Source organism: Rhodofomes roseus (genome assembly GCF_022264815.1).
Source record: "Rhodofomes roseus strain CIRM-BRFM 1785 chromosome Unknown C8Q71scaffold_3, whole genome shotgun sequence".
Taxonomy (NCBI): domain Eukaryota; kingdom Fungi; phylum Basidiomycota; class Agaricomycetes; order Polyporales; family Fomitopsidaceae; genus Rhodofomes; species Rhodofomes roseus.
The window spans coordinates 1,623,896-1,882,048 of NW_025952959.1; the positions used below are offsets into that span (position 1 = coordinate 1,623,896).

At 56.1% G+C, this 258,153-nt stretch overlaps 79 protein-coding genes across 79 annotated transcripts in view; 41 read left to right on the plus strand and 38 right to left on the minus strand.

The window, feature by feature from the left end:
• Nucleotides 1-1,884: 1,884 nt before the first annotated feature.
• Nucleotides 1,885-4,068, minus strand: C8Q71DRAFT_829192 (FAD binding domain-containing protein). The gene is made up of 2 exons (XM_047926339.1): nt 3,049-4,068; nt 1,885-2,997 (listed from the first exon to the last, which is right to left on the minus strand). The coding sequence occupies exons 1-2, from the start codon at nt 3,754-3,756 to the stop codon at nt 2,137-2,139; spliced, it is 1,569 nt and encodes a 522-aa protein (XP_047783197.1). The 5' UTR covers nt 3,757-4,068; the 3' UTR covers nt 1,885-2,136.
• A 348-nt stretch (nt 4,069-4,416) lies between these two features.
• Nucleotides 4,417-5,553, plus strand: C8Q71DRAFT_854254 (NAD(P)-binding protein; the record flags this gene model as incomplete). The annotated part of the gene is made up of 5 exons (XM_047927020.1): nt 4,417-4,628; nt 4,687-4,779; nt 4,834-5,104; nt 5,165-5,370; nt 5,436-5,553. The coding sequence occupies 5 exons, from the start codon at nt 4,417-4,419 to the stop codon at nt 5,551-5,553; spliced, it is 900 nt and encodes a 299-aa protein (XP_047783198.1).
• Nucleotides 5,554-5,675: 122 nt separating this feature from the next.
• On the minus strand, nt 5,676-7,438 carry C8Q71DRAFT_353213 (uncharacterized protein). The gene is made up of 2 exons (XM_047918022.1): nt 7,356-7,438; nt 5,676-7,292 (listed from the first exon to the last, which is right to left on the minus strand). The coding sequence occupies exon 2, from the start codon at nt 7,140-7,142 to the stop codon at nt 5,799-5,801; it is 1,344 nt and encodes a 447-aa protein (XP_047783199.1). The 5' UTR covers nt 7,143-7,292; nt 7,356-7,438; the 3' UTR covers nt 5,676-5,798.
• A 494-nt stretch (nt 7,439-7,932) lies between these two features.
• Nucleotides 7,933-9,348, minus strand: C8Q71DRAFT_353218 (uncharacterized protein). Its single transcript, XM_047918023.1, has 6 exons — nt 9,276-9,348; nt 9,138-9,224; nt 9,044-9,089; nt 8,838-8,987; nt 8,153-8,785; nt 7,933-8,088 (listed from the first exon to the last, which is right to left on the minus strand). The coding sequence occupies exons 2-5, from the start codon at nt 9,145-9,147 to the stop codon at nt 8,191-8,193; spliced, it is 801 nt and encodes a 266-aa protein (XP_047783200.1). The 5' UTR covers nt 9,148-9,224; nt 9,276-9,348; the 3' UTR covers nt 7,933-8,088; nt 8,153-8,190.
• A 1,696-nt stretch (nt 9,349-11,044) lies between these two features.
• C8Q71DRAFT_353236 (uncharacterized protein) lies at nt 11,045-12,096 on the plus strand. Its single transcript, XM_047918024.1, has 2 exons — nt 11,045-11,261; nt 11,312-12,096. The coding sequence occupies exons 1-2, from the start codon at nt 11,132-11,134 to the stop codon at nt 11,845-11,847; spliced, it is 666 nt and encodes a 221-aa protein (XP_047783201.1). The 5' UTR covers nt 11,045-11,131; the 3' UTR covers nt 11,848-12,096.
• A 72-nt stretch (nt 12,097-12,168) lies between these two features.
• C8Q71DRAFT_739340 (uncharacterized protein) lies at nt 12,169-16,771 on the minus strand. The gene is made up of 14 exons (XM_047922709.1): nt 16,495-16,771; nt 15,388-16,442; nt 14,996-15,328; nt 14,839-14,941; nt 14,657-14,786; nt 14,417-14,605; nt 14,258-14,356; nt 14,090-14,203; nt 13,947-14,042; nt 13,809-13,898; nt 13,169-13,756; nt 12,974-13,112; nt 12,821-12,919; nt 12,169-12,768 (listed from the first exon to the last, which is right to left on the minus strand). Exons 1-14 carry the CDS (start codon nt 16,496-16,498, stop codon nt 12,484-12,486), a joined length of 3,324 nt encoding a protein of 1,107 aa, XP_047783202.1. The 5' UTR covers nt 16,499-16,771; the 3' UTR covers nt 12,169-12,483.
• Nucleotides 16,772-17,167: 396 nt separating this feature from the next.
• On the minus strand, nt 17,168-19,238 carry C8Q71DRAFT_700944 (glycoside hydrolase family 16 protein; the record flags this gene model as incomplete). The annotated part of the gene is made up of 7 exons (XM_047920158.1): nt 17,168-17,258; nt 17,309-17,453; nt 17,509-17,536; nt 17,589-18,194; nt 18,244-18,441; nt 18,492-19,100; nt 19,152-19,238. The coding sequence occupies 7 exons, from the start codon at nt 19,236-19,238 to the stop codon at nt 17,168-17,170; spliced, it is 1,764 nt and encodes a 587-aa protein (XP_047783203.1).
• Nucleotides 19,239-19,934: 696 nt separating this feature from the next.
• Nucleotides 19,935-21,403, minus strand: C8Q71DRAFT_829205 (uncharacterized protein; the record flags this gene model as incomplete). The annotated part of the gene is made up of 6 exons (XM_047926340.1): nt 19,935-20,430; nt 20,491-20,705; nt 20,767-20,950; nt 21,009-21,052; nt 21,108-21,157; nt 21,214-21,403. 6 exons carry the CDS (start codon nt 21,401-21,403, stop codon nt 20,190-20,192), a joined length of 924 nt encoding a protein of 307 aa, XP_047783204.1. The 3' UTR covers nt 19,935-20,189.
• A 752-nt stretch (nt 21,404-22,155) lies between these two features.
• C8Q71DRAFT_794695 (uncharacterized protein) lies at nt 22,156-23,428 on the minus strand (the record flags this gene model as incomplete). Its single annotated transcript, XM_047925558.1, has 4 exons — nt 22,156-22,209; nt 22,259-22,815; nt 22,869-23,252; nt 23,308-23,428. The coding sequence occupies 4 exons, from the start codon at nt 23,426-23,428 to the stop codon at nt 22,156-22,158; spliced, it is 1,116 nt and encodes a 371-aa protein (XP_047783205.1).
• Nucleotides 23,429-25,280: 1,852 nt separating this feature from the next.
• On the plus strand, nt 25,281-27,028 carry C8Q71DRAFT_353436 (uncharacterized protein). The gene is made up of 8 exons (XM_047918025.1): nt 25,281-25,294; nt 25,353-25,492; nt 25,550-25,666; nt 25,722-25,902; nt 25,953-26,204; nt 26,263-26,352; nt 26,407-26,891; nt 26,951-27,028. The coding sequence occupies exons 2-8, from the start codon at nt 25,432-25,434 to the stop codon at nt 26,986-26,988; spliced, it is 1,224 nt and encodes a 407-aa protein (XP_047783206.1). The 5' UTR covers nt 25,281-25,294; nt 25,353-25,431; the 3' UTR covers nt 26,989-27,028.
• Nucleotides 27,029-32,889: 5,861 nt separating this feature from the next.
• C8Q71DRAFT_885363 (uncharacterized protein) lies at nt 32,890-37,989 on the plus strand (the record flags this gene model as incomplete). Its single annotated transcript, XM_047928544.1, has 6 exons — nt 32,890-33,144; nt 35,008-35,720; nt 35,776-35,968; nt 36,025-36,611; nt 36,666-36,868; nt 36,921-37,989. Coding segments are annotated over 6 exons (3,020 nt in total), but the record flags the coding sequence as incomplete, so codon positions are not given.
• A 167-nt stretch (nt 37,990-38,156) lies between these two features.
• On the minus strand, nt 38,157-39,776 carry C8Q71DRAFT_854263 (uncharacterized protein; the record flags this gene model as incomplete). The annotated part of the gene is made up of 4 exons (XM_047927021.1): nt 38,157-38,176; nt 38,227-38,582; nt 38,647-39,011; nt 39,063-39,776. 4 exons carry the CDS (start codon nt 39,774-39,776, stop codon nt 38,157-38,159), a joined length of 1,455 nt encoding a protein of 484 aa, XP_047783208.1.
• A 650-nt stretch (nt 39,777-40,426) lies between these two features.
• Nucleotides 40,427-40,954, plus strand: C8Q71DRAFT_691860 (indole-3-glycerol phosphate synthase; the record flags this gene model as incomplete). Its single annotated transcript, XM_047919872.1, has 1 exon — nt 40,427-40,954. A coding segment is annotated over one exon (528 nt), but the record flags the coding sequence as incomplete, so codon positions are not given.
• A 1,186-nt stretch (nt 40,955-42,140) lies between these two features.
• C8Q71DRAFT_885370 (uncharacterized protein) lies at nt 42,141-44,373 on the minus strand (the record flags this gene model as incomplete). Its single annotated transcript, XM_047928545.1, has 10 exons — nt 44,195-44,373; nt 43,919-44,136; nt 43,774-43,869; nt 43,691-43,720; nt 43,485-43,634; nt 43,138-43,425; nt 43,009-43,083; nt 42,855-42,947; nt 42,459-42,599; nt 42,141-42,409 (listed from the first exon to the last, which is right to left on the minus strand). Exons 1-10 carry the CDS (start codon nt 44,320-44,322, stop codon nt 42,141-42,143), a joined length of 1,488 nt encoding a protein of 495 aa, XP_047783210.1. The 5' UTR covers nt 44,323-44,373.
• Nucleotides 44,374-45,515: 1,142 nt separating this feature from the next.
• Nucleotides 45,516-46,665, plus strand: C8Q71DRAFT_353530 (uncharacterized protein). Its single transcript, XM_047918027.1, has 4 exons — nt 45,516-45,674; nt 45,724-46,057; nt 46,115-46,533; nt 46,588-46,665. Exons 2-4 carry the CDS (start codon nt 45,858-45,860, stop codon nt 46,620-46,622), a joined length of 654 nt encoding a protein of 217 aa, XP_047783211.1. The 5' UTR covers nt 45,516-45,674; nt 45,724-45,857; the 3' UTR covers nt 46,623-46,665.
• Nucleotides 46,666-47,080: 415 nt separating this feature from the next.
• C8Q71DRAFT_353507 (putative beta-glucanase from glycoside hydrolase family GH16) lies at nt 47,081-48,755 on the plus strand. Its single transcript, XM_047918026.1, has 6 exons — nt 47,081-47,380; nt 47,430-47,594; nt 47,649-47,834; nt 47,890-48,127; nt 48,177-48,321; nt 48,371-48,755. The coding sequence occupies exons 1-6, from the start codon at nt 47,220-47,222 to the stop codon at nt 48,607-48,609; spliced, it is 1,134 nt and encodes a 377-aa protein (XP_047783212.1). The 5' UTR covers nt 47,081-47,219; the 3' UTR covers nt 48,610-48,755.
• Nucleotides 48,756-48,997: 242 nt separating this feature from the next.
• Nucleotides 48,998-51,007, plus strand: C8Q71DRAFT_353594 (putative beta-glucanase from glycoside hydrolase family GH16). The gene is made up of 7 exons (XM_047918028.1): nt 48,998-49,438; nt 49,503-49,667; nt 49,721-49,906; nt 49,969-50,206; nt 50,262-50,349; nt 50,404-50,460; nt 50,524-51,007. Exons 1-7 carry the CDS (start codon nt 49,272-49,274, stop codon nt 50,709-50,711), a joined length of 1,089 nt encoding a protein of 362 aa, XP_047783213.1. The 5' UTR covers nt 48,998-49,271; the 3' UTR covers nt 50,712-51,007.
• Nucleotides 50,512-51,934, minus strand: C8Q71DRAFT_739378 (thymidylate synthase/dCMP hydroxymethylase domain-containing protein). Its single transcript, XM_047922710.1, has 2 exons — nt 51,353-51,934; nt 50,512-51,290 (listed from the first exon to the last, which is right to left on the minus strand). Exons 1-2 carry the CDS (start codon nt 51,870-51,872, stop codon nt 50,878-50,880), a joined length of 933 nt encoding a protein of 310 aa, XP_047783214.1. The 5' UTR covers nt 51,873-51,934; the 3' UTR covers nt 50,512-50,877.
• A 141-nt stretch (nt 51,935-52,075) lies between these two features.
• On the plus strand, nt 52,076-59,669 carry C8Q71DRAFT_353614 (peptidase family C50-domain-containing protein). Its single transcript, XM_047918029.1, has 18 exons — nt 52,076-52,544; nt 52,600-53,247; nt 53,300-53,486; nt 53,541-53,818; nt 53,877-54,440; nt 54,496-55,020; nt 55,070-55,433; nt 55,489-55,605; nt 55,663-55,770; nt 55,825-56,008; nt 56,058-56,214; nt 56,267-56,922; nt 56,972-57,075; nt 57,125-57,301; nt 57,353-57,598; nt 57,654-59,010; nt 59,087-59,251; nt 59,306-59,669. Exons 1-18 carry the CDS (start codon nt 52,137-52,139, stop codon nt 59,526-59,528), a joined length of 6,468 nt encoding a protein of 2,155 aa, XP_047783215.1. The 5' UTR covers nt 52,076-52,136; the 3' UTR covers nt 59,529-59,669.
• A 948-nt stretch (nt 59,670-60,617) lies between these two features.
• Nucleotides 60,618-61,929, plus strand: C8Q71DRAFT_829215 (uncharacterized protein; the record flags this gene model as incomplete). Its single annotated transcript, XM_047926341.1, has 2 exons — nt 60,618-61,595; nt 61,698-61,929. Coding segments are annotated over exons 1-2 (1,008 nt in total), but the record flags the coding sequence as incomplete, so codon positions are not given.
• Nucleotides 61,930-66,634: 4,705 nt separating this feature from the next.
• On the minus strand, nt 66,635-68,573 carry C8Q71DRAFT_701050 (branched-chain alpha-keto acid dehydrogenase E1-alpha subunit; the record flags this gene model as incomplete). The annotated part of the gene is made up of 11 exons (XM_047920167.1): nt 66,635-66,757; nt 66,832-67,099; nt 67,156-67,393; nt 67,463-67,649; nt 67,702-67,817; nt 67,868-67,875; nt 67,935-67,990; nt 68,040-68,048; nt 68,101-68,179; nt 68,229-68,254; nt 68,304-68,573. The coding sequence occupies 11 exons, from the start codon at nt 68,571-68,573 to the stop codon at nt 66,635-66,637; spliced, it is 1,380 nt and encodes a 459-aa protein (XP_047783217.1).
• Nucleotides 68,574-69,041: 468 nt separating this feature from the next.
• Nucleotides 69,042-70,397, plus strand: C8Q71DRAFT_739421 (mRNA capping enzyme). The gene is made up of 5 exons (XM_047922711.1): nt 69,042-69,211; nt 69,316-69,365; nt 69,456-69,723; nt 69,777-69,895; nt 69,948-70,397. The coding sequence occupies exons 1-5, from the start codon at nt 69,103-69,105 to the stop codon at nt 70,128-70,130; spliced, it is 729 nt and encodes a 242-aa protein (XP_047783218.1). The 5' UTR covers nt 69,042-69,102; the 3' UTR covers nt 70,131-70,397.
• A 2,668-nt stretch (nt 70,398-73,065) lies between these two features.
• Nucleotides 73,066-74,557, minus strand: C8Q71DRAFT_354072 (uncharacterized protein). The gene is made up of 4 exons (XM_047918030.1): nt 74,378-74,557; nt 74,201-74,309; nt 73,945-74,141; nt 73,066-73,895 (listed from the first exon to the last, which is right to left on the minus strand). Exons 2-4 carry the CDS (start codon nt 74,226-74,228, stop codon nt 73,113-73,115), a joined length of 1,008 nt encoding a protein of 335 aa, XP_047783219.1. The 5' UTR covers nt 74,229-74,309; nt 74,378-74,557; the 3' UTR covers nt 73,066-73,112.
• Nucleotides 74,558-79,714: 5,157 nt separating this feature from the next.
• Nucleotides 79,715-82,746, plus strand: C8Q71DRAFT_354245 (uncharacterized protein). Its single transcript, XM_047918031.1, has 6 exons — nt 79,715-79,730; nt 79,788-80,695; nt 80,752-81,908; nt 81,956-82,165; nt 82,219-82,610; nt 82,671-82,746. Exons 2-5 carry the CDS (start codon nt 80,117-80,119, stop codon nt 82,592-82,594), a joined length of 2,322 nt encoding a protein of 773 aa, XP_047783220.1. The 5' UTR covers nt 79,715-79,730; nt 79,788-80,116; the 3' UTR covers nt 82,595-82,610; nt 82,671-82,746.
• An 850-nt stretch (nt 82,747-83,596) lies between these two features.
• Nucleotides 83,597-84,935, minus strand: C8Q71DRAFT_700158 (uncharacterized protein; the record flags this gene model as incomplete). Its single annotated transcript, XM_047920104.1, has 6 exons — nt 83,597-83,727; nt 83,789-83,850; nt 83,908-84,167; nt 84,224-84,531; nt 84,593-84,735; nt 84,784-84,935. 6 exons carry the CDS (start codon nt 84,933-84,935, stop codon nt 83,597-83,599), a joined length of 1,056 nt encoding a protein of 351 aa, XP_047783221.1.
• Nucleotides 84,936-86,082: 1,147 nt separating this feature from the next.
• C8Q71DRAFT_354325 (uncharacterized protein) lies at nt 86,083-86,769 on the minus strand. Its single transcript, XM_047918032.1, has 2 exons — nt 86,248-86,769; nt 86,083-86,186 (listed from the first exon to the last, which is right to left on the minus strand). Exons 1-2 carry the CDS (start codon nt 86,615-86,617, stop codon nt 86,140-86,142), a joined length of 417 nt encoding a protein of 138 aa, XP_047783222.1. The 5' UTR covers nt 86,618-86,769; the 3' UTR covers nt 86,083-86,139.
• A 250-nt stretch (nt 86,770-87,019) lies between these two features.
• On the plus strand, nt 87,020-88,513 carry C8Q71DRAFT_739480 (mitochondrial K+-H+ exchange-related-domain-containing protein). Its single transcript, XM_047922712.1, has 4 exons — nt 87,020-87,374; nt 87,427-87,570; nt 87,667-87,811; nt 87,874-88,513. The coding sequence occupies exons 1-4, from the start codon at nt 87,150-87,152 to the stop codon at nt 88,338-88,340; spliced, it is 981 nt and encodes a 326-aa protein (XP_047783223.1). The 5' UTR covers nt 87,020-87,149; the 3' UTR covers nt 88,341-88,513.
• A 1,957-nt stretch (nt 88,514-90,470) lies between these two features.
• Nucleotides 90,471-92,289, plus strand: C8Q71DRAFT_845909 (glycoside hydrolase family 5 protein). Its single transcript, XM_047926616.1, has 9 exons — nt 90,471-90,673; nt 90,734-90,800; nt 90,855-90,986; nt 91,040-91,264; nt 91,314-91,345; nt 91,402-91,453; nt 91,512-91,696; nt 91,753-91,912; nt 91,977-92,289. Exons 1-9 carry the CDS (start codon nt 90,519-90,521, stop codon nt 92,100-92,102), a joined length of 1,134 nt encoding a protein of 377 aa, XP_047783224.1. The 5' UTR covers nt 90,471-90,518; the 3' UTR covers nt 92,103-92,289.
• Nucleotides 92,290-92,526: 237 nt separating this feature from the next.
• C8Q71DRAFT_739489 (uncharacterized protein) lies at nt 92,527-94,701 on the minus strand. Its single transcript, XM_047922713.1, has 3 exons — nt 94,114-94,701; nt 93,344-94,037; nt 92,527-93,293 (listed from the first exon to the last, which is right to left on the minus strand). Exons 1-3 carry the CDS (start codon nt 94,322-94,324, stop codon nt 92,861-92,863), a joined length of 1,338 nt encoding a protein of 445 aa, XP_047783225.1. The 5' UTR covers nt 94,325-94,701; the 3' UTR covers nt 92,527-92,860.
• Nucleotides 94,702-95,262: 561 nt separating this feature from the next.
• On the plus strand, nt 95,263-96,040 carry C8Q71DRAFT_700504 (uncharacterized protein; the record flags this gene model as incomplete). Its single annotated transcript, XM_047920126.1, has 3 exons — nt 95,263-95,454; nt 95,518-95,636; nt 95,707-96,040. 3 exons carry the CDS (start codon nt 95,263-95,265, stop codon nt 96,038-96,040), a joined length of 645 nt encoding a protein of 214 aa, XP_047783226.1.
• Nucleotides 96,041-98,779: 2,739 nt separating this feature from the next.
• On the plus strand, nt 98,780-100,275 carry C8Q71DRAFT_354526 (uncharacterized protein). The gene is made up of 6 exons (XM_047918033.1): nt 98,780-98,784; nt 98,856-99,199; nt 99,254-99,547; nt 99,602-99,721; nt 99,776-99,832; nt 99,893-100,275. Exons 2-6 carry the CDS (start codon nt 99,069-99,071, stop codon nt 100,242-100,244), a joined length of 954 nt encoding a protein of 317 aa, XP_047783227.1. The 5' UTR covers nt 98,780-98,784; nt 98,856-99,068; the 3' UTR covers nt 100,245-100,275.
• Nucleotides 100,276-101,085: 810 nt separating this feature from the next.
• C8Q71DRAFT_904613 (uncharacterized protein) lies at nt 101,086-103,538 on the minus strand (the record flags this gene model as incomplete). Its single annotated transcript, XM_047928857.1, has 2 exons — nt 101,086-103,452; nt 103,518-103,538. The coding sequence occupies 2 exons, from the start codon at nt 103,536-103,538 to the stop codon at nt 101,524-101,526; spliced, it is 1,950 nt and encodes a 649-aa protein (XP_047783228.1). The 3' UTR covers nt 101,086-101,523.
• Nucleotides 103,539-105,349: 1,811 nt separating this feature from the next.
• On the plus strand, nt 105,350-105,837 carry C8Q71DRAFT_354789 (uncharacterized protein). The gene has a single exon (XM_047918037.1). The coding sequence runs from the start codon at nt 105,460-105,462 to the stop codon at nt 105,724-105,726; it is 267 nt and encodes an 88-aa protein (XP_047783229.1). The 5' UTR covers nt 105,350-105,459; the 3' UTR covers nt 105,727-105,837.
• A 66-nt stretch (nt 105,838-105,903) lies between these two features.
• Nucleotides 105,904-106,983, plus strand: C8Q71DRAFT_355165 (uncharacterized protein). The gene is made up of 4 exons (XM_047918040.1): nt 105,904-106,067; nt 106,177-106,220; nt 106,283-106,543; nt 106,612-106,983. Exons 1-4 carry the CDS (start codon nt 105,978-105,980, stop codon nt 106,898-106,900), a joined length of 684 nt encoding a protein of 227 aa, XP_047783230.1. The 5' UTR covers nt 105,904-105,977; the 3' UTR covers nt 106,901-106,983.
• C8Q71DRAFT_354791 (uncharacterized protein) lies at nt 106,984-107,716 on the plus strand. Its single transcript, XM_047918038.1, has 3 exons — nt 106,984-107,259; nt 107,315-107,440; nt 107,499-107,716. The coding sequence occupies exons 1-2, from the start codon at nt 107,066-107,068 to the stop codon at nt 107,418-107,420; spliced, it is 300 nt and encodes a 99-aa protein (XP_047783231.1). The 5' UTR covers nt 106,984-107,065; the 3' UTR covers nt 107,421-107,440; nt 107,499-107,716.
• Nucleotides 107,717-110,514: 2,798 nt separating this feature from the next.
• On the plus strand, nt 110,515-112,105 carry C8Q71DRAFT_854285 (glycoside hydrolase; the record flags this gene model as incomplete). The annotated part of the gene is made up of 9 exons (XM_047927022.1): nt 110,515-110,669; nt 110,730-110,796; nt 110,854-110,985; nt 111,045-111,269; nt 111,319-111,350; nt 111,407-111,458; nt 111,517-111,701; nt 111,758-111,917; nt 111,983-112,105. 9 exons carry the CDS (start codon nt 110,515-110,517, stop codon nt 112,103-112,105), a joined length of 1,131 nt encoding a protein of 376 aa, XP_047783232.1.
• A 1,290-nt stretch (nt 112,106-113,395) lies between these two features.
• On the plus strand, nt 113,396-113,945 carry C8Q71DRAFT_720987 (uncharacterized protein; the record flags this gene model as incomplete). The annotated part of the gene is made up of 2 exons (XM_047921393.1): nt 113,396-113,472; nt 113,528-113,945. 2 exons carry the CDS (start codon nt 113,396-113,398, stop codon nt 113,943-113,945), a joined length of 495 nt encoding a protein of 164 aa, XP_047783233.1.
• A 716-nt stretch (nt 113,946-114,661) lies between these two features.
• Nucleotides 114,662-115,423, plus strand: C8Q71DRAFT_700828 (cytidine deaminase-like protein; the record flags this gene model as incomplete). The annotated part of the gene is made up of 3 exons (XM_047920144.1): nt 114,662-114,844; nt 114,900-115,018; nt 115,081-115,423. The coding sequence occupies 3 exons, from the start codon at nt 114,662-114,664 to the stop codon at nt 115,421-115,423; spliced, it is 645 nt and encodes a 214-aa protein (XP_047783234.1).
• Nucleotides 115,424-115,511: 88 nt separating this feature from the next.
• C8Q71DRAFT_354628 (uncharacterized protein) lies at nt 115,512-117,086 on the plus strand. The gene is made up of 7 exons (XM_047918035.1): nt 115,512-115,615; nt 115,696-116,229; nt 116,285-116,429; nt 116,479-116,627; nt 116,681-116,764; nt 116,837-116,929; nt 116,982-117,086. Exons 2-7 carry the CDS (start codon nt 116,003-116,005, stop codon nt 116,995-116,997), a joined length of 714 nt encoding a protein of 237 aa, XP_047783235.1. The 5' UTR covers nt 115,512-115,615; nt 115,696-116,002; the 3' UTR covers nt 116,998-117,086.
• A 1,462-nt stretch (nt 117,087-118,548) lies between these two features.
• On the plus strand, nt 118,549-119,122 carry C8Q71DRAFT_354566 (uncharacterized protein). Its single transcript, XM_047918034.1, has 3 exons — nt 118,549-118,658; nt 118,714-119,023; nt 119,072-119,122. Exons 2-3 carry the CDS (start codon nt 118,778-118,780, stop codon nt 119,075-119,077), a joined length of 252 nt encoding a protein of 83 aa, XP_047783236.1. The 5' UTR covers nt 118,549-118,658; nt 118,714-118,777; the 3' UTR covers nt 119,078-119,122.
• Nucleotides 119,123-119,834, minus strand: C8Q71DRAFT_354998 (uncharacterized protein). The gene has a single exon (XM_047918039.1). It carries the CDS (start codon nt 119,626-119,628, stop codon nt 119,167-119,169), a length of 462 nt encoding a protein of 153 aa, XP_047783237.1. The 5' UTR covers nt 119,629-119,834; the 3' UTR covers nt 119,123-119,166.
• A 735-nt stretch (nt 119,835-120,569) lies between these two features.
• On the plus strand, nt 120,570-121,407 carry C8Q71DRAFT_355764 (uncharacterized protein). Its single transcript, XM_047918042.1, has 3 exons — nt 120,570-120,813; nt 120,868-121,137; nt 121,195-121,407. The coding sequence occupies exons 1-3, from the start codon at nt 120,676-120,678 to the stop codon at nt 121,246-121,248; spliced, it is 462 nt and encodes a 153-aa protein (XP_047783238.1). The 5' UTR covers nt 120,570-120,675; the 3' UTR covers nt 121,249-121,407.
• Nucleotides 121,408-121,575: 168 nt separating this feature from the next.
• Nucleotides 121,576-121,872, minus strand: C8Q71DRAFT_693484 (uncharacterized protein; the record flags this gene model as incomplete). Its single annotated transcript, XM_047919887.1, has 1 exon — nt 121,576-121,872. A coding segment is annotated over one exon (297 nt), but the record flags the coding sequence as incomplete, so codon positions are not given.
• A 2,073-nt stretch (nt 121,873-123,945) lies between these two features.
• C8Q71DRAFT_904621 (uncharacterized protein) lies at nt 123,946-124,631 on the minus strand (the record flags this gene model as incomplete). Its single annotated transcript, XM_047928858.1, has 2 exons — nt 123,946-124,220; nt 124,377-124,631. Coding segments are annotated over 2 exons (439 nt in total), but the record flags the coding sequence as incomplete, so codon positions are not given.
• Nucleotides 124,632-125,833: 1,202 nt separating this feature from the next.
• On the minus strand, nt 125,834-127,661 carry C8Q71DRAFT_829252 (glycoside hydrolase). The gene is made up of 9 exons (XM_047926342.1): nt 127,495-127,661; nt 127,368-127,434; nt 127,182-127,313; nt 126,898-127,122; nt 126,817-126,848; nt 126,709-126,760; nt 126,466-126,650; nt 126,248-126,407; nt 125,834-126,185 (listed from the first exon to the last, which is right to left on the minus strand). The coding sequence occupies exons 1-9, from the start codon at nt 127,647-127,649 to the stop codon at nt 126,060-126,062; spliced, it is 1,134 nt and encodes a 377-aa protein (XP_047783241.1). The 5' UTR covers nt 127,650-127,661; the 3' UTR covers nt 125,834-126,059.
• A 1,178-nt stretch (nt 127,662-128,839) lies between these two features.
• On the minus strand, nt 128,840-130,127 carry C8Q71DRAFT_794708 (glycerol dehydrogenase; the record flags this gene model as incomplete). The annotated part of the gene is made up of 4 exons (XM_047925559.1): nt 128,840-129,129; nt 129,182-129,245; nt 129,299-129,927; nt 129,977-130,127. The coding sequence occupies 4 exons, from the start codon at nt 130,125-130,127 to the stop codon at nt 128,840-128,842; spliced, it is 1,134 nt and encodes a 377-aa protein (XP_047783242.1).
• Nucleotides 130,128-131,516: 1,389 nt separating this feature from the next.
• On the minus strand, nt 131,517-138,010 carry C8Q71DRAFT_885445 (uncharacterized protein; the record flags this gene model as incomplete). The annotated part of the gene is made up of 9 exons (XM_047928546.1): nt 131,517-132,040; nt 132,110-132,278; nt 132,333-132,852; nt 132,920-134,424; nt 134,487-134,763; nt 134,814-135,073; nt 135,128-136,702; nt 136,754-137,019; nt 137,077-138,010. 9 exons carry the CDS (start codon nt 138,008-138,010, stop codon nt 131,634-131,636), a joined length of 5,913 nt encoding a protein of 1,970 aa, XP_047783243.1. The 3' UTR covers nt 131,517-131,633.
• Nucleotides 138,011-139,708: 1,698 nt separating this feature from the next.
• On the minus strand, nt 139,709-141,071 carry C8Q71DRAFT_739588 (uncharacterized protein; the record flags this gene model as incomplete). Its single annotated transcript, XM_047922715.1, is given in 6 exon segments — nt 139,709-139,891; nt 139,915-140,537; nt 140,557-140,599; nt 140,805-140,866; nt 140,953-140,972; nt 141,045-141,071. Coding segments are annotated over 4 exon segments (545 nt in total), but the record flags the coding sequence as incomplete, so codon positions are not given.
• Nucleotides 141,072-142,500: 1,429 nt separating this feature from the next.
• C8Q71DRAFT_356005 (Zinc/iron permease) lies at nt 142,501-144,440 on the minus strand. Its single transcript, XM_047918043.1, has 5 exons — nt 144,121-144,440; nt 143,965-144,040; nt 143,374-143,900; nt 142,911-143,107; nt 142,501-142,834 (listed from the first exon to the last, which is right to left on the minus strand). The coding sequence occupies exons 1-5, from the start codon at nt 144,212-144,214 to the stop codon at nt 142,676-142,678; spliced, it is 1,053 nt and encodes a 350-aa protein (XP_047783245.1). The 5' UTR covers nt 144,215-144,440; the 3' UTR covers nt 142,501-142,675.
• Nucleotides 144,441-145,262: 822 nt separating this feature from the next.
• C8Q71DRAFT_854295 (uncharacterized protein) lies at nt 145,263-145,892 on the plus strand (the record flags this gene model as incomplete). The annotated part of the gene is made up of 3 exons (XM_047927023.1): nt 145,263-145,403; nt 145,532-145,777; nt 145,839-145,892. The coding sequence occupies 3 exons, from the start codon at nt 145,263-145,265 to the stop codon at nt 145,890-145,892; spliced, it is 441 nt and encodes a 146-aa protein (XP_047783246.1).
• A 3,358-nt stretch (nt 145,893-149,250) lies between these two features.
• Nucleotides 149,251-151,385, minus strand: C8Q71DRAFT_854296 (MATE efflux family protein; the record flags this gene model as incomplete). Its single annotated transcript, XM_047927024.1, has 11 exons — nt 149,251-149,387; nt 149,456-149,575; nt 149,628-149,676; nt 149,739-149,819; nt 149,885-150,024; nt 150,074-150,100; nt 150,158-150,246; nt 150,306-150,597; nt 150,660-150,950; nt 151,004-151,135; nt 151,196-151,385. The coding sequence occupies 11 exons, from the start codon at nt 151,383-151,385 to the stop codon at nt 149,251-149,253; spliced, it is 1,548 nt and encodes a 515-aa protein (XP_047783247.1).
• A 726-nt stretch (nt 151,386-152,111) lies between these two features.
• Nucleotides 152,112-154,184, minus strand: C8Q71DRAFT_739637 (MOP flippase). The gene is made up of 10 exons (XM_047922716.1): nt 154,006-154,184; nt 153,644-153,937; nt 153,300-153,591; nt 153,152-153,240; nt 153,072-153,098; nt 152,871-153,010; nt 152,738-152,818; nt 152,636-152,684; nt 152,459-152,578; nt 152,112-152,403 (listed from the first exon to the last, which is right to left on the minus strand). Exons 1-10 carry the CDS (start codon nt 154,019-154,021, stop codon nt 152,252-152,254), a joined length of 1,260 nt encoding a protein of 419 aa, XP_047783248.1. The 5' UTR covers nt 154,022-154,184; the 3' UTR covers nt 152,112-152,251.
• Nucleotides 154,185-154,739: 555 nt separating this feature from the next.
• C8Q71DRAFT_739643 (agmatinase) lies at nt 154,740-156,642 on the plus strand. Its single transcript, XM_047922717.1, has 7 exons — nt 154,740-155,085; nt 155,139-155,254; nt 155,308-155,835; nt 155,914-156,013; nt 156,075-156,142; nt 156,198-156,383; nt 156,439-156,642. Exons 1-7 carry the CDS (start codon nt 154,944-154,946, stop codon nt 156,496-156,498), a joined length of 1,200 nt encoding a protein of 399 aa, XP_047783249.1. The 5' UTR covers nt 154,740-154,943; the 3' UTR covers nt 156,499-156,642.
• A 251-nt stretch (nt 156,643-156,893) lies between these two features.
• On the plus strand, nt 156,894-157,518 carry C8Q71DRAFT_356500 (uncharacterized protein). The gene is made up of 2 exons (XM_047918045.1): nt 156,894-156,969; nt 157,033-157,518. Exon 2 carries the CDS (start codon nt 157,135-157,137, stop codon nt 157,423-157,425), a length of 291 nt encoding a protein of 96 aa, XP_047783250.1. The 5' UTR covers nt 156,894-156,969; nt 157,033-157,134; the 3' UTR covers nt 157,426-157,518.
• Nucleotides 157,519-160,369: 2,851 nt separating this feature from the next.
• On the minus strand, nt 160,370-161,368 carry C8Q71DRAFT_739665 (uncharacterized protein). The gene is made up of 2 exons (XM_047922718.1): nt 160,970-161,368; nt 160,370-160,920 (listed from the first exon to the last, which is right to left on the minus strand). Exons 1-2 carry the CDS (start codon nt 161,003-161,005, stop codon nt 160,651-160,653), a joined length of 306 nt encoding a protein of 101 aa, XP_047783251.1. The 5' UTR covers nt 161,006-161,368; the 3' UTR covers nt 160,370-160,650.
• C8Q71DRAFT_739667 (HECT-domain-containing protein) lies at nt 161,369-165,178 on the minus strand. Its single transcript, XM_047922719.1, has 12 exons — nt 164,779-165,178; nt 164,643-164,730; nt 164,469-164,595; nt 163,632-164,421; nt 163,271-163,580; nt 163,137-163,217; nt 162,612-163,081; nt 162,449-162,552; nt 161,868-162,394; nt 161,705-161,801; nt 161,471-161,625; nt 161,369-161,401 (listed from the first exon to the last, which is right to left on the minus strand). The coding sequence occupies exons 1-11, from the start codon at nt 165,104-165,106 to the stop codon at nt 161,542-161,544; spliced, it is 3,006 nt and encodes a 1,001-aa protein (XP_047783252.1). The 5' UTR covers nt 165,107-165,178; the 3' UTR covers nt 161,369-161,401; nt 161,471-161,541.
• A 67-nt stretch (nt 165,179-165,245) lies between these two features.
• Nucleotides 165,246-166,926, plus strand: C8Q71DRAFT_739671 (uncharacterized protein). Its single transcript, XM_047922720.1, has 4 exons — nt 165,246-165,445; nt 165,614-165,752; nt 165,829-166,356; nt 166,408-166,926. Exons 1-4 carry the CDS (start codon nt 165,421-165,423, stop codon nt 166,451-166,453), a joined length of 738 nt encoding a protein of 245 aa, XP_047783253.1. The 5' UTR covers nt 165,246-165,420; the 3' UTR covers nt 166,454-166,926.
• Nucleotides 166,927-167,003: 77 nt separating this feature from the next.
• C8Q71DRAFT_739682 (uncharacterized protein) lies at nt 167,004-169,186 on the plus strand. The gene is made up of 3 exons (XM_047922721.1): nt 167,004-167,182; nt 167,569-167,842; nt 167,904-169,186. The coding sequence occupies exons 1-3, from the start codon at nt 167,125-167,127 to the stop codon at nt 168,790-168,792; spliced, it is 1,221 nt and encodes a 406-aa protein (XP_047783254.1). The 5' UTR covers nt 167,004-167,124; the 3' UTR covers nt 168,793-169,186.
• Nucleotides 169,187-171,194, minus strand: C8Q71DRAFT_739688 (uncharacterized protein). The gene is made up of 4 exons (XM_047922722.1): nt 171,075-171,194; nt 170,790-171,022; nt 170,436-170,739; nt 169,187-170,382 (listed from the first exon to the last, which is right to left on the minus strand). The coding sequence occupies exons 1-4, from the start codon at nt 171,096-171,098 to the stop codon at nt 169,501-169,503; spliced, it is 1,443 nt and encodes a 480-aa protein (XP_047783255.1). The 5' UTR covers nt 171,099-171,194; the 3' UTR covers nt 169,187-169,500.
• A 67-nt stretch (nt 171,195-171,261) lies between these two features.
• C8Q71DRAFT_356636 (putative oxidoreductase C terminal-domain-containing protein) lies at nt 171,262-173,536 on the plus strand. The gene is made up of 15 exons (XM_047918046.1): nt 171,262-171,623; nt 171,681-171,706; nt 171,761-171,777; nt 171,832-172,005; nt 172,061-172,275; nt 172,333-172,348; nt 172,400-172,462; nt 172,520-172,538; nt 172,591-172,621; nt 172,681-172,707; nt 172,763-172,975; nt 173,034-173,150; nt 173,211-173,230; nt 173,283-173,399; nt 173,451-173,536. Exons 1-15 carry the CDS (start codon nt 171,578-171,580, stop codon nt 173,481-173,483), a joined length of 1,134 nt encoding a protein of 377 aa, XP_047783256.1. The 5' UTR covers nt 171,262-171,577; the 3' UTR covers nt 173,484-173,536.
• A 53-nt stretch (nt 173,537-173,589) lies between these two features.
• On the minus strand, nt 173,590-174,613 carry C8Q71DRAFT_700811 (mannose-P-dolichol utilization defect 1 protein; the record flags this gene model as incomplete). The annotated part of the gene is made up of 3 exons (XM_047920142.1): nt 173,590-174,317; nt 174,364-174,496; nt 174,548-174,613. 3 exons carry the CDS (start codon nt 174,611-174,613, stop codon nt 173,590-173,592), a joined length of 927 nt encoding a protein of 308 aa, XP_047783257.1.
• Nucleotides 174,614-174,647: 34 nt separating this feature from the next.
• On the plus strand, nt 174,648-176,607 carry C8Q71DRAFT_739706 (eukaryotic translation initiation factor 3 subunit 6). The gene is made up of 5 exons (XM_047922723.1): nt 174,648-175,021; nt 175,069-175,223; nt 175,273-176,021; nt 176,086-176,194; nt 176,253-176,607. Exons 1-5 carry the CDS (start codon nt 174,814-174,816, stop codon nt 176,415-176,417), a joined length of 1,386 nt encoding a protein of 461 aa, XP_047783258.1. The 5' UTR covers nt 174,648-174,813; the 3' UTR covers nt 176,418-176,607.
• Nucleotides 176,608-180,948: 4,341 nt separating this feature from the next.
• Nucleotides 180,949-182,044, minus strand: C8Q71DRAFT_854306 (uncharacterized protein; the record flags this gene model as incomplete). Its single annotated transcript, XM_047927025.1, has 3 exons — nt 180,949-181,276; nt 181,324-181,744; nt 181,801-182,044. 3 exons carry the CDS (start codon nt 182,042-182,044, stop codon nt 180,949-180,951), a joined length of 993 nt encoding a protein of 330 aa, XP_047783259.1.
• A 3,697-nt stretch (nt 182,045-185,741) lies between these two features.
• On the plus strand, nt 185,742-188,457 carry C8Q71DRAFT_682429 (P-loop containing nucleoside triphosphate hydrolase protein; the record flags this gene model as incomplete). Its single annotated transcript, XM_047919766.1, has 7 exons — nt 185,742-186,126; nt 186,180-186,400; nt 186,451-186,711; nt 186,760-187,197; nt 187,642-187,983; nt 188,034-188,213; nt 188,263-188,457. Coding segments are annotated over 7 exons (2,022 nt in total), but the record flags the coding sequence as incomplete, so codon positions are not given.
• Nucleotides 188,458-192,380: 3,923 nt separating this feature from the next.
• On the plus strand, nt 192,381-193,286 carry C8Q71DRAFT_700003 (uncharacterized protein; the record flags this gene model as incomplete). Its single annotated transcript, XM_047920098.1, has 2 exons — nt 192,381-193,091; nt 193,152-193,286. Coding segments are annotated over 2 exons (846 nt in total), but the record flags the coding sequence as incomplete, so codon positions are not given.
• Nucleotides 193,287-205,819: 12,533 nt separating this feature from the next.
• C8Q71DRAFT_854313 (uncharacterized protein) lies at nt 205,820-206,344 on the minus strand (the record flags this gene model as incomplete). Its single annotated transcript, XM_047927026.1, has 1 exon — nt 205,820-206,344. The coding sequence occupies one exon, from the start codon at nt 206,342-206,344 to the stop codon at nt 205,820-205,822; it is 525 nt and encodes a 174-aa protein (XP_047783262.1).
• A 9,648-nt stretch (nt 206,345-215,992) lies between these two features.
• On the plus strand, nt 215,993-218,188 carry C8Q71DRAFT_845934 (uncharacterized protein; the record flags this gene model as incomplete). The annotated part of the gene is made up of 6 exons (XM_047926617.1): nt 215,993-216,166; nt 216,223-216,661; nt 216,723-216,738; nt 216,846-217,271; nt 217,642-217,877; nt 217,929-218,188. Exons 1-6 carry the CDS (start codon nt 216,011-216,013, stop codon nt 218,186-218,188), a joined length of 1,533 nt encoding a protein of 510 aa, XP_047783263.1. The 5' UTR covers nt 215,993-216,010.
• A 4,333-nt stretch (nt 218,189-222,521) lies between these two features.
• Nucleotides 222,522-223,278, minus strand: C8Q71DRAFT_686635 (uncharacterized protein; the record flags this gene model as incomplete). Its single annotated transcript, XM_047919811.1, has 3 exons — nt 222,522-222,782; nt 222,840-223,013; nt 223,072-223,278. Coding segments are annotated over 3 exons (642 nt in total), but the record flags the coding sequence as incomplete, so codon positions are not given.
• A 4,411-nt stretch (nt 223,279-227,689) lies between these two features.
• On the plus strand, nt 227,690-228,432 carry C8Q71DRAFT_721011 (uncharacterized protein; the record flags this gene model as incomplete). The annotated part of the gene is made up of 4 exons (XM_047921394.1): nt 227,690-227,864; nt 227,919-228,070; nt 228,120-228,299; nt 228,361-228,432. The coding sequence occupies 4 exons, from the start codon at nt 227,690-227,692 to the stop codon at nt 228,430-228,432; spliced, it is 579 nt and encodes a 192-aa protein (XP_047783265.1).
• A 567-nt stretch (nt 228,433-228,999) lies between these two features.
• C8Q71DRAFT_700782 (uncharacterized protein) lies at nt 229,000-229,443 on the plus strand (the record flags this gene model as incomplete). The annotated part of the gene is made up of 1 exon (XM_047920140.1): nt 229,000-229,443. A coding segment is annotated over one exon (444 nt), but the record flags the coding sequence as incomplete, so codon positions are not given.
• Nucleotides 229,444-229,743: 300 nt separating this feature from the next.
• Nucleotides 229,744-232,298, minus strand: C8Q71DRAFT_739709 (uncharacterized protein; the record flags this gene model as incomplete). The annotated part of the gene is made up of 6 exons (XM_047922724.1): nt 229,744-230,351; nt 230,403-230,581; nt 230,638-231,678; nt 231,733-231,909; nt 231,965-232,098; nt 232,147-232,298. Coding segments are annotated over 6 exons (2,217 nt in total), but the record flags the coding sequence as incomplete, so codon positions are not given.
• A 1,447-nt stretch (nt 232,299-233,745) lies between these two features.
• Nucleotides 233,746-236,979, plus strand: C8Q71DRAFT_701016 (uncharacterized protein; the record flags this gene model as incomplete). The annotated part of the gene is made up of 7 exons (XM_047920165.1): nt 233,746-234,378; nt 234,439-234,622; nt 234,663-234,832; nt 234,896-235,436; nt 235,489-235,680; nt 235,731-235,846; nt 236,062-236,979. 7 exons carry the CDS (start codon nt 233,746-233,748, stop codon nt 236,977-236,979), a joined length of 2,754 nt encoding a protein of 917 aa, XP_047783268.1.
• Nucleotides 236,980-238,015: 1,036 nt separating this feature from the next.
• Nucleotides 238,016-238,615, minus strand: C8Q71DRAFT_854322 (uncharacterized protein; the record flags this gene model as incomplete). The annotated part of the gene is made up of 1 exon (XM_047927027.1): nt 238,016-238,615. The coding sequence occupies one exon, from the start codon at nt 238,613-238,615 to the stop codon at nt 238,016-238,018; it is 600 nt and encodes a 199-aa protein (XP_047783269.1).
• Nucleotides 238,616-243,832: 5,217 nt separating this feature from the next.
• On the minus strand, nt 243,833-244,804 carry C8Q71DRAFT_721014 (uncharacterized protein; the record flags this gene model as incomplete). The annotated part of the gene is made up of 3 exons (XM_047921395.1): nt 243,833-244,477; nt 244,525-244,545; nt 244,598-244,804. 3 exons carry the CDS (start codon nt 244,802-244,804, stop codon nt 243,833-243,835), a joined length of 873 nt encoding a protein of 290 aa, XP_047783270.1.
• A 747-nt stretch (nt 244,805-245,551) lies between these two features.
• On the plus strand, nt 245,552-247,605 carry C8Q71DRAFT_721015 (uncharacterized protein; the record flags this gene model as incomplete). The annotated part of the gene is made up of 5 exons (XM_047921396.1): nt 245,552-245,692; nt 245,860-246,438; nt 246,487-246,574; nt 247,207-247,353; nt 247,415-247,605. The coding sequence occupies 5 exons, from the start codon at nt 245,552-245,554 to the stop codon at nt 247,603-247,605; spliced, it is 1,146 nt and encodes a 381-aa protein (XP_047783271.1).
• Nucleotides 247,606-250,013: 2,408 nt separating this feature from the next.
• C8Q71DRAFT_739711 (uncharacterized protein) lies at nt 250,014-251,624 on the minus strand (the record flags this gene model as incomplete). The annotated part of the gene is made up of 5 exons (XM_047922725.1): nt 250,014-250,433; nt 250,489-250,776; nt 250,831-251,131; nt 251,183-251,328; nt 251,379-251,624. Coding segments are annotated over 5 exons (1,368 nt in total), but the record flags the coding sequence as incomplete, so codon positions are not given.
• A 928-nt stretch (nt 251,625-252,552) lies between these two features.
• Nucleotides 252,553-253,308, plus strand: C8Q71DRAFT_700197 (uncharacterized protein; the record flags this gene model as incomplete). Its single annotated transcript, XM_047920107.1, has 1 exon — nt 252,553-253,308. The coding sequence occupies one exon, from the start codon at nt 252,553-252,555 to the stop codon at nt 253,306-253,308; it is 756 nt and encodes a 251-aa protein (XP_047783273.1).
• Nucleotides 253,309-256,018: 2,710 nt separating this feature from the next.
• C8Q71DRAFT_721017 (uncharacterized protein) lies at nt 256,019-257,212 on the plus strand (the record flags this gene model as incomplete). Its single annotated transcript, XM_047921397.1, has 3 exons — nt 256,019-256,183; nt 256,271-256,498; nt 256,559-257,212. 3 exons carry the CDS (start codon nt 256,019-256,021, stop codon nt 257,210-257,212), a joined length of 1,047 nt encoding a protein of 348 aa, XP_047783274.1.
• Nucleotides 257,213-257,727: 515 nt separating this feature from the next.
• The window catches only part of C8Q71DRAFT_854328 (uncharacterized protein), a gene marked incomplete at both ends in the record, with an annotated part of 2,135 nt that continues 1,709 nt past the window's right edge, over nt 257,728-258,153 (minus strand). The window contains 3 exons of the mRNA XM_047927028.1: nt 257,728-257,776; nt 257,841-257,961; nt 258,015-258,153. The exon at nt 258,015-258,153 is cut by the window's right edge and continues 392 nt beyond it. Of these exons, the coding sequence (XP_047783275.1) occupies nt 257,728-257,776; nt 257,841-257,961; nt 258,015-258,153 (309 nt within the window). The remainder of the gene's footprint in view (nt 257,777-257,840; nt 257,962-258,014) is intronic.

Consider the following 258,153-nt stretch of genomic DNA (forward strand, 5'->3'; position numbering starts at 1 on the left):
CTCACTTCTGTTTGATGCTTTTCCATCTTGAGATCGAACCGAGGTGCACTACCTTGGATGGTGGTCATGCAGTAGGTCATTCAACGTCTGCAAATCGGACAGACGTTGGATATGATATCTCGAAAGTAAGTAGCGTGAAGTCTGGTTATAAGCTATGATACTATCCATTCGTTTCTTCAGGCGACATAACTTAGTTATGGTACCGCAAGACCTTAATGGACGCATTAGACAAACGACAGGAATGACGAATGAGCAGAGCACAACCTTGAAATTGTCTACAGTAGTATGGGCAGGGTTGACTCGCGCGAGCCCTTCAGACAATCGCTCATGAGTCGCGGTCCTCAGACCTCAGATCCTCAGACATTGCAGCATCAGGACTTAGAGACACGGAGTCACCGGTAATCGTTCATTGTATCACTGAACGGCATCAGGTGCAAATCGTACAAGGTGAGTGCATATCAAATAGAAGCCTAGCTACAGTACTATTCAGACGTTGTTCAATCACAGTTTACGATTCAACAGGAGAGAACTGACCATCGGGCTACTAGTAGCACAATTCAGCGAAGATATGACAACCGCCACACGTCTGGAGCTTCTAGGCGGAGTCTTCGGCGGAGCCGCTGACATCCTCTATGGCGGGAGTATCCTCGACGTCCGAAGCCTCGTCAGCAGGAGTAGTCTCCGCGCCGGATCCTTCTGCATGCAGGTCAGCCATGTCGGCACACACAAAGGAACGTGTGGCTTCACCTTCCAGACTGCCGCACGAATACTTGTACGTGAACCCAACTGTACATTTGGCTCGAGGCATGAGGACACCATCTTCACCGACGGCGGCTTCGAGAAAATTGAGCTCGAGTACGGCTGGTATGCATCGTCTAGCCACTCACTAGCGGCGGGAACGGGGGCACTCGCGACGCCAACGGCGAAGGGGAGAAACGCGATAGCCAAGAGAGCGATGTGCTTGAATTGCATCGTGAGTCGAGTTGTGCAGTGAAGGGAGCTCGAATGATACTGGCGATTGTCCCTCTGCAGCCTTGTCTTATATACGTCCATCCCCGCGTCCCATCCGAGCTTCTATGTCGCACACTGTTTAATGACATCAGATTGGAGTATTGTAGGGCGCGTGAATATCTCACTGAAGGGCGTTTGAATATTCCAGAGGAACCTGTACTTTGTCAAGCAATGTCTGAATGACATGTCTAGCGTCCTGACCTTGAGTGATTAGTGAGCGCATCTTTCATGACCAATTGTAGTACAGATCGCCGTACCTAGGAAACCGTGCGCGGAATGAAGCAGCAGCTCAGTAGCGAGATTGTGACTTGAGATTTTGCTGACCAACCTCGACCCCCAGCGGCATCCCTAGGCTGATCCACTGCATACGCCTAACTCAGTAGAAAAAGGATTCGCAATTGGCACACCCTCAGCGGCACGTCGTTAGTCAAAGTGAGCCCAAGATCTCTCTGTGAAAGTCGGTCCCAATGCGAGATGAACAAAGAACCACGTCAAGGAACGCAGCACATTGGCTTCCGACGCTGGGCAATGCATACTTCGATCACCAATGCGCCGCCCGGACCGCCCTCGACCGGGCGCAGATGCAGGTATTCGTCTTCGAAACTAGGTCCAAGTCCCGGGGATCATAAATTGGCCCGTGAAACTTCAGTGAACGCCGAGCGCTGAGCGCTGAGCGGTGGTTCTGCCGGGTCGGAGGACGTTAGTCTGAAGCAGCAGAGACACCGAGGTGACCGATGGCTCGTTCTGCAGGTCATCATAGTGAGCGATACTGAGCGGATCCTGATGCATGCGTGCCGCCAGCTTCACAACATTGCCAGCGGTGATCGGCCTTTGCTCGGTCTGACTCTCAGCGACGCCGGAGTCTCGATCCCTAGCCTCAAGGGGCAACGGGGTTCTATGACACGCAACTCACCTGGCAGCACGCCGAAGATGCGCACGATTGTTGACCATTATCGTGGCGCAACTGATGAACCTTGCAAATGATGCTACGTTGACATAGAATCGTTGATATCGCATGCGTCAGCAGTCCCTGAGGCATATAGTATCTACCTGGCAGACTAATGGCGACAAGGTGTCAGAAGTGTAACGAACCAAATGACATACGAACCCACATCGAACGTGCAGTCAGGCCCTTTGGGTGCGTAGCGCGGCCAACTTCGCAGCTTCCGCACCAGCCTTCCTCCCAAACACCGCCCCGGCCGTCAAGCCACTCCCGCCTGGGTAGTTGCCATAGAACAGTCCACCCACGACCTCTCCTGTGGCGAACAGGCCGCGAATCCGCTCGCCCTTCTCGTCCAAGACACCCGCCGTGTCCGGATCGATCGCGAGACCACCGAAGGTGAACGTGATTCCACATGCGACCTTGACTGCGAGGAACGGCGGCTGCTCGAGGGGAAGCGCCCAGTTCGACTTGGGCGGGTCGACGCTGGGTTGGGGCTGGGAAGAGACAGTCGACAGTCCGTCCTTGACGGCGGGGTCCCAGGTCTTGGAGGGGTTCTCGGCTTTGGACACGCGAACGGCGGCATTGTACGCCTCGACGGTGCGCACGAACGTAGCCTTGTCCTCCAAGCCCTTCTGCAAGAGGACCTCCGCGAGCTCCTCCATGCTCTGCGCCCAAATCTTCTCGACGATACCGTCGCCGTACTCCTCCTCCCGGAGCCACTCCACGGCCTCGCTGTCCCACACCTGAAACGCGTACCCGCCCGGCTGGTGCAAGATTGCGCGCCCGAACTTCGCGTAGGTGTAGTTGCGGAAGTCCTCGCCCTCGTCGACGAAGCGCTGCCCGCGCGCATTGATCATGATGCCAAGCGGGTAGCCAGACTTGGTGAACTGGTTGCTGAGCACGCGGTCGCCGCAGTCGGGCTGTGCGTTGGCGTCCCAGCACGTAGAGTGGCAGCCAGACGCGGAGAAGTCCCCGGTGAGCGAGGCGTTCACAGGGCGTGTGAGGGCAAACCCGTCGCCAGTGTTATAAGGTGTGCCTCGGACCTACAGAATTGTCGTGAGCAGGTTATCAGCGGCGTAGTTCATGCGGCTAACCTTGGCTCGAGTCCAATCTTGGCTCATGTACTTCCCGCGAAGTTCGGCGCTTGACTCGAAGCCGCCGCAGGCAAGAACGACTGCAGGCGCGTGGAGGGTGACCCTCTGGCCGTCGCGTTCGACAACTAAGCCGACCACGGTCCCGTCGTGTGCAACGAGTTCGACAGCGGGGGCTTCGAACCACGTCTCGACACCAGCCTTCTCTAGTGCGCGTCGATGGGCCGCTATGACGCCCTTACCCCCGTCCACAACACTGAGCACCATACCGCCCCAGAACTTCTGACGGCCGTTCACCAGGTACGCCTGGCGATTGAAGGAGAAAGTGAACGGCATGCCGACCTTCTGCGCCAACCACCCAATCGCGTTACGGGACCCGTCCACGACCGCCTTCACCATCGCAGGATTGCTCCGTCCATCCGAAAGGCGCACGATGTCGTCCGTGAACTGTTCGGCCGTGTATGGGTCCATGTCGATGGTCGCTGCAACCTCCGGCGTAACGTCCGTGACAATCGGAGAGAGGTCCTGCAGGCCGCCGTGGACAGTGCGGTGCGCACCTGCGGTGAAGTAGCCGTTTCCGCCCACCCATTCCTCGGGGCCCTTCTCGACAATGAGGACGCGTTTGCATCCAGCCTCGATAGCGGAGAGGGCGGCGCTGCTGCCAGCGTTTCCAGAGCCGACGACGATGCAATCATAGGAGTTCGCTGACATGATGAGTCTGGCCGTTTGGCTGCCTGTAGATGGATGGGTTTATATAGTCGCAGATTGCAGATACATCGAGGTTCGAGAGCATGGTGGGCAGACCAAGACCGTTGCCTGCTGGTCATGCTGACTCGATAGACATAGATCCGAGCGTGACTCTAGCTGATTGCTCATAATCGGACGAAGAACAACCGGGAGTCGTCGTCCGAACAGTAGGTGAGATTGCTCATACTGTGGTGAGGATGCGAAGGGTTCTCTACTGCATAGCAGGAATGTGCGGCGAGGAGAAGGAGGGCGGCGGAGGCGGCGGAGGCGAAGGCGAGCGTATGCGAGTACCTCCGAATTTGATGTCGAATTTGACTTTAGCGTGCGGCTACGGCGTTTAGACTCCTTCGCTCCGACTTGTCCTTGATCTCATCATCAACCATCCACTATGTACGCAAGTTTTCTGTGCGATCCGACAGTACTCTCTACATAGCACCCCGCGACCATTCTATCTAGGTTCCTGGCCCACAGGGGTGTCGGACATGCCGGCAACGGCCAGCAGCAGTGCGCGGGCCGGGTCTCCGTCCTCGAGGCCTCGGAAACGCCGTACGGCATCCACGATATCTCGAATCTCCTCAGCGACTCGACGACCCAGCTCGCTGACGGCCTACTAAGCTCTTCACTATGTCTAACCCACTGAGTCTTGAAAGCATGTTTGGCCTGCAGGGCCGTGTCGCCCTGGTCACCGGCGGCGGCAGCGGCATTGGATGGATGATCGCGAGCGGTCTTGCAACGAACGGCGCGAAGGTGTATATCACAGGGCGCAGGAAGCACAAGCTAGAGGAATCTGCTGCGTCTTTCAACCAGAGCAATCAAGGAAATGGTCTGATCGTCGCGTACGTTCAATCCCATCGAGATGCTTCAGTGTCCAGCGTGTTCTAAAGACGTATCCAGGCTAGAGATGGACGCGAGCGATCGCAAGAGCATCTCAGCTGCACAGGAGGTTGTCGCGTCGAAGGAAGGAAAGCTCCACATTCTCGTCAACAAGTGAGATCCTTTGTTGCTCCGGTATGATCCAAATCCAATTGACCTCCTCCACAGTGCAGGCCAGACCGGCCCTGTGTCACCATTCCTCGAGAACACCAGCGGGCCGGAGCATAAGGATCCCGAGACCCTCGGCCGCGCCTTGTTCAACAACGAATCCTTCGAGGGATGGGCAGACGTCTACAAGATCAACACCTTCTCGATCTATTTTGTCACCACCGCGTTCCTCGGGCTACTGGCCAAGGGCAGCGCAGACGTCGAAAGGTGGACATCGAGCGTTATCAACGTCACCAGTATCAGCGGGATTATCAAGCTCGCGCAAAATCACGTACGTCCATAGCCCCGTTTACCTACCTAGCCGCGTGCTGAGTGCACCTATGGGCGCCAGTTCGGATACAACAGCTCGAAGGCCGCTGCTTCCCACCTCACCAAGATGCTGGCAACGGAGCTCGCCCTAAAAAAGATCCCCGTCCGCGTATGCAGCGTCGCTCCAGGCGTGTACGAGTCCGAGATGACATATGGGACCATTGGGCCCGACTTGGTGAACGTGGTAGGCAAGGGTTTGATTCCCGTACCAGAGAACAGACCCGGCACGTGAGTCGTCTTCAGATCCTTCTCCTCCGCGTGCATGGGGCTGAGTCTCTATCTGTTTTGGACAGCGCTGAGGAGGTCGCTGGGACGGTGATCTACCTCGTCTCCAAGGCTGGGTGCTACACCAACGGCCAAGAGATCGCCGTTGATGGTGGATACACAGCCGTCAACCCTTCTGTGCGCTAGCATGGCATACCAAGGTCATCTCGAAGCTCCTTGTCAGTTGAATCTGCGTGCTGTCGTGATCTATCCAGAGGTATATACATTTGCATAGAATGAGGTGCATTGGCTGTCCTGATGTTGTACAGTACGTGATGATGCATGTATCGAATCGCAAACGCGTGTCAAGGATGCTGAATAGGGTATCGTGACTATGGGTGTGTGATGCACAGATTGCCAAGTCCGAAGGGGGTCCAAGCTCCCGCGGTCCTTCATATCTGACGATACAACACCTTCCTCTGGGCCGTATTCTCGCTTCTAGTTCCTGCAGGCCATATTCTCACGTCCATGCCCAGCGTCCCTAGCTTCCCTAAGGCGGTGGGTCCAATCCCTGGACAGTCCCGAATCAGGATAGTCTCGATGCCGTGCCTGCTCCACCCGGGCTTCAAGCGGAACGCCTGTACAATGTCTTCAGCGGCGAGCAGATCGCATCCGATCACCTCCAGTAGCTTCAGCCTCGACGCGAGACTCGTATGCGCGCGCCTCGCGTACAAGTTCTCTGCAAGCCCGACCAAGAATGGACCTGTCACACGCACGCCCTTCAACGTCAGGTGGCGCAACCGCGGCAAGCTCAGCAGAAGTGGGAAGATGAAGCGCGGATCGAGCCATCCGTGCTCGATATGCAGGACCTCCAGCGCAGGGAGTGGCGGGAGGACCCGCGAAACATGCCGGAGATGCGGGAACAGCGACGGGCGATGAAAAGGGTAGGTAGAGTAGAGCCGGAGGGTGCGCAGAGCCGGACAAGAGGCGTGCGCCAGGACCGTCAAGAACGCGTTCGGGATCCCGGGGCCCTCGACGGTCAGTACGAGCGTGAGGAGGCGCGGGAGGGCCACCGTGAGCGGTACGGAGTGCGACGCCACAGAGTGCGAGTCGCCCCGCCACGGGAACGAAAGGCGCAACTCGTACAGGCGTGCGGAGACGCGGAGCATCGCGAGCACCTCCGCCGCGGCGTCCTGCCCCCGAGTGAAGCCGTGGTGCGTATAGTCCAGGTACTCGAGGTCCTGGAAGAGCGAGCGGGCCCAGGTCAGGCGGATCCCGCAGAGCGTGACGCGCCGCAGTCTCGGCGCGCTGCCGTTGAAGAGCAGGAACTCCCGCGTGTCGTCGTTGCCTGGGTAAATCAGGATCAGCTCTCGCATGGAGGGCGCGTGCGCGGCGGGGCCTTGCACGAAACAGGCGGACAGGGCCGCGTTCCAGAGAAGTGGTGCGTACGCGTCGAACCTGATGTCGAGGCTTCTCCAGCGCGGTATCAGTGGCGTGACGATGCTCAGGTACTGCATAACTGTGTACGCGTCGAGGATCGGCATGACGACCACGTCGCCGAAATCCTGGGGATGCGGAGCGAGCTGGATATCGAGCGTGCAGGCCTTCGCGCGGAGGATGCGTTGCTGCCACATGTGCAGCCTGCCATCGAGCACGACACGCCGCCACAGAGCGGGCGTGTGGAGGGCCAATGCGCGCCAGGCCCTGCATACGTGCGAGACGGCCAGTGGAAGCATGAAGTCATCCTCGGAGCCTAGGACGAAGACGTGCGCGAGGAGCTCGGCAGGGAGGCTCATGACGGGATGGTCTCTGCGGTAGCGAGATCGGGAGTGGCTATGCCCACGAGACAGAGATCTCCGCGAAGGTATGCCTGCGTCGAGTACGGACTTAGCCAATGGCAACCAGGTATACGTGCATCTCACGTACCGACGTCCGAATCCCGTCTCCTAGTACAAACCCGGTAAGCGTTGCTTCTAGTCGAATGAGATGCGTGTTCGATAAAGACTCACTCTGTTCCATATATCGACTTGACCGCATCAACGACCGAACGTGTGAACTCGTGACGACGAGCACGCTTGAAGATAGAGGGCATGACAGAACGTACAGCAGTGGGCGGGAAGTGCGCTACCTACTCGCGCATCTTGTAGCAACGCAGGGGCGCAGATGGCCAGCGCAGGACAAAAGGCAACCGTTCAGACGATGCAATGCGATGGCAGCGCCTGAACGGGCGGGCTGAACTCTGCAAGGCAGTGGCTGATCGTGAGCCATACAATCCGCTGGTGCTGAGATGAGCTGCAATCGATATCCCTGTGACAATGGGCTCTCCTATCCGCGGGACATGTTTCCGGAAACAGCACGTAAAGGAGCCCACGGCCTAAGCGCTGCAACATCAAAATATGGGTTGCTGGGCTCTGGAGGCATGGATCCAGCTGGATCCGGACCGCGGAGGATGCACCTTAAGGCGGTAAGCCGGGCCTGAGATGACTGCGTCTGGTTGACGATGCATGCGTGGTTTTGTAGCTTGATAGTCCACAGATCGTCCGGGTACATTTCACTCAGGACAGACTGTAAGAGATGAGAAGTGGGGTCGCGAGCTCGAGGCGGCACACCGTGACGGAGAAAACATCAAGTGATTGAGGATCACTTCCACGTGAAATGAGTTCACCAACTGATACAGTGTGTCATTGTGAGTACTATCAAGGCCTCACGGAGCTGACGAGCGCCGCCGCCTGGGCCTGAATGCTGTCCAGATCACAAACGAAGTGAGTACCAATCATTGCAATTATATACGATGGAGGGCACGTACAAGATCCCCTGATATGTGCGCGGCGTTGAGTAGGTGCTTCATTCCTCTGCTTCTTCTGGGGGCAGCATGTCGAGAATACGTTGAAGCGGCTTCGCCCTTCGTAGTGGCACCGGAGGCCTTCCTTGCCCAGCTCCCACCGCCGAGTTCTCTCGAAGGACCCGGCATTTCATCATTTCAACGTGTCGTTTGACGGAGTCGAGTCGAGATAGTTCCTTATTACAATGAGGGCATACCTTCGCACCAATTCGGAGGTGTACGTCACACACATGCTTTGCCAGTCCACCAGCTCGTAAGCTAGTAGAGCATGGGGTTCCGCCTAGCTCGGTCCACCCGCATGTGAAGGATTGCGAGGACCGAGGCGCCACGCCGTGGTTCTCCTGGAGATGTTGCTTGATTGTCTTCACAGATATCGCGCCATGCAACATGAGACCACAGCCGCCGTAGCGGCATATAAGGATCTTGGGGTCACCATCCTGTGCGACCCCTGTGATCCCACTCGTTGCCGTCATTGGATTGACAGAATCCGCCGGTGGGGGTAGGTTTGGTTCTGTCCAAGCTTCGTCATGAGGCATATCGACTGGATATGCTGCCTGATGATCCGCTCCCAGCGCCTGGCGGCGGCTCTGCATGTCGCTGATGCCTGGTTCAGTATGCCATTACGCAGGGTACTGATGGCAAGACGTACCAAAGGTACCCCGTTAGAGCATCAATTGCTCTATCAAGTAGCGGCGTGCTCGCAGTGGCGCAAATCCCTCGTAGGGCGGTCTTGATGATATCGAGGAGTTTGTTAACCTCGAAATCCTTGCTTGGTTCATCGGTCAATTGCGTATGATGGCTGATTGTGTCATGTGAGCCAATCGGCAATGAGCATAAAGACAATGCTTACAGTACCACATCCGGGAGCTGGGGCGGTCGAGGCTGTAGAGACGAAGAAGGCCTAACAAGAGTCAACTTGACATCGCCTAGCCACGATGTCGGCACTTACGGAGCATCATGCGCAAGAGGCGCTAGTTTAAGGATGTCAAAAGTGTCGTAATGAATACGATCGACATGTGCCTCGGAGCCGGTAAACCTTGCAAGCAACGCGTCAGTCCATGAGTGACAAGGTGTAGCATCATCGTACCGACTGGTGGAGTCCTCAAATGGTATTGAGAGCCATTGTGGGTCCAAAGACCCATCAAAACCTCCGTACATGCCGGTGTACCCAGAAGCGAGCGTCGGAGGAGGCCTGTATGAGTCTGTGATCAGCACTACACCGAAAGGATGTTTAGTAAGTCGCGCGTACGGCTGCGTTCCTTCCCACTTCATTGACCCATCGGTCGTGTATTCTTCCACTCTGGGTGATGTCGCCAGGGTGATGGCGACGCCTGCGTGAGTGTCGGCGTGGGCGTCGCCACCTGCCCTGCATCACAGTCCCAATCAACATAGTACAGAGATGATGTGCGTCGTGGCTTACCATGCTATCTCACTTGCCGCACCTAGCTGGTTCCTCCCGAACGCGTGTTCGTCCCTCAGCGAGTGCAGATCCTCTAGAAGACGGGAGTCCATGACGCGAGTTAGCCGAGACGCATGGCTGCGCTTATATTTCTTCCGTCAACACAGACCACAAAGCGGTAAAGCTTCTCGTATCCACGCGGTGGGTCGAAAGTTGTGTAAGGAGATGTTCTATAGCGCTCGCCATCGCACGAGACCAGTCAACACTACGAGCAGAGAGTTTTCCCGTCCGCGATGACAGCTCGTCTGGAAAGAAGCGGGTGACATAGGTGATGAGGTGGACCCACAAACTGCGGAATGACACACCACCGGTCCAATCGTTCCCTCGCCTCGGGACCACAAGGTGATGGTCGATTGGCTATTGCACGTACTGCATCTGTGCCCCTTGGGCCATGTAACATGGTCTCGCATCAGCTTCGCGTTCGGATGACAAAAGCCCTATAACCCACCTTGTGTAAGTTTCTCCATGTGTGGACTTTTATTAAGTTCGAAACCTTATATGATCATATGATAGACCGTACAGAACGCCCAGACTTAAAGTTTGAACGGTGATCGCTTCGATTCTCACTGAGGGGTTGCTCCATGCAGTGATGCGCCGGATTCGACAGCCTAAGACTCAAGAACGGTCAGTACACTCAGGCTCAGCATATGACTGCACCGGTGACACAGTGTACTACGTACATTACCAGATAAGTATGCCCCTTTTGGATACGTGTGGCATCCACGGCTTGTGGCGTAGACAGTAGTAGTAGGTGCCGCCGCCGAGTCCACCGCCGGGCCCAGCCTACCGTTTCCGCACACCTCTTATCAAACGCAGTCTCGATAGCTGAGCATGGCTTGTGCCAAATAGTCAACTTTCTACTGATAGCGCCCGTCCACCCAGTGGTACGCAGAGCTTCCGCAGAGTTCTGCCATATTAAAATGTTACTAACGCTGTGCGCTCGAGGCCCACATGTGGATGGGTTATTGTCCACATGTGGGATGAGATGTGTGTCACCGACTGCATTTTGTTCTCAAGCAGCTCAAGGCGAGTCATCGGGGAAATGGTGCGACGCGAGCGCATTCATCGCATACTATAAAGGTTTGAGGTGTGCACCCACGGCGACGTCAGTCGCAGAAACTCCCATCAACGCCGCTACACTGGCAGACTCGTCTGAGCTCCCATCATGTCGTACATGGATCTTCAGATCCAAATGCGCTGGTCCTCAACCCCGTCTAGGTATGCCCGCCACACTCAAGACTTGCATCATTAATAACTCACCTTGAACCGTGAAGCTCTTCAACCCCTGCATTGGAGGTCTCCTCGGTAGACAGCGCCGTGATCATTGTCGCAACTCACGCAGCGCAAAACTTCAGACAGAGGTAGAGTTTGCTGACCTTAACGTCCTTCATGTTGACTCACTGCCATCAGCGTTCCAATGGGCGATGGAACGTGGTACGCTATGAGGGCTTGGTGTAAGATACGGGAGCCTCCGCCACCGTCGTATGCATCGCATGGATTTTCCGAGACATTGGAGCATGAGCAACAGCCAACGGCCCATCTTGCGGTGGCAGATAATGCCGTTGCCTCTTCGCCGCTCCGTTCTTCAGCAACATGGACAAACGGTGAAACTCAGTAAGAGGGTTTTACATGATCAATCGGAAGCGCTCGCTCACCGCTGCTAGAAACCCTGCGTCATCTGGGATCCGCCACTGCTGTTCAGAGGGCGGCAATCCAGACGATTCCATGGAAGACTCTGAGGGAGAGGATTCTGAAGAGGATTCCGATGCAGAGAGCGTCCAGGGGGACAACGGCGGTCGGTCTTGTCCATTTGACAATGCCTGCGGGAGATATCTGTCAGACGATTCTCTCGAAGCTATCCAGAGGCACGCGGTACAATATCATTGGCGGGATCTACAACCTCACGATGGGGAGTCGGTCAACCGTGGAACTTCCACCGATTCGGGCTATTCCAGTGACGCCACAATGGTCTCGGACTGACGGGATTGGTGGACCAAGGGCCTGGGTATCGTTCTGTTTCAAATCTGGCATTCGCTTCCGACAATCATTCTGGTATCCTCGTGGCCGATTAGTTCACAATATATATTACCGCTTCCTGTTCGACCAAACCGGAGCCCCGGTTGAGGGTACGTATTTCGCCTCTTGCGGGCTTAATTGTCTGTCGCAGATTGTCCCTGGGACATGCGAAGGCAATTTCTGAGAACGAAGTAATGAACGGCACAAACAACCTCTCCGATTCCTCTCTCGTCCAGGTCAGGACGCCACGGGCGGGCGCCCGGAGATGTCCCGAGGCGCTGGAATCATTGATACAATCATAGTGACTGGCATGTCTGGCGTACCATATGGCTCTCAAATCATCATATACTTCGGTTCCAAGTCATGCGTTTGGAAGATGGAGACCTCGGGCCTGTATGAGAGGGTATATGTCTCGATCAGAGATCAATTCTTGGCTATGCACGTCCACGTACCACTGCCTTTGGTTCGATGAGAACGGCGTTGAGTGAGATACTCAAAGCGTGACGTAAGAGACTCGAATCGTTCCTCGAGTCTCGAGCGACTGACAGCGAGCCTGAGCAGTTCTGCTGCACACCGCATCCACGAGGAGTTCCTCCAAGTAGGGAAAAATACATTCACGACAAGCAGCATTGCGTCACAGCAAGTGAAAGATAGAGCATGCACGAAGCAGTAAACAGAGAAAGTCGGATGTTGTAGCTACATGAAGTAGGGCACTGTAGAGTATTAGCACATGCGTACGGTTGATGACTCACGAAATGCGATGAATGCAAAGTCCACGGTTGAAGATTGTGTCTACATACTAGGAATTGACTAGGGAACGTTAACGTTGTGCTCGCCCCCGAGGTTTCGAAATCGTGGTCGTATCCTCGATGATCACTTCGTCATCCGAATCGTCGATCACAGTCGGATCAGGTCCGCCTGACGGCGTGTCAGAGGCATTGGAAGCATCCTTCTTGCGCGCCTCCTCCTTGGCTTGTCGCTCGGCCTTCCACGTCTCGCTCAGCGACAAGATACGTGCACGTAACTCGCCACGGAGCTTCCTAACCTCGTCGCCTTTCCAGTCAGTCTTGCGTTGCTCAGGCCCGTACCCTTTCCCCTTCTGTGACTGTAGATGGATCGGTACCTTGCTCAACGACGATGACGATGCAGAAGCTCACCAGAATGAGCTGGGTGTACCAATCAGGGTTCTCCATGAAGACCCGCATGAAGTGCAAGACGTAGACACCACAGTCGCAGTAGTTGGGTTGACTAGGGACCTGAGACACGGCACTGTGAGTACCAACTCCAGATGTGCGGATACATGTACTGACATAGGCAAGTTTGCGGATCGAGTTCCGAGACTGCTCCACGCCTTTCTTGTCTTTCGCCTCGAGTTGCAGATATCTTTCGAGGGTTGTCTGTGCCTGTGGATGCTTGCTTCCCAGTGAATCGAAGATGAATACCCGAGCGCTGCGACATTGATCATCAACCGAGGGTTATGGCGTCTGTTCGCAAAGAGTACCTACCATTTCTCAGACTCGGGGTTCGAAGAATTGATCCTGTTGTGGTCATCCTCCTCTATCCTGAGCACTGCGGTGTTCTCCGTATGTGTCGGTGACGTCGAGCCATAGAAGCTGGAAGGATCGACAGACATCTCGACGTCTTGGTCCGCATCAACGACATCAATGGGTTGCACAGGGACAGCCGGTGGCAAGTCTACAGTCATCGCCAGCGGGCTAGATGAGTTGGGATAGTCCAGGTGCATGTTCGCCAATTCTTCGAGGGCGTTGGCGTGGTAGTCTCCTCCCATAGCAGAAGGCGGTCGCGACTCGTCCGCATCCGCAGGGGGGGCTTGACCCCCAATCATGCCTTCTACCTCATCCTCCCCGCCACTAGTAGGCGATGGTGGGCATGAGTCCGGTACTACGTCGATGCCCGACGCATTGTTAGATGGCTGTGCTACGGTGTCGACCTGGGGCGCTGCTTCCTGCTCGTCGACAGCACCTGAGTCGCGTTTCCGTTTCCGGGTCATTGGCTTAGGTTGCTCAGTACTTGGGAGCGGCGGGAGGAGGACGTATTCGGGGTTGCAGATGATGGCAAGATACCAATGAAAACTGTACAGACTTCGGATAAGACTGATGTCAATAGACGAAGGATAACACCCACTGTTCGTTGATCGGGACGACGATGTATTTCTTCTGAAATAAGTCTACCTTCGACGTCCACTTGCGCACACTTTGATACCCCTCGTCTTTGCTGCCAAACTGTTAGCATGACATACACCATATTCAGCCGAAGACATACTCCTTGACATTCAACTTCTTGTAGAAGAATGAGCTGAATACGTGAACCTGTTCCGCGAAGCTAGGGTCCTTTTCCTTCAGGTCAGCTAGCCATAGCCTGCATACCATAAGCAACAATCTTAGCCCCGAAAGCTCGTCACATACTTAAGACCGAACTCGATGAGGGTATCGTTTAGATAACAGCCATCATCCAGGCGTCTCAGATCACTCTTGTTGATGTTGATCGCGCCCGCGCCCGACGGTGGATACACCAATATCCTGGTCGAGTGTATCTGAGCCGCTACATTTCAAGTTTCATAGAAACGCGCTTACAGTTCGTCAGGACCAGGGGAAGGACTTGGATCGGTGTTGAGGCGCGCCGATCGTCGTGTCGCAGTTGCTTCGCTATCTGTCTCCGATGGAGCTCCCGGGCTGTAGGAGAACAACGTGATTCAGTGTTAGTACGACGAGAAGAGTGACAATAGCACGTACAAATGAGGCCGAAAAGTTGTCCGCGTCTTAGTACCTTGGTTGGACAGCAACGTCGATATGTCCCCTTGCTGTTTCGAGGCATTCTGCCGCTTGGGACGGGCTGATGGAGCGATTGAAGACGCGGGTTCTTGCCACGCTAATGCAGCAGCAGACTTGACCTGCTCCCACCTTGCCTTCGCACCGTTACCACTGTTCGGACCTTCAGCATCGAAGCACACTCGAGCCCAGAGAGTCGCTTACTCCAAGTAATTCACTGCGACCTTCGAGAGTAAAGTCTCCAAAGATGTGGTAAGCATGCCGTAGGACTCTCGTATGCCTAGATACTTGGCCTTGAAGCTTAATGTAACCATGCCAAGGTTGCCTTTCGACCCTGTCCGATCACCGGACTCAGTACTACATTGTCTACAACACCAAGAACATACCTGGTTTGTATAGAAGTGAGTCATCTTGCTTATTGACTCGTGAAGGCGTGGGCTTGATAGAGACAACCAATGGTAGCTCCTCATTGAACGGCGTCTGTGTGTACTGCCAGTTGTCTGAGGACACTGGGACATCTCTATACGAGAACGTCAGGCTTACCATCCAGCTATTGAATTGTAAATGTAATTCATGCAGCACTTCCGCTTCAAACGGACTCTGTTCTCCGATAGGCTTGCGGACGTGCATACAATCGCTGCCTCTTTCCCAAGTCAACCAATAAAGCAGATCATCGTCTTCGTCCTCGCAGAATGTGCAACCCCAGGAGAAGCCTTCCAAAGGTAGAAGGAGGTCCTTGGGCGGGACGCCCTGGATCTTTTTTCGGGCTCTCGTGGAAGGTCCGGGCGTAGGTGCTCGCGTGGACTTGGCAATAGACGACTTCCCAAAGCCAGATGACCCAGCAAGAGGATCATTAGATGAGCCGAAAGACGTACGCTGTATGGACCATTATTTGTCGGGCTTCAAAGAACGGTTGGAGACGGTAGTAGACTTACCGGCTGTGCACCCTGGGTTGACTTGGGCTTCATGGCGTCCTTTCTACTGAGCTTCGAGTGTGCAGCGACGAGGTCGATGGTCCGCACTTCGCGTTCCGGTGGTGGATCGTGTGCTTTCTTTGGCCGACTTGACGGTACGAGGCTCAGTCCTGGTTCCTCCTTCGGCCGTTCATTTGGTCGAAAATCCGGTTCCTCACGGAATAGTAAGCGATTCCGCCGCACGATACCTTGGGGAGGCTGTGGACCCGGAATCCGCGATTGCGTGGGTTCGTCGGAGAAGCTCTCAATTTCCTCGATGCCGTCGCTATCATCACCGCCACCAGGATGCTCCCCTTTCTTATCCCGCTCGGCCGCAGCCACCTTTTCGCGTATACGGAGCGTCGCTGCGCCATCAGGGGCGCTCTGTCGACGTGACGATGATTGTTGACTACCGTTTGAGATGGTACGTGCTTCGTGCAGATCAAAGGAGTCTTCGCCGATGCAGTCTAGAGGGTCGGGACTGCCGTCCGAGGCGTCCCTACGGGTCTTGGGCGTCTGCATCAAGTTCTCTATGTGAGGAGCTTTGTACGCGTCGTCCTCATCGGTGATGTCAATGACCTCGGCGGGTGAGTTGTTCCACAGTTCGAGGTCGCGCCGTGAGCCTCGTCCATCGACCTCCTTGCCTGCAAGCGGACGGAATGTCGGAACATATGCGCTGAGCCATCTCATGGTATGTCTCGACGCCACATGTCTACTGACCTTTGTAAGACTTCGGTGGAAAGTACTTCGATGGGGCCAGACCGAGCATATCTCCTCCAGGCTTTCCTGCTCCAGGATGATTGAAAGCACCGCTGAGCCTGGGACGCTTGGCGGCAGGACCAACTGTAGTCTTCCGAGTGGGGAGCACAGTCGCTTGGGCAGTGCGATTGCCAGAGGGTCCTCCGCGGGTAGAGCTGTGCAGTGTGTCGCCCATGCGCCCGGCGAATGGGTTAGCAGCGCGAGCGGGTCCGGACATGCGAATATTACTATAGTTGCCAGGTATCTGGATCGGCATTGGCGTCTTCGATGCCCATGGACTTTGAGCTACTCGTGAGGCTCGTAAACAACATGAAGGAGGGTAGGACGCACTCATGCTGTGCCATGGAGCTAGAAGACGCAGGGGGTGCTAGACCATTCAACACTCGCGAGTTGCGGCGGTCGGTCGCGCTCATACCACTCATCGCGCCACAGAGAAGAGGCAGCACCGCAGGCCAGACACAGGATCGCCAGGAAATCGGAGGAAGCTAACAGAGATGTACGCAGGGCCACAGATGGCCGCGAAGGAGGTGCGGCGCGACTCGAAGGCGGCACGCCACATCGAAAAGCGTCGCGCACTCTCATCACCATATACGGAAGGTCGCCGCCGTCGAGCACAACGCCACCGCTGGACTCGACTTTCATCTCTGCGTGATGCATTCTATTCAGGCGGTATGGCCGATAGCATGGCGAGTCTCCAAGCAAATGAATGTCTACGTAACTACTATTTACATGCAGCGAGTAGCAGGTCGCTGTCCACTGTGGCCGCGATGGAGGACAGTGTAGAGCAGAAGCATGGAGGACGGAGCGGGTCCATGGGGGCCGGGCCCAGGGGAGATGCGGTGTTTAGTAGTGCTCAGTGATAAAGTAAACGAGTCCACCAATATAGATGCAAGTAATCGTGAGATGAAGCGTGCGACGAGGAACCACGGATGCTAGTACTATGCGAACACAGCGAGCTGTAAACGAAGACGCGGGGATGAATCGATGACTGCCGTCTGACTCATTAGCAACCGTTATACTGCGAATTCTTTGGCCAACTGTAGCCTGCTTCTGACCAAGTCGTGAGGTTGGGGTTCGAGTAAGCTTCCGCGTGCCTGGAAGAAATGGTCAGCGTTGCCTTGTATCGCCAAAATGATGCACGTACTTGTTGATGTAGTCTGCTGTGGGGTAGTTCGGAGGGTCGCACGTCGTACCATCCGAGACATCCGAACGCTGGTAAACGCGTACGTAGTCAATGTACATCTTCGATGGGAACTCCAAGTGCATCCAGTCTTGTGCTTGGAACGAAGCTGAGGCATGTCTGTCAGCTTCTGCCATTTGCGCATCGCAGGACGTAAGACTTACGAGACATTCCAAAGTTGATGATGATATACTTCATGGATGTCAGTAATATGAAGCATGCATAAGCAAGGCCGCTAACGCACCATGGGCTCCTCTGGGATCAGCCGCTGGCCAACTTCGGTCTTGGCGTCAGGACCGAGCGAGCCTGACGTGATCTTCCACGACTCAACACCGCTGCTATACCAGGTGATGAAACCAGCATCGCGGTCCTTCGGGTTCGAGTACCACTCATAACCGAAGGTCGCGTACTCCGAGTCATTGTAGACGGAGTTGTTGATGAACGTCAGACCAGAGACGGCCTGCTGGTACTGCGCTCCGAGGTACGTGTTGAATGACGTGATGGAGCTGTCGAAGATGGTTGTCACATCGGTGTCGGTGTCGAACTGGTATTGGTCGTCATACGGCGCAATCTGCATACTCTGCGAGGCCTGGCCCCTCCAGCCAGCCGCGACCTGTGCCTCGAAGATATCGATTTCAGGCACGCCACGACCGACGGAGGTAGACGGCCCCGGGTGGTCCTCGCCAGGACACGTGCAAGCGGAAGTCCTTTGACCTGGCTGAAAGCTGAGTCCTTCCGCTGCACTGGGGGTTCCGTTCGAGTATGTCTGATTTGGGAACGTTCCCACGTCGCAGCTGTCATACGAGTAAGGCCACATTCCCTGGGTCGTTGCTCCGTATCCAGCGTGGCCCTATTCAGCCATAAGCAAGCACAAGAGCAACGCAACGCATCGCACGCACCAAGTTACCCATCGTCCACACAGCGGGCCAGAATCCCGGAGCCTTTGGGGAGCCCGGTAGACTAACCTTGACCTCGATGTAACCGGTGGTGAAGCAAAACTTGTTCCAGGTCTGCAGCATAGAGCTCCGGAAGTTCAAGTTGTTGTTCTCGACCTCCTCCATGGTCAGGACCAACTTGCCGTCCGCAGTCGTTGCTTGCTGCACCGATGTCAGTCGCACGCAAAAATAGAACCAGGGATATGACTCACAGTCGGCGTGTACCACTCAATGTCACCTGTCGGCCAGTAGTTCATATCCACAGCCTCCCAGAAGGGGTCGTCCCCGGGCCAGAATGTCCGTCCAGGAGTCTCAAACTCATCACTGAAGACGAGGTCGTACTCCGTACCGTCCTTGGATGTGAACGTGTATACGTCATCCGGTGTATCGGTATCGATGAGCTTCGGGATAGCGAGGTTAGGGACCTGCCCTGAGCCGTTGATGCCTCCCAGGTTGAACCCAATCTTCTGCGGCTTGTCTGTCGTGAAATAGTGTATGATAGGGTACCCGGCGAATAGCGTGAGGAGCCCCGCTACGAGGATGATCAGTGCGGAAATGTTGATCCATCCTCGTGAGGAAAACGGATTGCACGTTCGCTCCAACGCTGCGTCGCGGACTGGGTCAGGGTTGTGTAGGGCATCGTCGAGCTCTGGGTCCTTGGTATCCCAGAGATACGGATATTGCTGCACGGTCGCCGTCCCGACCATGGGTGTGGCACTCCCCTTCTCCCCCGTCGTACCAATCGATGTTTCCGACGGCGCCGCGCTAAAGCGAGAGGATGTATACCGACCATTGGCGGCAACATTGAGGTTGGGATTATACTAGGCGTTGTTCAGCTATATCAATGACCACAGAATAGAACTGATACGCACCGAGTACGGACCATACCCTGAGCCTATTGCACCTGTTGCAACACCGTGCGTAGTATCGTTTCTTCCACTCGTCGAAGGTTGCGGCATGGCGTACGACTGAGATTGAGCCTGAGGCTGATGACGACTGCCGGTCTGCGGGCTCTGAGGGACCGCATAGTACTGCTGGGGCTGCCGGCGTGCAGGGGCGGCCATCGTGGTGGTGGAGAAAGCGCAACGCTGAGCGGCTGAATGCTGCGCGGCGCGCGCCACCCATTTCGCCGAGTTTGGTGTCAGCACTGCACTCCGCCGCCCACGTGATACAGATGCCGTCTCCTTGTATAGTCATTCATTACACGCATTGTATGCACTTCTTTAGACTCCGAAAGCTACTCTTCACTGGGTTCCTTCTCAGCCACAGTTATTCTTGTCTTTCCACACCCACGGTCAGCGGCGAATATATGGCTCCCTATAGCTTCGTGTCGCCAGAGCAAGCATTCTTAGTCTGTGCTTCCACGCTTGCATGGGTATGGTATTGCCGATGCCCAGCAGAGCCTAATTTGACTCACTACAGGAGTCGGGAGGAGCATCAATGCTTCTACTGTGGCTTCTCCCCGCAGCGAAGTTCGGGACATGAGTGGTTCACTGCCATACTCAGGCTAGGAACGTTCAATAGTCTGTTTCTCGATGCAATATTGTATAGCAACACGGATCACCTTTCTTGGTCAGTCACGCCATTGAATCCCTGCGAAATCGCCAAAGCAGGATGGCGGACGTACCGCGGTAGTATGGAACGGATAGTGTGCCAGTTTCATTGCCCAGTCCACGCGTGTGCCATCAATACGCCCGCCAGTCGCGGGATCAAATTGGGCTATATCATGTCTCGGATATGTGTAAGTAGGACAGTGATTATTCGATGATTTGACTGCATCGAATCTCCAGGGACTCGCGACACATATATACCAGCGACTTCATTACGAAACAGCCCATGACCTCGACCAGTACTGTCCCAGGTGCTACGGATGTACCGTTCTTATCCCCTTTGATTCTCCCAAACTTGACTCAGAGACCCAGTGTGACACAGCCATCGTCGCTGTTCTCGATGAAGACACCGCCAAAGATCAGACCCTCGTTGATACCACTCTCCTGGTACCCTTGATGCAGGACATCGATCCCCGGCGGGCCAGTTGGCTCCTTCAGCAGTCCAACATGGAACGCCCCTCCGCCAGTGTTGTTGTTGAACGCGGGACCCGCGACACGCTCCAGCGGGGCGTACCCCTCCGAGTAATACACAGTAATCGTACTGTCCGAGGTGGAGCACAATCAGTCAGCCTCATCCGAGATGCGGAGGCTGGAAGCTTACTTGTCCACCCAACCCATCGTCAGTGCGAAGTTGTGCCACACGCTATCGGTGAACGGCGTCTCGAAGAACGTCGTCTCGGGCGTGTTCGACTGTAGGCCAGCAACACGGAGCGACTTCGCCAACATGATGTTGGGGTCCTTGGCCGTGCTGAACGGGACACCGGCAGTTATCGTGAACTGTGAAGACGAGTAATCCGCGTATTCATGCCAGATTGGCTGCGACGCGACATCATGTCTCTATAAATATTATCTCTCCAAACTGCGATTGACAACGTACATGGTACTCGTGTGAATAATTGAGCGGTCTGCTGAGGTCGGTGTGTATCGACCAGTGGAAAGTCGTCGTTCCTTGCACCGTGCGGGCGTTTCCGTTCGTTGACAGGTCGATGGCAGGAACAAGTTCCGAGCGGCGAAAGCCAACTTGTGGTTCACTACCGCCTGGGACGAAAATGGATTCATCGCTGCAACAAGACATAAGGTCACCAACTTGAGAGCGCGTTTGATGGGAAGAAATCGTACTCAATCGTCACTTCGAAACTCTTGGAGGCAGTCGGTAGGTCGAACTGGGTATACGTATAAATGGGTCGATACGGTGACGGTAAGGAACAACACACTCACCAGCGAGGGGGGAGCAACGGGGAATTCAAGCACTTCAGCCCATGTCTGATCTAGTCGATGTCAAATCAGACATGTATATATGTCACATTTGCAAGACAATGCGTACTCTGGCCAAGGTCGTATAGGTTGCTATAAACGCTGGTATTCTTGTCGAAGTCAGCCGCCGTGGTCGTCACCGCGACGCGTCCTTCGAAGAGTACAGGACAAGCCGCCACCGCGTTTCGAGTACCCGAGGCAGGGGCTGCTGTGACATGCCCTGCGAGGTAGATCAAGACGGGGAGGAAGGCTAATACCATTCGAGTCGAGCGGAGATGTGTGTCGTCTAGGTAGTGGGGAAGCTGACGGCGAGTACACACGGGCACCGGGCGAGCGACCGCTCGGCTTGCCAATGACAGGGTCATATATTCATGGTAAGGATCGCCGCTCGAGGCACAACCGTCCTCGAGCGCATGGGACGGGAGAACATCGGATGTGGAGAAACGTTGAGGAATAGTCGGTTCCAGGCGCATGTGCGAGTTGTCTAGGATGCGGAGACGGAGGAAAATATCGATCAGGTATGTCGCAAGCTGCCGTAAGGATACATAGACAGTAAAAAGAGCCAGGATGGATGTTTCTTGACCGGTGGAAGACCTGCTCCTTATCGTCAAGATTAGTTAATGATGCGTGAGATGGGTATTTGCAAGTTGGGTCCTAAGCCCTGCAGACCGCGGCTATCCTTGGCTAGCCGTTCAAGATGAATAGGACGCGGGATATAGGATGATCATGTGTCGAGGGTATGGTGGAGCGGGAAGTGCGTCGAATCGCCCATGGCCGGCCCGTGTTGGAATCAAACAGTTTTGGCAGCGTGGGCATGGGAGCGGTCACCCGAGGCGTAGCGATCGAGTGGGTGTGGTTGTATGCATGAAGACAAGCTCAGTGGAATGGGTCAAAGCGATCACACAACGGCGTCCGCAATCATATTGCCGTCCATGGTGTATTGTTGTCCACTGGGAATGGTGATACAATAGTACGCATGTCATATTGCAAACGATCGCGACCTGCCACTCTGTCAGACAACTCTTGCAAGAAACGAAGTGAAGCTTTCGGGGTCGTCCCAGTGTGCCTGGGCTTTTGTCAGCGCCTCCGAAGACCTCAATATGCAAATCACCCACAAAGTGATTGGCCTTCTCCAGCTTGTGGAACGCGACATCACGGCCCTCGCCCTGCTCTCTGTTACTCCTCGTGAGCGCCTTCAGCTTCATCGCCGCACTGACCACGTCACTATTTGACATGTCGCACCACACAACAGCCACTTTGAGGTCAGGCCAGACCATGCCTTCGCTCGTCTTACCTTGAAGCACCGCACGACGGACGTTCTCTCGATATACCGCCGGAGCTATGTTCTGGTAGTACTTCTGGCTGCGCGCCATCACTTCGACGTGACACACTTCGCGCATCTTCTGTGGACCTATCCGGTGAACAGTTGGCATCCACTGAGCGCTGTTGGTAGGGGACGTCTTGTCTTGGTGCAAGGCGATGCGCGCTACGAGAGCGTCCGTTATGCCGGGGGTGTCGATATCGTCGGAGGCGCCGAAGCCGGTGGGAGTGAAGTAGTACGACACCCATTCGGAGAATTGGCTGAACTTCTCCGCAGCGCTGAGCGTGCTATCGCGCAGGGGAGTCCAGATCCCTGATATAGGTGTTTCACCGGTCGCGGGGAGTGAGATATCTGTCGGAAACGTTGAGTTGCTGACCACAAAGACGCGGATATCTGATACGCACCGTACATGACGAATGATCGGAAGTACGCATCGAACAGTCTTCTCGTGGCATTTGGCACCAGGTGCGCATATGCCAGGAGAGGGATGGTCTGGCAATTCCCGGACGACCACCCGAGTAACGAGAATCCACCCCTCCGGACGCCGGTGGGGCCCTGCGATACAGTGATGGGCGGAATACGTTCCATCTCGATGAACCTGCGTATGAACTCCGCGAATTCGAGGCCGCGTGCTTGAAGCGCTAAACCCTGCGTAGCAGGGTCAGGGGACGATAGTGCTCTAAGTTCCGATGCTGAGTAGAGCGTGGAACCTGGGTAGTCTCGGCAATTGATCAGAACAAGTCGAAGATCGTGGCGTGCGGCGCATGGGATCACTCTTCGGAATATGGCTGGACGAGAGCGACATCAAGCTGCGATCTTGTGCAAGGACGTATTGCAACGTACCGCTTGAAAACATTGTGCCGTGTACAAGGAAGACGGTGACATAGTCAGCTGATCCGGCTGGTGCACCGCTATCTTCATAGTACAGCAGACTACATCCGCCGTCGACTGCGTGATGAGGCATAGCGATAGTACACTTCGCAAGGCTTCACGGAGAGCGGGGCGTGTCGCAACAGCGCTGAATCGTGCGATGCACACGGACATTCTGCGAGATGAGTATCATGGTAAGCAAGTTTCTCAGGATATCGTGCACGGTTTGACTTGCCATGTAGGCGGCCGCGAGACCTATTTATATCCACAACGAGGCCCCGCTGAGTAACCGGGAGGTCGCTGTCTCAGAGTGGGTTGATTTTGCCATAGGTGTGCACAGTTGAGCCCTTCCTTGGGGTTACAGCGGCACAAAAGATTGTAGTGCGACGCTTGGGGCCGGCGTACTAACGAAACGACCTAGTAGTAAGGCCAGAGTGACATCAGGCTAGTGTCAACCAAGTGGTCAATTGAACGTGCGCACCGTCACGGTGTCATGGCCAACTTGATACGTCAGATGCCCCGGAGTCATGACTCCTGCACAATGCCTGGCCCGGAAGTCTTCACTTTGTACGCGACTCACGGGTCGAACCTAGCGTAGCGTCCGAGCCTACTCCGAGGCCCGGGGCTGCTGTACCGTAAATATGTGACTCCGCTCGGTGAGGCGCGGACCGTGACGTGACGGTACCCTGGTACGTAGACCCGGCGGGGCGGGCCGGGGGAGAGAGATAGGATCTCCTCCTCTACCTACCTCTCACTGAACTGTGACCTGCCGCGCTGTTGTGCCACCGCCTTGCCTCTACTAGTACTAGGCCTACCGTCTGGCCGGAATTACGATGGACTACCTCTCTCTCCAAAGAGCTACCGCGATTGCGATTGGTCGCCGACCTGGATGCTACGAATGACGAGAATGCTGTCCAGCGGCTCGCCGCTGGACTCTACCGTGACGGGGAGTCGGGGACACTCAGGGAGTTCAACGGGAACTCCTGAGTAGCTGACGCCGCGGTAACCCAGTATGACTGAAAGGTGTAGATCACATAGGTGAGCAAACGATACCTGCAGGTTCAGCAGCGGTAAACCACTGTTACATTCGGTAGCGCTGTATATTCATGCCACACATTAATGAGACGCGGTTACTACCGGCGTACTATTGCTCTGATGGAAATGGTCTCTATACCTTGACGGATCGTACTTCGTCGGTGGGAAATGAGCCTTTTGTCAAGTAATGTATCTCCACTGACACTTCCATTCAGACGCACGTCTAAGGTGCGTGCATCGCTTCTACACACATATGACGTTTCCGCCGACGGCTCGACCCGAGCAAACCCAGACAAAGAATCATGTAGTATGTACAGCGTCTCTACTCGATCAATTTGGCCACATGGCAGGAGCGAGACAATGGCTCGGTAGTGCAGTCTAGTCCGTGTAGTGTTCCAGCAACAATCCCCTTCCAATGTCACAGCACGGCGAACACAGAAGTCAGGGCTAGTACGAGGGTTGCGCTCCTCGGCTGTCGTTCATGTACCGCCTCGGAGACGAGAAGAGGAACGCACAGGTTATTGAGCGCTCACTTATCTCCACATATATAAGATACGCCCGACGCCCTTTCCACCCACAACTCTCTTCCTCCTGCAGGCCGATCCCCTCCCTCCACCTTTCGTGCGACCCGTTTCACCTCAGGCTGGTGACGGAAAATCGAGGTGCTTCAATGATATCCACCGCAGCCGCCCTTGCACACATCCCGGCTAAAGATGATCAATACTACGGTGCGTATGTTTTCTTCCACCGCGTGCATCGTCCTGATCACAATGTTTGCCTACCAGGAGTGTTCAGACCACCATCCAATGCTCGCTGATGGTTGAATACGGACGAACCCTACATGGCCGAACAATCCTCAGGTGGATCTGAGCGCTGGGCTTGCGCTTCTGGACGCATTACACTTTGTATTGCCTTGCTAACCTAGGTCTGGTGGAACATGGTGGGTCTGGCTTTCGGTTCTAACTTGCCGTGGTGTCATGTAGTGTTTATTTCCACTTACCACCACATCCACCATCCTGCAACCCACCAGCCCTTGCGACGGTTCCTCCAGCCACCTAGGATATGGCTTGCCTGCTGACGATTTTACACGCGGTGGATCCCTCATCGTATATATACCCTGTCGGTACTTGAAGTTTGACCACTGTTCAACAATGTTGCTGTGCTCATGGTGCAAATGTAGAACGGTCAACTCGGAGGAAGAAGACCCGTGCAGCAATTGCTTCGACAGCTTGCTGTGCTCAATGTATTCCTCGGAGTCGTCCAATGCGTCCGGGAGGGGGGCAGCGCTGGTCGCAAGGTATATGGTTACGCTGACTATCGGGAGTGGACGTGTCGTTGATGTCGGTCCTTAGTGATAACTCCAGAGCGCATTCATCGAGGCCCGAGCAGGTGTCTGACGCCACCAATTCTGGGGTCGAGGGGTCATCGTGAGTCTGCCTTCTCGATATTGAATTATCTCATGGAACGTCCTCGCAGAAATGATGGTCTCCAAACGAGACCTCCAGTGGTTCATCGTGAGACATACCCAAGAGAGTGAGTCACTCTAAAAGCAGTATTAACGTACCGTTAACGAGTGTTACAAGGGCGCGTCGTTCCGGGCCTCTAGTTCGCAGTGGCAGTGGTACTACCGCATGGAACACGCACCTGGATGGTGAATACTCTTACATCCCACCACCTTTCGGGTATCCTGCGGTGTCCGCGAGCTGCGGCAACATGGACTATCGTCAATGGCGCGCGTTACGGGAAAATGAGACACGCCCGGGCGCAATCGATTCAGGAGCAGGATTTGACTTCATCGACCAATCTGAGCAAGATATAGTTCCGCAAGCTCACTGGTATGTCAACATTCATCTCTCCTCCTGGCTCCACGATTTGACCAATCACCTTCTCCAGTATCGCTCCCAATTTGCTAGCATTGGACACGATAAATACATCTCACGATGGAAAATTGTCTCAGCAGATGGGAAATCTATCACTCATTCAGTACGTACACTAAGCCAGGGTCGAGCTCTCCTAGTACATACTGAAGTCTCGCAGGACATCAAGGCCCACTTGCCCTACTTCGCTCGACGTAGGCGTTAGCCATGGTCGCACGTCGACCAACGAGACCGCGGTTCCAATCACGTCACCGACCGTAATTGTACTATCTACGAATGGCGAGCGAGCCCCATGCCGATATGGGAGCGGAGATGGATGCGGTCTTTCTGTAGACCTCTCGAGCATCAGCGGATTGAAGGTGCATCTATACGAGCGACACCTACAAGAGATGCTATTCTACACCTCCGTGGACGGCAAATCGATGGTGTCCTGTACCTGGGTCTCGGGAGAGAAGATATGTGGTCAGGCTGTTGCACGAGATAGGATCACAAAGCATGTGGCTGTGGTTCATCTTCGAATGACCATGCAGCAGTGCACCTATTGCGGCGCATTCATCACTCGCGGAGACGCATTGCTTCGTCACTTGAGGCGGGGCGATTGCAAGCGCATTCCTGACGACGAGCGAGAACGTCTCAGGCAGGTCTGTGAGTATCATCCACTGATGTGTTGCATCGATGGGTTGATATTGACGTCCTGTTGGTAGATAAAGCTAGAAAACGGCGCCGGGGAACGAACACTTGATGAACACGTGGCCATAGAGAATCATGTCTTTGGGTTTACTTATATGGGCCGGAAGTCTATGGTATGTTACTTGTACAGTACTAGTCCGAGTCTCGGAAAATGATGGAGTAAGATCTGAATGTACGCACCGGCTGGACCAACCAATCAGTTATCGCATGATGCTGTCGTATGGCATGCAGTTCGAGACAGCGCGTAGTATATGCTGCCTAGCATCCGATATACCGTCCACTACGGTTGCCCGCTTACGCTAGTCCGAGCCTGAGGTTGAGCAGGGTTGAGCGCTTCGCACCCTCCGAGTCCTCCTCAGCCACATCCGAGTCCGAGCGTCTCGGGGCTGTCGTCTTCACCCTCGTCCTATGACCACGGCGACGTCGTAGTCGAATTATACGCACCAAAATGGACTCAACAAATGTCTCGGAAAGGTCACTGTTGGGGTGGCTGTCTGAATATAGGTTCACCCTGACGACCGACGAGTCGGGGTGTGCACTCCGAGTCAGGCTTGTACACATTAATGTCATTCAGCACGGACCTGTTCTGCCCACAATGACCGCTATGGATAAGCATTAGACCGAAGGCTCGATTGGGCTCCGATCCGAACTTACGAATCCCAGTGGGATCGACGTTCGCACTGGCACGCCGAGCTGCTCCTATACTGCCACTACAAGTTGTTGTTCTACGTATGTGCGTCTATACGCGTCCACCCATAATAGACGCTTGCCGGCCTTTGCCGGCTATTATTGGGATGGTCGGCCGTCCCACAGAATGACGTCGTTGATGGGGACGTGGAAGCACGCTGGCGCTGTCGTTTGCGCGATTGACAGGGGACAGCGGACAGCGGCACTGATAGGCACTGACAGCGATTGTCCCGAAGCCCGCCTCCTCGACCATGCTCGTCCAGGGAGGCGCGGGAAATTCTGTCAGTGATGCGCTGCCAACGCAACGGCGGTCGACCGCCGCCGCATTCCGCCTCGTGGTGTTACCTCTGCAGATTTGATCTGCCGACCCATGCGGACCACCTCCCACGTGCAGTCATCGTCGCTCTGTCGATTGCAACTCGCGTGCAGAACAGAGCAGCCTGGCAGGTGAGCCAAATATATTTGTGTCGCCATGGCCTATCTTGGTGTCCATACTCACCCTTTCTCATCGACTGGAGTAGACCTGTCGGCTGGTTTTGATCGTGTCAACAGCATGGCAGGTGAGCCAATTTCTTTCGTGTCGCCATGGCCTGTTTCAGTGTTCATATACACCCTTTCTCATTGACAGGGTAGACCTGCCAGCTGGTTTTGGTCGTGTCTGTGCTACCGACGATGCATTCGTGTGGAGCATACTTCTCATGGCCTGCATCGAGCACCAGGTAAGCTCGTGTTTACCTTTTTTTATTGTCGGCTGCAGTAGGCTCATTGGCTGGTTTTGGTCGTCTCGGTGCTACCGATGATGCATCCTCCTCATGGGCTACATTGAGCACCAGGTAAGCCAGGTTCTTGCTCATGATCATCGTGCGACATGCTGAATCGCCTCGAATCGCCTCGGATATTGGCTGGTTTTGGTCGTGTCGGTGCTACCGATGATGCATCCATGCGATGCATCCTCCTCATGGGCTACATTGAGCACCAGGTAAGCCAGGTTCTCGCTCATGATCATCGTGCGACATGCTGAATCGCCTCGAATCGCCTCGGATATCGATGATATTGGCTTCGCAGTGGAGCTGTGCTGCTCCCGAAGGGGTCAGCCATGACCTCAGGTCTTCAAATGCATTTGCTGGTCGCAGGTGCCTTACTCGTTTGGAGTGAGTGACTCGTATGTGACCTCGCCATTTCACCTGGTATTTTCAGCATTTTCCGAGTTTCAGTGTCACTTTCTGTGACTTGCTGATGCCAGTAGCCAATCGACAAGAAATTCAGGACTGTCGGGAGGCCTAGAGGATTGTCTCGGGTCCTAGGTCTGTCATTCAGGGACTCCAAGCTCCAATCGGCCAGGGATATCGTGCTTTCCCCCTCCTCTTGAGCTAGGACTTGCTGACCTATGAAACGAAAGCTCTTCCATCTCTGTGACGACTCGCCTAGTGCCCCTCCACTGAATGAGGTATGCCTGATTTCCATCTTTCTTGCCCTTGGTCGGAAGGCTCATGCCCAGTATTCTTGTTCTAGTCGGCCTCGAACCAGACGACCCATTTGGTGAGCGAACCTCAAGGCAATAAGTGCTCATACGAGCTGGTCCCTGTATGGGATGAGCGACGACTTGATGTAAAGGTATGCGATCCAGTGGTCGTCTCGTAGCCAGCCTTCCATTTGCTCACATGCATCACTGCTTGCAGTCGTGCATCAAGAGCCTTTACTGTACCACCGACCAGAAGAAAGCCATCGAGGCAATCTACTCAGCATCTCAGCACTTCGCTCGGGTCTATGCATCTGCTCCTGAGAGCCAGCAGCTAGCACAAGGGACATTGCTGCAGAACCAGCTCGATGAGCAGTCGTTGTCGATGCTCGAGTCTCGTTGGAGTCGGACACACCAGCGAGTATGGAATCGCAAACTGGAAGGGCATATTGAACGAGTCGTATATCAATGGTATTTGTACATCGCATATAGTCGGAACATAGGCATTCATCGATCGTTCTTGTGAAGTGTCTGTGGGTACGACCATAATGCTCGAAAGGAAGGTAACAAGAAGGCCCAGAATGCCGAGTCGGCACCCTCAGACATCACTGGAGTTCGCCAAGCCCCTTACGAGTTTACTGGCTGCCTTGCACATGCCGACATCACATATGTGAAGTCTACTCAGCAGCCACTTCGCATCATCGGATACTTCGAGCATAACGAGGGGTGTCGGGCTGCAGTGCTCAAGTACATGCCAGCGATTCCCCTACATCCTCATGTGTACGACATTGCGATTCGGCAGTTACAGCAGGGGGCGACGTATGTACATCGTGTTTCCCATCAGTGCTCGTCTGACAAGCATCCCATAGTGTCTCTCAAATCCAAAAGCGAAACATGGACATGATGCAGGCCTGTGCCTACCGGGACCAGCTTGTTCCAGAGACTCAGCTAGGAGGTGCCCCTGCTCAGCCAATGAACCACCGATACGAGCTACTCCCTGGCGATTTCAGTCGATTGTATCGCATGCATTATCGCCGAACCTACAACATCGACGTCTCGATCACACCCGAGCAGAATGTGCACAACTGGCTCAACCCTGAGAGCCCCCACTATCGGAAGGACCTGGCAGGATGTATATTTCACTATGCAGCTCGGGTCCTCCGCGAAGACCGGTTCAAGGTTTGCGTGGCGACACACGAGATGAAAGAAGCAGCCTGGGTTCATTGCCACAAAAAACAACTCATAATCGACGGGACGTTCGGTGTATGCACGTCGCGCCTGCTGCTCTGGATAGCTATGGGAGTCGACGAAGCAAATCGGGGTGTACCTGTGGCTCTTTTCCTGTTTTCGGCACCAACTGGCAATCGCGCGACCCATGCTGGATACGATACCTCGATCCTAACAGAACTCCTTGGTAAATGGGCAGGATGGCTTGGATCGCGCCGAGGTGAACCATTCGAGCCTTTTGTTGCCATTACCGATACGGACACGAAGGAGCGAGGGGCGTTGGTCACTGTGTGGCCAAGCATCATACTCCTGCTCTGCAAGTTCCATGTTCGGCAATGTTGGACGAACAAACGAAAGCAACTAAAGCTAGGACGACTCACTTTATTCTGGCAGACCTCGGTAGAGCAACAATTACGATCACTTGAAGAAAGGTTCGCACTCGGTATGCCTGCTGTAGCCTTGATTCATACTGATAAATGCGAAGTCTGCTCGAGACAGTCACACACGACGATGCATGCCGCTTGGTAGATGGGGTCGGGGCGACATTCAAGGTGCTCGCTACCAATGCCGATGCCCAGAAGGCTGCAGATGCTGTCGCAGAGTTTGTCAGTTACCTACGAGGCACATGGCTGTCGCCTGCACTCTGGCAGAGCTGGGCGAGGAAAGGCAAGGAGGATGCAGCTACACGAATGAAAGTTCCAATCAAGTCGATCTTACCGACCACGAACCATCTCGAGTCGTTCAATGGCAGCCTCAAGCGAAGGCACATTCCACAATGGCAGCACTCTGGCCATCGCCTCCGACTGGATGTCCTCCTCGTCTGCATGTGCTTGGATATCATGCCTCGTGTATTTGCTCGGCATCGCATGTTCTCGCAATTCGAAGAGTGGAAAAAGGATCGATTCCGGGGCACTGCTGGAGGCGACCTAGCATCGCGAGCGAGCCGAGCCCTCACTGGAGCCCCGACTAGTCGCGCAAAAGCTCCACTTTATGCATGGTACGAAGAAGATGCACGACGAGACCAAGAAGCACACCATATATACCATCTCCAGTATCTTCAGCCCATCCCTGCTCGCCGACCATACGAAGTCTGGGCGACATGCCGATCGACACGAGGTGGCTTCCTGAACCAGCCTACGACCCAATATTGGCTCACGATCCATCCTTCTGGGCCTGCGACATGCACATGCATGGATTGGTTGCAGCGCGGGGGTGCCTGCAAGCACTTGCGCGCTTTCAAGCTCCTCGTCATGGCGTGGGGCAGGCGCGACGAGCTGGGCATCCCGTTCGTCTTCCCGCTGACTCGGGAGCAGGCAGAGAGCATCAGCGAGCAGAACAGGCTCTGGTATGGATCACAATACTCACATGCCGTCACACAGCCATGTTCCGAAGTCGAGGTCGCATCTTGCAGCGACGCGAATCAGCCTCCTCGGCACATGCTGGAACCGGGATCGCCCTCGCTACAGGCACGAGGAATCGATACCGATGGATTGGCGTTGCAGGCGATCCTACCCCCTTTAACAGCAGACGATGGAGCAGCTTCGTTGGTTCGAGCTGCAGAATTGCAAGACGTTGCAGACGACAGGGCAGCTGCAAGCTCCGATGGTCAGTACTGGTCGCGATGCCCCATAATCGACTGCCCCATACTGAAATAAACCCAAGCAGACGGCGAATTCATCGCAGATTCAAGGAGTGGCTGCGACATTGTAGTACCCGAACCTCAGTCGTCAGTGCAAATGCGGCACAATCAAGAGGCTATACGAGCCCAGGTTCAGGTGGAAATGGATCACAGCATTGCCGATGTTCTGCCCCGGCTCCATGGAATCTATAACATTGTGAAGGACTCACCGGGTACTCTGTCGTCTTCGCAAGACACCGAAGAATTTCGCGGGCTGCTCGGTAGGCTCAAAGAAGTCATGGAGCTTCGTGTTCCTACGAGGGGTCCTGGTAAGCATCTGCTAGATCATCGCCATTATGTTTCCAAACTCACAGTCACAGCCCAAGGACACGACGAGCAAGCAAACCAGAGAATACACCTGGCAGCTGCCGACTCAGACGCAGGTTCAAGTTCGCAGGCGGGCGACCCAGATCCAGTACGACCACTGGCAGCAATAGTCCCTCGCAGAACGTCTCCGGAGCGCAGACAACGCCGCAAAGATTCCCATAGAGTCAGTTAAGGGTTCAGGAGTCCTGGAGATGTGCGATCTCACCTGTACGATGTATTGTTTCGTCCGTATCACTGTACTAGTTAGTAATGAACCCCGAACCCTCCGAAGTGTAAGTAATGCAGGCCTTTCTCAAAATGGCAAGTGACGATTTCGCTGCCACGGGGCGCACGCAGTGGCAGCTAATCGCGTTTTTCTACGACCACGAAGACAACATTCGCGGCCATCCTCATCCTCCTCCTACGCCGCGCAGCGAAGCAGGAATGGGTCCCACGGTGCGCTGCGTCGATGCATGCGTTGGGGCTGCACCCGGGTGATCGCATCCGCGTGTACCAGCGGGCCCATTCTCTTCATGCGCGGCCAAGCAACCTCTCCACGACACAGCGCATTGCACTCACGCCGACCCGCCGCGACCGCGCTTGCAGCGCAACGAAACCTCGCGAGCCAGCCGGCTGAGCTTCCGTTCCCTCACGCTCGCTCTTCTTCCACTCCCCGCCCGACGCGTACATCCTCTCGCCGATTGCACGCGCTGCCTTACCCAAACCCCAGCATCGTCTTCAATGAGACCTCGCCGCCCGCGACGGAGGCCGATGCTGGCGACTTCTCCCAACACCTCAAGCTCACTGCCACCTCCTCTCCCCTCAGCGCGACCACACGCAAGCCGGCCGCTGTAGTCGTCGGGGCTCTTCAAGCTGCGCAGGTTCGTCGCCCTCTTTTTTCACGCTTGCGCCTCGGGAGCGGCGGGGGTCCGGGTTGCTGGGCAGATTGCTGATTGGGATTGACCTGCAGGGCGAATTGGAGCGGCCTCCATGCGGCGAAAGGAGGTGCGGCATCGTGCCATCCAGCTCGCCGCCGCACAGACTGCCGAGGTGCACGCCAAGGACGATGAAGGCGGGGTTGGTTACCACTCGCCGAAGTCGCTGCACACCAAGGCGGGCCCATCTTCCGGCAGCCCGGGCAAGCTCTGCATCGCAGGCTCTGGCAGCCTACGGAGTGCCATCCTCGCCGCTGAGTCCGAAGCCATGGGCTGGTAGCGCGCCGGGCTCGTATCCTTCCCTCCCCTTCTCCTACCGCGCCCCCATCCTTAGCGCTGGCACCTAGCCCTCCTCTTCCAGCTCGCATCTCGCGCCGGTGCCCCCTCCCTTGCCACGCCAAGCTCGCCTTCGCTGCGTTCCGCATCCGTCCCGCCCACGTCTCCCGCCCCCACCTCGCCGCATTTCCGACCACCTCATCGGTATTTCCCACCTCTGCCCCATCCGAGTCGCCGCCTTCCGCCACTGCGCCGCCGCTGCCTTCCGCTTCCCGCGCCCACTCCACACTCTGCGCTAACTGCGCTCTTTCCTCCACTACAATCGGCTACTCCGCCCCATCGGGCCGCCGAGGAGCAGCAGGCCGCGACCGCCACGACGCTCCTGCCCGCGCGCGTGCCCTCCCCGATCTCCCTCCTCACCAAGCCAGATCGGCACCCAGCGCCCGCCGCCACCGAACGGTGGTGGGAGCTCCGATCGCGCGCAACTGCGCGCACCGGCGGCGCCCAAGGTACGCGCGCGCATCGACGCTTCGCCGCCGCCGCCGGCCAGACGCGCAGCGAGGCTGGTCCTTGAGGTGCCGAGTGCCGGCCTCGCGGCGGCGCGCGCGATAGAACTCGTCCCGGAGAAGGGTAGATCGCGCGCGAGTGGTGCGGGAAGGACTGCTCTGTAGGGAGAGGAGCGGGAGCGGCGAGGCACTTCAGGGGATGCGCCACTTAGTGAATATGCGCGTCGCTCCATTCGCATCCTGAATCCTGATGCGTGGTGCTCGTACGCGCAGCCATCCTTCGGACCAGGTCGTCGGCGAGAAGCTTAACATCGTAGGTCAGCCATACTATCTCTTCAGCTGCCCCAGTCCAGAGCTAATAGGTGCTCTCAGGTGGTGCAGTCGTTGGGGAGCGCGGCTGGATCACGATGGCGCCGCGTCATCCTCGAGCACCCCTTTTCCAGTCTGCATCTCGCGCCGGCAGCTCTCCCTTGCCGCACCCCTCCCTTACCGCTCTCGAGCCCATCATCGAGCCCACCACTTTGCCTAGCTCGATGCCCCCGCCCTCCCCGATTCTTTCCCAGCTCGCGCGCGCAGCTCTCGTCCCGCGCACTGCCTGCTGGCTATACGAGGCGCTCTTCGCACAGATTCTCTGCGTGCAGCGCGCGGCCGCCGCCTGGATCACTCCCTGGCCTGGCTTCCCTCCGCAGGATTCCGACCAAAACAACCCGCGCGATTGCGGCCACATGCCTTCCATTGCCTCCTCTTGTCTCTCCAACTTCCCAAGGCTATAGGTCGGCGCCCGCCGGGACCTCTCGCGGCACCAAATGGTGCCACGTCGCGAAGCAGCAGACCGCGGCTGTTACTCCTGCCCCCGCCCCCGCCCTCTCCGATGATATACCATTCTTTGCGCAATCACTGCCGAACGCGGTTCCCGAGGCCGCTGAAGACTTCCCGCAACGCCTCAAGATAACTGCCGCCTCCTCTCGCCACGCCTCAGGCCTCAGCCCGAGCTCAGGCGGGCCCGTCCTCCGGCAGCCCAGGCAAGCTCTACAATCGCAACTCTGGCATCCCGCGGGCGGCCACCCTCACCGCTGAGCCCGAAGCCATCCCTGATGCTGCGCCGAGCTCGTATGCTCTGCGGGGTCCCGCCCCACATGGACCGCGCCAGGCCCCTCCACAGTCATGGGCAGCCCCTGAGTCGCACAGGCAGCTGTTCGACCACCGTAAGGACGATCCAGTTCGGTTTTTAGCTCGACCACAGGCGCCGCCAAACGCCGCAGCCAACCGCCCACATGTTGACCGCCCGACACCGACACCCAAGTCTTCCGGAGACTACGCCTCCGCCTCGTCGACGTCTTCCGCCTCCTACGCCCACTCCACACTCTCTTCCAACTTCACTCTTTCGTCCGCTACAACCGATTCCTCCGCCCCTTCGGGCCTTTTCGAGAACCCCAATGCAAGGCGCTCAGAGGACAGTTCGTCGAGTACCAATGCCTTCTCGATGCAGCTCAAGAAGCTTTATCGAGGCATCACTGCACTTGAACAGAAGATCCTCGGTGAGCAGCGAGACAAGGACGCGGATGACGAGGGCAATCGGAATACGCAGACAGTGGGCATCCTCATCAAGGGCCGCCCAGGCTCAGTGGGGGGCTTGGCAGGTGGCGCAAAGGTGAGAGGTGGTGAAGATGATATGGAGAAGTGGAAGCGATTGTTGGTCGACCACAAAGAGTATGTCTTAATCGATTTCAAATTCCTCGCTCGCGTGTCGCTCACCGATCTGTAGGCTCGCAGAGAAGGTGCAGAACCTTCTTACGCTCACGCTAGCACCCACTGTCCCGGCTTCCCTCCGCAACATTCCGACCAAATACAACCTCATCGCGCGATTGTGGGCACATGCCTTCCATCGCCTCCTCGAGTCTCTCCGCCAAGCAGCGTCGCCGCCAAACAATTCACACGCCGCTCTTGAATACCTGCAGGTAGGCGTCATCCTCGCCCGATTAGGTATGGTGGCTAATCTCCCATTGTGTGTCAGGACTTCATTTACTACGCATACACTTTCTATTGCGCTCTTCTCGAGGAGCGCAATCTCTCTGACTTCCGAAGCGGTTGGGTCGAGGCGCTCGGCGACCTCTCGCGGTATCAAATGGCGTACTGCGCGCTCGTCGAGAAGCAGCAGACCGTGACCGCCACGACGCTCCTGTCCGCGCCCGCGCCCTCCCCGATGACCCTCCTCACCAAGTCCATGGCGCCCGGCGCGGACTCCCAGATCGGCACCCAGTGCCCGTCGACACCGAACGGCGGTGGGAGCTCCGACCGTGCGGAACTACGCGCACCGGCGGCGCCCGAAGTGCACGCGCGCATCGACGACTCGCCGCCGCCGTCGCCCGGACGTGCGGCGAGGCTGGTCCTCGAGGTGCCGAGCGTCGGCCTCGCGGCGGCGCGTGCGATGGAGCTCGTCCCGGAGAAGGAGCACTGGAGGCAGATCGCGCGCGAGTGGTACGCGAAGGGCCTCGCCGGCACGCCGGGTGCGGGCAAGCTCCATCACCACATCGGACTGCTCTGCAGGGAGGGGGACGGGAGCGGCGAGGAGCTGCGGGGGATGTATCACTTCGTGAAGAGGTGAGTCGTTCTATTTATATTGCGAATACTGATGTCTGACATTTGTATGTATAGCATGATCACAGTGCATCCGTACAGCACCTCCCGCGAGGCCATCCTCCAGATCTGGTCGCCAGCCGCCCAGACTCGTCGCCAAGGCCCCGACGCCGGCGTCGCCGATCTGTATATCATTCTCCACGGTATGCTCTTCACGCACATACAGATGGACGACTTCCGCGGTGTCCTCGACCGCTTCGACGAGAAGCTCAATATCGAAGGTCAGTCATATATCTCTAATTGTACCAGTCTGCAGCTAATGGGCGTTCTCAGGCGGTGCAGTCGTGGAGGAGCGCGACTGGATCATGATGGCCGTCATCAACCTCGGCGCCATCCTCGAGTACGGGCGGCCCACCGCTGTCCTGCGGCGCGTCGCTGGCATCGGCGGCAGAGACGGCGTCAGCGCTCGCGCCGGCGTCAGCCCAGCCATGGCCGCGTCGTCCGCGGGCAAGGTCAAGCTCATGGCGAAGAAGGCCGAGGACGACGGCAGGAAGATGGACGTCGACGACGAAGGCGCCGCCCCACGCAAGGCCGACCGGAAGCTCGACGCCATGAGCATGTCGCCTGCGCTCTCCGAGGCGGGCGCGTCGACTGGCCCCGAGGTCCCCCCGTCGCTCAAGCTCGGAATGCAATTCGCGTTCTCAATGCTCGCGCACGCCCTCCGGAAGCCGATGCGGAAGTCGTCGCCATTCGCGCGCTCGACTCTCAACCCGTACATCACGATCCTGCTTACCTTCCTCGCCACCGCTGTGAAGGATGCACAGGCACTCGCCGTCCTCGAGCAGTTCATCCCCTGGGCCGACCTCGCAGTGTTCCTTACCGCGATCCCGCGCCGCGTCACGTACCGCGAGCAGCAGAAGGAGCGCAGTGACAGCGCGGTCCTGCTCACGAGCGGCTGCAAGCCTCTCCCAGAGGACTGGTGCCTCCGCGGTCTCGGATGGGGCGGCAAGCGCGTCTACCCCATGGGCTTCTGGGGCAAGGAGGCGAACGTCGAGGACAGGAACGTCGAGGTCGAGGTCCTGGACAAGAGCGAAGGCGGCGACCAGCTCGACGGTATCATCGAGGACGAGCGGGAGGAAAACGAGGCGGCGAACGAGCTTGGCAAGCGCTGGATCCGCGTCGCGCGCGCCGGCCTGAAGATCGCGAAGCACGTCGGTGGCTTCGCGTATTACCCCGCCGCGAACGAGGAGCAGAGGGGCCAGTGGAAGGTCGAGGGCGTGCTTGCAGCGAAGGTCGCACAGTGGCAGGAGGAAGAGAAGAGAGAGCGTGAGGAGGAGGAGAGACGCCTTCGGGGCCGGCGATGGGACGAAGACTCGATGGACGCCGATGATGACGGCCTTGCTGTGGAATTGGTGGATGGCAGTGAGGGCATGTGGGGAGGATAATGAGGTTGCACACGAGCTCGGCACACGAGGAGTAGAGGGACTGGACACATGTATAATCCAACGTTCTATCCATGCGATTGCCAGTGTAATGTACAGTCGTGCGATGACTCGGGGAGGATACCATCTAAGTTACTACATGCAAATCTTGCATTCGTCGTCAGTACACGGGTAACCATCGTCGAGGCAGACTGTACATAGAGGATCTCCACAGAACTCATCGACATCCTCCTCTGCCTCAGCCATCCACTCGTTTGTCGCCTTCACGAGGTCTTGGTCGGCCAGGTAGGTGTGCCAGGTCTTCGCGAGGCGCGTGCTGGTGACCAGAGCGATACCAGCTTGGTCGAAGTCCCGCCCACCCTTAGGGACTCTGCCTCGACCGCAGTCGAGGAGGCTCGTGCCGTGGTCGTGCTCGGGCATCCAAGCGACCATCGTGTTGGGTGCCTGGCACACCTTCACTCCATAGATCGCTTCGTAAAAGTTGCCGCCGTGTACCATGCCCTCGCGCCGACTCGTCGTCCATGAGAAGGCCCATTGCTGGGGCTGCTTCTCCCTGTGAATCGCCCTCGGAGGCGATGAGCACTGGTGGCGAATATAGCAGCCAATTTGCCACTCACCGAGCATAGTTGCACCCTGCAACTCCCGAAGGTGGTGCGAGTTCAGCTTCATTGAATTCGATATATTCATCGCCCCATTCGACCATGTACGTTCCTGTTTTCTCCAGCCGCTTTGTGTTGGAATCCATACGGCAGATCCCATTCTTGGTGAGATACGACTCGACGGGGGCGAGAACCTCGTCGGGGAGATGCGACTGGATAAGATTCCAGAACAGAGCAAAAATGGACGAGACTCGATAGTCGTGGGCCTGGATGAAATCGGCCGAGTGCTTCTGGGACTGCAGATTCCGCGACCAGTCAAACAAGGGCTGGCTCCGCGCTCCTGCAGTATATCCGAGCAGTACGAGCTTTCCTTGGTCCTCGAGCTGCCATGCCAAGGTTAGCCTATTGGAGCGAATAATGGCTAAGCCTCGCACCCTGCCTCCCTTTCTCATATCCATTGCCTCTCCAACTACGCGATCAGCATACTGCATGACCTTCGTGTCGTTGCAGATATTGCGAATCACGACCATGACGATTTTTCGTGTCTTCCTGTCTCGGAAGATGACGCTTTCATGCGCCTCTACGACATTCGGAATTTTGTCTAGGCGTTCAGAGACAATGGGGTGTCGCTTATGTCGCTTGTCGGCCTGCTTACCCCTCTTGATCCACGGGGCGCAAGCCTCAGCGATCTCAGGTGTTTCGGCGATCCAGTGGTGGTACTTCGGGTATGGCTCCTCGAGCGGGTCAACTAGCACTTCGCGCACATGCTCCGAGAGCCACGCCTGCTTCTCGTCCTCGCTCAACCGCTTCAGATGTAAAATTGCAGTGAGTTCGGCATGGAGTTGTCTGCGAACCTCGACATCGCGGTGGCGCTGGATGAGGATGGTTCTGAGCTCGGCTGGAACCTCGGCCTGAACTGGGCGGCACCAGGAGATGAAGTTCGAGAAGATGTCCCCTGCAGGGCGGGGTATATCAAGGGACTTGAGAACAGATACGAGTAGTGCAGTGAATTCGAGGCGAGGGCGAGGGTCACTCGATAGGGAAAGCAACGTCAAGGCAGCCTTGTTGGTAGCGACGGCTTTGACAAGTGCAGAGTAGGTCGCCTGGCGTTCGTGTTTATACGCCCGTCGCGACTTTTGCTCAGCCATGGCGGAATGCACAAGCGACAGTGTGTAGCACTAGCAGCATGTCGCCACAGCTGCAGCGGTGGCCACGTTTACGGTCACATGATGCCAGCCTGAGTCGTCTGAAGCCACCCAGGTGAGGATGCAGGCTGGCCACCATCTTGCCATGGTATTCCTTGGTCGCAAAACGAGTGTCGATGCGTGCGTTGGGCTTAGACCCGGGTGATTGCATCCACCGTTCTGCACAAGAATCCTGCGAGATTAGTAGTATGCCTATACTTTGCAGCCTCGACCGACTTCGCAGCCTCGACCGACTTCGCAGCCTTGACCGGTATGTGCAGCTTCAAATAACCGTCGCACGCCGACGCCTTATAGCTGATGTTGCTGTGTGTAATCTAGGTGCCGTTGCTGCTAACCCCATCCCGGCTGGCCGATGTATTGAAGTTGCGCGTTCTCCCCTGCCAACTCATCCTGCCAATCGGCCTGGCCCACGCCCTACCTCCCTCTCCCGCACTGCTCTTATACCACCTGTGCCCGCCGCTCACCCGCCATGCCCGCCATGCCCCTCCCCGGCGCCTTCACTGCGCCCATCGAGCCCTCCTCATCGGCAACTTCGACCCCTTCACCTGGAACCTCTACCAACCCCTCTCCATCCTCGGTGCACAGGTCATTGCGCGTCCGCCATCTCTGCCCTCACGGAGCCGACGTGGTTCAAGGGCAGCCTCCTCGGCATGGGCCTCGCCTGGCAGGCCGCCGACGCGCTCGCCGAGCGCCCCGCCATCCTCCGCAAGGACTGCATCTTCGACGAGTACCAGATCGCGGAGACCCGCCTCCACGGCGCGGACACCGCCCTGCTCATCGCCGCCATGCGCGCAGAGCCGCGCCTCCGCGAGCACTATGCGCACGCGAAGAGGCTGGGGATGGAGCCGCTCGTGGAGGTGACCAACACCGCGGAGATGGGCGCCGCGCTGGTGCACGGCGCCCGCGTCGTCGGCGCGAACCACCGCAACCTCCACGACTTCAACAACGACATGGCCACGACGAGCCGCCTCGCCGAGATGGTCGCCGGCGCGGAGGTCGTGCTCTGCGCGCCCAGCGGCATCGCCGGCCCCAACGGCGCCCGCGCGTACCTCGGCCAGGGCGTCGGCGCCGCCCTCGTCGGCGAGAGCCTCATGCGCACCAAGGGCACCCGTGCGTTCATCCCGCGCCGTCTCGCTTGCGCTTGCGCAGGCCATGCCCGCCTCCGCCCGCGCCGCCCGCTCGTCCAGCCCCCCACACTCGCCCGCCTCCGCCACGCCGCCCTTGCTGGCGACCCGCTTTGCGCGCAAGATCGCGCAGGACTCGCCGAACCGCCCGCTGCTCGTCGGCGTGTTCCCGGACGCGCCGCTGGAGAAGATCGTGCGCGCGGTCGCAGTCGAGGTCGCACACCTCGACGTGGTGCAGCTCCGCAGGCGCGAGCCCGCGGAACACGCTTGAGGAGAGATCGGGTGATGGTGAGTCGAGGATGAATGGCGGTGGCGAGGGTGAGGGGTGGGGGTGAGGGCTGCGGCGACGACGAGGGGCAGCGGCTGCCCCTAACGCGCGAAGGCCGGGGCGAGCGCGGACGTGTGGGGAGGGCAATGGCGACAAGGGCGAGGGCGGGAATCGCGTGGGAGGATGGACCAGCGCGAGCGGAGGACGCGTGAAGATCGGGGCCAGGGTGCGCGAGTGGGGAAGAGAGCTAGGGTCCAGCGCGCACGGACGCAGGTGCGCCATCGGCGCGGCTGCCAGGCGGTCCCCGCGCTTGAGGAGAGATCGGGCGGCGGCGAGCCGAGGATGGACGGCGGCGGTGGCGAGGGCGAGGGCGAGGGTGAGGGCTACGGCGACGACGAGGGGCAGCGGCTGCCCTTAACGCGCGAAGGCCGGGGCGAGGGCGGACCAGTGGGGAGGGCGAAGGCGGGAATCACGCGAAGACCGGGGCGACGCAGGCGAGTGGGGAGGGGAGCCAGGAGCCAAAGGTATGTGCTGCATACCCCCCGCTGGACTATGGAGCACTGACATTCAGCTCGTAGGTGCTCACCTCGCAGATCTCGTGTCGCAGATCTAGAACACCACCATCACCCCGATGTACCGCGAACACTTGCTCGCGATCGACCACTTGCAGGAGCTGCTCTACCACCAGGTCGGTATCGGCAGTGGCAACCGCCCAGCCTCCGCGCCCCGCCCTTCTTCATTTCCCAGGGTGGCAAAGGCTTCAAGGGCGAGTTCTCGCCGCGCTGCTCGCGAACCTCGAGCAGTTGCACCCGGTCGAGTGGGGCAACCTCGCCAAGGACATGAAAGGATGGGCTAGTGCGAGCGGAGGACGTGCGAAGGCTGGGGCTAGTGCGAGTGAGTGGGAGTGGGGAGGGGCTAGGGAATAGACGAGACGATGGTGGTTGAGCCAGGCACCGAGGACGAGGACAAGGGAGAGTGTGAGGGCGGCGCAACAACAATCGAGCCAGCCATGATAGAGGATGCCGCAGCCATGTGCGATGTGGGAGCAACTAGTGGTGGCGGCGGTACAAGCTGATCGACGACCATGAGCGGGGCGTTGCCGTCCAGTACCGGGGGTGCACCGTCCAGTGGCTCCACCGGTTCGAGTGCCGCGGACGCGCCAGGCACGTCTTCGGCGCCGGACTCTGCGAGGGGGAGTGTTGTCCTCCGTGGGATCCCCGCCCGCTTCCTCACCGTCTACGTTCTCGTCGCCAGTGAGGCCGGGTGAGGGGGCGCCCTTGTGGGATGCAGCGCGCGAGGTAGCCCTGCTGGCTGCAACGTCAGGGTCGTCTTCGCTGAGTTCTTTATCATCGCCAGTTGCATCCTCATTGTCGACTGGGCGATGTTGATGTTTAGTAGAGTTTGTGGCGGCGGCACATGTATTTGGCTGGTCGGCGAGGCCTGTAACATAGTAGTCCTTCCGATGCAATCTAATTATTGATTCGGCTCATAGCAGCAGTGTGTCGAAGATGCGACGATGATACAGCTCAGTACATTGCAATTGCATTTCATTCCAAGAATTCGTTCTAGCTGCCGATACATGCACAGGATTGGAATACAGCGACTAATCCTCAGTGAGGTCTATAATACCATCAGGCTGGACGACATAATAGACTTCCTCCTCTGCGACACTGAGGTCAATCACAATGTCAGGCTGCTGCCCGACTATCGCCTTCGCCTTGCCTGTACCATGAACAATTCGTTGTCAGTAAATCGCCAGAACAGAGTGTAGTTCAGAGCTTACCTTTCCCTTTGAGGGATTTCGGAGACGAAGGCCCAGCATGGCTGTTGCCAGCGAAGAGCATATCCTCGGGATCGACTGCAAAGAGGTATCAGCGACAACCCAAACCCAGTAGCTAAGGTGAATGGGTACCCTTGCTTGTGTCGTCGCCACTAGAGCTACTAGTAGGGCCTAAGTATTCCATTATCGAGTCGTCTATCGTATCTACCCAACCCCCACATTGATGCAGGTACACGATGTTGCGACCCATGCACTTGTTGCAGAGTCGGCATTTGCCAATCACCCGAGCCAGGTCGGCCATGCTGAGCCCTGGAGACGATGGGGAGAGGAGACTGAGAAGAGTATCTGTGATCTCAGCTTCAGTAGGAGGTTGGGAAAGATCCTCCCGAGACAGTACAGGCAGCTGCAGCAACCCGATGCCTGCCAAATAACTCGTGAATCACCAGGCATGTTGTACTCGTGTAGTGACTCGTACTCACCGATATCATGGCTGTCGGGTACAGTGAAAACCTGATAGGGCCCTTCAGCTCTCGTCGGAGAGCTTGGTGCCGAGGGTATGGACGACACAGGTGTCAGGGGCGAGAGGGAGCCGATTGAGGGGATTCCTACCCCAACAAGAGCAACTGGGCCTGCCCAAAGTTCAGTCAGAGGCAGCAATGAATGAGATCGTGCAGGGAATACCCACTCTGAGCTCTCATCGGGGTCATCGGCACTCCTAGAAGCAATAAGCTATGAATCGCCTGCATAAGATGGAACAAGGGCACTTACCTTGCAGGGTCCCATTGTGTACTCGCCTCGGGAACATGCCGAGCATGAGATTTTGAGCTGCGACATCGGCCGACCGAGCGATCTCGGCTATGTTCACTATTGCAGTCCAAGTCAGTTGGGGCTGATAACCCAGGACAAAACTCACCAAAGTAAGAGCAATTCCCAGTAACCCGACCATACGATCGGCAGCCAAGGCATGGGAAGCCTGCATGCTGACCAGTTTGGGGAACGAAGACCCGAGGTGGGCGAGACTGGCGACCTCGCAGGTCGCAGAAGCATCGCATGTCGTCTGGCCAGCATCGCTCCCTCGAGTATCGCTCCAGATCAGCGAGGGGAACTGGGGTCTCATCCTCGTAACAAGGGCTGGAAAAGGAGCGAACATGTCAGTGAAGAAGTAAATGAGAAAAAATGCAGAACTTACTATGGAACAGTGACAAGCGACCACGAGTTGCTGTCGAACGACTCTAGCTGGCTCGATGCTCGCAATTTTTTCTTGAGATCATGCTCCTTGGGCGAAAGAGGGAAACGAGGTGGGGGATAGTGAGGCATAGAAGTTGACCGAGAGAACAGCCTCGTACTAGCCGAGGAGTGTTGCCTGTAAGAACGAGGTGCGATCGACATCGAGGCAGTTCAGCGAAGCGAAGGGCGAGAGGGAGATGGGTTGACAAGTGCGAAACTCACTGGTATTTATGTCGTTCAGTAGTGCTCGCCACCTGGGCCTGAGGTCACACCTGCTGCGACGATATTTTGCAGTCTGTCTGTAATATTTGCGACTGTCACAAAGAGCGAGTAACATCGCATGGCAGCAAAAGTCACACTCACCGCAAACGGTGGTACGACACGCTTCGAAGTTGAGCTCGCCGAACATGCGATGTTCGACATTAAGATCGCCGAACGCGCGTTGTTCGAATTCGAGAATGAGATCCTCGAACGCGTGGTCTTCGAGCTTAAGATCATCGGTAGGGAGGTGTTCGCCGCCGAGATCATCGGACCGAGCCCATGCGGTACATGGTGAACTCTAAAGGTCGCACCCACATTAGGACATGGGGCGGGGCGCGGAGGGACTCACCAAATGCGGGCAGATCGCGCTGCTGTGCTCATCAGGTCGAGGAGAAGCATCTGGACGACGAGGTTCTCTTGCGATTGACACTGGATTGACAGGTCGTGTCAATGGACTGCCACCGCAGCCCCCGCGATCGGCCGGGGCCTTACGTCATTCTGTGGGACGGCCGGCCAGCCCTATTATTGTTCGGCGCTGACCGCAAGATTTCCTTTTCGGCCCTCCTCCTCCACTGTTCGAACTTCGCACCGCTCTCACGCTCAATACATAAGGAGACATAAAGCCCGCAACGTGTTGCATCCACTTTCCGCCTATTGTCTCGGAGGAATTGATGCCGGACGCCCATTAGTGCGTCCATCGTGAACGGCCCGGGAGCAACGTCCAAGCCCGGCGGCCGATAAGTCCCATGCATGTCCACTGGCAATATAGCAGGTGGACTTCGCATCCACCAGGCCCTTTCCACCTTTCCACCCGTCGTCTGCGTCGTGTCCACCATCCGCCAGCTCATCCCGCAGTCCCCTTTGGCAGATATGACTTCTGATGCTCGCCGTTCGTATCCACCGGATCGCATGTCAGAGTGGACGCTAGGAGTGCTTCGTGTGGAAACTGGGCAATGCGGTGGATGAAGAGGTCGAACTTCGATCACTGCATCTGTATAAAGAGAGCTACGTGTGGGTACGTTTCTGCATCAACCTCAACTCGTCTCGCCTACCTCAAGGTTGTATCTCAAGGTCATGTACTCATCGCACGCGGAACCGGCTGTGCTATCCTGCCCTACCCGTCAACGATTGACTACTGAGGCATACTACGACTCCAATCAAACCTATGATCCTTACCTTGTGTACGCTCATCCCTTCATCTGATGTCCGTCTGGTCTGATTCCGCTGCAGTGTAAACCCACCACCGTCCCCTCTCCAGTCAGACTATTGTGGATGGACTTCGTCCAATTATCCGCTGTACATGTATCCCGATTCGGAGGGTTTTCCTTCCGCTCCCGCACAGTTGGGCGACACAAAGCACGAAGATGTGGATCGTCCGGTGGTTCCCGGTCTTAGTCCCTCGGGGAGTCGAAGCCCCAGTCCTAGCGGGAGCGCCGAAGGCACCGTTGTGTAAGCATGTCACAACAACCATTTTCCTCCGCCGCCTCATTGATTATGCTTGCGGACGCAGCGGCTCGCCGCCAACGACTATTGTAGACATCGAAGGCGAGAAATACCAGTGGAGGTAAGCGTACGGGCCTTCGCGCTGTCAGCTGTTCTAACCGGACTATCCGGTTTTCAGCCCGTCGAATGACCAACATATTCCGCTCTACACACAGAGCTTGACTCCGTATTCCTATGCATCACCGTCAAGTGTGGACGACACACGCCCGATTTGTCGATTTGGTACCAACTGCGGGGAGCTCATCCAGGACGTCAGTCTTCGGGGCGTTGAGCAGCATATACAGCAGCATCATATCGATGAAGATGGCTTCCGCATCCAATACAGTGAATCGACAACGTATCTGGTCTGCCTGTGGCCGACGGACAGAGGACGATGCCAGGCGATGCGGGACATCGTTGGACTCTGCGAACATATTATCTCGACGCACCTGATCGACCCCAATGCCGAATGGCTACCATACGCGCCTCATGAATCACCCGTGGCCACAGTCGCGTGCGAGCAGCTGTGTCGATCGCCAGAGACATATTGCTCAGATCGTAAGTGGCACTGGTCGTCGGAATGCTGTCGCATCACTGACGTTCAAGGCACAGTCGCAGATATTGCTAATGAACAGTGTATGGCATAGATATTCGCATCGACCACATAGACATGGATGTACACTATCCCTGTACGGACCGTTCTCCGTTCTTCCAGTCTCTCGCGGGTTTATCCTATACGCTTTTCTGTCCTAAAGCCCTGTCCGCACCGCTGGCACCGCAGTTATTCAGAGTCTGACCGTTCGAGCTGGGCCGTCTCACTTGGCTATACCTTGCGCGACTCATCCGCATCCCGATCGGGAGGTTCCGCCGATCGCGCCACCCGCCGGCTGGTGCACCGACGCGAGTTCCAGTCCCAAGCCGCATACGCTGTGTGGAACAGCTTCCGCCACATCTGTATCCGCCCATCCCACCGTCACTGTGCACCACTTCCGCTCACAGCTTTACTCCCGGTTCCTGCGGGTCTGTATTTGCATCCGTGTAGGCTGGAGGTGGATGTCAGAGGGCCAGCCTGAGCTACGATCGACATCCCGATCGTAGCTTCCCCTGCGTCGTCATCCGACACGGGCCAGGGTCAGTGCGGTATATAAAGTTCGAATTGACCCGCAGCTTCCCAACGCACTCACATCTTTCCCATTCGCGACAACTTCTCTCAACCACACATCTCTATCAGACTCCCTTACAACATGGGCATTCTGAGCCGCTCAGTCCTCCGCGGCGTTGCTGTTGGTATCGTCACGCAGTCCGTGTTGGCGGGACCGTATAGTATCGCGCAGACCAACATCGGCTCTGATTTCTTCAACAACTTCCAATGGGAGAACATCTCCGACCCGACTAACGGTCGAGTGTAAGTCGTCATCCATCATGATAAAGCTCGGAGCTGACACGCTTCTCAGTGAATATGTGACGCAGGCAACGGCGCAGGCGGAGAACCTCACTTATGCCACGTCTGATACGTTCGTTTTGCGAGCCGACTCTACGACCACCCTCTCCGCAGATGGTCCCGGCAGGAAGAGCAACCGCATTAAGAGCAACGCGCAGTACAACACGCACGTCACTGTGTGAGTGTCGCGCGTGGTTGCACACCCGTATTCATGACTCACAGTCTTCCGTAGTTTCGACATTCTCCATATGCCCCAAGGCTGCGGAACGTGGCCAGCGTTGTGGGAGGCAGACGACAGCGTCGGCACATCCGCTGGGGAGATCGACATTCTCGAGGGAGTGGACGATATCGCACCCAACAGTGTCACGCTACACACGTCGGGCAACTGTACTATGCCGAGCAACCGCACAATGCTAGGGTACGTTCCGTTCAGCGGGTTCTATAGAAGCGAATGCTCAATCACTTCTATTCAGAACGTCGCTATCGGACGATTGCAGTTCCAGTGCGGATATCGGAAACGGCAACAATGGCTGTTCGGTGGATGCTCCGTACACGTCGTCCTACGGGCCCGTGTTCAATTCCAACGGAGGAGGCTACTACGCCCTGGAGCGGACCTCGGAGTACATTCGAGTGTGGTTCTGGGCGCGCAATCAGGATGGTATTCCATCGGATATCTCTGGTGGCGCGAGCAGCATCGACACCGACGATTGGGTACGTCGGCCTGGCTTCGGTGACGGATATCGATTCTGACCTTCACTAGGGAACACCGATTGCAGACTTCCCGGATGACGATTGCGCTATCAATGAGGTGTTCGGCAACAACAATATCATTGTCGACCTCACCTTCTGCGGCGGCTGGGCTGGTGACGACTTCAGTGGTGCCGGTTGCGGCTCGAACTGCACCCGTACGTCATCTACTCTTATTTTCGACCGTTAAACTAATCATGGCCGCAGAATACGTAAACGAGAATCCATCAGCGTTCGAGAACGCATATTGGGAGTTTGCCGCTGTGCGCGTATACAGTCCGTCGAGCTCGTCTAACACGTCGGCCACCACCAACGCAGCATTGTCTGCGAATGTGCGGGCGAGCTCATCGACGTTATCGGCGTCACTGGGTTACATGATGGACATCTTCACGTCGCCCACCTTGATCGCCCTCGCAGTTGTGGGTGGTGCTTGGGGTCTAGCATAAAGAGTTGGATGACGGGCAAAGAATGGTTGATCTTACGCACGGACAGTCTAATATACGCATGGACAAAGTCCCGAATACTAGCGGTCAGCAGCATGTATCGCATACTTTGTATCGCAATTGCACTACATTTTACTCTTTGTGAATCATTTCGTAGGTGAAACTAAGTTACAACGGTTGACCACGAAACATGACGAGGTATAGTTCTATGCCCCCGATGTCCGAAAACGAACGGGCGAGAGTCGCGAGACACGTTAAGCGCTCGGTGTACTGTCGATTCTGAGGCACGTGGTTGAACATAGTGGCCGGCCGCCGCCATAGCCAGACTGAGAGTGTACACTCAGCAAGTACTGTACGTACTATGCACACGACTCGTTGAACAGCTTGTTTGTTTGGAAATCCCTTTTATTATCGCGTTAGGGCGAAGCCCTATGTAGACATGATCGCTCGGGGTACTGTACTGGTATGGTAAGTCAGAATGTGAGGTCGACTGGAACATTGAGGACCGAAGGGGCATTGATCGGGTAACACGCTGGCCCCTGGGTCAGCCTCGCTGTGCGCCGCATTCTGTAGTCTTTGACTGACTGTAGAGATGTCCGTGTCAGCCATGGTCTCTTTCCCGAGTCGCAGACCGAATACTACCAGTCATCTTCGTCGCCCGCACCATGTACACCATGAAGTTCCCACTAATCTGTGCAGCTGCGGCATCTTCATTGTCGCTGCTGCCAACCATCTGGGCCGGCTCGTATAGTGTCAACCAGACGAACATTGGTTCGGCTTTCCTGACAAACTTCGAATGGGAAGACATCGCGGATCCTACCAAAGGCCGAGTGTAAGTTGGACGGTCTCGGTATCTGGTATCATGTTGTTCAGTCGACTTGCATCCGCGGATACAGGCACTACGTCAATCAGTCGATTGCACTAGCCAAGAACCTCACATTCACCTCTGACGACACATTCATCATGCGGGCCGACTACACCACGAACTTGACAGCCAGTGGCTCCGGGCGGATGAGCAACCGCATCAAGAGCTATGCGCAGTACCGGACACACGTCGTCGTGTGAGTGCATCGACTCTCCGGTGACGCGAGACCAAGGCTCAACGCTCCTTTAGATTCGACATTCGCCATATGCCGCAGGGTTGTGGAACCTGGCCTGCGGTGTGGGAGGCTGACGACCAGGTCGGCACGAGCTCGGGAGAGGTCGACATCCTGGAGGGCGTCAACGACGTCGCGCCAAACAGCGTCACTCTCCACACGACGGGAACTTGTACAATGCCCGAGAACAGGACTCAACTGGGGTGAGTACGTGAAACCGTGTCAGAAGAGCATCATCGCTGCTGACTGATGATTTACCTGAAAGTTCCACGCTCTCGACGAACTGCAGCTCGTCGGATACGCTTTCAGATGGGAATAACGGGTGTTCAGTCGATGCCCCGTATACTGCCTCGTACGGCAAGGTCTTCAACACGTACGGTGGTGGCTACTACGCCATGGAGCGCACGGCGGCGTATATCCGCGTTTGGTTTTGGTCGCGCAATGATAGCAGCATACCGTCGGACATCACGTCCGGAGCGTCTTCGGTTGACACCGATAACTGGGTGAGTCGCCTGGCTTTTTGCATCTCAACCATTGGGTGACTGCAAGCACGTACAGGGACAACCAATCGCTTTCTTCCCCGACACGGACTGCGACATCGGATCTGTTTTCAAACGCAATAACATCATTATCGATCTGACCTTCTGTACGTCGCTCCGTACCTAGCGAGTCTCTTCTGTGTTCACGATCACCCGTCCAGGTGGTAGTTGGGCCGGAAGCTCGTATAGCAACAACGGCTGTCCTGGGAACTGCACCGGTATGTCTGCATGGTTTGCACAAGTAGCGTATATTTGAGAATAGTGCTCACCGTAATCTGCAGATTACGTGAATTACAACCCATCGGCATTCGAGGACGCATACTGGGACTTTGCTGCCATCAGAGTCTATCAGCCTTCAAACTCAAGTTCGATGAGCAGTGCCCCACCGCTGATCACTGGCGGACACGAAGGTCGTCTTGTGGCTGTCTATGCTACGCTGCTTGCAGGTGTGGTGTTCACGATACTGTAGTTAACATTCCACGCTCCTATGCATCCTCTGGCGGTGGCACTGTCATGTAATACATCAATAGATCAGGAGATAAAACCAACCTACTACTCTACAACATCACGCCAAGCTACACCCTCGTCTGATACTTGTCTGAGTATGGACACAATGAACGCCCAAAGCCCACATCCTATACGCTCATCTTCATCGCGATGGGTGGGTGCGGCTCGTATCCCTCCACCAGTACATCCTCCGCCTGGAAGTCATCAATATCCTGCACCTCCCGCTTGAACCGCAGCTTCGGGAATGCACGCGGGCTACGCTTGAGCTGCTCCTCCAGCGCGTCTACGTGATCGCGATACACATGCGCGTCTCCGAGCTGGATGATGAGTTCGTGTGGTTCGGTGTGAGTTAGGTGCGCGACGAGGTGGGTGAGGAGAGCGTAGGAAGCAATGTTGAACGGGATGCCAAGACCAAGATCGGCGGAGCGCTGATAAAGGAGACAGGAGAGTCGTTTTGGGGAGGAGGGAGAAGAGGGAGGAGGGAGGTGCACGTAGAATTGACAGAGAACGTGACAGGGCGGAAGTGCCATCAACGGAATGTCTGGACGTGTTGCTAGCACCGCAGACTACACCTGAGGTCGGGCAGGAACGGAACATGCTCACCTGCTGGATTCCATGCGCTCAAAATGATGCGTCGGTCTGTGGGATCCTCTTTGATTTTACGAATACACTCCGCGAGCTGGTCGACGCCCTGGCCGGTGTAGTCCGCGTCGCAGTCTGTGTACTTCGCGCCGAAGTGTCTCCACTGGAAGCCATATACAGGACCCAGGTCTCCTTCTCTCCGGTGCCCTAGTCCACGCTTCTCGAGGAACTCTTGGCTCCCATTACCGTCCCAAATCTTGATGCCCTTCGCAGACAACAACTTCGAGTCGGTCGAGCCATGGACGAACCATAGCAGTTCTTCGAGTATACCGCGCCAAAAGGTGCGCTTAGTGGTGAGAAGAGGTAGGGTGCCCTCTGCGAGGGAGAAGCGCATGGAAGGGGGCGCGAAGATAGAGAGCGTGCCGGTCCCGGTACGGTCGGGACGCGTCTCACCCGCGTCGAGGACTTTTCGGATGAGATCAAGGTATTGATACTCGTCATGCTTGTTTAAAGACGCGCCGTTGGGCAGTGGGACGGTCATACTGGATAGGCAGATGAATGATGATGGAGGGTAAGAGGAACGGGGAGCAGAGAGACGCGTCGAGTAAACTGGACGCGTCGTGTTACTTACACGGTGTGACTGCAGTGTGACTGCACACGTCCCGCGATCACGAGACCAGTGCGCGGACGCGTTTGTTCGACAGTCGCCGCGTGTGGCTGCTCTATTACACTCACGACGACCGGGCTCTCTCCCGCCATCGCGACACACCCTTCGACCCCCAACACTCTAACCTCGCCTTTTGAAATGCCCCCATCAATCCGAGCTCGTCCTACGACGACGTCGCGGCCTGTTCGCTCAGCGACTAGAACCAAAACGAACACTACCACCCCGGACGATCTAGCAGATGAAGTCGCAAACAAACTCACTATCAAAGATTCGCGAACAACCAAAGGCAAAGCGAAGGAAACCATTGCGCCACCCACTGCTGAGGAGCGTCGAGCCAGTGCAATGCGTACTATCAACACCGTATCCAGGAGTCTATCCGAGATAGTGACGGGCGGCGGTCCTGCAAAGAAGGGCCAGAAAGCTGCACACGAGCATGCTAACTTGGCTTGCGATGCTCTACGAGCTCTGAGACAGCTGAACCCTGGGGATGTGGATACTGAACGTGCAGCATCGAGCATTGCTGGTAAACTGGTTTCGCTGGAAATGGTGCGTGTCAACACATGCTGCTTTGCGAGTTCCGTTCTAAATGTAACCTTAATAGGATGTCGCAGCCGTGCAAATTTTGACCGATATGCAGCCAGCGCTGACTTCCCTCTACGCACGCAACGACGTGCCGTCCGCCGAGCCCTTGCCTCCTCAGCTACTAGCTCTGCCTCTTCCGCCACGGGACGTGCAGGTTCCCGAGGTCTTTCTCACCCTCATAGCTACCTTTCTACTCCACTCCATGATTTTGCTGTCTCGTCGAACGGACCAGCTACCCGCGATGCTCACCATGCTACACGATTCCTCCATACCGACCCTCTTCGTTTGGGCACCGCACTTCAACGCTCTGCCCGCTAAGCATCACGACTCACTCTTCACGCGCACTTATACGGCGATGTCGAAGGCAGCTTCTATACCTGGTCTGGCAATGCAGCACGCATTCTCTCTGCGGATGTACGCCCTGGAATGCCTCGTACTGACGCGTCCTGGAGTCGTCGTTCCCGCGACATTCTGGGAGCAAGCAGTCAAATGGGCCAGGTTTCACGCAGCTGAGCCCATTACTGGCGACGAATCTCGGATACAGCATATTCTACAATCGATTTGTCACTTGGTGCACTCAGTTGGGCAGCGTCAAGATCCCGCACCTTTCCTCGATAGCCCGGGGTTCTCGAAATTCTGCGAAGTTTGGGTTCTGTGGGCTCAGCAGGTACGGCACGTTCGCATAGAATGATCCTGGGGGAACGCTTATGTCTGCCTAGATGGGTGATATCGAAGCAATTGACCGTATCATGCAACTCAGGCAGAGGAAGGGCTTTGATGCGGGGTCCTCATCGTTCTCCTCAACTATTACTATCGCAGCATCAGAAACTGCAGCAAGCGTCGCAGATGCCGCAACAGTATGCATGGCGTTGACGCAAGCGACCGCTGTCTTTGAGCGATGGGCTGGTGAATTTGTTCTCTTGATAAACGTCTCTCGTCGCAAGCTCATCGTTCTTGCAGAGTGCCTTCCGCAGGACCGTGCTGCTCGCCTTGACGCAGCAATCGCAGCCGTCCATAACGCGGATCCGCTTATAGGTGGGCACGGCGACGACGAGACCCTACGCGCGCGGCACAAAGTTCACCGGGCTCTCGAGCGGTTGAGGAGGACGATCATCAAAGTGCTTGAGCCCACCGCTCAAGAGAACGCCGCCAATGCATCTCTTCCGGAAGACGCAAGGTCGGGGGCACGCAAGGTCCTGCAGTTGATTAGTCAACTGTTGTTGGACGCGGTGCGCGAGGTTGGTACAATCTCATTCCATGTCTATTTTTTGCTAAATCACATGGTCATCCCAACAGAATGTCGAGAATGACACAGCGACAGTGGTCGATTCCGACCTTGCGACCCCGGCTCTGGAGACGTTACTTGTCCTGGCGCGCACGTCCCTGATTATTCGAAACCCCGACACTTATGCGACTGCTTGGGATGTGCTCCAGCAAGCCAAAGCGTTCGTGTTCCAACACGTGGTCGGATGTGGGTCGCACGCTGCGACCACGACAGCCGAAGTCATCCTCGATGTAATTCGACATCCTCACGAGAAGAGCGCGCATGACCAGGTTGGCTGGACGCCAGAGACGACGGCTACTCTGGCGAACTACACGCGCTGCGTCGCCGGCGCGTTCCACAACGTCGCGGGCACACTTTGTCAGGCAGATAGGATTTCGCATGCGGTCAGGTTCTTGAACGAAGGATGTGCGCTGGGGAAGCTCGCACTTGCCATGCACCGGACGGCGATCGAGGACGCGCGTGAGGAAGGCCAATCGGGTACACACGATAAGGAGGGGTGGAAGCAGCTCGAGGAGCAGCTATGGCACCGGTGGGAGATCCTGGGTGTATGTCAGGCCAAGACCGGTGATCGCAAAGTACGGATTCTGTGGTTTATGGGTTCTCGTTCTGACGCGGTTTTCACATCCGCAGCTTGCGTTCGAGGCGTTTGTGGAGGCGATCAAGATCTTCCCGCTAGACATAGCTTCTTTGGGTGAAGAACTCGGGTCGTCAACCGCATCCGCTGTTTTTGAAGCCTCCCCGCCTCTGCAGCAGCTGGGAAAGATCTTGGACAGAGTCACTTACATGGGCGCATGCGAGCTCTTCCTTGAGCTCGATGTCATCTCCGCTAAACACTGGTACCCTGTCGCACTCGGCTCCCCTTCCCCGAATGCAGCCTCTCAGCACAAGGCACTCGTCGGCGCTCTGCTCGAGCGCCAAGTCGCTAGTCTGGAAGGGAGTAGATGGAAGAAAGGCGTCGATCGTATCGTGCAACAACTGCTTCGCCACGCTCTTGCTGTCTACGAGGCCGCTCTCTTCCCTGTCAGAAGGGCAAGGATTATCCTACAACTGTTGGAAGTGTCGTACTACACCAGGGATGAGCGCGACAGCGGGAAAGTCCTGGGTATGTCTGCCGAAGACGTCGGCACTCAAGTACGAGCCCTGTTGAGTTGCCAAGTGAGTGACGCTTGCGCTTGCGACTGTACTACGTGTTGACCAGAAGCAGGATCCAAGCTGTGACAAAGGCTTTGCAGATATCCGCACTGGACTACTCGCGACATCATATCTATGGCTCGCACTACATGCCCACCGATACATGGGAGTCGATGCTGCTTTCACCACGATTGCTCGACATGCCAACGAAGCGTGTAAGATACTCAAGAGCATGGTTCAACAGGCACATCGGCTGTCAGTCGATCGGCAGTCCCTTGGGCAAGTGAAGCCCCCTTCCAAGGTATTGCGAGCCGCAGCGAAGAAACCGGTGAAGCGGGTGGTTAGTACGACCAGGCCACGTAGTGGAATCCCGAGAACGACCAGAGCAACGAGAGGGCAAGCAGCAGAGCCACCGGTCACACCTAGGCCTCGCAGAGGTGGGATGATTCAGCGTCCTCTGTCAGATACTTTGCTCATAGAACTTTTTCGTAGCGCTGAACGACATCTCATTGAACGCCACAGTTCAGGTCTCACAGGAGGTCATCCCTGTCAAGGCTGGCCTGTCCATCACGATTTTCGACAACCTACCTGCCACAGTAACCTTAATCCGTAAGCCATACTACTGGGCTACTACCTTTGTGCTAATCGTGGGTGCAATCCTCGCAGAAATGGTCGCGCAACTATCTGGAATGCTGGGACATATCTTCGTCAAAGTGCAGTTGCTCGGTCTTGCGAGACGGCTGAGCGAACAGTGCGCAGGTGATACTTGCCGAGGTATGCGCATAACCCGCCAGTCATGTTGAACTGTACTGATGAAATGAATGACAGAGTACTTAGCGACTTCGATCGAACTTGCATACGAGTATTCCCAGCTAGGCCGGGCAAACAAAGCGCTCTCGATATACTCGCATGCACTCCAAACTCCAAGGACAGAATCAGATTCAGAGATCCGGGCACTTCTTTATTTGCGCTACGCTGAGTCGCTAGCTGCTGCTGGACAAGTGCTGCAAAGGTTCGGCGGGCCGTCTATACTTGTGAACAAATTTCTCATCGCATCACAGTGCCAGCACATATTGTGAAGCGATGGCCCTTGTCGATGCTCTGTCTACCACAGAAGAGAAAGCTGTCACGACGTTAGAGAAGGTCCGCTTGCGAGTAAGCACCCTTGAGCGGGCGGCACTTGCTGCTCGTGCATTCGCCATGATCCAGCACGCGAGGGTCAGTGGTTTACGCTCTCATGATACATTGTCTTCCTAACTCGTGATCACAGGATGACCCGTCAACGTCTCTCGATGGCCTTCTCCAGTCTCTCCGCCTATGGAACCGTGCCATGGAGACCATCTCACGACTTCGTCCGTCACCACCCAAGGAGCCCCAATCAGAACCCGATAATCCCTTCGAGGTGAAGAAGGACGACAGCGCTCCCTCGGACCCAAGTCGGCCAAAGCCACTTGACGAAAAAGCAATCGCGGACCAGCTTGCTTCTCAGAAGGCGTTCCAGCGGAGGCAGTTCATGGACGGCACTGAGTGGAGACTCGCCGAGGGCCTCCTGGTGACCATCTTCGCTTTGGTTAAGGCGTATTACGCCCGTGGCTCTCCTAGGGAGGCGGACTACTTCATCCAGCAGGCGAGCGCGCTTGCGCACTCGTTGAACGCGCCTGCCATGATCGGCCGCGCATTGGCTAGACAAGGGGAGATCTCATTGCGGCTCGGCCGCCTAGAGGAGGGTTGCAAGTTCCTGATGGAGGCCGCTAAGCTCATGAGCAATGTGTGCGGCCCCGATGCAGTCGACATCCATCGCCTCAGAGGTGACTACAGCTTGAAGAACGCGGACGAGCAGACTGCACAGCAGCTCTACACGGAAGCTACCGCAATGCTTGACGAGCTCGGCAAGATGTTCTCTGGACTCGATACCAACGCGCTCAGGTATGCCTATGACAATGCGCCATGAGCTAGTCTTGACAGGTTCTTGCAGGAAGTCACTGAACGCAGCAACGCGGAGAGCTTCTGTCCCGGAGTATCAAGACGCCGATGGCGCGTTAGCACCGGCGCTGCTCGCCGCAGTTTTGCGTCAACATAGTAAGTTTGCCTCCTTTGAGATGTTACCTGTTGCTAACTAGAGGTGTAGTCACGCTACTTCGCGATGCCGGCGAAGATTACAACGCATTGCTACAGCGCTTCTCAGCTCTGCCGCCCACATCGGAAACGACAGCGGAGGGGAGCGTTCTCACAGCGAAGCTGACACTCGATGATGTTTTCTCCCAGTTCCGAGCTGATATGTTCTTGAGCTCCCTAGCCGAGTCCGGTACGTCTTCGAACTACTCAAGCCACGCTGTGTTTGTTGACATGCCAGAAGCTATCATGATCCCCATGGGCATCTCCAGTGACCGGGTTCTCGGCACTAACACCGTCCTGCGGGAGATACTGAACACCTTGTCCGCGGCGGAACGCTCCCTCAGGTCTGACCTGAGCCTCATCGCTCACCGCGGGAATGTCGCAAGCGTGCGAGACACTGCCATATCTCTCGCCTTGATCAGTGCGCTCCAGTCGTCCCTCGGTAATGGCTCTACGGAGGTCTCCCACTTGGTAGCGCGCCTGATAGGTACGTGCTTCATCTGTGTTGCGAGGGAGGTGACATGGTGAACAAGCTTGCTTAGATATGTCCACGTCAATCACTTTGCGCCGCGAGATGCTTGAGGCAATCAAGCACAAGTTCGTCGACTGTATGAACGCCGATGACCTACAGCCCCCGCGAATCACACTGAACGGCACTCCCATACCACATGTAGAGGCGCCGAAGCCGTCAAGACGTAATCTCATCATTGACCCAGAGGACGAGCCCGAACAGATAATTCCCGACAGCACAGCCTCGCTCAAGGAGTACTGGAAAGCTGTGGCTGTCCGGTACCAGTCAAGCATCTTCGATGAGTCCGGGCAGTCTGCCACTGGCCGCCCGCCTTTGCCCAAGAACTGGTCCGTCATCAACATCAGCGTGACTGAAGACAAGAACATGCTGTTCGTATCCCGCCAACGAACTGGCCGAGAGCCCCTGGTGTTCTGCTTGCCACTTCGCGGTCGGCGCGAGGACGAAGAGGACCAGCGTCTCACCTTCAGCGATGCCATGGACGAGCTCAAGGAGATTATGAGACTCAACGACGAGGGCACAAGAGGCGCAGCCAACGTCAAGAAGAACGACCGGGCTGCGCGAGCTGCATGGTGGGCTGCGCGGGGCGCGCTCGACCAGCGCCTGCAGGACCTCCTGGGCAACATCGAGTTCTGCTGGTTCGGCGCGTTCAAGACGGTGCTGAACGCGCCCGTACAGACGCGGGCGGAGGACATGAACGCGCTGCGCTCGCGGATCGACGCGCTCTTCGCGGCGAGCCTCGTCGCGCACGCGCGGGACCGCAAGACGCACCAGCACGCGCGCGCGCGGCTCGACGACGCGCTGCTCGAGTGCTTCGCGGCGCTCCCGCAGGACTGCCGTGACGAGGAGCTCGAGGACCTCGCCTACTTCGTGCTCGACCTGTATCAGTTCCACGGCGTTCCCGTCGCGATGGCGGAGGTGGACGTGGACCAGGTCGTCGTGGACCTCCGGAGCGCGCTCGAGGAGCATAGGGCGCGCACGGGCGGCCGGAGGGTCCCCGTGCGCGACCATCATACGTTCTTGGTGCTCGACAAGAATGTGCAGGGTATCCCGTGGGAGAGCTTGCCTATCCTGAGGGGGCAGAGCATCAGTCGGATCCCGAACATGGACTTCTTGATCGACAGGCTCGAGCTCGCTAGACAACAGAGGGACGCGCGGGGCCAGGATAGTGAGCGCGTCGTAGACCGCATCAACATCGACCCGAGGAAGGCGTACTATGTGCTCAATCCGAGCGGGGACCTGAAGAACACGCAGGAGCGGTTTGCAGACTGGGCGAAGGGCATGCGCGCGGTGGGGTGGGACGGTATCATCGGGAGAGTTCCGAGCGAGCAGCAGGTCGTAGACGCACTGACGCGTAATGACTTGGTGGTGTGAGTGACCATATCCTTCATCAGCCCCCCTGACCTGCATTCGCTGTCGTGTGGCTGATCGCATCTGATGCTACAGATATTTCGGACACGGAGGCGCGGAGCAGTACATACGTTCGCTGAAGATCAGGCACCTCCCTCGGTGCGCTGCCACCATGCTCTGGGGTTGTTCGTCAGGCGCGCTCAGAGACATGGGAGACTTCGACCGTACGGGGACACCTTATAACTACATGCTGGCCGGATGGTGAGTCTGTCGTCCATTGTGATGACATCTGTTATTGATGCGCATTCTTCGCAGTCCCACACTGATTGCGAACCTGTGGGACGTAACCGACCGCGATATCGACAAGTTCTCGCAGGCGGTTTTCGACGAGTTGCACCTCACTCCCGAGGGCGTTACTAGGCCGCGGTCGGATGCGAAGTCTGTCGTGACTGCCGTTGCCCAGGCGAGGGATTCTTGCAAACTGAAATACCTGACGGGTGCGGCGCCGGTTGTTTATGGCATCCCTTTCTATCTATAGACGGCGCGGTGTTCTTTTCGAATTCGTTGCTGCTTAGACAATTCACGAGCATGTACAGCATATATCCCGCATTTCACTTCTTGTTTTTTTTACTCGCTGCATGAGGACGATATAGCAATGGAAGTCATGTTCCTCTGTATGTCGCTCTTAAGCTTGTCCTGCTCTCATCAGCAGAACCGACACGACGTATCGCAGACTTTGCAGGGATTGGCTCGAACGTGAGACTTCGAGAGCATACCTATGCCTACAACGCTGAGCCTATCTGCATGGTATGTCCTACTTCAGATACTTTGTGACCGAGAGATGCAACGTACGTCGTGAGTGTCAAAGAGCTTACATGCTGACGTACGCCGCCGAGAATGGGCAACACCGTTCCGATTGAACGCTGTGAGTACATATTGACCCGGGGCCTTTACACGTCTTCCATTCTGACGAGCTCTTCTGTGCGGCCCTGCCCAGCGTCCAGGGCAAATTCTCGAATATATCGAATTCGGTGTCTTGCATCTGAGTCCCATGTCCGGTAAGTTCGCACACAGATACGACGTTGGTTATAGCGCCGTTGCTGAAGTCCCACTTTGAGACAGGCACTGCGAGAGACGTGCCACCGGCCGCATTGGATGAGTCAAAGGCGAGACGAGAGCGTCCCTCGAAGGTTGGTGCCAGGTTGGCGCGGTCCGATCTTTCCGGCCCCGCCCCGCGCGTCTGTGTCGTCCGTTGCCTGACGACGAGTTCCCACGGGGCGCGCCGCGATCGCTCTGCTGTCACATGAGTGACAGGTGCGTCTGGAAGCGCGTCCGTGGCAACTCGGCCAATCCGTCACTTGTCCGTCACAGGGTCGAGGTCGCCGCGTTCCGTGGACGTTTGAACGGTGAAGACATGCCTTTTCCGGCCGAGGCTTTTCTGCGACAGCATTCCCTCGGAGAGGTTGCAAACTCGTCGTCGTCGATTGCAGGACTTGGCCACAGAGTGCTGCGATACCGACAGAGCGATGGATGATGCAAGGTTGATCTGAGTGATTCCCGGCGGTGGGGAAATGTCAGAGCCGCAAAGGCTGATCGCGGGTGCCGAAAGCGTGGCCCGAATGGAGTTCGCACGCCGCCAGACCGCCTGGTGACCATGCTGTGAGCAGTCCCAAGAGCAGCAGCTTCGCTCATCCTGCCGTCTTCAGCAGGCATCTCTTCGCAGCGCTAGCGCTTTCGAGCCCAGTGTGCTGGATGCGCACGAGCCTAGTTTGTCTTTGAACAGACAGGCGAGTCTTGCCAGGCCTTGCAGGACCCCTTCGTTCCTTACCATGCTTTTTACTTTCCGTCTTTCTCCTTCTGCCCTCGTCGGCCTTTCTGTCCTCGCTCTCGGTCCCCAGCCCGTCCTCTCCGTCTTCGACTTCGTCACTTTCTCATCTCCAAGCCAGTGCGCACCGTTCACAATCCAGTACTCCGGAGGAACCGCACCTACCAGCTGGCCGCCACAGCTCACCGTCGTTCCCTTCAATTCGACCCCCTTCTCCATCCCTCTCTTTAACGCCGTATTCAACGACACCTCTGAGACTGGCCATGCTGTCACCTTCCTCCCTCTCCCTCAGGGTACGCAGTTCGTAGCTTCCCTTGACGACGGCAATGGCGACTCCGCAGGCCCCGTTTCGGACGTCATCACCATTGACGCGGACAACTCCACCAAGTGCCTCCAGTTTGAGAAGAATGAGACGGCAAACCCGTTCTCCCTTGTCAATACCCCGTCGCAGTGTGAGTCCTTCACGGTGAACTTCGACACGGCGGAGGCCGCTGCGCCCACAGTTCGCGCCTTCATCACCGGCAAGCTCGCTTTTACCGCCAACCAGACCGCAAACGATGCTACCGCTGGGAGCGCTTCGTACTTGATGGCTGCAGCGCATGGGACAGAGGTTACACTGCTGTTCAGTGATGGCAGCAACAAAGCGTCCAGTGGACTGCTTACGGTGGGAGGGAACAGGAAGAGCAGCGGTACGTGCCTTGTCGCGGCTTCTTCAAGCACGGGTAAAGGTGCGAATGCAACTGCGTCGACGTCGATGTCGGCGTCCGCAGACTCTATGGCGTCGAAGCAATCCACTGCCCCACTCTCGCAGTAAGCCCTTTCTCTCATGTCTCATCAGGAGCTCATGACTCTGTCTATGTTCCTCTTCCGCTCCTGCAGGAGTGCAATCATTGCAATCGCAGCGTCTTCCGGTGCAATCATCGTCACCATCGTCGTCGCAATGGGCGTGTGGATCTACCGTTCTCGCAGGAAGATGAAGACGGCCGCGCTCGCAGCAACACTCGAAGATGGAACCTCTGGCAACCCGCCCGCACCGCCAGCAGAGGCGAACCCGCAAATGGGAGAGAAGACCCCGAGTCTTCCATCGGCCGTCCCGACGCCCGTGCACGCCTCGTGGGACTTCCAGATGCAGACCTCGTGGGGGAGCGCCCACTCAAAGTCGACGGACAGCGGGAGGACGGGCACGGGCGCGCAGCGCAATCCGCTCTACACCAACCCGAATCTCTGGCTCGCATCCCCCACCTCGCCAAACACTCGCCTCGCCGATGCAGGCGCCGCCCGCCGCACCCCTCCCGCCGCCTACGCTGCCTCCATCCGCTCGCAATTCGCCTCGCGCTCGCAGAGCCACTCGCGTTCACACACACAGTCGTCCAAGTACGCGCCGGCGAGCACGCCCCGCTCACCCTTGTCCCCCGCGGCGACGATCAGCACTGTCGACATCGAGCACGCCCTCGACATGTCCGAGCGGTTTGCCTCCGGCTCAGGCGACAGTCGCGACCCGACGCCGCCCCTCCCGCTGCGCCAATACATGTACGCACCGCGCGACTCTATTCGCACGAGTGCCTACTATGCAGGGCAATTCCCAGATCCGATCAACGGAGCAGGGGCGGCAAGGAACGTGCATTCGCGCACGGGCTCGGCGACGAACTCAAGCAAGGCCTCGAGTGTGCGCGGACGTGTCACCCCGCCGAATCTGCGCTTGGTGGACCGACGGAAACCCTCGAGCCCCTCCGCGTCGCTGTACTCTCTGCACGAGGACCAGCTCGAGAGCGCGGGTGCAAACCGCCTGCTGATGTCCTCGCCAACGGTGCACGTGAGCGCCGACGGGGAGGTGATCCGCGAGCCCCCACAAGCGAACGTCCCGCGCTCGCCGATGCCCTCGCCCTTCCCCTCGCCCCTGTGAACGTGATGCCCTGACGAGTGACGACGCGACGCCCGGCCGTGTGTTCGAGTTATGGATAGTGGTCTGCCCTAATCGAGTCGCCGTGCTCTGTAGATCGGGACTCGCGCGCTTGATGCGTGTCGTGACGAGACGAGAGCTGCCTGGGGCGGCGTGCTGTGGGTCGCCCGCCAGAGCCCGGGTCCACGAGAAGCTTGCGTTCGCCTCTGGTGCGCAGGCACCGGGGCGGATGCGCGTCGCGCGCCCCGTTTGGACAGCCCGGGCGGGCAGACGGGTGCTGCCCCCCGGGGGAATGACGGACATACTACTGACTGAGTTCCTGGGATACCTGATCCGTGGTAGATTCTTTTCCGATCGACAGGATATCTGCATATTCTCGTTCTCGTTCTGTAGCGAAGCAAGCTGGGATTGTGTCTGCGCTGTTGCATATTTGGTCTCGCGTGCCTTTTGCCTGTTTCCGTAGCATATGCACTTCTCCCAATCCGGTGTATAAGTAGCTTCACCTCACATCATGTACTGTAATCCTGCTAGTCGCACTGCAAGATGTTCATCCCGTGAGCATCAGTGCGATTCGTTTTGCATCAACAAGTGAAGCCAGTGTTTACATGAAAGTGGGCATGCTGATACGTCTGGTTTGAATACTTACTTAACAAAGAGGTAAGTTCTGAGATCTGAGGGGTCCACTGGATCCTGAACCACGATGAAGCGCTGAATGGTACCGGTTGTGATAGCGCGCGCCGCACGGTGTTTCCTCGACGATGTATGTACCTTGTCGCAATGCCCATACCTTGTGTTACATCCAATGAGCGACTTAAACGATCATCAGTCCCAGTGAAACGATGGCTGCATTAAAAAAACCCCATAGGGAACGAGCATTGGGAAAAAGATGCCGTCATAAGTATGAGCTCCACAGACCGCAACACACTCAGGCCACCACTACAGCATGATCATCCCGACGATGTTGCACGCCATCAACCTGTAGCTAGACTGAAGCAGATATGACTTGAGTACAATCGTTTATGGTAATCACCGAGTAGGGAACTCACGCTGACCAGGACATCCTACGCGCAAGTGTCGCCGATAGGCGTCATCTCGGTAGAAAACCTGTCCACACTTTGAGCACACCCTCTCTGCTGTGGAAGACTGATGTATATAGCCTGTATATTCGCCATATTAGAGTTCTTGAGCCGCGATTCATAATCTTCGAATAAGTACCACACACCAAGATGATCGGCATAGTCGCTAAGATTGTAGCATGCACCACGTACAGTCTCCCTGCCTCCGTCGTCATGCCTGCAGAGAACACGGAGTAAGGCACGATACAATTGAGTTATGACAATGTATCAGTACTGACCGATCACTTCTACTGTCGTTAGAGGGGGAAACAACACCAGATCGGTATAAGGACTGCATCGTGGCCAGATGTTGAAAATACAATCAAGTGATCTGCTTTCTGAGTAGTCATTGATCAGTTGGTCGAAGCTTGCAAGGATTGTTGGCTCACTAGTTGGAGAATCTGCGAACGAAAAAAGAAACTGTCTGTGGAACCGGGAAGAGACAGACGAGCAAGCCGATGTTTAAGTACAGGCATGTCTGGCTCTGTGTCTCCAAGACTTAACACAGAGACCGCCAGCTGAAGCGGAGCGCCCTCGCGCGACCTCGCTGCGGGGCGACCTCTAGATGCGTCGGCATACACAGCTACGACGTATGCATTGGGTATTCACCCGAGCACAAGAAGCGCACCGGCCCACATTGGAGACTGCCTCTGTGGCTTCTTCCCATGTTTCGCACTGCAAGTCGAGCACTGCCGCGGCTGTGCAGCCATTGCCTCTTTCACGACATGGGCACGCGTGTTACCATTGACCGATCCTTGGTTGATACCACATGATACCCAGTGTATCGAGCACCTATGCCGACATGAACTACGAGACGTCTTGTTTCATCATGCATACCCTCGGATGAACGTACCTTCATGGTCCAGCGTTCCGTCAAAGATGACAGTCTGGCAGCGAGGAGCGCGGACCGCGCGGTTGACAGACCTGAAAATGACAAGTGCTAATTCTGGAAGGGAAGATCGACAATTCATACTTGCCATTTGGACTCAGAAGCGTATGAGTGATAACACGAAGGGGCTATTGAGACCGACGGATCCTCACGCTAATGATGATCGCAGCCCTTGCATGCCGTTGTGTCGGACAAGAAATCATGAGGTGCGCGAGCGTTCGACCGATGACATTGCATACTTTGGACGTTGGCCGTGCTCATCGCTTTTTGAATTGAGGTCTATCGAAACAAAGGCCAAGTGTATGTCATCCGAGTCGACCACCAATCTCGCAGTGCCTTGATGCCGATCTGGGCTTCACCGTGTGAGTACATACCTGTCAACCATGTGCGCACCTGCTGGTATGTGAAAATGCCTGAACGAGACGCCTTTCTTCCCTACAACGACATTCAGTCGGCTGGTATCCAGAGCACAAACGCATTCAGTCGAGCACAGAATCAAACATGCAGCTCTAGCACGTACCGTCATTGTTATTAGCCTTGCAGAGATGGGATACACAATATCTTCGTAATTTCGGTATAATTGAACCTTGACATTTGTTATATTAGTGAAACATACTCCATGGCGACGCAGACCATGCAAACGACTTACCTCGGCACGGACTGAAGAGTATGTGTTGATACGAGCACCCGCCAAGCAGATCAGATCTTCCTCGACCGCATAATTAACCTTCTCAAGGGAACGTATTTCTCCGATGAACACGGATAAACTAGACCTATAGTCGGAGTCGTGCTGTCGAAGGCTATAAGCGTGCTGATCTTCAGTTGTTTGCCACCTGCAGAAGAAGCGTAAAGGCTCATCGATATCAAGGCATCGACATCTCATCTTGAGGTCCGCATGTTCGCTGATGTATTGTACGCCCGCGTATCTGCTTGTGAACAAGAAATGAGAGGCGTAAACCACGGAAGGCTTGGAACTACCGGTATGAACGGTGCTTTTGTCGTCCACGCACGCCCATCAGATGCGCCCACTCCGTGTTCACTGGATTGTGTGAGCCAGCGCGCAATTCAGAAGCGTACTAGAGCGTACTACGCGATGGGGATCGTCGATATGCCAAACAAGGTCCCTCGAGGGTACACACGTCCGCAATGGCAGAATATGCCACTGGTTGGCTTCGCCGCCGGCGAGATGTGATCGGCGGATCTATAATTCCTCCACAGTAGGGCGATTGCTATTCTGGGAGGCGTAGTAGTACGTACCACGTCGAGTGATTGGACTCGAGCGTCCTTCCCCGGTTTGGTACCACTGTAAGTATTCGCGGCGATGACCGGATGAGGTTCAATGTATGCAAGCCAGGATTTGTGGCGTCGTCAGAAGGTTGCGTTGAATGTTGGTCTTCCAACTCCGCAATTTCACAGAGTGCCCCGTGGCAAAGGGAAGGAATTGCGCCTCCACGAATGGATGACCACCAACAACAGATTTCTCAGGCATACATAGCGTGTATGTCAGAACTGCCACCGACGGGCCATGATGGCACCCGTTGACGTTGGATACGGAACCGATGTTGTGGGCGGTTGGCTGTGCAGTAACACGTCATTTCTAGCGCCTAACCAATACAGAGCTGAGAGGACGCACCTAGTGACCCTGTAGTGACCTAAAGGCTTGTGCCTTGTTGAGCGCCGAGCACCCTCCTCGATCATGATCGTGGAAGATTACCTTGACGGAGGCACGGATCTTCAGCACTGTCAACAGACAGGCAGACAGGGTCCCAGGCGATGGTTCGACAGCCAAATCAGGGGCTGAGAAGAGATTGAAAAGGGAACACATTTGCTCGAATGGTAGAATACAATCAAGAATCCGTCCAGTGTCAGTTCTGGCGTATCGTACATACCTCCGCTGGTGGTATCTCTGTAAACGTTAAGGCTTCGTGTCCATGAGCTCCTTTCCAGCGCCCTTATGCTTCTTCAGCTCGGTCTTCCAAGGCTCCCAGACATCGCCGTACTTCTTGAGGAGCCTCCCGAGTTCCTCCCTCTGCTCCCTCTGCAATGATGATCTCCAGTCAGCTTCACCGCCACGCACCTGGTCACACTGATCTGAATCTCGAAACCACTTACCAGAGTCCACGGTTCCTCCCCGCCATACACCTGCTCGAACATCTCACGGAGCTCAGGCTTCGGCAGCGCCTCCGCCTTCTTGAATGCCTTCAGGACCTCGTCCTTCAGGCGGGCCCGGAGCGCGTCGTCCTCCTCGGCGCTCCACCAGCCCCGCGCCTCGAGGAAGAGCCGGAAGCGCGCGAGCGGGTTGTCGAGGCGCTTCCGGTCCTCGACCTCCTGTCGCGGGCGGTAGGCAAAGGAGTCGTCCGAGGTGGAGTGATGGCCAACTCTGCAGTTGATCGGATGTCAGTAGGGGCGCGACAGGAGAGGGCAGGTGGAACGGACCTGTAGGTCATCGCCTCGACGAGGACGCCCCGGCCCTCGTCGATGCATAGCCGCCGCGCTTCCTTGACGGCGTTGTACACAGCCAGAACGTCGTTCCCGTCGACACGGATGGTGTGCATACCGTAGCCGGGCCCTCGGGCAGCGATTCCGTCACCATAGTACTGCTCGTTGGCTGGTGTGGAGATGGCGAAGCCGTTGTTACGCGCAATGAACAGTGTAGGTGATGGGATTGTTGACGCTGTGGGTGAGAGAGGGCGAGAACAAGATGAGCGTGCTGGAAAGCACTTGGGGAACACAGAAGATTTACCAAAGAGCATGCCCGCATGGAAATCGCCCTCACTTGCGGCCCCTTCGCCGAAGTATACCACGGCGCAGTTCTTGCCTCGCCTAGAAGGGTCTCGCCGCAAAGCAAAAGCGACCCCTGCAGCCTGGGGGATTTGGGTTGCGAGTGGGGATGATATCATGTGGAAGTGGTGTTTGCGCGAACCGAAGTGCTGTAGGCGCTCAGCGGGGCAACAGGGCGAAGGGCGCGGGTTGTCGACTTACCATGGGCATTTGCTTTCCTCGGGAGCATGGGTCCTCGCAGTTGCCGAACGAAGAGTTCATCATGTCAGCCAATGTAAAGCCGCGCCACATCAAGACTCCCAGTTCTCGATATTGTCCTGGGGAGGGCTATGAGGGAGTCTCGACATATCATGTTATGTATACTTACCGAGGACTCTGCAGAACACGAAGACAGGTCATCATCGCATTCCTAATCACGTAGTCTCAGAACTTACTCGTCGTCGTTTGCGAGAGCTGCGGCCGATCCGATCAATGTCGCTTCTTCACCATACTGTAGTCATATGAGATACATGGAGGCTCGCGCCGTGTAGCTTGCTTACATGGGTCATCTAACTTAGAATGGTGAGCGATGATCGCATAGAGCGAATATGAACCACATACGTAGAAGGCGAGCTTCCCTTGCCGCTGTACGTTATACATGAGGTTGTCAATGATCGGGAGCTGCACCATGCTCTCGTACCTAAAGGCACCGGTAAGAAGGCGCTAAGACTGGGGAAGTTGGAACTTACATTCGCCTCGCCATAGCTTCGCCGATCTTCTCGATTCTCAGGACACTGTTGGCATTCGCGCGAGAATACGCTCACCTCTTCGGGAACCGTAGCGCCCTCCAACGGTTGTCCGACACTGTCTAGGACTCTGTATGTAGGAATCTGTGTCCCATCGCCCGTCACAGAGTTGAAGAATTTGAGAGTTGATAAAATGGGTGATTGGGATGAAGGGAGAACACCATGTGCCGTAGGCTCCTTCGGAAACGAGTTCGCGGGGCCAGCAGTCGGTGTGCTAGTGATGCGACGAACTCGACATGGCGCAGTAATGTTCTGCGCCCGACAGGGTAGCCTCACTGCGCGTAACATGGTAGTTGGACGATCCAGTGCAAGGAGGGAGCCGAGCGCATCTCAAAGGGCGCAAGATCCGTGCATTGAACGGACCTGGTGGCTGGTCACGTCGATCGCCTGTCCGAAACACCGGGACTCGAGCGTCTAGCGTGGCTCTGTGCACGTGCCTTCAGCCACTCGGTGGCTGCTCGACGCGCTGCGCGACCCAGTCTCGACCACGATCTTGTTGCCTACCTTGTTGCCATCTTGCCTCTGCTTGTTGCTTATATAGCTTGCACTCTGTGCTTTCGAGATGATGGACGGTAGAGAGCACTACGAAGACACGGAGTACGACAGCCACAGACCTCCAAAACGACCGCGCAGAAGTCCCCCGCCCAGTACTACCCGGCCGTCAACATCGGGATCCAACCATCCTGGGAGCAATGGACACACACACGCAAACGGCAGCGCATCACAGACACTGCCTCCTCTGTCACTGTCGATTCTCGGTGTTGAGCCATTGGACGAGTTCATACGCGAGATTGCCGACTTTATCCACCACACAATCATGACGAGGCGAGAACTCGAGGGCCAGGTGGAGGTGGAGGCGAAGATTGGAGTGCTGAAGGACAAAACGAGCGGGCAGAGAATACAGTTGCCGGTGCTAGTCGAGACGAGTACGTCGCTGTACCATTTCTCGTGGCGAGTAGCCTTTCTCATGTGAAATGCACCAATCTCATGCCAATCTTCACTTGACTTTGCCGATCTTGCGGTCCCGCAGTATTGATGCCGAATACAGTCGACTCTCGATTTGAGTCCAATATGTCACCAGTGCGTACCTTTGCCTACCCCTCCTCGTTCACGCCCGCCTCTCGTATCGTTGAGTTTACCGCCATGTTTTAATGACATGCACGCAACTAGATGCAGCACAAACACTTCAACACCCTACTCAACGGTCTCAAACTCAACCCTCCACCATCCGCGACCTCACCAATAACCTACGCCCACCTTCGTCTCGTCGACACCTTCTACCAGTCCCCCGACTCACGCGACAAGATACGTGTCACACGCGACGAGAAGACGGGGAAAGTTGAGCAATGCGTGCGCAAGATCCGCCTCGGAGACCTGGACATCTACAGTCCCAAGAGAGCAGTAGACTGGCGGATCAGCGTGAATGTCGAAGTACCCGGTGCGTACGTGCAGCCGTAACCGAGATATGACTACTGAGACATGGTCTTGCAGTTCCTCCACCAGTTGGAATGGCGTCTCATACACGACGCAAAGACCGGATGAGCTACTCACACGAAGAGTTTGCCATCGACCTCACGCAGGTCACATCGTCCACCGGGCCCGGGGGCAAGGTACCTGTCCTGAGTGCATCCGCTGACTAGGCCCGTACTTACGTCCTTGCAGGCGGATGTCTTCCACGAACTCGAGGTAGAGGTTTCGCGCCCAGAGTACCTCCTCTCTGCGGCCACGAAGCGGGGTGACCCGGGCGTCTCGGACTTGGAAAAGGGAGCGTTCGACGAGCTCATCCGGGCGCTCGTGAACAATACACGGATATTGGCGCGGAATGCGGGGGACTGGGGAAGGTGATCTTGTCCCGCACAGTCGGGGCGGGCTTGAGACGCTACGGAGGGAGGGGCGGTGTGGTTTTGTGTGCTCGGTGTGTCCTATGTGCGGGATGGCTATTTGTCTGTATCAGGGTCCAATGTACTAATGTTGGGTTCGCAGGCTCTGTTTTGCTGTCATTGTGCTATTCCAGTCTCTGCTGCGGCGCAGGTGTTATATTCGACTATCGCCTATCACTATATTAGCTTCGTTCTATCACACGCGCCCATATGCGCCCATTCAATTCGTAAACAGCGCTGCGCCTTCTTATGTAGTGAGAATGATCGAAGCCGACTCGAGCAGCTGGTACGTAACATCGCAGCTTTCGCGCAGCTTTCAGGCGAAGTCTCGAACTAAAACTGGTTGCTCCACTGGCGAGCCTGTGTTCGAAGGTGACTTTTTTTGACCGTTTACCTCCATACTCGAGTCTGATGAAGACATACTGGACAGCCTAGTCGGCGTAGTGAATCTCCGTAGGCTAGGAGCCGGAGCACAGCCAAGTTCTGAAGCGTCGACATCGTTTGCTGGATATCCTGTTGGCAGGTGTCCTTGTAATCTATAACGAAGACGATGACGAAGATATTGCCAGAAGAGTAGGACTTGCTCGCGTTGTAAGAAGTGTACGTATCCTATCCGCAGCCTCTTCGTGATACTTGTTGAAGACTAAAAGGGCTTGTCGTCTAGATCCTTGTGGCCGTCCAATCATTAGGCTATATCCTGGGTTGAGTGCCTCCATTGCGCTCATGCGTGGTATGTCATACTTGGGAATGATCAGCAACGGAAGCTCAGTGGCTTGCAGAAGGCTGAGTGGCACCAGAAGACACAGGTACAGTCTCCTCCAGCTATTGCAGTCCATATACTCAGATCGTGAGTTGATTAGGGCAGAGGGCTCGTACATTGTGCGGCAATGCTGTACTGCAGAGCGAACGAACCTTGTAACGACGGGAGTTTATAGGTGCTCTACTTGGATAGATGAAGCTGGAAACCCCTTCCGCTCTCGAGGCTGCACAACCATCCGTCCCGGAGCCGCAGAATGAACTCCGGTCCTAGGCGCACAAGGTAAGCCCTTCGAGGGTTCGGGAGGTCTACGTTGACGCTCTGGCCGCCGCCCCGTACTGCGCCCCACCCGTGCCCCCGGCATTGATCATGCGGGTACATGCGGTGTTCTCTGTCTTTGTCGACTTATACATCCGCTTGTCCTGCTTGCAGGTTGCTGCCGCCGGGTTCGTTTTGGGGCGCCTATTGGGTGCGGAAGACGCCTCGCCTTTGCCTCGTGTTCGAACACAGCGTTGGGCCGAATTGGTTCACAAGCATAGGGGCCATGCAAGTCGGAAGCCGAGTGATTGAGTGACTGTTCGCGTCTTGCGCGTATGCTTTGCGAGTGCCAGTCTCCGTTGCTGGGATGAAGAAGATAGCTCAGTCAGGCAAAGGTGTGCAGCGAAGTTTGATTGTAATCCAAGTGATTGCACCAGTGCTGACGGCAAGAAAATCCTGGTTTTCAGACACAGCGCGTTCCTCCAGGCGCCCGCTCGCTTTGGGCCAACATGTTGGGGCGAGATGGTAGAAATTCTACCGGCGGAGGAGTGGACTCCGGACACGTTCAAATGACCTCGGCGGAGACGACGCATGATGCTACAGGCTACTGGCATCCGTACTGGATACACTGCGTTACAGTCGGATCTCAGTCCAGCATTGACTCCCTGGTCCGAATAAAGATATGAAAGAAGTTTCATATTAGGGTCCGAACCCCCAGCATGTCGGAGTGTCAGCAGTCGAGCTTCGTTCCGGTACAGCAACAGGGCGTTCCAACGTTCAGAAGCGGAGTCTCAGCGTGTTTCTTGTTGCGATGCCACAATGCCTTGCTCACTGCATCTGACATATATCGATCTCCGCGGTGTTTCTTGGGTCAAAGACAAGCGACGACCACGACAGCGCTCAGTGCTGCTAAGAATCCGACGGTATGTTCCAGCACATGTGAAGCGTTACACTTATCTGACGTCTTAGTGTCACAGTGAGCACGGGTTCGCCGAGTGCGCAGACGACAGACGGGGCCATAGTACTAAGAAGGTCGTAACTGGCTTCCTGTGTCAAGAACCTGAAGCCACATCGGGCCTCTCTCGTTGTGACGCGCCGTTTCGCGCGGAGCTAGTCCACCTAGCTGCGCGGGTCGCCTCAACAAACATTGCCTCTGTCTCTGCGTATGATATGCGAACCTAGTACGCGAATTGTACTAACACTGCTCAAGCAGGTAGCCAGTCGATGGCAAGGAGTAACCACCATATAAGTAGAACAGGGATGGGACGTTGTTCCTCCATCGGATCGCATCCCGCCGCCTTTTTCCTCGTCCTCATTTAATCGAACATTTCCAATCATTCCCGGGCTCTCCCGAAAACATGCCCTCTGGTTTAGTCATTCCTGCCAAGTAAGTCTCTCCGATTCATAGTGTATTGTATGCGGTTTACCAAGCCTGAGTATCGTTCTGCCGTAGGACTGCAACGTACAGTGCCATCGCAGGATTGGATGACATTAGCAACGCTGCATCCCCTCCAAAAGGGACGCAACAGATCTGCAGCACGTGTGGCCAGAGCTTCACTCGCATGGACATCTTCAATCGGCATGAATGCCCCGGCGCAGGGTCAGTGCTCTCGCGCTATTGAGGGTGGCTTCGAGGCTCATGAACTGTTAGCAGGCGGTAGACCTCCCCAGGCTACCCTACAGATAGGTCTAAGCTTCTGCCTGATGTCCCGAAGTGACATTCATGAATCTGTCTCTTGGTTCTTGTGTACGACCACTCATACCCTTAAGTTACATGATCCTGGACATTCGCTTCTGACACGCGTTATAATACGTCACTTGATAATGCCCGCACCTTGACATTGACAATGTTCGGTTTATTAGACACTGGTGACAAAGGCGCCTTATGTATTGCAGATATACTCCTATTGACATGCTTTCACAGTCAACCTGTCAAGCAACTGCGATGGGCGGTGCGACACTCGAGACACTGACAACCTGCTCAGTTGTCTTCAGAGCCTCCAGACGCTTCCTCTCTTCCTCGAGCATCTTCTGCTGCAGCAACACCCGCCTCGGCACAACCCGCCTTCGCTCCGTGGTCGGCTTGAAATCCAAGCGGTCAACCCCAAGCGCCTTCAGCGTCTTCAACTCGACGAGGCTGAAGTCGTCCGGGTTCTCGCGGTTGAAGTCAAATGGCTCCTTCAGTGACACGGGCGGGTTCGTGATAATGCGTGCCTCGCGGAGGTGGTTCTTGGACGCCGTGTGGAGCATGAGCGGGTGCAAGAGTACGACGTCGCCGATTTCGCCAGTCATCTCGGCGAAGCGCTGGCATCCCTTAACCTCCTTGAGGAAGTCGAGGTGCTCGGGGTGGTCCTTCGGATTGTCGTACGTGCTCGTGCTGGGGGTGAACGAGAGACCTGTAGGGAGACATCCCTCGGGGTGAGCGGCGAGGTACGGCGCCACGAGATCGATGCCGTCAGGCGAGATGTAGGTCGCGCCGCCGCGATGCTTGATGTCGGAGAAGAGCGGGATGACGAGCAGCGCTTGCTCAGGCGAGTCGAGGAAGTGCACGAAGAAATCGCCGTCGACGTGCCAGTTGTCGAGGTCGCGCGGATCAATGTGCACGTCGCCCTCGTACTGAGCCGCACCAAGGTTCACGATGAAGCTGTCGCCCCAGGAGCTGCTCGCTTCGTCGATGCGCTCTTCGCCTAGGAGGTCCTTGATCGCCTCCCATGCCTGCGCAAAAATATTGATTACATATCACTTCCACTGAACAGAGACTTACCTTCGGCGCGAAGGCGGATACGACCTCGCGCTTGTGCCATGGCATGTGAATACGCTCCCGATCCCAGGTCGACTTGTCATTTGGGTCGAGACCAAGGCGTGTCCACATCCCCTTCGTCCATTCAGCGGCCTTCTCTTTTGTAAAGGCCTGCTTGATGACGACGTAGCCGGTTTCCAAGAAGAAGTCGACCTGTTCAGCTGCAGGTATGATAAACGTCAGAATTTGGGATCTCGTTCTGGCGGTGAATTCTACGTACGGGTGAGGGAGTTGTATGTCTTGACCATACTTGAATCGCTTGACAAGAGCGTACTTCTCGTTTGAAGGCGAAGTACTGTTCACCGTGCAGGCTCACCAGGTGTCCTCTCCTAAATATCGCAGACCAAGTTAAGTATCGCTCGTGAGCGGGTAATCGTCGGCTTTTACCCCACATTACCTTGGGTCATATGGCACCTGCCGAACATCCCTTAGAGTCGCGGCCTTGACGAGAGTGATGCGATTGGGTCTCATGAACGCGGGTGCTTGAAAACGATAGGTCGAGTTGGCCCAGAGACGACACCGTTTGCGACGGAGGATCGGGGAAATACACGATAAGCAGGTCACAAGTAGTGAACATACCACCGCGTCAATACAGCGCAGTGGGATCCCGTCGGCTTTCCGCTCCAGCGTGTTAGGATGGAGACATATGCATCGCGGAAGGTGTCTGGACATGTTTGCGGAAAAGACTGAGGTGCTGATACAGACGTTCAACTGACTTCGAATCACGGCCCGCCTGCCAGCGCGGCAGTGGGAGCCTTGAGACTGAAGCGCTGGTCCAGCACACTGTGCAATGGGCCCCTGGAGAGACATGCCCGCGACATCAATGGAAACGGAGCATGTCACTGACTCGCCTTTGCTGTGTTGGTCAATGTATTGATGTTAGCGCTGCGTCTGGATGATACGTACCACAACTTGGTTGAAGGCAGTCGCAGAACTGGTGGTGCAGATCCAGATCGTACCGAACTGCGGAAAATAAGCGAGATACAGGCGCCCTGACGTGCGCGTCTAACACGAGTCGTCTGACTCACTGCGGCGTGCGGCGTCACTGAGTCCGCCGCGTCCATCTGTCCGTCTTCTGTGGTCAGATTGGTTGGTCATTGACAGTGCACATGACTGTTTCCACCAACTAGTTAAGTACAACGTGGTAGTAACACCGTTCTTGGTCTGAGATAACTTACTCGCCTGAATTCTTACCTGTCAGGGAACACGGGTTCTCGGACCACATACGCATCAACATAATCGCAAGTCAGATGTCGAGAGTATGGACGGCGGTCATAGGTCGAGCACACCAACGCGCGTTTATGGAGCACGGCCAGTTCGGATATGAAAGACACACTGGCATGTGCTCCGCGTGTTGCGTTTAGTCAGGGCACTGCATGAACCGCGAGGTGCTTGCAAAATCGTTGGTCAAACCACACATCGGAGTCAGGAAGAGATGTGAGCTCACCGACTTGTGTTCTTGCCCTTCGCGCGATGCCTGGTAGATATCGTGCCATTGAGTATCACTCGTCGTTGGTTCCTAGCTGCCGAGCGGTATGACGGGCTGAAAGGCATGCGGAGAGACTCATTATGCGCCGACTCGGATCGTGAGTGGCGACCGCTAGGGATATAGCGTCGCCCAGTACAGGACCGTTGTCGGACACTACGTCCCTGCGCTAAGGCAGTGGCGGTCCAGATATGAGACAAATTGACGGTTAAAACGACAATTCTGCAGAACGTCGCCGGTACACGATTGAAGTGAGTGTAGAGTACAAGTCAACCTAAAACCGACATACCTGGCCAAACGTATTGTCTGATACTCCGAGCCGGCGTTCTCGTTGTGCAGGGCTAACATTCGCACCTTTTGGACTTGCACATCTGGAAAGTGAGATGTTTCGAATATTTGATTGAACCGAGTGATACAATCTATATAGAACGAGCTACATCAATAGTTGAGCGGAATGTGAGGCCAGGATACGTATATATGAGGTCTTCACCGGGAGTGCTCACAGGAACGCAGGGGTCTGGCCGAGCCCAAGGCAAGGAGCAGCGAAGTAATCTTAAGGTTTGATACAACATGTGAATATGCGTCGCCCTGCATGTCACGTTGAGTCAAGGGCCGATGAGGATTATGGACAGCATTCGCGTACGAAGATAAACTGTGCCCTCAAGCTCACAGTGACGAGACGTTTATCAATGTGCGTACTTGCTCCTGCCAAGTCGACCCGGGCGCAGATATCTTGAGGGCGAGGTAGCAAACAGAAATGCGATCGATGAAAGGCGCAAAGGAGGTGGGACATGTCGCAGCGGGGATGGGATGCACTTGAGCGACCTCGCGCTCAGATCTAAGCAGCGGTCATACATACACACAGCTTGTTTTCTTGTGCCACGGATCACACTATGTAATAGCAGACGAGCGCACCATGTTCCACCGGACTATCCTCGCGAACCTGATTAAGTTCCTACGACTGGCAGCTGACACAGATAAGGAGAAAGTTCAGCGATGGGCGCCGCCGATGTGACAGCGGTCCACCAGAAGGGTGGACTGGCGTAGCAGCGAACGCCGCTGCGCGAGCTTCTGTGGAACTGCCAAGTATCGATAGATTGCGCTCTTCTTCGAGTGCTGATCTGTTCGGCGGTTGAAGGGTTGAAGGAGGCCCACAGGCTATTGGTTTGTTCAGCACCGTGGTACAGACCATAGTGACAATCTGAAGGCAGAATGCTCAATCTCAGTACTTAGAAACGAGTGAACGTGCTGCAGGTTCATTCTCATCGCGGCTGCTTAGAGATTATTTACTTATAAGTATAATGGGATGAATAGATAAGAACTTTCCGTATGCCGTCATATGAAAGGCATGCGTCGCCCCTGTCCAAGACAGCCTAGAGGACCCTGGTCATCTCTGCGGTGGGATACGCGCCGACGAGGTAATGAAAGAGCCTGCAATTTGAAAGGACGTAAGACGACGATGCCCTGCCGTGTCACGTACGGCTTTCAACGACAACAAGCGCCCCCCCCATTCATGATCGTAGAATCATGCGCGGATAGCACAGCACACATCTCGAGCCGTTCTCAAGTTTCGTTGCAATTTCGCAATCAATAGAACAGAAGTTCACTTCAGCAAACATCGACCGATGCTAAACCACGTACGGCAAAAAACAGCAGCCTGTGCTTCAAGGAGGAGCGCATCTGCTATTGGGGACCGACTTAACAGAGACTGGCTGCGATCTATCATCTTGAACGCGTGTATGATATGCGATAGAAGACGTCCTCTGCAAGAAGTGAGAACGCATGGATTACGAAGCAGTGTGGTCTATTAAACTCACTTTCGCATTCCCAGTACTCTGTATATATGGATTCCCGATCAACCACGTATGGGTAGCGTATAGATGGCTCGACCGAGGTGGAGCGAAAAGCTTCACAAGCAACGCATTCCATGCCACGACGAGCGGAAGAACTGCTACGCCGACGATGGCAGGAGACGAGCTAGGGTAGAATGTACCCGTTGACGCGGATGTCGGCAAATCTTGAGGGGCCGGGCAATAGAAACGCCAGAATGAAATCCTACCTAAAAATGGTCCATCCCTACAGGGGTATGGCTCCGACTATGAGACGCGCACGTTGGGACACGTATATCAACGGACGTCGTATATCACGATACTGGCGCATGCGTACCTAGCTTCGCACACGGGCCCTGCTCCACTCCCCAGTCCATCGCGATGGCTGTATACAAGACGAGCTGATATTGCGACTACTTTCGTGGCCTTCGAGTTCCTGAAGGGTGTGGCGATACTGCCCTCTGCTGGCGACGTGTACCGTGTTGAAGGAGCTGCGCGAAAGTGTGCCTAGCTCGGCAAATGAGTCCATCGTTGGGCAGCAACTCGAGGATAAGGTACGAGATCGGCACGAGTAATCAGGCAGCAGTCGGTACCGACGTCGATGCGTCCGGGATAAGTAGTCGCGGTCGTGGCTGGTCGTGGCTGGGTCGTGGCGACGGTGTCGAGCCTGGGAGCATACCGCGCCGCGGCGGCGGCCCGCGGCAGTAGGTGCCGGCCACCGTGACGGCGGTGTGGCGGCACCGACTCTTTCTCTTGGCGTCTGATCTTGCAACCATCTCGTGGATCGTTGTGGGTCCATCTTGCGATGAATAGGGTCGACTATTGTGTCTCAGCAATGCTAGCATGGATGTAGGGATTTTCCCATTGCTACGCCGTACGTCCACTCATCTGGATTATGGTACATATCAGACTGACGACCATCATACACAGCCCACCCACGCCTACCTGTCTCTATGGACTCTCCACCTACGTGGCGGCCTTCAACGACCAGGTCTTTGACTTGAAATCTATGTATCAGTACCCACTGCGACACCTATATCTGCCTATCATAGGCGTGCCATTATTCGGATTTCAGCCGTTGGCAAGCATCGAAATCGCGTCCTGAAGGCCGTCGAGCTCCCTATCCGTTGTACCGATTGCTCGCTTCTGTTCTTCGCCGTGTCGTGGGCTGCTCGGAGCTACGGGGCGATGCTGCGGCGGATACGACGCGTTGTCACGGTGATTGCGATATAGCCATCCTTATATCCGCCCAACTTCCTGCAGTACGTCACACTTACCTGGCTTTCTAAAATTTCCGCTAGCTACGGCTTTGACTGACATTCCCTATCGATCAGTAACCGCAGAGTAGGTGAAAACCGTCACCTTCACAAGACAACTGCTTTTTGGTTGCGTCTTAAAGCCGCGATTCGCGGATGCAATGACACGCGTAGACGATCGTTCAACATACATATAGAAAGCGGATAGGTACGTACGTTCTTGCGGGACACTATGGGGATCTGTGGGCACCTGTGAGTGACGGATGCGATGGTTCCTGCCGCTGACGCTTATCTAGCAGAGGCGGTGAATAGGCGACCTAGAAATCTGTGCAGCGGACGTAAGTCGTATGCTCTGTCGGATAGTAAATATTGTAAAATCTGGCTCATTGCTGATTATATGCATCCCGGCGTAGGAAACTTTTTAGGAGGCAATGAAAGGGTGCGCAATCATGACGGACGGCTCGATGAGGCGGGAGGGTCAGCTCACGACGTCCAGTCCATGAATTTGGGCGGAGGACACTGTGGTTATGCGTCTCAGAAGGTTGACAGGTACGCTGTGCACTCACATTGAAGCCGAAACTGATATAGGATGCCGAGGTCAACAGTGTGTCTCAATGCTGTATCGCAGGTGACATAGGCGTCCGCGCCTTAGGTATACCTACCAAGGGTTTGAAGGCATCTCAGGCGTCCTTGTACTCGTCTCCAGGAAGCCTGATAATGCTACGCGGTCCTCTAAATGCGACGAATGAAAGCGCATAGATAACGCCGCTGTGTTGTGTCATGCCAGCAAAGCTTCGACTTGCATTCCTGCGGTCGTATCCGTCTGTTCTGACATGTTCCTGTGGGATAGTATCAGCACAGCATCGTCAGAAAGGGGTGCTGGAGTTTTCCTCTGAGCGTACGGTAGGACTCCGTATGAGCCAGGCTGCTCGCTCTCCTGACTCACCAGGTAGTGACATCCCTGCTGTCGTTGGGGGGCGGTTCAAGTCAACGTGTTCTCTTGTTGAAGAGAAATATGGTGAGCGTCCTTGGTTACGGAGCACGTCTGGGAGCTAAGGTGGCTTCCGTGTCTGATAGAATTGACAGTTCCAACCACACACCAAGATACAGCCTTCCTGAAGTACTACAAGATGGAACCACCCCCCGTCCCGCCAGGTCTATCCTCTGGCCAGTTAACCTGTACGCTGTAGCCTACTCCCTCTCCATTGCTTCTTCAAAACCCATACGCACGCACAGGCGCTTCATTGGCATGTTCACCGTCAAGGCATACTCGAGCAAGTCAGCAAGTATCACGTGCGGGAGGCCTCCGTGCGGACTGTTTGATTCGTTCTATGTCTCTGACCAGGCATCGGCTAGCTGAGGATGCGCTGAATGCGCTTGCTTGGGATGCGGGTGTGGGGGAAGCGGCCGGGTACGGGGAAATCAGCGGAACGGCCGGCGTGAACGCCGTAGGACAGGTGGATCGCGGAATCGCGAGGTGCATGAATGGTCCACCTCGCCGTCGTATCCTCCACCTCAAGGCCTAGCGAGGCGAACGCGAGGTGGGATATGTCACTTCCACCCTGATGGACGATACAAATATTCCTAGAGGACTGCATCGTCCTATGTCTCTTTGCCACGCCGCCGACGACCATCTTTCCAAACATCACTTCGACCCCTCGCCCACACCCGTCTGCTCCCTCATCGACTCTCGCCTCTCGCCTCCCACCTCCGCCGCCATCTTCCCGTGCCCAGCGACGAACATGGAGGACCTTCGTAGCCCGCATTTCTCTCAAGCCACGCCTCAGTCACTGCGATCCGCGCGCTATCCGTCGATGAACTACCGCTCGAACACCTCTCCCAGGCCGCAGAATCCAGCACAAGCTGACGGTTGGAATGTGCTAGGAACCGTATCTCCCAGACAAATGCTCGCCGGCGCGTATGCGTACAACAGTGGCCAAGGTCTCCCGGCCTCGAATATCGGATCGCATGGCGTCGCCGTTCAGCCCGATGGCGGCGCCGCAGCCTCCAGCGCTGGTCTCTATGCATCCCAGTCGTTGGGCCGTTCAGGGTACACCAATGTACCACCGCCTGTCGCTGCTGCTGGCCACAACCTGCTCACCCCTTCTGCAGGCCATCATCACCCACATGTCAACCTTTCTACAGTAAGTGCTAGTCCGACTACGATCTATGCATGAGTGTTGATTTGTTTCTACGTCAGTTGGGAGTCTCGAACGGAATGTATCCTGGAGGTCGCCCGATGGCCTACGATTCTGACGGATACTCCTACCAGGAGCAGAACCATCAAGCGCCTCCGTCGACGTTTGCCACGGATGCGTCATTCGTTCCTAATCCCCTTGCTCATGCACATGCCTACTCGCCTCAGTTCACCACGCATGAGGAGCATCCGAACGGCGATTACGCCAGCGCCGGCGTTGGTTATCACGGTCAGAGAATGGACGGACAGTTCACTGGTGGTGCACCACTCGATTCCCGCCGCCAAAGCGGCTTCTTTGGACACATGCTTCCCGTGAACGACACCGTCAGCCGCAGGCTAGTTCCCGACAACGGATGGGGTATCGCCTCTCAGCTCTCGGTCGCCACCGCCGAAGGAACGCCGATCGTATCGCGGAGCCGTAATAACTATCCCATGTCTGCGCAGGCTGCACACAGACCGCATCGTGCTATGGTTGGTTCCCCTCAGGACGCTATCCCCAGCATACGTCCCAGCGCACGAGCCAACAGCCCCGACGATCCAAGTATCGTTGGAATCCATCTGGGCCCCGCCTTCGATCCCTGGGAGTTTGTGAACTTCCCTGTAGATGGCACAATCGACTCGCAAGGTCACTCTCTACCACCAGGTATTTGGAACACGCAGAACGTCAACGACACGGCGGCAGACTTCTCGCACCCTGTCAATGATGTTCACTCGTCCGAAGTCGACACTGGCCTCGGTGGTACAATTCCGGGAGCTGCGTCCACCATCACTGCTCCTGCTTCCTTCTCTATCACTAGCGCGGTCAACGATACGATAGGCATTCCCGACGTAGCTGTGGCCAACTTCTGGCAGTTGAACTACCTTTCGCATCATGGAGGTCACAGTCATGACCCTATCACTGGATCGGATACATTCACAACCCACACGTCTCCTACGATGACCCGCGTCGCCCATCGACTTCAGATGAATCCGCGCGACCCCATTCCCGATCCATTTGCACTCCTAAGCAGACCGTCGCTCGTTGTTGCCCCAGGATCTGGTGCTCCTATCGCCACCAGCTACCCCAGTCACAGGCCGGATGGAGAGGATGGCGAACGTGGTACGCAAAGCATCGCGGACGTCTCATTTGGAAGACCCGATGTAGTAGGTCCAAGTCGCCGGTAGGTGATTCGCCTGTGTCCCGCTTTCGATCGCTAATACCGGATAGGTACCGACGACACAGTGCTTCTTCTAAGCAGAGGGGTAATCCATACCGGGTTGAACGCAAGCGCAGAAGCAAACATCGTCAAAACGCAGATGCTGTCTCACCGTATGTCTTTGCACTCGGCTGTTACTTTCGAATTCTTACGCTCTACAGTGCGGGCTCTGATCCCGCGGAGAGCTCTTCCACTGCTAGCTCCGCTATGAAAGGCGATAGGTACGAGGTTTCTGGTTTCTGTCGGCCGAGTATCTGACACACGACGACCGCAGTGGCCGCGCCACCTATGCAGAAACAGGCATAATTGGCTACGAATGCCGCATCAGTGGAACGTGTAACCACCATTATGGCTCGCACACTGCGATAGAGGCCGCTCAACACCTGTCAACTTGCATTCACTCTTTCTACAACTCGTCTAACGAGCATCCGAATGCCGACAATCAACTCCAATGTCCATGGATCATGTCCGATGGAAGGCGTTGCCGAGCATGGATCAAGGTCGATAGTAACTTGAAGGGAATGGTGAAACACGGCTTGAAGGCACATCTCAGAATTTACGAAACGAGATGTTCGAAGTGCAAGAAGCCCTTCATCTCCAAAGACTCTTGCGAACGGCACGTACGGGAGCGTGATTGCCTCGTCTCGTGAAGAGGATAGGCAGTTTGTAAGTCTGTTCCTTCCCATGCATCCAGTTGCAATATGCTGATTAGGAGTTCGGTCAAAGACGAGGCCGTCCTGATTATGCATTCGGCTATGCCTACGAAGACATACGGTCACTCCTCTATCACTCACAGCGTCCCAGAGATCTCCGGGTGTTCTCCCTCCATCGCACCCGCGGCTCCTTTCGGTAGGATGCCCGATATCGCCCGTGGCGCTCTGGACGCGCATTGCCATGCAGTCATACCATATTTATGGTCAAGTGCGCCATCCGGCGGCACCGCGCCGTATTGTATGTGCTATTCTCTTCCGCCGACTCCGATACGTTATGCCACCCCGTCGATGCGTGCACGCACCATATCCCATCCTACCCCGACACGGCATTGGGACGTACACATCGCTCATCCAACACACCAGTATGGACCCGGCCCTTCCTCGTTTGACTTAGCGATCCCATCGTGCCCTCCGCTGGGCGCGGCAGCGCCTCGTCCCCGGTTTTACTTTTCATCTACTTCGATAGTACTAGGACATGCTGTAGTTTAATATTCGAATAGGCATCTAATCATCGCGCGAGCCTCTCCGGCTACTCTCTCTTTCGTCAATGTGGTATCGAGGTTCGGGTTTCGACAATGTTTTGGAAACGGTAGCTCAACAGGATCGGCGTTCTGCCATCCGACGCGTCCGACGGTGAGGGTGAAGCTCGATGCGAGTGCGATGGTCACGGTGGCTGGAGCGAAGCGGAGATTGCGGGCGGCAATCTCAATTACGTGATACGCCTCCACATAAGTAACCGGTCAACTGAAGTCGTTTGAGGCATCTACGATAAATAATGCATCTATGCGCGAGCCACAACCAAACAATTAGCCCTAGTGGTATGTATAGAGGTACACAGTCATCCGCATCATATGAAGAGAAAGGTATTAAGGAAAATAGGATGTCCGGAACGATGACCAGCAATACGAAGGCGGTATTGGAATATCATCGGTACACGTCTCACGAGTCAGCGACATCGGAGTCCATCTTGATCACCACCTTTCCAGTGGCCCGGCCAGTCATGAGACGCTCGTACGCCTTCAAAACATCCTCGAAGTTGTAAACCGAATCCACGAGGGGCTTGATTTTTCCTGTTGGCAAACAAGCCATCAGCAGGTGCGAAGACCCGGGAACATGGTCTCATAGGCATACCTTCAGCAAGATATGTTGCAATTTGTTCCTGGTCGGCGTGTTTGGGGCGAACCTGAAGGACCCTGGCGTCGCTCATCATCAACAACGATGCAAAACTTATTGGAATCGAGCGGACGTACTTCCAGGAACGTTTAGTGCCTCCGAGGAAGCGCGGCTGAAGGTACATCTTCCACGCTAGTTTTGCCAGACCGACAACGTCGAAACCCTTCGGCTGAGGGCCTACGGAGATGAAGATTCCGCCAGGAGCAATGTATGCCTCGCTATGAACATAAAGCGAGGTGTCCATGAGACCGACCGCCTCGAGCAAGACATGGAACTTCTCAGCAAGAGGATAGGAGATCAAGGTCTGATGAAGCGGGGCCTTGGTGTAATCAACAAACTGGGAGTATGTTGTTATCGATCTGCGTTAGAGTGTTCGGGAGCGCACAGGCTCACCTCGTCTGCACCAAGAGATCGCACGTACTCCTCGTTCTTCGCGGATGCACTTGCAGTGACCTTGCAGCCGACAGCCTTGGCAAGCTGGATGGCAAACGCTCCAACCGCTGTACTACCGCCGTTGACGAAGACGCTCTGCTTAGGCCGGAGACCGCCGAGACCAAACAGAGCCTGGTAAGCAGTCATCGCAACAAGTGTCACTCCAGAGGCTTGTACGGGAGTGACATTGGCAGGAAGAGGGACCAGGTCCTCCGCTTTGATGCGGGCATACTGCGCTAGAACACCGGTTCCCGCCTTGAACGGAAATACTGAGGTGGAGAGTCAGAACGACCAAGTGGATAGTACTTATCGGAGACCGCCTTGACTGACCGAGAGGAGTCCATCCAAAGACCTGGTCGCCTTCCTTGAAACCGGTCCCGTTAGCATCAACTATTATGCCAGCGACGTCGTGCTCGGGGATGTAAGGTCTTTTGGCAATGAAATTCGGTGCCATGTTCATGAGCTTGTAGGCTCTGAGGGAGCGTTAACGCTACTAATGCGAGGAATACAGGGTGCCTTACATTGGATTGAGAGCCGCGGCTTGCACCTTGACCACCACTTCGCCTTTGTCGAGTTTCTTGGGTACCGCCACGTCTTTGTCAAGGCGCAGGACCTTGGAAGGTTCCCCCTTCCTGACCACGCGCCATGCTTGCTGGGTTTCTGGGATAAACATGGTGGTGAAGGACAAGGACGTTGGAAGGAAATCTGAAGGAAATTACACGCTCGCACAGGTGCTATATGTTCGGAGAATCTCGTGTGGCCGCGCACCTTCGAGCTCCCGTCCCATGCATCAGTGTGACGCGTCGCCGGCATTCCCTAGTCTCGATCAGATGGTATAGCCTGGGTATAACGGTGTGACTGTCAAGCGGACATCAAAAACACACATACCACAGCCACCGGTATACCGTCTACTGAGTGATGACTTGAGTAGAGACGGGGACCCACCAGCCACAGGCGCGTCGGACCCGTGGCGTGCTTTTTCAGCCACCCGACGCTTTGCCCCCGACCATGCGTGCCGTCGTTGTGGCTTTGAGACGCTCTGTGGCCTTTGACGCGCCATTGAGGATGCACAGTAGTATACTGTAATGCGGTGAGTTCCTCGGCTTCAGCTCTCTTACCTCCGGTTCTCACACAACAAGACAGATCCGTCATCAGTTTTCACCGCCCACTGTCAAGTGGGAAGTGATCGCGGCATCTGCGTTCCAAGGTGCCGGACCACAGCCCAATGCAGACGAGAGCGTTCTCGACCCGCTCTAAGCAGAGACGTCGTCAGTGCACATGGAGCTGAATACCTGACAGACCTGGACTTCTATCGTCGATCCTAGCTTGATCCAATCACGAAATCTGACGGTCCAGTCGCGGTCACAGCCTCTTGTTGCACTCCGTGCACGTGCGGTGGGAGGACGTCCGAATCACTTCCTACATTCACCGCCTAAGTAAACACCCTAGGCCCATCAGTCACTTGCGCCACATATCCGCTAGTTGATACTTACAGTTGGTGCTTTCTCTGACGAACAATCCCAACAAGAGACTCGCCTTGAGAATGAGAACACAGACATACGGCACTCGATCCTGATAGATTGATAATGCAGTGCTTCCTTCGTCGTCTACACTGGGTAGCCCACCTCCCGTTCTGATGCCAAGGTACTTATGTACGTCCCATCACCTTTGGACGGCGAACTGAACTTCTGGGACTTCATCCGCCAGCATCGCCTTTGAGAACATCGACTTGTGATATCAGTATTTGTACAAACTCGAGTGTTGTTACAATGCGTCGAACGATAACCAGTGGTCAATGCGGCAGTTCCCCGCCCCTGGCAACAGTAAATGAGAGACGCAATCAAGGCAGAAGTGAAGACCGAACTGCACCTGAAAGATCACTTGGAGGATTGCAAGTCCCTGTCGTCGAAAGGATCGCCGAATTCTGGGAACGAGTGGCGACGTAAGCATTCTCCATCTAGATCAAACAACATCGCAGCACTTACGAGCTCGCAGGTTATCTACCAGCGTCGTGTCAACAAGCTCGTCCTTCTGCCTCGGTATCGTGCCCTGCTCCCTTTGATCCCATGCAAGTGAGGGCCCAGTTCGCCTACCAAGCCCCATGCTGCCGAAGGAGTCCTCACGCCTCCTGCTCTTCGTGTCGCGCGAGCCGCCCCCAAATCCCAGTCCGCCACGACGTTTCGAGGACCTTTCGCCGAAGTGTCCTCCCCAGGTCTCGCCGCCGAGCTGAGAGAGGAAACTCTTCGACGAGCTTGCTGCGGAGATTGTGCGTTCCATAGTGCTGATACGGTCGGCGGGGGGAGGCGAGCCCTCCGACTCCGAAGAGGACCCTGGGTCCATCATGTCGTCGCGCATTGGTGAGGATGGGTTGTATGCAGTGTATGGCACTCCGTATGTAGGAGGATAGGGTTTGAAGCGGCTGTGAACAACCTGAGTACAACTTGAAGCTGTACGAGGAGGCAGGCGCGCGCAAGTGGCCCGTGTAGAGGGAGTGCACGTGATCAGAGGCTCGACGCTGCCGCTCCCACTGCGGACAAACCCCTTTGTTTGGCGTCGGATAAGTCTCAGATCATCGTTAGAATGAGTATATCATCTCGAAATCCGAACATGAATTATTATCGGTGACCGAACATTGAAAGGCACGGCTCCTCATTGGCTGCCTTTCAATGTTCGGTCCAGGAAAATAGATAATATTCGGATTTCGAGATGATATACACGTTCTGACAATGTTCTGACGATGTAAGCGCTCCGTGCAACCTGCTTTGTCCGCAGTGTCCACGCGTCGTTACTTACGCTCTCCTCAAAAGTTATTTGTTTCATCGCGACTGTCTTTGTTCTCGTTCTTGCTTCCATAGACCACGTTAATTCCCGAAGGAGTGTCCTCCGCATGTCCGTTATCCCCTCGGCCAAGCGAGCTATCCGTATCATCGCGCTCCCGCTCGCAACTCCATCCGCGCACAAGAGCCGGGGACTCGTCGAGCATCTCACATATTACCACTTCGTCACTCCGCCTCCGTCCGAAGGAAATGCACGAAACTGGTTGACATGGGTACAAAACAAGGCTGCAGACATGTGGGCGGGTATGGGGAAGGCTCCGGAAGGGAACTGGAGGGTATGTCGAGCAGCCCGTCACTGCCTTTGCAGTCATTCATCGCACTACGCAGCGTAAATCCTTTCTGTACGGCGAACGTCTCGTCGATCGTCTCGACTTCGAGGAACTCGCGCTCAAGTCGTTTGACACCTCGCTTGGGCCGAAGCTCCTCCCAACGGGACGAAAAGACAGGATCAAGCCTACGGACAACCCTACGGTCAGTGGTCAGAGTGTCTCCTCGGGACTCCGTGCCTATCGGTTGACATAGCGTCCTCCCTTATGCTCGAACGCTCCTGGTCGCCGTATACGATAGATCCCTCTTATTTACCCTTCGTCCGCTTGCGAATCCCCGTTACCACACCTCCACACCCTCCTGGAGAAGCGGACACCCAGCCATAGAAAAGGTGCCATCATATGGCTCGCAATCTCGCCTCTGACGGCGCCGTTCATGATCATTCGTACGTCAGACGCGTCTCTCCTCCCGCGAACGCGCTCTTGACGCGACGTCTGACACCCGCAGCGATCATCCCGAACTTCCCTTTCTTCTTCTGCGCGTGGCGTGCATGGTCACATTATCGCGCGTTCAAGGCGTCGCAGTACCTAGAGTCGTTCGTCGAGCGTGGCGCGATCCTCCCGCAGGCCTCCCCCGAGCTCGATGCGATCTACGCGGAGTACGCACCTGTCCCGCCAGACCCCGAGGCTCCTGGGACACCACATCCCGGTTCACACTACTCGACACCGAAGGAGGGCGCGAAGGAGGGTGACGATGTGGACGTGGAGGCGAGCGAGACGCCCGATTCTGCTGCGTCGATGTCGAAGGAAAAGCTTGATGCTGCGGGTCCTGATCGTCCGCATTTACTCTTGACACGCGCGGCGGTGCCTGCTCTGGAGAAGTTCTTGGGCTTGCCGCCTGGCGGGAGCTTCGCGTCGGACGTGTATAGGGCTCTGGAGCAGGCGCGGTTGCGGCTTGAGCGGGAGGGTAGGTAAGAGTGGCGATCGGACTGTTCGTTTGTTGCAGGTTAGAAGTCGAGCAACTCTTCTTTCTTTTGGCGAGGGTGTGTGGGTGCGAGCATGATTTAACATGGGCAATAGTTTACAAGGTACGAGGAGCAAAGCGGAGGAGTCTAACTAATCACAATACATAATAGGTTGATGGATGAGCACCGCGCGGAAGACTATGATGCATAAGTATCGACTTGAGCGTGATTGGGGCGGTGGACTGGTATACGCGCTTCTGCACTTCACACCACGCAGCCAACTCGGACAGAATAGAAAGCCCACACCGAATCACGCATGTTTGGGCTGCCATCGCCAGCGAGCTTCCAACGGTTTCGAGTCGTCGACGTAAAGTCCATCGAGCAGTAATGCTGTATGCCCTCTGCGGCTGCCGCAGCTTCAGAATGGCTAGGCTTGGACCCACACGACTGATCTATGAACGTTTGCAGAAGCCACAACTTTTCTTCCTCGAACTCGCTTCCCCTCAGGCTGAACTGCGCAAGCTTGGAGGTGCTCGAGGTGTTATGGCTAAGCGCTAGTAGTCGAAGACCTCTCCGTTGAGAGGAGCAAGCTCGAGCAAGGCTTAACGAGCTTGGTATGTCCTTCTCGGGGTCAACTCGGAGTCGCATCAATCCAGGACGGTCAGCACAAGTCAGATCTTGCTAGACGCAATCTCTGCGTCAGTGCAGGAGCTTCGGCTTTGTATTCATTCGAACTCTCCTGCACAGTGGCATCGCTGACACTATGGTCGGGAAGTGTTCCTGTTTCACTCACGTCTACCTCGTTTACTTACCGCGAAATGCATATAGAGCGACACCACAATCTCGAACGTCACGGACTTTTGTGGAGTTTGGAAATCCGATTGCACCACCGGTCCACCCCTTCGTAGCATGATATTGGATCCCGCGTTAACTCGCTACAGTGCGCCTCTTTTGGGTTCCTTGCAACGGAAGGGGTCACCGCCGATTGTCAGCCAACCAGCGGCGACTTCAGCTGCACAACTTGCGCAGGTGCTGGCTGAGCATGACGAGGACGAGTGGATTGTCCGCGCAGAACGTGATGTCCTCGAGAGACTTTCGGTCTTCTCCGGCTGCACGCATCGCCACAACGTTTTGCATACGATATCAATCTTACGAACTTACGAATCCAAATCGACCATGAGGGACGATCTCACCAAATCCGCAGTCCAGTGGCAAGATGCACTGTTCCACAGGTGACAGATGATACTTGGATGATATTGTGTGATATTAGGGTTCGAGGCCAGTTCGCCGGGCGATACGGGTTGTCATGGTTCCTGCGGTATAGTGACCACCTCTCTGTGGTAGGATCCGTACTGACAGACTACAGTAGATCCCGCTCTGAATGGGTGTCACAACAGCGCCTTCATCCAAGGGTTTGCGACGTCTAATATCATTGCATATGTCATGATCGTCCGCGGCCGGGCAGTCACAGATCTGCAGAGCCAGAGCCTCGTTAAGTAGGTTATCTCGCCGCATTGTGGGATTGTATTCCGGGCCCCGGTTAGGCCCCGGCGTTTCCTTCCTTACGTTCGATGTGTTCAATCCACATGGGACTCGTCCGCCAGCATGGCACAACCAGCTCACCGCTCACGTTGTTTCAGATACATATGGGCCTCCGGACCCTCGGCGATTTCGCAACGATGTGAAGCATATCGTGAGTCCATGCCATTTCGTTTGATAGGTCGAGCGAGAAGCCTTCGGGAGAAGTTCACGAACTACGATTCCACAACACGATGCTCGATACACACACAGGTCCCCTTGGCCGATCCGCCGGTGTTTACTACGGCGTCCACCATCCACTGCGACATACGAACCAAGACTTGGATGCTCAACGCCCTGACGGAAAGCCACCCCGTTCTCAATGCATAGGAACACAACGCGCATAAACTTGGAGCAATGCGCCTGTGGTGTATCCATGACTAAAGGTATGGCGCGTCCATCCGAGTGTAACTCACAACTCGTACTTCGAAATCATCTAGATTGATTGGCCCACGCGGGGGTTGAGCAGGTGGCTGCAGGTCGTCACGACGAGGTACAATGACACTGTAACATCCTTGCAGTAGGAACGCCATTGAAACGGTATTTAAGGGCTGGACGAGGTGGGGGAAACCATCCAGCTTCACCTAGCTTCACCCCAACTTCGACCGCGATGTTTGCGTCTACGGCGTCGAAATCTGTGTTCGGCCTTTGCGCCTTCGCCCTACTCCTTTCCGCTCAGGTTGCGCAGGCAGGAAACTCCTTTGCCGGATCGAGTCTGTATTATGCAGCCGGCCTGTACGAGGACGACAGAACGACCCTACTTAAGTGAACATCCTCCTGTTGCATCAGACACTTCCGTGCCATTACTGACTTGGAACGTAACAGAGGGATGCAAAGCGCTGGTCTGAAGGTGCTGCGTGTATGGCTTGACGGTCAGTCCAGCAGCCAGAAGGTATATATTCGCGGATTTAGCAAGGCTCCTACAATGTCTGATACGGGTGATCAGGGAACCAAACTCAACCCCTTCAACGAGCTCGAGCCCAAGACTCCTTGCAACGGAGATGCCTCTTGCTACGATGACACAGTCCTCGAACGTCTCGACGACTTCATGGTGGCGGCCAACTCCTACGGAGTCAAGGTTCGTACTGGTCCTGTGTGAATTTCTAACTGATACTGACATACATTTGACAGCTCCTGATCACGATGCATAGCTTCAACGCACTGGGGAATCCCGACGCCTACGGCAAGAAGTACGGCAAAGGCGACTTCTACTCGAACAACGAGGCGCAGACCGCCTTCGACGCTCGTCTCGAGCATATCCTGAACCATAACCACACTTCGCTCAGCAAGCCCTGGAAGGAATTGAAGGACTACGTCTTTGCATTCGAGGCGGAGAACGAAGCCATGATCGGGAATGTAAGCGCCGTGATCGGTTTGCATTGACGTGTCCTGACGTTCTGTGCAGGGTGAATCCTTCGTCAAGGCTCACCAGCAATGGTACAGTCTACATCCCCTGTCGAATTCTAAGACATCTAACGTGTTGACTCGAACAGGCAGTGCGACCGTGCCGGGACGATCAAGGGCCAGCTCGGCAACGACAGCGGGGTGAGCCGGATTGTTGTGCTCGTTCTCAGCTACATCTCACGTCGCTTGTACCCGACAGATTCTTGTTACGACTGGCGGAGAGTCGTGGCTGTCCGAGTCCGTCCAACCCGGGTTCTTGAGCTGCGATGCATTGGACGTCATCTCGATCCATGCCTACGGTACCGGGGATCTCGCCACGTCCGCCTTGAAGCCGTACGTGGCGCAAGCGCAGGCCGCTGGCAAGATGCTCATGGTAGAAGAATGGTGATCACCGATCGTCTTCCACATTCTGCGGTACAATACTGACCGCGTCTTCATAGGGGTGCATGCTACTTCGACACTTCGAACAACGATTGCCCTAAGGGAGATGCCCTGGATGCGGACACGCGCAGCGGCAACATCATCAACTGGGCCGAACAAATCGACAACGCCGGGCTTCCTTGGCTGTACTGGCAGGTTCTCCCGAACGCTGACCCTCACGTACGTACTGCCTTGGCCTGTCGCGAAGTGTTTGAGTGCATTTCTGACCCCTGGTGACCTGTAGGGCGACTACGACTACGAGATTGCCATGGATGGCAGTGACGCTGCGGCCTGGAGCGCCCTCCAGCAGGCCGCGAAATCGGCCGCAAACGCCACGGCGGCGTTCGACTTCTCGGCTTACCTGCTGTAAGGCATTCGATCTGTCGAAGGAAGGCAGGTTTCTGCGTATTTTAGCGGTGCACTGGCAGCACGCAATGTTGTGGCTACACTCTTGTCGTCCCTGACTCACCTACTCTCGTTTCCCTCGTATTCCTCTCACCACCGACATCGCTCCTTCGATATAAGTTACCATTGCAATCTAATATAGAGGTTCTGCCCAGCCTTGGCGGTCATTGCGCACGAGCGGAGATAAGTATATGTAGCAGTTGACACGGTGGGCCGCTGAACGTTGAACCAGCGTTGAACAGTGAACGTTTGATTCTGAACACTCGTGGACACCTCGTGACCAGGCTCCGGCCCGAGAGCCGTTCATGGGCGCTGGACCATCAACACGATCAAGTAATTAGTTGAAGTAGCGCACCCAGCCTTGGCAAAGCGCATCTCTCCTTCTCTAGGCAGACTCTATGTTACATGCAAACACAACCCCCTCCCGCCCGCCGCCCTCGGATCCGCTGGTACTTAGGCGACTTACTTACTTTGACAGACATTCCCAGCTTAGCAATCAGGACGACACGGCATGCTCGACATGAGCACCATTGGCAGTCGGTTTTGACCGGGCGAAAGAATTCTGCGAGAACATCCGGGGCCCGGGCACGTACTTTGTTAACTGGCAGGACGTACGGGCATGATCGAGCATGCAGGTCATATTTGACGATGTTGGATCTATACGGTAGGTCGGTATGTTTAATACAATATTTCTGTTCAAGCTTCCCATCGGATTCGCATCCTTCATGTCGCCGCATCTCCAAGCAAATCGCGAACCTCGCGGTCGCCCCGCGCCGCCCTGGCTTCAGTGCAGACATTCTTGACATGTCTCACTAGTGTATCTGGTCGACAGAAAGGGTTGTTGCAATACTGGCATCGTACTTCGGTGCTCTTCAGATGCGCTCGAGCGATGTGCTTGGCGAGGCCAGACGTGCCCAAGAGCCATCTTCCGCACTCCACCCTGCCGGTACGCCATCGACATTGAACTTTATCCACGTTATAGAACAATCCAGGAGCATGGTGCTGTTCGAGATGTCCCTTTATGCCACGTGGACTCGGGTCTGTAATAGAGTGAGAGCACTCTTCGCCGAACGCGCACCAGCGACCTGGGACGGTGCCGGTTGCAGCGACGCGGTCTGATGTGCTTTGCGACGCCGGGACGACTGCTTCGCTCAGGCTGAGGCCAAGGTGAGGAGATATAGATGCAAGTCATGATACGCGACTCACTGAGGTTCTTCGCTCTGTGCGCCTGAGGCGTTCTCGCCGCATACGTTGTCGGCACCAGGCAAAGTCTGAACTGCCGGACTTCCTGCAGATTTGAGATTATATAGCAGGTGATCCTCAGTTGCCTGAGGATCGTCTGTTGCTGCTTGCGGGAAGTCCGCAGTCACAATCGGCCGCGGCCGCGGCGGGTCGAAGGCGAGAGGAGCCAGAGCCTCGATGTCCTGGTACGCGTGGCGAAGCGTCGCAGGGGCATCCAACGCTAGGCCAGCGTCCGATGTGTCTGCGATCCCCTCGTGTCTGCTATTCGGAACAAATGGGCGGCCTGAGGCATCAGACATGGCCCAGGTGAACAGTGTACCGCTTTCAACGTCTTCGGTCAGCCCAAGCATTTCAGCAAGCACCTGGAAGTCTCTGTCGATACTGCTGTCATCAAGTAAAAGGTGTTCTCCGCCATACACTTCCGGGAGACTGGGAGGATAAAGACCCGCGGCTGCTGGGAATGGCATATCTGACCGGCGCGCGTCATTCGGAAAACTTGACGCTGGCGTGTCCTGGACGAGCCTGTTCGGATTCGACTCCCCGCCGGCAATATAGCTCCCTCCTGGCACAACCCTGTGCTGAGTGGTCAAAGGGGGAGCAGAGGCAGGACGAGCGAGAGAATCCATGGACACTCCGCGCCATGATCCTCGCATGAGTCCTGGTGGATGTACAGTCACGTATCTTTGGTGAGCCTTCCTTCACCGGTGTTCAAGCGGAGTCGACGCTATACTCACTGATCTCTTCTCTGTGCTCGAGGAAAGGCGAGCTGCGCAGGTTATCAAGCGAGGATGTAGCTCCTGTCTCCGGTGGACGGCTCAGGATGCGCGATATGTATACGCCAGAGCGAAGATTAGGGAGCCGGACCGAGCGGGTTTGAGGGGATATTGGCAGCATGTGCACCTCGGACTCGTCTTCACAGTTGCGATATTCTAAGAAAGGAGGCATGCTGAGGGATTCAGGCGTCGCTGTGGGGACGATGGACGGCAATGTAGGGCCGTTCAACGCTACACCCTCTTGTTGAGCTTATTTAAACGTGTTCGAGCATTCATCATGCTGCCGGTGGTGGAGTTCCACATGCAGTGGCTATGCAGCACGCTGAGTCCACTCGATTTTCTCGAAGGATTTCATTCCCAGGCTCGCTCACATATGTGATAGTATCAGGGCGCCGTGCTCATTCATCCGATCATGCCCTCCTACCAATCAATTGCTTGCGACATATTTGTCTGTTGCGACTTCATACCTGCTAGCCTAGAACCCAAACTTGGCTCTGGAGGGCTTGTAGTGGCATAACTAGTAGCAGCAGATATCATGAAATCTCTCGCCGTTTGTCTCGGTTTCGCCTGCGAATTGCCACATTCACTGACAGAAAGCTGCGTGACGTCGGACTCAGCTTAATCCGGACGGACCATCGCGAGCGCCGACACTACATACATCGCCAAGTAGACAGATGACTACGAAAGCTATGTACGGACCTTCTTCATAGATTTCGTGTGTACTGCCACTGGCCCACCGCTTCCCCGTCGCTGCGGATGGTAGTGGATGGAAGTTGCGAGCCATGATGATGTTTGACCAGAACACAGAAGCGCGAGTGTGGATTGTTACCAACATAGGCATACCTCCTTTTACAGCATTGGTACTGTTCCGCTTTATTCACAGACAGTGTAGTGTAAGCCACATGTACGGCAGGTTGGCCCGAGGCTCTTCGCCTGTGAAATGACTATCGAGGCGCCGAGGATTCCGACGTTGCCGCGACAACATATGTTCTCACATGATCCGTTTCGCACGTACGCGTTATCTTCTCAAGTTACCGTCCACGGCACAACACTCTCCGACTTTCATAGGCACCCAAAGGTACCAAGCGGTAAACACTGGACGACTTCGAAATGGGAAATGAGCTCGCCCATTCGGTCACCAAGCTCCTGGAACAGTTTCTGGACTGTATGTCAACCTATGTCGTGCCTCTGACGGCCAGCCGCATCGCAGAGGGAAAAGGGAAGGTGTTTGGGGCTGCAATTCTGAGGAAGAGCGACCTATCCCTTGTCATTGCGGAGTGCAATGTGGATGTAGAGTGTTCGGTGAGCCTTGGTGCGAAGTTCACCGCGTCCTACATCGAAGACTAATGAGATCATGCGGCGAAGCTATGGCACGGGGAGACGCACTGTGTCAAGCGCTTCTACGAGCTGCCCACTGAAGGCCGCCCATCCCCGAAGGACTGCTACTTCCTCACTACGCACGAGCCGTGCTCCCTCTGCCTCAGGTACGCGCCTGAGCCACAGCCGACGCCACCAGTAGTGGCACTCGTAATGACACTCGCTGATAATGCGCAGCGCGATAACGTGGTCCGGATTTGACAACTTCTACTACCTCTTCACGCACGAGGACTCGCGGGACCAGTTCGATGACCCTTACGACATGAAGGTCATCCAGGCTGTCTTCAGGACGCCGGCGGAAGGGGAGTCCAGCGAGGCGCGCGAGCGGCGGGAGCTCTATAATCGCAAGAACGAGTTCTTTGAGGCCACGTCGTTCGCCGAACTACTTGAAGACGTTACAGACGCGCATGACAAGGATAGGCTGGAGAGGAAGACTGACGAAATGAGAATGACGTACGCAAACTTGATGGATGAACAGAGGAAGAATAAGATAGGATTTGCCCTGGAATGAACATGCTGGTGCCAACGGGTGCGCGTGCCTGTCATGGATACAAAGACAATACTCATCTTCCTGCGTCGCATAGGTCCATTGTGATTATTCCAGAGGCACTTGATCACCTCGGCGGTGTTACGATCCTTGCAAATGTCCATATATGCCTTTCCCCGCGCTGACCGAGCCCTTCTCTCGATGCGATTGTATTGTGACCAATCTGCGTATTGAAAGCGTCTTGTGTCAGTCCATGACAATTGAAATATGCCGTTACGGACGCACCTCCGAGGGTAACGGCCGTCTCATGTACGCGGTCGCTTCAAATGCATTGCATAGTTATGTCGGCTTCCCCAGACCTCAGTGCCATAGGATTGCCACTGTCGACAATGGTTCATACCGACCATTAGTGTTGCGGGTCACGGTGTCACGGAGGAGGAGCTTCACCTAGTCTCCCGTGGGCCTCCGCAGGCTCCGGATATTCTTGTCTGACGCTTCATCGTGACCGAGTTGCCCGACGTCCCATCGCTGCGAACTGCGTTCTCAGATGATGGCCTAAAGGTGCTGAATATGGCTGGTCATTCCATTGAAAAGCATCGACTCACCGGTGATTCCTTTCTTACACCAACAAGTTGAAGCCCTCTCATGATGATCCGCTCCGTCATCATTAGTCCCTTTGACTCTCGAGCTGCAGACTCAGCTAATTGGAGAACGCGGGCACAACGACGTGGCAGGAGTAGCGAAATGAACTAGACCCGGGATAAGTAGCACTGCGATCGATATCGTAATGATCCGGGCCATGACGATGAAGACCGGAGCGCTTACCTACAGGAGGACCGCCCAATTAGCGTCGCCGGTGCGCTCAAGTTGACGTGAAAAGGAGATTCCGGCAGGGACCCGTAAGGGGAAATGGTGCTCGAGTAGAACGGTCTTAGCGTGCCGTTATGATGTATTAGTGTCCGCATCTTGCCTCGGGCGAGGGACTATAAACACGGTGAATAAAAAAAAATAAAAAATAAAAAAGATATCGTAATGATCCAAGTTGAGCGTGAGTCATTTTGTCCTTTACAAGTTCTTAGGGCCACGGTAAGTAGCGGCCTGTAGCGTCGCCGATTCCTGGTCCGCTCAACTTGCTACTTACGGCCCAGGCATTACATAATCATCATCTGATGGGAGGCAATGAGGTGCGCGCTGCGGCAGTGCGGCTCCTTCCGCCACACTATATAAAACGCGGTATCGGGGACATCTGGAGATGCCTCTATTTCCCGGCCCAACACCCAACGCCACTAGCAGTTCGACCCCCGCAGCATGGGTGAACGACCAAGTGGCCACGTCACATCAATGGACAGAGGAGGCGAGTAAACCCAGGGACAACCCAAAGACTGAGCGTATGAATGGGCGTGGTTGGTACTATGTCTGCTTCTCTAGAATGGTCATTGACCTGCTCGACTATGGTGAGTGGTTTTACTATCATCGACAAGGCGTCTCCTCCATCTGACAATGATCCGAATGGCTCAGACTTAGGACGAAAATATATCTCGTTGTGAGCGACTGCGAACGCAGTGTTCAGCGATAGCAGTGTTATACAACTGCTGGCGATATAACATGGTTTAGTATGACGCCACTATGCCTCCATCCTTACTTCTAGGACCGCCGTGATCGCTATGAACGACATTATATGCTGAGCGTTAGGTATGTATCGTCGTGTCGTGAGCTTGACATTTGACCATGTTACTGATCAATATGTGCTTTCGTGAGCAAGACAGGCTGGCGTGACCCCGTTCGAATGCATCTCAGGACCCTCCCGAGACGGCACTCCATGACCCGACTCCTTGTCGCGTCGTCTACTCACGACCTGCCCCGCTCAGAGGATTCCATTCCCATGGTCTTCGAATGCACCCGGCAACGTCTCCTACGCGGTAACCCGGTATTGTGTTCATCTCGCAAACACATGTGAGTAGCTTATTGTGCCTGTTACAATTGTGTTCTGGCGCTCGTCCACCGATGGCCAGGAATGGCGCATTCTGATACATACATACGGGTCTTCCGCGGGAAGTGTGCGTGTGCACACACGAGGCCAGGTAGACGTTCTAGCAGATGGACTGGCGACATCATCTGTGCGCTTCCATACAGCTCGGTGGGTCATCCTACACGCCGTACTCCGCCGTTGGTCCACATATACCGATGAGGTATATGTGGACCGTACATAATACCGTTGTCTCGGGCGGCGCTTGGATAGCGTGCGATCTATCGAAGTCGCTGCGGCCATATCAGGATGGACTTGCTCGTTCGGCGAGATGCGAGACGTTGAGCAATACAATTGCAGTTCGCGCCGGAGAGAAGTCCTCGGACACTGTATCCAGCAACAGAGCCTGCGAACGGTCGAGTTCTCTCATTATTGTACTCGCTATCACCATCGGTGAGGCAGCATCGTCCGCTCCGACCTACCTCATTCTCCTACGCGCTGTATTTGCGGTATCTATTGGTTCTCGACGCATATTCTCCGCACACAGCCTCGGGATGTCGCCTGTTATACATCGATGACGACGGCGGTTCGCTCTTCTCCATGCAACGATTGAGTGAATCGAGTCTTGTGAGCAGTCTCTATATAATGGCTACCACGGCCTTCAGAACTCCTTGTCACTCCCCTCCCTTCCGACTCGCCTCGCTGACATGCATTTCGTTAGATTTCTGGTTGATGGAAGGCTACAAAATTGTCGTGTTTCGCGTGTCGGAGTTCTCCGGTGCACTCTTTTCTCTAGTTTTGTGTAAGTAATTTGCTCGCGTTTGTCCGCTCGCCCGTAAATTGGCTCACATCCACTCCGTCCGCTTTTGACAGAGTTCAACAGCCCTGTCGGGGGAGCCCGCACACCTCCGCTTCCTTGGGATGCGGTGGACCAGCATCCTCCAAAGTTAAAAACCCCGGGTTTCGAGCTCTTCGGCCAGGCCATGTTGTCTCCTGTCCCCATTTGCCTCGAGATACCCCCATAGAGCTGGTCGAAATTGCGGTCTCCGCTGTCGCTGCGCGGTGTGCGGCGGCCAAATCGGGGTCATGACTCCACATGGCGACCCCTATTCAAACCTCACCAGGCTCCTTACAGAGGAGCAATGGCCTTGCGACGACTACGACTTTTACGATACTCTGGTGAGCGACAAGCAACATGGTGACGCTGGGATCCCAAGGTATACTTCTTTAAGTGCAGGGTCCTCTGCAATGCTGATTTGATCGTTGGACAGAGATTCCTTTGACAGCCGTGCAGACTGTCTTCCTGTGGTAACAGGTCACGGTGTTGAGGGGCGAGACTATCGCCCCAGCAATTTCTCGTCTCTTTTCGGCGCACTCGGTAGCCAGGACATTGACATTGGCTATTATCATGTCAATGTGAGTGCGCCGATCGGAGCTTTGGCCACCCCGACGCCAGACATGGTTGGCTCCGGGGCAGACAGTGGGATGAAGCTGGAGTCACCCTCTAGCGTCACAGCCGCTGAGGGTGACATCGATGGCCAATACGCGTTTGGAGTCGCGTCGAGGTACGGGTTTCTGCGTCGTTTCGTCCCGCCGACAACGTAGCTCATTGTGCGTAGTTCGAAGAAACTCGACTACACATCGCCTCCCGGCGCGATCAAGTTCGCTGCCACACCCACGGAGGCGCAGAACGCGCAATATCAGGAGGAGGTTTATTCACAGCAGGAGGAGATGACCTTGTGAGCCTGCTCATCGATTCCTGTTCCATGACATTGTCTGACCGTCTGCTGAAGTGTGTTTACTCCTGGCTACAAGGGTCCCGACGCGATACAGGGCACCGCTGCAGAAGGGTAAGATAACCCATATCTACTACCGTGGCTCTCTTAACTCACCTACGTGCTCATTTTCAGCGACGTGGCACCGGCAGCTAATGATGAGGACGGCGCCGGATGCCAACTCGACGCCGCATGCATCCACCACTTCGGCCACCGGACTTCGATATCGGACGTGCAAGCCCACCTCGACCAGAGGCACGGCGGTGTCCTCCACATGGCGCCTGCGGGCGGGAAGATCTCCTGTCTGTGGAGAGAGGCGAACGGGCTGGAGTGTCGCAAGCGGATCTCGCTCGGCGGGTTTGCCAAACACGTCGCCACCACACACCTGAAGCGCTTCGCGGCGCCGTGCCCGCACTGCAACCGGATGCTGTCGCGCGCCGACTCGCTCGCTCGCCACATCTGGAAGCTTCATCCTGGGGCAACGTAACGCAGGCGCAATCGACGCGTGCAGGACCGTCCGACGACGTAGAGAGCGACGGTAAGTCACTTCATGCGGACTGGGGCAGACTCGTCACACTCAGCTGGATACTGACTTCATATGTACAGAACCCGACGTACACGGTGTGACACCCGCACGCCAGGCGCACCAGACGCCAACTGCGAGCATGTCGAGCCCAACTTGAAGTGACTTTCCTACCACCGCGGTAGATGCCGTAGCGTCGCAAGAGCGTCCCGCCGGAGTCCGCTCCTCGGTGATCCCAATTCACACCCGCCATTCCGCTCTCGTGATCTCCATTCCCATTCTGTATCATAGCACGACCCATCCACGTTATCCGCGTAGCCGCGCTACGCATGCTTTCGCACTGTACGCTGTAGACACCCCATCCATCCTCGCGACGACGCACACTGGACTCTCACATCCTCGCACCATCACCGTTATCATTATCCCCCATCCCCCATCCCACATTACACGAACACGGACTTGCACATCACATCGAAGCTAGCACATACGATACCCTGCACGACCCCCGCAGCCGCACTCCGCTGCATCCCACTGTAGAACCACTGTATCAGATAGTAGTCTCCCCTTGCATACTAGTAGTAGTCTACGGTCCGTGCGGCCTCAGCTTCGTCGCTCCCAATTCAAGTCTGGATTCCGCATCGCATGTCGGTCATCGCGTTCATAGTGTGCTTCAATTCGTCCTCCGAGTCGGACGAGATCGATCGCCGAGAAGACAGTCAGAACACCGTATATCGTCTTCATCTCCCGTTGAGATCCGCCCTTCCCTCGCTCGACGTTCAAAGGAAATCAGTCAGGATCTGCACCCGGGAGACCGACCGTCATAATTTGATGTCTCGGATGTGCAATGGGACGTCCGTATCACTGTCGATGGATAATGCTAATGATAATGGATACACTACATTGGCGTTCGTACATGCAAGAAGCAAGAAGCAGTGCGCGTTCATTCCGATGCACATAACCTAGGACGTAGAGTGGATGGAATGTCGGGGTTGTAGGATGCGGGGTGCGTTGATCGAACCAGGGAGGACCAGGATGGGATTGTGTGGATGAGTGATGGAGTGAGAGATGAGATAGGTATGAGGATGAGGATGAATGACGATGGGATGGGACGTCTCTACAGCTTGAGCCAACCAGGAACCACAAATAGCCAAACGCACTGTACAACATCCGCGCACCGAGACAGAGTCCCGAACCAACTTGTTAAAAAAACTGAATGGCACCGGGAACACGCGTTGCGCGCGTGTCACCTCGCGACGAGTGTGGGCGCGTGGTGGTCCCCGTGGTCCTCGCTGCTCGCGTCGTCCGAGCCGCTCCCAGGGACGTCCGCACCCTCCTCCGCCTCGCCCACCCCATCGCCCTCCCCCTCATCCACATCCTCGCCCTCCTCGCCATCCGTACCCTCCGCCTCGTCCTCCGCACCCTCCCCATACTCATCATCGTCCTCGTCCCTATACCACTCCATCCTACACGGCTCCTCATCCACCCCACTCCCATCCGCAGCACCGGTCCGCCCGCGCCTCTTCCTCCGCTCCCCCTCCGCCCTTGCCTCCACCTCAATCTCGCTCTTCATCCTCTCCATCTCGCGATCCCTATCCCTCTCCCGGACGAACCACATCCTCACCGGCCTCCCCGCCCGCTTCCGCGCGAGGTAATACGCATGGAGCGCCGCCCCCGGCACGCCCGACACCCTCAGCGTCCGCAACTCCGGCAACAGCTCCGGCTCCGCGCGCGCGGGGTACGGCACGGGGCGCACCAGCGCGCGCGCGGCGACGACGGGGACGGGCGGGCCGAGCGTGCCCGCGAGCACGGCGAACGCGCCCTTGTCCATCCCGCCGCAGTCGACCGCGAGCGTGTGCACGCGCGGCGCGGCGCGCAGGAGCGCGTGCCAACTCGCGAGCGTGCACGTCGCGAGCCCCGCGACGGTGAGCTCCTCGAGGCCCGGGAACATCGGGCGCGCGGCGGGCTCGCTCTTGCCCTTGCCCTTCCCCGAGGCATCCGTGGACGGAGGCGGCTCGTAGGTCGTGCTCGGGTCGAGGATGCCGGGACATGCGGCGGGGTCGGGCGCGTTGACGAGCATGTCGACGAAGGGCGTGTAGTCCTGCGGGCTCTCCATGAAGCCGAGCTCGAGGTGGAGCCTGCGGACGGCCGGGGCGACGAAGGTGCGGAGGAGCGCGCACGCGTAGCTGGCGTCGAGGTCGGCGAGCTTGATGTCGCGCAGGCGGGGGAGGGGGACGGGCCCGTCGGGGAGGCGCCAGGGCGCGGCGGCGGCGCGGGGGCCGGAGTAGTGGAGGCTGATGCGCTCGAGGGCGGGGGAGCGGGCGAGGACGTCGAGCCAGCGGTCGAAGGGGATGCGGACCTCGTCGGAGTGGACGCCGAGCTCGAGCTCGGTGAGGTTGCGGAGGAAGGGCGAGGACGCCTCGGACCACTGGATGTTGACGCCGATGAGGGAGAGGCGGGTGAGGGCGGGGAGGGTGCCGTTGAAGACGACGACGGGGGGCGGGCCGACGTGCCCCCAGAGGCGCTCGACGTTGCCCCAGTCCTCGATGTGCCAGAGCTCGAGGGCGCGGAGGCTGGGGGCGGGGCCGACGGTGGAGAGGACGGTGCGGGCGTGGCGCTTGCACTGCATGTCGCGGACGCGGAGGATGAGGGAGCCCCAGCGGGCGATGTGGGGCGTGAGGGCGTCGAAGGCGGGGAGGAACTCGTCGCGGAAGATGGAGTGGTGGGGGACGTACTCGGACTCGGAGGACGAGTCGAAGAGGATGTTGAAGGGGAGGCGGGCCGAGCGGGCGAGGTAGGCGCGGGCGCGAGAGACATGGCTCACCTGGGTCAGGGCGACGGAGGTCCAGAGGAGGGGCGTGCGGAGGGCGACGTCGCGCCAGTAGGCACAGACGTGGGAGACGAGGACCTCGAAGGGCGGATCGCGGGGGATGGGGGCGGCGGGCGACGCGAGGTCCTGGAGGGGGTCGGCGGCGCCGAGGGCGAAGACGCGGGCGAGGAGCTCGACGGGCAGCGAGTGGATGGACGCCATGCGGGCGAGCGGGTTGAGCGCGGGCGGGGCGTCGGGGGGCGGGCGCGGGCGGGGCGTCGGGGGGGCCGTGGACGCTGGGCGGGGGGTGGAGGCCGGGCGAGGGCTGGTGGGCGTGCCTGGAGGCGGGTGGGTGTCAGAGCATGGCTGGAAATGGCAAGGAAGCAGGCGTGGGAGGTGAGCGGCGCATCGGGACAGGGCCGGGCACTCACCTGCGTGTCCCGTGCAATCATGCTCGCTGTCTGCCTGCGTGCAGCCAGAGCGAGTGGAGGCTGATGGCAGGGCTCGGACGACGGCCACCCGCCTCAGGGCCCCCTGTTATCCTCCCCACGGCCCCCACCCGCCCCCGATCCATCTCGCTTTCCAGATCCGCGGCAGATCGCCTGACGCTCCTCGCTTCCCCGCCCAGCCACCCTCGACCCTTCGCAGGTGCGTCTCTCCCCGCGTAAGCCGCATGACATGCGCGCCCGATGCCACCCACCGCCCCGTCACGCGCGTGCTGACATCCTCAGCGAAACCCCACCTCACCTCGGACGACGACGGACGTCCGGACGCGCACCGCTTGCCGCCCAGCCACCACCGCCACGCTTCCCGGTGCGCGCGTGCAGGCGCCCTGCCCTGGTGACGCGGGCCCGCGCTCGGGTCTCTTCAACCGTCCATTTCAATGGCTGCCCGCGTGGCAGGGTCCGCTCCCTGTGGCGACCGCACTCTCACTCCACTCCGCCGCCTGCACCTCCAAGTGGAGGGTGCAAGCGAACATGCACAGACGAGCCGTACGTGATCCCTACACGCGCCTCTGAATGCGTGAATTCTGCGAGCCCTCATCCAATGATCCTGTCTCAGCCACGCATTAGTGGCTGCGTTACGCGAATGCGCGGATGACTCTGGTCTGCAGACCATCGACGCTCGGGTGTTCCTGGGGACGGGATCGCGCGGTGAGTCCCATCAGCCGTGCACTAGCGACCAAAGCCCTACCCGAATCACGCCGCCTCTCATTTAGACTACTCCGCCTGTCGCTACCACCGCGGACATCGTACCCATCGCTGGCTGGTACTCCCGAGTCGTCGATTTGGCTCGGCGAGGAGGATTGGATGCTACGTCCGCAGAGACTTTCGAACCCTCCAGTCTTCTCGCAGGCGGTTCACCTCCTCAGTCTCGCGCGCACGCACCAAAGCTACCATACACTAATCGGCGTATGAGCCCATCCCTAGTACGTCTGGCCGTCGCCACTTACGAGAACGAGCTACGTACATCCTTCCCTTAGCACGGTGCTAACGCACGATTTACATCTCCGCATTCGGACGCCCCACCCTACCCCGGGCGCACTACCGTCGAGGACCGGCCTTCGGCTTGTGGAGAGCCACCACCACTTGACTGGCGAGACTAAGAGCTCACCTGGTACTGGCCACCGCTGGTTCGTTCCCGCACTCCACGCATCTGACCAGACTGGATGCAAATGTGCAAAGCCCTCCACGTCCTGCCTTATCTACGCTAGCATGAACCCCGTCACCGCCGCGGAATCCGCTGCACAACCTGAGCGAGCGAGGCGGGGACGGACGCATTCCTTCTTCAAGGTCTCGGCAGCGCCCCTTGTGACTCCGTCGCCCGTCGTTCACGCGCCATCCCGGACGGAATGCGCAACAACTTGAACGCGAGCGGGAGAAAACGCACAGGTTAGTTATGTCGTTGGCTCGTTTCTCAACGCTTCCTCAGCCGCCCTCGCGGGTTTCGCTCCAAGGCCGGAAGCATAATCAGTAATCGACGATCTCAGTAACTTACAGGAACTTGGACTGGATCTGGACCTGGACCTGGACCCACCAACCACGCACGGCACCGCACGCCCCGACCGATCGCGCCCGATCGCACTAGTGCACAATGTACACCCGATCGCGATCGGCCCCACGGGGGGCAGGGGTGTCTCCGACTCCGCCATGGAGGTATGAGTCAGAGTTGGCGTGAGGCCTCAGGCTGGGAGGGCACGGATACGGGCAATACGCGGTCGCAGGGCCGACTCGGTCCTCGGACGCGAACGTCGACCGGCCAGTCCCAGTCTCAAGACGCCTCGGGAACACGATTCTATAGCGAAGGTTCGGCCCCATAACGCCTCCGCGCCCTTCGCGCCTACGGGCAGACAAATCCTCGAGCACGAGCGCGATGGCAATGGCAATGGCAATGGCGATGTGTGGCGGCGCTGCCAGTGGGGCCCTCAAATTCTGTCTGCGCGAGCGCGGGGGAAGACGGTCCCTGTGCGCGTGGGCGGGCAGGCCAGGGCCCACTGAGTGTTCTGTAGACTCGGACGTGGACCGGACCTTGTACTCAGAGTCAATCGGTAGCTATCATGATCGCGCCATCCTGGAGGCTGGCTTCTGGACCTGGCGGCGCGACGCAGAGGGCAGTAGATGCGCTGCTTCCGTCTGCTGAACGCCGGCCAACGTGTGGTGCACATGGTCGGCCGTCTGGTTCCTTCCGGGGATGGCAGGGTGCGTGTGTGATATGCTCTAGCTCTGGCGGACGTTGAGCGCAGCATCCCCCTGACTGAGGCGGTGGTGTGATGACGCTTTGACTCAGACTGACTCCCGTGATTTACACAAGAACGGTGAGTGGTTGTGTTGAACTTGAACCCGTAGCGCGGCCTTACTCCATCTTATGTGGACCAGACTTGAGTCGGCGGTATGACGGGCTGCAGAACGCTGCATACATTGGCATGCCCGTCCACACTCACTCGGAGTGCGGTCCTGATCCAACACGCTATTCCCGTTCTCGTGCGTTACCCGCTCCTCGTCGCTCTGTCGTCTCGCTGCATCTATCCCCAGTCAAAACGGTGCACCTTGACGATTGCTACGCTTGACTACGCTCACCTCGGCCTCACAGCAATACGAAGACCAAGTTGGCGATATAGCCATCTCCGCGGACGGGTGAGCCAGAACTTTGTAGCGACCCCTCTCCGAGTCGTCAGTAACTCGCGGAACCGGAACAGGTGCTCAGAACTCTATTCGAACATTCGATATCACGACGAGTATAGCTCCCCGCGGTGGTCGACAGTCAAGCTTATTTATATCCGAAGTCGTGACACCCTCGGAGTACTAGGCCAGAGACGGCTAGTACTCTGCATCAACTTTGGCCTGCACTGCACGTCTTCCCGCGACTGTCGGAAGATCTGTACAGATACTCAGAGTGAAGGCGTAATGCTCGCGCTCTGCGAGCTACCCTCGCTCGCCCATGGCAGAGGGAACTACAGGTAACCTCGTTTATTTCGCCCTGTCTTGGCGATACTGAGATTTCGCGCATTTCGCACCACGTACGGAGACGCTCGAATACACTCACTTGTGACGAGAAGCGTGATCATAGTCACGATTGCGTTTCGTCACACTGTGACTCACGTCCGCGTCAGCCCTCCTCGCTCGTTACACGCGTACGACACCACAGTTACGAAGAGCACTGGCCATCCAATCCAACTCGCTGCTTGATTGCTACCGAACACTCGGATATGGGTACTATAGCCGCGTGTTTTCAGCATGGCAAGAAGATAACGTCGTTCAACTTGTTCTCAGGATCCGGAGTCTGGTTCAAAATTGCTCTGAAGGGCATACTATGACTGGGGCACGCTACCGTGACAGTGCGTGTCTTCGACGTACGGAGACGCGTTTCACTAGCGCGCTTCGCGCAGGCTTCCGCCCTTATTACCGAATCATTCTGCTCCCGCATGGCTTGAGCTGGTCTGTGCACGCGCACCCCGCCTCTAACCTCACTTCATCACAAGATGGAGCTCAACGTCGCTCTTCTTGCTCTCATAAGCGGAGGGCTTGGCTTCAGCACCGTTCTGGTCCTCGCGCAGTCCTTTTGCCCCTCTCAGGCGTTGCAGGAGCTTGACCAGACGCTCTCCGATGATGGAGAGGGCTTTGGAGGCTGGATTCATGGCTGGCGGTGGTCGGAACTGCAGACGCAGCTGGAGAAGTGAGTCGCTGTCTGGCATCTGTCGCGCGCTGCCTTCTCATCCGACGTGTTCTAGATCCGAGGAATATGCAAATGACCTCCGCAACAAGATATATGGACTACACTCGTGGTGGCAGGAGCTGAAGGCCGTGCGCTATGGGCTGTTGTGCCAGATACGATGACGATTTCGCGAAGTATATTCGTGAGTAGCACAGTCCAGTCGAATCGATAAGAGCAAACTCATAGCAAGAGCCAATTAGATCGAGATCAATCGAGCTCGACGGAGGACCGCTTCTCAGCGCAATGTGCGGAGGTACAGTACCCAGGAGTCGTTGAGTCGTCGCATTCCGGCGGGGACGCTGCGCCTCGGTCGATCCCTGCAAGCCTAGAACCCGCGGCTGCCACAGCCACAGGCTACGACCTCGAGACGCCCCTGCTCAGTTGCGCGGCTCCGAAACCGACATGACCTCGAAGGGACTCTATTAGGGGACCTTGCGCTTACACAACATCTCGAGGATATCACACCGAACGATGCCGTTGGTACGAATGTCGCCGCAGCGTACGTGTTCTTCGGTTCTCTAATGCAACTAGCTGACGGAGCTTTCCTCAGAGTCGGAACCCGCGAATCTGCCTCCCTTGCCCGCGGCTTGCCACGATTTATACATTGACTTGCCAATGATATCTATCGTATCTGTGCGTGACTCTGACGAGGTTGTTGATCATGCGATGAGTCGTGTGAACAGGCATCTCACTGAGTGTGATGTTCAATGTGCTCGCCCACATTCCAAACGATGACTGGACGTTTACATTCTGCGAAGCCTACTAAGTTTGCACGGAACCCAGAAGGTCAATCGTGTTTGACACCTGAACTATCTCGCACTAATCTAATTCATCCACATCCATCCTCGCGTAGAGCTCATCGTCGAACGCGCGTGCCAACAGGTCGTCGTCTTGCGCTGCGCGGGCGAGGAGGTACTCGTCGAGCTCCCTAGGCCTTGGGGCCGGCTTCGGCCTTACTGGACGGTCAGGACCCGGGTTTGGCCGACGCGGGTCAGGTTTCGAGGGCCGCGGGCCCGGATGAGGGACTGGAGGGTAGTGTGGCCGCGGCGTGATTGGAGGGCGCGGCTGGTGAGGGTTCGGAGGGCGGGGGCCATTGCCCTTTGAGGAACGTGCTGTTAGCTCGCGGGTGTAGAGCTCGTCGGTGACATCGCGCTGGACGAACGCGTCGTGCTCGACGTTGCGGATACCACTGGTGGGTAATGTATCAGTCAAAGTTGAATGGAGATAAAGGAAGAACCCACAGTCCCCAGGGCAGAGCGGATGCCGGCACCGCGGTCGCGGCGATGAAGGCGGTAGAGACAATGGTAAGATAGCGCATATTCAGTACTAATAGGCGTCGAGAAGGATCGTCAAGTCGTCAGGAAAAAGCAATAGCTGGTAATAAGAAGGCTCAGTGTCGGACCGCAGCGGTGTTGAAGTTACTCACCAACCAGTGCTCTTGCAAGGTGAGCTCGAGAAGCAAAATTGAGCTGAGGAGCGAGCACTGAACTCATCGACCTTTATACCAACTGTGGGACACCCAGTGCTCTCCAGTGCTCTCATAACAGCACTTCTATATTGGAGCCTTGATGCCATCTGAACCAAGGGTGCAAGGACGCGAACGCACAGCATTGGCTCCATTGTTAATCTTGTACCCTGATAAGTATGTCCTAGCCTGCGTAGGACAGTACTGAGGTGGCTTTAGGTTCAGCGTCGCTTCGTAGCACGCTCGGGCGACAAGCCGACTACATCGGCTTTGATACGACTCTACGAGACGACGTGGATCAACGAAGCCGAAAAACTTGAAGGTGTTCGATTGTAAGTCCTATTACGCAGTCTCGTCCTACGACTTGGCGTCAAGCTCACGAGTAGCAATCTTGATGAAATAACTTACCATTGTACCATTGATGTCATCATGTTGCACCGTTTTCGATCAAGTCGAGGGCGTGTGGACGGTTGAGGTGAGGTACACCTTGGGTACACCGCAGTTGTAAGCGGCAGAGGACCTGTTGGCAGATGCTGTCATCGGACGACTCCAGCTGTGACAGAAACCTGCGCCGGTGTAGAACACGACGAAAACGGGTGGACATTGCGCGCACAGCACGGGACCTGATGTCCCTCGAGGGACCTTCGGTCGCCTCCGGTTGCATGCATCGCCACAATGTTCTGCATATGATATCCATCACGCAAAGTTACATACGGGGCGATCTCACCAAATCCGCAGTCCAAGTGGCAAGATGCACCGTTCAACAGATGATATCGTATGATATTGGTGCTCGACGCAAGTTGTACGGGCGGTACGTGTTGTCATGGCTCCTGCGGTATGGTCACCACTTCTCTGTGTTAGGATTCACTAAGATACTTACCGATTGTGAACCGTACCGTAGATCCCGCTCTGTATGGGTGTCTCAACAACGCCTTCATTCAAGCGTTTGCGACGTCTAGCATCATTGTATATGTCATGATCGTCCGTGGTCGGACAGCCACAGATCTGGATTCTGCACTTGCGTATATAGCCAGAGCCTCGTGAAGTAGATTGTCTCTTCGCATCGTGGTTCATCTTCCGGGCCCCGTTGCCTCCCGTACGTTCAATGTGCCGAATCCACGTGGGACTCATCCGCCAGAATGGCACAACCAGCTCACCGCACACACTGTTTCAGATACCTGAGATAGGCCTCCGGGCCCTCGGCGACTTCGTCCAAACTTCGCCACCATGTGAAGCACCTCATGGGTCCATTTGGGGTCCATGCCATTTCGTTTCATACGACTCGGGCGAGAAGCCTGCGGGAGAAGAAGCTACGAAGGACGACTCCACGATGGCACGCTGCTCGATAGTATACAGGGCGCCCCTTGGCCGATCACTGGCAGCCGGCGTCTCCTGCGTCCACCGTCCATTGCGACATAGGAACTGGCAAGGCTCAAACACTCAGTGCCCTGACGGCACGCTACATTGTTCTCAATGCGTGTTGCACCGCGCATAAAATTGAAGCAATGCGCTCGCGGTGTAAGTATACGTGGCTAAAGGCCTGGCCGGGTGCGTTTATCGGAGCGTATTTCACGTTGACTTGTACTTCGATTGATTGACCCACGCGGGCGGCGTCGAGCAGGTCGTCAAGACGAGGTGTCATGGCACCGTAACATCCTCATGCTTGCAGGGAAAGCGCTATTCAGACGGTACTTAAGGGCCAGAGGACGAAGTGGGGGAAACCATCCAGCTTCACCCCAACTTCGACCGCGATGTTTGCGTCTACGGCGTCGAAATCTGTGTTCGGCCTTTGCGCCTTCGCCCTACTCCTTTCCGCTCAGGTTGCGCAGGCAGCAAACTCCTTTGCCGGATCGAGTCTGTATTATGCAGCCGGCCTGTATGAGGACGACACAACGACGCTACTCAAGTGAGCATCTTCCTGTTGCATCATACACTTCTGTGCCATTACTGACTTGGAACGTAACAGAGGGATGCAAAGCGCTGGTCTGAAGGTGCTGCGTGTGTGGATTGGCGGCCAGTCCGGCAGCCAAAAGGTATGAATTTGGCGACTTAACAACGCTCCTACGATGTCTGATACGGCTGGTCATCAGGGAACCAAACTCAACCCGTTCAAAGACCTCGAGCCTAACTCTCCTTGCAACGGAGATGCCTCTTGCTACGATGACACGGTCCTCAAGCGGCTCGACGACTTCATGGTGGCGGCCAACTCCTACGGAGTCAAGGTTCGTATCGGTTCCTCATGTGTGAATGCATGACCGTGATATTGACATACGCTTGACAGCTCCTGATCACGATGCATAGTTTCAACGCTCTGGAGGGTAACGACGCCTACGGCAGGAAGTACGGCAAAGGCGACTTCTACTCGAACAACGAGGCGCAGAGCTTCTTCGACGCTCGTCTCGAGCATATCCTGAACCATAACCACACTTCGCTCAACAAGCCCTGGAAGGAGTTGAAGGACTACATCTTTGGATTTGAAGCTGAGAACGAAGCCATGATTGGGAATGTAAGCGCCGTGATCGGTTTGCATTGACATGTCCTGACGTTCTGTGCAGGGTGAATCCTTCGTCAAGGCTCACCAGCAATGGTACAGTCTACATCCCCTGTCGAATCCTAAGACATCTAACGTGTTGACTCGAACAGGCAGTGCGACCGTGCCGGGACGATCAAGGGCCAGCTCGGCAACGACAGCGGGGTGAGCCGGGTTGTTGTGCTCGTTGTCAGCTACATCTCACGTCGCTCATATCCGACAGATTCTCGTTATGACTGGCGGAGAGTCGTGGCTGTCCGAGTCTGTCCAGCCTGGATTTTTGACCTGCGATGCATTGGACGTCATCTCGATTCACGCCTATGGTACCGGGGATCTCGCCACGTCCGCCTTGAAGCCGTACGTGGCGCAAGCGCAGGCCGCTGGCAAGATGCTGATCCTAGAAGAATGGTGATCACCGATCGTCTTCCACATTCTGTGGTACAATACTGACCGCGTCTTCACAGGGGTGCATGCTACTTCGACACTTCGAACAACGACTGCCCTACGGGAGATGCCCTGGATGCGGACACGCGCAGCGGCAACATCATCAACTGGGCCGAGCAAATCGACAACGCCGGGCTTCCTTGGTTGTACTGGCAGGTTCTCCCGAACGCTGACCCTCACGTACGTACTGCCATGGCTTGTCACAAGGTGTTTTGATTGCAATGCTGACCCCTGGTGACCCGTAGAGCGGCTTCGACTACGAGATTGCCCTTGGTGGCAATGACCCAGCCTGGGACGCCCTCCAGCAGGCCGCGAAATCGGCCGCAAACGCCACAGCGGCGTTCGACTTCTCGGCTTACTTGCTGTGAGGCGTTCAAGTGTCGACGAAAGGCGGGTTGCTGCGTATATTTCTCAGCGGTGCAGCACGCAATGTGGTGACTACACTAGTCCCTGACTCCCCCACACTCGTTTCCCTCGTATTTCTCCGACTATCGACACCGCTCACTCTCGTTGCCCTCGTATTTCTCTGGCTACCGACATCGCTTGTTCGTCGAAAATTACAGCAATGCAATCTAATATAGAGGTTCTCACTATCCTCCGGCGGTTATTGCGCAAACATTCAGAGAGATTTGCACCATGATGATCGAGGTAAGCGCGTGCGTTGACATTCGACAGCGGCCGCAATTCGTGGGCACTGCCACACATCATAACGCTGCGATCAACATATGTGTCATCGGCGAGGCGACGGACGAGCTCTTCTGCGTCCCGAAGCTCGCGTGCGCGCCGAGCGAGACAATCTAGTCGAACCCGGAGGAGAACGATGCTGGACGACCTGTTGTTGTACCCGTCTAATGCCATTCTTCGAGCCGGCCGTTCAGCAACCAGTAATACACTTTTTCAATTCCCTCACGAGCAGTACTACTGAAGAAACATCATGTCCAATATTCTCACCGGGTTTCACCGGTTGTGCCGGGGCCAGACATGCGGCGAAGGCGGCCACTGCTGCCCATTTGGTGTTCATGCACATATCGTATGCTGACCGAAGACGGTATGGCATAATGATATCGGTGCGGCAACATTAATCTATCACGTATGTTTGGAGATCGACACGCAGTGACGTAGTACCGTGACAAGACTTGTAGAGGAATTGGGATGCGACTCGGGGCTCCGAATCTTATGCATCCTTCTCGATTCGTCAATGATTCATGTCGTCTAGCAGAGTCGTGAAGTGGTATCATCGGCCTGGCACCCGAGCGTGCTGCTAGCGGAACCACGACGAGATAAATACCGTAGTACTAGTCTAGTGGAGAGCGCATCGAGGGACGAGATTTGATGGAGCGGTGCGCTCGCGTCACTGTTGCACACTTGGTTGACATCGCGCATCAAGCTGTCAGTGTCAAAATGTACACTAGAAGTGATGATACGGCTTTACCGGGGTGACCGAGTCCTGCAGTAGGTATAAAGGTCGATGAGCCTTGCGGTGTCTCCTCAGCTCAACTTCACTTTTCGAGCTCACCCGACAACGGCACTGGTTGGTGAGTCGTCTCGCCCGAGGGCTAGTTCCACATTGCTCTTGTTCGACTCTGACACTTCTCGTTACCAGCCTTTGCCTTTCCTGACGACTTGACGATCCTTCTTGACGCCTGTCCGTACCGACTATGCGCTATCTCACCATTGTCTCTACCGCCTTCATCGCCGCGACTGCGGCGCCGGCCTTTGCTTTGCCTTGGGGCCTGTAAGTTCTTCCCTCATCTCCGTTCAACTTTGATTCACACAAACTCACATACCAGGGGTATCCGCGGCGTCGAGCACGACGCGCTCGTCCAGCGCGACGTCGCCGACGAGCTCTACACCCGCGAGCTGACAGCACGTTCCCCATTGCCCGACGGTCGCGGCGGACGCCCAATTCCCCGCCCGCCGCGGCCAGGCCCTCCAAACCCTCATCCGCGCCCGCGCCCTGGCCCGCGTCCGCCACACCCGGCTCCGGGCCCTCCGAGGCCCTACCGGAGGGAGCTTGACGAGTACGCTCGCGAGCTAGTAGCTCGGTCCCCGGCGCGTGGCGGTGGCCCGCGCCCGAGCCCTATAGTGCAGCGCCCACATCCAGAACCGCGCCCGAAATTTGCCCGGGGGCTGGAAGACGACGAGCTGTTTGCGCGGGCGATGGAGGATGAGCTGTACGCGAGGATGGAGGTGGATGAGCTGGATTAGTACAAGATAGGTGGGAAGTTGTATACAACCTACCTTCCGGGCTCCGTGCAGAGTGGGCTTCGCGGAATGGAAATATTCATTTGTTGTCAGGAACCTATGCGAGAACCTGCTAGTAGAACATCGCCCGCAAGGTAATGCATGTTCACATGGCTCATTGCATGGTCGACTAGCTCGTCAGACTCGCGTTAAATACAGCAGTGTTCTAGTGTGAGGCGGTGTCGTGTACTAGTAGTGACGGAAGGCGAGGAGGACGACCCACGAGGGCCAGGAGGAGGAACGCAAACGCCCGCCCGCGTGTGTGACCCGGACGCGATCGTGACTTTGGTCACGCTCCTCCTCCGGGCCTCCGTCGGTCGCCGCACGGTTCAACTGCAACTACATACTTCACGCTCAGTCCTGTCCTCTCAATGAAACCACTGGTCTCCACTAGAATTTGCTGGCCGGTATGCACGCTTGAGTACAGCCGTTTTGACTCGAAGACAGCAGTCATTTCTAGCTCTGGACGGCGTCGCCGCAGTCTCTGTTAACGTTGTTGTTCGTCGACGAATCGCTATCGATGTCATTGTCACTGTGACTCGCGTCCCCTGACAGTGTTTATCCTCTCCCCCTCCGTCCCACGGCACCAACGTTCACGCGCACGTTCAGCGCTCAGCAGGGTGTCTCTCCCAGCGACCAACGTGTCTGTGTCTCGCGAGCCCTCCAGTTCAGGATCTGAAATGCCAGAGGTACACTCACCCACTCGATTGCTCGCCACATTTCTCGACTGCCTAACCGCCGAGATTATCCCTCGCACGACGCGAGGCGTTGCAGAGGGCAGTAAAGTCTTTGGTGCAGCGATTTTACGAAAGGACGACCTTTCTCTCGTCATCGCGGAGACGAACAATGAGACGGAGTGTCCGGTACGCATGCTGCACAATGCTATGCATATTGCTGACGAAACTCGCCATTGCCCAGCTATATCATGGCGAGGTGCATACCATCAAGCGGTTTTACGAGATTCCACCCCAAGAACGACCATCCCCGAAAGATTGCTTTTTCTTGACAACGCATGAGCCGTGCTCACTGTGTCTCAGGTGCGATGTGTCGCGGACATCACCTCTGGCAGCCCTTGACTAATAGTGGTACTTCGTTGTAGTGCCATCACTTGGTCCGGATTTGACAACTTCTACTACTTCTTCACGTACGAAGACACCCGGGATGCCTTCAGCATTCCGTACGACATCGACATCATAGAGGAGGTCTTCCAGACACCCGCTGAGGGCGAGTCTCCCGAGTCCCGACCCGGTCGCCCGTTGTACAATCGCAAGAACAAGTTCTTCGAGGCAACGTCTTTCGCGGAGTTACTGGAGAACGTCAAAGATGAGGTAGACAGGGCTGCGTTTGCGGCAACGATAATGGACATCAAGCAGCGGTATGCTGCGTTATCGAGAGAATACCAAAGTCAGAAAGGTGTCGCGGATACTATTGTATTCCAGTAGTCCGCCGTCTACCTGCAACAACAAATCTGTGCGTCGGCTGCATGTTCCTCCCTCGTTGTTTCTGACCGCAAACACTTAGGTTCGCATTTAGTGGCACGCTGAGTAACAAGACGAGCCCTAGAAACACAGGTCCTACACGAGCGTCGGTCCTGTTCTCAGATATTCAATGCGAGAACGATGCAGTTTCCCCTAGTATGTTCTCGATACTTCTGGCACCATCCTCGCGATCATTCACACTCAATCATCCACCAATCCTCCTCCATCTTTTTCAGCAACTATCTAGAAGGTGCTGGAATGAACCTTGACCGCTCCGTATTCCCGGTGCGCTACCTCAACGAGTAGCACCTGTGATATCTGATTGGTCTACGAGGGCGTCTAGATACACCGAGCACTGCCCGCACTGCCCAGGACGTACAGTTGGGCAACGAGGCGCTCAGTGGCATTGCAAGAAGAGCATTTACCGGTCATTTGACGGACTGAAGGAGCCCGCAGTATAAGTGCTCGTCCGAACAGTTTGCTCTGCCCATCTAGCTATCCATACCACCGCGAGCACCGCACTTCGGCGGCTCAGACGTGGGAATGTCGTTCAACTTCAATGTCTTCGGGGCTGTCACCGGCGGTCTAGGTTTCTTGCTCGCCATCCTCCAATACCTCTTGTTCGTGACATTTCGCCCGTCCCGCGTGTTGAGGGCTCTCGAAGAGAGTCTCGACTCCCTACAGAACGTCCTGGTTGATGTACAGAGAGACGGCATACCGGATGATGACTTCTCTCTAGGTTGGGCGGGTGCTCAAACAAGGCTCGACCAGTATGATGAATGCGCTATATTACATGTTGTATCGAAGTACTGACTTGCCACATAGTTACAGGACACGAACACGTATGCTCCGTTGCGAGGTCAACAGTCTGGCATCAGTTACATCCGAGATCAACGCTATCATGTGCGGACTGACGTGCAAGCTGTTCAGTCTTCGTCGCAAGACGTATTCATTACTCGCTGAGGTCGCGGTATGTAGGACACTAGGATGTCTGAACCGCCTTTCTGAACTATGTATAGGTGGCGGAACTCTTTGAACGCCAGCGACAAGAAGACCATATGTTGGACAACCAGTTCTCAGTGCGTGTGTTCGGCGCCACGGCCATGTCTGCCGCAGAGGCAGAGCACTATGAGGCGTCGGTCAACACGGCCCGACCGATGTATACAGTGTTCGTCTGCTTCGTTCACACAACGTGACACATCTCATAACAAAGCATTGTAGGCGCAATAGGCGCGTTGCCTCCTATGCAAGTGCAGAAGCCATAGGTGGAAATATCGACCCCTCAAACGCTTCACTTTATTACCGGTACGTTACATGATACATCAGCGTCACCACCATCGTCTTTTGACTCATTCAACGGGTTTGACCCCCACTCAGAACACGCGAGGCTGGCTGTTCTTCGGTCATGAACTCAATATCAAGCGAAAGTGCTACTGCGGGAACGTTAGTAACTCATCGGGATCTGCCTTGGTATATTCCAACGACATGTACTGCAGCGCGGCTGATGAAGCAGCACCCATAGCCCATACTCGTCATAAGAATAAGCCTATAGGCGTGCTCCATCTTGACCAAGGGCTGTCTACGAGGGTAGCTATCGGAGTATCTACCGGCCACAACGAGTAAGTCTGTGCTGTTCGTTCGAATGTGTGACCTGAACGTGTGGCAGATCGACCGAGATGGGTGTTCGGTTGACCTCTTCTGGTGAATCTGTTCCTCGTGGAGATGACGTACCCGAAGATTCCTCTCCGCTCGCTTCTGGTTCTAGTCAAAATAGCATGTTCCTGCCTGGGGATGCAGCAACAGCATCGATCGAAGCAAGCCCTTCAGAGCCTCAGCATGTCTTCACGGACTCGATGTAAGTCGTGATCATGTCATCTTCCATCCGCACGCTCACTGCGCCACAGATTCAACGTAGAATCGCTCTTCTCTCCGGGAACCACATATCTCCGGCAAGATCGACACGGACAGACACATCTGACCGCCATCCCAATCCTTCTCCTGACTAGCGACATGATAGGGCCTCTGACACAGACGAGAACCTCGGAGGCTCCTTCCGCTCGCGCTTCAGGTAGACAGGGGCGACTCCCCAGCCCATCAGTGCGAGGGATCATGGAGTACTCCGGCCGGCGGTCAAGCACTACTGACGCACGAGGGAGCCTTTCGTCGCGGGCCGTGTCTTGATATGCCTTCCCTTAGATTCGGGCGCAGAGGGGGCTTGATGATGGCCTTGAAGAGCGCGAATATCGAGTATATACAGAACGAGATGTGTCAACAATGCCAACATACGACATCCATGGTGGTATCGAGTGTTATACACGCAAACAATGGGTATTTGAGCTTCTATAGTATCATGCTCAAGCGATGCGCGGCTCTGGTATGCCGGTATCGTCTTTGTTATCCATCGGCACGTTGCCGACTGCGAGCCTTTTCCATGGACTGGTGATCGCGCAAGTCAGCCAATCATCAACTACACGCGGAACATAATACAGGCCTATATGGGTATTTTCGGTGGACGCTACGCAAGAACTTCTATTCAATGATCTGTGCGTGGTTGCTCTTTCCTCTTGTATGATGATGCTGATCCATCGCGTTAGGTACAACTCGAGTATAGTGATGGCTCGATCGCTCTCGTAAAAGCAATCATTAACTGAGTTGATGACACTCGCAGGTGCGCTTCCAAATCATGTACGCACAGGTCGATTTGTTGTTTTATCGACTTCGCGAGGGCCGAGTCTCTCTGAACTGCGCATGTGACTGCAAGAATTGGCAGAGAGTGGAGTGCCCTTGTTTATGGATAATCGCATTCACGTCGGTCTCAATGTCCGCCGTGCTGTGGAGCCGCCGCGGTCTGGCTGTACCGTGCTGGTGCATTCTATGCCCCACAAGCCTTCACTATGTACTACCATGCTCTTAGCAACTTCACCGAGTGTAGCTCGGTTATAGAGGCAACGTCATCTGATAGTACACGAGACGCCGTCTGGTGACCAAGTCAGCCGTCTAAGTATATGCCTACTTGCTCGGAGTATTCACTGACGTATGCATCGTTTATTTCAGTGTCTCAGACTAGGGATCGCGCCTTGATGCCGTGTAAAGCACTACTACCGCGGCCTTCGGGACAGTGGATGCGTTTCCGTAAGGATTTAGACGCGACTCAGCCGCTCTAAAGCGGTTATAGCGGAGATTGAACTGTAATTAAGAGGTAGGTTGTATTCCGTAAGCCACAATAGAGACGTCTCAAACACGGGCGACCTAAGTATCGTCCGCACCTCCGCGCGGCCGAGTCCTCTGCTGTGCATCCTCTCTCGATCCAGCTACAGGATGACGACGAGCTTGAGGAAGATGATGACATGCAGCGCTCCGTTCTCGCTGCTCTCCTCAGCGGCCAGCCTCCTTGGCGCAGTTGAATCCCACGAAGGACGACGAGCTCACCGCCGCAACCACTACCTGACCCCCGCAGAACTCTTGCCAGACCCTCGCATTGACACCCCCTGGCAGCGTCTTTGGGAAAGCCAGAACGACCGCGCTTTTGTCACACCCATGGGGGTTGACGTCACAACGTTCCACGTACGTTGTTGATAACGGCTTTGCGCACAGATTCACTACCATCCCAAGAACTGACACGAATCCCCAAGGACGAACTCGCCTGCCCTTTCCCTTTCCCTCTCCCGTCGCCGCTCCGTCCCTTTCCTGACACCACCCCTTAGCGTCTAACCACGACGGGGCTCGGGCTCGGCGTGCACGAGCACTAACACGAGCACTAACGCGAGTACCCAGCGCGCAAAGGCGCCCGACAACTGCCCAGCGTGTAAACGCACCCGACAACTGCCCAGCGCGCAAACGCACCCGACGAACGGACGACGGGCATGCGAGCGAAGGATAGGCGAGGGCGACGACGGGCAGGGCTGGGGCGTGCAGAACGGCGAATGCCCTGCGCGCAGACGCAGCCGACGAGTGAACCGTGGGTGCGATAGCGAACAACAGCCTTGGGCGAGGGAGTGAAGGCGAGTGCTGACGCGAGCGAGCGAGCTAAACGTGGGCACAGGACGCGGCGACGCGCAGTACAGCACACGCGCCGACCGCGGGCGCGCAGGGCGAACGCCCCGCGTGCAGACACAGCCGACGAATGCAGACACGAGCAGGCGGGCACACACACACCCGACGACCCGCATGGCGACGAAGAGCGCACAGGGCAACTGCCCAGCACGCAAATGCGACCGACAAACGGGCAGCGCGCGAGTGAACAAAGAACGAGCGACTGCGAGCGGAAGACAGTGGGCGAGGATGGGTCGGCAGCAGTGGGCAGGGCCGAAACGCGCGCGCGCGAGGGTGAGTATGGCGGGAGGGTGGTGGGGACGCGCGAGGGCGGGCAACCGGAGAGGAGGGCCTATGCGAGAGGAGGGCGGGCACAGGCGCACTAACCCCCGCGTCTACCCCGCGGTAGGTGAACCAACACCGGCGGTGAACGCAGGTAGGGTACGGGTAGTAGCACCGCACACGGGTGCGGGTGCGCTATGCACCCGCACCTGCGGTGCTACCCGTGTCCATCCTTAAGGTCCCTCACGTATGTTTCAGCACATTGCCTAGTGGGTTTGAAGAGGCTTGCGTGGGCTGAGCACGTATGGAAAGTATCGAAAACATGCTGTAGTACATGGTTCAATCGACGTTGTAACAATAGGTGTTGCATTCCTGAAATGGAAATACATTAAGAACAACCTGCTGCCCCACGTCTTGTAATGCCAGCATCTAGCAAGGGGGTCTTAACCCCCTTGCTAGATCCCCGTGTTTACGGCCTGCAAATGCTGCTGATGGACGCTGAAACAGCTCTCCGTGGTCACGATCTCAACTTTGGGAATTGCGATCCGAACGGACATCGTCGGCATGTCCTCGCCTTGCCTTTCTGGGCAGCGGACAATGAATGTTTTCGTGCTCAAAGCCTTTACGGCGGTCGCCTTGGGCGCTCAATAGCGGTGATCTGGAGTCTAGAGCTGTTCGACCCCATCTAAACCCTTACGGAAACGCATCCAGTAGCCTCGGCTTCCAGTCTCACCCCGGAGCATGCAGACCGTTCATTGCAGCACCGCCTAGACTGAACTTCGTGTATAAATGACGAGTTCACTCCAGTGTAAGGAAGATAGAGGTCCCGGTGCATTCACTCGTTTTCATTGTAACGAGCCCCACGAACAGTTCTCCCACCTCCAGATCTGAAGCTTTGCGCTATGAGACTCCTCCCCCTCATCCTCTCTGCCGCATCCTTGGTGGCTTTGACGTTCGCGCAGGGCATCGATATCGGTGCGCCCCTTGCAGGCAGCGCCATTCTACCGGGACAGAATCTCACTGTTGAGGTCGATCGTCCGGTAAGCCTCCTCCTGGGTCATAACGAACTTCAATGCTCACTGCGCCCGGAACAGAACTCACTCACCGGCTCCGAGGAAGTCGCCATCGTAATCTCGATCGTCCCGTGTGAGACCTCGACCTGCAACTCGCCCACGGAGGACATCAGCACGAACCTCGGGCCCCTCGGGGTCATCCTTTACAATGGACCCTACAACCCGCAATACGACAGTGTCTCACCGCCGGACCACAAGCCGCCCCACCAGAACTTCACCGTACAGGTTCCGAGCTGGTACAGGAGCGGCGACAGTGTCGCGTTGGCTGTGACGCACATCAGTCTTGTCTCCGTGAGTGGACTCTCGCGTCGAATCGTCGAAGCTGTGATACTCATCCGCGTTGTCTAGGCTGGACCTTGGGTGTTGCTGGAGTTCAAGAACGTGTCCTTGGTTGTTGACTAGGAGTGGATTTGTATGACGCGGTTTTACATCATTGCGTCACGGACCTGATGGACTCCGGCTTGCACGAATCGCTCTATTTCCATTTCCTCTGCCATCATGTTGCATACTTGATAACATGGCAAGTGTCCAGATCGTCAACGACGAAGGAGCTACGGAACAATGCAGTTCGTCTGGAGAAGGGTATACCGGCGGCCCCCTGCAAGTCGCGTTCACAAAGTGATTGCATGTAAAGAAAGAGCTAGGATGAAATCGCTTCGCAACAGTTGGCCGTCCCTGTGCCCCTCAAGTTAGCGACACACTTCAAGTCTCGTCGAACGATCACCGCGGGCCCCGGCAATAGAGAGCGAGATGACACGACAGCGCGTCCACCCTCGACAGCGTGCGATCGCACCGCGGGCACACGACACCAGAGCTCTTCAGATGCACGACCGCGATGTGCTTGGGCAGCGCCTCGCAGTACACCTCCTTCCCGCACGCGCCATTCGACAACCACCATTGGCAGTGCGTGCGTGCGCGTCCCTGGTGCATGTCGATGTCCGCGGTGTGGAAGTGGAGTAGGTGGTGCTTGATGCTGGAGGGCGAGGAGATGTCGAGCGACACGCCGCATGGGGAGCCGAACCAGCAGAGGGTGTCGTGCGTGTACGTGACGGAATCGGCCTCCGAGTCAGCGCATGCAAGTCCGGGAGGGAGCGCGGCGTATACGTGCAATGTCGGCGACGGCGTGCAGGGAAGTGAGAGGAACGGCGGTCGGGGAGGACTTTGTGAGCCACCTTGGGCAGGAGTGCTCCAAGTACGCTCCCAAGGAGACAGTTGGGCATGGTTCGCCGATACACTGATGGGAAGGGCGCTCGCTCGCACAGGCCCGGGGGTGACCCGACCTCCAGAATGACTTGACCCCGGAGTCAGTGGGTCCATAGCGGGATTCGCGTATTCATGGTTGACATGCAGCAGCCGCACATTACTAGGATTATCATAAGCCTCCAGCACGTCCAAATCCCACAACTGCACTCACGGATGCACGATCCGACCCCGCGTCGGATGACCTGTTGCATGAAGCGCACCGGTCACCAAGGCGGGCGCCTGCTGAAGTAGGGGTCGCTGAAGCCCAGAGAACGCAGACCGAGAAAAAGAGGTGTACGACATCTGGTTCGTACTGCTGCTGGATGTAGCCCGAGCTATTGCTGAGACGGCGCATTTATAGGTCAATATATGTGCAAAAAGTCCGGATTTGCATTGTACGAAGCCCGACCGTAGCGCTACGAGCGCCGTTGCCGTGCATACGCGTACTTCAGAAGGGTTGATCCTTGCGATAAGTGAGACCCCTACTTGGTGTTCGTCTAGATCCTTCACTGCCATCCACAGTCTCTCGTGATGATGTACGAACGACCGTCGGCCGAGCCTGAGCTCTCTCCTAAGTTAGCGAGAGCACAATTCTCGCTGGCTCGAGCGCGATTGGGGCGGTGCACTGGTATATGTGCCCGTGCACGTCGCACCACGCAGCCGACTCAAACAGAATAGACAACTCACGCACCGAAGCATACACGGCTCGGCTGCCGCATCTGCATGAGCAGGCAGCCTTCAACAAAGCGACGATGAAAACTCCACCGAACTGTATGCTATCTGCGGCCTGCCGCAGCCGCAGCTTCAGACTGACCAGACTTGGACGAAGGCTAGGACCCCAGCTGGCAGCCGCACGGTATCACGAATGCGGCGAGGGAGCAAGGTCGGACGCCCTGAGCAACTCGGCAGGAACGTACGTGTCCTAAGTTGTCAGCGAGTAATGGATAGGTCTTGCGACGAAGACTGAACAACTTGGTAGAACCGCTTGATGGTATGCACCTCGCCATGATATAGCTGGGCAACGGCGAGTCTCGTCAGCCAGCAAGACACAGCGTTATGCAGCATGCGTCCCGCCGGACACTCCGTCTCATTGTTCGTCTCCGCGATGACGATAGAAAGGTCGTCCTTTCGTAAAATCGCTGCACCAAAGACTTTACTGCCCTCTGCAACGCCTCGCGTCGTGCGAGGGATAATCTCGGCGGTTAGGCAGTCGAGAACTGTGGCGAGCAATCGACTCGGAGTGGGTGAGTGTACCTCTGGCATTTCAGATCCTGAGGCCTGAACAGGAGGGCTCGCAAAACACGGACACGTTGGTCGTTGGGAGAGACACCCTGGGACGGGAGGATAAAGACTGTCAGGGGACGCGAGGCACCGTGACATCCATCGCGATTCGTCGACGAGGTTATCCAGAGCCATGACCGCAGTGAGAGATGGAAATGACTGTTGTCTTCAAGTTAAAACGGCTGTACTAAAGCGTGCATAGTGGCCAGCGAATTCTAGTGGAGACCAGTGGTATTATAGAGAGGACAGTACTGAGCATGAAGTATGTAGTAGCAGTTGAATCAGAACCGCGCGGCGACCGACGGACTCAGAGGCCGGAGGAGAAGCGTGACCAAAGTCACGATCGCGTCCGGGTCACACGCGTGCGCGGGCGTTTGCATTCCTCCGCCTCAGGCTGGCCCTCGTGGGTCGTCCTCCTCGCCTTCCGTCACTACTAGTACACGACACCGCCTCACACTAGAACACTGCTGTATTTTACGCGCAAGTCTGACGAGCTAGTCGACCATGCAATGAGCCATGTGAACATGCATTACCTTGCGGGCGATGTTCTACTAGCAGGTTCTCGCATAATAGGTTCCTGACAACAAATGAATATTTCCGTTCCGCGAAGCCCACTCTGCACGGAGCGCGGAAGGTCGGTTGTATACAACTTTTCAACTATCTTGTACTAATCCAACTCATCCACCTCCGTCCTCGCGTACAGCTCATCCTCCAAGGCCCGCGCAAACAGCTCATCGTCTTCCAGCTCCCGGGCAAGGATGTACTCGGCGACCTCCCTCGGGTGCGGTGGATATGGGCGCTGCACTATAGGGAACGGGCGCGGGCGACCGCCACCGCCACGGTCCGAGGACCGAGCTACTAGCTCGCGAGCGTACTCGTCGAGCTCCCTCCGCGCAAACAGCTCGTCGTCTTCCAGCTCCCGGGCAAGGTTGTGCCTCGGGCGCGGTTCTGGATGTGGGCGCTGCACTATAGGGCTCGGGCGCGGGCCACCGCCACGCGCCGGGGACCGAGCTACTAGCTCGCGAGCGTACTCGTCAAGCTCCCTCCGGTAGGGCCTCGGAGGGCCCGGAGCCGGGTGTGGCGGACGCGGGCCAGGGCGCGGGCGCGGATGAGGGTTTGGAGGGCCTGGCCGCGGCGGGCGGGGAATTGGGCGTCCGCCGCGACCGTCGGGAAATGGGGAACGTACTGTTAGCTCGCGGGTGTAGAGCTCGTCGGCGACGTCGCGCTGGACGAGCGCGTCGTGCTCGACGCCGCGGATACCCCTGGTATGTGAGTTTGTGTGAGTCAAAGTTGAACGGAGATGAGGAAAGAACTTACAGGCCCCAAGGCAAAGCAAAAGCCGGCGCCGCGGTCGCGGCGATGAAGGCGGTAGAGACAATGGTGAGATAGCGCATAGTCGGTACGGACAGGCGTCAAGAAGAATCGTCAAGTCGTCAGGAAAGGCAAAGGCTGGTAACGAGAAGTGTCAGAGTCGAACAACAGCAATGTGGAACTAGCCCTCGGGCGAGACTACTCACCAACCAGTGCCGTTGTCGGGTGAGCTCGAAAAGTGAAGTTGAGCTGAGGAGACACCGCAAGGCTCATCGACCTTTATACCTACTGCAGGACTCGGTCACCCCAGTAAAGCCGTATCATCACGTCTAGTGTACATTTTGACACTGACAGCTTGATGCGCGATGTCAACCAAGTGTGCAACAGTGACGCGAATGCACCGCTCCATCAAATCTCGTCCCTCGATGCGCTCTCCACTAGACTACTACTACGGTATTTGTCTCGTCGTGGTTCCGCTAGCAGCACGCTCGGGTGCCAGGCCGATGATACCACTTCACGACTCTGTGAGACGACATGTATCAGTGACGAATCGAGAAGGATGCATAGGATTCGGAGCCCCGAGTCGCATCCCAATTCCTCTCCAAGTCTCGTCACGGTACTACGTCACTGCTTTCGATCTCAAAACATACGTGATAGATTAATGTTGCCGCACCGATATCATTATGCCATACCGTCTTCGGTCAGCATACGATGTGTGCATGAACACTAAATGGGCAGCAGTGGCCGCCTTCGCCGCATGTCTGGCCCCCGGCACAACCTGTGAAACCCGGTGAGAATATGAGACATGATGTTTCTTCAGTTACTGCTCGTAAGGGAATTGAAAAAGCGTATTACTGATTGCTGAACGGCCGGTTCGAAGAATGGTATTAGACGGTATACAACAACAGGTCGCCCGTCCAGCATCATCGTTCTCCTCCGTGTTCTACTAGATTGTCTCGTTCGGCGCGCACGCGAGCTTCGCGACGCACAAGGCCTCGTCCGTCGCCTCGCCGATGACATATATGTTGATCGCAGCGTTATGATGTGTGGCAGTGCCCACGAATTGCGGCCGCTGTCAAACGTCAATGCACGCGCTTACCTCGATCATCATGGTGCAAATCTCTGTGAACGTTTGTGCAATAACCGCCGGAGGATAGGGAGAACCTCTATATTAGAATGCATTGCTGTAATTTTCGACGAACAAGCGATGTCGATAGCCAGAGAAATACGAGGGCAACGAGAGTGAGCGGTGTCGGTAGTCGGAGAAATACGAGGGAAACGAGTGTGGGGGAGTCAGGGACTAGTGTAGTCACCACATTGCGTGCTGCACCGCTGAGAAATATACGCAGCAACCCGCCTTTCGTCGACACTTGAACGCCTCACAGCAAGTAAGCCGAGAAGTCGAACGCCGCTGTAGCGTTTGCGGCCGATTTCGCGGCCTGCTGAAGGGCGCTCCAAGCCGCCGGGTCACTGCCATCAAGACCGATCTCGTAGTCGAAGTCACCCTACAGGTCACCAGGGGTCAGCAATGCTCAGACACCTCGCGACAGGCCAAGGCAGTACATACGTGAGGGTCAGCGTTCGGGAGAACCTGCCAGTACAGCCAAGGAAGCCCCGCGTTGTCGATTTGCTCGGCCCAGTTGATGATGTTGCCGCTGCGCGTGTCCGCAGGCAGGGCATTTCCCGTTGGGCAATCGTTGTTCGAAGTGTCAAAGTAGCATGCACCCCTGTAAGGAAGGATGTGGTCGGTGTCGTGCAACAATGTGGAAGACGATAGGTGATCACCATTCTTCTAGGATCAGCATCTTGCCAGCGGCCTGTGCTTGCGAAACGTACGGCTTCAAGACGTCCGTGGAGAGATCTTCGGTACGGTAGGTATGGATCGAGATGACGTCCAATGCATCGCAGGTCAAAAATCCAGGCTGGACAGACTCGGACAGCCACGACTCTCCGCCAGTCATAACAAGAATCTGTCGGGTACGAGCGACATGAGATGTAGCTGACAACGAGGAGAACAACCCGGCTCACCCCGCTGTCGTTGCCGAGCTGACCCTTGATCGTCCCGGCACGGTCGCACTGCCTATTCGAATCAACACGTTAGATGTCTTAGGGTTTGACGAGGAACGTATACCGTACCATTGCTGGTGAGCCTGGACGAAGGATTCACCCTGCACAGAACGTCAGGACATATCAATTCAAACCGATCACGACACGTACATCTCCAATCATGGCTTCGTTCTCAGCTTCAAATCCAAAGATGTAGTCCTTTAACTCCTTCCAGGGCTTGTTGAGCGAAGTGTGGTTATGGTTCAGGATATGCTCGAGACGAGCGTCGAAGACGGTCTGCGCCTCGGCGTCCGAGTAGAAATTTTCTTTGCCGTACTTCTTTCCGTAAGGGTCGTTACCCTGCAGAGCATTAAAACTATGCATGGAGATCAGAAGCTGTCGAATGTATGTCAATATCACGGTCATGCATTCACACAGGAGGAACCAATACGAACCTTGACTCCGTAGGAGTTGGCCGCCACCATGAAATCGTCAAGACGTTCGAGCACCGTGTCATCGTAGCAAGAGGCAGTTCCGTTGCAAGGAGTGTTGGGCTCGAGGTCGTTGAAGGCGTTAAGTTTGGTTCCCTGATCAACCGTATGTGACATCGTAGGAGCGTCGTTAAGTCGGCAAATTCATACCTTTTGGCTGCCGGATTGGCCGCCAATCCACACACGCAGCACCTTCAGACCAGCGCCTTGCAGCCCTCTATCACGTTCCAAGTCAGTAATGGCACAGAAGTGTACGATGCAACAGGAGGACGCTCACTTTAGTAGGGTCGTTCTGTCGTCCTCGTTTAGGCCGGCCGCATAATACAGGCTGGACCCAGCAAAGGAGTTTGCTGCCTGTGCAACCTGAGCGGAAAGGAGTAGGAAGAAGGCACAGAGTGTGAAGACAGGTTTCGACGCCGTGGACGCAAACATCGCGGTCGAATCTAGTCTGAACTGGAAGTTCGATGGCTTTCTCCACTTCGTCCAGTCCTTAAATACCGTCTGAATAGCGCTTTTCCTGCAAGGATGTTACAGTGCCATGGCACCTCGTCGCGACGACCTGCTCGACGCCCGCGTGGGCCAATCAATCGAAGTGCAAGTCGACGTGAAATACGCTCCGATGAACGCACCCTAGGTATCCTAGGCCCTTAGCCAAGGATACTGACACCACAGGCGCATTGCTTCAACTTTGGACGCGGTGCATCGTGTTTTCCTATGCAATGAGAACAAGGAGGCGTCCGTTCGTATGTCGCAGTAGGATACACTGGTCGGCCAAGGGGCCCTGTGTATCGAACATCGTGGAGTCGTCATTCGTAACGTCTTCTCCCGCAGGCTTCTCGCTGGGGTCGTATCAAACGAAATGGCATGGATTCATGAGGTGCCTCACCTTGCTTCACATGGTGGCGAAGTTTGGGCGAAGTCGCCGAGGGTCCGGAGGCCTATATGTATCTGAAACAATGTGTGCGGTGAGCTGGTTGTGCCATTGTGGCGGATGAGTCCCATGTGGACTCGGCACATTGAACGTACGGGAGGCAACGGGGCCCGGAAGATGAACCACGATCGGCGGAGAGACAGTCTACTTGACGAGGCTTTGGCTATATATGCCAGCAGTGCAGATCGTGGCCTCTGTGGCTGTCCAACCGCGGACGGTCATGACATATGCGATGATGCTAGACGTCGCAAACGCTTGGATGAAGGCGTTGTTGGGACACCCAAACAGAGCGGGATCTACGGTACGGTATACAATCGGTGAGTATCCTAATGAATGATATCACAGAGAAGTGGTGATGATACCGCAGGAGCCATGACAACACGTACCGCCCGTCGAAATTGCGTCGAACACCAATATCATACGATACCATCTGGTAAGTTAGCATCTGGTGAGCAGTGCTGACGCGGACCTCCGCGCACGTGACATTAGTCACAGTGTGACGCCACGCGATCGTGACTTTGGGCACGCGTCCCTCGGCATGTTAGCTTGCACTGTCTGAGTGCTCCGATCTATTATACACGTGGTTTGCGAGAACAGAAAGCTATCAGTACAACATATACAAATTACACACACACACTATCCCAACTAGATAGAGCACTGCCGCCTGAGCCCCGGGCCTCGCACAGAGGCCTCACGCCTTGAGCCCGTGGCGCACCTTATAATCCCGCCCCGCTGCGTCCGCGCCCTTGATCGCGGCGAACACGATCTCCTCCGTGATGAGCCTGTCCATGTTCCAGATCGTCTCGTTCGGCGCGCACGCGAGCTTCGCGACGCGGAAGAGCTCCTCGTCCGTCGCCTCGCCGATGCCCAGGTCCGCGAGCGTCACGGGCAGGTCGACGGACACCATCAGCGCGAGGTAGCGGTCCATCTCCTCAGTGGGCGCGCTGTCGAGGATCAGCTGGCACACGGTCCCGAAGGCGACTGCGAGGAGAAGGGTGAGTTTGGGAGGGGGGAGAGTAGGGAGGGTGCGTACCTTTCTCGCCGTGCATCTTCGTGTGCAGGGTGTGATTGTCGATCGCCGTGAGGCCATTGTGGATCTATGTGAGCGTCAGCAACGACATCACGCGTGGATCCACGACGGAGCACTCACAGCATGCGCGGCAGCAAGACCCCCCGACTCGAATCCCAGCCCGGACAAGAGCGTGTTCGCCTCCACGACCGCCTCAAACGCGGGCGTGACCGCCCTCGCCTTGTTCGCCTCGACCGCCTGGCGCCCGTACTTGAACAGGATCTCCTCGCACTTCGCGCCGATCGCCGCAGACACCTCCGTCGGGACGCCCCCGCCAAAGTTGGGGCTGTTCCGCGCGGACTTGGCCTCGAGGTTCGTCGCGATCGCGTCGCCGATGCCCGCGGCGAGGAAGCGCGCGGGGGCCTTGACGACGACGCTGGTGTCGACGAGGACGGTGGACGGGTTCTTGGAGTAGAAGCGGTAGTGCTCGAACTCGCCGTTCGCCTTGTAGATGACGGAGAGCGCGGAGCACGGCGCGTCCGTCGACGCGGTCGTCGGCAGCACGGCGATCTGCAGCCCGAGGTCGTCCGCGATCGCCTTGGCGGTGTCGATCGTCTTGCCGCCGCCGAGGGCGAGGATGAAGTCGACGGAGTTGTCTTTGGCGATGTTGCCGATGCGGGCGACTTCCTCCCGGGAGGCTTCACCGCCGAAGATGCCGCGCGTCACTTTGTAGCCCGAGGTTTCGAGAGCACCAGTGAGGTCCTTGCCGGCTGGGGCTTGTCAGAACGGATCAATGCAAGGATAGGAGGCGGCACTCACCAATGCCATAGACGAGTTCATCGGAGAGGAGGAGCGGGGATTTGCCAAATGCAGACAGGTACTTGCCCGCATTGTGGATGGCCGCGGGGCCCTGAATGTACTTGGACGGGGACTGGAAGAGCCGCTCGGTGATCCTGTTCGGGTTCGGCATGTGTTTAGGAGTGGTAGCTGCGAAGCTGTGTGGATGAGAGTAGGTGAAGCTGCGAGGATGGGAGGCAGAGACGCAGCACGGGCAGGGTTTATGAACGATGCGAGTGGAGGGAAGAGGCTGCGGGCCGGGATGAGATGCGTGGGTGGAGAAGGAGCGGGCGTACTCACGGACTGGATGGAGGGGCCGCGACCGGAGAGGGACCGCGAGCCAATACACGGTCGGTGTCCAGGTCGGATGTGTACACGCCCTAGAGCGAGCCAGTTCGTCGGGGTGCGCAACATCTCCGCTGCGGTGTGGCACTCACTGGGTGCTCCTGCTGGTCGTCGCGGAAGAAGCCAGGCTGTAGAGGTGTATGTCGCCGGATATGCAGCATATATGCGCGTTTGACGGGCGTAGAGCACGACGTCATGGGCCACACCACGCGCCCGGCCCGCCTGGCGGCACACGCGTGTATGGCCCGAAGCGTCGGTGCGGGCCCCCGCCCCAGTCCGTACGCCCGTAGTGGGAGGACCCCTGATTATATGCGGAGAGGCCTGATCCGCTTGTCCGCAAATTTGGCCCTTGTGTCCGGACTTTTTCGGCGAAATTTGGCTTTTTTTGGCCGGATAAAATCAGGCAATGGTCTCGTTTACGAGCTATAGTCCGGATACCGATTTAGGCATGTCTCTGGCGGTCAGTCGTCCGGATGGGGGGATCAGGCATCGACGAGACGCCTTTGTGTCCGGACGAGAGGATCAGGCATCAGAGAGATGACATTTTGCGAGCAAAAGGGTCATAAGAGATCAGCGAGGTGTTGAGATTGCTATTCCTTGAACAAGCTTCAAAGGAATACATAGAGCTCTGAGCGTCGCGCTGACCGGCGCGCGCACAGCGAAGCGCCCGTGCGAACGACGCGCCGCTCTCCGTCCTCAGTGGGGCATAAATTTCTAAGTGTTGGCGATGGCACGGAGAGCGTACTGTGGTATGTAAGACTGGCTGTACCAAGTTCCGGGACCTACACACAACGTATAACTACTCTGGGTAGCACGAGACTCCGATGTGCCAATTTACTCGAGCTAATAGTAGTAGTTAGTACTAGTCACCTACTAGGAGTCCATGATCTCGAACGCTCGCCGCGACTTGTCGTACTTGATCCATGATCTCGAACGCTCGCCGTGACGTGTCGTACTTGGTCCATGTTCTCGAACGCGTAACACAAACAACGGTACGGCTTGAGTCATGACGTCCCACTGCCACGGTTTTAAGCGACTCGGAGCGATGTACCGTCACGACGCTGTGGTAGCGTCGTTTGCAAGGCCGCGTTCATCTTCGACAGGTCTGTTGAACCAAGATTCATAGCACAAGTTGCCCTTCGGCGCCGGAGACATCAAGGGTGGTACACGCAACGAACACCGTGATGGGCACCTATATAGCGAGATTCCACTCACTGGAACATGCTTGAATACATAATGTACTCGTTTGCAACACACTAGTAGTACGGACAACAAATGAAGCAATCACCGAATACTAATCACTCTCCGCGGCTGAATCCTCTGCGCCGGCTCCTGCGGTCGCAGCCTGTCCTTTCTTACGGCGTGCTTGCAACTGTTTGATAGCAGCCAGCACCCTCGGAAGTGCCCTCGCTAAGTCGTCGAAGATCTTGAAGGCCGGCAGTTCGACCTCCAGGCTACGTCCGTCATCCCGGACGACGCAAGAGCTCGGTGGCAGTCTCAGCAGGAACTGAGATGATGGAATGTGAGCAAAACGAAAGACCTGCAAGTGCCCCATGCTGCCCAGCACTGCCCTGAAGTGGTTGCGCAGCCGAGGTTCGTACACCTGGACAGCGATGTAGGAGACACGGCCGATGTTTGCACTATCGCGCTGCCACGCATGCGCCACACCCTTCCCAGCGGTTCGCGAATAGAGGGTGAAGACTGATCATGAACCACGGAGACACATTGTAAGTGGCACGTAGTCAAGAACAGCAATAGTGAACTGCATACCTCGTCCGATAAGCACACGCCCATCATCTACGACGACTCCGTAATGGCCTGCAGTTAGCAGGTCGTGTTTGGCTTGTTTCGCGTTAGGCTTCGCCACCAAAGCGTCGCTAAGGGCTTGCACATACGGAAGCTTGTTCTCAGTGAATATCTTGTCTCGACGTTTCACAACCTGTACTCTTGTTGTAAGGGTCATCATCAGAGGGTAGGGTTGATTCTGACTCACTGCTGCCGCACGTTGTCCGGCTGCAAGGTCCGCATTAGCCGCGTTCCCAGCTGGCTTAGTAGCGGGTTGGTTCTGAATACGAACAGCGCGGTTGAGTCCAGTGGTGGTCCCGACATTGTCCTGCTGTTCACGGATGATAGCTGCCATCTCCCTGATGATTATTCGACGTGGCGTCACGTCTTTGACGTCCGCGCTGTCAGATTGAGGCTGACCATCCTGGGGCTTCTCCGCGTCCAAGTCCCGGGCTCGCGTTGTCCGTGTCCTTACGCCCTTCTTTGCGCGTTCTGTCTCATGGGATCGACGTATCTCTATGAGCTGTGAACAGTCGAACGCGCTATCACGCGCGAAAGAGCCATCCAATGGCACTGTGGGCTCAGGTGCGATCTGCAGAGCCGGTAGTTCAATGATTGGGACGGTTGCAGAGGCGGCGGCGGCGGCAAGGGCTCTCTGGATGTTGAGGCTATCTTCCTCGGCCCATATCTCGGCCTCCTCGTCATCATCGAGTCCACCAAGGTTTTGTCTGTGGTAGAGTACACGTCAGCCCGCAGTCAGCACCGTATTACCTTGATCCTGTTCGAAATGCTTACATGCGGTCTGTTTCGTCCAGAGCAAGTGCAATCGCAGCGCATTGCAAGTTGAACATCTTGTCGTCGAGGTGTCCAGGTCTCAATGGCGTCTTTTCTTCAGCATCGAGTAGGCCTTGCAATTCCGCGACCTCCGTTTGAGGCTCGGGTTCACTGTCATACTCACTACTTTCCGAGTCCGACTGACCCGAGTCTGAACCATCTGACGTGTCACCACCATAACGCTCTGGCGCTACCACCGTCACTGAGGCCTGGTCAGACCCGGTTCTGGCATTGGTAATCGGATCTTGACCTGGCGCAAACCACGAGCTGATACCAGGTAGGCGGGAAATGGGAGGTTGGGCTGCAGAGAGTGGCCGCAAAACGTCTGCGGGGGCAATGTCGAGGTAGTTCCAAAGACTGGTCGCCTCGGACCAAGCTTGCTGAGCAGCTTCGCTGATTTCCGCATCCGTTGGGAAGACAGCGAGGCGCGCGAGGTCAGCGCCTGCGGTGTCGAAATAGGTATGCGCGTATCCTGATGCGCGAGCCTTGGCGTTCGTCGTCTGCTTGAATGTCATGGCGGTACGAAGCAGAACTGAGACCCGAGGAACCATGAAGAGGAAGTCGAGGTAGGTGAAGTCCTTGAGCAGTTTGCGGCACTCGCCGAAGACATGTTCGCAGGCTTCGCTGGAGTGCAACCACGGCAGCAGAGGGAAGGGTTGGCTGCCGGTATGATCACGGTAAACAAAGATGAGTCCCATGAACCCATCAATGAGGATGCTCATGATGTCAGCGGCCTCGCGCGAGATGAAGTAGCGGCTCGTCGAGTACCTGGCATGGCTCAGGAATGCCTTCCAGATGTCAAGGTAGTAGCGGACCCGTAACACCATGCGCACACGCTCCACATGTGAGATACGCCGGTTTTGGTACGCGTCGTGCAGGTCCGCAAGTGTGAAGAGATATACAATGAGGCCGCGCTGCTCAGGATAATTCCCGATGACGTGTTCAAGTGTCGTCGCAGAGAACAGGCGACTTGCAGCATTATCGTCTTGACGGTCAAGCTTCTCAACATCACGGATGAACAAGGGGCTGTCGTCTCTAAAGGCGACATCCCGTACATCTTGAAAGCCCATTGTGTAGTTGCCAGTGACCAGGAGACGCGCACCCGAGTACAGATTGTTTCTCGCCGTCTTCAAACCGTGCTTGTTGTCTTGGATCATCACCGTGGGCAGGCCGTGGTACGTTGGAATGGCAATGGAAAGATTTGACATGCCTTCGATGGGGTGCTTGATTGTGTGCACGATCTGCCGCGGTGATTGCGAGGTGATGAGACGTTGAACAGAGCGCTCTGTCTCGGTCCCGTCGCAGGCGTACGAGGCGACGTGGATCTTTCGTTCTGCCAGACCCATAATCAGTCGACGAGAGTGTACGCAGAGCGTCGGCGCATCAAGATTGTCGGGGATTGCCTTCGCAGCGAGAATGAGTGGTGGGATATTGGGGAGTGGGATCTGCAGACACCAGAGCCGGAGCTGTTGTGATTGAAGACGCTCAGACACAGAGAACAGACATTGATAGTAAGTTAGAGACTGACCTTGACTGCCTTGACCTTAGGGTCGTTCATCGTGCTCAGTAGCTTGCGCAGCTCCTCAGCGTCAGCCACTGCTTTCGGTCCATCAACGGCACCAATGACGAAGTGCGTTTGCTTCTCTGGGTCCCAGTACGTCCGTAATGCGGCATGAAGCTTGGTATCATCGCAGCTGAGTGATAGAGGACCACTGTAATGTACAGAGGCAGTGTAGTTGACGGCGAGCTCGAAGGTGCGATCGTCTATGTCTATTGAAAGACGGGGTATGCGCGCTTGCTCTGACCTATCAACATGGTTAGTGTGCGCGAGTCACAAGGGATGTTAATCACTCACTTGATGGTGCGTGGGTTGGGAAGTACTAAGTGGTGCGAAAAGAATCGATAGAGCTCCGGGCTATGTACCAGCGCAACGTTCGAGAACTCACGGAGCGCGGGGCCGTGGTTGAAATTCTGCATTCCAACCTTTCGTGTATCACGACTTTCCTTCTCGACCATGCCAAGCACCATGTCTAAGAAGACGCGGTGATCGTCGTACTTGCCCTGATGTACGCCGACAGCAAACTTGACGAACGGTGAGTCCAGAGGTGAATCAGACTAGCCGGAATCATGATAAGCATATGTGCGTCAATAAATGAACACATCACGTACCTCATTGTCTCCCTCAAGTAGATCCTGAAGGCCAGCTGTGCGAGCGTACAGATGCCCTAGGTTCTCGTTGCGATATTGATAGTTCAGGTACTTGTAGTGCTCCGGATCGGGGGCTGGAACACGAAGAGCGGTCTTCGTGCGCTTCCAATTGTTCACGCTGCTGCAACAGACACATATAGCATTTTCAACTGAGCCATGCTTGAGGAGATGGCGAGGAATGATGCGCTTGCAGTCGACCGCGAAGATCGCCTGCCGGATATGGTCATTGCGCCACCTCTGCTCTTGCCGTTGTTGTCGATCGACCACCAAGCGCTGCGCGTCGTTCAGCTCGCCGAACGGTCGTCCATAGAGCTCGTCTGCTATCACAGTCTTCGACCGGGCACCTCCGCCATGAGCTCCTGTCCGCCTCAAGTACTGCACAACGTTGGGTGCGTGGAACTTCGTGATACCGCCACAAGGAACACTGTCAGGCTCCTGGGCTGGCTCGGACGCCTTGACGGTCGCTGCGGGCTCCGCCTTGTCTCGCTTGTGTTCATCTGCTTTTGATTTCCACCCTAGCTTCTTGGCATAGAAGTCCATGGTATGTGTCACCCCGGCGGGGACAGCCTCAGTCCTGTGTCTTGAGCCGTGTGGTTGACCCTTTCGACCGTCAGGCTTAACTTTGCCGTCAAGCTTCTTGGGCGGATTGCAAGTACGACGTGACTTGGAGGTCCCGCAGTGCTTGGTGTGATCCCGGAAGCGTGTAACACTGTAGGCTTCCTTGCACGCCACCCAGGATGAACACACTGAATGATAGACTCTCCAGCTCGCCCCAAGATCGAACTCAGCACTGGCATCAAGCTTCAGTATCTTGCGCTCGAAGTTTGCGAACCGCGCCTTGTTCACGCAGAACGTCCCGTCCTTCATCGACTCCCGTAGCCGCCTGCTTGCGACTGCAGATGCACTCGTACCAGTAGCCTTTGCCGTATGTGTTCTGCCATGCCGGGTGGCACGCTGGCTTTCATCCGATTCCGAGTCCGAGTCGGCAGATGCGCTCTCCGAGTCTGAGTCGGCAGATGCACTCTCCGAGTCTGAGCTGGTATTGCTCATAGGGTCTGTATCTGACGACGATATAGACAGGCGGCCGTCGGCATTAGACCCAGGTGTTATGCGCCCAGAGTCAGAGGCCGGCGGTTGCGTCACTGGCCTGCCCTCAACATCGGAGCTGGGACAGGACAGTAGCTCGTACGAGTCTTCGGAACGCAAACGCGCAGACGAGACAAGTTCGTACTCTGACTCTGACTCTGGGGCTGACGAGCTGAGCGGCACAGCGCTGACCATGTCTGTATCAACATCGGAGGTGGGAGCGGCGAGCACCTCGGTAGCGCCCTCGACGATGGTCGACTTGATGGTCGACACCGACCCAACCCGGTTGCGTTTCGCAGATGCTGACACGTCAGAGCGGTCCGGGGACTCGTTACGAAGACGTTTCAGACGACTGGTGTCTTCACATGCAAGCACAGTAGGTGTCGCCGCGGCGTGGGACTCGGATGATGCACGCGGGTTCTTGCTTTGGGAACAGGGCCCTGTCTTTGTCTGAACAAAGGTGAGCGTCACTGATTCTAACAAAGGCGAAAGGAGACTTACGTGATCATTGTACGCGCGTACAGCGATGTTGAAGTACTCGACGCGAAGCTTGTGGCGGGTCTTATGGGTGAAGAGACCGTCACCAAAAAGTGCATGGGCGATGGTGTTGATCGTGCATATTCCGCACGACGAAGTGTCCTTCTGCTGACCGTGTGGTAGGGTATTGCCCAAGTCATTGAACTTCCGACCAAAGTCGCGCTGAAGCCACTTCTGTAGCGCTTTGATGGCCTTCTGAGGGGCGGTTGAGCTCGAGTCCATCGAGTCACCTGCCAAGTACTATAATCAGTATTCACATGTATACCAAGTCCCGAGGTGAGACTCACCGTACGATATCGACTTTGTCCGGAAGTTGACTTCTACAGCGACCCAGTGCCGCGCGCTTGCAACGTATACAGGAAACAAGAGCCGTTCCCTACGATGGGTCGTGAAGAGATCTTTGTAGTCACGAAGGAATGCGCTCGGCTCATATTCACTGGGCTTCATAGCCGCGGCTGCCTCGACCTCGCGCATGAAGACAAGGTTCGCCACGACAACTGACTTCGCTAAAGTGCGGTTCCGGTGGACGCGCTTCGCAAGGTGAGTTGCGAACATGTCGATGTGTTCGTCGCTGAGCCAGTCATCCGATAGAAAGGTGGCCAGTACGTCGAAGACCGTGCTGACCGCATTGAGGGCGCGGTAATCCGCTGCCCAGGGTATCACAGCTAGTCCGTCACGAGCTTCATCGACCTCCTTGACGATGCTTCTTCCCCACCTCGTCATCCATTCTTCGGCTGCATGCCAGACGGTCTGGTGCGTCCGGGCCCTCTCGGTCTCCAACCAGAAGGTCAGCGCGTAGAGCGGGACACGCGAGTCTTTGTAGCGCCAGTCCACAATCGACTGAGCCCCATCAAACCACGCCTGGCCGAAGCTCGCTTGCAGTTGGCGCAGTATGATCGTCGGAGGTAGGGGGCGGCTACGGAGTATAGAAGGATGCTCCGTTGGCGGGGAGGAGCTGAACAGCACCTCTACCTGTGGGGTAACCAGGACCGAAGGCTGTGGAGGCAGCGATGTTGCGAGGAGGAGCAGTATAGAGGTAGTTTCACTAGGTAGATAGCTGGAATACTCGGGAGGGATTGCGAGGACGCGTTGTCGAGCATTGAGAACGCACTGTGGAGTATCGCTGCTAGGGTATTGTTTCCCGGCCTGAATCCACTTGGACTCTACCCAGACAGTGGGCAGTTCGTCGTGGATTTCAATGACACTGACGTGGTTTTGCATGATTCGGAGATGAGCAGCAAAGAGAACAATAATGAGAGCCTCGGAGTGAAGTCTGCAAAGCGTGGCAGGTTACTGGAGTTTGGACGTTGCCTGACTACGTAGTCACCCTTGCTGATCAGTGGCGCTGGATTGATTATGCCAGTGAAACACCTGCAACTGAGTTTCTATTGCGTGTCTGGTAGCTATAGCCCGAGCTCTACATTGATGTATGTACATCTGTTCGTCAATACCTGCCATTGTAAGCACGTCGTGCTGTACAGTGATCGTACACTGGCTAGGAGCTTCCTTGCCATAAACGAAAGGCTGAGCGACGGCAATCAGTGTTCGCAGAATGCCCCTGTACAACGCACAATCATGGTGAATGCAGGGCGGAGTCGGCCATTGAATATTGAATATTGAACATATGCATAGTACGAGGGAGTGATCTGGCTCACAAGCGGAGCTTCAGCTACAGTCGGAGTCATGGGGTTCAATATCAATCCGGGTCCTGCAGGTGCTGCCCAGCCCCGACAGGTTGTCCGGGCCGGGATCAGCCCTTGGCTGGCATACCCATACGTGTCCGGACAATTCCTCAGACCTTGTCCGGCGCACCGACGTGTTTTTCCGGACAAACATCAGCCCCAACCCCTCAAAATCGCCCAAATTTGTCCGGATTCGATTCAGGCTTCCTCCCCAATTATCAGGGGTCCTGTAGTGGGCCGGCCAGCTGATGGCTCTTCTGCGAGGTCCTGCACATGCCCCGTTCTCAATTGCCAGGCGCATGCGCAGTCATCAGAACGACGGGGTTCTTCAACGCCCATTCTGTCCTAGACGTACCCTCCACTGGAGTCCCCACCCCAATGGGGGCACCGCGCACGTAGCGCATCCCCACATGCCTAGGAGGTGCTCACGAGCCCAGCCTCGTCGCAAATGCGCTGAACATGGGGTGCACCATCCACCCAACGGGCGCGACGAAAATAGGATCAGGAACGAAGAGCGGTTTGATGTTCCGCAGCGTCCAGGCCCTAGCCCTCGCCCAGCTCGTTCTCCGATCCCTACCGCATGCGGTCGACCTCGGTTCAGAGACCACAACGTCCAGTGCGCTGCGGTGACCTGAGCCGAGACACTGTTCCGAGAGGAGTCGACGTTCACATCCGCAGGCCAGTCTGCGGCAAACATAGAACAGAAAGCGTCCTCGGAGAGGCCAGATGGCTCGGTCATGATCGAGAGTCGAGAACCATGCCTGTCAAGGTCGAAGAAACATCGTACACGGAGACATTTGCGCGAGAGGAGGATGTTGCGACCAGTTGAGAACCTCGTGCTTATCGAACGCCGGTGGCATGGTGCGTTATATAAGCGAGCCGTATGGCAACTAAAAGTGAGCAGCCTCGTTTCGGGTCACAGGCGTGACAGATCGTGATTCAGATCTTACAGATCGTGATCTTATCTTACCATATCAGGCATGCAATCGCAGACCGGTGACACTCTGTCCACGCTGGGCCCCTTCGTTTGCTCAGGCCTGGCGATTATTATACTCAGAGTATTGACGTCGTCTTTAAAACACAGAGCGATGAGATGAGTGCATGGGCGGGTGCTTAGTAGCTCATTTTGGGATTAGGCGCCCGTGCGGGTACTCAGCCTTGCGAGCGTTCTCAGTGACTCTCGCGTGCGGGTACTTGTCATCTGGATGTATCTACACACATACGGGAAAATATACATGGGCAAACCATGCTCCTTGACCTCATATGCCAGTCATATCAGGTTTGGGCTCAGCGCTGTCACGAGTATTGTATGTAGATCGATCCTAGAATGAATTTTGTGACAAGCATTGGGAGGTCCACCGTCTTGTGCTGTGTAAGGATTGCATGCACGGCGGAAAAGGGAGCGCGTGGAGCGGGGATGGAGATCAACGAGGAGCGGGGATGAGTCGTCCAGGCGAGAGTGCAGCGAGAGGTGGAAGTAGTACGCGGCGAGTGATCAGATCAACGCGGGCGAGTGAAAGGCAAGTGCGAATAATTACTGGTGGTGACTCTGCGGGTGATGTAGACGTTCGCTCACAGCTTGTATACATGTAGATAATACAAACGACCCGGGTCAGAGGTCACAAGAGGAGCCTCGCAAACTTATCTATCGACTGGCACTGTCCACCAAATATTCACTACCGTACCTGCACGCTCCAGCAGGGCATTGCTATTCACACTGCCCTGCATAACGTCGACCGCGGCCATCATCCGCAGGGTTGGGTCCAGTGAACAGCACCACCTCAGCGCCGCCATCACAGTATCGGACATACACAACCTGCAGATGTCCGCACAGAGGGAGATGGTTGGGAGATGGGCAGGCGGCGCGCGTGGGCGGCGAGACATTGCAAGTGAGCGTACGCAAAGGTCGGAGCGGCCCGGGGGTGCACAGGAGTTGTAGGTGATGGTCAGCGAGAGGAGGCTGATCGCCTGGATGTGAGAAAGGGCGGATTCGCGCACCTCATGTTGGAGTGTTGAGAGTCGGGGACGTATCATGTGCCATGAACTTGAAGTAATACTTGAGTGTCGAAGTAATACTTGAGTGTCCGCCCTGGTGCAGAGAACTTGATCTACAGGTCGAAGCCCAAGCCTAGTTACTCGGAGATGGCAGGGCGGGCATTGCAGCGCGAAGGACACACCGTAGATGTCCATGGTGAGCGGCACGCGGACAAGTGGCAGAGCGGCCGAGGAGTGGACTCCAGGTGTTCGGAACGGACGGCGGACAAGTGCGAGAGCGGGAGCATGGTCAAGCGGAGAGCATCCGTGAAGGTATTCAAGTGCATCTACTTACTCACCGTGCATATACCGATAAACAACCCGCAAGTTTTCACCTCGACCACACCGCACAGGGCACCTCCTTACAATGTGTCGTTACAGTAAGTTTGGGGAGCGGCCGAGCGAGTGAGCAGGTCGCCGCTATCATTAGCGGTCAGCGCTACCCACCGCAACGGAAATGGTCCATCCTGAGGGTAATGAGCACAGGAAGCTGCCAGTCAGTGACGGATACACGGGTCAAAATGCGCGACCTAACTTACAATCCATGCACTGTTCAAGACATAAATGATAGCCACTATCTGGCCACTATAGTCACTGCGGAGACCGTTGACCGAAGCGCTCGCAAGGCTGAGTACCCGCACGGGCGCCTAATCCCAAACTTCGCCAAAATGAGCTACTAAGCACCCGCCCATGCACTCATCTCATTGCTCTGTGTTTTAAAGACGACGTCAATACTCTGAGTATAATAATCGCCAGGCCTGAGCAAACGAAGGGGCCCAGCGTGGACAGAGTGTCACCGGTCTGCGATTGCATGCCTGATATGGTAAGATAAGATCACGATCTGTAAGATCTGAATCACGATCTGTCACGCCTGTGACCCGAAACGAGGCTGCTCACTTTTAGTTGCCATAGAGCCGTCATTGGCTGTTTCACTTGTACTGTGACTCTGTGAGCTTCCACTCGCTCGGGGATTGGTGTGAACTGGATGAGACTCGAGCGATCTCGTCGCGCAGAATACCGCTCGTTCTTCTCCAATGCTGTTTAGAGGACCTGCAGCTGAGCTCAGAGTCCCTGCACGCTCGCACAGTACACGACGCAGAAAGCAGACGCATCCCTCCGCTTTTCCGCGAGAGCAGCGAAGCCCGACGCTGTAGTGGGGTGCCCGGTGGGCGCGACCGACTGATCTTCGCAAGTTTCGTAACAGAGAGCGCATCGTAGGAACTGCAGAAGCAGTACGACTACGTCTCGAACTGGAAGCTGGAAAGTTGACGAGCAAAAATGAAGGAACTGAACGTCACCGCTGTATCGACCGCGTGTAGTGAGAGACGGTGACAAGAGAGGACTACGTGATCACTGCTTACAGCCTCCAGCAACGCGTTCGTAAGCTTATGATCAGGGTGCATCTTGCAAAAGAGCTTAGGGATGAAGACGATAGGAAATCATTCTTTCCTTCTGTACCCGTCGGAAGATGTAGGTGTCACCTACATTTGTCAATCCGCGGTATGTGTCCACGCGATACGACGTCCTACACTGATTGTCCCCCATCTCTGCAAATCGCTAACTGCGAGCATAGCACGGTTGATGAAGCGATTCGTGCATAAGCTAGAGGGCTCGCGTCCGCCAGCCTACCTACGCGAGTCACCTTACTCCGAGGCGGGTGTCTCCAGATGGAACCGTATGGAACGGGGTGTGCACCGTCGAGTAGCCCCCGAAAACGCGTCAAGGCTACGGATAGGTAGCATCCCCGGAGCGATTGCGTCCCGCTCTCATCATGCCGTCCAACTAGCATTCCGCACAGATACAATACAAGAGCGAGCATGAAATGACCACATACACGATGTCTTTCTGCCCGACCCAGCCGGGGCAGCGCGCACATAACCAGCCACCGGGCGTTGCATCGGACTGTGCTAGAGCGAGCACGTACGCGGTCCTGCGTACACGCGTCCGGAGAGCCCAGACACGTACGTAAAAAATCCGGACGACCGCCCGAGTTCGTGAAGAACTCCGCGCCGTTCACGAATGGGACGATGGTCTCCAAGGAATCGCCCGAAAGTCAGGACGCGCACCACCCCGGAACGGCCTCACGCTTGACCACAGAGCCCTCCACCCAAAAACCAAGGACGACCACGAACCTCGTGCAAACACGGACCACGCCACCCACACGCGGAGGCTACGCACCGCGCCCGTGGTCATGCCCCACGAACGCGCCGATCGCCACAGGCACGAACATCCCCAGCAGGGTGCACGCCGTCCTCGTCTTGTGCCCGACATCACCCTCCTCCGCGTGCCCAGGCCGGAGGACGGTCGCGACGTACAGGAAAGTCCCGCCCTGCCACTCGCGCCGTCAGCAAGGCGCGCTCCAAGCTCCCCGGATCCGGATCCGAAGATGAACGAACTGCACTCACCGAGACGAGCATGGCGACCCCCGGTACCCGCCCCGCCCCCACTGCGGTGTCGCCGACGCCGAACCATGAGAGGAGCGCGTAGGACGCGAGCGCGCCTAGGGGCGTTGAGAGGCTGAACGCAGCGATGTGCCGCTTGCAGTCCGTGCGCGAGAGGGACGTGGACAGAAGGGAGGTTGTGAGTGCGAGGGCGGTCGGAGCTGGGTAATCGGATCCGGATGGGGGAGAGAGAGGGAGGGAGATGGGAGGATGGTGTAATCGGGACAACATCAGATTTGGGTGGTCATGAGAGACGCGGTGGAATAGTCAGATTGCGGTTGGTGGACGGAGCCAGTAAGAATGGATGGGTGGCGGTGGGCGTTGATGGTGGCGGTCGCATACGGGAGTACCACGTCGCAAAAGTAAATGAGAGACCAGATTAGTGCGATCACCGACTGACCGACCGGACCCAAGAACGAAGACTTACCCTTGTGTATCACCAGCGCAAAGAACACCACAAGCGACAACCCCGAAGGCACCACCGACCCCGCCTCTCCCGCACCCACACCGCCCTCCGCCGTCCCAGAGAGCGCAGACGAGCCCAGCGCCAGCCCGTCCGCCAATGCGTGCATCACGAGCCCAAGCGTAAGTGGCACCGCGCGCGCCTTGCCCTCCCCATCGCCAGACACGCTATCGCTCCGTCTGTGCACCCTCCTCGCGGCGGCACCGCCGTCGCCCGAGCCGAACGCGATCCCCTCCGCGCGTTCAAGCTGGGAGAGCTCGAGCTCGGCGTCGAACTCGACCGTGCTCGGGCCGTCGGCGAGCGAGGGCTTCCGCGTATGCGGCGGGGAGGTGGGCAGCGCGGGCGAAGTATGCGAATGCGGCGAGAGAAACTGCTCGACGAGGAGCATGAAGGTGAAGCCTCCGAGGAGGGAAAGTGCGATCGCGGTCGTTGGTAGCTCCGCGTGGCCGGAGGAGGATGAGGAAGACGACTCGGCGAGCGTCTCGACGCCTCTGAGTGAGGGGAACGAGGCCGGTGAGCTGCATTATTGGACTGGCGAGATGAAGGGCGGCTCACTCGGGGATGATGACGCCCAATGCTGCGCCGAGGAGGAGGCCTGTGCCGAGCGCGGAGAGCTTGGCCAGCGCAGGTTCTGTGTGTAATATGGGCGCGCAATGGCGGCGTACAGCACGTCAGCATGACACTATTACAGGAGACGGGCAGACGGCTCACTTGAGAATGCGAAGGAGAGCGGGAGGACGCCGATGCCGAAAGAGGCTGCGGCGAGCAGGACGGACATGAACAGCACACCGAGGAAGCCCGACATTTCGGGCGCGCGGTCTGCTTTTCGAGCAGGACGTTCCGGGGCGGGCGAAGGATAGTCAGGAGGACTAGTGTTCTTGAGGAAGATGGAGGGTGTCGACTAAGAGGGCTTGGTGGACAGGCTCGGACGTCGAGCGACGCGCTGCGCAGCGACCTCACACACGCCGCCAGACGCGTTTCCCAGCGACGCGTCTCCATCACGTGCAAGGGCCCGAGGACCGTGGCGGGGCCCAAAAAGGACTAGCGGGGACGCGCCCCGGAACTGGGACTCGAAAGCAGTGCAGTCGGACGGTCACCGGGCGGGTCTCCCTCGGCTCCTTCGCCTCCAGACGTCATCCTCCCCAGCTGCCGGCAACCCGTCCTCCATCCTCGCCATAGAACGCCCCAGAGGGAGAGAGGAGCGGTGCCACGGAGGAGGTTCATGCCCGCGAGCGGTGCGCGAACGTCTTCATCTCGCTGCAGCCAAGTCCGCTACAGTCCGTCATCCAGAGAGCGCGAGATGCCCGGAATTACACCACCTGTGCTCGATGGGCGGATGATCCACGCGTGCGGCCTTCGCCCTCCGGATTCGCGAAATGGGCACACACGTTGTACTCGCCTCGTTCGTCCGCTTCTTCGACCCGTTCCAGACGCGCCGACGATTCTGCGTCCGCCACTGGCCCTGCGTTGACCCGCCCTCCACGGCCTGCGCAGGCCGCCTCCCCTCCAGCCTCTGCACCCCGCGAGAGGCCAGCCAGGCACCGTCTCGTCACCGTGGCCAGTACGTAAGTCAGCACCGGCGGCCCATCGAACTGTCAGTGTCAGTGTCACGCCGCGGGACGACCGTCCGCGCAAAATGAACTGCGGACGGGCTGATGCCAGGAGGCGGCGACGGGTCGCCCGATCGGCCTCAACCTGGTCGCAGCCACCGCGCGGCAATCGGGGCCCCTCCTCCTCGCCAAAAGGCTATATAAGTGATCCACCCCCAGCGTCCGACCGCTCCTCACCCCCCACAACCCCTCTCTTATTTCCCCTGCCCCGCCAATCCCTCCACCCCTCGCCGCTATTTCATGATGTTCGCCTCTGTGAAGTCCCTCCTTGTCTGCGGCGCCCTCGCCCTCGCGGCTGCCGCGCAGAACATCAACATCGCGCTGCCCGAGGCGTTGGTGACCGTGAACCCTGGTGACAACATCACCGTGCAGGTCATCAAGCCGGTACGTGCCCCACTCGTGTCTCGGCCACGCCTCCTTTCACTCCTCCCTTTGTCCTGCTCCGGTCCGACCTCCATCCACCGTTTCACCTTCTCCTCGTCTTCCACACATTCGCTTACACCACCCAACAGGACTCGCTCACAGGCTCGACCGAGGTCGGCATCGCCATCTGCCTCAAGTCCTGCACGGGCTACACCGGCGGATGCGACGCGGTCGACCCCACCGAGGCCCTCGGCTCCGTGCTCCTCACCTCTTCCTGGGCGCCGGTTTACCACCCCGACGAGTGGTACCCGTACCAGAACTTCACCGTCACCGTGCCGACGAGCTTCCAGAGCGGCCAGGCGATCCTGACCGCGACGCACTTTGCGTTGCTCGGGGTGAGTTATTGGTCATTGATGGGGCAGTGTTGTGCGTGCAGTGCTGACGTGTGGTTTGTAGGCGGGTCCCTACCCGTACACGGACACAGCCAACCAGACGATCAACGTCGCGTAAACGCGACCTCTATGATACGCAAAACGGCCTTGGCCCATGCGCGAGACCCGCTCGCGAAAGGACATCGAAACGAACCCTCGAACCATGACTGACACTGAACGAAACGGACTGTGTTGTACACTAGCTACGCCCACCATAACCCCGGACTAGTTGGCCGCTGGCCATAATACCTCCATACCGTCGTCGCTGTCGTTGCTCTCCTTGTCTCTGAACTCTTGTACCGTACACATCGGACACTCACGCATCTAATGAGCAGCGTACACTAGCTACGTCTAGTAGTCTTGACACAATGTACATAATTGTGCACACCCCATCACTATTACGAGCAGACCTTTTGGGACTTGTTCGCTCGAGACGCGCTGCGACCGCTATGATCAATGGGATTGCGTACCAGGTGGTCTGCAATCCACGCGGAAGTGGAACTTGGGACGTAGTCTGTGGACGGCGATGCAGTTTGAGGAAGAGAAGAGGATACACGAAGGATCATGGGTACGTCATGATGGTCATGGATGGGCACCGCCACACCTTCTCCGGCCATCCATGATACATGCTACACCGACTCATGATCGTCGCTTCGTGAGCTAAAACTGAGGTCCGTGCCCATGTCCGTTCATGTGCTCGACAGCAGGCCAGGGTAGGCAGGTGCGAGGACGTTCTCGATCGTCACGCCGTGCGGCAGTTAGGGCGCGCTGACGGAACACCGTATACCTGGTAAGTAGTCTGAGAGTTCCGGTCAGCACGCACGGCGAGACACGCACACAGTACATGCCTCACCATCCCCAGTGAGTCACGACCACGAGTTGACAATGGCTCGCCCACTTGCACGCATCGGGGGGAGATCATGGAACGGACACACTCATGCCTACTCCTACCTTTACGGCAGTGGGTACGGAGCTTGGGGGTAGGATGTACGTACCAAGCCAAGCACTCAGGCTACTAGTAGCGACCCCGCATCCTCGACGAGACGTCACTACGGCGAGACGACGCCGTGCCCGCGTCCCAGCTAGGTGCGATTGAGTGGTGCGCGGTGCACGATGCAGTCACCAGTGGGCTTGAGAACATACTAGACGGGAGTACGAGCATAGCCTTGTTCGGAGAAGCGTCATCAGGTGTCCTGCTTCAGCGGCGCGCTGTGACGCATTCATGATTGCACGTTCTGCCGTGGTGCACCTGAGTGGGAAGGTCGTCGAGGGTATGGTCTTGCGCTTGCCGTCTGGGTGATGATTCTCCTGTAATTTGGCTGGAGACTATCACATCGTAGCGTGGTGCGGCTTCGAAGGCGGATACTTGGACGGCGAGAGTCATGGTATAGCAAAGAGGTGGTCAACGTCGAGGAAGGTCGAGGACTGGCTGATGGACTGGCAGCCGCCCGGCCATCACACTGACCAGGGACGCCGATTGGTTGGTGCAACGCAAATGCCTTTTTGAGAGACGCGTCCCATCCCCGGCGGTGTCCGCAGACGTAGGCACCCTTCGCGATATACTTACACCCGACACTATGCAAGGAGTCCCGGTGCCCTATAGGACCTACTATTCGCGGTTTAGTTGCTCAACGTCGAATGACATCTTGAGCTTCAGTGTCTTCACTAGGAAAGCGGGCGACGTTGCCGGCGCCATTGCGGTGAGTGATCGCGACGTCGCTCATAACTAGTTTGCTTACCATACCATGCATGTAGGTTCGTGTGTCATGGTCTACGACGCGTGAGGGCACGGGAGATTATATGGCCCTCGTCCGATGATGAGCTTGCAACCAATGCAACTTTGTTCAATCGCAATGGGTATTTACGGGTGGATGAAGCTGAACCCACTCACGCATGCTGGTTGTTTTTGACATTGACTGATCTTTCAGCAACTTCCGCTGAACTTATGACCGGCGTGATATTATCTTGTCCCCCATCCATCATAGACAGAATCCAAGCAAATCGTGAGTTTCTCTGTACATCCCCTGTAATGTATTCCTACTCCTGTCTGCGATCGCAACAAAAGCGAGTCTTGTGCAGATAGTAACTGGTGAGCGTGTACAAGGCGTGTTCCGGTTCTGTCGCCCACCCACGCCCGTTCACGCTAGTCGCCGAAGCTGCGGTGCACATGAGTTCCCCTACCATATTCCTGAGGCACGGCACGCCGGTGTATTACGCGTCTCTGCGAGGCGCGAATGTATGCACTGCGGCACCGTCTGCAAGCCCAGGGGCGGACATGCCTCGAAGCACTACGAACCCGGGCTAATTACTCTATCTCATGGCTTCCCCCGGCACTGTGACGCCGCCCGAACGCATCGCTTAGCGCGCAGATCGTGCGTCTGTGAACGACGTAGACGTCATTGGAAGGCGAGTGAGATTATACCGCATAAGACCGCGTGCGAAGGGTGGCCGTAAGTGAGCACATGAGGCGGGGCACGACTTGGTTCGGGACACAGACTTACGACATTGTAGATGATTTTCCAATCCGAACCTCCGAGTCCGAGGCGGACGTCAGCAAACTTTGCTAGTCCCGCTCGTCGGCTGGACAAGTCATCCGGTAGAAGAGACGAGTCTTAGGTGCAGACGGAGCGCTAGGTCGGCCGTTTCATGGCCTACTCGCCGTATGTTCGCCCCCTTCATGCTCGTTGTTGCGGAGAAAGCATTGCCGTGTCACAAGTACACTGATTTTTGACCGAATAGATGGATTCGATTTCGAGAGAATTCGTGCATAGTTGACCGCTACACCTGACGGCAGCCAATTGTGAGCAGAGAAGATGACGCTCATTGGATGTACGGACTAACCTGCCTCTGGTCACGCTATGGTAGGTTAAATGACAGGCTGTATGTCAGTTAGTAGCCCGCCGCCTCCCACGTGAAGATATGACGATCAAGCCCGGGCTAGACGACACCACAGCTGGATCACGTTGATCTTCCGAGTGCTACCTCCGGTGTCAAAGGCCGTCAGAAGAAGGGCATCCTTACCACACGGGTGCCCGCAATACGGATTGGTTCTATAGATTCAGGAACGATTACGAGAAATCATACAAGACACAGAAGCGTACGAGAAGAGACGTACGAGCTTCAGTCTCCAAGCTGTGACACCCAGCATTCCTAATCTGCGAGCAGGCCTGCAGTGCGCCGTACGAGGCATGTGCTCCCCACCCGACGGCTATCGCCACATCTGCATATGGCGCTTCAAAGGGCAGCTGTATCGCGCAATCTGTATACACGTCTGTATTTTCATTGGTACCGCGCATCGCTTGCAGTCAATTGGCTCGACCAAGTGACCTGAACGAACGGAGGTGCGGTGGTGGTGCGGTCGCTGGTACAGCAATTGATGTCCGATTAGCCCAACTACTTCCTCGACTACACCCGCTCTAGTTGATTTGATTTGCGTGTTAATCGTGGACGCGCAGGCGTTTTGCTTCCGCTTCGTTTTGTTCAATGCAGAGTTGCACCTCTCTCTCCCAGTCAATAGCGAGCCATATGAAAGCATACTCGCCCAGCGCAATGATGGTAAGGGCCACGACTTGTCCTGTAACCACCAACAAAACAAAGGTCAGCTCGGTCGTGTGTGCAATACGTATTACGTCGCCAACTGACCTATCCATAGACCTTGTAGCCCAAGCTGCATCTGGGGAAGGAACGCCAGCGCGATTCCCATCGGCAGCGCAAGGACATAGTATGCGATGAGATTGAACATCGCACCGAGGTGTTGTCGTCCTATAGATTGATCCATCTTAGCACCCGCGCGCCTGAGGAGTTTTCAGCGTACCCAGTCCACGCAGAACACCTCCGCACGAGCCAGCGAGACAATCCCATATCTGATAACGCATGTTCGTAGATCATCGGCACCGGTACCGAATGATACCATGGGAACACGTACCTGGAACGAGGCAACTAACGGCATCACCTTACTCACCCTACGAATGACCTCTTCATCTTCGCTGAATACGTAGCCAAAAACCTGGCACGCGGTCATGACGATAAGCTCGCTTGGTCGCGCATCCCATATTCAAACAAAATACGTACGTTTCTGCAGGCGAGCAGGACTATCATGATCAAGAGCCCTATTATGGAACTGAGCAACGCAGAGGCGTGGCTAGCCTGCTTCGCGCCCTGTGCGTGGCGACCCCCGATAAGACTCCCCACACGCGTAGAGGCCGCGACACCTACGGAAAAGTTGAAGCACCGTTGCATTGACAAATAATGCGTACTCACCGATTCCGAAGGGTATGTTGTTCAAGACTGAAATTTTTCAGTATCTGGGAATGACAAACGGACGCACATTGTACAATGACTCACCTTGATCTGCAGTCATGATGACTGACTGCGCAGCAAGTGGTAAAGGGCCTAGGTGCCCTGCAGCAAGCGCAACTATCTCGAAAGCAGCCCTTTGGAACGACACGTCACATGGAGCTTCATGTCAAGGCCTCGAAACTGATTGACATACCATTCCGTTCCAACCATTAAGATCCCAGGGATCGCCAAGCTGAGGAACTGTATACAGCTCCTCGCGTTCAATACGGTAGTGATGTTTGCAGTGACCCATGTGTTGTTCGCGCGATGAGCGGGCGAGAAGTATGCGAAGATTCCCAGGAAGAGGAAGCACAAAGTCAAAGTGACAGAGATAGCAGCCGGTGAGCCTAGGAGACCAAGAGGCGTATAGTGTACGAAGAACACATTAAGGATCAGGTTTATGGGAGAGATCAAGATGAGCACGATGGTCGAGGCTCGCATAATCCCTGTGACGTACATGGTGTACCATCAGTAATTCGTCCACATAGCGGTCGACACAGTAGAGTACCTTGACATTGAAGATACTTCTTGAGGCTCTCAAAACCAATGTATCCGGGTGCGCCGAGCAATAGCATGCTCATGAACCGCTGTACGTCGCGACTCAAGTCCGGCTGTTGACCGAGGAACAATAGAATAGGCTCCAGGTTGGCCCACAGAAAGCCGACTGGAATGAACAGCAACCAGAGAAGGATCAGGCACCTCTGGAAATGGACCGAAAGAGACTTCGGGTCTCCTCCGGTGTACGCCTGCGAGCCCAGGGTGTCTAGAGCCGTAGTTCCTCCTAGCGCAACGCACCATCCTGTGATGAAACTGAGCCTGGCCCGGGGTATGTGGTCGATTGCAACAACAAACGGGAAACAATCTCACCTATCGTTGCCAGCATAAACGAGAATGCCGCCACGGACAGCTCATGGGGACCCAGTCGTCCGACGACCAGGACGGACACGGTTTGTATCGAGTTCTGCAGAACATACGAGAGCGTAACTTGTGTTGAGGTAATTAGCGCCACAATACCACATATTGGCAAGCCATCACGCAACGCACCAGGTATGGAGTCAACCAGGAGCGACTTGAGAAGGAGGCCCAGCGCGAGAGGCTCTCCGCTTCCTACGGCTGACGCCGGGCCGGCTTCCGGTTCAAAAAGTAGCGTCGAAGTGCGGGAAGGCGGTAGTGGACTCGTCGACCTCTCCCCTTCTAACAGAGGTTGTGTCTCGTTTGCACTGGCGGAAGACATGGATATGATCGCTGGTAGCTCAAACCGAGAATCGAGCGCAGCATGGATAAATACCTAGGGTGAGCACAGGATTCCCGAGCAGATCGGGATTCGGTACACTGCCTCTACACGGAGGTCCAGGCCACAGTAGGAGAGACGCGTTAGTACGAAAATGTCCGAGAATGATCGCGAACGCTCAAGAATGGCCATGATTAGCCATGATCCCGCTCACTGTGAGTCAGAGCGCGGTTTCTTGGGTCATCAAGGCAAGGCAAGGCAAGGCGACGATGCCTCCAGCCTACTGAAGCTGGTGAACCCAACACATCGACGTTCAAATGTGAAGGCCAGCTGGTGACGCGACCCAAGGGGAGAAGGGAAAGAAGAGAGACGCACAACTCACTGACGAGCGTCTATTTGGAGGTCAACCAAGCGACAAATACTCCATTGTCCGATTGCACTGCACCATCGATTCCGACCATAGTTTTCTGCAGGCCCACAGCTCCGATCGGAACAAGTTCCAGAACGATCCGGAATCCAAAACCAACTGAAGCGGGCGATACACCAATGTTCCTAGACTCATTTGAATTGCGATACCACGAATAGGAGACGCCCCAAACCTTCAAGTTGAGTCATGAACGGATACTTGGAATTGCCTATGGTTGTGCATATCAGCGACCGGCCAACTTGTCTGCCTAAGCCAAGTATCTCCGGCAGCGCGATCGCCGAGACCTGACCGCAGTCGTCGTGCACTGAAAAAAGGAACACATTTCGTGTTTGGCATACTTGGTGACTACATCGGGAATTGTATCTGCGAAGCAAGGCACGCATAGTGGTTAACCAATAACATATGACATGTCTGATATCTGAGGAAATCTCTGCCCGGAACGCTACAGCTCTTCGTAGCCATCGTGGAGCTGGCGGCGCTTCGCTTCTTCTCGGTTGCGCTCGATGCTATACTGAATCTCCTTGTCCCAGTCGGTGCCCAGCCATACGACGGCGTACTCGCCGAGGCCGACGATAAACAACGCCACCACTTGGCCTAAGGGAGTCCATAAGGTTAATCAACTCTGATGTACGAGATTGGCATGTCGTACCCAGCCAGAGACCCTGCAAGCCCATGTGTGTCCGTGGGTGGAAGGCAAGCGTGACGCCGAGGGGCAATGCAAGGACATAGTAGGCCACGAGGTTGAAGATAGCCCCAAGGTGCTGACGCCCTGACAGACAAACCGCGTCAGATTGACATTTCGTTCACTCGGACGCGGGCTGCTCACCTTGTCCCCGAAGGACGCCGCCGCACGAACCAGCTACACCATCCGCGATCTGCAAACGTAAACATGTGGATGGTTCCACGAATCCAGCGGATGACGTCGTACCTGGAAGGAAGCCACGAAGGGCATAACGCTGCTCACGAGCGCGACTACGTCCACATCGTCACTGAAGAGGAAGCCGAAGACCTGCGGAACGGATGAGGCGGCAGATGACTGGCGCATGGGATAACACGCTCACGTTCCGTGTAGCTAGCATGACGGTCATGACGACAGATCCCACGACGACGCTGAGGAACGCAGATGCATGGCTCGCGCGTTTCGCACCAGCCGCATCTCGTGCCCCGATCAGATTCCCGACTCGTGCGGAGGCAGCCACGCCTATTTCATCGGTCAGCGCGATTGAGCTAGAAGCGGGCGGATGCAAATGCACGCGACTAACCGATTCCGAACGGTATCGTGTTGAGGACTGGTGACAGTGTCAATCGAATGGGGTAGCTTAGGCGTAAAGGATGTACGGACTTTGGTCGGTGGTCATAATCACGGACTGGGCGGCGAGCGATAGAGAGCCCAACCGCCCGGCTGCTAGTGCGACGATTTCAAACGCAGCCCTGCGACAAGTCAATCGGACCAGAGGTCACGGCGGATCGTGATACATCGATCGACTTGCCATTCTGTTCCTACCATAAAAATGCCGGGGATCGCGAGCTTGAGGAAGTCGGCACAGCTCCTGATGTCGAAGACGGTGGCGAGACGGATCCCGATCCAGGTCTGATTGCGGCGATGGGCAGGCGACAGGTATGTATAGAGGCATAACAGGGAGAAACAGAGCCAGTAGGTGACGGATATAGCAGCTGGTGATCCGAGCAAACCGAGAGGTGTGTAGTGGATGAAGAAGATGTTGAGCGCCAAGTTGACAGGAGCGACCATCAGGAGGACATATGTTGACGCCCTCATTATGCCTGTTGAGATAAGTGCGTATTCTCCGGAGTAGCATCGAAGGAGAAGGCGTACCCTGACACTGGAGATACTTCTTGACGCTCTCGAAGCCGATATAGCCTGGTGCGCCTACGATCAAGACGCGCAGGAAGCGCTGCACGTCATAGCTGAGCCTCTCTTCCTGGCCGAGGGCGAGCAGGACGGGTTCGATAAATGTCCACAGGAACGCGACCGGGACGAAGAGCAGCCAGAGCAGGATGAGGCAGCGTTGGAAGTGGACCGACACCGCGGCACGGTCTCCGCCGGTGAATGCCTGGGAGCCGAGGGTGTCGAGCGCAGTGGTACCACCGAGGGCGACGCACCAGCCTGCTGCAAAGGTCAATGCGGTGCGCACCTCAGGAGACCGAGCACGTTCAAGACCGCAGGAGGGCACGTACCGACCATGGCCAGCATCAGGGCGAATGCGGCAGCCGACAGCTCGTCGGGGCCGAGTCTGCCGGCGACGAGCACGGAGACGGTCTGGATGGAGTTCTGTAGGACATACGAGAGGATGACTGGGTGGTCGTTGTCAGCGAGCACGCTCGGGCGGACGACGAGCGGGAGAGGAAGTTAGACGCCCACCGGGGAAAGAGTCGAAGGCAAGAGACGCGAAGAGCGGGCCGAAGGGCGGGGCCGGAGTTGCCGTATCGGGCAGGTCTGTGGCGGCGACGCTGGGTGAGTCGTCCACGAACGTCGAGCCGTTCGACGACGACGACGAGGGCCCGACGTCGCGCTCGCCGCGCCGGAGCAGCGGGCTGGATTCGTCAGGGTCCTGGGATGTTCTGATGCTGCTCATCTCGGAGGGGGGACGCACGGAAGCAGGGATTCCGTAACTTCGCGGATTCTGTGCGTCCTTTTCTACTCGGCCTGACTCGTGGCTCTCCTCATGTCCACTCGCCCAAACACCCGTGCGGTGCGGGTCCTCGTCATTCGTCGCAAGTTTAGACCGCCCAGTCAGATTGCACACACCTGCCCAGCCCACTTGCCCATCGATTGTTCTCCCGGAATGTCCCCATCCATCTCCTGAATGAAATGCCACCCGGCACTCTGCCACAATCAGCTTCTGCCACGGACGATAAGACGTCTGTGCCTCCAATACAGTCCGCGCAGAGATATCGTAAAACGTTCTCGGTGCGTCTTGGTTTTCCCCATCATAGCGCCCCGACCCCGTTCTGCTCCCGGTCATGGGGCAGAACATGCGCTATCGCCAGCGTCCTTCCTGACTCAGACCACGCCTCGTTCTCTGCCGTACTCGACCCATTTAAAAGCTCTCTCCTTCTCTCCATTTTCCGACGTAGCTCTCTTCGTCACCCACCGACCCGACTCGGAGCACGTCATGCAGTCCTTCACCCGTCTCTTCGCACTCGTCTCTCTGGCCGCTTGCGTCATTGCGCACGAAGACCATGATCATGACACCCAGCTGCCGCTCGACTATGTTCGCTTCCCCTACCAGGCCGCTTACCCCGGAGACAACGAAGGTGGGACGCTGCGCGCTCGACGGATCGTCCATGCTGACCCTCTGACCACACAGTGACCGCTGACTCCATCTTCTCTGGCATTACTACGTTCGCCAGGCTCCCCTGGGTCCAGTGTCTGGGGAAAGACAAGGACGTCTCGTTTGACGTCGCATTCCTCGGAGCGCCTTTCGTACGTGCCACGTTCTCACTAAATCGGGCCTTCCCAAACTCTCTACTCTATAGGATACCGGCACATCTTATCGCCCTGGTGCACGTTTTGGCCCAGCGGGCATCCGAGCCGGTTCGCGTCGCCTCACCCTGTACGGCGGCTACAACGTCCCCTTGGAGGTCAACCCCTTCCGGTCTGGCCTGAAGATCGTCGACTGCGGTGATATCCCCGTCACGCCGTACGACAACAAGTTTGCCATCAAGCAGATCGAGGACGGCCACAAGGCCCTTCTGCACCGTCCGGCCTTCTCTCCGCTGGGTAACGACTCGCTCACCGGCCAGCCGCTGCAGCCCCTCTCTATTGATGGCAAGACTCATCCCCGCATCATCACTCTGGGCGGTGATCACACTATCGTCCTTCCTCTCTTGCGTTCGATCTACAGTGTCTACGGCGCTATCTCAGTCATCCACTTCGACAGCCACCTTGACACATGGAAGCCTCAAGTCTTCGGCGGTGCCCCCTCCGACCAGGCCGCGATCAATCACGGCACCTACTTCTACTGGGCGAGCCAGGAGGGCCTGATTAAGAACGGGTCATCAATTGCAAGTATCTCGTTTCTTAATCTTATCTTCCCCTCTTCGTTGTAGGCTGCCCGATCCTAGTTGAGCTTTTCTTTACAGCATGGTGCCATCCGCACCACCCTCTCTGGCCCCGCGGACTATCTCAACGACGATGCTGCGGGTTTCCAGCGTATCGAGGCGCGCGAAATAGACACCCTTGGTGAGTATCGCGCCTTCCGTTTCTCCGCGGTAGCTTGGCATGCTAAGGTTCGCGTACACAGGTGTCGCTGGCATCGTGAAAAAGATCCGCGAGACCGTGGGTGACCTACCTGTCTACCTGTCCATCGATGTACGTGTCCGCCCTCACTTCAGGGGTCGACGGCAATCACTAACCTCGTGCCCAGATTGACTCCATTGACCCCGCATTCGCGCCCGCCACGGGCACACCTGAGACGGGTGGGTGGTCGACACGCGAGTTGCGCGAGATCCTGAGGGGTCTGGACGGCCTCCACATTGTGTCTGCTGACATCGTCGAAGTCGCGCCCGCGTATGATACGAACGCTGAGCTTACGACCATGGCGGCTGCCGATGTAAGCGATCTGCGTTACCTTCCCCTAGCACGTCTGATGAATACCCGATAACTAGGTTCTCTACGAGGTTCTGAGCGTCATGGCGAAGACGCCCCTAGGTAAGGTCTCGGCATAAACTTGCCGGGATATGTCAAATCTTTCGACGTTGTTCTTGCTCCACGACTTCGACGGAAGTGGCCAACTTCTTGCACTGTACCGCACCATTTCTCCGAACGATGTTCAACGATTTCCGAATATGATCATGATTTTCATACTCGTACTTCCCGTGCATGTGTGTGAACTGTCGAGTCGACCTTCTCAAGAGGGCCTCATATACCAAGAAAGACCAGTTGTTGTGATTCTCGCAGCACGGAACGCGAGCACGGCCGAAGGGTTTGATGGCTAGTATCGCCGAGTCGACCATGCGTTCGACTCGTGTTGCTCCGGCACTGTACGTACAGTCTGTGCATTACGGCAACCAGTGAGTGACTAGTGACCCCGCTGTAGCATATGACGCACCTCAGGTCACTTAACAGCGTTGCTTTGCAATGCTTTGCAAGACGAGAGCATGCACAGCAAGCTTTTGGGCTGATATGATCGCAATCTCGTGGGTACTCGAGCACTGGGGCTTCTTGAACTTTGTTCTTACTCGACTTCCTTTTCGGTCTAGTGGTGTCAAGAGGCGCCCGGGCCGCAACAACGGAGGTTTCAGCCTAAGCCTCTTCTCCTTTTGCCATCACCTCCGACGCACACCAAACAGTGTGCACTACAAATGGTATGTAAATGCGAAGGAATTCTGATGGTAGTGCCTGCTCTCACGTTCCCTTGCCTCGAGGCCGATATCGTGAACCGAGGAGAGCTGACATTGATGGACCTGTCCGTTATGGCTGGCATGCGGACAAATGTTCCCACTTCTTGGGCCTGGAGAGAGCCATTCCTGGACTGCTCCTCTGGTAACCAACCACGGCTCGAGGGGATGCTCTTCCTCAATGGGATGAATTACGGAAGCCATTCATGGGCAATGGCGCATTTGACCATAAGCGTTCTCACCCCGCTATCTTGAAGCTTCTCGTCCATAATAAAGAAAGCCTCGAGGCAGCGGATGTGCGTGCCCTTCCGCTTCTTCAAAATGAAATCGTGCTCCACACTCCCAGCTCAGTGCTCTCGTCGTAGAAGCTTCTGGTTTTTCTCGTCTAATGTTTCACCCCTCCGACTCGGAGCGGCTGGCCGACCAACCCGACTTCCAATGCCGACAGGATACGAAGTCTTGACGAGATTACAATTTGAATCGGCTACTATCCTAGCAAACGGCACACCTGCTGCGCATGGACGGCGGCCGTAACTCAGCTAAGCCAGTCGTAGGTCGATCGATGTCGGAAGTGTAATCCACTGGAGGCGATTGTACTCGGGACCTGCCAGGACAATCTGAGCGAACGCTCACATATTATGTGATGACATGCGTATTTATTCTTCCATTCACATCCACACGACCTAGTAGAGGTATTATCATTGCTTATTCTACTTATTCAGTTCACCGTCAACTGACCTTTCAACGAACCAGGGATAGGCTCATCGCCGCCATGCACTCCGCTTCCTCATCTCCGACGAGGAACATGGACCCGCGCGATCGTGCGCCATTGAAATGTCATGCCGTAAGTGCGCCCTCATGTTATGTGCAATCGCTCATCAAAGCCAGCGAAAACAACGATGCCGTACAGCTGCCTTCTTCGCCTCGCGGCACGACTAGAATGTATGCTTAGTGGTTTTTGCCACATGCTGAGCGAAACCTAACAGAGGAGATCCGTCACAGCGAGTGGACCTTGCGTCATACGCACCAATCCAGATGCGACACATATGTCTCACCGATTCAGCGACTCGGAGCGGTGTTGTATCACGCCGGGTCGGTGCGATAAACCTGTACATGAGGCGCCAGTTGCTGTCTCCTACTCTGAGTGCGTGTAACAAAGTTCGTGGTTGAAAGGATGCTGACATGAGTACAGGCGCGAACAGCGTAGAGCTTCGAGGCTTGTTCACCGCCTGGTTCACACGTCGGCAAAGGTCTCGAGGTTGGGTTTTGGTAGGTGCATCCTCCTTACATCGCTGCCGTGTAACACCCTAGACACACAGGTGTTTCATGCCGCAGTCTTCGCACTGTAGTCCTCGGAATGTGCGGCGAATGATCAAATATCTCACATGTCCGCTCAACTGCCGCACCTTCACGGTCTACTTCGCGAAGGGTTGGTGTGGAGCGTCTGAGGAGGTCCCCCAGCCCTTCTCTCGGACGGAACGCCAAGATGGAGGTCTCAGGCAGCACCTTCAATCAATTGCTCGGTGATGAATCCTTGTAGACATGACGGGGTTCGGGATACAACCGTGCCATTGCATTCAGTATCCGACCGTCGTGTTGCTTGAGATTGAAGCTACAGCATGGCGCGCTTCCAGGGACTACTGTCGAGTGGCATACCGTGGACGTGTACATCAAGTGGAAACAGCGGATGCTGTGGGCTTATAAGTCTATCTACTACACCACATTCCCGCGCAAATAAATTCCCTCGTGCCAAGCTAGCTGCTCTGAGCTTCGTGGGGAGGATGCGCTCATACATTGAGTACGTACCGCAGCACTCCGAAGATAACGCGCAATATTTGGCCTAATTTTCATCCCTCAGCGAAGGCCCTTCAAACGATAGTGAGGAGGGTGAACTTTCAACTCTGGAGGTTTGCACAGTGGTGTAATCAGTATACAGCCGCAGCGCGGATGTCTTGTGACACATTCGGCTCGTGTATTCTTGCGGACCTCTCGGAATCCCGTTACTGGTCGCTCAAGCCCATTCCCCGCAGATCGGCCTCGGTTCCGAGGTCAAGGAGCCGTTGGAGGAGTCGGTGCCGAAAGACAACTGCACAGTAACTTCTTGCTCAGCTCGTGCCATGTGTTAGTCATTCCACTCAGCTATGTCGTTGATCAGTCTTCACATTTGATCCAGTTGAATAATATCTTTTCCCCCGGGATTATCTTGCATCGCGCCATCTCCCAAGGCAAGTAGTGAGCGTTTGAACAAGCGCTTTCTATTCCGTTATGGTGGACAATGGAGAGATTAGGCATGTAGTTTATTTGTTGTCAAATGTCGTTAGAACTGACAAAATTGACGACTTCACGGACGGCATTACGGGCGGCGTTTCTCCATGGCTGGAAGGCTACTAGCCTTATGTGTATCCTCAGCGGCCGCTGCGCCGTCATGATGTATATCAATCTGAGTACTGATCACGCACGCAGGGTCTACAACAGTCAGCGGATCGTCGTTGAGCGGATCGGGGCTCCGAAGGAGTTGCTGCGCGCAGGCGCACCTAGCTAGCTTAGCTATGGGAGTGACTGGCTTCAACCTGCGTTAAGGGTACTACGTCAACCTGATTCGTCGTAGGCAGCCAAAGATAGTTTTACCTTAACGACGCCAATCGCGCCGCTGCCTGCATTCCATTCTGGTGTTCTTGTTGTAAGCATAACATCACCATTTGCAAACTATCGGCTCACCACCCAATGGAGATCACTAACTCTGAGCGCGTACAAACCACAATGATCACAGAGGTCGAACGCGATCAACCCTCCCTCTATGAAAACGAACGTTTGCACCCGTCCGCTGCGGACGCGAGGTGTTCAAAACATACGCACTAACCCCGTGTAATAGCGACCGCGTGAGACGGTTCACACGGAGACAGCTCTTCGTCTGCGAGCCCGTCATGCCCTCTCTATTGCGAAGCCTTCGTAGGCTTTCAGGCTCTCGACGCGGGAGAAAGCGAGCTCGCCTCGTGGCAGCGCCTGCGACGCACTGAATGAATTGCGCCGGGTTGGGCGATTGTCTCTTCCAGAACGTGAGAGCCCTGTGATTCTGCCAACGCAATCTCGGAATACGCATTGGCACGCATGCGAAGATCGGTGGGATGACCCATGACTGGGCGTTAATGACTTCCCTTCCGAGAGCATTGGTGGCCGTTAGACAACAACTTACATTCAGTGGATCATCAGTGCGCGGGGTACCATTGAGGTGCAATATTGTTCAGGCTGCGACACAGTACACAACCGCCGAACATCTCGAGTTTGCCCGTCCCACATGCCCATGTAGTGTCCCACCACGTACAAGCATAACACGCACCTCGCTCGATCGCTCTATGGGAATCGAAACCGGCGTTTGGTCGCTGCAGGAGCTATTCCCTGAGTGTACCTTCTCGCTCGGATTCCGCGGCAGCTGCCGACTGTTCCCTCCGAGTATCAACTCCGATGGCGAGTTGTCCGCAATCATGAGGAGTGCGTGCTTGATATAGTACCCACGACACTTCTGAACGCCTCGTAGCAGCGAATAATCGCCTGTCTAGTATCAAGGGGCTTCATGCCTACACTGTAACGGCGAAGGGGTTTTGGGACCACCGGGACATGTGCGGAAAGAACGGTCATTATTGACGGGTACGTGCCGCGGCGCACGTGGCGCACAAGATCAGCGGCGACGGGGATCTTGTAGAAGATAGATGTGGTCCCAGTGAGGACGATGGGCCTGGCATAATCTGCCTGGCGAGTGGGTTAAAGTACGCGTGAGATAATGGGACTGCACACCTTGAAGTTCAGGGTAGGCAGGCCCGCTGACTCTCGATTTCATTGTCGTAGTCGATTGCGGCCATCGCCTCAGCGACTAGACGATGTGGGGCGTTGCGCCTGTCCCTTCAACCGCGTCCTGCGTCGTCAACACCTCCTGATCAACCGCCGACAATGGTAGTGGGTCGACTCCGAACAAGGCGGGCGTGTCCTCGGATTGTACGACGATGTCACGGTTGGATGGCACATCCAGATCGTTTTCCGTTCAATCGCTACCGGACTTGGTAGAGCGAATGAGGCTGGCCACGAATGAGATCAACGAGAGTTTAAACCGGAGGTATGTAAACGGTACGCAGGAGCAGTGCCTCAGCGCACGGGCCTAGGTGAATAGCCCACGTGACTACCGACAGGGGACCCTGGAGAGTCGAGACGTTACAATGAAATACATCCAATACATTATCTATGTATGCGCGGGGTACAATGAGAATACAATATTGCTGCGACATAGTATACAACCGAGTCTACCCACCCCCCATGCACATTGACATTACCCCACCACGTAAAATCCTGAAATGCACCCCACGCTCACGCACGCTCGCTCTACGAGAGATCAAACCCGGCGTTCGAGTTGATCGCCTGCAGGAGCTTCTCTCTGAGCACCTTCTCGCTCTGATACCGCGGCAGCTACAGCACGTTCCAACAAACAAAAATCAGTCCGATGAGCATAGGCAAGAAAAAGGAACGGGAACGTGTACACACGTACCTTCAGAAGATTGACGCACGTACTCGCGGTCGGCAAGCGATTCTCGTCCGAGCCGGCGTCCCGGATAGCAAAGTTGGGCACGAGTTCCTTGAAGCCGCTGCATACGCCAGCGATGCAACACGTAAATAGGTAGCCCGGTCACATACGGAGACAAGTTACGCACAGTAATGGCGGACGGCTGCAGCTCGTGGCGAACCGGAGGAGCTTCCTGCGCTGCTCCTGGTCGAAGGCGTTGACGACCCTCCAGAACGTTTGAATCGTCGACTCGTGGTCGTCGAATAGGCCGCCATAGTTCGTGTTCCGCCGGAGGTCGTCCAGGTCGATAGGCGCGTTCACGCCGCCGAGCAGGATCTGGAGCTCCTGCTGGTTGAACATCCGCAGCCACCGCGACGTGATCATGTCCGAGAGGCCCTCGAAGAACGCCTCGCTCTGCTTCTTGATCTGCTTCGTCAGCCGGTAGTGGCTCACGAGGTAGATGTACTGCAGCCGGTTCTCGCGCGTGACGGCGATGTTGCTCCCGTCCGGAACGAGGTCGACTGTGTGTGCGACGTCGAACTCTTCCTCCGCGACGGTGAAGTTTAGCGAGAGCTCTTCGGGGTCGCCGGTGTAGTGCTTGAGGAAGATGAGTCCCTGGTAGAGGTCTGGATCGAGCGAAGCGAGGTCATCCAGGAAGGACTGCTTGCCGAGCCACTGGAATGCAAATGAGCCTCCCGGTTGAACGATGACGTCGAGACGTGTACTCACCTTTGCAAGGAAGAACCCTGCAAACGCCACGTCGACGAGAATCCCATCGTACAACGCCTTCCCCAGTATCCGCCCAATGAAGCGATACCAATTCAAGCTATGCGCTAAATACCACGCAATCAGCGTCCACCCACACCTTCATTTCAAGGGACTAAACACTCACCCTCCGTCGCATACGAATGCGGGTTCGGATACAGCTCGTTCTTCTTATTCGCCAACCACAGTCCACGGTCGCTGTCGAACACCTCCTTACACAGACTCGTCAAAAACTCCTTGAAAACACCCCCTCCGTCGATCCCCGCCTCCTCGTTTCCGAACTGGTCTACAAACGTGATCGCGACGGGCGCATGCAAGTCGACGTCGCCTAAGTGGTCGAACCCGTCCTGTGCGACGCTCTCCCGGCGCACGGTCACCCGTGTTTTGGGGTAGAATGCGTGCCGCCCCGAGGTGGAGAGCAGCCCGCGCGCGACGAGGTCCGACGCGACGAACTGCCGGAAGATGGACACGCGCACTTCGAACGGGATCGCGAACGGGATGTTGTTCAGTACACCCAGGCGCGGGCTCATGTACGCAATTTGCCGCTTCGTGAGCGTGCGCGCGTTGGACGGCTGTTCGAGGTTCTGCTCTTCAAGACTATGATGGCGAGAGGTAAGAGTCAGCGTGAGGGAAGCAGTGGAACAAGACGCACACTGCAGCCTGGATGAACGGGACCATGTCGACCTGAGAGGTGACGAGCCAATGATCACGCGGCGTGAACGGCCGGCGAGAGCTACAAAGCGCATCAATCATTTAGTCACTCTTCTCAACAGCGAAAGTACGCACTCTCTCGCATGTATCGCCTGCAAACACCTCGTCAGCTTCTCCCGCACGCCCTCCCACCGCAACGACGGGACGCCCGGCACACCCTCGCCACCCGCACCCGTGCGGAGGTCGTCCCGCCAGTAGAGTGTGAATGCGATATTGAGCATCTGACGCGAGAACGTCCTGAGCTCGTCGACGCTGAGCGGATTGCGGTGCGTCGCGGGCTGACCCGCGACACTGAAGAACTCGTCGTCGCCCATGGTCAGCAGCGCTTGCGCGTAGAGGTCGACGAGGAACAGAAGCGGCGGCCAGGCGGCGGCGTACTCGGAGTCTGCGTGTACGGTAGGTCAGCGATGCCAGGGAGAGAGGAGGAGGAGCGTACTGGTAAGCGAGTTTAGCGTCTCCTCGTGCCCGAGGGGCGAGCTTCGCACGTACGACCTGTAGAGCTCGCGCACGAGCCCGCCGCCGTTGTATGCCACTACTGTTCCAAGAATCTTGTCCCTCCTCGTCGGCCATACCGTCGTCAGCGCGAAACAAAATGCTATCAGGCTCTGCCTCGATGGATGGTGCTGCGCCGCCCCAAGGAGACTGTTTAGATGAGCGCTGCTCGGGAGGGTCTGCAGCCTTGTGCGTGTACGCGTGTCGAGCTCCGGCAGCCGCGGCGGGGGCTCGAACGAGCTCACGACCGTCACCTGCGGGGCCACCTCATCCTCCTCGTCGACCTCTATCTCATCACCGTCCGCCCACGTGCGCGGCGCGTCGCGCGTATTCCGCTCCGGCGGCTCGAGTGCGTGCGTGGGCAGCGCGTTCATGAGCGCGGCCAGCAGCTCGAGGTACGCCTCGAGCGCCTGTGCAGGGAGTTTGCTATACCGTGGCGAGGTGAGCACGACGAGGTTGGCGATGAGATGCACCTTGGGCTCTGGCTCCGCGAGCACGGGGTCGGCGATGATGGATGGGATGGCTGGGGATGCGACGTGGAGGGAACTAAGAGGGAGCCGGGCGGAGAAGGCGGTGAGGGCGGTTAGAGGGAGTCGGTTTGGGAGGAGGGGGATGGAGAGGATGTGCGTGAGGACCTGAGGGAGTGTTTGAGCGTGCAGGGAGCCTTGTGAGAGGGGTGTCGTGAGGAGAGTGACAAGTGGAGGTAGTGTGGGCGATGTTTTTGAGTCGAGTGGCTGTGGCGTATCAGTAGGTGCATGGATACAATGGAGACTCGGCGTACTATTCGCTGAATGGCGTCGCCGAGGAGGCGGTAGAAGCCGTGATCGAGTACGTATTGCGTGTATTCGAGTCCTGCTGACGACTGCAAGAGTTGCAGAACGTTGAGATGTAGTGGTGCATACTGGGATCTGTGAAACATCAGGAGGTGCACGAGAGTGAGAGACACAGCACGTACTCTGGCTCGGAGGCAATCGCTTGTAGGAGGAGCACGGAGGTCTTGCGAAGGAGAACACGCCAGTTGTCCTCGGTGTGTAGTAGGATATCTACTCGGAGTGAGTTGGCCGTCAACGGCATGCGAGATAGCCACACACCTTGACTACCACTCGCGACGGCACTGGACCAGATTCCTAGCGCGTCCTGGTCGACACCGAGGAGGACGAGGCAGCGGAGGCCGGTCAAGCCAGAGACGTCGCCGACGAAAACCTGCTTGAGATCACGTCTTGTCTGTTGCTTGCGGGACACACCGCGCCACCAGGCCTGGATCTTGGTCGCACTGTCCTGCTTGCGCTTGAGGTCGTGGCGCTGGGAGCGCTTGGCCTTTGCCTCCTGGAGGATGTCGGAGTAGGACGCAGAGCGTGCGCCGCCGAGGTTGATTTCTTTGCGTCTGCGGAGGTCGTCTTGGCCAAAGAGAGGGATCATGGTGGATGAGGAGAGTGGTGGCAGTCGGCGTTGGGTACCAGTGTCGGTGGCTGAGGATGCACGCGTAAGCACGCCGTCGTACGTAATGCCCGGCCCACGATCGATCGCCACCGTGGCGTCACCCAAATCGGGCATTGGCCGTGACCAGCGCCTGCCCGCGAGCGGTGCCTCTGCGACCGTCTTCCGCCGCCCTCTTGTGGGTCCGAGTCGGGCACCAGACGCGCCGCTCCTCACCGCGTCCCTTGGTCCAACTCACCCATCGATCTCCCCACCTGCGGCTCGCCATATGCACCCCCTCGTGCTGGTTTCTATCAATGCATCTGCAAGCAAGGAGCCCACGTACGCTCTGACCATGTACTATCAGGCTTCGAGCGGGACTACCTGGATGGCCTCGCGCATATTCGCGCGGTCCCTTTCCATGACTCGCGCAACTTTCCCGCTCAGGTCGTCCGCGGGCCATTTGGGCTTCAGCGGGAAATAACTGGCTACAAACTGACATTGCGCTAGTGGAACGTGATATTCATTTGTCGACGAACGTGGACGGACTTGATATCTCAGGTCTACACTGGTCTCCGTACGACACTTCACTTCAACAGACAACGCCGACATGGTCGGCACGTCAACTTCACTCGCCGGGCAGCCTTCGGTGAGTGGTCGACGCAGCTCTAGAAATACAAGTCCAATCAAAGCACGAATCCTCTTTAACGTTATGAACGAGACAGCTGCCCGCCTGTACAAAGTTACTTGCGCTCTCCAGAATCCACGGTGTCGACTCGTCCATCGCCCGTACGCGTACACATACGAGCGGCCTACTACGCAACGAAACTCAGAAATCCAACAACTCGACAACCTCGCACGCGCGATCGGGGAGGTGATGCCCGTCCGGGCTCGAGCTGCGCCGGCCAGCATGAGACCGTCGCACAGCTACGCCCACAACCCTCCACGCATCACACTCCCATTCCCCGCACTGACACAGCTGTGCGTCGACGTGCCGAGCCGCACGGAGGCCGCCTCGAGAGCGGCCGGGAATCAAACCCGTCGCCCGATCCAGCCGTATCCCCAGCCTCGATCCGAGGACCTCGTCTGGCATGGAAAGCGTGGAAGGTGGCGGACGGACACGATTTACCGCGGCGCAGCAGCTACTTACACGCGAGGGAGGGCGTGCGCTCGCATGGCGAGTTTGTCGTATTGGGATTGGTGGGGCGGCGGCGTGTAAGGCAGGCGTTGTGGCGCGAGCTGGACGGAAATAGGTAGGCGCCGGGTATTGGGGCACTGCCGCAGCGCTGAGGTGGTTACTGTAGGTTTGCGCAGAGTTATACAACGGCGATTGCGACAATTGAGTCATGATAGCCAACTTGCGCAACAACGCATTCGAAACGCGCAGCAGATGCGGGGATAGCTTGTACAGACGACATACAAAAGGCTCGTGGGAGACAAATGGGGACACACCTGCACATCTGTCCATGCGGCGGGGGGCCGGGGGCGTGCGTAGTGGATGCGAATGGCGAGACGGGTGGCATAGGATGTTCCGATTTGTGTCGCTACAGGCAGGCAGGGATACTGGATGAAAAGTGGGCAAGACAGATGAGCCGCTTGGCACGCCAAGATCGATGCAGACGAGTGCACAGAGGGTTGACAGGGAGAGGCGACCGAAAGCGGGGAGCAGGTGGAACGCACGAGGAGGACGGAAGTCGCGCGAAGCTGTGCACGAGAAGGCAGAAAGGCCGAGGTCGCCGGGGACGCATGGCCGCCAGTCGGGCGACCGGGCTTGGGGGCGGCGGCGCTGTGGGCGGCGGCGCTGTGGTCGGCGTGGGGTCGACGCGGCGGGTTTGGCGAACGAGAAGCAGGGACCGGGGAGAGGAGGATGGGGCGGACGAGGGGCGCGCTGAGAGAGCCCGTTCGGAACATGGGCGCCTGAAGACGGCCTCGGCGAAAAAAAGACATGTGACAAATACTCAAAAGTGGTGGGCATAAAGAGCGTCCCCCTGCGTCGCTCTCCTTTCGCGACCCTCGCAACAATGTCCGCATCGTCGCAGCAATCGAGCTCGCCCGCGCAGGTGGCGAGCGCGCCGTCGGGTGAGTGGGCGTTTCATTATGTTATGCGAGGATGTGATAGGCAGCCGGGGCGGTAGCCGAGCCGGAGTGGAGGCTCTTAAGGATGCGTGCCCAGATGACGCCTCTGCGTTCGCCAGGCCTCCTCGTCGAGTACCCCACCCCATGTGCCTGGCCTCCCCGCCTCTCCTCCTCCCTCCCACCGTCGCCGCCCATGTCCGACTCTGCGTCCGCCTCCGCGACCCCCCCGTCGTCCGCGCCCACCCAGACGTCCCGCGCGACGTCCACAAACTCCGTGGCGTCCACGTCCTCTGCGGCGGCCAGTAGTACAAGTACTGCATCGTCCTCCAGCTCCGCATCCTCCCCCACGTCTTTTACGAGTACTAATCTTATTGCCTCCTCTTCTCCAGGTTCATCCGGCTCGACTAATTCTTCGTCCTCCTCATCCTCATCCTCCTCATCCTCGTCCTCGTCCTCGTCCTCCTCATCCTCCAGCTCGTCGACAACCACCCCGTCCTCGAGCTCCTCGTCCACCACCCAGCCAGCTAGCGCCTCGTCGCCCAGCGCCTCCGCGTCCTCGTCCGGGTCCTCCAGCGGTGCATCGTCGTCATCAGCCAGCTCGACTTCCAGTGCCACGTCCACGTCGTTCTCAACACACACGCAGACGAGCACATCCGTCTTTGTGTAAGCACCCCTCCTCACTTCGCGCTTCGGCCTTATCTCTTACCTCGTGCCCCGCCCGCAGCACCACAAATGCTCAGGGCGCCGCCACCACCGTCACCTCCGTCCAGCTCGTGACCTCCACCGCCGCCGTCGGCTCGACCAACACCTCCACCGGCTCAAATCACACCGGCGCCATCGTCGGCGGTGTCGTCGGCGGCGTCGGCGGCCTCGCCGTCCTCCTCGCCCTGCTCTTCTTCCTCTGCAAGCGCAGGAAGCGCGACGACTTTGACGGCAACTTCGACCCCGACCGCGTCGTCGGCCTCTCCGGCCACGACGGCGCCACCCTCCCCAACCTCGACCTCGCCGGCGCCGACGAGGTCACGCCCTACACGTACAACCCCACCGGCAACGGCGCCGCAGCCGACGACAGCATGCGCCAGCACGGCAACGTCCCCGCCTTCCTCGCGGGCGGCCTCGCCGGCGCAGGAGCGGGCGCCGCCGCCGCCAAGCCGCGCCCCGGGTCCGCCTCGCCCCCCGTACCCTCCGCGCCGTCCCACTACTCCGCGTCCCAGTCGCACTACGCCCCGTCGTCCTCCGACCCGTCGCAGTACCCCGACTACAGCGCGTACAGCCAGTACAACCAGCAGCAGCCAGGCTACGGCCCACCCGGCGCAGGCCCCAGCTACGCCCCCGGCGGCTTCCGCCAGCCCTCCCCCGGCCCGAGCATGGCCTACTCTGCGCACTCCCCCACGTCCCCCACGCACTCGGGATCCGGCAGCGGCGCGCCCTTCCTCGCCGCCGGCAACATCCCGAGCTCCAAGGAGCGCGAGGCGACCGCAAGGGGCATGCAGCTCGCGAACCCGGGCGACGTCATGCAGCATGAGGACGCAGGGCGTGTCCCGCCCGAGGAGGACGAGCATGCACTGAACGAGGTGCCCCCGAGGTATGACCAGATCCATAGGGATAATTAAGCGTGTTCTGTGAGTCGCTCTCCGGCGTTGCGTGCGCAGAGGCCGCTGACAGGTGTGCAGGCAGACGATAGATGGACTGCGTGTTTCTCGTGTTCATTTTATCACAATAAGGGGACCGTCGCGGGCTGCTATCGCGTGCTCCTCCCCATACTTTCCCCCTCGCCGCTCCCGTAAAACCTAGAACCCGCAACGAGCCAGCCCGCGGCCCCCCACGCATCGACGAGACGACCTCTGTACGCTATATGTCACGACGTTCCGCACCTACGTACCCCTACCTACTTACTCGTAACGTAATTGACGGACCACGCTCGCTTGTTTCGCCGTCCTCCGGCCCTGCTGCTCGTGCACGTTGCTAGTAAATGATGCATATGCGTATCCTATAGTTGCGGCCTTTGCGTCCGAGTGTTAAGTGCGGCGACTAAGTCGCGCGCGGCCAACAAGTTCGACAGCGACAACGTCAGTATCACGGTCGAGCGTCCATGCATCATCCGACAACCAAAGTAGAGTACATCGATGGAACCGCACCACAACGACCAGCAGAAATCAGCAGCAGAAAATGAACGATGATGTCCCGGCGAGACCGTGAAATGAGCAATGTATGTAATGCATAGTGCAAGGAGAGCAATGATCGTAATCCGTCGTAAAGTATGGTACCTAGTCCGATGAGTAGCAGTTCGTATAGTAAGTCCAATGAGACCTCCGTCATCATCATAGTGCCTCGCCCATCGGCTCGCCCTCCGTAGACAATGGCTGGCGCGACGCAGACTCGCTCGACAGGTGCTTGCTCGCGCCCAGTGGCGGGCTCTGCTGCGAGTAGATCGACGGCGTCTCGGAGCCCATATTCGTGACGAACAGCGGCGTCCGCCACGTCGGTGTCTGCGGACTGGCCGGCGGCAGCAACGTCGTCTGCGACGGGCTCCGTCCGTGTGTCGCCCTCGGCGGGATGTCCGGCGCAGAGTCCAACGACGTCGTGCTCTCGTGCCCGCCCCGGAGCCGCGAGTCGGCGCGGAAGGACGAGGGCGGATACGAGCCGTCCCCCTCGCGCGGGCCCATGACGTCGTCCACAATACGCGTGAGGTCGTCCGTCGAGACCAGCGGGTCGACGAACGGCTTGCGCGGCGGCGGCCAGACTTCCTCCTGGAAAAGCGAGCCGGCCTCCGACGTCCGCATTCCCATGAGGTGCGGCGACGGCACCGGCGAGCCCGGGACATGGACGCGCGAGTAGGACGCCTGGGGGTTCATGGGCGAACCGCTGATGCTCCCAGAGGCGTTGTGGCCCGCGACAGAGGGCGATGCCGAATGCGACACCATCGAGCCGGGGTAATCCCTGTAAGCAGTCATCGGCGGGCCCATGTCAACGTCGTCCAGATCCTCGCCCGCGAGTAACATGCTCCGTGGCTTCGGTTTTTCGCGCTTGAAAAAGTCGAGCTTCTTGTGGCGGTGGCGTCGATAGAACACGACCATGGCGAGAGCGAGGATGAGCAGGGCGCATACGCCGACGACCGATCCCGCAATGATGCCTTTGTTGGCAACAGGCGAGAGCCCACTCGAGTCAGACTGACCCATCGTCGTGACAATCGGCGCAAAAGACTGCGGCTAATGTGAGAGAGTGAGAGAAGACACAATATGGGCAACGTGCGTACGGTAGTCACTTGTCCATTGATCGTCTTAACGATGGTGCTTGTGCCTATCGTAAGTTCGCGGCCCGACGCAGAGGTGGAACTTGACGGAGGAGGCGTAGCACTCGAAGAAGAGCTACTGGACGTAGAGCTTGCGCTGCTTGAAGAAGAGGAGGCATTGGACGAGGATGTAGACGAGGCGGACGCAGAACTGCTGGAAGACGAGGGTGGCTGCGAGCTCGACGACGATGGAGTGGAGGATGATGCTGGTGGGGTAGAGGATGGCGATGTGGTTGAAGAGGAAGATGGCGGCGGGGTAGAACTGGGACTACTAGCGAGATTTAACAGTGTTGTCTCGACAAAGAATCAATCACGTACGTGGTAGTCGACGCGGAGGATGGGGTACTTTGAACAGCACTGGAGCTGTCCGTTGATGATGTGGGTCCCTGGGATGCGCTCGCCCGGGAACTACCATCCGTCGACGAGCCCGATGAGCTATCGGAGGGCGCCGCCGAAGTGTCGGATGTCGCTGCACTCGCTGCCGACGCTGCTGTTCCCGAGTCTGTCGCACTGGCCGTAGAGTTGTCCTGCCGGAACACCAGTGCATTGTCCTGGTCCGCGATTAGCAAGTAAAGTGGTATGTATTTATGGACGTTATCGCACCTGCCACCGTCTCACGGGTCGCATCGCGGAGAAATGTGAGTTGGGTCAGTGTGTGTTGGCCAGATACAATCAGAGCGCAGAATTCTATGGGCGTATACAAATAGGGAAGTGAAGTCTAGGAGAAGGGACGGAGGAGGGCATGAGCAAAGTCGCGATGCCACTACGCCAGATCACGTGCACTGCCACTGTCGCACCGCGGTCATCCAGCCCACTGCCACCACAGCCTCCGCTTGGCCGTCTCCCGCCGCCCACTGTCAGTTGCTCTGAACGTGTCTGTCATTCCAGTCTGCGAATATATCTCGCGTGGACTGCCTGCGCAACCATATCCAGGCTGAGTGTTCCAACATATCTCACGCGTTACATGGCGTCCGCGTTACTGAGGACCATCTCCGGCATCGATGAGCTCGTCTTCAGCACATGCGAGGCTTTCTTCCGCCACCGTCGATACATCGATACATCGACTCGACCCACGTGTCGCAAGACTAACCCCCTTGTAGCCAACCATGACCTTCAACGTCCTCCTTGTCGGCGCGGGAGAAATCAATTTTGGTACGCACAGGACAGGCAACAACACATCTCTGCGGACTGATTCCCGCCTATTCACAGGATCAGTCGAAGGGCCGTGGAATCATGTCAGTGCGCAGCCGCTGAATCTGACGGTTTGCTCTAATCACCAACTGTATCAGTCGCGTCGTCTCGAGAGGTGCGTCGTATTTTTATCTCTAGCACATATTGGTACAAGGATCGGCGTGTCCAGCAAACTAGGAAAGTCACTCCGCGTCGTCGGTCTCGTTGACCCCGACCAGAGCCGCGCCGCTGCTGCTCTGGAAGGCAAGCTAGCGTCTGAAGTCGCCCCAGCGTATGTCTCATGCAGGGCATTCTCAACCGTCTCCGAAGCCGCCGCGGCCCTCTCGGATGACCTGCTTCCTCAGTACGTTCCTCAGTTACTATGTCCTCGAGTAGACCTTCAACGCGGGATGCGTAAGGTTGGCTGTTGTTGGGGCTCCGCCCTTTGCGCGCGGGAGCGACCTCTCAGGTAAGGATCTCGAGCTGCAGCTCACCAGTGCGTTCCCGGGCTGCGCGCTCTTCGTCGAGAAGCCTGTCAGTAGCGGGCCTGTGGATGGCTGTTGGCGGGTAGCTGCTGAGCTAGACAAGCGGCGAACGCTCGTCGGCGTCGGGTATATGCTGCGGTATTCCAAAGGTAGGTACTACTGCAGCTGTTGCCGGCCATGCGGGTGATCCTGGACTCGTGCCACAGCGGTACAAATGATGAAGTAAGTACTCAGCGGCCGTGAAAGTGAAGACTCCCTGCACATACGTTACAGGCAGATCATCAAGGAAAACAACCTAGTAGTGATGGGGACGAATGCGAGATACGTGATGGCTTAGTGCGTTCACTCATAGTGCAGGCGTCATCGTTGCGCTGATGCATCTCATTGCTGCAGCGAATGGGCCCGGAAACTTGTGAGTAGTCGCGAATCCTGTTGACCACGCCCATACCACCTCATCGTCGCAGTCATGGTGGAACAAAGATTCGTCGGGCGGCCGTAAGCAGAGGTAGCCTATTGCATCTGCGACATCGGTAACGACCTTGTCCCTCACACAGCCATCGTCGAGCAAGCCACGCACTTCTGTCTGTCAGCCCGTCCTTGCCTGCAGTCACAGCCACTCATATTCGCCCCCGCCAGGCGATCTCTCGCGTTACTTCGGCGGCGATGTCGTCTTACCCTCCGTCTCCGCTCACATCGTGTCGCACGACGAAGCCCCCGGCGCACTCTCAGCCAAGCGCTTTGACGAGACTGCTATCCCGCCCGAGAAACGGCTCCCGAGGCTGACGAGCGCGACGTGGAAGTACGCAGGCGGCGCCGTGGGCGCACTCACCCATGTCATCGCGTTGCACGGTAGGTCACCCAAACGCACGTTCGTCGTCGATGCTGAGCGGGCGATGGGTTTGCACAGGTGCAACGTACGATACGGAATTTGAAGTGTACGCGGATGGATATAGACTCAAGCTGATTGACCCGTACGGATCGACACCTGTGCTGTCCGTTCGCAGGCCGGGTGTGGCGGGCGAAGGTCTGCTAGTCCAAGCATTATTTTCATGCGTACGATGTTGACGAAAGTCGGCGCCGCTAGAAATGCACACATTTCCAGATGTACGTTTATGCAAGCATCTCTCACACTGAATAGACGTCTAACGCACCTCAGGACGACCCTTTCTACTCGGAGCTATCGACGATAATCGATGCCATACGCGAGCCGAACAGCGGCGCGCGCTCGAGCATCCTCAGCTCATACGAAGATGCAGTGAAGACGTACGAGTTGGTATGTGTTGACTCCGCAATCACCTGAGCAAGTGTTGACGCCATCCTACAGACATGGCAGATCAGGCGTGCGGGTGAGAAATAGGAGAAACGCGTCAACGGTGGGCAGGCAGCGTACTTCAAGTGGACCGAAAGAAACGATTGTATAAATTACCCGAAAGCAGACTCGGAGCAATGACTAGGCGGAAAGATCAATCAACTTTTCTGGCCCACTTCCTTCCACCAGAGGCCCTCGGCGACTGAGGAGGAACGACGACTTCAACTTTCGCGCTCGATATAGCCGGGGTTGGTGCGGACGACCACTGCCTCTGCTTCTCCTCGGCGGGCGTATTGAGCGTAGTCAGCCCAATCGATACCTTGCCGTAGTCGTCTTTCTCTTCCTGACCCCAGTATATCCACATCTGCGCGCCGAGGATGCAGTTCAACGCGAGGGCCAGGGCAAAGCCTGCGCTGACGAGAGGGTCCCCGACTTCGGTCGCGGTGGTGAACAAGCGCGCGAGGCAGCCGCCTATCTGGGCGATGACCGCGAAGGCAGAGAGCTGGCCGGTGCTCTTGGAGCGGTAGTTCTGCCGTATTTGCGGAAACTTGGAAAAGAGGGACAGAGGGAGCGTTGCGAGCTGGAGGGGAGTGAGCGCAGACTTTGGGAGGAAGACGAAGGCTGCGGCGCATAGGACCATGGCGAGTGCGGCTGAAGCCACGCGCGGTGCAGATGACGGGGCCCGCGTGAGTTGTCTCGTTGCAGGGTAATGTATGATAAGGAGGGTGATGACGGCGTTCTGGAGGGTGAGGAAGAGGTTCTCGCCGTAAGTGGAGAAGGGGAACTCGTTGCGGTAGGAGTAGGCGAGGGTGATGGCGTAGGCCAGTGTCTCGAGGACGTATGCGATGAGGGATATGCCGCGCGCAGACCGTGCGGATACGACTAGTGCACATCAGCAGTCGCAGCGGGTACGGAAGAGAGAACGTACTGAGAAGCAGCTGAGGCACTTTCATGATGGAGCCGCCGAGGACAATGCCCACTCCCAGGCCCTTGGAGAGGGAGTATTTGAGGCAGGCTACATCGCCCAGGTCTAGGTTTTCGACGAGAGACGAATAGCAATGCTGCGATTGCCGGTGAGTTGCGGGCTGCAGTTGGGCGAGCACAATACGCACCTGGCCGACAATGGCGACCCCTAGGTCCTTGACGAACCACGGCAGGTTGCGGGTGATGGCAGTCATGCTGGGAGCAGAGACGGCGTGGGCGACGGCGTGGGCGGTGTGGAGGCCGTTGTGGGCGTTGTGGAGGGCGTTGTGCGCGCGCGGAGGACGTGTCGGCGGGGCGCACGTGCTCACGCGCTCGCCCAATCGGGCAGGTCGAATTTTGAGTGTGGCCGTCCTCAAAAGCAGCCTGCTCGTCGCCGCATCCCCTCGCATCCAAAATGGCGGAATACGACCTCACGAGAACCATCATCCCCCACTGCGACAGGCATCTCGTGTTTCCCCTCCTCACACACATCGTCGAAAACGAGCTCTTCCCCGCAGAGCAGGTCCAGAAGGCCCAGTATGAGCTCGCGAAGGAGACCAACATGGTCGACTATGCAGTCAGTCTGTTCGAGCAGCTTTACCCAGACGAGGCCGTGCCAGACGGTGAGTTCCGATCATCGCCATTCGTTCGCGCCGCCGACACCCAGCAGAATTCGCGGGCAAGCGCGAGAACGCTCTCTCGACCAACGAACGCCTCCAGCAAGACGCACAGGCTGTCCTCGATGTCATCACGAACCCTGAGGTAGCGCAGTCGCTGCGCCAGGACAAGAACCAGAACTTGCAATACCTCAAGGAGCATTACAATGTACGCACGCTCATCCTATCTTTCGTATCATCTCTCCATCTCTTCAAAGGTCACCCTCGAGCAAATCAACGCCCTCTACAACTTCGGGCAATTCCAATATAGCTATGGAAACTACAGTGGCGCGGCCGACTACCTCTACCACTTCCGCGTCCTCTCCACCGACCCCGACCTCACCATGTCTGCTCACTGGGGCAAACTAGCGTCCGATATCCTCACAGGAAAATGGGACGTCGCGCTCGAGGAGCTCAACACTCTACGCGAGGCGATCGACTCGCGGTCGCCTTCTGTACCTCAGTTCGCCTCCGCGCCGTCGTCTAGCATCACCGATCCCGCGCTCACCCAGCTTCATTCGCGAACGTGGCTCCTCCACTGGTCCCTCTTCGTCTACTTCAACCACCCGGAGGGACGCACCCTCCTCCTCGAGACCTTCCTCTCCCCTACCTACCTTAACACGATCCAAACCTCCTGCCCGTGGATCCTCCGCTATCTTGCCGCCGCCGCCGTCCTCTCGCGCAAGTCGAGTACCGGAGCCCTCTCCTCGCGTGTGCGGCACTCGATTCGGGAAATCGTCAAAGTCATCCAGATGGAGGAGTACCAATACCAGGATCCGACCACGAACTTCCTCAAGGAGCTCTACGTCGAGTTCGACTTCGAGGCTGCGCAGAAGGAGCTGGGGCGCGCGGAGCACGTCGTTGGCAACGACTTCTTCCTCACCGAGTTCAGGGATGACTTCATGGACAACGCACGGTACCTCATCAGCGAGGCATACTGCCGTATCCACCAGAGGATAGACATCGCGTGAGTGCCTTTTACTCGCCTCGCCTCTAGTGCTCGTTCATCTGATGCCGGTCGGCGCATGCAGCGATCTGTCTGAGAGGCTCAATCTCTCGAAGGAGGACGGTGAGAAATGGATCGTCAACCTTATCCGCGAGACACGTATGGGTGCCGATGCTAAAATTGATCTCGAGAAGGTACGTCGACGTCGTGGTTCAGTGCAGCTGCCTAAGCCGGGTCTGACGTCTTATCCAGAATGTCATTGAGATTCACCGTCCGGCACTTCCTGTTTATCAATCCATCATTGAGAAAACTCGCGGCCTTGCATTCCGCACGCAAGCCCTCGGTGCTGCGATGACACGGGCACAACAGGCACCACCAGCAACAGAAGTGCTTCCGGCTGAAGTTGAAGCTCGGTGAAGAGGGAGTTGTTGTGTGTAGACGCTTCATATGTGCATGTGTATTGTTACTGTTTCTGTTGTATGCCAGTTTTTCTGTTGGTATGCCAGTCAACATAGCACCATTCCATTGTGCAACAGAGTGTTGTTTGTTAGATTGTTGTCTTTGAGCTGAAGTACTTCATACAGAATGAATAGAGTGGTTAGCTGGACACAGTGGTAACAGGATGAGGTGCTTTCAGTGCATTACTTGACAAATTGCCTGTGACCTTGGGCTGACTGATACAAGGTGATGTGTATGCTGCAATTGACCTGGCCACTGGACACTGTGTTGCAGTGAAGCTGGGAGTGACAGAGCTTCCTCAAGCAGCTGGATAATGAGGAGGTGTATGAGGAGTTGGAGAGTCAAACCAATTCAACAATACATTGGTTTGGACAAGAGGGAAACCACAACATCTTTACTATGAATATACTGGGGCTGTCCATGGAAGCCCTCTTCAACATGTGTGGGAGAAGATTCACTTATAAGATGACACTGCTCATGGTGTGCCAGGTTGTATGTTCTATTAACAAGTTCATGCACATGCATTGTTCACAATGGCCCAGCTTGACAGGCTTTGAACTTTCCATGTGAGATTTTTTCTGGCTGCACACTCTTGAGACTGATGCCAGGCTGCCTAGTGAACCTCAATATTGGTGGTAGTGTTGATCAAGGAGTGAAAAGAGAGTGGCAAGTGTGAAGGCGACACTCAACAGACTACAAGACTGTGACGGATAGGCATCACTATGCCTGTCCAGTACTATAGATTATGAACCATCTAGTGTAGATAAGATTAGATCGTGCATGTACTTAGCCATCTGCCTTCCTTTTTGGGAAGGAACTGATCTTAACCCTCTACTGCCACCTCGTACGCGTGCGAATCACCGCACCGTTGAGTGTGGAGTCTTGTCTCTAGTCGAGAGTGCTCCTCGCACTCTGACAAACAGTGCGAGCTCCTCGCCGCGCTGAGGAGCACGGCTCCTCGCTGTCTCCTAAACCGGGCGGCTCCTCGCCAGCTCGTTGCCCTGGGCTCCTCGCTGTGGGCTTTCCTTGCAGGCTCCTCGCCAGCATACGACTACAGCCGGCTCCTCGCCTTGCTGATGACAACAGCCGGCTCCTTGCCACGCTGACGACCCTCGACTAGGCTCCTCGCCCGTCTAGGAACGACCCTCGACAGGCTCCTCGCCCCATCTAGGACTCACCCAACAGCACTGGCAGCAGTGCACCAAGGTCGCCCCTGGCCTATAGAGCCGTGAAGCCTGTTCACACCCCTGAACAAGGCCTCCCAGATAGGCCAAGGTCTTACAAAGACCAGTTAAGGACAGCAGCCACTGGCAATGGAGGGCTTAACAAGGTCTCTGAAACCTGTGAGGGAAGACACAAGTGGTGTAAGACAAGAGCAGAGACTAGTGTTGCTGCGGCTCGGGAGCCGAAACAAGCTGGCCAAACATGTGACCTTTAAGGAGTCTGAGTTGAGCCGGCTCAATTCCAGACCAGCTCATTGGACACAGCCCTTAGCCTGCATTGCTAGACGCCAAGCTGGGCTTACCAGCTGACTCAGTTCAGCTCACATGGCTTAGTTCAGCTCAATTGGCACACCACCCATGTGACCATGCTCCCTGGGTCATTACGCCCTTGCTGTCCCACTACATGTCCCAGGAAAGCATCCAATGGTACGGGAGTAACATAGTCAATTGATGGGTACACAGAATACAACAGATTGTCCATCTTTAGTTCTACACCAGAGTCAAGTTCCAACCACATCATGTGGCATTGAACCATATGGGGCCCTATCAGTGAATATATTCAACTGTCTGACTCGTCTGACCCATGGGAGACACTTACGGAACACAGACTGCTATGAATGCTGACTCCACAGCCTGTAGTCTCCTTCTGGGAGCTCAAGGCAGAGCGTGCACAGTGAACCACAGCTTGTGATCCAGAAGACATCGTTGACAGGCGATGACGGTGAGCAAAACCCTAAGATGCCACTCATGCCAGTGCAAAGAAGAATATTGTCAGGTAGGTGCTGAAGGCGATGGCGGCTCAGGACCGGTATGCTACCATCAGAGAGGAGAGTTACACGTCTCATGAGGATTCCATGAAAGATATGACGTTGATTGCAAGTACAAGATGATATCATTGATATGAGACGGGGACATGATATATGGTGAGGGGCAATGTTACTGCCAGTGTGGGAGGGCCTACTCCACAGGCGAGACATCTGTGTGAGACGTGAAGGACAGCCTGTCTTGCTTGATCAGGTATTTGGAGACCTGCGTGGCTTCCATCAGCTTGGGCCCCATGCGGTTTTGACGAGGAGTGTCAGTCTCAGCACTTGAAGAGAACACCCTCTCGCTGGGCACAGATGTTGACTGGATGGGCAAATAATCCATGGCGATGCGGAACAGGACCGGGAAGGTAGTCTGGATGGTCTTGTTCTAGGATCTCTTCAGCTTGCAGTGCCAGCGACACATATTTAAGGTCACTTACCCTCCAGTATGCCAGGGCATCGCCGTGCTCAGGTTCAGCTCCATGAGCAGCCCATATGGAATATTCCTTGTTAACCGTGGTTGGTAATCCACTAGACTTCAATGCCGGCTGCATGTTCTTCTTTGCAGTCCTCTGCAAGGCCTCAGTAATCTTGTGCATGCCCTTGAGGCCTTGCGGGATGGGACATTTGCCGGTAGCGGGGGCTTGGGATGACGGACCAGGGGAGAAGTACAGCCCAAACTTTGCAGCATAGACCTTCATCTGAATGTACATTGTCAGCAATGTAAATGCCTTGTAAGAAGGGGATTGTACGGTGTACCTTCTTCTTGATCAATTTCTGGGCCTTCTGGAGGTAGAAGTTATCCCAGTATTCCTTGATGTGATCAAGTCTGTACTTGGGGTGGACAACTTCGTTATGGTGAGACATTGTGCTCAAATATGGTCAAGTTCACTCACACATGCACAGCACGTAGGTGTCGGTCTCATCCATAATAGTGTAGTACTTTGTTGCCACAGCTAGAGCTGCCTCTATAGCTCCATGGAAACGAGACATGTCGTCCATGGTCAGGACGGCCTGCCACTCTGACTGAAATATCTCAAACATAGGGATGACATCCGCTAGTAGCGGCAAGTCATCCCTAACCAGAGCCAGGGACACCTTCATTGGGACCTGAAACTGTGATTGCAATGTACACATTTCATAAGCAAATATTGTATTCAAGTACATGCATGATTAGCTACCTCGAGGAGCGACGCGATGGCTGCGAGATCATTCTCCTGAGATTTGGTCAGCTCTGGGAACATTGCCGCGAATTCATGGCTCTGCACACGGAACTGACGGTATGCCTGTCACACGATATCAGACAAGGGGTTCTGGAGAGTGAAGGCTAAGGCTTACCGGCTTCATCTCCAGAAAACACACAATCATGTCGTACATACTGTTTCACCGGGTATGGACATTGAGGATGAGCTGGACTTCATGGAGACGGGGGAGGAACACCCCTGAGGTGTTACCCATGCAGATGGTTTGGTCCCTAGTTATATGCTCCCTGTAAAGAGGGGGCAGTTTACAGCAGCAGCAGCAGCTGCGGAGACCTGCAGCACCCAAAAGGGTAGGCACAGACAGCTGCGGAGACGTGCAGCTCCTAAAAGGGTAAGCGCAGACACACTGCAGCAGCTGCAGTCCCCAAAAGGCATCTGAGGCCATGCAGCTGTGCACACTTTGCAGCCTGAGTGACATTGCACAACCTCTTCAGTCAGCAGTTCTGCTAACATGAAGCAAAGTCACAGAATCTGCACAAGTGAATCCTCTCGATCCACAGATTCACTGCCATGAGCACCCAATGCAATGATTGCACGCATATTGCATAGGCTGAGATGAGCCATTGTTCCCACTGCAGTGTTAATCCTCTCGTCACAAGGATTCATGATCTGGCAAACAATCTCAGGAAACATGGCTAACTCAATTATGACAGTGGCTTGATCCCAGTGAATCCTCTCAATGAACACATTAATAGGGGCCAGTTAGGAATTAATTACAAAAGAGGGTACCAGAATTTCGGGCTGAAAGTTGGTATGTAGGACATCTATATCATGTAGATGATGGGTGCAAAGTTTCAGGGAGATTGGCGGACCGGTTTTCGAGCGGAGGGCAATTCCTTTTGTTAATAGGCGCATTTTTGCTATGTGCAGAGCCACAATAACAGCACTTGGCAGGAAGCTTGTTTATAGCAAAAGGCATCATTTGTATGTGTGAACATTGGTGCCAAGCCGCTATGCCTCCTATTGGCTCGAATGAGGTAGCATCGGTACTCACCACAATGAGACACCAGCCCCATGCCAGATTGGCATAATCCCTGTGAGGAACTGTCACCACAGGTCTTGATTGGGCAGAGGTATTGACAGTCCTGCCTGCCCATGTGGATGGTCCATTGCCTGGCGGGACATTGTGTACCAAATCAGGGTACTGGGAAAGCAACGTCTGGAGGGTGCCTTGCATGTTGTTGTGCAGAGAGGGGGCTCAAGTCTCCATGCAAGAACTGCCAAATCGCTGGAAGCACTGCCAAGCTTTGGAGCAAATGAAGTTGGCGATGACTGGGATGTTGGAGGAAAGCTGACTGAGGTTGCGCGGTTCAGTCTGGCCCCCACTGAATGAGATCCCAAAGTCCACTGCAACAACATCACCTCGTTGATGCTCACTGTGCTTCTTCTCCAGTTTGAAATCTCTCTCCAAAGCCTTGAGGTCATTGATTAGGTCATCTGTGACCTTATGCCAGGTTGCATCTGCAGGATGCCCAGCAAGAAGGGCAATCACCCTCCCTTCATGGTCGAGAATGGGCACAGCAGTCCTAGCAAGCCTCAGTATAAAATGTCACAACACAGGAAAAGCACTCACATTCCATCCCACTCCATGTAATCAAATCCTTGCTCAATCAAACTTTCCAGGGTTGGCTCCTCGTGCTGTCCTATACCCGCCTTGGTCTCATTGCGCCGTGCTGAGTAGCCAGTGCTTGTGACCGGCAAGCAGTCCAGTTCAACTGTTGACTGGATAGCCTCCGCAGAGATTACATGGCACTGCCGTGACCACTTTGTACTTGCTGCGGTGGACGACCCATTCCCGCGCATCTCCTGCCACCACACCTTGGTGTGTGCCCAACTCCGCCTCACATCGCATTTGACGTGGCTCTCCTGAACTGCCTCCCATACAACTGCTGCCTGCTGCAGCTTCTTGGCCTTCTTGGCCTTCTTTTTAGCATGCGCACAAAGTTTGTCACGTGTCTGTTTGGGCTTGACGCTGGCAGCTGCCTTGTCATGTTCTGTATAACAACTGTATAAGCTAAAGTGCAAGAACATGACCATGTAGATTACATACCTTGTTCTTCTGCAGTGTTGCTGACCTCATGATCCCCTGCACTGACCCCCTCTGCCATGTCCTCCTCTGCCATGTCCTGATCCATCTCCTCCCCAGCCAACCCCTCCTCTGCATCCTGCCGGAAGCTCCTGGGGTCCCAGAAATGGTCAAAAGCTGTTTCTAGGGCCTCCTCTAGGCTGAATTGTGCTTCTGTTGCAGTGAAAACAAGCCTGCTGTAGCCTTCAACGCCGTTGTGGAAGCCCATCCTGGAACCTTAGTGATTAGTAATTTGATTTTGCCATACTTGGAGCTGCTCACTGATGCCCAGGTATGCCTGGTGAGGGTGAGGAAGAGAAGCACAGCCAGAGCTGGACTAAAGGTGCCAGGTCAGAGAGCAACTTGAAGAAAGAAAAAACTTGCTGTGGCACACCCTCAGTGTGGCATTGTCTGGTCCTTACCTAGAATGGCAATAAAGGCACTATTCCGAGAACTGAATCATCCAACATGAGGGTAAATGTGATTTATTGTGGTTGAGAGCCAAGCCCTATGTACACTAAAGCTAACTATGTACATGGTTTGGTGTTCATGTCAACCCTATGACAATTGAGAAATATGCACGGCTTTGGACTCAATCTCAACTCACCTAGGCACGGAGGAGATAGCACATCCCCGCCACAACACATCTGCTTACACACAAGCTCTATCTGCCGCCAGCGCAGATGCCGCAAGTCAACTTCGACCGCGCCCTCGGGCTCCAGCAGCTTGTCAATCTTAACACAGTCTGAATGACTCCAGCGAGAGGTCGGACCGGCTGGTAAGTCAATACGAAGCTTGCTCAACTCGCAGGCGATGACCAATCCGCTCTTCCTTTACATATACGACACAGGACGCTTCACCACCACGTATGGGGACTTGGCACTGAAGGAGACAGAGGGGAAGGATGTGACGGCGGTGACGAAGACACCGCGCACTGGAGGTCGGCGGGCAGGGACAAGGACGGGCGGGTGACGTGCAGGCGGGGTTATGGTGACGGTCGGACACTCCATTGCAGTTCATTCATCATTCTACTACTATACATTGCCCCTGAAGATTTGGCTGACGGACATGCGCCGCGAACAGATGAAGACGACCTGGCAGGGAGAGCGTAATACGGTAGTTAGTACGTCTCCATAGGGCTAGGCCCTCAGCGACGCTAAATCGAACCAACAACAACCACCACAGCCCGCGCGATGCCCCGCTTGCAGCGCGCAGCGACACATCCTTAGGTTAAGGGACTAGGTAGGGTCGGGTAGGGTCGCAGTAGGCGCCCACCCTAGCCCGTAAGCGCTGGCCCTAGCCCGTAAGCGCTGGCCCTAGCCCGTGAGCGCTGGCCCTGGCCCCTAAGCGCTGGCCCTAGGTGCGCCAACGGTGCACAGGGAGAACACTGCGCCGCCGGCGCGCTCCAATGCACACGACTTGGCCGCGCCGGGGTGCGTCATTGGCGCACTCCAGCGCATGGCCTCGGCGCTCGCCCATGTGCGCCAACGGGGCATGCCGCGGTGGGCGGCCGGTGTGCAGCCGACGAGCACGCGCGCGTGCGCCAATGACGCACATTTGCCCACAGAAAACCTTAGGTGATCGACGATCTGCGGGCTCACAAAAGGGTGGAAGCCTTCCAGTGGGCGAGCTGGGTCAATCAGCGGTACGCGCGGCGATCTGTCGCGCGTTCGATGATTGACCCAGCCGAACACGGTAGGCGGACACCCTTTGGGACAAAGCAGATGAGTGGATCATGAATGTGCTCATTGTGGCTTACGCCGTAGTGTTTGCTGTACATGAAGGTTACATGAAGGTTGAACAGACTGGGCCCCAAGTAGGGGGCTTGTGTAAGAACATGCTAGTAGAAATTGCCTTGGAACACACACGAGCCGATGCCACACGGCGGGCTGCCGTGGGAGAGGCAGTTAGGCGCATCAATGGCACGAGTAAGCGCGAGTGCGCCAATGACGCACCTGGGCGCGCGGGCACCCCGCTCGAGCGCGTTGCCGTTCTCGTGCATATGTGCACCAATGGCGCATTTTTGAACGAGTGAGTGGAACGGTCGACTGCAAGTGGGATCTGCGCACAAGTGCACCATCGGCGCACTCTTTGCGCGTCCGAGTTGGGATGAAGTAAACCAATGGGCAGCTCGTGCACGAATGCACCAAAGGCGCACTTTTTACGCGAGCGAATTGGGATTCACTAAATCAACGGGCGGCCTGTGTGCGAGTGCCCCAATGGCGCACTTTTCTTGAAAGAGGGTGAACATAGCCGTCCCAATGGAGGACGTGAGTTTTAAGTCATTCATAAACGCGGGTAATCCTAGCCTGATTGTTTGCATCTGGCAGTACAAAGGATAGTAATTCGTCATAACGATTAAGCAATCATTTCATTGACACTTAACATTGTTGCGCAGTGTCATCCTTGATTACGTTCTGTGCACCCTTGATGATCTGAGATGGATTAGATCATCACAGGAGATCGAGATTGGAAGGTTAGACCGTGAAGACGGAGCTGTGCAATGTGTCACGAAGAATGATGTGTGTACGTGATATGGACATGAGGCGATCAGTCCGCGAAAGCGGCGAGTCCATATACAGTATAGACCGGAGTCTAGAAGAGCACAGCAGCTTCTCCCGTTGATGCGACGAGCGCGGCAGTGCCGTTTATGGAGCCGATGGCTACGTTTCCATGCCATGCGTCAGAAAATTTTGGAAGAAAATTTCGCATGGCCAGGATACCGCGGGATATAAGGTCAGTATAGCCTTTAGCGTCTCCTCATTCCTTTTCCCCTCTCTTCTCAACTGCTGTGCATCATGACAGTCTGGACCATTAACGCCGCCGTCATCGACTTCTTCGTCGAAACCCCCGAAGCCTGGGAATGGACGGGCGGCGTCTTCAAGAATGAGGCGACTCGTGGGTGCCCGTGGGAGGAAGGCTCCATCGCGATCGAGTGGCAAGAGAAGCCCGACGTCGTGAACCAAGTCCGGTCCTTTTTGAAACGATACGAAGAGAAAAGCGGAGGCGACCGGCAAAAGTTCTTGCGAGGGAAGATCGCCGAGGACAGCCTCAACGCCGGCCGCACGGCCTTGAAGGAGTGGATCGCGTTCATGATGAAGACGCACTGGCGCATGCGGCAGGTGGCGCTCGAGGCGCTGGGCAACTACAAGCAGTTGCCGACCGACATCATGGCGGCCAAGAAATGGGACCAGGTATGTGCATACAAATTGGATTGGTAAGTGCTAATGGTGGCCTATAGATGAAGGGTATGAAGGAGAGCGGAGTGGCAGCGGTGTTCCCGATGGTGGCGCGTGCACTGTTTGGTGAGGATGGTGCGACGGGAGTCCCACCGTTTTACACCATGGCGGATGGTGTGGGGACGTTCGTCCCGCGGCTGATGGCGCACGTTTGGCACTCGGAGTGTCAAAGAATCAACTCGGACATGACGAAGATCAAGACCGCCTCGAGCGAGGCAGAGGCGGCGTGGTCAAGTATGACCTGCTTCATTTTGGGTATCATGTGTTAACACATTTGGACAGCATTGGTGAAACGTAAGCAGGGGATTGATGAAAATTCCGCGGAAGGTCAGGTGCAGGAATCGGACAAGAGTGTCGTAAAGTTTTACGCAGACAAGCTGGCGGCCTTGTTTAGGCTCGTCAAGAAGTACGATAACCAGCCGAAGTTGAAGGAACGGCTGGAGAAGCTCAAGAAGGATGCCGTGGAGATCAAGAAGTCGCTGGTTGATCCAGCAGTCGAGATGAAAGGTAAGAGTGCATTCTCTGTTTGACCTGTATTGACCGTTTGTTGCAGGTCTGTCGAAGCCGATGCGCGAGGCGATCAAGCTGCTCGCGTCCGAAGACGAGGTGTACGCCGTGCTCGGCAATCTCAACAAGGCAATCGGCGAGATCGACGAAGAGGAGGACTTCGAGGTCGTCATCCCCGAGGACAAGATCGATCTCGATGACTGGTCTTCGGGCGTTGAGGAGTATGCGGAGTGCGACCTCGACACGATGTGGGCCGCCCTGGGCCGTGAGAAGGAGCACACGCTCCCGTTTTTCAACACGATGGAGGATCCCAGCGGGTCAACCGACGCGTGGAGCCCGGAGGGTCAGACGGCGCTGAAGTCTGGGAGCGCGGTGAGCTTAACCCCGCGGTGGCACCAGTTGGTGGGCATTGTCAAGATGCTCGTCAACATGTTTGAGGGCAAGCCCGTCCTCTTGATGGACGAGGTTGGGGTCGGCAAGACGATGCAGGTGATTGGATTCATCTGCATGCATGCGTGGCTGCATCAGGTCTACAAGCAGACGAAGAGGTATCCCGGCATGTTCGGTAAGTAATAGGTAACATATCATTGGAATCCAAGCAACGCTAATCCTTCTTAGCTAAATATAGCAAGGAGATCGAGGATCTCCCGACTCTCATCAGTGTCCCGGTCACGCTGCACAAGCAGATGACCAACGAGATCCACCGGTATGTGCAGTGGAAGGAGTTCGATCTCCTGCCGTACACGGGGACGACAGCATCACGTGCCAAGTGGTGGGATTTGGTGTGGAAGAAGGTGAAGCACCAGCCAATTCGGCGAATTGTGCTGGCGACGATCAAGGTGAGTACTTTAAATAGGACCATGCATGGTGCTCAGAATGCGCATGACAGGCGATTACATCCGACGCGACGGATATGTTCACCCAGGCTGACGACAAGTCGGCCGACGGTACGCCGCGATACCCCGAGCCTGGCGAGTGGGCAGAAGCGAGCGCGCAGACGGTGTACGGTCAGCAGTGGGGTGCGCTGATCGTCGACGAAATCCACGAGGTCCGGACGTTGAACAAGTCGTACATGGCCATTCGCATGGCGCGGAAGCAGTCGGGGATGACCATCGGGATGTCCGCGACTCCGGGCATAACAAATGCCATGGTAAGTGACCGAGTAATGTGCCTGCTATGATCGCTAACCAAGTTGCAGGACTTCGCGGCAATTGGTTGGGTCCTCGGGATCAAGGCGTTCAGCGAGGGGGCCGCTGAGCTGCTTCAATGGAAGCGCAATCTGGCCGCGGCGAAGCGTCGAGACGCAGCCTCGATGAAGCGCGACGAGGAGGCCTCGAGCAAGCTGAAAAGCGTGCTAACGGGCAGCATGGACGCAGAGGCGGACACGATGATCAAGGGCGAGTACGTCCCTATGCTGGAGAAGACCATGGAGGTTTGCCGTCGGCTGTTTATCGGCCACATCGCCCGCCGCACTTTGCGGTCTCTGGACTTCGCGGGGCAGGCAATCAGCGGATTGCCCGACTACCACGAGATCATCTTGCCGTTGAAGATGTCGGACGCGGAGATGGACCTCTTCGAGAGGCTGGCAGAGGAGTTTGCTGAACGGTCTGAGAAGGGGAAGGGACGGGCGGGCAAGGTGAGTTCATTCTGTGTAGTGAAATTGCGTCATCGGCGCACTTGGGCGCAGGTGCGCCATTGGCGCACCCGTCACAGGAGCGCTCGCGACGCGGGTGCGACAGCGCGGCGGGCGAGTGCGCCAATGACGCACTGCTCGCAGGCACGCTCGTAACGCAGATGCGGTAGCGCGGCGGGCGAGTGCGCCAATGACGCACTCCTCAAAGGGACGCCCGCAGCGCAGATGCAGCAGCGCGACGGGCGAGTGCGCCAATGACGCACCTGCGCGAGAGCATTCAGCTCGGTCCGGTAATATGCAGTCCACGGAGCGCGGTGCGCGTGTGCGTCATTGGGGCATTATGGGACTTCTGTACGAGGCCGCGGCTAGGTTGTCAGGAGCCCACGCGCGAGTGCGCCAATGGTGCATTTTCGATCGTTGATGATCCGATGGCTGATCTTTTAACAGGACTTCTATCTGGGTTTCCGTCGCTCTCTGTCGCACCCGGCAAACTACCCGCCGTCGGGGTGGAAGATTCCGCAGACAAAGGAGGAGTTCGATGTGCAGCCGTCGACCAAGTTGAGGCTCGCCATCACCATCATCCTATATCATCTGAAGAAGGATCAACCGGTGCCCCTGCGTCGCAAATACGGAATCTGCTTCAACACCGACGAGATGGGTAAGTACCCTAAGTGCAACAAGCTTTGGCCGGACGAGGGCTACCAGTACAGATCACGAGGTGATCCCGACCACCCCGACAAGATCGTCATGTACTCCGCGTTCCCGGCGAACAACGCCGTCTTGCTGCGAGTGAGTATTGTCAACTTGACTTCCGTTTCAATGGAGCTAATAATGACTAGGTCCTCGCGTTCTATGACATCAAGTACCTGGTTCTGAACGGCGACGTCCCGGCAAACAAGCGTCCGCTGATCATCGATCAGTTCAAGAACGGCGGTCGAGATGATCCCCGCGTACTTGTGATGTCGAGTGTTGGCATCACCGGCCTCAACCTCCCCGAGGCGTCCATCCTGATTTTCCTTGTAAGTTTCTTTATTGGTATGCGGAACAAACTAAACATTATGTCTCAAGGATACCACGTGGTCGGCACTTGAGGATGCGCAGATGACTGGGCGGCTCTGGCGGCTCGGGCAGTTGAAAGACGTCTGGGTATACCGACTTCTTTGCCTGAAGACCCCCGACGTCTACCTCAACATCATGAGTTATGACAAGTGGATCATGCACTCCGCGTTTGTGAAGGCTGACCCGCGGACTCGTAAGTACTTTTTAGGACATCTGGGGCACCAATCTCATCACATATAGGCACACTGCTGGGCGAGGTCGGTGAAGGCGACGACAATGCCAACGCCGATGACGCGGAGATCGACATCGGCGACGAGGACTCCGACGAGGGCACTTCGAAGAAGACGAAGAAGCGGGCCGCGCCGAAGGCTCCGGCGACGAGGAAGCCGAAGGCAGCCGCGACAAAGATCCCGGTGGAGCCGAAGGCGACCAAGAAGTCGACGAGCAAGGCTTCATCTTCGAAGTCCGGCAAGTCGACGGCGTCTGCGGGGCTGTCCACTGAAGGCAGTAATCCTGCCGAGCCCATCGTCGTGGAGTCCACCGAGGAGACTCCCAAGCCGAAGAAGACTGCGGGCAAGCCGCGCAAGAGGCAGCCGCTGAAGCCCGTTTCGCCCGAGACGATCGAGACCTCCGGCGACGAGGACGTGCCTCCGGAGCCGCGTGCGCAGAAGAGCAAGTCTCGCTCGATGACCCCAGGCCCAACCGGAAGGCGAGCCGGCGGAACCGCAAGGCGAGCCGGGCGAACCGCAAGGCGAGCCGGCCCAACCAGAAGGCGAGCCGGCCCAACCGGAAGGCGAGCCGGGCCAACCGGAAGGCGAAGACGACGAGGACGTGCCACGCATGTCGCGCGAGGACAAGGGCAAGGGTCGCGAGGTCCAGCCGGACGAGATGGAGGTGGAAGTCGAGAAGGAATCTCCTCGCGAAATCCCGGCCGACGCAATCGAGGTCGACGAGGAGGAACCTACTCGGGACCATGCCGTCCCCAAGGGCGTGAAGGAGCGCATGCGGCCTCGAGGTGCCCCGTTGGGCCGCCCCAGCAGCGCGCTCAACGACCAAGAGAACACTCCGCGGGCGCCCGAACGCCGAAGCGCCCCGCCACCTTTTCATTGGCAGCATCACGACGGCGACGACAGCAACGACAGCGACGAGGATAGCGACGCGCGCCTGGGGGCTGCTTACCAGGCATCCCAGCGGGCTGGCCACGCGGCGGAACATAGCGGCTTGCAGGCGCCATTCACGCAGCGGCCGCGCCACAACAGTGAGGACGACGACTCGCGCGACGACAACGCCGTGGAGGCGGCTCTCCACTTCCCTCTTCGCGAAGAGCGTGCGCCGCATGCCGACCTTCTCCCGACGACCCCCCCCCGTGCCTTCCACTTCGACAACTCGCAGTTGAGGACCCCGCGCGCTGGCTCGAAGCGGTCGCCGGTGCGTGCCCCGCCGTTGGCCAACCTCGAGGAGGTCAACCACACGCTTGGTGATATTGTGCTACGCGATCAGGCCGGCGGTGAGCAGGACGTGCCGGACGTGCGGATGCTGGACGTGCCCCGGGATGGCTTTGCGATGGGGGACATCGAGATGGACGACCCCCCGCGCCAGAGATCATCCTCTCTCGGCGATTTGACGCCGTCAGAGAACGAGGGCGACGAACACGGTAAGTGTTGAGTGTCAATTTCTTCCTGCTTGATGCCATGGTCCTCCATAGAGTCCCCGAAAGGTCCGCCGAGCAAGAGGGCCCGGACCGAGCGCAAGCGTGCCCCGTCCAAGGCGTCGACATCGTCGAAGAACTCGGCGGAGTCATCGAAGAGGACCCGGAGGAAGCCAGCGTCGAAGAGCAGTACCTCCGGAAATGTCAACGTCCTCGACTACCTCAACGCGGAGGAGCGCGTGCCCGAGGGATCGGCAGCGGAGAAGTTGCGTCGCAACCCGAGTCGGCGCTCCCGCAAGTAAGTATATCCATGTCGTTTGTATCTTGCATTCCGTAGCGGACTTCGCGCGTCCTCGGTCACGCCTACTGTACAATGTATCACGCATCTCGTCGCCCTGTATATATCGCCCTGTATCTAATCGCAATGATATCGTACGCGTATTCTCGTAGAACGGTGGGCCGGCTTGCCGGAAAAGTGTGCGGAGGAGACAAAGTGCGCCATTGGCGCACTCCTACGCGCTGCGGCGCTCAGCAATACCTGAGGCCTCTTGTAGAGCGCGCCGTGGGTGCGCCGTGGATGCGCCATTGACGCATTTCCAGCGCGTCACGTATGGCCTTTGGCGGCCCTTGGCTGCCGAGCGCGCAGGAGGGTTGTGCGGGCATGCGTCATTGGCGCACTTGCGCGCGTGCACTAGCAGTGCCCCCACGTGGGTCCCATTATCCGCTGCCCCTCGTGCGAGGTGCGTCATTGGCGCACTTCACAGCGTTGCGTTACTGGCTTGGCTAGCAGTGCGGGCGATGCATGATAGGCGAGCTGGTTGGGGGTGTGTACGCCGCAATGCGCCAAAGGCGCACTTTGGGCAATCATTCCACTATAACTGCAGACGGATTGCCCTATAGTGAAGTGCCCTAAGCAGAGACCATGTAACTATAGATAACTATAACTATAACTATAGATAAGCTACTTTGTATGGTAATGATACAGTGACATGCAAATATTCTCGAGTGACATGCACATATTCTCGAGTGACATGCAAATATTCTCGAGAGACTATAGAGGGCGCGGACGACATGCGAGACGTAAACAATGCACGATGAAACGGGTCGTGACGGCGGGTAGCGTTCATGGAGAACTTCCCGCTAGATTGTATGTTTGCTTGGATCATCATACCGGCAGTGAACAAAGGAATGGACTAGGGACGTGGGATTAATAACTCGCATGGTAATGAATCTATTATCACGGTGATTTGGGAGCACTGTGCCAAATTGAATTGTAAAACATTATATTACATAATTATCTCGGATCAACATGAAGTTTGCACGTGGACTCGGCTGATGCTTTAGGAGTAACGTGTTGATGAGACAAAACCACGAGTGTAATGATTATCATATAAGAGCATGCAGTCGACGGTTAGCGCGGCCTTGTGCGGTGGGCATGGATCACACGAGGCCTGGTTAGGAATTAACTTGTTCAGCCGCTGATGGCCATGGTCCTCGTACAACAACGTGGCCCACGCTTATCCACCGCAAGCTGGAAGCGAGCGGCATGCAGGGCACGCAGTATGTACCGCGGTGGACACGCATCGCCATGCTGAAGCTACTCGAGACATAGCCGAGGTAGGATCTACTTGAAATATCCGTCGTTGGGGATGCGCTGTCCTTGCCCACTCATCCGCCCACATCGACCGTCCTTTGATCCCGTATAACCATGTCTCATCCCGATGCAGTCCTTACTCGAAGGGAATTCAACCTTCGTCATTTCAACAACCAAACTGATTATATTCTGGAGGACAAGAAGCGGGGGGTCAACAACGAATTCGACTTCGTGCGGGCCGTGCTGGCAGGTTGTTTTGACTTGGATGACGGTGTCGGAGAGCAGCGCATCTGGATCGACGCCCTGCAGGGACTAACGGAGGGATTCCGGTGCGATCACGGCGACGAGCCGGGTGACGATGAGTTCGTTCTCTCGCGGGATTACGATTCGGTGTTCGGTCACAGCGACAATCTACCGTACGCGGCCCCAATCTCGGTGTTTCCCGTCCCATCGTATCGAGATGTACTGCAGAAGCACATCCATATCAAGTACACGGTGCCGACCTCGGTGAGTGCTATTTTATTTGTGTTGGTGCTACAAACTAATGAAAGTGACGGTCCTCAGAGAGATACGACGGAGTCCGTAGACCTGGGGAGCATTCCGAACATCCCATTCGCCAAAGTCGGGGAACGTGGCCTCTGCAGTGTCATGCTACCCCAGCTTTACCGATGGAATAACGGGACGAGCCGCGTGGCTAACGAGTTTCTCGAAATGTTCTACGAGAAAGTCTTGCTGCGCAGTTTGAAGGAGATGACTTTGGAGCATGTGTCGCATTGGCCGGCGACCTACGTGTCGGCCCAGCGCCTCGCCCGCGACCACAAGGGACAGTTCCACTTCGGGGCCATCCCGCTTCCCCCCGCTCGATTGCCGGATCTAGTCGCGCAGATGAGGCTCGCAGTCGACTTGCTCGCAGAGCAGGGCACCGACTACTTTCAGGACTTCTTCTTCTACCACCAGTTGCGCGGAGTGAAGGGCGCTTACGTCCACGATCCGGAGGACGATGCTGCCGTCGCCGCCGAGATGATCTCCGTCTGCGAGGCACTCGATTGGACGAAGATGCCCCCCGCGTTGCAGGGGGATTGGTACATTGACGTTGGATTGGAGATTCGCCGGCCCTCCCATGTCCTGCAGTGGAACACGCATACGCACAAGAAGCTGGTGAAGGCACTGCTGCCGAGCCGCACTATGACGCAGGTCAGCCAACTGTTGGCCGGCCCACGATATATCCTGGACAACAACGCGCAGCTGATGGACTTTGGGGGATTCCGCTTACACCCTGAAGGCGCCGGAGCATCGGAGGAGGTGGTGTACATCAATGTCTACACGACGGACAAGACAATGCATTATCAGCTTCACCATGGAGTCTTCGACCAAATTAAGCCACGCGATCTGTTCCCTGAGACAATCGAGGCGACCAAGAAACATATCAACGAGTGGACGAAGACTTTCCGGGAGTCCATGGAGCATCAGCAGGAGGCCGCAGCACGATGCGAGGTTCGCGTCACTTTTCGGAAGTACGCCACGGTGTTGCGAACCTGGCCGGACAGGAATGTTTCTCGGTTCACGTCGGCAGTCCCTGCGAAGGCTTGGTGGTATGTTCCCATTGATGCTTGTGAAAAAGCCTGAGGTGACTCACCGTGACACAGGAAATTTAAGTACAACCGTGCCATGGCCTGCTACTTTGTGATGGCAAACTTGAAGGACTCAGGACCGGTACAGCGTGGATGGGCCGAGAGCCTGGCTCTCGGTGCGACAATCGCCTATATCTTGAATGCGCTCCTCTACACCCCGCAGGTGGAAGCGAAATGGAGCTCCCTGCTGACGAGTGTTCCGATGCAAGTGGCGGATCCGGATGACGACGAATACGACTCCGACGCCTCCTCCGGCGACCAGCCGATGATACCAGTGGGTGGTGGGCAGGGGCTGTTCTTCTGCGGCAACATTCTCCTCGACCAGGGTAGTTGGCGACTCTCGAAATGGCACATCATGCCGTTCAATGACATCTTGACGCTATACGGCGAGGTCGACAGCCTGTCCCTTCGCGCCCAATTCGGAACGACCACTATTCACATCGCTCAGAAACGCTCCAACCCCCGTCGTCGCACAAACAAGCAGACCAGGACTACGAACGTGACCGTTGTGCGGGCGGAGCCTGTTCCGACCATTGATATCGGACTCGACGAGCAGGGCATCGTCCCTTATGCTCATGCGGGCATCCGTGGGTCCGATGCGGTGGCACCAGACGAGGAGGTCGAGGGTCAAACGGCGGATGCTCAGGTGTCGACGATCTGGTATCAATGCCTGTACGACATCGTGAAGAAGGGCCCGAATCCGAAGTCAAGCGCTGACCAGTCGTACCTGACCGCCCGGGCTGAAGAGGTGTCGGAGATCAAGGAAGAGTTCTACAAGACGTGGCAGTTGCCGCTGCGTTGCGTGCGATGCAAGGTCGCAGATTTGGACGACTGGGGGGGCAAGTACTTTGACCACTTCTTCCCACAGAAGGTTAGGTTAGGTTAGGGGGAGCGAGCACGCGAGCGACCTAGGCAATGGGGGGATGGGGACTCCATCCTCCGACCCATTTCGCTCTTTTATAGAGCTCATCAGGCCTTACACTCTGGTGACTAATCACGATTATACTGCACGACTCAGCGCGGGCCGGGCCGCATGCTGAGCAAATACATCTTACACATAGGATGACTAAAGACCGATGCCATCGGTCAGCCGAGAATCCGGGCCGCTTACTGAGTCCCAATGACCTGAAGTCTAGGCCGGGTCTGGATTCTAGATTGACGCTCTTATCTTATCTCGCTAACGCTCGTGTGGCATGTGCCGCTCCTTATCTCTGATTACCGGCCGGACCGAGGGCCCGCTGATTAAGCGGACCGGTCCGGCCCTGACACGTGATTCCTCATCACGTGACCGTCCCAGTTAGGGTCCGGTTAGGTTCGGTTAGATTAGGATTAGCTTTGGTTAGCTTAGATTAGCCTATTGGGAAAGGAATTCAGTAGTAGGGGGGTGTATACCCCCCGATTTTTTTTTTGTTTTTTTGTTTTTTTTTTTTTCACCCACAGTCTGTTGCCATGGTGACACTGATCCCATCTGTGGTCACATCATCCCCCATTTCCACGTCCTCACCGCCCTGTGCCCCCATCTCTCTGTGACGCTCAGCGGCTTTCATGCGCAAGTCCACCGGCTTCCCTGTCTACCTGTGTGCACCACACTGTGTATGCAATGTCCATGGAATGCATCAACATGGCATACTCCACTGTCTCTGCACTGTGTGAAGTGAAGTAGATGCCTGCCCTGCAAGAAGGTGCGTTCGCCAGATGTTGAAGGTGACCAAAACCCAACATGAGTACTACCTAGAGACAGCGTCAGCCAAACCTAAGTGCATGTTGTGGGTAGCATATGTCAGGCGGCCAATTGGGTCAAATATAATGAAAATACATTGGAGTGAGCTGTAGGCATCATGGGGAGCTTCCAAAGCCATCATGTACTCACCCAATGGACTGCGTCAGCCAACTGTTCCAGAGACTGTAGCAACGAATTGGCCAACCCGCCGCAGGACGCGGTTAGCCTGGGATCAGGTAGGCCATCAAGCAGGTCATTCACCACCTCTGAATAGGATGCAGAAATTTTCCATACTAACTATTGGGACAGTCCAGTCCCAGGTACATCTAGTTGCTTGACCTGGCCAACATTGGGCTATTGCTGCCCTGATGAGCTCGTCAACTTCAGGTGTTCCAGATGTATGCATATGCCCAGAATCGGCTCTGCTGCACGCGTCGGCCCACCCAATTCCAGATACACCATACATGCTGGTTAGTGCAGAGCACAGGTGTTACAGATGCAGTGGAACACATCAAGAACACGTACACTACTGTCTATAAGAATACATTCAGTGGTAATCGCAAACCGCACCTCTTCTTTGTAGCACGTACTTAATTACTACTGTAATTACTTGTACGCTAAAAACTGTAATTATCTTAGGCACGCGCTCGCAGCCACTTTGCGCACGCCCAATGAATAGACACTAGCTTCTTGACCTCCTACACATTCGCCCGAGTGCAATACCCGTGCTGTCCGAATCAGGAGCAGCTGTCGTCGAGCGTGCTCCTCGCACCTCGACAAACCAAGAGGCTCCTCGCCATTTCGTCTCCCGGGCTCCTTGCCTCGGGCACATCTCTCTCATTGGCTCCTCGCCAACGCACGACCATGCTCACCACGCCGGCTCCTCGCCTAGGCTCGACTGACCGTGCCTCGCGGGCTCCTCGCCTAAGCCCGGCTACTCGCTCCTCGTGGGCTCCTCCTCACCCGCGCACGTACATAAGTGTGACTCGCCAGCTCCTCGCCCAAGCCTGCTCGCCTTGTGCCGCGCTAGCTCCTCACCAGCATACAATTATACGACTTCTAACGACCCGGTCGCGCCGCGACCACCAACTCTCGAGCCGCGTAGGCAGCCCGTTCCCTACCAGTGCGAGCTGACAAAACCTGCGTCTCTTACATTGGTGGACACTCAGGGGACCGGTCCACTGCCCTGTGAACTCCCTCGTATATTTGGATCTTTTCTATTCCCATTCCTAGCTGTTCTATATTGATTCTAGTCTAATGCCAGCTGCGACATGGCTCTCGCAGCCCCATTGGGATGCCCTGTCACCTATTTGGCAGCTCAAGCACGTGTTGTCATTGAATAGCGCGCGCGCTCGGTGCCAGCACCCTCTCCTCGACGACCATGCCTTGAGGCTACCCACCACCTCCTTCCGCCACTCCCCGCGACTCGCCAGCACCCTCCAAGCCCTCTGCACCCGTTCCAAGGCCCGTGGGAACCGCACGAGCGCCCGAGCGCGTCGAACACGTGGCCCTCAGTGCTCAACCATTGCGTCAACTCTCGCCGCCATCTCCCTCCTCCGCCTCTCCCGTGCCCCGCCGCCTGCTCGATGCGCCAACCGGACTGCAAAGACGAGCAACGGTTCCGCTCTCCTCGCAGCCGACCGGCCCCAGCTCACGACACGAGCAAAGACGCACGCGCGCGCGCCCTCAACGCAAAGACGACCGAACCGTCCGCAGCGCAACGCTGTGGGCGGTGCCCACGGGCTGAGTGTTGAACAAGGAGTGAAAAGGGAGTGGCTAGTGTGAAGGCAACACTTAACAGACTACTGTTTGTGAGAGACGGTAGTATCGTCAACTCGCTAGAGGGGAACGGGCTACCTGGCAGCCTCGAGCGTTGGTGACCGCCCTGCGGTCGAGTCTTATAGGTCGTGAGCTGGCGAGGCGCCAGAGGTGGTCGTGAGACGTGATAGGCGAGGAGCCTAGTGAGTCGTGTTAGTCGTGCGTCGGCGAGGAGCCGACGAGAGGGTCGTGCCCGAGGCGAGGAGCCTGGGAGGCGAGTCGGCGAGGAGCGCGACGCGCTAAGCCGGCGAGGAGCTCGACTTAAGGAGCTGGCGAGGAGCTGCTCCGTTGCGCGGCGAGTAGCACACGCAGTTGGTCAGCGCGCGAGGAGCGCACTTCGACCTTGGAAGGAGCTCCTGGTTCGGACGGCGCGGTTAGTCGCACACGGACGAAGTGGTTGAGGAGCAAGCAGAAGTGTATCTCTATTAGGCATGCGCGCGCGAGTCGGTCGCGAGCGCGCGTCTTAGGTAATTACATGAGGGTTAGAACACTAAATACTAATGATAATTATGTACGTGCACAGAAGACGTGCGGGTCGCGATTCTTGAATACCATTTTGTACGTAGTGGTGTACGCGGACTTGATGCGCTCCACCGCGTCCGTAACACTGGTTACGCGAAGCGTGACACCTAGAGCACTAGCTCTCAACCTAACCCTAAACGTAGGGACCTTAGGTTCTAATCGTCCTTGGATGGGGAGGATGGTTGAAGACGCTGCTAAGTCCGTCTAGCAGGTCGAGCGGGGAGTTTCTGATATCCAAGGAGCTGGTGAAGCTTCAATAGATAACCAGGTCGAACTGAGGTTCAACCGCTACTGTACATAGGTCTTATATACATGAGGGGTTCAGGGCAGGTCCAGGACGAGTCACTACTTCCTAACCAATAGGAGCGCCGGGAAGTGAGTCATAACAAGTCAGGGACCGAGTCATAAACGATGAGTCATGTATGAGTAAGCGAGGAGTCACAACGAGTCATACCGAGTCAGAGATCACGTGAACTGCCCCGGGTTGGACCGGAGCGAACAGCGAAGGAGTCCGAAGACTAGAAGTGTAGCGTCATGGGGTTGGGCCCATGCTAAGGTAGTACAACGGTCAAGCGCAAATAAAGGAAAACAAACGTTGACGTAACATAAGCCCCTTCCTAGAGTCGACGTCCTCGTCGACTTTTCTAAGCTTGATCAGGCGGGGGCAAGAATGTCGTACTCCCGTCACGATGCCTACGCAGTTGAGCAACCGCGATCCCCGAGTCGGTAGAGACGAGGTCCAATACCGTGGACTCCGGGGAAGGTTGGAAGGATGACGTGGGCGAAGTGGTCAGTTGGCGGAGAGGAATGCGGTCCATTCCTTCGACAGGTTCGTAGGCGGGGAGCGGGAGTGGGTCGGCATCGTGGGGAGGCTCGTTCTCGTCAACCTCCGAGGGGTTCGGGGTCTCGAGGTTCGATCGAGTAGAGACGGGAGAGGTAGGTACCGTCCCCAGGACTGGATGTGGATGCGGGGTATCGGGGCGCCGACTCTCGTTATTCTCCCGGCGTTCAACAGGTGGAGGGCGGGCCCCATAGAGCTGAGTCTGGTCAATGTAGGGTTCCTCCTCGTAGTGGAGCTCGGTGAGGGCGTTATGAGCTTCGAGGCGACTCTCGTAGACACGGACGAGGGCGGTGGATATGTGCGAGGTCATGTCATGGGCCCTTGCTGGGTCGGCAAAGGCGCCATTGATACGGCCGTGGAGGACGACGTACCACTGATGCGTGTTCTCGAGGGTGATTCGTTTTGCTCGGAGGTACGGGGGAAGGAAGTCCGTTGGTCGGGATGCGATGAGGGATCGGTTTCCGGCGTAGAGTCTGTCCGCACAAATTGTCCACATGGCTGCCACTGGTTGAGTGAATACTCCTCCTCTCAGGAGGTCGGTCAGAGAGCAGAGGTCCGGCGGGAAGGTGGGGGCCTCGGCCTCATTGGCAGAGCAGAGGGACTCGACGTGTCCCGGCTGACGACGATTGCAGCGGGGGCAGCGGTAGCGGGGGCAGTCAACGGTGCGATGGTAGGAGATGTTGGTTCCATGACAAACGGTGCAGGGGGAGTAGTTGGTTACGATTCGGGCGAAGTCTCGGGCATTGATGTCGGTGAAGGTGGGGGAGACCACAAAGTCGCATGTGTACTGGATGTCGTTGACAGGGACAAGCGATCTGGCGACGGACTTCATCGCAGGGTGGTCCTCGAGATCCTTGAACCTGCGCATCAACCTCCGCGCCGATGCATTCCTCCTCTCGGCATAGAGGTGGACGGCGTCCTCCATGAGGTCCTGCTGGACCCAGACGTCTGCTGCGGCGTCGTAGAGGTCGGCAAGGGAGTCCAGTGCATCGAGAGCGACACTGGGGTCGTTGGAGAGTGAACCGTCACGCTCGAGTGCGGCGACAAAGGTGTTCGGTGCCGAGAGCACCTGTGAGGCGAGGGGCCAATTGAGGTGGCCTCCCGGGAGTGGGCGGCAGCGAAGGAGGGAGTCGAAGAGGGAGGCTGGTGCTGCGGGGGTTGTCTGGTCAAAGAGGCCGGCCTCGGTGGAGGCCGAGATGTAGGTTTGCACCGGCCTTCGTGGCCTTCGGTCCTGACTAGGAAGTGGCATCGGTGGCACTTGTGGTAACGGGGGTCGAGTGGGAGACGTTGCTTGCGGTTCAGGCCGAGATAGGGGAGCTGGTTGATGGTCCACGCGTCGTAGTAAGCCTGGAGGGAGAGGTCGTCGTAGGCAGCGGTGGAGGGCATAGAGCTCGACTCAGCAGTCGCAAGCGTTGTCGTCTTGGGGTCCGAGTCTCACCACTCCAAGACGGCTCTTCTCTTTATACTCGTAGAGGAGTCGGAGATGGTGCGCGCGCTTGTACTCATCAAGGGTCTCTTCCCCTGTGCCCAGGAAGACGTCTTCGGGTTCCCACGAGTTCTCACTGGGAGGGTACCCTTTCCACTTCACGAGGTATCGGCGTCGGCTTGCCGTTCCCTTGTGACCAAGGATAGCTTCGAATTCCCAGGAGTTTTCTCCGTCTACTCCGTCCGGGGGAGGTTCTGTATAGGTCGGGCCGTGTTCCTCGGTCTCATTGTACGGGGATAGGAGACCGGCGTGGAATACAGGGTGGATTCGCCATTGCGGAGGCAGTTGGAGGCGATACGTCGCTCTTCCCATGACCTCGGTGATCTTGAAAGGACCTTCCTTCTTAGGAGCTAGTTTCCTCGTGGCGTAGGGGAGGCGGAGGTGCCGCGTGTCGAGCCATACCTGCTGATCCTTCTTGAAAGCAGGTGTGCGGTCCTTGATTCTCTTCTCAATGACTCGTTGCGCAGCTTCTAGTGCGAATGCGGCTTCTTCTCGGGCTTTCTGTAGCCGCTTGAGTCGTTCTTCCGTGGTCGGGGAGTCAGCAACTTCGGTGATGTGGGGGATTCCTCGGGGCTCATATCCCATCATTGCGTAGAATGGCGACATCTTGATGGCGGAATGGGGTCGGGAGTTGTGTGCGAACTCGGCATCAGGGAGCATCTCGTCCCATGTTTCAGGGTTGTTCGCGCAGAAGATTCGGAGGAATATCTCGAGTTCCTGGTTGGCTCGTTCCGTCTGGCCATCAGTCTGAGGGTGGTACGCCGTGGAGAGTGCGCGTTCAATTCCGGTCAGGCGGCAGAGTTCTCCCATGACCTTGGATGCAAACTGAGGGCCGCGATCGGAGATGAACTTGCGTGCGAGTCCGAAGCGTTGGTACACGTGGTCGTGGTTCATCTTGGCGGTTGTTTCGGCGTCCACCTGGTCCGTGCATGGGATGAAAATTACCCCCTTCATAGAGTCGTGGTCCACCACGACATAAATAGCATTATGTCTGTGGGGAGTCTCGGGGAGTGCGGTGATGAAGTCCATTGTTTGGCATGAGAACGGTGTGGCGGGGTGTTGTGGCGGGATTGGGATGAGGAGTCACTGTGGGATGCGTGTTCGGTTTCATCTGCTGACAGATTCCACATCCCTTGACATATCGTGCGATGAATTGTCCCATTCCAGGCCACCAGAAGTCGCGTTGCACGAGGGTGGTCGTCTTGTGGATGCCCGGATGACCTGCAGAGGGGAGCTCGTGGTACAAGCGTACCACGTTCCGTCGGAGTCCCGCATCCGGAGGAACATACACTCGTGATTGATACCATACCAGGTCTCCATCCGTCTGCCAATCCGTAAGCGAGGTCTTTGCAGGTGCAGGTCCTTTGCCAAGGAGAGCATCGAAGGCCTCCTTTACCATGGGTTCCTTTTCATGGCAGTCTCGTAGGCGATCGAGGAGGTCCGCGTTGATGGCTCGCACGAAAAGCTGGGGGGCTAACATCACGATGTCGTCGTTGTCATCAGCCCCGGTATCATGGTCACTGCGTCGGGATAGAAGGTCGGCGATGGTCATTTGCGTTCCAGGGACGTGTGCCAGTTCATAGTCGAATTTGCTGAGGAACAGCGACCATCGTGCTTGTCGTCGATTGAGCTTCTGCGCGGTGCGCCAGTAGGTCAAGTTACGGTGGTCCGAGCGGATTTGGAGCTTGTGCGGGCTACCTAGGAAATAGTGTTTCCAGGTCTCCAGACCGCGTATGATGCTGAGGAGTTCACGGTCGTAGATCTTGTAGTTCCGTTTGGCGGGGTTCAAGGACTGGGAGATGAAGCCACAGGGGTGCAAGTCTCCGTTTGCATCACTCTGTAGCAGGACACCGCTGGTAGCAAACTTCGAGGCGTCGCATTCGAGAGCAAATGGCCTGGTTTCATCTGGCATGACCAAGGTGGGAGCACGCGTAAACTCGTGCTTCAGATCCTCAAAGGCGAGTTGTTGCTCCTCGTCCCAATGCCATCGTACGTCCTTCTTTGTGAGGTCCACTAGGGGTCGTGCACGCTCAGAAAAGTGGAGGATGAACCGTCGGTAGAAATTCGCAAATCCGACAAAGGAGCGGACTTGCTTGACTGATTCGGGTACGGGCCAGTCAGCGATTCCGCTCACTTTCACGGGGTCCATGGCAATGGTGTCCGGTCGGATTATTATTCCCAGGAATTCCACTTCAGTGACGTCGAAGTGGCATTTCTCGGGTTTGAGATAGAGGTCGTGGTCCTTGAGGTGCTGGAGGACTTGTCGAGTCCGTTCGTGGTGTGTCGTAGTGTCCGCAGAGTAGATCAGGATGTCATCCATGTAGATGACTAGCCAGCCTTCGGCTAGCATGTCTTCGAAGATGGAGTTCATCATCCGTTGGAATGTCGAGGGCGAGTTGCATAGACCGAAAAACATGACCGTGGGTTCGTATAGTCGTGGCGGACCCTGGTTGGATCCGGGAACCGCGAAAGCTGCCTTCCACTCATCGCCCTCCTTGATTTGGACATTGTTATAGCCGGCACGTAGATCCATCTTGGTGAAGATCTTTGCGCCTTTAAACTTGTCCATGAGGTCCGAGATCAGAGGGAGGGGGTAGCGGTCTTTGACCGTATTCTCGTTGAGCTTTCGGTAGTCCTGACAGGGTCTCCACGTTCCATCTTTCTTTCCAACGAAGAAGAAAGGGCTGGCGATCGGAGAGTTTGAGGGTCGTATGTAACCTTTCGACTCGTTCTCTTTCAAGAACTTGTCAAGTTCCTCGTGTTGAGCATGACTGAGAGGGTAAACCTGGGTCTTCATCTCCGAAAACCCCGGTTTCAGGTTGATCTCGTGGTCGTACTCGGTGTGCTCTGGGAGTCGAGATGCCGTTACTTTGTCGAATACCAGGAGGAAGTCATGCAGATAGGGAGGAACGATTTCCTCAACCGTCTTCTGCTTCTTTCCAACCCACTCAGAGAGCGCTAGCTCAGTGGCCGTGGTGGTTCGTCCGATCGAAAATGCCGTGGGGATTAGTGCGCCGCTGCCGGTTCGTATCATCCGATTGATAGCATGCCTGGACGGCAGGGGTTCTGGGGTGTCTTCGTGTTCCTGCGTCAATGGTGTTTCAACGAAAGCGAGTGTTGCCAAGTAGTTTGCACCAGGGGCATACGATGCCAGGAATTCGTCAGGGTCCAGATCTTCGGTCATGGACCGGAGTTGTGCTTCATAATCTTCCTCGCTCTCGAGCGGTTCAGGGTGTGGGTTCATAGGGGGGAAGTTGGGGAGTTCCTCAATTGGCTTGTCCAAGAGAGAAGTCTCCGCTACAACTTCCTTCTGAGGAGCATCAACAGCTCGCTCGTGTTCTTCTTCGGGAACATCCTCGATGGTCACTCGTCGAGGTGGGGTTGGTTCGCGGGGTTCTTCGGGGCTGCAGGCCCGATCGGGTGGTTCCTCAACTTGTCGGCGGATACGATAGATGGGAGCGGGAGGTAGCTCCACTTTGACAGTTCGTAGGATTTCCGCCTTGCTAAGCTGTTCGTTCTGCTCGCATTTGGCCCAGTATGTCTGGTCTTCAAACTCGAGCTCGCCTGTCTTCCAGTCGATGATGGGGTTCTCCTTCTGGAGCCATTCATGGCCTAGAATGAGATCCTGTCTTCTGATCTCGGCAACGTACGCCTTAACAAGCTTGGTGGTTCCCTTCCATCGGTAGCGAAGGGCAACGGCGTGCGATATAGTTCCCTTCTTGTTGGGAGTATCGTCTACGTTGAAGACCGGGATGGGTCTGACAAGGGGTACTGAGGGTAGGCGTAGTTTGATGACAAGGCGAGGGTGGATGTACGTGGCCATTGCGCCGCTGTCGATGAGAGCTTCCGTTTCGATGTCTTGATGCACTCCAATCACCATGAGAGGAAAGTAAAGGGCTTTGAATTGTGTGATTCCTGTTACTACATGGGATATGTGGAGTGCATAGGTGGGGTCTGGGCGCATCGATGACTCAGACCCACTCAAAAATCCTTTGACATTTGCTCAAAGAGCGGGGCGCGTTCTTCGAGCGGGAGTTCCTGGAAGACTTCTCGTACATAGGCGGGAGTAACTTCTCGCACGTGGGTAGAGGAGGCGGGCACACGGTGTGGGGTAGTTCGGTTGCGCTGGGTGAACTTCGGGTTCTGTCTCTTCTCGGGATAGTTCCTGAGGAGATGTCCGGGTTTGTGGCATCCGAAGCAAAGGCCCAGTTCCTGGTGACGTTGCCGTTCCCTCTGATCCATAGCGTCGATCTCCATGGGCTCGTCCAATTGTCCGCTGCCTCGTCCAGAGGGGTAGGAGGAGCGGTGGTTGTTACCTCCGCTGTTCCCTCCCTCGTAGTAATTGGTATTGTAGATCTGGCGGGAGTCAAGTCGGAGGACAAGGTCAAACCACCCTTGCAGGGTCGTGGGTGGTTCCATATTCATTGCCTTGTCAACATCAGGAAAACCCTGATTTACTGAAACAGTCTTCAGCTAACATATTTGCACACCAGCCAGCATTTGTGACCATCAGTGATCTTCTCACTACACCAGTGACTGGCTCTGACTATCAATGGCCAACTGAAGTAACGCAAAGTGCCAGTTGCATATGTTACGGAACAGTTAGTCCTTTCACATCTCATCAGTACAATCAGCATCATTCGTATCATCCTCATCACCCCGGACGGTGATTATCTATCTCGGGCAGCCATCTGTAGCCGTGGCCCGCCATCTGTACCATACGCTACCGGACACTGCCCCAGTGATCTGCTTACGTATCTCTCCGCGCTGATCGCACTATCTCTTGTATTTAAACTCGTTGTACAGTAGCGGTCGAACTTCACGTTCGACCTGGTTAACTCTTGAATCCTATCTCCTTCGCTTTCCCACTTCCCCTACGCCCTAGCGGCAGGTGACGACCAAGCTCGGATAGGCCCGACCAACCAGGAGCCTTTGAGGAAGCCAGCACGGCTAGTCCTCTCGAACGCCCCGACAGATCCAGACTCTAGACGAGAGTAAGCCCTTGTTAAAGGCAGCGTCTTCAGTAGAAGTTTGTTCTCGTATTGGCTATCGCCTTCATCATTGTCCCGCTCCTACCCGTCGCGTAACAGCATACACTAATGTAGACTCTATATCAACTCGGTCAAGTCATTCAACAGCAAGGCAAAGACTCCTGCGGCGTCCAAGACTGCAGCTGGATCATCGAAGGATGCAGCGAACGCAGAGAGTGGACCGTCACGTCCATCGCGATCGAAGTCCGGCGCGAAGAAGGCCCAGGAGAGTTCGGGGGAGCAAACTTCCAGCAGCGAGCGTGAGGTCGATGAACTCGGCAATGAGTGGTAAGTCAGTCAGTGTCCAGTGGTTTCTTTGTATCTCACTGCGAGAGGTACATCGCCAAGATGTCGTAGTTGTCCTGTCGCATCAAGGCCGTGAACATCATCAACTTTGTCTGTTTCGCGTGGCAGGAGCAGTAGAATCGGCCCATTTCCAAGGCGAGTGTTTCTATGCCCATACCACCTCTATCTACACTTACTCATACGACAATCCTGCAGCTACTATATCTATCATCCTCTGTACTACTACACATCAGACGTGCGTGCCTGCTACGTATCCCACTCCCCCTCTACTACTATTTGCCTGTCTCAGCCGTGGTCGTCATCCCGGCGCCGTCTGACCTCGAGTCTATGCCTATCTGTTGATCGTGCTATACCAGTAGTTATGTGTCTGTATATGTTGTACAACAACCCGCACTGCTAATATTTATGATGTGATTTGGTACATGTGCATAAGTGGACATCAGCAGACTTAATTCTGTACATAACTGTACTTCAGCACGCCCACTGAAGTACATATTGTAGGTGAAATAAGGGCAACTAAAGACCAAAATGACAACACAATTAAGACTGAATAAGACACAAGATGTCTTTATTGCGTACATTAGTGCTCTTATGCATAATATCAAAGACACAATAAGACGGGGACTTGTCTTAAGTGCCACGTTTTGGTCTTATGTAACATTTTATGTCTTTTGTGTCCTATACGTTCCTAAGATGTCTTGTAAATGACCTCTGATGAGACCTTATGTAGGCACGGTTTTTCCTGATGTAGTAATGCGACTGAATGCGGTAAGTGCTGCATTTGGCTGTGATCTGTAATGTATCGGAGACTCTAGCTGTGATATATCACGGCGTGCCCTATGAGGTGATCTGTAGCTCACAGTCATGCACGTATCACAGCCGTACTGTAACTACAAGTATTTATATATCAGTATGCCAGCTCCAGGTGATTACATTCATGAGCACATTGATGATTCTACTACGTCGTAAGTCACAACTGATCGTGCACGTCTGCCACCATTGCGTCCACCAGCCCTGAGGCCTGCTCCTCGCTGATGCTGAGACGATAGCGAAGTTCCTCCGGCCACAGCACTGCCGCAAACGTCACAGCCACGTCGTCCAGCACATAGTTAGAATACTTTGGGAGGCCAATGTTGGCGAGGTAGCGGGCCGAGCGGTAGCCAAAACCAATGATCACCGTCCCGGGGACAGACTCTGATGGTGACGACGGGGACAAGAACGGGGACACCGGAGAAAGCAGACGCGAGGATGATCCCACAGACGACTCCGAGTCAGAGATTGACACGGGCAAACTGGAAGGCAGCGAGCGTATGGAACGTGTCATCCTAGGTTTGGCACTAGGCGAGCCAAAAGGGCTCCCGAGCTGTGGCGCAATTGCCAACGTATTCGGGGGCGATGGCTCAGCAGGTAAGGGGCGCGTACCCCCCTGCATAGCCTTGACCTCAGTGGTTCTGGACGGAGCGTCCTTCTTCGGTGCCTTGTTGCTGTCGCTCATCAGGAAAAATGTTCCTTACTTCAGAGGTCTTAAATAAGAACCATACAATCTTAAGCGACCTCTGGTAACTTGTGCACCTTAAACGAGTGCAGTATGCACCCAAAGACCACTGAAGGGAAATGAAGTACCTTTGAGATTTGCGCCTTGTTTTCAAGACTCAAGCCATGCAGCTTCAGTGCTCTACATTAAGACCCCTGGAGTACGTGTAAGCTAGCTAATGACTACCAAAGTGTTTGATACGCGTAGTGAGAGGTCCAATTGTTCAATAAGAATTTTGAAGCACAATCCAGTACAGTAGGAGTCGTACATTCCTCTGGTAGATGCTCAGGAGAATCTCCCACATCAGAACTTCGGGGAAACCGCTGATGGCCACTGACGTCACTGAAGTAGCGATATCAGCGAATTTCAGCAATGTCAGTGCAGCTCAGCGGTGTTCAGCAGGGACAGATATTTTGTTCAAAATTCCAACTTATTTCCGTCAGTAGATGCAAAGCCTAAAGCGTCAGCAGGCATCAGGAACCGCCAGCGGCCGTCAGCAGAGATCTTCCAGCATCAGGAAAGGGGCGATTTTACTACTGGGTTGTGACGGTCGCTGATATGCTGACTGTGACGTCTGACTATGCTAACAAGTAAGTTTCATATGAAGTGTAATCTACATGTTCATTGTGACATAGAACGACTCGAACACAGCTCCCCTGCTCGCCTCCTTGCCATTTACCCACTCGCCACTCGAGCGCACCGCGCCAGACTCCTCTTGGCAGAGTGCGTCGACATTCACTGTGCCGTCCGTGCTCGTCTGTAGCGACTAACGTTAGAAGCAAGTATTTGATCCTTGACTTGAAGAAGTACACACCTTCTTGACCACATCAGCACAGCTGCGCTCAAACAAAAGCCCAGAATGACTCACAAACACCTTTGCCAAAGCTACGTGCCGACACGGAGAACGTTTTTGATGAAACTGGGCCTGGCAGCATGAGCAGCAAAGAAAGGGAGGGCCGCGCGCAACACAGAGCACGCTGCACCGCACACAGCAAAGGTGCGGCTGGCGGAGAGCGAGACATGGCAGAGGGTACGGATGGCGGACATAATCATCGTGGTCGTGATGGAGAGAGGAGAACATTTACTTACTTACCTGATAGACTACGTAGCGAGCAGGGCGTACCTTCGAGCAGTGAGCCTTCGTGCTCGCTTTTTCTTTCCTCGTCGCATCCTTCTCCTTTCCTTCTTTCCTTGCTCGTCTCATTGTACCTCCTCCGGCCCTCGTCCAACTCGTCCTCTTGCCTCTTCCTTTCCACTTTTCCGGCATCCCGGTCCATCGCGTTGCCCATTGCGGGGCTTGCACGCGCGTCGTCCGAATCTCGAGCTGCGTGGCCATGTTGCATGTCAACAGAGCTGCGGTGTGTCGAGGTGGAATCGCCAGGCTCGTGCAGAAGGCCGGTAGCAGTGTGAGAACGGGCCAGTGAGGTGCAGCGCAAACAGTTACTAAGTAACCAACAGCGATGAGGCTGCCAGCAAGCGGTCTGTGCGAAGTTTAGGGCAAGCGCTTGCGCCACTTTGCCCCGACTTTGCGCGCAGTACCACTCATGCTGGTCCATACTTGTAGCTCACCCATTCGACGCCCTCACGCTCTGGCTCCGATATTGTCGCGGAGCTAGGTCTGACGCGACTAGAAACAGAACTAAAACAGAAAACACTCGACCTCCAGGTGTTGGACCGAGGTCAACAACAGTCTAGACAGCGTAGGACGCAATGACTAGCAACTCCAAGTTAGTTACATTGCACTCTACTTAGTACAATGTGAAGTGCTTACCTAGCAACTCCAAGAGGACGAGCTGGAGTGCTAGGCAGCGTACAGGACCCTATATATACTGGCTAGGTTGAGGGCAGGTCTACCTACGCTGGATCCGAGAACTGAGGTCATGTGTACGTATGAGTCAGAACGAGTCAGAACGAGTCAGGTGGCTAGGCGCTGCCGCAGGGCACATGATAAATTACATAAGCAAGGCCACATGATGAACAAGTCACAAGACAAACCCTAGCACGTGATGTGTCACGTGGCTAGTCAGAAAGCCGTTCCAGGCGAAGTCTACCGTACAGCGTATTGTACAAGTCCATAGAAAATGAGCAAAAATAGGATAAAACAAAGTAAAAATATGGGGCCTCCGTGTCATACCATGACATTACCCCCCTCCTAAGACTCGTCGTCCCGACGAATCTATCCCAACACGTCGCCCCGTCTCCCATTCCAGGTCTGTGGGCACGACGTCCGTCATATTCTCCGGAGATCGCCACACGATTCCGTCGAAAAGAGCAGCGTTTATCTTGCGAGGTGCATTGGGGTGCTTCCGATGGAACTCCGCTACTTCCTTCTGGGCGTGTTCGAGATTCTTGGCGGGTTCCCAGCTGTTGTCTCCCGCACCGTAGCCCTTCCATTGGACTAGATACTGAAGCTGGCGTCTGAAGAACCGGGAATCCAAGATGGTCTCGACTTCGTACTCTTCCTCACCATCGATTACTACTGGTTCGGATGGTTGAGGAAGGAGTCCGTTGACGTCATTACCCTTGTAGGGAGATAGTCTATCCACGTGGAATACGGGATGCACCTTGAGCGCAGGCGGCAAGTTAAGCACGTAGTCGTCTTTCTCTCGGACTTCGGTTACTTCGTAAGGTCCGAGTTGTCGCGGCCCAAGCTTCTGACTTGCTTGGTGGATCTTGATGTTCTTAGCGGCTAACCAGACTTTGTCGCCAACCTTGAACACCGGGGCTTTGACTTTGCCCTGATCCGCCATCGCGACTTTGCTTAGACGAAGTGCTGCTTCCGCCTCCTTGCGTGCTTCTGCAAGAAGTGCCAATCTTTGGTCGAGTGCAGGAATACTTGTTTTCCTACCCACAGGGACAGTGAAGTCCGGCGTAAACCCATACATGGCTTCAAAGGGAGTCTTTCCCGTAGCCGATGCAACGCACGAGTTGATTACAAACTCGGCGGTTGGGAGAAGCCGGGACCAGTCGTCTTGGCGTTTATCGCAGAAGAGTCGAATGTACTTTTTGACTTCCTGGTTAGCGCGCTCTGTCTGTCCGTTGCTCTGCGGGTGGTAGGCCGTAGTGAGACTCGAGTTGATTCCTAGCCGCTTGTACAGTTCGCGCATTAGCTTAGCGGCGAACTGCGGACCGCGATCCGACACAATCTCGTCGGGGATCCCATGCAGCCGGAATATCTCACGATAATGCAAATCGGAGATACCCGAAGCGTCTACTGTGGAGGTCGTGGGTATGAAGTGCACCTGTTTGCCGTAGAGATCAATGAACGTGGCTATGGCGTTGAATCCGTTGGACAGTGGCAATCCAGTGATCAGATCGACGCCCATCGTAGTCCACGGTCCTCTAGGCACGGGCAGGGGGTGTAGCTGAGCCGGCGGATGAGCTGCTGGCTTGTAGCGCTGACACCTGTCACATCCTGTGACGTACTTCTCCACAAACTTGGCCATTCCTGGCCACCAGTAATGGCGGCTGACCAGCTCAAGGGTTCCATTTCTACCGGGATGTCCTGCCGTGGGCGCGTCGTGGCATTGACGTAAGACTTCTGTGCGCAGCCCATCGTCGGCAGGGACATAGACTTTCCCTTTGTAGTAAATGATACCCTTGTCTTCTTCCCATTCGAAGAGTCCGTTCGTCAATCGACGTGGGCCATGCTCACGGAGCTCGCGTAGCGCGGTAAGCACCTCAGCTTCGCGCTCGCTAGCCTGACGAAGGCGGTCTTCTAGTGGGGATTCTGGCTCGTTGAGGGTAGCAGAAATCTCCGCGAACCGCTCAGGCTTCAACACGATCTGACCCTGGTTATCCTCCGCATCCGTGACTTGGAGCGAAGGGATACGTGACAGGGGATCGGCCTGAGTGTTCGTCTTTCCGGGTTTATGCGTCATCGTGAAGTCGAAGCGTGACAACCATAACGACCAGCGAGCTTGTCTCCGTCCTAAGTTCTGCGAAGTTCGCCAGAACGTTAGGTTTTTATGATCGGAGATGATCTCGAAGGGGGCCGGAAGGCCTTCCAAATAGTGCCTCCAGTCCTCGAGAGCTCTGATGATAGCTAGCATCTCGCGGTCGTAGATCTCATAGTTGCGCTCGGCTTCCGCCATCGACTGTGACCTAAACGCAACCGGGTGCCAGAGATTATCTGCCGTCTTTTGCAGGATAACTCCACCGGTCGCGAACCCGGAAGCATCCACTTCCACGCGCGTAGGACGGTCGGGTTCCCATGTGACTAGAATGGGTTCCGACGTGAACGCGTCCTTAAGCGTCTGGAATGCTTCTTTCTGCTCTGGCCCCCAATGCCAGGATACGTCTTTCTTGGTCAGGTCATTCAGAGGACGTGCTGTCTTAGCGAAGTCCTTGATGAACCGGCGATAGAAGTTGGCAAAGCCCAGGAACCCTCGAAGTGCTTTCAGGTTCTGGGGGTCCGGCCAACTCGTGATCGCCTGGACCTTGACTTGGTCCATGCTGACCTTTCCTTCCGAGATTACCAAGCCTAGGTACTCGACGCTCGTCTGCTCGAATTCGCATTTCTCGGGTCGCAGGAACAAGTCGTGTTCCTGTAGCCGGCGGAGAACTTCGCGTACTACTTTGCGATGTTCATCCAAGTCCGTACTGTATATTAGGATGTCGTCTAGATATACAGCTACTTTTCCAGCGGCGATGAGATCGACGAAGATGGAATTCATGAGCGTTTGGAATGTCGCTGGGGAATTGGTGAGGCCGAAGAACATGACGTTCGGCTCGAACAGTCCGCGGTTGGTTACAAACGCCGCTTTCCATTCGTCACCTTCTTTGATACGGATATTGTTGTATCCCCAGCGGACATCGAACTTCGTGAAGTACTTGGCTTGGCGTAGCCGGTTGACTATGTCGGTAGCAAGCGGGAGCGGGTATCGGTTCTTGATCGTGACATCGTTTAGCTTACGATAGTCTTGAACCATCCGTAGCTTGCCGTCCTTCTTTTTGACGAAGAAGACAGGCGAAGCGATTGGTGACTTGGAAGGCACAATGTAGCCTTTCCGGAGGTTCTCTTCTAAGAACTTGTCTAGTTCCGCTTGCTCGTTTACCGGCATTGGATACACTTTCGACCGTAGCGTCTCGGGCGCGTCTGGCTTTAGGTCGATCGTGTGATCCCACGGCTTGTGCTCGGGAAGACGTTCCGAGTCTGCCTCCGAGAAGACTTTGGCGAAGTCTCGATAGTGCTCCGGCACCATCTCCTCGAAGGTCTTCTTGGACTTCTGCTGATTGGCTTGGGCTGCCAGTGTGGTTGAGTACGTTACACCTGCGCAGCACCAGAGCTCATCGGCCAAGTCATCTATAACTCCGCGCTTCTTCCATTCGCGCCGGAGTTTCCTCGTCCCGGCGATCTTCTGAAAGGGGAGATCATCGTTCTCAGATGAAACCGGCTCCTGCGGTTCCTCGTCAAACGTGACCGTACCCTCCTTCCAGTTGATGCTAGGATTCACCTCTCTTAGCCACGGAATACCCAGTATCATATCTTCCTTGTTCAGATTCGTAACTAAAAAATCGCACACCTCATCAAAGCTACCTACTTGTAATCTAAGACGAGCATAGTGAGTGATGCTACCAGCTTTGTTCTTACTGCCATCGATGTTATACAAAACAATCGGATGCTTCATAGGAACGGTAGTTACATGATTTTCTAGTACAAAACGAGAAGAAATGAACAACCCCGTAGCGCCTGAGTCAATCATGGCAGCTACTTGCTTTTCTCGACGTTTTCCGGAGACCAATACATCAATACGTAAATGTACATCTCGAAGCTCTGATTCTGGTATAGTACAACTAGCTATGCGAATAGAACCGAAGAAACGCCAATACCTGTCCCACGACCACGACGCCGCTGCCACGGTAGCGTGTGGTCGATCTAAAAAGCCTTTTTGAGGGCTTCGATCTGTGCTGCGAGCTCAGCCTGCTGCTTGAGCATCGCGTTCACCACGTCGGTCATCTGCGAGGTGGCCGCCACTGTCTTCTCCTCGCTTGTCGACGAGGCAGTTTCCGGAGAGAAGATCTCATCCACTTCCTTGTCCGTAGAGGACGTCGAAGACGTCGCAGCTGCCGTTGCCTTCTTTGGCAACCCGAGGAACCGTCTTTGGCAGACCGGGGCCTTGTGCCCGGTTCCACTGCACCAGTCGCAGACGTCGCGCTCGTGACCACCGTCTCGCTTGACGTGATCCTTGGAACCGCAACCAAAGCAACGACCGCCCATGACCTTGAGGAAGTCTGCCCGGGTCTTCCCGTTACCGCCTTTCGGCGCCTGCAGTGTCGCGTCGATGTCCATTGCGTTCGGATCTTTGCTGATCACGAACGGAGCCGCTGTTGTCCTGACCGGGGTACTCGTTGACGAGGTACTCGACGTTTTACCAGCCTCGCGGGCCTTCTCGGCACGGCGTTGACGCAGCCGTGTGTCAAAGTCCGCAGCAACCAACATGAGTTCATCGAGCGTCTTGGTAGAACGCTCGGTTGTCGGGAGGAGGTCCTTGATGTCGTTGCTGAGATGCTCGTAGAAGCGATCTCGCAGGTCACCGTCCGAGTAACCAGTCCGTTCCATGACCTCACGGAAACGCGCAGCATATTCCGGAACTGAGAGCTTGCCCTGATACAGCTCACGAAGGGCCTTCTTCGCGTCCGCCGACTCGTCCTGGGTCTCGAATCGTAGCTTGAATGCCGTGACGAAGGCATCCCAGTTCGAGAACGCAGGCTTCTCAGCCACCATTGCCTCGATGTAGGGCGTAGCCCAGACCGCTGCCTCATCTGTCAGGAACGACAGAGCCGACCGTACCCAGCGCTGATCATCGCGCTGCCATAGATCACCGACGCGTGTGTTGAGTTTGCTGCCCATCTCCTGCGCGTAGAGGGAGAAGGCAGCCACGAAGCGTCTGGCGTCCGGGCTGGACTTGCCGGAGTAGGTAGCCGGGCGCTGAACCGTGCTTTTGTTGTCGGAGGACCGACCCGAGTTATTGGCGAGAGCAGTGACCTGCGTGGTCAGCTGCCCGAGCGTCGTCTGCGTCTGCTGCAGGCCTTGGGCGAGACCTTGGATCATCTCCAAGATCTGGGTGCCGGTCATTGCGTTTGCCATGTCGTCGACGTTGACTGGCGGGGGAGGTGCTTCTGTTTGGGGAGGTGCGGGCGCTGTTTCTTGCGCCGGAGGGATATGAGTGTGAGAGGATTCAGCTACTTCTTCACTGAGGTCCGATTCTTCTTCGAGGTTTGCGTTCTCGGGAGTACACTCCACGTATCGGGTACTGCGTCGATAGGTGTTGGTATACCTGTTCGGGCAGGGGTGGGTTTTGCACGCAAATAGTTTGCCGGTGAGGGTTACGTATGTATCCTCGTTGTCTTGGACGTCGTAAACGTGCCGAAGACCGTCGCAATCCAGGGTGTCAGAAATATTGGACAACCTGCTTCCTTTGGAGACGCCGTAGGCCTAACCCCCGTATCACGTCTCTTTGGGATTAAGGCTATCTAACACTTCTATGTGAGGGACCCCGAGGACCCTTATCCTATCACAGGATTCTTAGAGCACAAGCGTACGTACTCAACAGAAATCCGCTGGCTGCTTTATGCCTGTTACGGTATAGCTCGCAGGTTCCAGGAACCGCTTCGACAGCTCACGCAACGTAGCTAAGCTGACTGCCTTGGATACGCTCAGTCTCCTCGACCTATTGCGCCTGTCTGCCTACAGAAACACGAGTTCTGTGGCGCTAGCCTTGGCTTCCGATTGCCGCTTTTCACAGCCTCCCAAGGTCTAGAAGACCAAGACTTCCACGCAAATCTACACCCGACCTATAGCCTATGGTAGGGCCGTGTCCAGATGCAGGGCTCAGGGATGTAACCCAAGTGCTTACGTTTCCGTGTGACTGTACGCGTGCGCACGGGGTACCAACGCTAGGAGTTCTATACTATGCTAAGGGTTTTAGGTGACGACGCGGCCAACTGCGGCGTGTCAGGTAAGAAGAAGTAGGAGCTCGTCCTAATGTCGCGGAGCTAGGTCTGACGCGACTAGAAACAGAACTAAAACAGAAAACACTTGACCTCCAGGTGTTGGACCGAGGTCAACAACAGTCTAGACAGCGTAGGACGCAATGACTAGCAACTCCAAGTTAGTTACATTGCACTCTACTTAGTACAATGTGAAGTGCTTACCTAGCAACTCCAAGAGGACAAGCTGGAGTGCTAGGCAGCGTACAGGACCCTATATACTGGCTAGGTTGAGGGCAGGTCTACCTACGCTGGATCCGAGAACTGAGGTCATGTGTACGTATGAGTCAGAACGAGTCAGAACGAGTCAGGTGGCTAGGCGCTGCCGCAGGGCACATGATAAATTACATAAGCAAGGCCACATGATGAACAAGTCACAAGACAAACCCTAGCACGTGATGTGTCACGTGGCTAGTCAGAAAGCCGTTCCAGGCGAAGTCTACCGTACAGCGTATTGTACAAGTCCATAGAAAATGAGCAAAAATAGGATAAAACAAAGTAAAAATATGGGGCCTCCGTGTCATACCATGACAGATATCAGACATGGCTGACGAACATGTGCCACGAGCAACATCAAGCGCGAGTGAATAGCGGGCATGGGTGGGAGACAGGCGGGCAGGTGAGTACCCACGTCTATGTACTTTGAATTCGTGTATCCCCCTGTATCCCCCTACCTGTCTGCCTTCATCTGAGTGCAGGCCGCATGCGCGCACTTCCGCCCCGGCTCCTCGCGCTCCCGCTCCATCTACTGTACCACACCCCGAAGGCCACTCAACATGTCAAGTCCCGCCGTCTCACAGCCGCCCGGCTCCCACTGATGAGGATCGCCGCACCACCCAACGCAACTGCGCTCAGCGTATCCATCACGACCGTCGTCTGTCAACATCATCTCGCGTGTCGCCTCCGACACTCAAAGGTCCGAAGTGTCCGCCCAGCCCCGGCCCCGACAACCGCAACGTTGAGACGGAATGCAGCCGTGTTAGCAGCATCAGCAGCGCCCGCAGCGGTAACAGCAGGCACGTCTCCTCATTTTAGCTCTGATAGTTGATCTTCTCCTGTCCCTTCCCATCTCCGAGTCTTGCCTATCCCCTTCGGTCAGCAACTAACGCAGCACTCACCAGAGACTCGGACGGGTCAACCTGAAGCGTGAAGCTACCCGCCATCGCCTGCACCTGCGCCCGATTGGCATGAGCCTCCCTCTGATTAACCACGGGCATGCGAGCCCTAGCGGGTCAGGCCCGCCAATGCTGGGGTCGATGGACGAGGACCGCCGGCCGCACCACGCTGTGTGCTGTTGAGTTCAGCTCCCTCCGTACAGGGTAAGGAGGAAGGGTAGATTTTTAGTCAAAGAGGGGTAGTGGTATTAGGTGTATGTGACGAGTGTATTGTCCGAGAAGACAAGTCTATGTGAGAGCGAAAATATAGAGAGTTCCTTCCGGGCTGTCTGCCCGAGTTGAGAGCCTCCGAGTCCGAGTCCTAGTCCGCGTCCGAGAGTGGGTCCTACGTGTCCTCTCCCGCTCCCTCTGACCCGCTACTTATCCTCCTTCAGCCGAGCTCACGTGCCCCCTCCTCCTTCCCTCCGGGTCTGCCCCCTCCCTTCCCTCTCCTCCCGCTCACGCCTTCTTTCCTATACCGATGGCGCAGCCCCCGAACCCCACCACTTCGTCGCACTCCGCTCGCTACCTCCATCTAGTCGAGGTTCTCCAGTGCGAAGGAATGTTCGAGCCCCGGTTCGACGTAGAGCACGCCACTGCCTGGCTTGCCTGGGCTCATGGTGCTCGCTGGCTCGTGGTTCGTCAGCCTCCGTCGTTCTCCGCGTCCCTCCTGACCTGTCTGCATTGCCCCAGCGGATGCTCTTCAAGTCCTACGCTCTAGCGACCGCTCACGGCGACGCCCGCATCCCCCTTCCGTCCGGTATCCCCGAGGTCTGCGAGCTTATCGAGCACCTGGACCGCATGTTCCTCAACCTCCGCTCCGAGCAGAACGAGGTGCCGCTCCTATACGCGACCATCCCTTGGTCCCCGAACCAGCTTCAGAGGGAGCAAGCCGCCGCGGAAGAAGCCCGACCCCCTCCTCCTCCGTCGTATAATGATCCTCCCCTCCGCCTCTCCTCCCTCCGTGGTTCGACCGACAACTGGGACCGCGTCCTTGCCGCGACGGACCGTTCCTTGGATGTCCTCCGCCTTGAACTCGGCCACCTCCACCGCGGCGTGGCTGAGGCCCGGATCGACCAGCTGTCCGTGATGCGCGAAGTAGTCTCCATCTCGGGCCGTCTAGAGGACATATGTGACGCGCGAGACATCCCTCCCCCGTTGGAATTAATCCGTGACTGAACCCTTACGAGTAGCATCTTCCTCCGTCCGGTCTGTTCGCCCCAGTACCCGTATGTCCTGGCATGTAACGGCTTGCGGAGTTCAATAGATCTGACTTGTGACGCGTTTGAATCACCTCGTAAGACGTCCCGTTCCAGTCCTGTTGCCGCGGCCCGATCCTTGTCTCCCCAGCTAACGTCCCCGGCCTTCTCTGACTCTCCATCTTCCGGCGGTTCCGGCATCAGCCCATGGGCACCGCCCACAGCGTCTATACTGCGTGGCAACAACCAGGCAGTCTCTGCGCCGTTTCTGGGCTTGGTCATCAACCTCAACATCTCAACTGCGGCTCACAGGGATAGCAAGGATGACAGCATGTGCTTAGTCCTCGCGATCGGTGATTTTGAAGGCGGAGAACTAGTCCTCTATGAACCTGGTTTGACCATTCCTTTGCGTAACAGCGACTTTGTCGTATTCCCTTCTTGTGATCTGACTCACTTCAACCTACACTTCAAGGGTCGTAGAGCCTCTATTGTACTCCATACTGACCGGGAAATGGCCAAATGGCACAATGGGCGCAACGGATGGTCTAGTAACCGTAATCTTATTTGACGTACTCTCTGACCTATTTTCCCTACAATTGTTCTTCTGTAACCCTACTGGTCCATTCATGATGTTCGCAGCAGTCGTCACAAGCTGAAATAACACGTTCAGGAAGCTGATAATGGCTTGGACTTGCTCAACGGCCTCGATGGGACTTTGCTGATTAAGCTGCACGTGTCCCAAATTGCTTCTACCACTGCGAAGAGGGAGGCCGCGGAACTTCGATAAGCTTGGCGGCCTTCGGGTTCAACACATCTCCGCCCTCCTAGCGTACGCTTGGCACACTCTCAGTCTTGTACACCCATCTGCCCTGCGTTGTTGCTGTTGAAAATGGCGCCTCACGCACCCGCTCAGCCGCGAGGCCCCTGGCACCAGTAACAGCACTCGCGCGAACACAGGCGCCACGCAGATGAACCGTGCAAATGCTGCGGAGGACAGGGGAGCTCCCTCCGGCAGTGATGTTCCCGATGAGGACCTCTCTGACGCTGCCTTACACAAGAGAATCGCTGAGCTGACCAAGATGGCCGAGTTGAAGCGCAAGAGGAAGGCAACGACAAAAGCCTCGCTGGCCAAAGAACAGCGCGTGGAAAGTAAGTCGTGTATTTGTTGCAATCGAGGACTCTGATAATGTTGCATGATAGAGATCCGTAAGAGGAAGTTAGAGGCCATGGACACTGAGCAGCGTGACACCAGTGAAGAGCCCCCCAAGCCCAAGAAGAAGAAGAAGGCTAAAAAAGCTGAAGACGACGACGTGCTTGAAGGTACGAAGAACAACAATGAAGGCCGATCTGACGAGGGGAGTGGCCGTGATGACGTCCAGGAGCCGATGGACGTGGAGGCGGTTGAAGAGGAGGATGACACGACTGTCCTATCTACATCAGGAAAAACCGTGCCTACATAAGGTCTCATCAGAGGTCATTTACAAGACATCTTAGGAACGTATAGGACACAAAAGACATAAAATGTTACATAAGACCAAAACGTGGCACTTAAGACAAGTCCCCGTCTTATTGTGTCTTTGATATTATGCATAAGAGCACTAATGTACGCAATAAAGACATCTTGTGTCTTATTCAGTCTTAATTGTGTTGTCATTTTGGTCTTTAGTTGCCCTTATTTCACCTACAATATGTACTTCAGTGGGCGTGCTGAAGTACAGTTATGTACAGAATTAAGTCTGCTGATGTCCACTTATGCACATGTACCAGATCACATCATAAATATTAGTAGTGCGGGTTGTTGTACAACATATACAGACACATAACTACTGGTATAGCACGATCAACAGATAGGCATAGACTCGAGGTCAGACGGCGCCGGGATGACGACCATGGCTGAGACAGGCAAATAGTAGTAGAGGGGGAGTGGGATACGTAGCAGGCACGCACGTCTGATGTGTAGTACATCAGGGAAAACCGCCCATGTTCCCAAACATATTCCAACGTATTTTAACATAAAATAATCGGTTTCAACATGTTAGGCCTGCCGCAACATACTCAACAAAGGTACCCATGTTATAAGAGACGCTTGCTCAATGCAACATGTTTACGCGTTGTTTAATCAGTTCAGACATGTTATTGTGAATCCTTCAAACCGGTGAGGGGCTGTTGGGGCTTTTGGTTAAATTGTTTCAAGGGTGGTTCATTGGCACTTTAAGTCTGTTTCCCCTTGGTTGGTTGCCGTTCTAATAGTGTCTTAATGTGTTTTAACCGGTTGAGAGTTGATTCGGCCCCATTTTGTTGTTCTTGGGTTGTCTCTGGGTTGGTCAATAATCGATCAAAATGTTTGCCCATCCGCTCCTGGTTGCTCCCAGTGGCTCTGAATTTGTCTCAACCAGTCAAATATACTGACGGCTTCCCCGGCTCGGCCCGTTGGTGCATATGCGTGGAATGATTCATGAATATAATGCGCGTGACGTGACGATAAGGGATACAGCAGATGGCAAAGATACAGTACGGACGGTGCGGATGCGGCGACCAAAGAAAGTAACTGGGGCATCATGGAAGAGGGCAACTCGGTGTACCATTTGGTATGAAGAGAGGGGGACACGACAGAGTACAACAACCTTAAGTCCGGTCAACGAGATACTATCCTACAAGCCCGAGAACGCGGTTGTGTGCCCGGGGTGCAGCCTGACAATGATGTCAGTTGAGAGACCGATAGCCCAGATTCAGTCCATGCCTTTGCGTCACAAACAGAGGTGGCCACAGACTCCGACCTAGTCTTTGTCCCCACTACCAGCGTTCGACGGCCCAGCCTCAGCAGCACGCTGCGACGCAGCTGGGGTAGCGTTACTGGCGGCTCGCCGCCGCCATTTCGCCTTCAACATCCCAGTGTTGAAACCCGGGTCTTCGGCTACGGCCTTCTTGGCTTTGACGTTCTTGCCATCATCGCGCTTGAGGTTAGCATACACCCTGTTGAGCCATGTGAGCATGCTTCTTGGAGAAAATAACCAACTTACTTGATGTGATCCTTCAGCGTCTTGTTCATGGAGTTGGCCAGTTCAACCAAGTCCTCGCCGCGTCGGATTACATCCACACCAATCTTCAACTTATCGTATCTGTCACTGATGTCAGAGGCTACATCGCATACAGCAGCGTAAAGGGCATACACAGCTGCATACACCTTCTGTTGAAAGTGAACGGATGTGGCATCCAACACATCGTCGAAGGCGGCCAAGATCTGCAAGTTGTTCGTCTGTTATACAGCACCGTCACGGACAATGATCTGATCACTTACGGCGCAGCAGGCAAGTGCTATCATGTTGCTTGGGATGATTTTGCACTGCCCGTCGAGGTCGTACTTCTCCCTGCAGCCCGGCCGGAAGGCGTCTGGATTTTTTCCTGTGTACCACATACCGGCAATGACTTCTGCGATCACATGGTTGTGGAACGGCATGTCCAGCTCCGGCTCGTCCCACAGCTAGCTCGAGTCAGTAACCGTCCAGAATATGCGCAATAGCAACAACCCACTTCAGGTTCAACGTCAGGCGGGGGCAGTTTGATTTGCCCGTAGTGGAAGATGTTGTTGGCCTTCAGCCATCGGATGCGCTTCTTCTGGGCCTCTTTCAGCCTTTCGTTGAGCTCTTCCGCATCTTCATCCTGATCTTCAGAACCGCGTGGCAGCTCCGCAAAGAGGAACACCCTATTGACGACCAGCCTGGCCTTCTGTTTGATCTCTTGACGAACCTGAGGGGCCATCTTGTTGACCTGCACGCAGCAACTTTAGCATTGGATGGCAATCATGCACCTCACGTACTCTGGAGACGATCTTAGCTTTAGTCCTGTCCAGATTCCATTTCGGCTCAAACAGCTCCTGGAATTCCTTCGTCTGGTATCGGCTGTGGGAGCGTATGAGCCGCTCAATGATATCAGCAGGCACTTGCTGCTTCTCGTTCACGCCATCCCTCATGCGCGGCCATGCGTTTTCCAGAGATACGTACGCCTTGAACTCTTGCTGCGCTTTGTCAATGAGGCTCTTGACCCTCTCGTCCTCCATGAACGTTTCGAACGCGCCCACGGCCTCCTTGTTGGACTCAGACGTCTTCTCGTTGGACTTGGACTTCTTTCTCAACTTCCGCCCCTTGGGAGCTGTGTCCCCGTCGCTCTCCGACTTGATGATCATCTACGAGCAAACGGTTTAGTAGATAGGTTTAACTATAGTGAGAGATTACCTTGTCATCGCCGTCATCTTCGCTGTCATGCTCTTGCTCACTACCCTCTGGCTTGTAGGGCGGGCTGTCCTTGTTGTCCTTCTCCTCGTCGCTCCCCTTCTCCTCGTCGCTCCCCTTCTCCTCATCACTGCCCTTCCCCTTGTCGTCTCTCTTCGCCTCGTCGCTCCCCATGTCGTCGTCACTGTCCACCACAACTCGAGCCGTCGCCTTTGGGCCCCTCGCACCTGATGAAGTACTAAGCTACATCGTTAACTCGGAGCAAATGTACTCACCAAGGCGTGCAGCGAGACTGTCCTCGTCCTGGGATGGCGCTATCTTCTTGGCGCGCTTTGGGGAAATTGGAATCACGACCTCCATCTGACGCTTCGAGTTCGGCCGCCCTGTTGGAACGACAGAGATCTTCGCTTTCTTCTGCCCACGCTTCGTCAAGTCAGACTCGCCATTGCTACCCTCGTCGTCGGAAGAATCGGCGGCCTTCCTTTTTCCTCGCAGCGGGGTAGATGGTGGCTTCGCAGGCGGCCCTGAGACAGCCTCAGAGCAACGATCACAATAACACTGAATTGAGTTACATACCCGCTTTCTTTTTCCCCTTGTCGCGAGCAGCGGGCTCATCTGGCTCGACCTCATGTTCATCGCAGGGGTCGGCTTCCTTGTCGCTAGGCTCCAGCTCATCGACTTCCCCACCAGTCGACCCCTCGTTGTTCATCATGGCAGCCATCTTCTCCTGTATGTCTGGGTTCCATAGAATATATTGAGTATCATTATGCTATGGACATCGGCTCACCTTCCTGACGCTCCTTCTCCCCTGAGCCCCTCTTCTTGACCTCCTGAGCCACGGCGTCCCTCGCTACCTTGTCCAGCTCTTTCTCTGGCAAATTGAGTACCGTCCTCATATGTTTCTTTACTTCCTTAAGCCTGGCATGATAGCTCATGGGAGCGGGGGCAGGGGACGACAGGTTCAGCATCATCGTTGTGGGACGAAGACTGGGGCTTGGGCTTTGCCGTCTTCGTGACCTTGGGCTTCTCTACTGCCGGCGTCGCTGTCGCGGCCTGGGGCTTGTCCTTGGCGCCCTTAGTTGCTTTGGCGGTTGAGCGTGTTGCGCGAGGGGGCATGGTTCAAAGGGACTAAGTGCAGAGAGTTGGGACAAAAGAGTGATCAAACGCACAATACACCCGAGATGTGCAATCTCTTCAGAGAGGTCGGAGTGGCGGGGACGCACGGAACCCGGATCCGTGTGCTCCGAAAGACCGACGAAGGCGAAATAATCTTACCCAGCGGGATGAACAATCAGTCCGGTGCAAAGACAAGTGTTGGGATCGAGTTGAACATTGGTTGTGACACCTTCCGTTGTGGCGTACGCAAGCCAAATAAGTACATAGGGCCGTCTGGGGCGAACATTGTACGTACAGGGCGCTGGCGCTAATGGAACTACCGAAAATGATTATTCTCGAGCCAACCGTTAAATCCATCCTTGGTCCACTTGTCCATCTCCTTATCTGTGTGCAGAACCATGGAGGCACGACGGCCAGAAAAGTGCAAGTTGAAGTGAGTGGTACGAGCAGAAGGGAATGCAGCAATATCCCCGTTACGAAGCGGAATAACCAAACCAGGCTCATACAAGCATAAATCTCCTCCATCGAACTCCCCAATGACCAAGACAACGCACAATGTCTTGTCTTGATGATCTCTGTGAGCGAGAGTGGCGACATTGAGGTTGACGACAAGAGAAAGGAAGGGATACACAATTGAGTGCGCATTTCCGGGCAACATGTCCGCGTCAATGCGAAGGTCGTCGTAGTCCATCCGCAGGACATCCTTGATCTAGATAACAATCATGATTTCTTCAGCACCTCAAACTGATACGTTTCGGATACTTACCTGCCCCGCTATCCATTCGAAGACCCTGGCAAAGATGCGGTTGAGATTATTGTAGAGCTTCATATGTTTAGTCTTCTCTCGTGATTCGTAGGGGAGCATTTGGCTATAGTTCGTCCTCGATGTGTCTTCTCTCTCGATCAACATGGGATGTGCATCGACAGGAACATCGTGGCCCTGCAAACGTCCACTTGTCAGTACAAGCCTAAGTTCTACCTGAGCACGACACACTGACCCTAGTACCATGGCGGTTGTACCATGAAAAATGTAGAGCCGGGAAGCTGTACCTCTCTCCTTGAGAGGACGAGTCTGTCTCTTCCAGGTTTTCTGGTTCGTCCTCGAAGCAAGCTTTCAAGTGTACAGTGAGCATCCTTCTCATATCTTCGGGCATGTGGGGAAGTATGCATGCGATCAAAGACCCATCACTGTCATCGATACAAAGGGGCCCTCTATCGAGTCATGAGCCACACGAGCTTGAACGGTTGTTACGGTTCTCTTACCCGGCAATATCAGGCTTTATCCTGATGTATTCCTCGTAGTTCGCTCGCCCACCGTTGCTGTAGATACTAGAGAGCTATGAAAGCAGTCCGCGGTGTCATTTAGCAATCTCTCTCTACACAACGAGCCACGACTTACCTTGTCCTTCAAATCCTCCAGTGTTTCGGGCATCTGTGCAGCTTGCGCGAGTAATCGCTCCTTTTCCGTCCAGGCCGTTGCTGTTATGGGTGGGCATCACTATGCTCACTGATTAGATTAGATTATGAACTGATAGTGTACATCTCATCTTATCTCGTTGTACCTAGCCACTTGACTTCCATATTGGGAAGTAATCTATTCTTACTGCTGAACCACCACCTCGTCCGTGTGCGACACCGCGCCGTCCGAGTACGTTCAGCACTCCTTCTCGGCTTGAGCTCCTCGCCTCGCCTAGGACTCCCCCTCGATCTGGCTCCTCGCCAGCTCTAGGACTCACCTCTAGGCGCGGCTCCTCGCCCTGCTACGACGACAGCAGCGCTCCTCGCTCTGCTACGACGCCAGCGGGAGCTCCTCGCCTCGCTCACGACCTCACGACAACACGACAACACGTTCCCGGTCGCATCGCGACCACCAAGCGTCGAGTTCACAGGCAGCCCGGCCCCCGAGTCTAGGGTTCCAGGCCCACGAACTCTAACAGTTGCTTCCGAGTGCAACCTCGGTACTGGATATGAACGGTGAGCGTCGTGACTAAGGCTGAACTGTTCAACCTGAATGCAGCTGTTCGATACAAGTTCCGGGTTCATGATCACGTTGTCAAGCTGTTCCATTCCAGGTTCGTCGTCCTCATCCAGAACTGTAATGGATGTGGATCCGTTATTCATGCCGCGATGTCCCGGATGAAAGATGGCTTGGCTGATCTGAGCGAGGGACATCGCACCGTGGCATTGGGGTTCAGTTGGTACACCCGATAGGCAAGACGCCCAGGCTACAGGATTCCTCTTGATGGCGGTGAAGCGGCTAGCATAACCTCCAATGGTCAATTACGGCCAAAGCCTCGAGTGGTTTTAGAATCTTACTTCAGTATCAGAGAGTCAAACATCACATCAGATTGTTGCAATCCGTGCAATCAAGCACGGTCGTCGCGAGCCCAAGTTCCTTCAACTGGTCGGGACTGAACAGGCTGTCGAATGTCAAGGGAAAATATGATCGGAGCGCGTTGATAGCTGGGATTATCTGTTGAACCACTATCGTCCCTGTGTCCGTATCTGTAAACCGAAATCAGATTAGTCGGACTATGATTCATGCCGAGGCACTACATATACATACCCCCGGGATCTCGAAGAACGTCTGCAAGTGAGTATGCAAACTCATTGATGCTCGCTGTAAGCAATGTACGCTGGCCCGCCAGAACAATGAGCAGCAGGGCGTAGATAGAGCCTGACAGGACGAGGTTTTTACTCGTGAACGCTGCACAGAAATATCCACGTACCACCAGCTGCTATGGCAGCGAACTTGCTTCCAATGGCATTCCAATTTGCGAATGTACGCCAACTTGGTGCTTGTTCAATATTTGCGAGGTATTCGTCGTACACTTGTCCAATTGTAAAATTCCTCAAGCGACGAATGCTGTTAGTCGCTAGTATCAGTTCATGTGGACACTGGAGATTGGGAGTTAACTAATGCCCCACCTTGATGTCTTGCATGCCAATTGAATATATTGCATGATAAAGACAAAGCTTGAACACATGTCACCTGCGTCGATGCGCGAGCACCTCCGGACTACGGAGACCAGGGAATAATCACCGAGGGCGTCATCTCCCGGGCCATCCCCTCCTTTCTTCATCATCGTGCGCATGATGGAGAGTTGCGAGTGCACCTCAGTGGACGTCAGATCAACCAATCCTAAGATCCCAATGAATGCCGCTACTCCAGGCTTCGCTTTCTCTGCAGCCCTCTTGGTGAGCTGCTTCCATTTTCTAAGGGACGAGCCCCTGCGACAGTCCGTGTCCCGGAGTGCTTGGCGACCGGGTTTTGCGCCACGCTGGGTACTCTGTCCGCCGGGACTCTCCAAAAGGGGGGCCCGGCGACCCGTTAATTTCTTCAATGCCGACATCTTCGCGCTTCGACCCGAGCGACGCAACACCGGCTTGTCGGATGGGGCGGGTGGACTTGCTGTAGTAGTTGTGTCCTAGAGCAATCTCAACAGGAATGGGCTACCGAACGTACCTTGGCAAGGCGCCTCTCCCCCTTCATCAATATCTTCCTCCTCTGAGGCACATTGGCGATATGCGGATCCAATTTGGTACAGGCGTACCCGAACAGTTTGTAGGGGCAGAGAAACAATTTCCAAAGAGTCTAGGAGAGATTGTAACGCACGACACTCCTCCTCGGAGAGCGCTAGCGTTAGTTGATCGAGTCCCGTCATAGTCGGAGGTGAGAAGGCGACTGGCGCCCGTTGTGGGCATCATGGCATTAATGGGCCCTTGGGGCACGCACTTTACCGGCGGATATGGGATTTGGAGAGCGGCCGGAGTCAGGGGATCTATCACAAAATAAATTCAAGAACGCGGAAACAAACTTTGTACCCGGGCTGTAGCGTCCATCACCACGAGTCGGTGGGCCGCAATGGCCCACTCCTCGGAAACATGCCATAGAACCTGCGCCGATAGGTACCCTTCTCGGTCCTCCTGCCACACCCTCAGGTCCTCCAGGTCCTCGTCCTGGATCTCCAGCACGGCAAGGTTATTGTGAGCTTTCGACACGTATAGAATTCGTTGGTAGATGAGCGGGGGAAGGGCCGAGGTCGGGTCCTCAAGCTCGTTGAAGAAGGTTACCGCCCTCATCAACGCAAACGCATGGTCCATCTGTTGTTGGACGTGGAGGGCGAACTCTGTAACGACCTGATCTACCAAGCCCCCTATGCGAAGGGGCTCCAGGTTCATCAGCATAAGGCGATTTCTGATTACATTACCGTTTTACTTACCAGATATATGAATGTTTCCCTGAGATGATGGAGGGTCATCCCGAGCCCAATGAGTGTACTTTTACGTTCCTAACGGTACACCCGGGCTGCATATTCCCCGTCGTCAACGGAAACCCGACGTCGGCCGGTGGAACGGAAGTGAGCGCCGGAAGCCGGGCGGGCGGGCATGCTGGCCTGTGGTTCCTATTGCGGCGGCCGATTGTCGGATCATATGTTGTAAAGCGAGCCGGCCGGATGTGAATTGTGGAAACCCAGCATATACTAGCAGGCGCAAATATAAAACATTGTAGTGTACAACCCGGCGCGGCCGGAGAGCGTACTGTATTTCACTAGCATTACGGCCGAATACGTACCGCCCGTCAACATTGATACCGCCGGTGTATTATTCCACTGCGTACTTTATGACATCAACCGGACGCTTCGTTTGCAGCACGCTATTCACACAGCGGCCGCCCTTGAGGCGCAGCGTTGTGGCCTAGGCGGCCGGCGGCTGTGCATCGTTTTGTCACACCTTCGACCAATTGTACATGTCAACATCTTTTGCAGATTGGCCTGCAAAAGAAAGCATTGCAGTGCCCGTGTCGGCCGCTGTTAACGCTCGCCACGGCTAACACAGCGGCCGGAGTTGAATTTGTTTATCAAACATTCACCGGCCGGTTTCTCTGACGACATTGATAGTGATACATTCAACTCTGTATAAGACAATTGCAGCGGAGCGGTCGGTATCACATTCCATATAGTTTAAAGAACCGGCCGCCATGTGCCTCAGCCTGTAGCTTCCCAACCGGCCGATCGAAACCCGGTCTTTCAATACAGCTCAGCCGGTACCCGTTGTACCCCACTAAATCCATCCGGCCGAATGTATATTCCAGCTTTGGAAACGATACAATCAAATGTGTTTTTCAAGGCTCTGGCACGACCGGCCGGGCCGTAGCCCCACTTATCCACAACGCTGCGGCCGGTCCCACTACACATGACTGAAATGGAACCGGCCGGCGACGTTAGATCTCATAGGAATAGGACCGGCTGGTGCTTACTTCTTGTTGTTCTTGATGGCACGGCCAACGCCTAGCCCACTGATGAAGCCTATTTGGCAGTTGTCTTTGATTCGTTCAAATGAAGGAAAATAGAGCTGCTTCACCCTGTGCAAGTGGTACTGCACTATCATGGCAGTAATGTCATGTAATGCATATGCTAATGTGCTGCTCCCATTGAAGCCATAAAATTAGGCCCTAACCATAACCATCAGCTAGAGAACACATGGCTGCCTGCAGGTATCCTCATGGTGTCCACATGTTCATGTTTGATCGTGTTAGTGGAACTGTACAGTTCTACATGAGGCTCCCAGAACTGAGAATGACTGTACACGGCGACACCTTTCACAGCAACCATCATGTCCAATTTTGATGAGGTCAACGACTATGTCAGCCGCACCTATCACTACCACGTCAATGCTAGGCAGGATATGAACTCAATGCCGCCGCTTATCAATCCCCGCATCCCGCGGGCACTGTCACATCAAGCGAGAGTTGCTGGAAAAAGATTGGCAGAGGCCCGGTGTAACCAGAGTGGGCCAATCACCAATTCACTTTTGTTAATCATGTTTGCTCATTGTTGACAAGTCGTGGCTCCCTGGGACGCGACGTGCCCGCCGGTTCGTGTGGAAGACTGCAGCACTCCCATGAGAATTCAAATCGCGCCGGCGATTGTAGTGGACAGTGCCGGCCGTATAATTCTCTGGTACCTGCCCAATGTGCTGAGCACCGAATACGAGGTAATATGTTGTGGTCATTGAATGACTCAAGACTGATGGTCTCACCCAGGACCTCATGTGGAACGAGACGGCGGGCATAAATAATCTGTTCCGGGCCAATCCCCCAAATCCTAGGCCGGGAACGTCGTGGAGAAACCAGGCCCGGAACTTTCTACCACAACAGCCTGATCACAGTCTGCATCCGGGGTGTATCTCCATGTCGCCGGGATGGTTTCAGCGGGGACAGACGGTATGCATGCTGCATTGTATGATCCCCACGATGTGCTGAACATACTGCAGGGTGGGGGCAGGATGCCGGAGGTGTCGATGACGCTCAAATCAGCTCAGTCGACAGGGCACCAGTGGCTCCGCTCGCTGCGTGAACCGCACCTGGTCATCTCCGCTATGACACAGATCATGAATCCCGTCCTCTATCAAAGCGGCTTCTTATCAACGTACAAGCTCCATGCGATCGGCGACTGTGCGCCTGTCCTCCGCAACTGGAACATCCCATTCAATGCTCTATCGGTTATCACCAATCGGGCTACTCCATTCCACAGAGATTCCCTCTCCCCGAAGGAGGGTTACGATGTCCTGTTGACCCTCCGGGGCGATACAGACCTTCTACTGCACGTTCCAACAATCGGGACCTCGTTCCGTTACAGTGGCGGCACAGTAATGGCATTTTCCGGAGCCGTACTTCCCCATCAAGTTCCCCTTAGCAGGAGTGAACGGGTCTGCGTGGTGTATTATGCTCGCCGGGATGTTTTGACTTGGGCCGAAGCACCGCCGCTTACGTGGCGTCAGCTATGACATTTCTTTGTAATACATTCCGCCATCTATATACGCTATGGCAGTCAACTCATTGGGCATGATAACAAAGTATAGATGTTGAAGCAGGGCCGACTAATTATTACGTCTCGGCGCCGAAGGTTGGTGAGTGTCCGGCGCCGAGGGTTGCTGCATGCTCGGCGCCGAGGGTTGAGTTGAGTGCGGCGCCGGGGATTCGAATGAGTGCGGCGCCGCGGGTTGAGTTGAGTGCGGCGCCGGGGATTCGAATGAGTGCGGCGCCGCAGGCTGAGTTGGGTGCGGCGCCGGGGATTCGAATGAGTGCGGCGCCGGGGGTTCGAATGAGTGCGGCGCCGCGGGTTGAGTTGAGTGCGGCGCCGAGGGTTCGAATGAGTGCGGCGCCGAGGGTTGGGTTGGGTGCGGCGCCGGGGATTCGAATGAGTGCGGCGCCGCAGGCTGAGTTGGGTGCGGCGCCGGGGATTCGAATGAGTGCGGCGCCGAGGGTTGGGTTGGGTGCGGCGCCGGGGGTTCGAATGAGTGCGGCGCCGCAGGCTGAGTTGGGTGCGGCGCCGAGGGTTGGGTTGGGTGCGGCGCCGGGGATTTGAATGAGTGCGGCGCCGAGGGTTGGGTTGGGTGCGGCGCCGGGGATTCGAATGAGTGCGGCGCCGAGGGTTGGGTTGGGTGCGGCGCCGGGGATTCGAATGAGTGCAGCGCCGAGGGTTGGGTTGGGTGCGGCGCCGAGGTGCGAATGTACAGACAGTGTGGGCACTGGCTTGTCTTTGTTGACAATTTATCATGGCTGTCTTCGTATGACGCTCGCAGGGTCATCGCCTCCCTGATGCCCTGATCATGCACTGATGGTAAGCCCTGTGCAGCCGGCCAGCCTCCAAAGTTTAGGCACAAAATGTGTGGAAATCATTAATTGCGCGGGAAGTGCGAACTTCAATTCGTGCGGTGTCAATAGTACATGTATCAACATCTAGCCCCTCTTCTTGCCACGATGAGATCCCTTCGGCACCCTCTTTACCGGCTTCTTAACCTCCCTGGTCTCGGCGCCCGTATTCTCGGTGTTCAATTTCCGGCGCTGCGAGCCGGTCGCTGGTGCATTCTCCATTGCTGTCTCGGTCCGCGTTCGTTTTCCGTTTTCATTCATAGCGGCCACGTCCTGCCACCGCTGGAGTATGTCGGCACACCGTGGGATGAGGTCCGTCTCGACAAAGGTTTCCGGCAGCTTCGTGGTCTTCACGTGGTCTGCTTCGTATCTGAGCTGTACCCTCGCGTCGTAGTGCTCCTCAACATCTCTAGCTAGCATGCCAATCGCCAACGCCATGGCCTGTGCGTCTTCCCGGCCCATGGTGTTGGTATCGAGATTTGTCCGGTGTCTTGTGAGCCACCCCCGAAAGACCTTCAGCAGCACCTTCTCTTGATGAATGGCCCTGTTGCAGTAAGCCTCTGGGTATGACCACGTTGCCCATTCGAACTTCGGCGCCGACTTCCAGGATCCAACTTCCGGCTGGCATTGAAAGCAAATTAGAGTTGAAACGAGAGATGGATCAGGACGTACCAAGTTCGGGATTGCAGCAACCATCTGTTTGAAAGTTGGATGTCTGCTTAGCTCGAGCAGAAACGCCTGTCGCGCCTCGAAAGTCGCTCCCACCTCTGCCGGGCTCCAATTATCCGGTGTTCTGGGCCTGCGTTGATTCGAGCGGTTGGATGTTCCCGCGACAGACCTCTGTTCCTGTCCTGTTTTATGAAGTCAGAACGGCCAGGCAAAGCTACACTGGAGACGAGATACGTACGATTGCTCCGGCCTACAGCCCTAGATTGACCGTCTGAGGTGCCAGTCATCGCGCTACCAGTCTCCTTGCGGCGCACGATACCAGCCGGACCCGGCTTCTCCCTGGTGGCGTAGGTACGAGGAGGAGGTGCGTCGGCGGCCTTCCCTTTTCCGCGCTTCTTCGCCGAAGTTCGACCAGAGGACGACTGGGCATCCTCGTCGTCATCTTCCTCTTCCTCAGCCCTGCCCTTCCCCTTCTTCCGCGCGTTGATGCGCCGACTGGAAGCCGGAGGATCCTGCTCCCCATCATCCTCTTCCTCGTCCTTGTGCTTGCCCTTCTTCTTAGCAGGAATCCGACGGCGGGGCGATGAATCATTCTCCTCCTCATCATCGTCGTCCTCGGCCTTACCCTTACCCTTTTCTCGGGCAGGAATCAGAGAACGGGACGACGGACGATCCTCATCTTCATCATGATCATCCCCGTCCTCAGGCCCAGTCGTGTCTCCATTGTCATCGTCGTCGGCGTCGTCATCATTTAACTTGCTGGTATCACTGCTCGATTCGGACCCATTGCTGGTGCGTGATTCACTGCTACTCGAACTGCTGGACCGGTCCTGTTCTCGGAGTCGAGTCATTTGGACAGCGTGCCGGGGCTCGGAAGATTCACTCCCAGAGGTTGACGATTCCAACCGCCGCCCGGATGGACCCGTTTTGGACTGGCGCTGCTGTCTCGGGACTCGGGAAGGGCCGGCGACAGGTGGGCTGGGCTGTGCTCGTTCCCGGCGCCGCTGAGGCCGTGGCGGACTTGGCGGCGGAGGAGGGAGGATGATGCGTTCCTGAGCGATGCCCTCGCCGTTTCGGTACGCCCTAAAGCGAAACACCGGAAATTCGTCCTGCTGCCGCGTGCGCCAATGACGGATGAGGGCCCCAATCTCGTCCTGCCGTAGCTTCTCGGGATCACGAAGGATGATGTCTTCGGGGAGATATACTGGGTCGATGTAGTCGTTGGAGTTGGTAGCGAGCGCAAGCCACGGAACCCTGGCCGAGCGGCCAACATATCGTTCTGAAACGCCGTTTGTGAGTGATTTATAATGTCCTGGGATAACGGTGGGCCTACCATAGGTAACCCGCACAAACTGCTTGATAAACCGTCGCCGTTGACCCAATTTTGCAAAGCACGGGTCCCCGGGATCTGGCAGCAGCGGATAATTCTCGTCATCAAAGGCCAGTTCCGGCTCGCCCGGCACCGCCTCTTCCTCTGAGGCTGCCTCGTCTGCTTCGAGCGGTTTAGTGTCTGATCCATAAGCATTTAGCATCGGAACACATCAATACAGCCGGAACGTATTCACCAAACGCATACTCGGCATACTCCACAAAGAAGTCGTAGGTGTGACCTTCCTTGAACTTTGGATGACGGTCCACAAAGCGCATGCACGGTTCGCCTGTTCGAGCCTCCGCACCAAACTTGTCGTTGTGATCAAAGCTGTAATTTGTTAGTACACGGTGATGCTCCAATTTCAGCCCGACGCACCATGTCACGGTCGGCTTTTCAGATCCCATGAACGCGGCGAATACGAATAGTCTCACCCCGGTGAGCTTCCATATCTGCCTCTCAAAGTCTTCCATCCACCCGTCGAGTTTGTTGGCAATGTTCTTCAGCTGTACGTCCCGGGGACTGCCCTTCTTGTTCCACTTCTCCGCAATTTGCTCGTACCGAGCACGGTCCTCCTCCAAAACATCTCGGGACAGCGCCGAAAGTGCTTTCTGGTAAATGGCAGGATACTGCTTACGTTCACGTTCCATTCCATCCCCAATCTCAGAAATCCGTGCCTCCAGAGCCTCCTTCTCCTCCCGAGCCAGCACCATCTGCCACGTCACCCTCTTACCAACCTTAAACATTGGCTTCTTGCGTTTCTCGCCATCCGGACGTCGCTCGTAAAACCACTTCCGGACTCGCTGGCCCTGCATTATCAGCAAAAATGTAATCGAGGAACATCACTCGCACCTCTTTCCATGCTTCGTCAAAGACTATCCCTTTTTCCCGTTCCAGCTCTCTCACCGCAGCTGCCACCTCTTCATCCCTTGTCTCCTGGTCATCCACAGCATCCCTCCAGGCCTCCAAGTGGGACCTAAGAATCCGGCTGTCCGCTTTCCTCCAGCGATCCTTCTTGGGACGTGCCATGGTCGATGGTGACCAATAAGAGCGTGCCGGCCGCCCAGAGATACAACAACAATGTGGGAGCTGAAGGCAAGGACGTGCCAACCAAGCTAGATTGCTGGCCAGCTGTCGCATTGGCATCTATTCACATTTCACTACATCACACCTTCTTTACCATCAGCGCAGTCACTTTTATCCTTCACAGAATTCTTCCGGTTTGATCAGGCGACGGGTGGCTTGTCTGGAATGGTACGGGTACGACGGATAATTCGGCTGCGTACCCCGGCAATCTAGCCTCATGTCATGATTGGCCTGAAACCTCAACAAGGTGTGCTTGCCTACGGCCCCCTTCATTATGGAGCCCGGTGCCAAGCACGGTATGAAACCGCATGAGATGGATCAGGGAACTCCGACACAAAGTGGCCTCCGGCTCGTGGTGATACCGGTGCAGTCGGATGGAGTTGCCCGGGCAGTTGTAGTGTGTACAGCTCGTCGACGACGGTGCAGCACAGTTACCTCCCGCTTCGAAAGCACACTCGACACAAAGCAAACATGGCGCGCATTAAACTGCACACAAGCTCTCCAAAAGTGGCCGAGGTTATCATCAAACGATCGGTCACGACGAGAGGGACAAGGGGCCGACTGGTGTCTGTGCATCGGGAGAGGTCTGATACACCTCCTAGCACGCCCAGACGCGCGCCGCAGCCGTCCTCCAAAACGACCCATCCCCCGAACCGTTCGGAGGATGCACCACCCGTGATTGACCTACTGTCAGTTGATGCCCTTGAATCACTTCAGATACCGGCGCCGAAGGTGTGTTTCGTGACGATCCTTGGGATATGACGGTTGACATCCACATAGACACAACCCGAAATGCTTCGTGAATGGCTACCATATCAGACCGAGTACCTGAGAAGCATTTACGCCTCCTCGGTGCCGCCAACCACGACCGCCGACGGCTCATACCAATGCATGGAGTGCCACGGCAGCGGAGGGCGTTGGAAGTGCACTGGTTGTCTTGGGTCACCGGTGTACTGCACATCGTGCTGCCTCGACAGACACAGCCGAGACCCTTTCCATCGTATTGAGGTGTGGGACACGAAGGGCTGCTGGACGAGTTCTTGGCTGCGAGACGTTGGCGTTTGCGTCGAGCTGGGACATCATGGTGGGTGGTGTCCGGTACCATCTGGGCGGCCGCCGGCGGATATCCACGACATTCTTGACGATGACGATGATGATGAGGAGGTAGATGACACAGAGGACACCTGGGAGGATGAGGAGCGAAATGGCGGGGCCGGCGACGATCCCCTTCGTGCTGCTGACAGTCCGCCAAAGCCTCCTCATGCCATGATGACAATTGTAGACACGTCCGGCGTTCACTTCCTACCTGTCAGGTGGTGCGGGTGCCCTTCTCGGCAGGGGTGGAAAGCGCAGCTACTAGCAGCGGGTCTCTTCCCTGCAAGTCAGCGTGCACCGAAGTCGTGTTTCACGTTCCGCGTACTGGACGACTACTTGATGACCAATGTCGAGTGCAATACAAACGCAATGAACTATTATCGACGGCTGCGTCGATTAACGAATCCGGCGTTTCCACATCTAGTGCCGGTGCGTACTCGCCGAGTGCGTTGTTGAAAGACCCCTTTGTATTCACGCGAACTGTTTAAGGACCGATATCTCGAGTTCATGCGTGTCACGCGTGAATGGGCGCTCCTCCAAGCAAAAAAGACATTTGGATTTGGCCCGGAAGGTCGCGGCACACCCGGTGACGGTGACCTCGGCTACTTCTGTGTTGCATGTCCACAGCCTGGGATAAATATCGATGGGCAGTGGCAAGAAGATCCAAAGACGTGTGTTTGGCATTGGCATACTGATAGCGCATGCACTGACAGCGATCAGATACTTATACGCTCGGAGCTATGTCATGGATGGTAACTTCTCAGCAGAGCAAATGAAAATGCGACGACCTGCAAATGACGTACCAATGATGCCGGGCAAGATGTTTCTGGTAAACGACGGGCCGTACCAAGAGCATCTCAAGGTGGCAAAGGATATCAAAATGGTGAGCAGGCAATCCATGACACATCGCAGCTTGGACCAAAAGCAATAAATCTGCTGTCAACAGCGGTCCACATGTAATGACCACAAGGCAGTCTCACAAGCAAACGCCGATCGACACAAGCTGGCGGTCACCGGTATTGGTGCAACTGCCTGCTCGCGCCACGGGTGTTTCGTACCCCATTCGGTTGTGAATTTCCAGAAAGGCGAACGGCAAATGAACATGGACTACTCATTGTCCAATGCGATGAAGTACAGGGCACACGAGAAACAGCCGGTGGTTGTGCTGTATGACATTATGTGTCAATACGGCGTTCACATTCGGAAGCGATTCACTGACAGCCTGCATATCTCAATGCCACACGACCTGACGCTGTGGAAAGGAATAGGCCTGTTCCATGTTCATGGTCACCAGGACACCTGCGAGGTCCGGTATTCGCCCACATTCATGGCTGGTGCTGGAAATGTTGACGGCGAGATTCTGGAGACGATGTGGGCGTCCCTGAATCGTATTTCAGGAACTACTCGATCAATGTCGTCATCCAATCGCCAGGAGACACTAGACCGGCACATGAATGACTGGAACTACAAGAAGATGATAACTATGGGTGAGCATCCCACGCTGTACAGATGTGTTACACTTTTGACTGTCTGTTGTAGTGGCCCTACTACGGAGGCGCATACAGGCAAATCGACCGCTGTTGCTGAAGATGCGAGAAGCTTTGGATGCCCAGGAATCAGGAATAAGCACTGATGTACTTGTACAATGGCGCCGGGTGCTTCGCGGGGCCCAGGAGCAGAGATTGCAAGATGTCCGGGCCATGGACATTTTCATGATTCCCGAGCAGACAGGTTAGCAGGTTATTTTGTAGTCCAGAGCCTGTAAGCTTATTTATGCGCAGCTCCGTCGAAGGCCAGTCTGCAGCTAAGGCTGACCACTGCGGAAGGAAATGATGGCACTCCAATTGGAACCGCAGATTGGCTCGCGGACGGCCTTAAAATTGAGGAAGCGCAGTACGTACAACGGCGTGATGGCCATGCCAGAAGGGACTGACTGTTTTATACAGGATTTTCTTGCGGCAGGATACCATGCGGCATGGAACAAATGCGACGAGCGCTACCAGGATTAAACTAGCAAAACGTCGTAAGGCCCTGGAAAAGAGCATCGCCCGTTTCAATTCCCGAGCCAACCGCATTGCGCGCGCATTCAACTGGGACGTTATTCGGCATGAGACACCGGAAGACGAATGGGAGGACGTAGATGCTGATGATGGGTCTTCGCGTGCAACACCAATAGGCGACCGACCGAATCCCCTTGCTGGTCGGAGGCTACGAGGACCATTTGCACCTGATGCGTCCGAGCACGTGGTCCTAAATCTGCCCTCGAATGCATCTCCAGAGATGATGACAAATGACCGAAGCCTGAGGCGGTTGGCCCGTCGCGAGCGAACTCTACGCCGGGGCCAAGCGAATGATGCTCTGCACCGACTGCGGGTATTGCTCAGCGAAAAGTCCTTTCATTTCCGCCACCGTATCCGTCCATCTCGTGGATCACAGCAGCGAAAGACACGGGCCTATGCCGGACTTGAGAAAATCACAAGGGAGATTCAACGGTATGGCGCGGTGTATCACAGTGCAAGGTCAGCATTGGTGCGGCTCAATATGAGCAGGGAAGCACGCAGGATATACAAACGTCTCAGACCCGCCGATCTCAAGGTCAGCACCGCAATTGCCGAACCAAATGCACGCGGCCAACGGCATGCCACCCTGCCGTGGATCTGGACAGTCAATGTTCAACAAGACATGGATGACGATGAGCACATGCTCTTCGGTGCGTCTGCCCATCGCTTGTGCAACATTGTGTCCTCAATCCCTCCAATAGTCCACCGGGTTCATTGGTTCCGAGCTCGGTCACGGCTTGACCGGGCAATGGAAGAGTCGGCGATTCTCAAGCGCGAGTTGCAATCAACAAAATTGTACTTCGATTACGAGCAGGATCGTTGGCTTGCCATGGCTACCACTGGTCCAGGCGAAGCATGGCCTGGATACGCTGAGCACTGTCGTCAAACTGCCAACACTTATGCGTCACTTGCTGCAGACGCACAGTCGTCCTATACAGAGCTCTATGTTGAGCAGAACCCCCTGGAGTGATTACTGCGTAGGAGGCTGTGACGAGTCAATTTGTATGCCCCTATACCTGTTTGTTTGAGGCGTAGACCAGCTTGAAGGGAATTTACTCTCAGCCAGAGGGCATGTAGTTGTGACACGTTTCCACAAAAAGTCTGGCTTGAAGGAAACGATGACCACACATGAAAGTTCGGCGCCGAGAACATTGCAACCCCCGGCGCCGCACCCAACCCAACCCTCGGCGCCGCACTCATTCGAATCCCCGGCGCCGCACCCAACCCAACCCTCGGCGCCGCACTCATTCGAATCCCCGGCGCCGCACCCAACCCAACCCTCGGCGCCGCACTCATTCGAATCCCCGGCGCCGCACCCAACTCAGCCTGCGGCGCCGCACTCATTCGAATCCCCGGCGCCGCACTCATTCGAATCCCCGGCGCCGCACTCAACTCAACCCGCGGCGCCGCACTCATTCGAATCCCCGGCGCCGCACCCAACTCAGCCTGCGGCGCCGCACTCATTCGAATCCCCGGCGCCGCACTCAACTCAACCCGCGGCGCCGCACTCATTCGAATCCCCGGCGCCGCACTCATTCGAACCCCCGGCGCCGCACCCAACCCAACCCTCGGCGCCGCACTCATTCGAATCCCCGGCGCCGAGGTTTCACGTGCGCTCAACGCCGCGTGTATATATCAGAGAAATAAGTACACCTTCGAACTTTGCATGTGCGTCTTCCAAAGCGCTTGACATCCGGACGTTGGTGGCTTTAGGAAGAGTCCTGGCACTGTGCATACATATGATACGCGGTGGCGATGTTTAGTTACATGAAGACAGGCACGTCATACATCCGGGACAATGAGCCTTATCAAGTTATCCGACTACCTCCGGTGCAGAGTCGGGCTACGTCGCCGGGGAAAAATGTTGTGATGCGATCCGCGGCGCGGAGTACACCATCCTACGCACCCAGCACCATGGTTGTGCCGTGCGGTGATCACACCACGAACAAGCCTTGACCCAAAGTTGTAAAAACGGATGAATCAATAGCTGTAGCGAGGACAGACCTTTAAAAACCTCCCTGTTCACTTGAATCCTTGGTGTCGCAAGCCTCACTCTCCTTGTTCGATTCCGGGGGCAACAAGACATCATCGCCACCCTCAAACTCGTACGGACTCTCATTCGGGTAGAGGATATCCGGGTCGATGATAAAGGAGTAGTGAGGCGGGGGAAGGCTCTTGAGCAAGCGGTATTCCTGGGTGTGTCTATCACTTTCGGAGCTGGACAATCTGGCCCATGGGATTGGGACCCGCAGGTTACAAGTGGTAGGTCCGCCTTCTATTTTCCATGTGATCCAGTGACGACGAAGGTCTGTCATGACCGTGAGTCGGCCAACCCCGGACTGACTGCCATCCGCTTTCAACGTGATAAGGTGTCCACTTCCAATGTGGACCGCAGGGCGTTCCATCACAGTCCAGATTGGCCCATTACCCAGGCTCTTCGCAGGACGCCCTCCGACAACAACTTCAGTGGTATTGGCCGGGTCCGGCGTGAGCTGAAGGAGTGGAAAGGCATGGGTGGGAGGGGCCAGGTTGAGGACCAGTTGGTGCCAAGGCTTGGGAGACCTCGCGCGATTGTACTGCCAGGCGCGGCGATCCTCCGGTGACATTATGCGGCGGGTGCACACCCGGTAATCAGCTTGGATCAATTTATACAGACATGAGGCAATTGGCGTACGTGAAAGGTGTCGTTTGTGTGTCTAATCTGATGGCTTCTGCTCGGCATGTAGGCCGTATTGTCGGTGTTGGGGAATATACCGTTGACACCATGTATGGCAATACAATGGCAATTTTCAAACGGACGCCGTAGTTACATAACAAATGTCTAGTCCCTCAAACCCCACTATACCGTATTCGCCAAACGCCCTTCCATACTCGCTTCAACTGCGTCAAACCTCGCCATGAGGTTCTCAAAGCGGTCAGCCATTGATAACATAGTTGTTTCCTCCCGTACGACTTCCGTGATTGTCAGGACCAGCTGGTCGGCGACATGGAAGCCCAGAGAGTACGAATCGGCATTATGAATTGAGACCACGATGGTGCTGTATGAATGACGGCGATTGGTCAGCACATGTGGGTTGCATTTAAAGCAAATTGTACCCACGACGATTCCCCTCGAAGGATCCCGATGAGTCCACTAAGTTGTGATAGTGTACGGCGTTTCCCACGCTGCATCACGTCACCGCTAATCAGAAGGAAATCAATGTGATCTACACATTGCAACTTACAAAAAACATGGTCTCCTCCAGTTCTTTTTCACCCGGGAGTGTAGCAGTTGAGGGGGGGTGAACAGGAATCTCCCGCACAATCGCGCCTCTCACCCGTCAAAATATACGTACTTTTGAGAAGGTTTGAACATGCGGTCTTGAGCGCTGAAGGAATATCTCACGCATGTCCACTGTTCGGCTCAGAGTGTTACATTAGGTGAAGCAATTCCTTGCACTACAGAAGTTGGACACGTTGTGTACCAATATTGCGTACAGATATCAGCTGTTTTGGAGGTTCGGTGGAGCATTTGACGAAGATGGTCCCTCGTGTCGCCGTCTGTCCTCCTCGGCGCCCCATATGTCGCGGAAGTGTACTGTATTTGTTACTACCGGATGTTGGGCAGCTGACCGATACCACGCGTCGACCTCCGTTGCATTCACCTCCAGTGCACCCTTCCAGAATGTGAGCTCCGCATCTAGATACTCGTCCATGGCCTCGAATGAGAGCAACAATCGGTTTAGAAGTAGGAGCATTGCGTGGTTGAGATGGGGCGGCATGGCGGAGGGATGAATGAATCGTGGTTCGGGGATTTGCGGTAATAGTCCCAGTTTGAGAGTTGCGGCTGCGTGAGGATTTTCCTGACACAATCATCGAATAAGAGAAATGGTTGATAGATACCACTAATTGTACGTACCCGGGCATGCGGCATTTGTAACTCCTCCTTCACACGCCGCAGCTGCAATTCGCCTTCCTTGATCTTCTCGGCAATTGCTTGATTCACAGCAACATTCCGGGCGGCCATGAGTCGAATGCTGTCTTCACTGTGGGACAACACCGATTGACTCTGTCTCACAGCTGTGGATTGCACTAATCCCAGTACCATTGAGTCAGTAAGAGGCCCGGAACCACGAGCCACATACCAGACGTCGATGGGCCACGATTGACATCCTGAGCTGAATGCCCATTGCGATCAAGAAGCTGTGTGAGGTCCGCGGCATTTGAATCTCGGAGGGAGAGGCTATGAACCCGCATTGACAGCCGCAGTACCGCATTGCGGGGATCGTTGCTGTTGTCCAGTAGAATACCCCAGAATTGAGGCATGGTGTTTGTCATCCCGTGTTCCATTATAACAGCAGGATCGCACAGCTGGCTAAATCCCAACATCATTGCATACATCGCCTGGATTGACGTAGGTGAACTGTGAACCTGAATGAACAACCGTATCGCGCACCATCGCTGTGACAAGCTTCTCGCCGCCAGCCTCCCTTGACTGTTCAACACCTAGTTCATGGATCGCCGCGTCAACCTCGGGTCGGAATATATGATTGTAGGCTTCGACAAAGACAGCAGAGGAGGGGGTGCTCATAATCGGTATGCTCTCGGGTTTCACTGGAAATAACTAAGAGCCAGCTCACTGTGGCTATTTACCAGAAAGTGGATCCTGAACGCATCTAAACTGTACCAGCCCATCTTGTCCATCAGCCTCAGTCACATGATTGCACGTGTGGGGTCCACGTGGTGACCATGAACCAATGCGCCCCTCCCACCATATGTGGCAACTCTCAGCGCACAATCCAGGCACGTACGCTGCCCTGAAGATCACTAGACACTAGGCACTGACAGGATGGGAGCTCTGGGTCCCGGGCACATATTGACAGTCGGCGCCGAAGATAGGTCAACCGTCGGCGCCGCAGACTACGTAAATCTCGGCGCCGAGCACATTCCAACTCTCGGCGCCGCAGACTGTGTAACCCTCGGCGCCGCAGACTGTGTAACCCTCGGCGCCGCACACTGACGAACGCGCGGCGCCGCAAAGTGGCCAACGCTCGGCGCCGCACACTGACGAACGCGCGGCGCCGCAAAGTGGCCAACGCTCGGCGCCGCACACTGACGAACGCGCGGCGCCGCAAAGTGGCCAACGCTCGGCGCCGCACACTGACCAACGCGCGGCGCCGCAAAGTGGCCAACCCTCGGCGCCGCACACTGACCAACCCTCGGCGCCGCACACTCTGTAATCCTCGGCGCCGCAGAGTGGCCAACCCTCGGCGGCGAGGGGTGGATTGTCTTCGGCGGCGAGCACATACCAACCGTCAGCACAGAAGAAAAATCAAGATTCGGTGCGAGGCACATAGCAACCCTCGGCGCGAAACACAAGTCAACACAGTGGGCACCAAGGAAGTACCTGACACCCGGTGCCTAATAGAACGTTAAGCGCTGTATTCCTGTCTATCTCAGGCCATTGAAAACTGAGCACGGTGACATTGTTATCGTGTTGGCTGTTACTATACATGCAATTGTGTACAACACTACGCGAAGCGGACATTACGGCTCTCTGTTGGCTGTCCGGCGGTATCCATGCCTGGGTCCAGCGCACCCGAGTGACCCGTTTGGCGACCATCACCACCCGCTACAGCCTGCTGCAATCCCATCTGCGCAACGTTCAGTGGGGGGTCTTCCGAACCATTCGGCGTGGCTGCGAGCGGTTTATTTGACTGCTCCGTCACAAGCTGCGCTGACGCTGCCTCACCGATATGCGTGGATGGGTTCATCCCGGACTCGACCGTCGCAGGTAAGCCTGTTGACAATTCCCCAGCGCTCTCAGATGATTTGCCCTGCATTGGTGGTGAGTATTTGTTGGTGAGTGGGTGGATGTGTGGCATACGTACCGCAGGGTCGAGTTGCTGTGCAGGCGTGACGGAGCCCTCGAACAGTTGAGGAGGCTCTGACGTTGGCACATCAGCATGGCCGGGAGGAGAGGGAGACCGTCTATTGACGTCTCTCCCTCCGGGCGTCGGCTCAAGGACCGGCCCAGCCTGTTGCTCGTTGTGACGTTCGGACGGACTCTGTCCCCTGGAGTTCACCTGGGCGTGCTCCGAGGGCGTGGGCGCTGCGGCGGGGACCTGCGAATGCTGGCTATCTTCCTGTGCATCCTTCATCTCGACGTCCTGGCGGACAGTGTCTGTCTCCACAGACGCGGATGAGCCATTGCCTGTGGACTTCACCTGTGCCGGCTCCTGCTCCGGGTGCACCGGGACCTCCTGCGAGTCCGGTATGATATCCTGCTCCGCACCCGCCATCACAATGTCCGTGTCCGGCTCTCCAACAGCATCCGTGTTCGATGGTTCCGCGACAGGTGGCGCACCATCGTTTCCGGACGCTGCATGAGTAGCCGGAGTCGTGGCAGGGTGATCACGCTCGTTGCGCGTCGAAGCACCCTCAGCGTTCGGCCCGACATTTGTGGGGTCGTCGGTCAGTGGCTCAGTGCTTTGATTGCCTGGCTGCATGATGAGGCCAGAGCGCGGCTGCAATGAAAATACCTTGTTAACATCACGCGACAATTTCGCTTGCAGGTCGACTCACTGGTGAGGGCCCACGACCGGGACGTCCTGACGCGGGGAGCTGCGGCGCGGGCAGGCCAGATGGTCCTGCCTCAGGTTGACCATCCGAAGCTCTGGGAGCCTCGGCTGGACGTCGGCGGTATTGAACCGGTGGAAGATGAAAGCCTGTTCAGGGTTAGAACCGAAGTAAATGCAGAGCGGTTTGCTACGCACCATTGATCGTCAGGAAAGACGTTAACGACTCCACGATGTCCTCCAAGGTCTCGACCCTCTCGTGCAGCCTGAGGCTCCGGTGCTCTGCTGCACCAAGACGCTGCGCCAGTGCCCCGTTGCGACGTTGGAGTTCCGACACCTGTCCTGCAAGCTCCCCGGGGTTGGCCAGTGCGACTGGGTTCGCGAGTCCTGCTTGCCCGGGCACAATGGGGTAGAAGCGACCTACACCTGGTGTCAGTACAAAAGACCACGTGAAAGATACCAGTGCACTAACTGATATCGGGAGCAAGGGCCTGCGTCTGGACGTTCGGCGTTGCACTGCTCGGCTGCGACTGCACCGCATCCTCGGGAGCAGCCCCCGGGGTTTTGGACTTTGCTCGGTGTCGCTTTGCCGGAGGCGACGGTGCACGAGAGGCTGACTTTGAGCGTGCTCGCTTTGAGGGAGGTGCCGGTCCGCGAGACCTTGACCGCGCGCGCGACGGCTCCGGCTGCTTCGTGATTGTCTCCGGGCCTCGGCTTGGGGTGCGGCGCGCGCGGCTGCTTTTGCGAGTACCGGACGGGCCCGCGGCTCCGCCCTCGTTGCGTTCGCGTCGTTCTCCGGGCGGCGACCTGCCCCGGCGCCGTCCACGTTGTTCCTCTTCGTCCGCCTCCTCGTCGTCCTCGTCTTCATCGTCCGCCGCGAGACCTGGCGCGCCCGGGTCAATGGGCACGCATTTGCGCTTCTTGAAGAAGCACCAGTCGCAGGCGGGCCGCTTGACCTTGCCCCTTCCCTTGCCCTTGGCGGGCTTCTTCGTGACTGTGGAAATGGTGCAGCGGACGTTGCCTTTGCACGCTGTGCACGGCCACTCCTGCAAGCAAAATCAGGCGAGCTGCCTACTGTGTGTATTGAGGACTTACGCTCGGTCTCGTGCGCTCCGGTCTGCGGGATGCGCGGGTTGTTGGCATCACCCAGCCCTCCCGTGCAGGCTTCGCCTTCGTCTTCTTCGGCATGGGCTTCTGCTTGTTCTTCAGAATGCCCTTCGATTTTCCTAAGCAAGCATTGTCAGACGCTCCATACGTGCTAAATGATCAAAGTTTCTTACCTTCCTCCTGCTCCTCCTCCTCCTCCTCCTCCTCCTCCTCCTCGTTGTCCACATCCTGGCCACCTTCCTGAATCGCCGCAGGGTTCCCTCCACTCGGACCTTCATCTTCGTTGGCTGGTGGCGTTGGTGGGACCTCGCGCGCCTTACCCTTCCCCTTCTTCAGCTGCAGCGTCTTCCTCACCATCTCCTCGTCGTGGTCGTCATCCAGCTGATCCACCTCACCGCCATCCTCCTCGTTGGAGTCACCGTCGAGCTCCCTGAACCGCTTTCCAGGCGGCGCACCTTTCGGACCCTTGAGGCCAGTCTTCTTTTCCTGGGCAGCCCGGGTAGCCTCCTTCCGCGCTTTGCTCTCCTCGAGGATCTTCGCACCGCGCTCGGCTGTCGCTCTCTTCTCCGCTGCTTCCTGGTGCTCGCGCATCTGGAGGTGGAAGTGGTGCCGCGGGTGATTAGGGGGGAAAAGGAGCCAGTGGTGCGCAATGCGCTCGTCAATTTCAGAAACCCGGGAGAATTGGATCGGAATGCCGTGTTGGTTCGCGTGGGCTAGCTCAGTCAACGCTGACGCAAGGAACCGGGACACCGCAAAGTACCGGCCCTCCGTGAAGTGGTGGACGATGTTATGCCCAAACAAACCCTGTACAATATGAAGTAAAGATACCATGTTAAAAGCGGATCACTCACCACTTTGACTCTGAATTGGTCCTGGATACCATGGGTGTTAGCGGCGGACGCAATTGTACACTGAGTCACTCACCCGCGTTTTGTCGTCGAAGTTTTTATCCTGCTCATCTGTCACAGAAGGCCCTCCCATTAAGCCAACTATCTCCTGCTCGACTTTTGTGATGTACTCCGGCATATCCGTCCACTTGACCGGAACGAACTCGCGCGCGTCTTCGTCGTCTGAGCCGGCGTCTCCTCCTTGGCGGGTCTGCGAGCGTGACGTGGCAGCGGCGGAAGACATTTGAAGCAGGCCTGAGGTGAGGTGAGCTGGGCAGCAGAGGTTTGCGAGGAGACTTGTGGTGTTGGGAACCGAAGACGTTGATGTTGTGCGCGCCGCCCGTTACGCGACGCGACAGAGCATGTGACCCAACGGAGCGTGCGCGGGAGCCGAACCCCCGGCGATCATTGCTGGCGCTTGCGACGTCGCTATCGCCGCGGTTCTTCCTCGAACCTTAATCTCTAAAGTCTAACGTCATGACGTGTCAACGTAAGTGCAGTGTTCTACTACAGCTACCCGTCTGTGGATCTCATATGTTGCCATCCCTGTAGCTGACAATGTGGGGAGTTCGATTCCCGGCGGCGAACGTCCCTGTACAAGGGGTCACAAGTTCCGCCTACCCTCGGTCCCGCCGGGAACAGAAGCGCCGGCGAAGGTACCATTACACTTCTCTTACCATGTATAGACACTGACCGTTGTCGTGCAGTCATTGGCGCATCCAGACTCCGAGCAAGGCGTGGATGTAGCATCCCATTTAGATTTAATGGTGCGCATGTCCTCCGGTAACTTGTGACCAACCTGTTGACCTGTCCATTTGTCGGTGCGGTACATTTGAAGGCCCGGGAAGCGGTCAAGCCAAGGGGCCGCCCATCCGGTCATGTCCATTTCAGTCCGGACGCGGACACAGCTGGACGTAAAAATCCGGAGGATAGGGAAGGTAAACAGGCTGAGCTGTTGTCTAGTCAGGTATGTGACATGCATCGTGGAAACATGACTTACATATTAAATGCGGACCGATTGTTCAAGCATGACCTGGCCTCGGCTGCTCTGACTGAGCACAAAGTGACCAGTCGGAAATGGAACCCCCGTGAATTCACGATGCCATTGGTACATGCACCCGGGCAGCGACAGGTAAGCAGTTTGCCACCTGCCGAGGTATGCATTTCTTTTTAACATGGCCATAGACACATTGCATTACGAGGGATGGAACCGGACATGATCCGCCCCAGATTCCGGCCGAAGCCGAGCATCCCACCCCCCCTTCTTCGGCCTCACCCATTATTCCCGCGATATCCCAGCTTGTCAAGGTCCCGGCGGATCGGATCATATCTGCCGAAACCAGCACACCAGCTCCCAGTCCACCAAATACTAAGGCAATCGAAGAGGATGTCACCATGGGTTCCCCGAGCACAGGACCGGCCGACAACAACAGTTTCTCCTTGTCGGAAACACTCTGCACCGAAGCGGATCCATCCGGTGATTCTGACATCGAGGTCATCGAGTCCCCAATGAACAAGCTCGTTTATCGGAAGCCACGGCATCGGTCCCGGGCCCCCTCTCCGATCACTATATCGGACTCAGAGCCTGACAGGACAGCTTTCGGCGAGACTGGATTGCTGTTCGAACCATCCCCTGAAATAATATCCTACAGTAGCACCTCTGACGAAAGCACCGATCGCATTCCTCACTTCCCGGACAGTGTGCAACCTCCCCTTCAGCAGGTTATAGTCTCCGAGGGCCAGCAGAACTGGACCAGGTTGCCTTACCTGTTTCAGGAAGGTGAGCTGCCCGAGGACCTCATACCTGCGGGGGCCCCGCTGGCACCGGCGCCAGATGACTGGGAGCCATTGGTGGGGGGCGGTGGACTGGTCGCAAAAGTGAGTGACATGTGCTTTGATTCGGTGTCCTGAGCTCATATGTTCCAGCCTGAAGACATCACATTGTCACCGAATCACTCAAGCGCCATTCCTGAAGATGGGATCGCAGCAAATCACTTTCATATCTTACAGCACGGTAAGTTTGTGAAGCTATGTTACCGTCTCCACCCATGACCCAGGTCCTTGGTTCGCCGCCGAACACTCGCCAGCCCTCGGCGCCGAGGGGTGGCCACTCTGCGGCGCCGCGCGTTGGTCAGTGTGCGGCGCCGAGGGTTGGCCACTCTGCGGCGCCGCACGTTGGTCAGTGTGCGGCGCCGAGGGTTGGCCACTCTGCGGCGCCGAGGATTACAGAGTCTGCGGCGCCGAGGATTACACGTTCTGCGGCGCCGAGGGTTGTTCAGTCTGCGGCGCCGAGGGTTTGTCAGTGTGCGGCGCCGAGGGTTGGCCACTTTGCGGCGCCGCGCGTTGGTCAGTGTGCGGCGCCGAGGGTTGGCCACTCTGCGGCGCCGCGCGTTGGTCAGTGTGCGGCGCCGAGGGTTGGCCACTTTGCGGCGCCGCGCGTTGGTCAGTGTGCGGCGCCGAGCGTTGGCCACTTTGCGGCGCCGCGCGTTCGTCAGTGTGCGGCGCCGAGGGTTGGCCATTCTGCGGCGCCGAGGGTTGGCCAGTGCTTGGAGTCCAAACCTGAGTTCTGTGCAATGCTGTCGCGTGTAGCCTAGATCATGTTACAGTGGGCGCACCATGTTCATTTACATTTGGTCATCTCTGCAGATTTAGCAGACCGTGTTGTCTCGAGCATGGAGTCCGCACCGACGGGCAGGATGTACACATCTCCAGCTGAGGCCACCGCTCCCCTGGATCCCTTTCACAATCTCTGGACCAGGGACAGTGGGAAGCCTCTCCAATGGCCTCGCACCGGTATGCCATTTTTCTTTCTCTTGTGCTTGCGCCGACTCATGGCATTTCATTGTTATTACAGTAATCGGACCGTCTTACAGTGGCCAAGCTCCTACGGCTTTTTCGGATCTTCTTCATCAGCGGACGATACTGGAATCCCGGATCAAATCCTTGGAGCAGCTGCGACGTTCCAATGCCCTCAATGCAAGAACAGTAGGCTGGGTTCTGGCATATTACAATTGCGCTGAGTGGCCTCAGGCACCTCAGCAGTGATCAAAACTCCAGCATTTGATACATGTGATGCACATATATTACACTTGACTCTATATCTGTCCATGTAGCCTGTATTTAGATGTATTACATCCAGGCTATGTAGGGTCTAGGTGCTCTATTGGCAAAGTTGTGAGAACGGGATAAGTGAGACTGCTATAGAGTATAATGATCTCTTATGGGAAATATCTGCTGAAAATGAGGAGACCATGGAATGATATGGTACTCACAACTTATCTTCAATATCAGCCTGTGTTCATAGAATATGTGTGTCTATGCCAACAACTAGGGAGTGGAATTACATTGTTTGAACTGGTTAATGCCTTCAGATTGAAAGAACTATCATATGTATACATACATCATACAGTATACTGTATACCATATAGGTGGTATATTTATATTCTTAAATAGAATATTCTTAAATAGTTGCAGCCATAATAGTGATGGATATGATTGCGGTCATTTCAATTGGGTCCAAGTTTTCTGATGATGTTCATTGTGTATATTGTTGCACTCACGTTTGCCAATAATCCTTCACAATGTTTTGTGAAACATGACTGAGCTTACCGTGTGCTGATCCATATGTATTCAATGCTCATATCTTCATTGCCTGAGTATTGTTCCATCTGTGAATTTCCATGTTGATACTGGAGGTTTGGCTATGATAGCTTCTGAGCCTAGTCCTTGATATTGTCCCAAATACAGGATGATAACAGGTCTATCATGGTGCTGTCACACTAGTCGGCCGGTCTGTTGTTTGCGAGAACGGGCGGCCGCCCCGTTACATGCATGGCCGGCCGGCCGCTTGGCATTCAGCGCCATAACAAACCACTTGGTAAAGCCCGGCCGAGCAGTTCTCATTGGGTTCACTCACGTTTGGTCAGTCGGTAACTTATGGGAGGGTAACATGCCCGGCCGGTTGGTTACACACGGGGTGGCCGCTTCGGTGATTACGTGCCGGACTCACTTGCTCAACGGCACTTGGCACCATCAGCCGATGATAATTCGACGGTCATTTCAATGATCGGCCCTTGCTTGAATGACACATGGGTCTTCCGAGCGGCCGATGGTTATGCAACTATATATGGTGGTCAGTGGTCAAAGTGCTCTACATGTACAAGGCTTCCGCCCACCGGATGATTTAGGACCTTGATGCGTCTCGCCGGCCGACATGTTGTGTTAGTCAGGTTGCCATCACCGGCCGGAACGTGGTAAAAGTCGCAATCATTTATAGGGAAATGATAGTATGACATGCATGTTCCGAGGGCCCGGTGTGATTTGTATACACATGCGTCAGGACCGGCCGGTGCATTAGCAACGTTGGGACACTTCACCGGCCGGTGCATTGACAATATTGGGCCACATCACCGGCCCGTTGACGAACAAATATGGGGCGACACTGGCTGTGGTTATGTGTGGGTCTGCGACATTGTCGTCTCCGTCGGCCGGTGCATTTCCAATGAATCCGGCTAGACGTCGGCCGACAGGCTGATGCCGTCAAAACCCGTTACGCCGGCCGCCGTCGGGTTTCCGTTGACGACGGGGAATATGCAGCCCGGGTGTACCGTTAGGAACGGGTATGGTCCGCTCATGAATGTGTCATCCCGGCCTGAATAAGGCGGAATTGGTGAGGCCCGAAGAAGAATATTTGCGCTTCAACGGGGCCGTATATTTCGTAGCCGTCGAGGGCCACCGACGGCAACGACTCAGCTCCTTGCAGGAGGTCTCCGAGCCTTCTTTCCAACGTTGCCGTTGACCAAGGCAACGGTACGGCCGTCCTGCCGTGACGAGCGGTCCATGTGCCCCAATGGTGCGGGGGGTTGCGGATGGACGCCGCCCAGCGATCCCTTGTAACGGGCGTGGGCTCAGGGCGCGTGTTAGACCTCTTCTCATGCAAGACGATGAGGACATGAAACGCGCGGGGTGCAGCACCCCTGCCATATTGTGAGGCAAACTTACAAAAGGTGTCAATTTGAGTTGCAACAATACGGACGAGAAACGTACTCACCTTGCGCGTTGCGGATGGCACCGATTGAGACACCAAAGTCTCAATGGTTCCTACTGAAACCCGTTCGAAGCCCAGTCGGGCATCGACACTAATATCGGGCTGGATCCCCTCGAGCAGCCACTCCTGGTTTGTGTAAACCGACTCGAGCTGATCGAACGACCGACCCATACAGCCGATCATGCGGGATATCCATTCATGGACAGCGCTGGTCATCCCGGCGTGCAGATCACTGGTTGCCATTGAACTGATCTCGGTTGCGATGAAGGCTTGGACTTGGGGTTGGGGGCACGCATAGCGCCCATATGAACTGCTTCCGTGCGTCCGTACGTACATACCCTTGCTTCTGTTGCTTCCGTTTATCTCCGGCTTTGCGTGTTGTGCCCTAGAACATATTCATTGCGTCTTCGTTGCGTACATGGAAGGTAAACTATGACATTCATGCAAACAGGCTGTACCGCCAATGGCCATCCCCTCGAAGGCCCATCGAGCGCGTCTTAACGCTTGCGCGGCCTAAGCCCGCCGCCAGAGATATGCTGTCCGCAGCTGCAACCAACACCGAATTCTCGATACCTACAAACAAGTGAGCTACAAGGGCCTCGACCGTCCCCTTCTTCTCCTCCTTCGTACGCGGTACTTTGACGTTAAAGTCGAAGTCAAGAGGTACTCCGAGCATCGTCTTGGCGAAGTCGTACGTATAGAAGTGCCTGGTTGTGTTGATGTATGATACGTACTCCATGATAAGGCGTCGAGCACGGTGGTTGAACTGTTTCCAGGCATGCTCAGGAACTGAGCTAGCGACCCTGCAACTGTACCCGGTCAGCCACTTCCAAAGAAGATATCAGTTGGCACTCATGAACGTTCAAGAGGATTGGACGTACCATGAAGTTACTGCTGCGTTCCCAGTCCTCCAGCGTGACGGCTGACCCAGCACGGCCAACAAAGTCGTCAATCTCTCCTGAGGTGTAGAAGAGCACACGACACTCCATATTTGGGGATGGAATAGTCTTCGACGACGGATATTTCCAGTGCATGTGGTAGGTGACTGAGTTGAGGGCTTTAGACTTGAACAGTTTCGCGGGCTCAATATCGTGGCCGGCCTCCCTGACGAGTACGACGATGAACCCCAGAATGCGGCCCAACTTTCCAGACTTGACAATGAGCGCCATCTGCGCAATCATGTCAGAGAGTCATAGCTTCAAGTTGTAAGCGACATAACTCACCTTCTTTGTCTCATACATAAACTCTTCGGCCGTTTGAGCCACAATACAGAAGAAGGGGCAGGCCTCTGCATGGGTATTCTTCATGGCATCGATACGTACTGCGTTGTACATCAATCGGCACCAAACATCCGCAGTCTGGACGTGGTAGTTGCGGCGGCAGACCTGTAGTGCGGTTCTGCCCGGGGTAGGCTCGTACTCGTGCAGAGCCGTGGCGACGGTGTTGGCGATCATAAAGGCCTTATCTTCCGCGAAAAGAGGTGCGATTACAACAGCTTTACGTTCCCTGGGCCAGTAGTCCACCCTTCAGTGTATGAGCCACATTGACACTCATACAGTTCACTTGTTCTCTCACCTGATGCATCGGAGGAATGTCATCCAACGCTGGTGCTCCCGGCCTTCATCTCCCTCATCATCCCCTCTGTCCCCCTGACCACTGTCCCAGATCTTATCCAGCATCTTCAACAAGACATTGTACAGAGGTTCACCCATCGCTATGTCCTAAGAGTTCCGGTTAGTCAGTGATCCCGTGGTTTCTGGTTTTGGCTCACCTTCGTCACGAAGCCCTTGTACCCTACAGACTGCCACTCCAGCTGAAGTTGACGTATCTTGGTAAAGTATTCGGATACCCAATACATTTCTCCAGCATTGATGGGTACTAAAGACGCGAGGAGTTGTTTGAACTTAGTGGTAAGAAGCGGTTTGGGGATGCCTCTCGCGAACGTCCGGGCCTTGTCAGAGCTGGAAATTGAACCTTCGTAGCGGATGTCGGAGAGAGTCAAGGATTTGATATGATCCTGCTCAAAGGAGTTGTTGGGGGAGTAAAGTGTTACAGCAGACAGGTGGGAGTCACCCGGCATGCCGGGGTGAGCGTCGTAGTCGGATTGCGAACTCTGGACACTGGGCCCGGAACCAAGCTCGTCAGACCCGTAGGTTGACGAGTTGTCGGAGTCCGTGCTGTGGTCAATGCTAGAGTATGCCTGCATGGAGATAGTGGCGTCTTCAAGTTGGTCTGGGATCGCGGAGGGAATGGAGTCGCTGGGACAGCCCGCCGTGCAACCCATCCCGGGTGGCTGGGCACCTATATGGACGACCCATTCTTCGCCCTTTTGCCCGCTGGCGGGCGGGCAATCCAGATATGCATTCCAAAACTGGTGGGACCGTGTTGAGATGTGTTTTTCTAACACCTCAGATGGTACTCACGCAATGGGCGTGCGTCGCCGTCGCCAGGGGGTACTAACGACATTGTGCAAGAGCTTGCAAACTCCTTTTTAGGCAATTTGAACAAACCAGAGGCCATAGACATGCTTTCCGGGCCCCGCTGCAACGTGCAACCAGCTTGTATACCATGAAGACGTCTATATGATACATCGGAGAGGAGTAAATAAGGTGGACTGAGGGTAAGTCAACGTACAAAGGCGAATCGGGTGGTGGGCAAGGGCCTGAACGCGCCACCAGCGGCGGCGCTCAAGCCGTCAAATTTTGTTTGGAAGGCTGTACATCCCGTTTATTCCGTGTACAAGAGGAGGGGTACAGAGACAGAGCCTACGATTGAGCCAGAGGGTGTTGAGGCATGCCTGGTGTCGGGGATGCGGCGCACCGCCCCCGCGCGCAAGCCTTGGGCACTCCCCGGCCGGTGCTGCGTCATCCAACGCGTTCGGATAGCTTTGGAGTTCTGTTATCCTATTGGAACACATCTCATTAGCTTTGCCCATCGACGCAAATATGGCTCCCGGACAGAAGAAATACGCTCGGATTCCTTTTTTATTCCCTGGCGACGCGGAGGACCGGACATGTCCCGCCTGCGACCGCGAATTCAAGACCCCTGGCGGCCTCTCTTCGCACCTCTCCACTGCAAAGTCGTGCTTGTGGTACCGGAAAGGTAAAAACAGGGACCTTTGGGCCTCCGTCCCAGATGTTGTGGAGGATATCGCTCGGGAAAATGCAGTCCCTTCCGGTGCACGAGCCATGGACGTCGAGGACCGCGACTCCGACTCGGAGGACCTTCTTAACGACTTTCAAGATGTCTTGGAGAATAGGGACCTGTTTAGTTTTGTCTTAACAGGTCCCCCAACGGCGTCCTGCTCCTCTGGGGAACCTCAGGCCTCTTCCTCCACTGGTCGCATCTTCCAGCCGCCCACTGCACCGCCGCAGATGCTATCTCTGGACGACGATGAAGACACGCGGATCGAAGAAGAGGACCTTCTTGCCGGGAAGGTCATAAGGATGGACGCACGGGTTGTTGAAACGTGGAAAGTGTTCTTCTCTGGAGACTCAGACGGGGAGGACCGAATGGAAGTGGATGGGGAGGATGAGGCAGAGGGCCGAGGGGAGGACATTTGGAGACCTTTCGCATCGGAGCTGGACTGGAGGGTGGCCATGTGGATTGTGAGAGAGGACGTTGGACAGAATTCAATGAATAGATTTCTGTCCATCCCAGGAGTACGTATCTGTCTCATACTACTATTTAAGCCTGCTTGAATCTGATATGCAGCACGCAGGTTGTTGAGAAGCTTGGGCTTTCATACAAAGACATCCGCCAGCTTTACCTCAAAGTCAATGATATTCCGGAGCGAGCTTCTTGGAAAACCTCTTCATTAGCTTTCCCAGACCGTCCCGATGACGTCCACCTCGTGCGTTATCGGGACATTATAGAGGCTATCAAAGCCCTTCTGGGAAATCCAGCGTACGCTAAGGATATCGTTTACCGGCCGCGGCGCGCGTTCACGGACAGCACAAAGACTAAGAGAATCTTTACGGAGATGTGGACCGGAATATGGTGGAAGTCCGTACAGGTGAGTCCGCACCTTGTCTCGTCACAGATCCATTGCTGATAGGCTCTCAATCCCTATGCCTTTGTAGACTTTGCTACCGGAAGGAGCCGCGGTTGCACCTGTGATCATTTCCACGGACAAGACGCAACTAACCCAGTTCTCTGGCAATAAACAGGCATATCCGGTGTATCTTACACTAGGCAACATTCCGAGGGCTATTCGACGTAAACCATCCATGCACGCATGCATCCTTCTTGGTTATCTCCCAGTGTCTAAAGTCGATGGTGAAAAGATCACTAAACGCGAACGGAAGGCCCGTTCTCACCGCCTGTTCCATGAGGCCATGAGATTGATTCTCAAGCCCCTTCAGCATGCTGGAGTGAACGGTATCGAGGTCACCGGAGGCGATGGTTCCGTGCGACGCGTTCATCCTATTCTGGCGGCGTATGTTGCAGACTATCCCGAGCAATGTCTGGTGACTTGCTCGAAGTACGGAACGTGTCCCAAATGCAATTGTCCCAGCGACAAGCTGCAGGAGCCCGTCGCCGCTGAACCTCGAACATCCGAGGCCACAGAGAGCATCCTCAGGCAGGCAGCGGAACAAGCCGATCTCAGTGAAGCAGCTCGCGAGGCTTTTCGTAAAGCGCATAATGTTGTCGGTGGGGCGACCACGCCTTTCTGGGCCGATTTGCCCTACACCGATATTCACCTCTCTATCACTCCCGACGTTCTTCATCAGCTCTACCAGGGTGTCTTCAAGCACCTCGTTTCCTGGTGCCAAGAGCTACTTGGTGAAAAGGAGCTGGATAGGCGAATCAGGTCCATGCCTCCCGCGTTCGGCGTCCGGCACTTCAAGAACGGCGTATCGAACCTTGCGCAGATCACCGGGTCCGAGCGTAAAGGCATGGCTCGTATCCTCCTTGCATGTCTTGTTGGCAAGGTACCAAAGCGCGTGGTGCTCTGCTTCCGATCTCTCCTGGACTTCATATACCTTGCCCAGTACCCTACCCACGACGACGACACCCTCAAATATCTAGCCGATGCTTTGAAGACGTTTCACGAACACAAGGACGTCTTGGTGAAACTCGGCATACGCGACCACCTCAACATACCAAAGTTTCATTCTCTCCTGCACTACGTGGAATCCATTCGCCTCTTTGGAACCACCGACAACTACAACACGGAGATGTTCGAAAGACTTCATATCGACCTCGCTAAAGATGCCTGGCGCGCCACGAATCATCGCGACGAGTTTCCGCAGATGATGCGTTGGGTTACGCGTCAGGAGAAGATGATGTTGTACGAGGTGTTCCAGAAGGAACGTCAGGTTGAGGAGGAGCTGGAGGAGGAGGAGGATGTGGAGGTTGACACGGCGGATGCAGACTCGGAGGAGGCGAGCGCGGAGAACCCATGTCCGGGTGGAATTTCGCCCGCCGCGGACGCAGGTACCTCTGTCAAGATAGCAAAATACGCACCCAGCCCTCACCAGCATGTCGGTCGAATTCAGGACAAACACGGTGCCCCTGGATTCACCGCTGCGTTGGTCCAGTTTATCAACGACATCCAGCCTCCGGAACTACGTCTCGGTCGAGCGGATCTGGCGCAAACGTTCCTCCCTTTTGAAAGGGTCGACGTTTACCACCAATTCAAATTCAAACCAATCGAGCTTTCAGATGGAAGAGAAGAGCTGGACGCCGTAAAGGCAATCCCAGCACGTCCCACAAAGCATCAGAAGGCTCGTTTCGACACGGTTATTGTTCTTGACAAGGGCGACGCGGAGTCCACCGGCGTGATAGGTGAGTGATGGATTTGTATTCGATTGGACAAGCCATTGAACCTACGGCATAGGTACCAGGGCTGCAAGGGTCAAGATCATTTTTGCCCTCCCAAAGACTCTGTCCGAGCGATTTAGGGGCCAAACTGCCCCGTCGTGGTGGCCCAGCGGTCCTCTCGCGTACGTCGAGTGGTACTCGCGTTTTGCATCAAGCCCCGATCCTACACATTTGATGTATACCGTCAGTAAACCCCCTTTGACGTCGAAGGGACTTCCGCAAGGAAAAATCATACCGTTAACTCAAATACGTCAATCGTGCCAACTTGCGCCGTGCTTCCCGGATGGACCATCGGGCACTGTACCGGATGACTGGTCCTCCAATACGGTGTTAGAGACAGCCAGTCGATTCCATGTAAATAATTGGACTGGCTTATATGCATACCAAACACTTTGGTAGAGTACTGTATATCTTCGTGTTTGCGCGCTCCGCCCAAATCGTAGGTTCCGGACCAACTCGGCGCTTGGGGTGGGAGAGTGATCAAACACATCCAAACGGCTCCTAACAGCCTGCATCCGCGTCCCTCAACTCTCCACGCGTCCCTCAACCCTCCACAACACACATCTGCTCTCCGCTGCTGCCTCAATGTCTGCCGTAGACAAGCGTCTCATCGATATCTTGGCGGTGGTCAGCTCAGCCCGCTACGAGGACATTGCGAAGCTGTCCGGGATATGCAAGCTGTGCGGCGAGCTCCGCCATGTCGCCGTCGTTTGCTTCGAGCGAGGCCGTTATGGAGAGATCTTTGAATATGTGAGTTGCTCCCTCCGTCAAGGATTGTTTGATTGCTCAGATCGTGTGAAGTGCCTAGCTTATGATTTGACTGGCTGCCCGGTGCAGCGCAGTCGAATCCAACCCACGATGGAGACCCTCGGGGAGGCGCGTGCGCAGGCGGCGAAGCTCCGCAACCCACCCGCGAAGTTTGGCGGGTGGATCTGCATGTCCACCGTGCCGGCCTTTTACAAGAGCCCGCCGCCGTCTCTGAAAACCCTCCTCAATAGGTCCCTGGAGGATAGCCCGGCTGCGCAAGGACGCACCGCGATTGTAGAAGGCTTGGTGTACGTACAGGTGAGTACTGTATCACTTTCAATGCTCATCTGGGTGACTAATGCCGTTTTCTGGCCCTAGGACGGCTACGGCCCCGTGTCGATCCCCCTCCTGGGGGAGATCGATCCCAATGGCGAGGCCATTGTCATCAACGGCCACGGGGCGGAGCAGCCGCTCCTCCACCAGGCCGTGCGCACGCTCAACAGGTACATCGGAGCCGTTGGGTACGCTCCATCACCCGAAAATCCTCACTTTACCCTCGACGTCTACGATCCTACGGCCGAAACGTTCGTACCGCGCTCTCTCCGCCCCGTGTTCCCTCTTCGCCTCGCGCTGCCTCTGCAGTCCGTGCCCGTCATCAAGCGGTCCGTGGTGACCCTAACCTCCTTCGCGCATGCCTACGCCACGGGCCAGAGAGCTTTCGCAGCGCCCATGTGTTCGATGAAGTTCGACTTCATCGACGCATCCTGGACTTGGCCAGTGGGGTTGCGAGCCCAACGCCAAGTCATGCAAGCAAGCTGGAGGGTCAGAAACCTCGGGGCGCCCCTTGGTACGTGCGCTGTCCGACCGCTTCTGCATGAGCCGGGAGCCATCGTTGTACCTGCGGTGCCGGAGGACCTTCGAGTGTTGGGTCGCGGGCACAAGGAGCGGGATCTTGATAGCGATATGGACTCGGATGCGGCGGGCGTGGACACTGACGGTGATGACGAGGCTGAGGCCGACTTGGACTTTTAGCACCAGAACCTCAAATGTATAATACGTTGTAACGTTCAAGTTGTATCTAGCCCCCAAACGCACTCTCTCTAGCTTGCCTTATTATATGCAACAATAACATGTAGTAGGTAGTAAGTACCCAACGCTCGTGTCATGGACAATGATGAACTGCCAGTGACTTGCTCATGACCATCCAAGTGTGCATTCACGGTACTATACCCGACGAGTCGGAGATTTCCAAATGCAGCATCATGCACCATGCATATGTGCGTACTAGCGGAGGGACATACGCACCACAGCATATAGGCCTGACTAAGGATTCTGAGCTACAACGGCAGCTACATAGCCAAGAGCAAGCTTGCACTCTCTAGGGAGCAGTAGTGCCTCTTGCAAGAGTTATGGCAATGCACAAGCCATTCCAACGTGTTTGAAGATAAGTAGATTGAATCCAATTGGTTAGGTTAACTTGTGTACATTGCAATTAGGTCTCAACATATTGAACATGATTAAATAGTGTTGGTATGACCGCCAACCTGTCAGCGCTCCCGAGCGTTTTTCCTGATGGAAGCATTAAGGACCGGACGGCTAAGGGGTCAAGTCAGTGGCCAGAACACGGAGGGGTGTGATCGTGAAACAAGGGGGAACTCACGGGTGTGGCGGATACTGCACCTCGTCTTCTTCTTCGCGCAGTACACGCACGCGTGGTCGGGGTTGCCATCGACTCGGCAGAGCCCACGAGGAGACAGTGCGGCGCATCTCTCGCACGGCGTCTGTGGTGCATACACGAACAATCCGTACCGGGAGCGGGAGGCTTCGGAGGCACCGGAGGGGAGTGGTGGCGCAGGATCGGTGTAAACTGTCGACGCTGTGGGAACGGTGGCGGCGGGCACGGTCGGACGCGGAGGCACGGAGGGGCACGAGGGCCTAGGGGCCACGGAGGGAACCAGAGAGGTACTCGCAAG

Coding starts and splice junctions, on each gene's coding strand:
- C8Q71DRAFT_829192 (XM_047926339.1), bottom strand. CDS start 3,756: ATGTCAGCGAACTCCTATGATTGCATCGTCGTCGGCTCTGGAAACGCT. Junction 2,998..3,048: donor AAGATTGGACTCGAGCCAAG/GTTAGCCGCATG, acceptor ACAATTCTGTAG/GTCCGAGGCACACCTTATAA.
- C8Q71DRAFT_353213 (XM_047918022.1), bottom strand. CDS start 7,142: ATGAGCCTCCCTGCCGAGCTCCTCGCGCACGTCTTCGTCCTAGGCTCC.
- C8Q71DRAFT_353218 (XM_047918023.1), bottom strand. Junction 8,988..9,043: donor CGCCCCAGCTCCCGGATGTG/GTACTGTAAGCA, acceptor TGACACAATCAG/CCATCATACGCAATTGACCG. Junction 8,786..8,837: donor GCTCTAACGGGGTACCTTTG/GTACGTCTTGCC, acceptor ACCAGGCATCAG/CGACATGCAGAGCCGCCGCC.
- C8Q71DRAFT_353236 (XM_047918024.1), top strand. CDS start 11,132: ATGCATCGCATGGATTTTCCGAGACATTGGAGCATGAGCAACAGCCAA. Junction 11,262..11,311: donor TGGACAAACGGTGAAACTCA/GTAAGAGGGTTT, acceptor CACCGCTGCTAG/AAACCCTGCGTCATCTGGGA.
- C8Q71DRAFT_739340 (XM_047922709.1), bottom strand. Junction 15,329..15,387: donor CAACCCAGGGTGCACAGCCG/GTAAGTCTACTA, acceptor TGGTCCATACAG/CGTACGTCTTTCGGCTCATC. Junction 13,757..13,808: donor GTCGTCCCGATCAACGAACA/GTGGGTGTTATC, acceptor AAGTCTGTACAG/TTTTCATTGGTATCTTGCCA.
- C8Q71DRAFT_353436 (XM_047918025.1), top strand. CDS start 25,432: ATGGCTTGCCTGCTGACGATTTTACACGCGGTGGATCCCTCATCGTAT. Junction 25,903..25,952: donor CGTGAGACATACCCAAGAGA/GTGAGTCACTCT, acceptor GAGTGTTACAAG/GGCGCGTCGTTCCGGGCCTC. Junction 26,892..26,950: donor AGAACGTCTCAGGCAGGTCT/GTGAGTATCATC, acceptor TCCTGTTGGTAG/ATAAAGCTAGAAAACGGCGC.
- C8Q71DRAFT_353530 (XM_047918027.1), top strand. CDS start 45,858: ATGTGGATCGTCCGGTGGTTCCCGGTCTTAGTCCCTCGGGGAGTCGAA. Junction 46,058..46,114: donor GGCGAGAAATACCAGTGGAG/GTAAGCGTACGG, acceptor TCCGGTTTTCAG/CCCGTCGAATGACCAACATA. Junction 46,534..46,587: donor AGAGACATATTGCTCAGATC/GTAAGTGGCACT, acceptor TTCAAGGCACAG/TCGCAGATATTGCTAATGAA.
- C8Q71DRAFT_353507 (XM_047918026.1), top strand. CDS start 47,220: ATGGGCATTCTGAGCCGCTCAGTCCTCCGCGGCGTTGCTGTTGGTATC. Junction 47,595..47,648: donor TACAACACGCACGTCACTGT/GTGAGTGTCGCG, acceptor AGTCTTCCGTAG/TTTCGACATTCTCCATATGC. Junction 47,835..47,889: donor AGCAACCGCACAATGCTAGG/GTACGTTCCGTT, acceptor ACTTCTATTCAG/AACGTCGCTATCGGACGATT.
- C8Q71DRAFT_353594 (XM_047918028.1), top strand. CDS start 49,272: ATGTACACCATGAAGTTCCCACTAATCTGTGCAGCTGCGGCATCTTCA. Junction 49,668..49,720: donor TACCGGACACACGTCGTCGT/GTGAGTGCATCG, acceptor ACGCTCCTTTAG/ATTCGACATTCGCCATATGC. Junction 50,207..50,261: donor CGGTTGACACCGATAACTGG/GTGAGTCGCCTG, acceptor AAGCACGTACAG/GGACAACCAATCGCTTTCTT.
- C8Q71DRAFT_739378 (XM_047922710.1), bottom strand. CDS start 51,872: ATGACCGTCCCACTGCCCAACGGCGCGTCTTTAAACAAGCATGACGAG. Junction 51,291..51,352: donor GAGCGCATGGAATCCAGCAG/GTGAGCATGTTC, acceptor CAACACGTCCAG/ACATTCCGTTGATGGCACTT.
- C8Q71DRAFT_353614 (XM_047918029.1), top strand. CDS start 52,137: ATGCCCCCATCAATCCGAGCTCGTCCTACGACGACGTCGCGGCCTGTT. Junction 56,923..56,971: donor CTCGATACCAACGCGCTCAG/GTATGCCTATGA, acceptor AGGTTCTTGCAG/GAAGTCACTGAACGCAGCAA. Junction 57,302..57,352: donor GAGCTCCCTAGCCGAGTCCG/GTACGTCTTCGA, acceptor ACATGCCAGAAG/CTATCATGATCCCCATGGGC.
- C8Q71DRAFT_739421 (XM_047922711.1), top strand. CDS start 69,103: ATGACGAGGCGAGAACTCGAGGGCCAGGTGGAGGTGGAGGCGAAGATT. Junction 69,366..69,455: donor TTGAGTCCAATATGTCACCA/GTGCGTACCTTT, acceptor GCACGCAACTAG/ATGCAGCACAAACACTTCAA. Junction 69,896..69,947: donor CCACCGGGCCCGGGGGCAAG/GTACCTGTCCTG, acceptor ACGTCCTTGCAG/GCGGATGTCTTCCACGAACT.
- C8Q71DRAFT_354072 (XM_047918030.1), bottom strand. CDS start 74,228: ATGGTCAAGACATACAACTCCCTCACCC. Junction 74,142..74,200: donor GACATACAACTCCCTCACCC/GTACGTAGAATT, acceptor TCATACCTGCAG/CTGAACAGGTCGACTTCTTC. Junction 73,896..73,944: donor TATCCGCCTTCGCGCCGAAG/GTAAGTCTCTGT, acceptor ATTTTTGCGCAG/GCATGGGAGGCGATCAAGGA.
- C8Q71DRAFT_354245 (XM_047918031.1), top strand. CDS start 80,117: ATGGACGATACAAATATTCCTAGAGGACTGCATCGTCCTATGTCTCTT. Junction 80,696..80,751: donor CACATGTCAACCTTTCTACA/GTAAGTGCTAGT, acceptor TTTCTACGTCAG/TTGGGAGTCTCGAACGGAAT. Junction 82,166..82,218: donor TCCGCTATGAAAGGCGATAG/GTACGAGGTTTC, acceptor CGACGACCGCAG/TGGCCGCGCCACCTATGCAG.
- C8Q71DRAFT_354325 (XM_047918032.1), bottom strand. CDS start 86,617: ATGCGCGACGACATGATGGACCCAGGGTCCTCTTCGGAGTCGGAGGGC. Junction 86,187..86,247: donor GGTAGATAACCTGCGAGCTC/GTAAGTGCTGCG, acceptor ACTCGTTCCCAG/AATTCGGCGATCCTTTCGAC.
- C8Q71DRAFT_739480 (XM_047922712.1), top strand. CDS start 87,150: ATGTCCGTTATCCCCTCGGCCAAGCGAGCTATCCGTATCATCGCGCTC. Junction 87,375..87,426: donor CTCCGGAAGGGAACTGGAGG/GTATGTCGAGCA, acceptor CGCACTACGCAG/CGTAAATCCTTTCTGTACGG. Junction 87,571..87,666: donor AGCCTACGGACAACCCTACG/GTCAGTGGTCAG, acceptor CGTATACGATAG/ATCCCTCTTATTTACCCTTC.
- C8Q71DRAFT_845909 (XM_047926616.1), top strand. CDS start 90,519: ATGTTTGCGTCTACGGCGTCGAAATCTGTGTTCGGCCTTTGCGCCTTC. Junction 90,987..91,039: donor CCAACTCCTACGGAGTCAAG/GTTCGTACTGGT, acceptor TACATTTGACAG/CTCCTGATCACGATGCATAG. Junction 91,265..91,313: donor ACGAAGCCATGATCGGGAAT/GTAAGCGCCGTG, acceptor CGTTCTGTGCAG/GGTGAATCCTTCGTCAAGGC.
- C8Q71DRAFT_739489 (XM_047922713.1), bottom strand. CDS start 94,324: ATGCCTCCTTTCTTAGAATATCGCAACTGTGAAGACGAGTCCGAGGTG. Junction 94,038..94,113: donor CGAGCACAGAGAAGAGATCA/GTGAGTATAGCG, acceptor TACATCCACCAG/GACTCATGCGAGGATCATGG. Junction 93,294..93,343: donor GCACAGAGCGAAGAACCTCA/GTGAGTCGCGTA, acceptor CCTTGGCCTCAG/CCTGAGCGAAGCAGTCGTCC.
- C8Q71DRAFT_354526 (XM_047918033.1), top strand. CDS start 99,069: ATGACTCCACATGGCGACCCCTATTCAAACCTCACCAGGCTCCTTACA. Junction 99,548..99,601: donor GCGTTTGGAGTCGCGTCGAG/GTACGGGTTTCT, acceptor CATTGTGCGTAG/TTCGAAGAAACTCGACTACA. Junction 99,833..99,892: donor CAGGGCACCGCTGCAGAAGG/GTAAGATAACCC, acceptor GCTCATTTTCAG/CGACGTGGCACCGGCAGCTA.
- C8Q71DRAFT_354789 (XM_047918037.1), top strand. CDS start 105,460: ATGGCAATGGCAATGGCAATGGCGATGTGTGGCGGCGCTGCCAGTGGG.
- C8Q71DRAFT_355165 (XM_047918040.1), top strand. CDS start 105,978: ATGACGGGCTGCAGAACGCTGCATACATTGGCATGCCCGTCCACACTC. Junction 106,068..106,176: donor AACACGCTATTCCCGTTCTC/GTGCGTTACCCG, acceptor TCGGCCTCACAG/CAATACGAAGACCAAGTTGG. Junction 106,221..106,282: donor ATAGCCATCTCCGCGGACGG/GTGAGCCAGAAC, acceptor GAACCGGAACAG/GTGCTCAGAACTCTATTCGA.
- C8Q71DRAFT_354791 (XM_047918038.1), top strand. CDS start 107,066: ATGGAGCTCAACGTCGCTCTTCTTGCTCTCATAAGCGGAGGGCTTGGC. Junction 107,260..107,314: donor CTGCAGACGCAGCTGGAGAA/GTGAGTCGCTGT, acceptor GACGTGTTCTAG/ATCCGAGGAATATGCAAATG.
- C8Q71DRAFT_354628 (XM_047918035.1), top strand. CDS start 116,003: ATGTCGTTCAACTTCAATGTCTTCGGGGCTGTCACCGGCGGTCTAGGT. Junction 116,230..116,284: donor GCTCAAACAAGGCTCGACCA/GTATGATGAATG, acceptor CTTGCCACATAG/TTACAGGACACGAACACGTA. Junction 116,628..116,680: donor GCCCGACCGATGTATACAGT/GTTCGTCTGCTT, acceptor AAAGCATTGTAG/GCGCAATAGGCGCGTTGCCT.
- C8Q71DRAFT_354566 (XM_047918034.1), top strand. CDS start 118,778: ATGACGACGAGCTTGAGGAAGATGATGACATGCAGCGCTCCGTTCTCG.
- C8Q71DRAFT_354998 (XM_047918039.1), bottom strand. CDS start 119,628: ATGCGGGTCGTCGGGTGTGTGTGTGCCCGCCTGCTCGTGTCTGCATTC.
- C8Q71DRAFT_355764 (XM_047918042.1), top strand. CDS start 120,676: ATGAGACTCCTCCCCCTCATCCTCTCTGCCGCATCCTTGGTGGCTTTG. Junction 120,814..120,867: donor CTGTTGAGGTCGATCGTCCG/GTAAGCCTCCTC, acceptor CGCCCGGAACAG/AACTCACTCACCGGCTCCGA. Junction 121,138..121,194: donor CGCACATCAGTCTTGTCTCC/GTGAGTGGACTC, acceptor CGCGTTGTCTAG/GCTGGACCTTGGGTGTTGCT.
- C8Q71DRAFT_829252 (XM_047926342.1), bottom strand. CDS start 127,649: ATGTTTGCGTCCACGGCGTCGAAACCTGTCTTCACACTCTGTGCCTTC. Junction 126,651..126,708: donor AGCTCGGCAACGACAGCGGG/GTGAGCCGGGTT, acceptor CGTACCCGACAG/ATTCTTGTTATGACTGGCGG. Junction 126,408..126,465: donor ATGCTGATCCTAGAAGAATG/GTGATCACCTAT, acceptor CCTTCCTTACAG/GGGTGCATGCTACTTTGACA.
- C8Q71DRAFT_356005 (XM_047918043.1), bottom strand. CDS start 144,214: ATGTCGGGCTTCCTCGGTGTGCTGTTCATGTCCGTCCTGCTCGCCGCA. Junction 144,041..144,120: donor GCTCTCCTTCGCATTCTCAA/GTGAGCCGTCTG, acceptor TATTACACACAG/AACCTGCGCTGGCCAAGCTC. Junction 143,901..143,964: donor TTGGGCGTCATCATCCCCGA/GTGAGCCGCCCT, acceptor CCCCTCACTCAG/AGGCGTCGAGACGCTCGCCG.
- C8Q71DRAFT_739637 (XM_047922716.1), bottom strand. Junction 153,241..153,299: donor TTTATGGTAGGAACAGAATG/GCAAGTCGATCG, acceptor GACTTGTCGCAG/GGCTGCGTTTGAAATCGTCG. Junction 152,685..152,737: donor CCTTCGTGGCTTCCTTCCAG/GTACGACGTCAT, acceptor TTACGTTTGCAG/ATCGCGGATGGTGTAGCTGG.
- C8Q71DRAFT_739643 (XM_047922717.1), top strand. CDS start 154,944: ATGCAGTCCTTCACCCGTCTCTTCGCACTCGTCTCTCTGGCCGCTTGC. Junction 156,143..156,197: donor CTGTCTACCTGTCCATCGAT/GTACGTGTCCGC, acceptor CCTCGTGCCCAG/ATTGACTCCATTGACCCCGC. Junction 156,384..156,438: donor CGACCATGGCGGCTGCCGAT/GTAAGCGATCTG, acceptor CCCGATAACTAG/GTTCTCTACGAGGTTCTGAG.
- C8Q71DRAFT_356500 (XM_047918045.1), top strand. CDS start 157,135: ATGGTATGTAAATGCGAAGGAATTCTGATGGTAGTGCCTGCTCTCACG.
- C8Q71DRAFT_739665 (XM_047922718.1), bottom strand. CDS start 161,005: ATGAAATCGAGAGTCAGCGGGCCTGCCTACCCTGAA. Junction 160,921..160,969: donor GCGGGCCTGCCTACCCTGAA/CTTCAAGGTGTG, acceptor TAACCCACTCGC/CAGGCAGATTATGCCAGGCC.
- C8Q71DRAFT_739667 (XM_047922719.1), bottom strand. CDS start 165,106: ATGATCCCTCTCTTTGGCCAAGACGACCTCCGCAGACGCAAAGAAATC. Junction 163,082..163,136: donor CCGTTCATCCAGGCTGCAGT/GTGCGTCTTGTT, acceptor TCGCCATCATAG/TCTTGAAGAGCAGAACCTCG. Junction 162,395..162,448: donor CAGGGTTCTTCCTTGCAAAG/GTGAGTACACGT, acceptor TTTGCATTCCAG/TGGCTCGGCAAGCAGTCCTT.
- C8Q71DRAFT_739671 (XM_047922720.1), top strand. CDS start 165,421: ATGCATCTGCAAGCAAGGAGCCCAC. Junction 165,753..165,828: donor CACTCGCCGGGCAGCCTTCG/GTGAGTGGTCGA, acceptor TGAACGAGACAG/CTGCCCGCCTGTACAAAGTT. Junction 166,357..166,407: donor CGCGAGCTGGACGGAAATAG/GTAGGCGCCGGG, acceptor TGGTTACTGTAG/GTTTGCGCAGAGTTATACAA.
- C8Q71DRAFT_739682 (XM_047922721.1), top strand. CDS start 167,125: ATGTCCGCATCGTCGCAGCAATCGAGCTCGCCCGCGCAGGTGGCGAGC. Junction 167,183..167,568: donor GGTGGCGAGCGCGCCGTCGG/GTGAGTGGGCGT, acceptor CCTCTTCTCCAG/GTTCATCCGGCTCGACTAAT. Junction 167,843..167,903: donor ACGAGCACATCCGTCTTTGT/GTAAGCACCCCT, acceptor CCCCGCCCGCAG/CACCACAAATGCTCAGGGCG.
- C8Q71DRAFT_739688 (XM_047922722.1), bottom strand. CDS start 171,098: ATGCGACCCGTGAGACGGTGGCAG. Junction 170,740..170,789: donor TCCTCCGCGTCGACTACCAC/GTACGTGATTGA, acceptor TCTCGCTAGTAG/TCCCAGTTCTACCCCGCCGC. Junction 170,383..170,435: donor TCAATGGACAAGTGACTACC/GTACGCACGTTG, acceptor CATTAGCCGCAG/TCTTTTGCGCCGATTGTCAC.
- C8Q71DRAFT_356636 (XM_047918046.1), top strand. CDS start 171,578: ATGACCTTCAACGTCCTCCTTGTCGGCGCGGGAGAAATCAATTTTG. Junction 172,006..172,060: donor TCGGATGACCTGCTTCCTCA/GTACGTTCCTCA, acceptor GGGATGCGTAAG/GTTGGCTGTTGTTGGGGCTC. Junction 172,622..172,680: donor CAAAGATTCGTCGGGCGGCC/GTAAGCAGAGGT, acceptor TCCCTCACACAG/CCATCGTCGAGCAAGCCACG.
- C8Q71DRAFT_739706 (XM_047922723.1), top strand. CDS start 174,814: ATGGCGGAATACGACCTCACGAGAACCATCATCCCCCACTGCGACAGG. Junction 176,022..176,085: donor CACCAGAGGATAGACATCGC/GTGAGTGCCTTT, acceptor CGGCGCATGCAG/CGATCTGTCTGAGAGGCTCA. Junction 176,195..176,252: donor CTAAAATTGATCTCGAGAAG/GTACGTCGACGT, acceptor CGTCTTATCCAG/AATGTCATTGAGATTCACCG.